Here is a 241,591-nt window from a genome sequence, read left to right on the forward strand (position 1 = left end):
AAGAACAGTTTGGGATTCGTTTTACTTTCCTTGGCAATTAGTCTCTCTGTCTCCTCTTTTGCTATTCTTATTTGTTTCTTACAGATTTTGTTTTTTTCCCTATAAGATATTAGCGCTTCCTCACTGCCTTGTTGTTTAAGTTTACCAAAAGCCTCCCAAAAAAGATGTAAATATTACTGGCCTGATTCATCAAGGTGTTTATGATTCTGATGTTTTCATATTGAAATATCACTATATATTTGTGCAACTCAAAGTTGAGCAAAAATTTTGCGACCTTTGCCGTGACCTGGCCATTAGTCCTGGCCAGCTTTGCCAAAGTTGAGATGGCTGGGATGGGGCTTGACGAAGCCCTCTCGGCAAATTCATCAAAAATTATGCCACATTATTGGTATAACACGCCAGAAATTTACTCCAGTCCCTGACAGGAGTTTTAGGGCATCACCACGTGAGGTGGATCCTCTAAGCCGTAGGACCTGGTGGGCACACGGACCCCAGACGTTGATGTAGCAAGCTGGAAGGCATGTTGGCAGTGAGGAATTGGCACACACCAGTATTTCAGGAGCAGCAGGACAAATGAAGTGGAACCCAGCAGGGATGGAAACAGGTAAAGCACAGTATGGTCAGAAGGTGGAGCACACCAAATATAGAGGTCTAGAAACTTAATCCCAAGACACAGGTGTGCGTGCGTGCGTGCGTGCGTATTATATTTGGTAAAAAAAAGAAGGCTGGAAGAAGGTAAACATATTACCCCCGATCCATCAAAGCTTTTACACCAGAACACAGGCATAAAATGCTTTGAAAAGTTTCAACATTTTTTGCATCTTGGGATTGGCCAAAAGCTTTACGACTTTTGATGTTTCACCAGCTGGAAGCAGCTCCGCCAAAGTGGACATACCTAAGGAGGAGTTGAGACAGGACATGGCTGCAGTCACCCGTCACATTCAGCAAAAATTACGACGTTAGTTATGCCTCTCCACAGACTGGCGTAACGTTTCTAGTGAGGCACACAAAGGTACACACAATTGAGATGATGTGCCAAGTTCATTAGTGGCATGCGCCTCTTAGTGAATTTGGCAGAACGTACACCAGTGAGCCCTTCATTAAGACTTGCATGCACAATGACTGTCAAAATGAATCGTCCTAAAACAGAAAAGAACTCTTCATGATGGGTTCACCATTATCATACTTTATGGCAGCACTTACATTATGTGCATTTAAAAATTCCAGATCAGACACATTTAAAGGGAATGTGTCACCCCCTGGGCGATATCAGACCTCTTATATGGCCATACAGCTAATAGAAAAGTAAATCTATTCTTACCTGTATGGCCCATAGTAGAGGTCTGATTGCAGACAAATCTGGTTTTATAAAGTCTGTTTTTCAGAGGCTTGGCATCCGGGGGATGCCAAGCAAACCCTTCCTATCTGCTTACTATTCCCCTAAATCGCCACCTCTGTGCTAAATTACCATATTCCCCCCTCCCCTGCACATCACAGGGCCCTGTGACAGGCCCTGTGACGTGTCCTTCTCTGCCTCCCCTCCCGCGCATGCGCAAAGCGCCGCTCCTATGGAGCCCTGTTTGGCTGCGTACTGCGACGCAGCCTTGTATTGCACAAGCGCCGGGGAGTCACTGAGACTTCTGCTCCGCTGGCAGTACACAGCCAAACGGGGCCGGAGGGAAACAAAGCGTGCTCCATGGGAGCGGCACTTTGCGCATGCACGGGAGGGGAGGCAGAGCAGGGCACGTCACAGGGGAGGGGGGGGGGATATGGTAATTTAGCACAGAGTCGGCGATTTAGGGGAATCGTAAGCAGAGGAGGGGTTTGCTTGGTGTCCCCCGGACGCCAAGCCTCTGGAAAACAGACTTTATAAAACCAGATTTCTCATAGACCTCTACTATGGGCCATACAGATATGTATAGATTTACTTTTCTATCACCTGTATGGCCATAGAAGAGGTCTGATATCACCCAGGGGGTGACACATTCCCTTTTAAAGAAATGCATATGGGAATAATACTATTGGTTCCATTGGCTAAAACCGAAGATTTATAAAGGTTCCTAAGATTCATGAGTTCTACTTGTAGAAACAAACATCTGTTAAGATAATTGGAATCACTTTAGCTGCAGCATTTTCTGAAGCAACAGCTGGATTGGAGCTTACAGAGAACAGTTTCTCTTTTTTTGGATTCACTTTGGCACACGAGCAAAAATAAAATAAATGCAAATGAAAAGTAAGAACTTGGCGTCACTTATTTTGGAAATGATACTAAATTAAATGACTTCGTAATTTTATCTGCCGCAATGTATGTGTGATAATTGCTAACCCCGTGACTGTCCCAACCTTAGGGCTGCTGGTCAAACGTACCCAGTCACTCTCACCATGGCCAGTTCTCTGTGTAGTGATCTTCTGGTCCTTACATAGCAGTAAGGCTATGCGCCCACGATGCAGAAATGCTCCGGATTTTTCCTGAGCGTTTCTGCATCTCCCTGGCAGAAAAAACGCATGCGGATTGTACATGCGGATTGTACATGCTTTTTTCCTGCCAGGTACATGCGGATGTGAAGCGTTCTTCACATGCATTTCCGCATGCGGGTTGACAAGCGCTTTCCAAGCGATTTTAGCATCACTTGGAAAGTGCTTGACAACTTGGTCACACTATATAAATCCATGCAAACGGCATGGATTTATATACTGTGACCGAAAGAATGGTAAAAAATAAATATATACTTACCTTCTGATGGCCCCCGGTGACCTTGTGTTGGCTTGCTGGCCGCTGGTAGACTAAAGGACCTGCCGTCAGCGGTCGTGTGACCCGTCACATGACTTAATGACGTCCCCGCAGGTCCTTTAGTCTACCACGAGCTGCCGGCAAGCCAGGACAAAGACACCGGGGGCCATCAGAAGGTAAGTATATATTTATTTTTTATTTCATTCTTTTTTTTACAGGTACTATGGTACCTGGGTCCGGGGGAGAGTCTCCTCTCCTCCAGACCCGGGTATCATCCGCACTTTGAAACGCATGGAATCTACTTATGCAGTGAGGCGGATGACATGCGTTCCAATGCAAGTCAATGGCGGCGAAAACGCCGCGCTTCCGCAAAATTATTGGTAGTGCTGCGGATTTTTCCGCAATGATAATCCGCACCGGAAATTTCCGCAGCATGTGCACAGCACATGCGGATTATCATTGGGGAACATGGCAGACCTTCTACCAAGCATTTTTTAAGCGTTTCTGCAGCAGAAACGCTTAAAAAGCGCATAGTGGGCACACAGCCTTAAAGGGGTTTTCCAATACTAGGATATTGATCCTGGCACTAGTGCCAATCAGTTGTTACCAGCTCAAATTTTTAGGAGCTGATCCGCAGTACTCGGGGGTGGCCACTAAACAGTATGATGGAGCTGATAACAGCTGGTCTGTGTTGATGCCTGAAGTCAGACCACCTCCTGATTTTGATAACCTAACTTGAGGATAAGTCAGCAATATCCTAGTAGTGGAAAACTCCTTTAATAGTAATTACTTGAAGGACAGAAAACACTTTCTATTCACTTCTCTTCACTGGATATACTACAACCCCTGGCAAAAAATTATGGAATCACCGGGCTCGGAGGATGTTCATTGAGTTGTTTAATATTGTTGAAAAAAAGCAGATCACAGACATGGCACAAAACTAAAGTCATTTCAAATGGCAACTTTAGGGCTTTAAGAAACACTGAAAGAAATCAAGATAAAAAATGTACTCAGTAAGGGTAATTTTTTTCAGACCAAGAAGAGGGAAAAAAATTATGGAATCACTCAATTCTGAGGAAAAAATTATGGAATAACCCAGTAAATTTTCATTTCCAAAACTAATACCTGCATCAAATTAGATCTGCTCGTTAGTCTGCATCTAAAAAGGAGTGATCACACCTTGGAGAGCTGTTGAACCAAGTGGACTGACATGAATCATGGCTCCAACACGAGAGATGTCAATTGAAACAAAGGAGAGGATTATCAAACTCTTAAAAGAAGGTAAATCATCACGCAATGTTGCAAAAGATGTTGGTTGGTCACAGTCAGCTGTGTCTAAAATCTGGACCAAATACAAACAACATGGGAAGGTTATTAAAGGCAAACATACTGGTAGACCAAGGAAGACATCAAAGCGTCAAGACCGGAAACTTAAAGCAATATGTCTCCAAAACAGGAAATGCACAACAAAACAAATGAGGAACGAATGGGAGGAAACTGGAGTCAATGTCTGTGACCGAACTGTAAGAATCCGCCTAAAGGAAATGGGATTTACATACAAAAAAGCTAAATAAAAGCCATCATTAACACCTAAACAGAAAAAAACAAGGTTACAATGGGCTAAGGAAAAGCAATCGTGGACTGTGGATGACTGGATGAAAGTCATATTCAGTGATGAATTGCGAATCTGCATTGGGTAAGGTGATGATGCTGGAACTTTTGTTTGGTGCCGTTCCAATGAGATTTATAAAGATGACTGCATGAAGAGAACATGCAAATTTCCACAGTCATTGATGATATGGGGCTGCATGTCAGGTAAAGGCACTGGGGAGATGGCTGTCATTACATCTTCAATAAATGCCCAAGTTTACATCGATATTTTGGACAGTTTTCTTATCCCATCAATTGAAAGGATGTTTGGGGATGATGACATCATTTTTCAAAATGATAATGCATCCTGCCATAGAGCAAAAACTGTGAAAACATTCCTTGAAAGAAGACACATAAGGTCAATGTCATGGCCTGCAAATAGTCCGGATCTCAATCCAATTGAAAATCTTTGGTGGAAGTTGAAGAAAATGGTCCATGACAAGGCTCCAACCTGCAAAGCTGATCTGGCAACAGCAATCAGAGAAAGTTGGAGCCAGATTGATGAAGAGTACTGTTTGTCACTCATTAAGTCCATGCCTCAGAGACTGCAAGCTTTTATTAAAGCCAGAGGTGGTGCAACAAAATACTAGTGATGTATTGGAGTGTTCTTTTGTGTGTTTGTTTTTCATGATTCCATAATTTCTTCCTCAGAATTAAGTGATTCCATAATTTTTTCCCTCTGCTTGGTCTGAAAAAAATTACCCTTACTGAGTACCACATTTTTAATCTTTATTTCTTTTAGTGTTTTTTAAAGCCCTAAAGTTGCCATTTGAAATGACTTTAGTTTTGTGCCATATCTGTGATCTGCTTTTTTCCAACAACACTAAACAACTGAATGAACATCCTCGGAGCCCGGTGATTCCATAATTTTTGCCAGGGGTTGTATATAATTAGTAGAGTTGAGCAAAAATATTTGCAGAACGCTGGTTCAGCTGCTATATTGGTAGTCCATGGCTGCTAGACCAGAGCATTGGGATCCTCCTACTACCAGTGAACACATTACGTTGAGAGGCGACATTTTTGACATCGCTGGGGCCTACAGATCAGAAGGGACACTGTGAATGTTAATACGTGGTGCTCTGGTCTGGTAGCCCCAGACTACTAATGTGGCTGTTGGACCAGGATCCTACAATTGTTTGTGTTCAACTCTACCTTTGATTGAGCACTTCTGCTGCACTGACAAGCTCCAACCAAATGTTGTTGTTTTCTTAAAGGATACCACGCAAAAGCTGCCACCACAGCTCTCTACACATTTAGAACTGTGTTTGTTTCCCTTTTTTAATAATCTATATGTATAAAGTCAGTTTTAAGGTGTTGACCTTTATTCTTGCTGTGCTTGTGGCAACTGGGCTGGCATTTCAGTTTAGGAATCTGCACTGAAATTCTGTGACCAAGTACAATGTGACTTTTGATACAGATTGTGATGTTGTTGTAATTAGTATTTAATCTTATGTTCTTTTTCGCAACACAAGCTACCTTATACAGTGACAGCAAAAGTATTCACCCCCTGTCTTTTTACCTATTTTGTTACATTACAACCTGTGTTTAAATATTTTTGTAATCCATTTTGTGTGTGTGATGTGATTGTGTGAGCACTAAAGTCTAAGTTGGTGAAGTGAGAAAAATATAGGCATAAATTAAATTTATGTGATCAATTAACTAAAAATTGGCATGTGCATATGTATTCATCCCTTTTGCTACGAAGCTCCTAAAAATTTCTGGTGCAAGCAATTCCCTTCATAAGTTACATGTTTAGTGAAAGCAAGTCCACCTGTGTGCAATCTAAGTGTCACTTGGTCTGTCAGTATATACACACCTTCTCTGAAAGGCTACAGAGGCTGCAACACCATTAAGCAAACACCACCATGAAGACCAAGGAGATCTCCAAACAAGTCAGGGACAAAGTTGTTGAGACGTACAAGTCAGGAACCAAAGGTAACCCTGAAGGAGCTGCAGAGTTCCCAAGCAGAGACTGGAGTATCTATGCATACAACTACAATAAGCCTTTAGTCACACACAAAAATTGTAAGGCTCGTTTTAAGTTTACCAAAAGATATGTCAGAGACTCCCCAAATGTATGGAAGAAGGTGCTGTGGTCAGATGAGACCAAAATTGAACTTTTCGGCCACTAAGGTAAACGCCATGTCTGGCGTCAAATCAACACAGCTCATCACCCCAAGAACACCATCCCATTTTTGGCAGCAGGGACAGGGAAAATTGTCCTAGTCAAGGGGAAGATGGATGGTGCGAAATACAGGGATATTCTTGATTCTGTTTCAGTCTGTCAGTGATTTGAGACTGGGACAGAGGTTCACCTTCCAATAAGACAATGACCCAAAGCATACCGCTAAAGCAACACTCGAGTGGTTTAAGGGAAAATGTGTAAATGTCTTGGAGTAGCCTACTCAAAGCCCAGACCTAAAGCCCCCGTCTCACATAGCGAGATCGCTGCTGTGTCACGGTTTTGGTGACGCAACAGCAACCTCACCAGCGATGTCGCTATGTGTGACACTTTGCAACGATCAGGCCCCTGCTGTGATGTCGCAGATCGCTGCAAAGTGTCCTGGACCATTTTTTGGTTGTTGCTCTCCCGCTGGTCAGCACACATCGCTGTGTGTGACCACGGGAGCAGCGATCAGGCTGGTAACCATGATAAACATTGGGTTACTAGGGGCACACGCGCACCTAGTAACCCGTTGTTTATCATGGTTACGAGCCTGCTAAAGTGAGCGGTAACCTCCCGCTCACTGTAGCAGAGTGGTAACCATGATAAACAACGGGTTACTAGGTGCGCGTGTGCCCCTAGTAACCCGATGTTTACCATAGTTACCAGCCTGCTCCTGCTTCAGCAGGCTCGTAACCAGGAGCAGGACATCGTGGAAAGATTCTTTCCACGATGTCGCTGCTCCCCTGATCGTTCGTGAGCCTGCCTGTTTGACAGCTCACCAGCGACCACATAGCGACGCAGCAACGATCTCTGACAGGTCGTATCGTTGTCGGGATCGTTGCAGCGTCGCTAAGTGTGACGGGGCCTTTAGTCCAATTGAGAATCTGTGATCAGACTTGAAGATTGCTGTTCACCAGAGGAAACCATCCAACATGAAGGAGCTGAAGCAGTTTTGCCTTGAAGAATGGGCGAAAATCCCAGTGGCAAGATGTGGAAAGCTCATAGAGACTTATCCAAAACAACTTGCAGCAGTAACTGCTGCAAAAGGAGACTCTACAAAGTACTGACTTTAGGGGGGGTGAATAGTAGTGATGACCGAGCATGCTCGCAACTGCTCGGTACACACCAGAGCATCTCACTGTTTGAGATGCTCGGCGCTTGGCGAGTACTTCCTGGATGCTCGGGCGGGAGCTCGAAACCCTGCCCCGCATGTTTGGTGCTGCTTAGACAGTGAATAAATATGCGGGGATTGCCTGCCACTCACTGTAATGCTGCAGCCATGATGGTTATGGCATTACAGTGATTGGCTGGCAGCATAACGTCATCAGGTCTATAGAAGACCCTATGCTCCTCACAGTCTACCCTTCAGACAGGCACAGTAGGGAGAGATGCAGCTGAGTGAGGGAGAGAATTGGCAGTTTATTTAGTGAGGTATTCTACAGCAATATACATCTAAACTAACAGTCCTTCTAAGGACTAATTCAGATGCATATCAATCCTGGTGATAGCAGGAGTTAGGCAGACATAGTTTGTGGAGCGTGTATACAACTGAATATGGTCTATTACACATTCTGTCTGCTACTGTTACACATATCCATAGCCCTAGATATCAGGGCTAATATTCTTTTTGCTCTTTATCCTGATTATTTGCTTGAAAAGCAGTATAATATACCATTTTCACTGCTCCATTTGCTTGTTAGCAGCATACAGCCATATTTGTTTGATTTTAATAGTATTGCTGTATTGTGGAAGCAGAGAAACTTCTCCATCGTCTCAGGTGATCCGATATTACTACGGAAATAATCCTGACATTTTTGGGAATGTGACAAATATTATACTCCATTTAAAGTCTGCCAGTTGTGTGTTGTTCAAACCTATTCACACTTGATTGCTGACCAATACCATACTAATAGGCCACTGCCTAAAAAGATATGATCCGATATTACTGCAGTAATAATCCTGACATTTTTGGGGAATTTGACAAATATTATACTCCATTTAAAATGGGCATGGCACGTGGCAAGGGACGGGGAAGTGGACGTGATGGTGCATGCAGACGCCAAGGCCGTAGGCAAGCTGAAATTGAGCCTGCTGCGGGAGCACAAAAGCACCCACATCATGTCGTCCTACCTTCCTGTCCCACTTTATAGGCGGCCGCAGAACACCACTATTGAAGCCAGAGCAGTGTAAAAAGGTTGTTGGTTGGATAGCAGATAATGCTTCCAGTCAGTTTTCAACCAGCACCACCCTGTCTTCCACATGGTCCAGTCTCAGTAGCCGTGAGTCTGGATCACATATTCTTCACCCTGATCCTCCCTCCTCCTCCCACCATGCCAAGTGCCCGGAGACAAGTGATCCCACACTTGGACACTCCGAAGAGCTGTTCACTTTTCCATTTATAGATTCGGGCCACAATACTAAACTGCCACATTTCTCGAATGCTTATACTTGAAATGCTGCCTTGTAGGCTTGTGGAGACAGATTCTTTCTGCAACCTCATGGCGGCGGCCGGCCCTCGGTCCCCAGCCGCCAATATTTCTCCCGGTGTGCCGTCCCCACCTTACACAAGCACGTGTGCCAGAACATTACCCATACCCTCACCAATGCAGTTACTGGTAAGATCCACCTAACCACAGACACGTGGACAAGTGCTTGTGGCCGGGACGGTACATCTCACTGACGGCATACTAGGTTAAATATAGTGGAAGCCGGCACCCAGTTGGACCCTAGGACGGAACACGTCCTTCCGATGTCGAGGATTGCAGACCCTGGGTCAATCAGGGTTGTTGCCCCCACATTCTACAGCTCCTGCACCTCCTCCTCTTCAGCCTCCATCTCCGAAAATACTACATCAGTCGGAAGCTGGAAGCGCTGCTGCACTGCCTTGGCCATGCGGCAACAGGCTGTGCTGAAGCTAATGTGCTTAGGTGACAAACCGCACACCGCTGAAGAGTTGTTGACAGCTGTAACAGAGCAGGCAGGTCTGTGGCTGTCACTGCTGAACCTACAGCCAGGCATGGTTGTGTGTGACAATGGCCAGAACCTGGTGGCAGCTCTCAGGCTTGGCAACCTCGCACACGTACCATGCCTGGCCCATGCGCTCAACCTAGTGGTTCAGCGGTTTCTCAAAACCTACACGGATCTGTCTGAGCTGCTTGTCAAAGTACGCTGCGTGTATGCCAATTTCAGAAAATCAGCAACAGCTTCCGCCACCCTCACAGTGCTTCAGCAGCATTTACAGCTTCCAGCTCACCGACTGGGGTGCGATGTCACCATGCGTAGGAACTCAACGCTGCATATGTTGGGAAGGATTTGTGAGCAGCACAGTGCAGCTGTTGGGTACCAGCTTCAACATGTCCGTCGGTATTAAGGTCAGCCTCCGCACATAAGAGCTGATGAGTGGGCATGGATGTCTGACATCTGTGCCGTCCTCCAAAACATTAAGGACTCCACCAAGATGGTGAGTGGCGATGACGCCATAATTAGCATCACCATCCCGCTTCTCTGTCTACTGAAACGCTCGCTGCTCACAATTAAAAAGGAAGCATTGCAGGCAGAGCACGATGAGATGGAGCAAGGAACTATACAGGGTGATGCCACACAGCCCAGCCTTATCTCATCTCAACTCGGATTGGGTGATAATGAGGAGAAAGAAGAGGAGGAGGAACAGGAGCTGTTTTTCTGTGCTACAGATGGTACTACCCACACAACAATCATATCGTTTGTTCAGCGTGGATGGCCTGAAGAGAGAGAAAACGAGGATGAGGACCAGGAGGAGGAGAGCATGGACAGTCGTCCTCTTGGTCAGCACAGCAAAGTTTTGGCTGTTGGCAGTCTGGCACACATTGCTGACTTTATGTTCCGCTGCCTTTCCCGTGACCCTCACATTGTACGCATTTTGGCCAACACTAATTACTGGTTGGTCACACTTCTAGACCCACGCTACAAGGAGAACTTTTTATCTCTCCTTCCCGTGGCGGAGAGGTCTAATAAAATGTTGCAGTACCAGAAGGCCCTTGTTGAAGAATTATTAAAAAAAATTCCCATCTGAAAACGCTGGCGGCAGAGGTCACAGTTTGTTGGACAACCAAGCAGTACAAGCGAGGGAGACCCAAATATGATGCAGCAGAGGCACGGAAACACTGTCAAAGGTCTGGGACAGTTTTCTAAGACCCTCCCAGCGCCCAGGCCCTGATGCACGGGGTACTCTGACAAGGAGGATAAGTTTTGGAAGATGCTGAAGGAGTACCTTGCCGACCGTACCAACGGCCTCGGTGAATCCTCTCTGCCTTATAACTATTGGGTATCCAAGCTGGACATGTGGCATGAACTGTCTCTCTACGCCTTAGAGGTCCTGGCCTGCCGCTAGCGTTTTGTCAGAGTGGGTTTTTAGCACCGGAGGTATTATAATTGATAGGCGTATCTGCCTGTCAAGTGAAAATGCTGACAGGCTGACTCACTTTCCAAAATAAACAAGGGCTGGATTGGGCCAGACTTCTCAACACCACCGGATGATAACAGCGGAACATAAAGTCAAATCTAGTGTTATTTTTAGGGGGGTCTATTCCCATGAACCTCTTCACACTCAGACATGGGTATACGCTTCCCAATTTTATCCATTATATGTCACCCTCCTCCTTCTCCTCCACCACATCAACAGGGTGACCATCATGCAACACCCACATAATTTTTTTTAAGGGTGTTTATGATGACCGTAGGAAATATTTTTAGAGGCCTACCTCTAACATTCTGTTCATGAATACCCCCCAGGGGTAAATGTTTTTCAGCTCGTGCACTTAGTGCATGGGCATTACCAGTATAGGAGACCCACTCCTTAATAATGGGAACAATTTTTTTTTAATGAGGACCTCCTCTGTCTCTTCAAAGGGGTATTGGAGTGTGTCCTAATTTTTGGCAGCCTTTGTAGTCACTGCATGAGCTTCACCACTATAGGAGACCCACTTCTTAATAATGGGAACATTTTTTTTTAACGAGGCCCTCCTCTATGTCTCTTCAAAGGGGTATTGGAAGTGCGTACAAATTTTTGGCAGCCCTTGCAGTCACTGCATACGCAATAAAAGTATAGGAGACCCACTCCTTAATAATGGGAACAACAAAGCATAGCCGGCTGATGGCCCTCTAACAATAGTGATGGACGACTGCTGGCCCTCTATAGTAAGGGCTGCCTGATGGCCTTGTAAAAATAGGCTTTGTGACTTTCACAGTCCCTCCTTCATAAATGAAACAAGATGTGTCTGATCATGTCTCACACACCACATGGCCAGATAAGGTAGTAAAATGTTAAAATTTCATTTACTGGTTAATGTATTTTTCACTGTTGAAAGCAATGCAAAAGTGCAAAAAACGGATCAAAAGCGCTACGTGTGAACATAGCCCAAGGTGTGGAGGAGCATTTTTGTTTTTGGTTATTTATTTTGCCTTATATACAAGTCATTAACCTGGAAAGAATGTTCCTTAACATTTTTTCCAGGAAAATCCATTTTGGCTTTCTTTTTGTATGTTTTATTGTCAGTCCGTAAAAGTGGGGTAATACTCTGACAACATTGTTCACAGCAGTGACTTGGGCGTCAGAGATGCTTCCAGGGGTCTTCCCCATGCTGTTCCCATGTCATTTGAGCACTGTTTCCATCAATTTGACCAATTTTAGGCCCCTCCAGACCTCTGGAAAAATGCTTGAGTTTCCCATTGACTTACATTGGGCTAGCTGCTCAGGTTGAGCACCCGAGCATTACGATTTGCTCGACCCGAGCAACAAGCACCCGAGCATTTTAGTGCTCGCTCATCACTAGTGAATAGTTATGCACACTGAAGTTTTCAGTTATATTGTCCTATTTGTTGTTTGCTTCACAATAAAAAGAAAACCAAATGTTCACAGCTGTAGGCATGTTCTTCACATGAACTGATGCATACCCTCAAAAATACCAGTGAAATTCCAAGTTGTGAGGTAGAAAAACATGAAAAATGCCAAGGGGGTGGGGGGAAGGTGAATACTTTCGCAAGCCAAGTGGGTTTTCCTGGAATAAACACTGTGGCTTCTCGGTTCTTCTGGAGTCCTGGTTGTCAGATCCTCACCAATCACACATTAATGGTCTATTCCTATCAATGGCCATCAACAGTTTTTGTTTTGTTTTCTTTCCTTCCAGAAAACTCCTTTTAAAAATATATTCTGTATATAATTCAGACTATGAAATAATCTTGTGCGTTTCCATAATTCACATTCAATCAAATTGAGAGGAAGTCCCCTCTACCATAGGGTAAGTGCACAGGTTTAATACTAGCAGCAAGCTTTTCTGCTGCAAATACCAGAGGGTACATTTTTTATGCTTTCTTACTTGTGTTTTTTCCCCATTTGATGGGGAAAAAAGCTGCACAAATCCTGAAAGAGCTGAAACCCTGCAGATATGAAAAATCCTTTAATAGTTCAAATTTGCAAGGAAAAAATAAGCAGATTTCAGAAATCTCATTCACTTTGTGGATACTGTAAAACGTTGCATTTTTTACGTGGCAAAAATGTGTGGCAAAAGGACCTTCTTGTTCCAAGTAGTGGTAAGTGTCCAGGCTGCCATAAATGACTATCATTAAAAGAACTTCTCATGAATGGGAAAGTAATATAGATATAGGTGTGTAATTCATATTCTGAATCTAGACAAATGTTTTTATACTTATTCTGTCTGTAGATTCTTTGTTTCAGACTTCTTGGTCCTTTCAGACCACTTGCTGTTAATTGTAAAAACGTCACAGATAATTCTTTAGCCATGGCTACATTCAATGCAGTGTCTTCAAATTTATCATGACACGCAAAAACACTGAATGTGCTTTATTTTTATGCAAATATAGGGAAATTTTTGCTTCAAGCATGCAAAACATCTGAGATTGAAGCTCTAATATGAGTCTGGTATTTTCGTTGAGCATTTGTTAATACTAAATGCATACTTGTAACTGACAGAATTTTACTCGGGGGTTGGGCATTTGCATGTTCCAGGAATCTAGACACCAATAACTCTGTTGCTTTAAATTTGCATATCATACTTTTTAAAGCAATTAAACATTTTTTTCAGCTCTACACAGACTTCATTTGTTACATGAATTGTAGAGTATGTTAGTAATCTATTTTCCATGGAGTCACGCAACACTCCTAACCACAGTAAGCTTAGATTGACACGGACTGCTGGCGATTTTCTGTCCACTTTTTTGCATGGACAATGCACAGTGTAGTAAAGCAGAAAAGTTTTCAACAAATCTTAATCATTCGCTGCAGAAATATTCCTGGCAAATTTTCAAAGTTGACACTTCTGTGTTACAGGAAGCCAGGTCACATGCCAGTATATCTACATCTGGGCTCATGTGATGTGTCAATGCATGTGACCTGTGATAGGACCGTCACATTTGACAAGACATCATCTTGGTATCAAAAAATGGAAGGAGTAGCCAGCTCACCACAGTAGTCCGTAGTTCTCTGGAGCAAGGGTCGATGCCAATGCTCAGAAGGAAAGACAAATAAACAAAGTAGAGATAGATCCATCTACACGGATAAAAATTCCTGAAGTTTTATTAGTTTATATTAAAAATTACACAAAAAAATCCATTGCAGTTCAAAATCTCGAAACACCACAGACGCGTTTCTGGTGCATGCAGCAACTTTAGTCAACTAACCTGTAGTCAACTAACCTGACTAAAGGTACTTTATGCATCAAAAACGCGTAGGTAGCGTTTCGCTTTTGGACTGAAATGGGTATTTTGTGGAACTTTTAACATGAACAAATATAACTTCAGGAACTAGTATCCGTGTAGCTGGATAAATCTCTGCTTCGTTTAGTCATCTTGGTATATAGAGGCCATCTGGGGACCAGAGAAGTGTTGGCACATAGAAGTGAATATATAATACAACCAATCAACAGTAGCAAATCTGCACCAAAAAACTGCACAGTTTGACGTGAATCTGCACACATTTTCACTGCAGTATCTATTATGTATTTTTTGTCACAAATTTCTTTATTGATTTTACTGGAAAAAAAGAATATAGCAAATTTCCCATATAAGCTTTGTTCTAGTGTAGCTGTAACACAGGTGCCGGAATGCAACGCACAGAGACACAAGGCAGGAACAGTCAGGGGTTGATATAACTACTTTTTAAGTATAACAATTATTCAGAAAGGGGGTTAGTAATAGGGGTAGTGAACAGTAACTTGAAATTACAATAAGAAGTGTTTTTCAGTATATAACAGTCAAGTTCTTTGCAAAAACGATGTGATACACCCAATCGTGGGAGACACCACGTGAGTTCTCTTTATATGGCCCTAGGGGGGTCACCGCTTCTTTCCACTAGGCCGCAAGTCTCTTCCGGATAAAGTCTATCAGAACCCGTTTAGCTTCCCCCGCCCCAACCGGCCCCCTCCCAACCTGAAGTCCTAATCCCAACTGTCCCCGGTACCATAGGTGGAAGTTGGAAGTGACGGTCCTGTTCACTTGCGTGGTTCTTCCGCTACTGCTGGCGCGCCTCTCCTTTCGCAGTCTTCTCTCAGCTCTTCTCAGCTTGACCGTCGACGGTAGTCTCTCAGGCTTGAGGTAAGGGGTTCCAGACCTTGACTCTTGACAGGCGACGTCGGATTCCGGGAACTTACTCAGTGCAGAGCGCAGGTCCTGACTCTGATCAACATGCGCAGAACTCGGGGCACTTCTGTGAGGAGTGCGGAGCTTATCAAACGGTGTCCGGCTCTTGTGCGACGTAGGCCTCCGGCTGAGGCCTGTCGCGCTGGGCTCTGCGGCACCTCTGTAAATTTAGCTTTATAATCTGCAATTGCAAACATTTTTAATGCAATCAGACAGATTGTCTATTCATTGCTGCATTTTTACAAGACTGGATTACCTCTAACAGACTTCCTAAATTCATTTTGGTGCATACCATGCTATGGGAACTAAAAGTAGCTTAATTGTAGATATTGAATTGGATAAAGATTATAGCAGATGTGTATATATATTTATATGTGAGGTATGAGCACTAACTTATAAATTCACTTGAATTAAGATTTGCAATGCTGTATTGTCACTGAAATTATACAAAATAAAATAGAAAGATCAGTGCTGGCCATCTTTTTACTGTAGTAAGACAAATCTGACACCTAATTTCACAGCCTGAACAAATATATAAGCATTTACAGTGTCGGACTGGGAAGCAAAAGGCAGCCAATAACATTGACTTTGAGGGCCCACTGTTCATTTACATTCAAATATTATAATATCATCATTCACAAATTTGCCTAGGCTTCTATGTAATAATACACTGGGTAGTTTATTAAATGAATGATAAGATTCTTTGTACAAGCGAATTAAGCATATTTTGCCAACTATTTGGGGTTCACTCCTGTAACAGGGGCCCAACTATTCTGGTGTGGTTCAGTTCAATCATGAGCATATTTAATGGACCCATAAAATATCTAAGTTGAATGCTGCTGTTACAGTATTCTAGACCCTACTGTACCACTGGCTTTTGTCATTTTTTTCTGTTGGATTCCACATAAAAAAAAATTGGCAAGCTTCAACTATGTTATTGAGGTATTCTACATTATAGCAAGATTCAATGTAATGATAGCGTGTGATCAAATGCTTCAGAATATTATAAACAATAACAGCTACTAGTTAGATTATGAGAGTAATTTTCATAGGGAAAACATTCTGTTTTACACATCTGATATGGAAAAGGAAGCGCCGATATGAAACAGTTGTAAATTGCCTGGGTCAGCTGCCTACACAACAAAGTACTGTAAGAAGAAGGAACAGACCTGAAAAGGTTAAGAAAATGAAATTTGAGGTAACGTCCTGGACTACTTAATGCTGCTTGAACATGTATGTGAGATGACTGACTATTAGTGTTTGAAATGATCTATTTTCATTAGCACAGCTGGATGTTATACTGTGGCTTGCCAAGAAAATCTCTCAGAAATGTGTGCGGTTACTTCCTCTTCCGATTACCATTTTACAGCCAAAACCAACAAGAATTCAAAATGAAAAAACTGACTATAGACAAGAAGACATGGTGTCTTGTGAGATGAGCGCAAACGGATTACTTTTACATTCTATCAGTGATGTTCTGCTGCATCTTTCCAGACAATCATGTATGAATAATTCTGCTGTGAAGGTTTCTGTGCTGTGTTAAAAAAAATGCAATGGATGTCACAGATTCTTTAAAATGTCTCATGATTTTCTTTCATTCTGCAAACAGTTGCACAGAAATTAACAGGTCAGATGCCACAAGTGACAGGTTTTACAATTCTATATTAAGTGCTTGTCCTCTTTCAGATAAATTTCGCCCCTGAGCACAGTTTGCTATGAAAAAAAACAAAAAAAACAACAACATTGTGTGCTGTATTCACCTTCCCTGGGTCCACCAGTGAGACTCCCGATATCCGGCACTGACTGCACATCACAGCACGGTAGGCAGTTAGTGACCTCAATGGCTCTAACAGTGTAGACAGAATGCCCTGCTCAGAGCCACTGATCTTTCTTGACTGCTGTGCTGTCGATGTGATGTCAGCACCGCAGCCAATGACAGACAAAAAGAGCAGCAGCGGAGACTCGCTGGTAGACCCCGGGAAGGTGAGTACAACGCAGTTTTTTTTTTTTTTTTTTTTATTATTATTATTATTATTATAGCAAACTGCAAACTGCTCTCATGGACAAAATATAACTGAAAGGGGACAACCACTTTAAATAGATTTGTATTATTATTATTATTATTATTATTAAAAAAAAAAAATCTTTATCAACACATGGTCTGCTTGCTGCCAACCTGCTTTTACTCATCATAGGCTAAGTTCACATGTTCAGTAATCATCCGTTGAAACGGACCAATTGAAAAAAAAAAAGGTGGATTGATGTCAAACTGATGAAAAACTGATGCACTTTAAAACTGATTCGTTCCCACTGACTTCAAAGATTTAACAAACGAATCCAGCAGTAATCGTTTCTATTTGCCAGATATAAAAAAACACAACTTTTTTTTGTCTGGTTAAAAAAAAATGAAGATGACGTTGGTTGCTACAGAAACTGCAACATGAAATTTGGACAACTCCAAATTTGTCAGACAGTAAGTCCCTGTCAACAAAGCTCTCTTACGGGCAGCTGTTAATAAGTTGTCGAATTATAGTTAAAGGGAACCTGACAGCTGAAGCATGCTGACCGAACCACGGGTAGCATGTATCAGGCACAAGCTGTATAATTTCAGCCATATGTGTTTGACTCTCAAATGTTCTGCATTTTAGAGAAAAACATACTTTAAAAGACACCAGGGACAGAGCCACAAGGGAAACTAGTCGGACAGGCAAGTCTATGGCAGCTTCTCCCCGCCTCCTCACCTGGATTGACAGGTCTCTCCCTGTGTGCATGTATAGGGAAAAAACCTGTCACTCACTGGCAGCAGGTGGGGAGAGGTCGCTGAGGATCCACCTGTCCAACTACTCTCCCGTGTGGTGTGGTCCCTGGTGGCTTTTAAAGGGACTGTCAGCAAAGAATGGCTGTTCAAACTAAGTCCTCCCGCACCTCAGTGCTTCATGGTGGGGGTCAATCATATATATACACCTTCCCACTCGTTTGTTTTCCCTCAACCTCCACCCCCATCTTCTTTGAATGACAGCTCTGGCTTCATAGAGCTAGAGAAGGGTGGAGATAGATAGAAAACAAGCGGGTGAGTCAGTTTATTTAAATGATTGGCCCCGCCATGAAGCACCGAGCGCCTGTACTTGGTTTGTCATTCTGTGCTGACAGAGTCCCTTTGAAGTATTTTATTCACAGCGTTTCAGAGTCAAACATACCCTGCTGAGATCATATATTCAGCATCTGATACATGCCGCCTATAGATTAGGCAGCGTGCATCAGCTTTAAATCTCTCCCCACAAATTACTATATGGCTCACTATCATATTAATTTAAAAAATGGAGGTGAAACTCTTAACTTGTATTGATATTTGTTGCACAATATGGCACAGGACACTGGGATACATGAATGTCAGTCATCTTCATTTATGATATGTTCATCTCACTATCAATGGAGACGACTGAACACCAAATGTAGACAATATTTCCAAACATAAAAATTGGGGACTTTTGTAATAAACATGTGGATATTACTGGCAGACCAGAAAGAAAAGCAAATTAGTAGAAGTTGCACGAGGACTTTTAATTAAATTAATTTAATTGCATGAGATTTAAATATAGAAATTTCTGATTAACAAATGTGACATTCTTCGTGACAACCTGGAAAGGCTCCAACTTATGGCGATATTTGTGGTTCTTGTTTCCATCCTTTTAATTCATTTTGGCAAACATTTCTGTTAAGGAACATAGAGCACAGATGCAGCCGAGTACTGTACACAAGTCCTTCCTCTGACCTCATCCAATAATAATAATAATCATAGTACATACATTTAGAAAGTCGTCTATTTTCTGGTAAAGTCAATCTAATTTGTATACAATTTTATATTTTCTTAAATAAAAATAAATGTGATACTATAGTTAACACAACCAGCATTCACTCCCTGTGGAAGTAAACCTCACAGGTTAGGTAGTTTTTTTTGGGACAGAGCCTGTTCTTTCTTCCCTCTACCAGCGATCGGAGCACTTGAAAGTCATCGAGGTTGCAGCTTTTTTCTCTTCCAGTTAGAATTCCAAAACATTCTGTGTAAAATGCCTTTAGAGAAACTTAAACATCTAGCACAAGAGTGTGGTACAGTGGGCACGTGGCCCTTGGAGGTTTTATTCACACTAGCTTTTAATTTTTGACATGTATTTTATTAAAAATGGAAATTAACAGCTCTATCTCAGGATTATATTCATTATTATCATTTTATTCAAGCACACAGTGCAGCTTGCTATGTCTTCGGGCTTTGTAATAACGGTCGGTAGAAGACAAATTGGAGAAGTGATGCATAAAATAACACAAATTTGCATCCCTTATGCAATTACTTTTTTCAGTCCATTACCACTGACTACCTTTTACTGTGAATCGGATTATTTCCAATGATTTTGAATGCATTTTCCCTTGTTAAGAAGTGATGACCTATCACCAAGATTTCCTATAACATCTTGAACCCCATTGAATGAAACAGTTCATGAACGAATCCAGAGGGGCAGACCTCAGGCCCATAATTCTTGGGATGTTGTATTATGTTAAGACAAATCAAGGTGATATGCCATAACATTTTTGAAGATTGGAATATCCCTTTTCATGGACAAATAAGATCATATCCAGAACTTGAGACCTCCATTGACCACTAGGTCATTACAAGGCCCTTATTTTTGAGCAGTCAGTGGCATTCAGACTGTAATGTATATGAGATTTTAGAACAAATAAGTTTGTGTATTCAAGGTACACATTTGTTTAAATTGGATTTTGTGAATTAAAAAAAAAAAATGAAATGGTGCCGCTGCTAAGTATGGCGCATCAGATATTTGCTTTTATTTTGAATGTTACAGTTGCAGAACAACAAGCAGAAATGGTATTGGCAACTTGTGGTTGGCAGAGCTATTGGCATCTCACCGTGAACATGTCTTTTATAAATGGACGGAAAATGTATATAAATATATATGAAGTTAGATCTAAACAGCATAAAGGCTGCATTTTTATCCAGGTTAAAACAGCAGGTTGAAGTGGTTTATAGAATGGCTCAACAGTCCGTCAGGCTGTATTTTTGCCTTATTGGCTATTTGCGCAAGAAAAAGCTTTGTAGCTTTTGTAGTAATGTGCGACTTGCTGCCAAAGGAACAATTCCTAACAACTACAGTCTTTTCAATGACATCCAGTTAATCTCTCTCTATCAGGGCTCATTTAGATGGACGATATTTCTGCGTATGAGAAAATTTGACCGATTATTATGATCAGACTCTGAGTGTGGTACGTGTGTCATCCAATTTTCTCATAAGTGGAGAATTTTTTTTTTATTTATTTTTTTAATTTATCCACCTTCTCCTTTCTGACAGTCCGTGAAAATCAGATTGCACTCGGATATTATCTGAGTGCGGTCCGATTTTTTTCACGGACCAATTGACTTGCATGACTGATTTTGATTCAAACTTCAGATGAAAATTGGACGTGTCTCTGAAGTTTTCCGCAGACCTCTCAGTCCACGAAAAATCACTGACATGTGAATGGCCCTGTATACTATCACAGGTATAAGTGCTATCCATGAAAATCACAGAGAGCACTCATACACAAAAATCAAGAGTCTGAATGAGGCTTCACAGATCAATCCTCCCCCACTTCACTCTAAATCCAACACTTCCCAGTCCCCCACCAGTCTTTGTACTGCATCGCAGATGATCACATGCTGACTAGCCATGTAACCGCTGCAGTCGTCATGTGATGGTTGTAACTAAGATAATGCCTGGGTCTCACCAGACAGCCGATTCATTAAGACCGGCAATTTTCACACCAGTCTTGATAAGGGGTGCGTTGGCGTAAAACACTCTGGCGAGCATCTGACAAGTCACGTGCACCTCCATGATCCTCACCATAATTCTTGACCGAAGTAATATTTCTGCCGTAAGGAACGCCACGACACGTCATGAATTAGAGGAGCTGTGGCGTCACATCCCCGTCACCTTCCTTCCCGAGAAACTGGTGTGAAAATGCCAAAAGCCACAATATTTTTGTGCAACTCTAAGTTTCACAAAAATGTTGCGACTTTTCAAAGCTTTTTACACCACTTTTCTGGCGTAAAAGCTTTGATGGATTGGGGCCTAAGAGTATGTCTAAGTCTCACCATCTGTAGTGAAAGTCCATAATCAAATTAAAAATTTCCCTGCTTTTTTTTTCTTCCACTGAACCCAGTATATCATAATAATAAGTACAGAATAAGTAAATTATGTTGATAAACTACAGAGAGCTGCAGCCAAAAAAAGGACAGTGCTGCTCCCCAGCTGCGCCTCTCCCACAACTAGGGGACCCCTCAATGGTGAAGCGCTAATATAGAGACGAGTCAGGGTTCTGGAAGCGTCAGAACTGGATGGATAAAGTGAGTATGACTTCTTTTTTTACTTAATAAAATTTATAGCTGTTTTCAGAAAAAAGATTTATAGCTGCACAGCCCCTTTGAATCCGGTTTTCATAATCTCACTATTTTTTGCGGATTGAAATCTGGTGCTAATCTAAACCTATAATGATATGCATATGGTGTTTTTTATGTTAGATTTTTGCTAGTTTTACTTGTTTGAGGCCTCATTCACACGTCTGTGTTGCATTTGTTTTTTTCACTGCTATAACAAGTACCCATTATAACCTATGGAACTGTTCACATGTCCGTTTTTTTTTATTTTTTACACAGACGGTGTGTCCACAAAAAAACTCACTGAGATGTCTGTTTTTTCCCAGCAGCACGGATGGCAAGAGCTAATATAAGTCTATGGGTCCATGGAGACCACGTACAGCACACAGATGGCATCAGTGCGCTGTCTGTATTTAACATTGCAAAGGATAGAAGTTTTGCAATTTATATATTTATTCACTGATGACACACTGATGGTAAAAACAGACACACGGACCAAACACTAATGACACCCTGATCCAAAACACTGATGATACCGGTAACATTTATTCATGTACGAGTTTAAACATGGATGTGTGAATGAGGCCTTATGGACAGCATTTGCAAATTGCTTAATATATGTATGCATCAGTATCCCATCAGTATTTTCATTTATTGCTATCATTTTCTATTGAGAAAAAACTGATCTGTTTTGCAATGAAAGCAAATACTAATGCAAAAAAATAGTTCTAGAATTTAAATGCAATCCTGAAGTACTGCTCTGTTTTACTCAACATCTGTTTTACAGGTATTTAATATTCACCTAGTAAATGCCCTGCCATGCCAGTGATCGGGTGGTCCCCACCATTCTCTGGAGCGATAACATGCCGTTTATCCATACATGTTAGCATCATTATGAAGCCAGTAATTGGTTGCAGCATTCAGGTGTCATTTTGGCATGTCACCGCTCCAGATAACTAAATAGACTGGTAGGGACCACTACATTACTGCTGCAAGAACGACAGGTTAGTTCTGTTTTAGAACATTTCCTGCAGCTAGTTTAATTTCTTACACTTTCTGACAACCCCTTGAAAAGCTGACCACATTCCACATACATCACACGACTAAAACTGCTCCCTGCATAGAAGATATTTGAGGGGTTTTAGATCTAACCAGGCATAGGCAAGCAGAGGTTTTCCATTTTCTATTCATAAATATTAGAGGTTATACTTTTAGACCATATTGGCATAGAAGTTTAGAATTTTTTAAGAAGTGTTGTTTTCCTCCCCCTCTTTGCCACCACCCATGTGTTTGGCGGCTCTGCCTCTCCCAGGACACACTCCAATCAGACCCCATATAGATCCCTGTCAGTAACCGCGTGTTGAAGTATTCTGCCATGCTGCATTTAGAACAATGCAGAAGGACAACATGCCCCTGTCACCAATATACAGCGGAGTGACCACCCCACCATATCTCACCCTCCCCTCCCTTAACATCGGGCATTTGGGGACACTTAAAATAAAAGTGCTGGCTGGTATTAAGTGCTGATCTAAGAAAAGACTATTTTTCTGCAGCTTATGACATAATATAATATACGTGTATGGAGCCCATTGCGGGGTTCCTCTAGGAACATTTCTAAGAAGGCCACAATGCAGATATCAAGAATCGCTCATGGCATAAGCAAAAGAGTGATCTAAATAGATTAAGGGGAAAAGGAAAATGAGAGGAAAAGATCATTATCCTGTAGATAAACTTGGAAGTTATGCCGACAGACTGTAGTATAAAGCTGCCATGATTAAATAATCATATATATAATATATATTAGCTCTTTTGTGATCACGAGAGGCACTTGACATTAATAAGTCTCTGTGATCAGGTGAAAACCTGACCTGTATTAAGGTATTGATTGTTCATTACTATCTGGATAAGGCACTGATGTAATGCTTAAAGGGGTTGTCCGATTTACAAACTTTTTTTGTTTTCAAAAGGCAGCGCATGGTATACAGTAATCTAAAAAAGGTATTCTCAGTGGCTCAAAACCCCTTGTTTCCAGTGCAGGCCACTCTGGGTGGTCTTCACCGGGACAGAAAGCAATGACGTCCTGTCCCAGTCACTTGATATAATGGTTGGGCACTACCGGTTCAGTGTAGGTACTACAGTGGCATTGGAAGTCCACCGAAATGTAGATAAAAAACATGGTAATCCAAGAGATGCAATCAGAAAATGAAATTAAACTTTATTGAAATGTCAGCACATTTCGGTCAACTGTAGACTTTGGTCATGGTCTGTCTGGATCAAGGATCTTACACTGCAGTGCTGACCATAACTCACATGAGTGTTGCAGTATTGGTTCTTTTATTGTTTTAGAATCCAATAAATCCAGAAACAGTGGCACTCACCATCCAAAAAATACTTTATTTCCAAATCACCATTTAAAATGCGTTGCTTGAGTGAATATGTGGGGAGTGTTGACGACGGTTGTTTCGCGCAGTGTCTAGCACTTCTATGGGTGTTAAGCACTAGACACTGTCAAACGGCCATAGCCCCACTTATTCTCTCAAGCAATGCATTTTTAAAGGTGTTTTGAAAATAAAGTATTTTTTTGATGGCAATTGCCACTGTTTCTGGATCTCTTAGATTTCATATGTTCTTGCAAACTAAGTAAAGCACCATCGTATCCTCCAGCGAGAGGGTAAGTCCTTCAATTCAAAATGTTTTCTTATTCTATATTTCAAGCTCTTTTTCTTATTTAAGCATGAACTGTTTTATTGTTTTATAACACTCACTGCCTTTAAAAAAAAAACATTTTTGCAAGTCGGGTAACCCCTTTAAAGGCTTTCTAAACCTTTCCATAAATAGAGCGCATTTATTGGTCAGTCCTGAACTCTAACTTTATATTAAGCTATATAGCAAAATGTATTGCTGATCTTCAATAAATCGCCGTAGGAGAGAAATTGTTTAGTCACTTGTGAATGTGGACAAAGTTCATGTAAATAATCTCATGATCCAAGCTAAACTTTGCACATTTAATGCTTTGTCAAATGATCCATATTGTTTTTAATCATTGGTCTACTATAATAGTTTGACCATGTGAAATTGTACTAGTGTCAGTGAAGTCCTAGTTTAGGGCTCCTAGGGTATAGAAAATGAAATGCTACACTGGGGATACGGCTACACTAGTGTATATGTTACACAAAGAATGATCCCTTCTTCTGCATAGGTCTCACACAATAACATGGTTTCTATGTCCTGAACAGGTAGTTGGGACTACATTTTCTTAGTCGTCCCATAGGGAAACAATAGTATTGGCTATTTAGTTGCAATGTTACATAGCTACCTTGATAGTGATATAGTGAATGCTAGCATTTTTGTGTTACAAACACTGACCCAACTCTTGGAGATAATACTGCAGGCCCAACGTTAAGTGCTACCTGAATATAGCTTGTCGATCTCTGCAAAGGGATATAGACGGACAGTCTTGGTCGATAATGTATGTAACACAGAAGAGGACAACTACTCCACATGTCTCTTGGAACTGAAACAGTTCACTTTTACATAACTGCCTTTTGTAAACAGTAACAGAAAACTAAATGATAAGTTGCTTACAGCTTAACCCTTCACTGCACCCTATATTGGCACATACCAGACAGGAGAAAGCGGGGCCCTTTAACAGGCCTAATACAATAACACCCAAAGGGGATGTACAACTTTACTCATCCCTGCAATATAAAGAAATAATACACAATAAAAAAGACAGATTACATTCTTGGCTGATCAGCATGTGTTAAGGCTTTTGTGATTGTAGGAAGGTAAACGTGTCAGTTCAGTATTTACAGAACACGGCCGCACTGTCATAGAGGCGTGTAGGGATTGTCTATTGCTCGTATATGGCCCCTGGAGGCAGAGTCCATCTCGTAGTCAGATTCCCTTTGACTGCTCGACTGTGCCCTCACGGACTCACTGCGTAGAAAGTTGCGTTCCAGCTCTTCTGGTGGGGGGACTAAGTGGAAAATCTGCTCAGGTAGCAAGTCATCCGCATAGGGGTTTCGCTGCAGGTTTGGTTGATGAAAGTGGGTAACACTGCATTCCAAACTTGATCTCTGGATTGGCAGTGGGAACAGTAATGGACTGACTGCGGGGCTCTGGTCTGTAGAAAAGAAACAAAAATTTATTCAACATTAGTTGTCATCAAACTTAAAAAAATTGTGTTTATTAAAAACTATATGAATAAAAATGCAGCAAGATGATTAATACTTTTTTTTTTGTTAATTCTATAGTGTTTTTATAGAGATGGGTAACAAATCAACAACTGAGTATTAAAGAGGACCTTTAACCAAATTTTCATGCTGGACTGGACACAGGATGTAATAGCAGCTGCAGAGTGGAATAAAATGTTTGTTTTTGTTTTTTTCATTATTTTGCCTCTCCGTTGCAGAGATGTTAGCAATCAAAATATCTGCTACCTAATGAGTTAATTTTTGTTAAGTCCAAATGGGTGACGTCAGATATTTTTCACTGGGGGTGTGTACTTCTTCTCCCAGTATGATGATGACGAATCATAAGAAAGCACCAACACAGCAGAAAAAGAACACACCCCCACCATAGCTCAGTGGGTGAGACATAAGGATACAGCTGTGATCTCCTCCTTCTTTAACAAATTATTCAGTGTACACAGGCTGCCATAGTTCACAGCAGCACATGTTCTATTTACATATTAGGATGCAGCGCGTGCTCTATTTACACAGTAGGATGCACCGCATGTTCTATTTACACAGTAGGATGCACCACCGAGAAGGATGATTATTTGCACTGCACAAGAGTTCATTCCACCCGATGACTGAGCGTTTTGCTCAGTCATTGGGTGATCAGCAGCCTGTTTACACTGAAAAATTATAGTAAAACGACCGTCCTTAAGAATGTTCATTCACAATTATCTTTCAGTGTAAGAACAGCCTTACAGAAGTTATTACTGTCAAAGTGGTCCTTTACTCATGGTCTGTTAATATTAATCTGAAACACACAATAAAATTTAGTGCATAATGGTGAATGTGCATTGAATGATGATCATAGTATGTGAATGTTCTGTGCAAATCTTGAGCTTACCTATCCTAAGCAGAATAAAGATAATGGCATAAGCTTAGCAGCCTCTAGCCTGGAAGTAGCAACAGAGCAATGAATAACCTGTGCTAATGGCAAAACATGCAATTTATTTTTAAACCGCATAGACTCTACATTTTACATTCTCTGACTGCATAGTGTGTGTAGTATATGTTAGTGAAAGGTTGAGCTTCACTCTAATGAAATGGATAACTGAGAAACATCTGAGGCTGCTATCAATGAATCAATTCAGTTCTGAAATGAAAACTTGAACAGCGAGTTCTGAGCGAGGCGCAGCTGCACACTAAATAAAACCTCTCTTCTGTAGGGAGAACCTGTAAGATTTTGCTTTGGTTTCAGTGTAAATTTATTTAGTGCAATATTTAAAATACCTATTACTTTAGGAATTAGCGATATAACAATATACTTTTAGCATACTGACAAGTAACGAAAACATAGTAAAGTAAGACACTAGTTCCAATTTCATATTAAAGGGTTGTACGTCAAAAATGTTCATAAATAACAAAAAAATTAATCTATTGATCTACTGGATGCACCGGGGTGTTCCCACTGGTCTAAGGTTACTGGTTGCCAGTGATTGTGATCCATACGAGCACAAGACCACTGCAGTCAATCACTGTCCTTAGTGGTCATGTACCTTACCGCCTCCACCGCGCTCTTTCCCAATGAATGCAGAGAGGAAAAGAGCGCGCTGGATAATGGGCTGTGAAACCCCGCCCACATCCCATCAGTCAGAGGGGAGCGTGTCACTGGGTCACGCCCGGCTGCAGCCAGAACTTGATGTGACATCAGCGGATGTCAGAGCCGGCTGCAGGTGGGTCACGTGATGCCTGTGAGCTGCCAGCAATAGTGCCGCTCACAGGCAAGAATGACCACTGAAGGTATTTAGAAGAACACTTGCTTCCACAGTTTAAATTGACTGGGGCATTGTTAATAGTAGTGGACAACCTCTTTAAGTGTCTCAGGAAATGTTGACAACTATTGTTCATGAATATATTTAAAGGGAATCTGTCTGTATGACCTCCTAAGCTGTTTATATGGACATGCAGATCATAGGAAGCTGAATAAAATGATACTTTAATATCTGCGATCTGATGTCTTATTCCAGAGAAAGCGACATTTTTCTTATATATAAATGACCTCTTCCAGACTATGGGCCGAACACTGATCTGCATGAGAATCGGCCTCCAGAGATTATTTTACATGAAGGGGAGTTACCAGTGTGAGACATGTAACTAACACAGAACAGGAGAAATTAAACACATTTTTTGCAGCTATCTGAGCTCTTCTGTTCTACAATAATATTGCAACCCTGTTTACCTGTGATATGGAAGCTGAAGATGAGAGTAATCTGGAGATGTAGAAGGTATAATCACACACAGCTCTGCAGTGAGATCAGGAGAGCAGAGAGCGGTCATTACACATCACCCTTGTATATAAAATAAGCTCTGGAGGCTGAGTTATCTTCCAGGCAGATTCCTCCCCATAATATGGAAGAGGCCATTTATATAAAGTGATAAAAGATGATTTATCAACAACAAGGCATCTGATATCAGGCATACAAATAAGACTTTGTTCAGCCTTCTACAGTGGCTTGCGAAAATATTCACCCCCTTGCCTTTTTCCCTATCGTATTTTTCACTTTATAAGACACACCCGATTATAAGACGCACATAGGTTTTAGAGGAGGAAAATAAGAAAAAAAATATTTTGAGCCAAATAGTGTGCTAAAACATTTTAAAAAATATTATGTTATGTGGGATCTGTGGGTGACGCACTGTTAGGAGGATCTATGGGTGAAAAACTGTTAGGGGGATCTGTGGGTGACGCACTGTTAGGGGGATCTGTGGATGACGCACTGTTAGGGGGATCTGTGGATGACGCACTGTTAGGAGGATCTGTGGGTGACACACTGTTAGGGGGATCTGTGGGTGATACACTGTTATGGGGGATACAGTGCTTGGGCAGTGTTTAAGGTATATTAAATGTGACTACGGCACCCATCATCCTTCAGAATACACCTGCCCTATGTACTGCATGCTCTGAATGCATTCTTAAGGATGATTTGGGGTATTGTGATATTAAACTAGAGTAAACATTTTGACCTATTACTGTGCAGTGCAGTCCCTGTTTGATTGCCACACCCCTCATCCTTAGGAATACACCCACGTACAGTATACATGAGTGTATTCTTAAGGATGACGGGGATGGTAGTCACATTTTGACTACACCTCCCTCATCCTTAACCCCTTTAAAGCCCAAGACGTATTAATATGTATCTGTGCCCTGGGCTTTAAGAGGCAGATATTTATTAATACATCTTTGCGATCGCGCCCGCACACAAGCAGTGCGGGCGCGATCGCCGCGTGTCAGCTGATTGTCACAGCAGACACCCGGTGCTATGTGCAGGGAGCGGTCCCGCACCGCTCCCGGCACATTAACCCCCGCAATGCTGCAATCAAAGTCGATCGCAGCATTGCGGTGGCAAGGGGAGGTGATCGGGATACTCAACTCTCCTGCTGGCCTTCACCGCCGTCTGCCGCGGCTTCCCGGTTGTTGCCATGACGACCCGATGTCATCCGGAACGACCTGACCTATAAAACTGTCCCACTAGTTAACTCCTTTAGTGAACACGGTAAAAAAAATAAATAAAAGACGAAGCAAAAAATAATGCTTTATCATTATACCGCCAAACAAAAAATGGAATAACATGCAATCAAAAAGACGAATATAAATAAAAATGGTACCGCTGAAAACGTTATCTTGTCCCGCAAAAAACAAGCCGCCATACAGCTCCTTCAGCCAAAAAATAAAAAAGTTATAGCTTTCAGAATAAAGCGATGCAAAAAAACCAATTTTTTCTATAAAAAAGCTTTTATTGTGTAAAAGCGCCAAAACATAGAAAAACGATATAAATGTGGTACCGCTGTAAATGTACTGACCCGAAGAATAAAGCAGCCTTATAAATTTTACCACACGAGGAACAGCATAAAAAAAAAATAAAAAAAAAGAATTCCTGAATTGTTGTTTTTTGTTTATTCTGCCTCCCAAAAATCGGAATAGAAAGAGATCAAAAAATGTCACGTGCCTGAAAATGGTACCAATAAAAAACGTCAACTCATCCCGCAAAAATCAAGCCATCACATGACTCTGTCGGCCAAAATATGGAAAAATTATAGCTCAAAATATGGGATTGCAAAAACTAGATTTTACAAAAAAATGCGTCTTTTAGTGTGTGACAGCTGTCAATCATAAAAACCCAATATGATTCTGGTATCACTGTAATCGCACCGACCCGAAGAATAAAGTCGTCTAATCACTTACACCGCACGAGGAACGGCATAAAAAATAAACTCTTGGGTTAGGGTTGGGCTAGGGTTGGGGTTAGGGTAGGGTTAGGGTTGGGCTAGTGTTGGGGTTAGGGTTGGGCTAGGGTTAGGCTAGGCTTAGGGTTGGGCTAGGGTTGGGATTTTTTTCAAAAGTAAAAAAAAAAAAAGATGACGATATGGCGACTAGTGTTAAGTGCAAGTGCTCGCTACTTGAGTTTGCATCGGGTGCTCTGGTATGCACTGAATATCGCGGGTGCTCGGGTGACATGCTCGAGTCTCTGCCCCATATGCTTCGCAGCCAAAAAATCTTGCGGGGATTGTCTGCCATGTACGAGCGATCCCCTCATGGTTTTTTTGGGGTGTCACTCGAGCACCCACGATACATGGTGCATACCTGAGTACCCAATGCAAACTCAAGTAGCGAGCACTTGCGCTCAAGACTAATGACAACTTATTCAACATTATGATGACCTAATGTTATCAAAGAAATTGCACAAAAGTTTTTTTTAGGGTCCATTTTCTCCTTTTACCCTTGTGAAAATAAAAAAATTGGGGCTAAAACATAATTTTTGTGGAAAAAGTTTCATTTTTTTATTTTCATGGCTCCATGTTATAAACTTCTGTAAAACACTTGGGGGTTCAGGGTGCTCACCACACATCTAGATAAGTTCACTGAGGGGTCTAGTTTCCAAAATGGTGTCACTTGTGGGGGGTTTCCACTGTTTAGGCACATCAGGGGCACATCCGCTAATTATTCAAGCAAATTTTACATTCAAAAAGTCAAATGGTGCTCCTTCCTTTCCGAACCCTGCCGTATGCCCAAGCAGTGGTTTTCCCCACATATGGGGTATCTGCCTACTCAGGAGAAATTGCACAACAAACTGCATGGTGCAATTTCTCCTGTTAACCTTATGAAAATGCAAAATTGGGGGCTGAAAAACATTTTTGTGGGAAAAATGTGAAAATTTTATTTTTACGGCTCAATGTTATAAACTTCTGTGAAGCACCTGGGGGTTAAAGGTGCTCACCAAACATCTAGATAAGTTCCCTGAGGGGTCTAGTTTCCAAGATGGTGTCACTTGTGGGGGGTTTCAACTGTTTAGGCACATCAGGGGCTCCCCGAACGCAACATGGCGTTCGCTAATTATTCAAGCAAATTTTACATTCAAAAAGTGAAATGGCGCTCCTTCCCTTCTGAACCCTGCCATGCGCCCAAACAGTGTTTTTCCCCAACATATGGGGTATCTGCTTACTCAGGAGAAATTGCACAACAAACTGCATGGTGCAATTTCTCCTGTTACCCTTATAAAAATGCAAAATTGGGGGCTGAAAAACATTTTTGTGGGCAAAATTTGAAAATTTTATTTTTACGGCTCAATGTTATAAACTTCTGTGAAGCACCTAGGGTTCAAGGTGCTCACCACACATCTAGATAAGTTCCCTGAGAGGTCTAGTTTCCAAGGTGGTGTCACTTGTGGGTGGTTTCCACTGTTTAGGCACATCAGGGGCTCTCCAAACACAACATGGCGTCCGCTAATTATTCAAGCAAATTTTACATTCAAAAAGACAAATGGTGCTCCTTCCCTTCCGAACCCTGTCGTGCACCCAAACAGTGTTTTTTTCCCCACATATGGTGTATCTGCGTGCTCTGGGGAAATTGCACAACAAATTTTGGGGTTCATTTTTTCCTGTTACCCCTGCGAAAATAAAAAAAAATTGGGTCTAAAGTAACATTTTTGTGAAAAAAAGTTAAATGTTCATTTTTTCTTACACATTCCAAAAATTCCCGTGATGCACCTGAAGGGTTAATAAAGTTCTTGAATGTGGTTTTGAGCACCTTGAGGGGTGCAGTTTTTAGAATGGCGTCAATTTTGGGTATTTTCTGTCATAAAGACTCCTCAAAGTGACTTCAAATATGATGTGGTCCCTAAAAAAATGGTTTTGTAAATTTTGTTGGAAAAATGAGAAATCGCTGGTCAACTATTAACCCTTATAGCTCCCTAATAAAAAAAAATTTGGGTTCCAAAATTGTGCTGATGTAAAGTAGACATGTGGGAAATGTTTTTTTAATCTTTTTTTGTGTGACATATCTCTCTGATTTAACTCTCAACTGGTGAGGTGGGGTTTCCTATACCCCAGTGTTTAGAAATCTCTTATTTTTGCAAAAATGCAAAGATCACGTTTGTTTTAATCGTTTTCTCATTGGTGATTGATTACACATGAGTATAACAAATTTTTGACACCCACAAATGGATGGAAGCTAGTGAGACACGTATCCTCATACCAGCATTTTTCAATGAATGGCAGCTGAACAAAAATTCCCTGGGGTGTGGCAAACCCCACCTCACCAGTTGAGGGTTAAGGGCATAAAAATTAAAACTTCGAAAATTGCAAAATTTTCGCAAAATTTCCGTTTTTTTCACAAATAAATGCAAGTGATATAGAAGAAATTTTACCACAATCATGAAGTACAATATGTCACAAAAAAACAATCTCAGAATCAGGGGGATACGTTGAAGCGTTCCAGAGTAATTACCTCATAAAGTGACAGTGGTCAGAATTGTAAAAATTGGCCTGGTCATTAACGTGCAAACCACCTTGGGTTGTAAAGGGGTTAAGAATACACCCACATACTGTATACATGGGTATATTCTGAAAGATCAGGGACGTGGTAGTCACATTTACAATAAACACTACTTTTGCCACTTATGGTGCACTCTCTGGTGTGTTTATACTAAATATAAAGCCGTAGATTTTAGCTTACAGGACCTTTCATACAAAGGACACTTTTTTTCACTAACAGATCACTGATTGGTGGAGGCAGCTCAGCAGTAGCTCCTTCCACCAAGCAGCTCCCTCCACCAATCAGCATCCAGCCCTGCAGAGAGGGAGGAGAATCACTCTCCTCTCTGTTAAAGAGGTTGTCCACTACTATATAGAATGCTCCCGTCGATTTAAAAGGTGGAAATAATCATAATGTTATGATTCTTGCCTGTGAGCGGCACTATTGCTGCAGCCGACTCTGACATCCGCTGATGTCACGTTAAGTTCCGACTGCAGCCGGGCGTGACCCACTGACGAGCTCCCCGCTGATTGATGGGCTGTGGGCGGGGTTTCACCGCGCGCTTTCCCTCTCCTGCATTCATTGGGAAAGTGTTGGATGCTGGGCTGTGACACACGGTGTAACCCCGCCCACAGCCCATCAATCAGGGGGGAGCGCGTCACTGGGTCACGCCTGGCTGCAGCTGGAACTTGACGTGCCATCAGCAGATGTCAGAGTCGTCTGCAGCCGGGGTCACGTGATGCCTGTGAGCGGCAAGTGTTTAAATATTTTTGTAACCCGTTTTGTGTGTGATGCATCAGCACTAAATAGTCTAAGGTGGTGAAGTGAAGTGAGAAAAATATAGGCATAAATTAAATGTATGAGATAAAATAACTAAAAATTGGCATATGTATTCACCCCTTTTGCTATGAAGCCCCTAAAAAATTCTGATGGAAGCAATTACCTTCATAAGTTATATGCTTAGTGAAAAGAAGTCCACCTATGTGAAATCTAAGTGTCACATGGTCTGTCAGTATATACACACCTTTTCTGAAAGGCCACAGAGGCTGCAACACCATTAAGCAATAGACACCACTAACCAAACAACACCATGAAGACCAAGAAGATCTCCAAAGAAGTCAGGGACAAAATTGTTGAGAAATACAAGTCAGGGTTGGGTTATAAAAAATTATCCCAATCTCTGTTGATCCCGAGAGCAACATCAAATCTATTATCATCAAATGGAAAGAACATGGTACCGCAACAAACTTGACAATAGAGGGCCGCCCACCAAAACAGGGCAGAAAAAAGCCTCTACTTACACATAAAAATTGTAAGGCTCATTTTGAGTTTGCCAAAAGACATGTGAGAGACTCAACAAACGTATGATAGAAGGTGCTGTGGTCAGATGAGACCAAAATTGAACTTTTTGGCCACTAAGGTAAACGCCATGTCTGGCATCAAATCCACATAGCTCATCACCCCAAGAACACCATCACCACAGTGAAGCATGGTGGTGGCAGCATCATACTGTTGGGTTGTTTTTTGGCAGCAGGGACAGGGAAAATGGTCCGAGTCGAGGGGAAGATGGATGGTGCGAAATACAGGGATATTTTTGAGCAAAACCTGTTTCAGTGTGTCAGTGATTTAAGACTGGGACGGAGGTTCATCTTCCAACAAGACAATGACCCAAAGCATACCGCTAAAGCAACACTCGGGTGGTTTAAGAGGAAACGTGTAAATGTTTTGGAATGGCCTAGTCAAAGCCCAGACCTTAGTCCAATTAAGAATCTGTGGTCAAACTTGAAGGTTGCTGTTCACTAGAGGAAACCATCTAGCTTGAAGGAGCTGGAGCAGTTTTGCCTTGAAGAATGGGCAAAAATTCCAGTCTCAAGATGTGGAAAGCTCAGAGACTTATCCAAAACGACTTGCAGCTGTAATTGGCGCAAAAGGAGACTACAAAGTACTGACTTTAGGGGGGTGAAAAGTGATGCACACTGAAGTTTCCAGTTATTTTGTCCTATATGTTGATTGCTTCACAATAAAAAGAAAACCAAATGTTCATAGTTGTAGGCATATTCTTTACGTGAACTTTATGCAAAGCCTAAAAAAAAACAGAGAATTTTCAGGTTGTGAGGTAGCAAAACATGAAAAATACCAAGGAGGGTTAATACTTTCGCTAGCCACTGTATAACCTGTATACCTATATTAATAGTTTAGATAGGTCAAATGTGGTGACAGATTCCCTTTAAACTACTGCAAGAATTGCATAAAGACCAGCAAGAGAAACGCAACAGCTTGATGAATCTACACTGATCAGCCATACCATTAAATGTCGTCGTAGACCCCAAAAGACCTCTGAAATTCCCCTGTGATATTTGACACCAAACTTTAGATTAAATTTCTCCTTCCCCCATGACGGCACCACGGAGAGAGGGGATCCGCCCTTCAAGGACAGGAAACCTACAGATAAAAGGGCGGTGCCTCTCTCCCGCATCAGTTGGTTTCCTGTCCTTGACGGGATCTTATAGTCCGGAGGAGGCATATCTGCAGGTGCCAGAAGATGGACATCGTGGGATGCCAGGCCCGGCCAGTCCGATCCAGGCAGCGGGAGCCCCCTGCCTCGGCTGGCGCGGTGTCCTGATGCGCCACCGCTGGGGTCAGTGGACCTTTAGGGTGTGTGGAGGGGGGTCCAGACGAAGAGGACAGGGCCTGTCGGGGCCATCGAGGACTGTGCTGGACCCCCCTGGTTGCGGAGGTGAGAGCTCGGCGAGCATTTGAGCTTCCGGGTCTGCCGCGTAGGCGAGTGCAGATGGGGCCCCTGGATGACGCGGCGCCGCAATGCATGACTGGGTAGCCAGTCTGCGCAGGCGTGGGCGTCCCCCCCCCCCCGCACGCGCGCCGGGCGCCCCTGGATGACGCAACGCCGCAATGCATGACTGGGTAGCCAGTCTGCGCAGGCGCGGGCGTCCTCCTGCAGGTGCGGGGGAGGAGGGGGCGTCGGGTCACTACAGGCACTATGGGAGGGACTCCCAGTGCCTTAAAAGACAGCGAAGGACGCCAGTAGTTGCTCATCAGAGCTCTGGCAAGCTGTGAAAAAAAAAATAATATATAATAATGAGTGACCAGGAGCTACCTGAGGAGCAAGAGCTACATCCTCAGTCGCCACCACCACCGCCAACCCAACGAAAGAAGAGGCCGGAAGAGACAGGGCACCAGGACCGGGCATCTTCCAGGAGGACTCCGTCTACAAAGATGGCTCCACCTCCTGAACCGGGCGTGAAAGTCCACTTTGTAACTAGGGGCCCTTGCTCTCTCTCTTGTGTCTCCTATAGGGAAAAAAGAGTACAGGGAAAACAAAAAAATAGGACTTGTGCACTGTGCACTGAAGCCTTGCCCACTACTTGGAATAAGAGACTCTGCAGCTCCTGCATTGAGCAGACTATATGCAAGGGAACCCCGAGATTTGCCTCTGAACTTAGAGACCTAATTAAATCGCAGGTCGAAAACACCATTAAATCTTTTCAGGGGGGCAAAAGGTTAAGGAAAACTAAAAACATATCCCCCGCGTCCAGGTCTAGCAGTTCTGAGGATGGCGGAGATTCGGACACTTCCACCTCTTCCTCCTCCTCTTCCTCATCTACAGATAGAGGAGGACGGAGCTGTTTCCCTATCGAGGAAACAGATAGCCTCCTCAAGGCTGTCAAGTCTACCATGGGATTAACAGATCCCCGGCCCAAAAAATCCATACAAGACGTGATGTTCAGTGGTCTAGAACAAAAAAAGAGGAGATCTTTTCCACTCAACGAACACGTTCACTCGCTGATTAAGAAAGAGTGGAAAAGATCGGAGAGGAAGGTCTTCCTTTCCCCTAAACGAAAGTACCCGTTTGAGGACCCGGCGTATTCTTTTTGGGAGAAAGCACCAAAACTGGATGTCGCCATAGCCAAAGACTCAAAGAAATACTCCCTTCCATTTGATGACATGGGCGTCTTAAAAGACCCCATGGATAAAAAGGCAGACACCTTCCTAAAGGGTTCCTGGGAAGCCGCTTGGGGGGGTTAAAACCTGCGGTAGCTGCCACGTGTACGGCCAGGTCACTAATGGTCTGGCTGGATCAGCTTTAATCACAACTGAGGCAAAAAACATCGAGAGACACAATCCTTGAATATATCCCGATAATGAAAGGGGCAGCGGCCTTCCTGGCTGACGCCTCGGCGGACTCCGTCAGGTTAGGTGCTAGAGCGGCAGGGCTTGCTAACGCGGCTAGACGAGCCCTCTGGCTCAAATGTTGGCCCGGGGATCTACAGAATAAATCTAGGTTGTGCTCCATCCCCTGTGAGGGCGAGTTTCTATTTGGGCCCGCCCTTGATGACATCTTAGATAAGGCAGGGGACAATAAGAAGCGGTTTCCTATCCTGTCTAACACTGCTTACAGGAAACCTTTTCGGAGTAGAAGGTTTATACGTAGAAAGCCCCCTAAAGAACAGGATAGGTGGGAAGTGTCACGGGTGTGTTGCCACGAAGATCGTCACGAGTACACAGCCTGACTTCTCGCAGCTGACTTGTTGGTGCTTTGTGTTTTTTCGGCAGTGAAGGAGTTAATTCTCTCTCTCTCTCTGGGCTAGCTGAGGTCCAGCCTCGCCCAGCTGCAATCAATGCTTCTTTAGTGAGACTCCTTCATATTCCTGCAGGTCTGTTTGGGAGGTGTCGGTGAAAGCTTTTCATTCAGACTTACAGAGCGGATCGTGGTGTTTGGAGTTGCTGAGATAAGTGTATTTGGAAGTGTTTTTTCCCTTTCCTCGCTTTATCATTTATCTCCTTTCCCGTTGGTGTTCCCTCTGTTGTAGTTGTGTAGAAGTTGTATGCAAGGTGGTTTTGGTTTTTCCCTTGTACTGTCTCGTTCGTCTAAATACTGTGTGTGGGCATATTATTTCTGGTTCCCAATTGTTGTGATCGGGGTCCTTCTCAGGACTAGATTACTGAGGTGCAGGGATCCTCAGGAGGTAGGGGTTACGCTGGCGGCCTGGACCTCTGTACCTTTAACAGTACCTCCAGGTTGAGGGATTAGTCAGGGCCCCAGCTTAGGGTCAGCTTAGGCCCCCTACCTCCAGTATTCTGTGACAGTGTGACATTTTCACCGACCAACTTAGTTTTTCTCCAGCTACCATGGATCCAGTAGCCGGTCTAGCTCGGCAGTTGCAGAGTTTGTCCATGGGGCTGGCGGACGTTAGGTCCAAGGTTTTGCATCCTCTGGAGCAAGCTGGACCAGAACCTAAAGTAGCTCTCCCTGACAGGTTCATTGGGGGGCGGGACAAGTTTTTTGTTTTCCGGGAGGCATGCAAATTGTACTTTCGGCTGCGGCCTCGGTTATCGGGCAGCGAAGAACAAAGGGTGGGAATTGTCATCTCGCTCCTACAAGGGGACCCACAATCTTGGGCGTTCTCTCTTCCCCCAAGCTCCCCGGTTCTCCAGTCAGTGGATAGGTTTTTCGCTGCTCTGGGACTCGTATATGATGACCCAGATCGGATCTCCCTTGCTGAGTCTAAGTTACGTAGGATTCAGCAGGGAGATCGTCCGGCGGAGGAATTCTGTTCGGAGTTCCGTAGGTGGGCCACGGACACCCAGTGGAATGACCCGGCTCTTAGGAGCCAGTTTTGTCATGGTTTATCCGACAAATTACAGGATGTGTTGGCACAGTATGACTCTCCCGCGTCACTGGAAGCCGCTATGGCCCTTGCCATTCGCGTTGACAGACGGCTTCGGGAGAGGTGCGGGATAACTCTACCCCCTGTAATGTCTCCACCTCCTACAAGGTCCCCTCATATGGTGGTTCCCCTGGTCAGTCCGGAGGAGCCTATGCAATTAGGAGGGACATCATTTCGGGGAAGGGGACCGGTGGAGCGCCATAAGACAGGAAGGTGTTTCCTCTGCGGGAAAAAGGGACATTTTATTGGGGGGTGTCCATCCCGTCCCTTGCAGAGTAAAGAGTCGTCGAAAAAACTGTTGATCCCAGGTTGTGTGGTGGACGGCAATCTGGGAGTAGGTATTTCGTCCCTAGGTTCGTCTCAGTTTCTCGTACCGGCGGAGGTGGTGGTGGGTGCGAGAACTGAGAGGATATCTGTTCTTCTGGATAGTGGGGCCGGGGCTAATCTGGTTGATGCTCGGTTTGCCCGGGTTCAAGGTATGCGATTGAGTGAGTTGGCTAAACCCATCCCCATATTCTCGATCGATGCCAGGCCTCTCGGTCAGGGAAGTTTTTTGCAAGCTGTGCATGGCGTAAAACTTCAAGTGGGGGCAATACATAAAGAACTGTTGTCTTGCTACGTGTTGGAGGGTCTTCCCACTCCTATAGTGTTGGGCCTTCCTTGGTTAGCTAAGCATAACCCGGTTATTAATTGGCAAACCAGAGAGATAAGCCAATGGAGTAAATTCTGTAATAAAAACTGCATGAACACGGTCATCGGTGCGGTTACTCCTTGGGTCTTACCTTCATTTCTGGCGGACTTTGAGGATGTATTCTCGGAGAATGGGTGTCAGGAACTACCTCCTCATCGCGAGTATGACTGTTCTGTAAAACTGCTCCCTGAGGCCAAGTTACCTAAAGCTAGGTTGTATAACCTTTCTGGTCCTGAGAGGCAGGCCATGAAGGATTATATTTCTGAAAGTCTGGCTAAGGGGCATATTAGACCTTCATCTTCACCGGTGGCCGCGGGGTTCTTCTTTGTTAAGAAGAAAGATGGAGGCCTACGCCCTTGCCTGGATTTCCATGAACTTAATCGGATTACGGTCCGAGATCCGTATCCGCTCCCACTTATTCCCGATCTCTTTAATCAGATCGTGGGCGCCAAATGGTTCTCTAAGTTGGATCTCAGGGGGGCGTACAATCTGATTAGGATGAAGGAGGGGGATGAGTGGAAGACGGCTTTTAACACTCCGGAGGGGCATTATGAGAACCTTGTCATGCCATTCGGTCTGACTAATGCCCCGGCGGTGTTTAAACACTTTGTTAATGATATTTTTCGCCACCTGGTGGGACAGTTTGTTGTCATATATCTGGATGATATCTTAATTTACTCGCCGGATCTGGTGTCTCATCAGGAGCACGTTAGACAGGTGTTACAGATCTTGCGGGATAATAAACTGTATGCCAAGTGGGAAAAGTGTGTGTTCGCCGTACAGGAACTCCAGTTTTTAGGCTTCCTGGTTTCAGCGTCCGGTTTTCGTATGGACCCTGGGAAAGTGCGGGCAGTTCTTGAGTGGGATCGGCCGGAGAATCTTAAGGCACTACAACGTTTCCTGGGGTTTGCTAACTATTACCGGAAGTTCATTCGTAATTTCTCGTCCATGGTTAAGCCTCTCACAGACATGACTAAAAAGGGGACGGATTTTTCTAGGTGGTCTGACAAGGCTTGTCAAGCATTCTCCTCCTTGAAAAAATGTTTTGCCTCGGCACCCATACTCATTCAACCTGATGCGTCTCAGCCATTCTTTGTAGAGGTAGACGCTTCCGAGGTAGGGGTGGGAGCAGTATTGTCACAGGGTTCATCCCCTGGTAAGTGGCATCCGTGCGCCTTTTTCTCTAAAAAATTGTCGTCCGCTGAGAGGAATTACGATGTCGGCAATAGGGAACTCTTGGCCATTAAGTTAGCTTTTGAGGAGTGGCGCCATTTTTTGGAGGGGGCAGTTCATCCGGTCACCGTCATCACCGATCACAAGAACCTGCTATATCTGGAGTCCGCTAAACGTCTGAATCCCAGACAAGCTAGGTGGTCATTGTTTTTTACCAGGTTTAATTTCGTCGTTACATATCGTCCTGGGTCTAAAAATGTAAAGGCGGATGCCTTATCTCGTAGTTTCCCTGGGGCCGGGAATACGGACGACCCGATTCCTATTCTTCAGGAGGGGGTGGTGGTTTCGGCAGTATGCTCTGAGCTGGAGGAGGAGATATTGGAGGCTCAGGGGGACGCCCCTGTTGGACCTCCGGGGAGACTGTTCGTTCCAGATCAGTTGCGACAAAAGGTGATCGAGGCACACCATAACTCAGTTTTTGCAGGACACCCGGGGAGTAAAGCAACTGTGGATCTCCTCTCGCGTCGGTTTTGGTGGCCTAACTTACATAAAGAGGTGGTAACTTTTGTCGCGTCCTGTGGGGTTTGTGCGCGCTCTAAGACCTCACATACCCGTCCGTCTGGGGCCCTTTTACCTTTGAAGATCCCGGAGCGTCCTTGGACTCATCTGTCTATGGACTTTATTACGGACCTCCCTCCGTCTTCGGGTAAAACGGTCATACTCGTTGTAGTGGACAGGTTCAGCAAGATGGCACATTTTATCGCTCTTCCGGCTCTCCCTAATGCTAAAACTCTTGCGCAGGTGTTCATTGGGGAGATTGTGAGGCTTCACGGGGTACCCTCCGAGGTGGTGTCTGATCGGGGGTCTCAGTTTGTGTCCAAGTTCTGGAAGGCGTTTTGTGCACGGCGGGGGATGCATTTGTCATTCTCGTCGGCTTTTCATCCTCAGACCAATGGTCAGACGGAACGTATGAACCAGAGCTTGGAGACATATCTTCGGTGTTTTGTGTCAGAGAACCAGGAGGACTGGGCTTCTTTCCTACCTCTGGCAGAGTTTGCTCTCAATAATAGGCGGAGCGAGTCCACTGGTAAGTCCCCGTTTTTTGGGGCATATGGTTTTCACCCCCAGTTTTGTACTTTCAGTAGGGGGGGCTCTTCGGGGGTTCCGGAGGAGGAACGATTTTCCTCATCTCTCGCTTCAGTATGGAGAGGGGTGCTGAAGAATCTGAATACTATGGGGAACCGATACAAACGTATGGCTGATAGGAGGAGAGTGTCTGGTCCGGACCTAAGTGTGAACGATCAGGTATGGTTGTCTACCAGGAATATTAAACTTAAGGTTCCCTCCTGGAAACTGGGTCCCAGGTTCATCGGGCCGTACAGAATCAGTTCTGTTATTAATCCGGTGGCATTCCGTCTTGACCTCCCCCCTACGTTTAAAATTCACAACGTGTTTCACAGATCATTGCTTAAGAGGTATGTGGCGCCGGTGGTACCGTCACCTTTACCTCCCCCTCCTGTGGTTGTCAATGGTAACTTGGAGTTCCAGGTATCGAGGGTCATTGATTCACGCTTTAATCGCCGGTCCCTTCAGTACTTGGTTCATTGGAAGGGGTATGGTCCTGAGGAGAGGATGTGGGTTCCTGCGTCGGATATTAACGCAGACCGATTAGTTCGGGCCTTCCACACGACTCACCCGAATAAACCTGGCCCTGAGGGTCCGGAGGCCCCTCGTAGAAGGGGGGGTACTGTCACGGGTGTGTTGCCACGAAGATCGTCACGAGTACACAGCCTGACTTCTCGCAGCTGACTTGTTGGTGCTTTGTGTTTTTTCGGCAGTGAAGGAGTTAATTCTCTCTCTCTCTCTGGGCTAGCTGAGGTCCAGCCTCGCCCAGCTGCAATCAATGCTTCTTTAGTGAGACTCCTTCATATTCCTGCAGGTCTGTTTGGGAGGTGTCGGTGAAAGCTTTTCATTCAGACTTACAGAGCGGATCGTGGTGTTTGGAGTTGCTGAGATAAGTGTATTTGGAAGTGTTTTTTCCCTTTCCTCGCTTTATCATTTATCTCCTTTCCCGTTGGTGTTCCCTCTGTTGTAGTTGTGTAGAAGTTGTATGCAAGGTGGTTTTGGTTTTTCCCTTGTACTGTCTCGTTCGTCTAAATACTGTGTGTGGGCATATTATTTCTGGTTCCCAATTGTTGTGATCGGGGTCCTTCTCAGGACTAGATTACTGAGGTGCAGGGATCCTCAGGAGGTAGGGGTTACGCTGGCGGCCTGGACCTCTGTACCTTTAACAGTACCTCCAGGTTGAGGGATTAGTCAGGGCCCCAGCTTAGGGTCAGCTTAGGCCCCCTACCTCCAGTATTCTGTGACAGTGTGACAGGAAGACAGGAGAAGGAAGACCAAGGGATTCCTATTTAACAAGGCCTCCAGTGATAACAGAAAGCCCCCCCAATGAAGATTTGCCCTGGGTGGGGGGAAGGCTATCAAGTTTTCTCCCGGCCTGGGAGCTAATCTCGAACAGCTCATGGATTCTGAGCCTAATACAATCGGGCCTGAAACTCCAATTCCTCAAATTCCCTCAGCAAAACTTTGTTATAACCCCCGAAAGGTCTTCAAACGAGGAGCAACTGGCCTTGGAGCAGGAAATCCAGGGACTGGTAGGGAAGGCAGTCCTTCAGGAGGTCCCGGGGGGGGGGGGGGGGGGGGGAAGGCATGGGCTTCTATTCTCCATTATTCCTGAGAAAAAACCCAGATGGGACATACAGGACGATTGTGGATCTAAAAAAGCTGAACAAACTGTTGAAGGTGGAAGCCTTCAAAATGGAAACAATAAAATCTTCAGTAAAAATGCTGTTTCCCGGTTGTTTCATGGCCGTCCTGGACTTAAAAGACGCTTATTATCACGTCCTGATACACAAAGACTACCGGAAGTTCCTCAGGGTAGCAGTTCCTATGGGTGGAGTGGTCAAACACTACCAATATACAGCCCTCCCATTCGGCATCGGCATAGCCCCAAGGGTCTTCACCAAAGTTGTTGCAGAGGTGATGGCTCATCTAAGGGAACAGAACACCCTGGTCGTCCCATACTTAGACGACTTCCTGATAATAGGCAGCTCCTTCCTAGACTGCAAATCCCATCTGAAAAAGGTCATGGATTCCTTGACTCGCTTAGGATGGCTTTTGAATCTGGAAAAGTCCAAAACAGAACCATGCCAAATACAGGAATACCTAGGCATCGTGCTGGATTCAAAAGGTCAGGAGTGTCGTCTCCCCGAAGGGAAAATTCAAAAAATCTTAGGCCAGATATCACGGGCAAAGTACCACCCGTCTATGTCCCTTCGGAAAGCCATGTCCCTTCTAGGTTCCCTCACAGCATGCTTTCCGGCCGTCCAATGGGCTGAAATACATACCAGGACCCTTCAGTGGTGCAAGTCCCGGGGGCTGGGGGGCTCACCTCAACAACCTGGTAGCTCAGGGGGTCTGGACAGAACGCCTAAAACTAATGTCCTCAAACATGAAGGAGCTCCTAGCAGTAGAGCAGGCACTCCGGGAGTTCATGCATACACTACAAGGACATCACATGAGGGTCTTTTCAGACAACCGAGTAGTAGTGGCGGACCTGAACCACCAGGGGGGTACACGGTCCCATTCCCTAATGCAGACGACAGAGGTCATCTTTCGCTTAGCCGAGGAGAACTTACAATCCCTATCCGCTCTACACATAAAAGGGATAGAAAATCGCACCGCAGACTTTCTGAGTCGGACACAGCTGAAGCAGGGCGAGTGGGAATTAAGTCAGGCAGTTTTTCGGCAGATTGTACGAAGGTGGGGCCGGCCCTCCATAGATCTGTTCGCCAACAATCAGAACAAAAAAACACTCTCTTTTTGCTCCCTAGATCCCAAAGGGAACCCCGTAGCCGTGGATGCCTTCATGATCCCATGGAATTACCCACTAGCTTACGCTTTTCCTCCGACCGCTCTGATTCCAGCAGTTCTGAGGAAAATCAGAGAAGAGGCCAAAGAGGGCATGGTTTTCATGGCTGAGGAGGTTATCAATCTCTGACCCATGGGTTCTTCCGGAGCTCCCGGACCTTCTTTCTCAGGGTCCGGTCCTCCATCCTCGGGCGTCAAGCTTACACTTGACAGCCTGGAATTTGAGAGGGCTCTTCTGAAAGACAAAGGTTTCTCCCAAAATTTTATCACCACACTACTTCAAAGTAGAAAACCAGTCACCACCAAACTGTACGGGAAAACCTGGAAGAAATTCCTTTCAGTCTCAGGTTCCAGGTTGGGTGGGGAGGTTCCATTGACAGCCATCTTGGAATTTTTACAGAGGGGTTTGGAGCAGGGCCTGGCCACAAGTACCTTTAAAAGTTCAAGTTGCGGCCCTGGGAGCGCTCTATAATTTTGATCTAGCTAGGGATAGATGGGTATCTAGGTTTATTAAGGCATCAGCTAGATCCCGACCCATCCCATCCCGAAATACTACACCCTGGGATTTAAACTTGGTCCTTTCAGCTTTAACGGAGGCCCCTTTTGAACCCCTGTAGGAAGCATCCCTAAAAATTCTGTCCCTAAAAACAGCACTCTTGGTAGTTCTCACATCCGCACGTAGGGTTAGTGATATTCAGGCTCTATCGGCAGGCTCCCCCTTCACACAAATCTTGGAGGATAGGGTTATTCTGAAAACTGACCCTGCCTATCTACCAAAAGTGGCATCAAGATTTCACAGGTCCCAGGAAATCACCCTTCCTTCTTTCTGCCCTAACCCTAGGAACACGAAAGAGAAGGTCTTGCATACACTAGACGTCAGAAGGTGCCTAATCCAATATCTAGAGGCGACACAAAAGTGTAGGCAGGATAGTTCTCTCTTTGTTTGCTTTCAGGGCCCTCGTAAGGGGAAGAAAGCTTCTAAGGGCACGCTGGCCAGAAGGATAAGGGAGGCCATCACACTATCTTACTCCTCACGTGGAGAAGCTGGCCCGGAGAAACTGAAGGCCCACTCAACAAGAGCGGTGGCAGCCTCCTGGGCGGAGAAGGCCGGTGCTACGATAGAGCAGATATGTAGAGCGGCAACCTGGTCTTCCCCCTCTACCTTCTTTAATCACTACCGGCTAAACTTAACCTCTTCTTCGAACCTTACTTTCGGGAGAAGGGTTCTGGAAGCTGTGGTCCCCCCCTAATGAGTCACTTCTCAGTAATTCTCTCCGTGGTGCGGTCATGGGGGAAGGAGAAAGACGTAGTTACTTACCGGTAACGGGATTTCTCAGAGCCCATGACAGCACCCGTACATTCCCTCCCTTCACGTGTGGGTGCGCACACTTATTAGTTACTTGTTGTAGCCACCTGGTGTGTCTGACGAGGTCTTAAATTGTAAAATTTTGCGTTACTAACCTGGTGGTCCTCTCCTGCTCTGTAAACAACTGATGAGGGAGAGAGGCACCGCCCTGTAGGTTTCCTGTCCTTGAAGGGCGGATCCCCTCTCTCCGTGGTGCCGTCATGGGCTCTGAGAAATCCCGTTAACGGTAAGTAACTACGTCTTTTGTAAATTATGAGGCAGAGCCTCCATGGATAGGTCTTGAACAACTGGATAGGACAAATCAACACCTTGAACTCCTTGTTAGGTTCCCCAAACCATTCCAGAACAATTTTTGCATTTTGTTAGGACTCGCTACCCAGCAGAAATAGGCCACTGCCACTTCTAGAGCATACTGTTGCAATGAAGGGTTCACTAGGGTTATAATAATAATTAGGTAGGTGACATGTCAAAGTGACATCCCATGTTTTTACTGCAAAATAGCACATCGCTTCCGCCCACAAGCTTTTTTCCCATCCTGGTGCCATTTCTTACCCAGGTAGACGATGCACATGCACCCAGCCATCCATAGGATGTAAAAGAAAACATGATTCATTAGCTCAGGCCCTGTTTTATGTTTTTCCATGGTCTAGTTTTGTTGCTCATGTGGCCAATGTAGGAGGTTTTTGCAGCGGGCAGGGACCACCTAGGCACAGTTATCGGTCTGTAGCCCCATATGCAGTGGCGTAACTTGAAACTCATTGGCCCAAATGCAAAAGCTCCAACAAGCCCCCCAATCATCGCAATCCTGTAATAGTATTGGTCTTTTTATATAGGCCAAAGGGACTTTTGGGGCCCCTTAGGCTCCAGGGCCCAGGTGCGATTGCAACCTCTGTACCTATTGTACTGTAGTTACGCCCCTGCCCATATGCAGTAAGCTGTGATGCACCTTGTGTTCTCATTCTATCATACCCAGCTGGGCTTGGACTAGATGTGTTAGCCTTTGCGCCTGGAGTGCTGAATGAGGCTTTTGATCGTTGACTAGTCAATGGTTGACTTATGTGGACCACGTTTGGTAGGTACCAACAGGTACCATTATATTGAGATAATCAATATTATTTGCTTCATATGTCAGCGATTTTAATGTTATTATAGCTGATTGGTGTTACTGCAAAATGAGATTGATTTCTATGAACATTATCTGTAACTACTAAGAGACAACAAATATGGGCCCTGCATCCATATCTGTAAGATAAATCAGAGGAAATCTACTATTGTGAGGAAGTGTTGAGTTTATTAGGTATTAATGGGGTTCTCTAAAGATTCCCATAAAATAACACACACACAACATGAAAATGTACTAATTTAATAAAAATCTTTTTTCCATGGAGTCAGAAATTAAATGTGTACTGTCCCTGCAGCAGGGTAACAAAACAAGTAATTTTTGGAAGCATATCTAAATAACACAGGACGGCACATAAACCTCGTTCTCCACCTTCATGACGTATCTGAAGTCACTCTCTCTCTGTTCCTCTGCCAAAAAGCTACAGATTTGGCTGGTGGAAGAATATGGAAACAATGAAACCATTTTACTGAGTGTAGACAGTCATATGAGCTGTGAGTACTGTACACATTGTGTTGATGAGTAAATAATCTCACATTAATAACAGAAAGGAGCGCACTTTTACCTTGTGAATGAACTGCTGACACTATATAACTAGACAACTTCACGTCTCCGGCAGCTCCACACTCTAGTGGTATTGGGTGCAAACGGAAGTAGTGAAGCATTTCCATTACAGACAGGAAACGGAGGTGTTGGACCCGGCACTGACCTCTTTCTGTCAATGTGAGTCGCAGGTGCTAGAGAAAAAAAGACAATGGTAAATTCTTCTAGATTGTATAACAATATGTTATTTCATTGAAATTAATGAAGGACCAAAGGATTTTTGCATGAAAAGTGTCCTATTAAAATATATTGTGTTGAAACAGCAGAGCATAAGAAAATTCCTTAAAGGGGTTGTCCACCTTTGGGGATAGTTATTTTTTTTTTACTTGAATGTAAGTATTTTTAGACCTAGGTGTACAGAGACTGTGGCTGATGGAATTACATACACATTCACAGCAGCAGAAGTTAATGATTCTTTTGCTGCTCTGCTCTGGGCTACAATTCCCTGTAGACATTGTTCCTTTTTGCATCATGGGGAGGAGGAGCAGCAGAGGAGGGACTGATTGGCTAAGCAGTTTGGAGAAGAAGGGTGGAGCTAGCAGGAGGGGGGAGCAATGTGTGCAATCCTCCATGTCAGACAAGTGATAGTCTGATCATGGAGAGCAGGGGACAGAGGCACAGAGTCAGTGCTAATTGTCCAAGCACCCAGTGTGTGAGGGGAGAGGATAATCCTGCAGCCAAGCCACATCTGCAGACTAGCTAGGTTACCAGGAGATGTCCACTACCGCCTGGCTTATCTAAGGGAACGAGTCTACAATCCATCCCTTGTGTCTAAGGAGCCTGGACCCTGCAACCCAAAGCTGGATCCCTGTGTGACTCCCAAACCTGCTACATCAAGGAGTGAAAGCAGGAGACAAATCAAGCTTTTAAATGCAAATAGAAAAATTCTTTATTAAATACATATTATGATTGTAAGAAATGTTACACTTTAACATATCTATACCCTCACTACCCTTGGCTGGTTTCTCGTCAGGGTGTCTGTTCAGCTCTGAGCACACCGTATTTTAATGTACTTTGCATGATTTCTTACAATCATAATATGTATTTAATAAAGACTTTTTCTATTTGCATTTAAAAGCTCCATTTGTCTCCTGCTTTCACATGTATTTTGGAGTTATGCTGCTGTTGTGGCACACTCTCGCTTATTGGTGTTGATGTGTCTCCAGCCATTATGTACCTGGGTTTTCTGTTACATCAAGGAGTGAGTAGCTATTGTTGGAACCTGTGGTTCCACTGTTGAGGAGTAGATAAGAGATCTGTTATACAGGGGATTTTGTTCCTATTGTATTAAATGCACCAACAGCTTCTGCAAAACGCGCCAACAACTGCGGCTACTGGGCCCCATTGTTGGACTGTGTTACTGGCATTGCTGCAGCCATTATTGGGTGTTATTAGTTAGGAGTGTCTGCTGTCACTTAAAGGGGAAGTCTCATCATTAACATTCAGACCTACTGCAAAGCACATTTTGAACCTGTATCATTGATTGCCCTCTGAATTTAACACCATTTATTCCTCTGTAAATAAACCTGTTAATTGTTTCAAGCTCATCTCTTGTGAGTGTGGGCAAGGGTTTCCCGAGTCGACCCCTGGCAGAAGGGGAAGACCCTCCTGCATCCCACTACAGCTCCCAGCAAGATTAAGGTGGAGGCATTGCACCATATTGAGGTGAGAACTACCGGACACCCTGCCCCCAGAGGCAGCTTAAAGGGGTGTTACATTATTATTGGGATTCATTAAAAATGCTGTACCATTTTCCAGCTACGGCTTCTATGCTGCACTGTTTAATGGTGGCTGCAGAATGAGTTATCTGAGAAACCTTATTGTACTTGTTCTGATAATCCAACAGGAAATTTTGTAACTTTTTTTATCTCTTTTTTTTATTTTTAGACCAAATGGCAAAAACTGTTTAAATCCCCAAATATATGCATTTAAGTAAAAAAATGAGATGGAGAACCCCTTAAATGTACTTTCCATTACAAAACAGATCTTGAGATTTTACATTTGGAACCGGGAGGAACCACATCAGTTATCACACGTCAGGATAAATTTACACACACAGCGTTCTAAATTATTATACAAATGCTATTTTTCTCTGATTTTCCTAAATGGTCGATGCAAAAGAGTCAGTATAATGTTCAAATCATCAACCGTTAGAATATAAATCACATTTAATTGGATAAACCTCCCAATGATAACAGTATTTTTTTCAAAACTAAAAAACTCAAAATGCACTGTTCCAAATTATTATGCACAACAGAGTTTCCAAACACTTTCTAGGTTGTAATAAACTGAAAATTTGTTGAATTTGTAGCATTAAAAGGTCACATTTGCTGAAATCAAATGCTTTTTCAATCAAAAACATCTTAACAGGCCAAGCTACATGTTAAGATAGGACCCCTTCTTTGAGATCACTTTATTGCATCCATTGAACTTGGAAGTTTTAGGATAGTTTCTGCTTGAATTTCTTTGCAGGATGTCAGAGCTACTGTTTTGATGTGAACTGCCTTGTATCCTCGTAGATCTTTTGCTTGAGGATACTCCAAAGGTTCTCAATAGGGTTGAGGTCAGGGGATGATGGTGACCACACTATGGGTTTCTCTCCTTTTATGCCCATAACAGCCAATAACTCAGAGAGATTCTTTGCAGCATGAGATGGTGAATTGTCATGCATGAAGATGATTTTGCTACGGATGTCACAGTTCTTTTGGTACCATGGAAGAAAGTGGTCACCCAGAAACTCTATATACTATGCCAATAGTATACATACATTCAGGGATCCTAAAGGGGCCTACCAGCTCTCAACCCATGATTCAGGTCCAAAACATGACTCCACTACCCCATTGCTGACATCGCAGCCTTGTTGAGACATGGTGGCAATCCATCAACCATCCACTACTCCATCCATCTGGACCATCCAGTGTTGCATGGCACTTATCAGTACACAAGACTGTTTTAAAATTAGTCTTAATGTATGTCTGGGCCCACTGCAACCATTTGTGCTTGTGAGCACTGTTAAAGGGTTTGCCAATAGTAGGTTTGTGTACAACGCAAGCCTCTGGAGAATCCTACACTTTTGAGGCTCCCAGGAATACAGATGCACCAGCAGCTTCAAATAACTTTTTTTTCTGCTTTTTAATGGTCTTCTACCAGCTGCTCTCTTAGGCCACAGCCCCACTATCAGTATTTGGTCAGTATTTTTTCTCAGGAGTAGGAGCCAAAACCAGGTGAGGAACAATTAGAGAAAAGGTATAATAGAAACAAGTCACCAATTCTGCAATTAACGCCCACTCCTGGTTTTGGCTCCCACTCCTGAGAAAAAATACTGACTGAATTCTGACCAAATACTGATAGTGGGGCCTTGGCCTAAATCCAATGAATTTGTCTGGCAGAAACCTTCCGCATTATGCCTTTATCTGCATGAACCCATCTGTCTATACTTTGTATAAGCCACAAATCTTTTCACAATATGATGATCACCCTTAAGTTTTCCTTTTTCTTTCCCATATTGCTTGACACCTGTGGCCTACTTAATAATGTGGAACATCCTTCTTAAGTAGTTTTCCTTTAATTGGGCTCACCTGCAAAACTAATTATCACAGGGGTTTGAGATTGATTTCAGTGATCCAACGAGCCCTGAGGCGCAATACCATCCATGAGTTTATTTGAAAAACAAAAAATTACATCTTTATGACTCTTAAATCCAATTTGCATAATATGGATGCATCTCGCATACAGTGGTGCTTGAATGATTGTGAAAGCATATTTCTGCATATATTTGACCTAATACTACATCAGATTTCCACAGAAGTCCTAAAAGTTGATGAAGAGAACCAAAAACTATTAGACTTTGTCATTATTTAAATTAGGAAAATGATCCAATATAACATGTCTCTGTGTATCAAAAGTATGTGAACTTTTGCTTTCAGCATCTGGTGTGACCTTCTTGTGCAACAGTAACTGCATCTAAAAGTTTCTGGCATTTTTTGATTAGTCCTGCACATTGGGCTTGGAGGAATTTTAGCCTATTCCGCTCTACAAAAACAGCATTAACTCTGTATGTTGATGGGTTTTCTCCTATGAACTGCTCAACTCAGGTCCTTCTAAAACATTTCTATAGGATAAGGGTCAGGACTTTGACTTGGCTATTCCAAAACTTTAACTTTATTGTTCTTTAACCATTGTTTTGCAGAACAACTTGTGTGCTTTGGGTCGTTGTCTTGCTGCAGGACCCATGGTCTCTTGAGATTCAGCTCATGGACAGATGTCCTGATATTTTCCTTTCAAATTTTCTGGTATAATTCAGAATTTCTTCACCCATCAATGATGGCAAGCTTTCCTGGTGAAAGTGCAGCAAATCAGTACCAAACCATGATACTATGTACCACCACCGTGTTTCACAGATGGTATGATGTTTTTATACCATAATGCAGTGTTCTTCTTTCTTCAACCATAACGTTTCTCATTCAAAACAAAAAGCTCTATTTTAGTCTCATTCATCAAAAAACACTGTTCCAATATTCAGGTTCCAGGTGATCTTTAGCAAACTGCAGATGACATCAATATTCTTTTTGGAAAGCTGTGGTTTTCTCCTTGCAATCTTGGCATGCACATTATTATGGTTCAGTGTATTCCTGATGGTGGACTCATAAAAAATAATATAAGCTAGTGTGAGAGAGGCATTTAATTGCTTAGAGGTTACCTTGAGCATCTCTGTAACCTCATAGTCTATGAAACGGCTTTCTTTTGGAGTGAACTTTGTTGGTCAATCACTACTTCGGTGGGTAATAATGGTCTTGAATTTCCTCTATTTGTACACAATCTGTCTGATTATACATTGGTGGAGTGCAAACTCTTTAGAGATGGTTTTGTAATCTTTTCCCATCTAATGAACATCATCAACTCTTCTTCTCAGGTCCTTAGAATTCTCCTTTGTTGGCGCCATGATACACTTCTACAAACATGTTAGAGATCAAGAGCAGGGTTAAGATATATATATGCACATGCAGATCTTTATATATATATACACATGTATATATAACGATATTCCGATGTCTTATAGTGCACATACTTTGGATGTGCATATATTTCCCAGGATTATGATACAGAAAAGACCAGGCATGTCCAAAGTCCGGCCCGCGGGCCATTTGCGGCCCGCGGTCCGGACTAATAAGGCCCCCAGGTATCCAGCAGCATGTACCTTGCGGCCGCTGCCGCTCTCGTCGCCACCGCCGCTCAGTACTCCGGCGCAGGGAGAAGAGCCGAAATCTCGGACATCGCGAGATTTCGGCTTTCCTTCTCCCTGCGCCGGAGTACTGAGCGGCGGCAACCGGCCAGCCAAGATCTCGCGACGTGCGAGATCTCCAGCCCCCAGGGGTTGTAAGACGTTCAGAGGTCAGATAGGCTGAAGACCTCAGCTTAGTTGTGTAAAATTATATAAATAATATATATATTAAGTTATATATAAGTCCCTGCGCCACCTTACACCTCCAGAAAGGTTAGGCCAGCAGGGCTCTCACACAAGCTTGTGGTAGCAAGCTGTCATACCCTTCATTAACCCCTGACTGCCTGTCACTGTGCTATAATTCCATTATCTGATGTGCGACTGTTGCACAGCTTGCTATTCTCTGCCTGTGTTATAAAGCATATAGCAGTATCTTATTTTTGCTGTTCCACCCTCTGCGCCTTTTAATCTCTCCCCTTCTGGCCAATTTTTATAATGGCAACTACAAATAAGAAACGAAAAGTTGACAGTGAGGGCCGCCGCTTCCAGGACAAGTGGAAAGTAGAATATTTTTTCACTGAAATAAAGAATCACTGTGTTTGTCTGATATGCCAAGAGACCGTTGCTGTTTATAAAGAATTTAATGTCAAGCGACACTATCAGACGAGACATAGCACATACGACAAGCTAACAGGGCACGACCGAAGTGAAAAGTATAAGCAACTTGAAGCTGTTTTATTGTCACAACAGCGATTTTTTACAAGAGCCCGTGAGTCAAATGAAAATGCCACAAAGGCGAGCTATGAGGTGGCAGCGTTAATTGCTAAAAATTGCAAATCTTTTGCAGAGGGTGACTTTATCAAAGAATGTGTTATGAAAATGGTAGAGAATGTCTGTCCCGAGAAGAAGCAAGAGTTTTCCAACATTTGCCTGGCTCGTAACACTGTAGCACGGAGAATTGAAGAAATTTCATCGGATATTAAGAGACAGTTAATGTCAAAAGGAGCTGATTTTGACTTCTTTTCAATAGCCTGTGATGAAAGCACGGACCTATCTGACACGGCTCAGTTGCTGATTTTTTTAAGAGGGGTGGACGATGAAATGAATGTGACTGAAGAGCTACTTGACCTCCAGAGCCTCAAGGATCAAACAAGAGGGAAAGATTTATTTGATTCTGTTAGTTCTGCCATAGATGACATGAAACTGCCTTGGAACAAAGTTACTGGGATTATTACTGATGGGGCACCTGCCATGACTGGTGAACGAAGTGGATTATCAACCCTAATCTGTAACAAGGTGAGCGAAGAAGGAGGCAAAGCTATTAAACTTCATTGCATCATTCATCAACAAGTTCTCTGTGCTAAACATCTCCAATATGATCATGTTATGAAACCGGTACTAAAGACCATTAATTTTATCCGCTCTAAAGCCCTGTGCCACCGCCAGTTTAAACAGTTTCTACTGGATATCCAGGCTGAATATGAAGATGTTTCATATCATAACGATGTAAGATGGCTCAGTCGGGGGTCTGCACTGCAACGTTTCTACTCTCTCAGAAAGGAAATAGGAGAATTCTTGGAAACAAAGGGACAAACGATGCGAGAACTATCTGATCCAATTTGGCTGGCTGATTTGGGGTTTCTAGTCGACCTAACAAAGCATCTGAATGTACTGAACATGAATCTTCAGGGCAAAGATGCAGCGGTGAACCAACTTTATTCACACCTCAAAGCCTTTGGAACAAAGCTGCAACTTTTCCTAAGGCAGTTGTCACAAACACCGCCCAATACCATCCATTTTTCAGCGCTACAGGAAATAATTAACAGTTTTCCACAGGATGATATCCATGCGCAAATAAGCAGGTATGCAGCAGACATCACATCTCTGGCTGGGGAGTTTCAACGGCGCTTTCAAGATTTTGCAGCTATTGAAAAGGAGATCAGCATTTTCTCCTCTCCATTCTCTGTTGACCCCGACAATGCTCCTGATCAGTTGCAGCTCGAGCTCATTGAGCTACATTGTGACAGCGAGTTACGCAGTCGTCATCAACAGCTCTCTCTTGTTAACTTTTACCGCCAACTGGATAAGAGCCGGTTTCAAGAGATTCGAACATTGGCTAAGAAAACCCTGAGCTTGTTTGGCTCAACATATTTGTGTGAGAAGACATTCTCTGTTATGAACTTTAACAAGAACCGCGTGAGGACAAGACTAAGTGACTCTCACCTGCGTGACATTTTGCGCATCAAAACCACGGCCATTGAACCAGACCTAGTCTATGTGCTGCAGTCCAGATCCCAGTTTCACCCTTCACATTAGTGCAGGCTAGTTTCTTTTTTTTAATTGAGATTAATATGTTGTAAAATCTCAATTAATGTCAGTTGGATAGACAGTTATATATTTGAACACATGTATACTTGCTGTTATGTTCCTGTTCACATTTTTTGAACTTATAAGTTGACAGACAACCTTACATTACTTTGTGTAATGTACTTTAAAATGTTCCTGAGATATCTCAGTTTCCTGTTTTTATTATATTAAAGGGGTTGTCCAAGTTCAGAACCCAGACATACCCCCTTTTTCACCCAGGCAGCCCCCCTGCCATGGGCATCAAAGCATCTCATGCTCCGATGTGCTCCCTTGCCCTGTGCTATTTACAATGACACACTGCCGGTAGGAGGCTTCACCGGCTCTAATGTGCAGGCTTTAGCGCTGCTCTAGCTGGTTTACTGGTGATAAAGCCCGCCCATCAGTGCCGGTGACGTCACTGGGCTTTCTGCCAGCCCCGTGGAGAGCCGGGTATGTCACTAGAACTCCAGAAAATGCCTTTCCTCTGCGCAATTTAGTGCAGGGCAAAAGTAGGACATTGGAGCATAAACTGCTTCGATGCTCAAGTCGGGGAGGGGCTTCCTGGGTGAGAATGGGGGTATGTCTGGGTTAACCCCTTTAAGGCAGATTGATTAAACACCTGTTTAGATTTGTCATCCAAGTCACAAAATAAAAAGTATGCCGTTTTCAATAAACTTTGCAAAAAAAGTTTATTTGCATTCATTTTAATGGTCCAAAGAATGTCAAGCAAAATGATCGGCCCTCGCACATGTTCACTTCATCAAATTTGGCACTCTTAGAAAAAAGTTTGGACACCCCTGGAAAAGACCAATTGGCAATACATTAGAACCAACTGAGAATGAGATGAGAGGCTGGCGAACATCCAGATAGAACACTAGGTCACTACAGTAAGTGTGTCACAAAATATGTCATGAAATAGATAGGCATATACCTGTGTGCATGGTACAAGACACTTTCTAGGAGATGCATCCACCCTGACGTGCATTTCGCCGTTCACCTTTGTTAGTTTAACTGACGAAGGCGAACACCAAAACGCGTGCCAGGGTTAATTTATTTCAGTTTTTCTATACAAAAAGTGAAACTCCTATATTATATAGAGTCATTACAAACAGAGTGATCTATTTCAAGTGTTTATTTCTGTTGATGTTGATTATTATGGCCTACAGCCAATGAAAACACAAAAGTCATTATCTCAGTAAATTAGAATACTTTATAACAGCAGCTTGAAAAATGTTTTTAAAATCCGAAATGTTGGCCTACTGAAATGTATGTTCAGTAAATGCACTCAATACTTGGTCGGGGCTCCTCTGCATCAATTACTGCATCAATGCGGCGTGGCATGGAGGCGATCAGCCTGTGGCACTGCTGAGATGTTATGGAAGCCCAGGTTGCTTTGATAGCAGCCTTCAGCTCGTCTGCATTGTTGAGTCTGGTGTCTCTCATCTTCCTCTTGTCAATACGCCATAGATTCTCTATGGGGTTAAGGTCAGGCGAGTTTGCTGGCCAATCAAGCACAGTGATACTGTTGTTTTTAAACCAGGTATTGGTACTTTTGGCAGTGTGGACAGGTGCCAAGTCCTGCTGGAGAATGAAATTTCCATCTCCAAAAAGCTTGTCGGCAGGGAAAATTTCCTGGTAGATGGCAGCGCTGACTTTGGTCTTGATAAAACACAGTGGACCTACACCAGCAGATGACATGGCTCCCCAAACAATCACTGATTGTGGAAACTTCACACTAGACCTCAAGCAGCTTGGATTGTGTGCCTCTCCACTCTTCCTCCAGACTCTGGGACCTTGATTTCCAAATGACAATTGGAACTCTGGGTTCTTGTGGAGTATGTCAATGACTGCCTTCTGGACATCTGTCAAGTCAGTAGTTTTCCCCATGATTGTGGAGCCTACTGAAACAGACTAAGGGAACTTTTTAAACGCATCGGAAGCCTTTGCAGGTGTTTTTTTTATTAATTATTCTAATTTACTGAGATAATGACTTTTGTGTTTTCATTGAAAACACTTGAAATAGATCACTCTGTTTTGTAATGACTCTATATAAATATAGGAGTTTCACTTTTAGTATTGAAGAACTGAAATAAATTAACTTTTTGATGATATTCTAATTTAGTGAGATGCACCTGTACATACCTATGTCTATGTGCTTTAGCCTGTCCACTTTGATTCTTATCACTGCAGTCTAATACACACACCACTACCACAGGGTAATTTTTCCATCATCTATTATTATCTATTATTTATTTATTTTTATTTATTTACCTATATACCGTTCTACACCTTTGCTGATGATTGATTTTTTTCTGGTCTGTGATATTCTGGTGTTACCATGTTATATTATCTGTGAATATTGATGTTGATTCTATTATACAACATGCAGTTTTTCTTTTTTATCATACTATGTTTTCAATTTATTGACACCATTGTTTTATCTGGATGTGCACCTGCTTCTCATCTCTTTGTATGAATACTGCACACCAACTGCTTGATTAATAAAGTTTACATAATTTTTCACTACATCCTATATTGGCCTCTTCCTTCGGTTTTCTGTCTTTGTTGGTTCTACATACACATGTTGTGATCATTAGAGTTTGAAAGATCCCTGAATTTAAATAAAACAGGTCAACCACTAGACACATGATTGCCATCCCATTGAATGAAAACACCAAACTCTAATTTTACCTTCAAATTTTCTTCTTATCCTAAACGTTCACAGATATGTTATATTGGATAATTTTCCTTATTAAAAAATTAAAAAAAATAATAGTTTGGACTAATTTATTTTATGAAGTTTTCTTAATTTTCGTGCAGTTCAGGTAAAATTTATGCAGAAATATGGAAAATTATGAAGGGTTCACAAACTTTCAAGCACCACTGTGTATGTATGTGCATATAAATAAACCCCATCAATGAAATATGCAACAGGATTATGGTCCATCTGCTAACAATGTTCAGAAATGTGATTTACAGCTGCAATTTGGAATATAAGAAATAATAGGCTGGAGATGACTCATTAATTTCTACGCTTCTCGACAATGAAATTGAAATACCGCTAAGCAATTGTCATGGTATTATGGAAATCACAGGATGGACAGACATGTCACTGATATGCAAATGATGAAAAAATGGAAACAACATTTTCAAAACATCTTACATTTATTCAGTATTGAGTATTAGCGCCATGCACAGAAGTACACGCAGTAGTATGCCTTTGCATGCTATTAATGAGGTTATCTGAGGAACGTTCTGCCACGCTGAATGCAATTGTGCAGGCAAATTATCAAAATGTGCTGCTGGCAGCTCCTTGTGCAATTGCCAACCAATAACGTCCCAGATGAGACAAATCCGGAGACGCTGCAGATCATGGTAGCACGTTGAGATCACATAGGCTGCTCAAAGTTGCATAAGCAACATGCAGCCTGGCACTGTCATGTCGCAAGATGGTTCCTGGGACACTTTCACGTTTCCTCCTCTTCATATTGTTGCCCATGTGGTCTTCAAACCTATCTCCGGCTCTCATTGCGTCTAAAACAAAGGCGAGACTCAACAATGAAGAAGAAAGACCTCCATTCCAGCCTCCATTGTTGTTTTGCTCTGCAGGATAGCCTTTGAGAGTCGTGACGTGAAGTCATTGAAATATACGTAGCTGGACGTCTGGCTTTTGCACAATGTCATGCAAACGCCTCCTGGTGGATGGTGTAGACGCTGCTAGATGCTTAAAGCTAGGTATATGATCTCTAATTTCACTTGCAGTACAAAATGGATCACTATGTGCCATTCGTCAAATTAGATGAGACCACGAGGGCAATGTCATAACAAAGCCTTCATGAGGGAACATCACATTGGTCCTATTTCCGTGATTATGGTGTTGGATGACAAAGTATGGTAATCTTGTCTCAAATGCACTAACTGATTGGCATTATATGGATTTGGTCATGGAACCAGTGGTACGGTCATTCCTCCAAAGTGTCCCAGGAGCTGTTTTTCAATACAACGACCCCAGACCGCATGTTGTTTGTGCTACTGTGAGCAGCCTATGTGGCCTAAACTTGCCACCATGGCCTGCAGCATCTCCGAACTTGTCTCCCATCGCGCACATCTGGGACATCATTGGTCGTCAGTTGCAAAGGTAGCTGCCAGCAGTGGATCTTGATGATTTGCGTACCCAAGTGCATTTAGCTTTAGAGATAAGTGGAATGATTCATGGGACTCTGGTGCAGCGTCCAGGTCGCTGGTACCTGGCCGCTAGCCAGGAGTCCCGTGAATCGATCCGCTCATTTCTATTTAACATGGCAGAATATACCTCAGACAACTGTTAATAACCTCATTGATAGCAGCCAAGGTGTGTAAGTGAGTGTATTTTGGCATGTGGCGCTCATACTCGATAATGAATAGATCAAGATGTTTAGAAAATTTTGTTTCCATTTTTTTATCATCTCAATATCATTAACATGTCTATCGATCCTGTGAATTCATTTTACAGGGAGGGGATGAGGAGAGCGATGAGAATAGCCTAATGTCAGTGATATAATCAATCCTTTAGTGGCATGGAAAATTATGCTTAAAAATATATTCTCTATAATGCAATTACCACGCAGTACAAAACATTAGAATGTTCTGGCAGGTGTGCTTCATGTGATATATATGTGCATATGCTGAAAGGTGTACAATATGGTAATAAAACACTTTCATTTCTTTTATCTTTAGATCGGTAGCCATGTGTTAAGTCTTTTAGATCTGTATGAACAAAGTCTTGCAGATGTCTTTACCTTAGCTCTGCCTTGAAAATTAAATGTAAGGACATATTCCCCTCTGCGGGTTTCACTTTGTCTCACAAGGAAGACTCCATGTCCCTCAAATCCCTGGGATTGAACAAGCTGCGCTGCTTTGACCCGAGAGATAGGTCCATGAAACCACGGATATGGTGATAAAAAATGGTCAGTTTTGTGGCAGCACTGCTCTGGGGGCACAAAGACGGCGGCACCTGCGAAGAAGGAATATTGGAACACATTAAAAAGTCATATATTACACAGAAACTTTTTGTGGGTAAAAAGGCTTAGAATAAAAACATAACTAAAATCCATAGAAACCCATAGCAAAGTAAGAACGGCTCCCACCACCTAATAGCAGGAAGCTGAAGCAGCAGCATAAGGAATAATTAAATGTATGAATAAAAGCGCCAGACATCAGACACCAACTTAGCAGTTCTAGATAACATGCAGCCATGAATAGGCTTCCTCAGCCTCTTGCCCCACATCAGCTATATGGCTGTAGATATGCCCATGGTTTTTAGAATATCTATTTGAATAAAAGTGCTTTCTGCTCTTTATGCCACGAACAACAAATTATGTGCAAGTAGGAAACCTTAAAATATAAGAAAAACCCGTCCTGACTCCATAAAAAGCTTGAATGTGTTTCCCTAGTGGCAAAATCTCAAAAACAATTAAGGTACTTTATCTTCTTTTAATCAATTATAATTCTGCATTGAATACATTTCTGTAAAAATAATACAGTTCTTTCCAGGCGCTCATGAGTTAAAGGGGTTGCCCTGTCTAAAAGGAAAAGTCTGCAGTCACTCTGTGTAACTGCAGACTTGTGAATCTGAGGATTCTCCAGTTTCTGCCCCAGGACGGCGGTCAAATATGTGATATGCATACTCCCGGGCGGAACCGGGAGTGGGCGCGGGGATGCAGCTCAAGTGTATTGAGAAACACCGCACCTCATAGACGGGTTCTGCCCAGGAGCATGCATATCACATATTTGACCACCGTCCCAGGTAAGAAGGTGAATCCCGACAGTGCACAGTGCGTGCGCTGGGAGGATTCACAAGTCTGCAATCACACAGAGTGACTGCAGACTTTTCATTTTAGACCGGACAACCCCTTTTAATGAGGTACATACTGAATGATGATAACTCAAATTCTCTCTCTAAAAAAAGTTGCCTTAGGTGATATAAATCCTATCATAAATGTAATATGCATGGAGAAATAATGCTGAGCATAGCTGTGGAGTACATAAACTGGACGAGGATTGTAGGGTACTGTACACTAAAGTACGGTATATGCAGCATAATTACTCTGTTATGTTCCATAATATAAGCAAGTCCTGTTGACAGCCGAGCCTGGGGCAGAAATTTTCATTGGGCCATTAGAACAGATCATTAAAGGGAATCTGTCAGCAGGTTTTTGCTACCCTATCTGAGAGCAGCATCATGTAGGGGCAGGGAACCTGATTCCAGGAATGTATCACCCACTGGTCATCTTGCTGTCATTTTGATAAAATCACTGTTTTCTTTGCTGCAGATCTAGCAGTTCTCTGAGACGAGCTCTGTATAACCCCGCCCACACCACTGATTGGCTGTTTTCTGCCCATGCACTGTGCACAGAAAGCTGCTAATCTGTTTTGGGGCTGTGGTTATACAGAGCTCATGCCTATGTTTGACTACCTGGCAGCAGGTTTACTAGTCCTCCAGTGATAATCTCCTGCTCATAAAACTGTGATTTTATCAAAACAACAATATACAGCCCAGTAAGTGACACATAGCTGGAATCAGGGTCTCTGTCTCTACAACATGCTGTTCTTAGCAAGCTAGCAAAAGCCTGGTGATAGATTCCCTTTAAATAAGCCCTAATTGATTTCAGTACTATTCAGAGCTATTTACTGTGCGATAATATGATGACTGGACAATGATGAAGAACTACAGCTTCCAAACATTTCCCTTTTGTAGATCATCATTTTAACACATTTAAAGTCATTCTAGTATTGCAGAATTTGCATGTCATGTCTAAAGATCTAGTACATTTTCTTGCTCTGTGGTTTTGTGGCGCCCCTGAGGGTTCAGTCGCCACAGGGGTACTACAACTGGTGGTGCCTCACTCTCTGGTAAGGAAAGGAGTACAGCCCGGGACCCCAACACCTGCATCCAACAATACACTGCTCCAGGCCGGCTGGAAGGGCAAGATGCACTGTGTTCTGCTGAGCCCTGTCCCTGGCTGGAGTGGGGGGAACCAAGTAGTGGGTGTGGGTGGAGGAAGGAGTTTAGGGGAGCATTTGTTAGGAGCATAAATAGGGGATCCATCTTAAGTAGAGAGGGCAGTAGTAGGTGGAGGTCTGTGTCTAGTAAGAGGAGCAGGTGCTCTTCAGGAGCTCTGCTCCAGAGTGGGCCTAGTAAATGAGGCCCAGCGGAGGAGAGAAGAGGAGGGGAGCAGAGGAGGAAGGCTCCGGAAACTGAAGGGGTCCCAGGGGTACGGAAGGAGCAAGAAGCCACCCGTACGCTCGATTCTGTCAAGTGTCAGAGGGACCAGGCCGCAAGAAGGGAACCGGTCCCTGGGCTAGTCGTGTCGCTTCAAGCCTCGGCTAGGAAACCGGAGGCTTCTCACTTTTATGGTGCAGTTGCCATAATCGCATTCTAGCAGCCAAGAAAGGTAGCCGAGTAGGACCAGGGAACTCCAGGTGTCCCTGAGGGATCCGAGGACTCCATCTTGGGGCTCAGTTTGTGAGGCGCAGGGCAGGAGGGAGAGACCCAGCGCGGAAAGTCGGCTGAGGAAATGAACATATAGAAAGGGGGTCCCGATAAGTACTCTCGAATTACCGGAGTGACTTCTGAACCCCTGCTTGATGAACGCAGCACGGCGCAGGAAGCGGTAACCTGTACAGTGTACCTAAGGAATCCAAAAAGAACTGTGAGTAAAATCGGATGACTGCACTCACTGTCTCTGTCGGTTCTTCCCGCCGCGCCATCATCCCTCCTACGTTACAACACCCTGCATCCCATCCACCAACACTGCCCCGGGGGCCTGCTCTGCCTGTGGGGAGCAGAAACATCCCAGCTGCCATCCCATCACATCATAGACATAAAAAAAACACCACCCCCCCAAAAAAAACAACAACAAAAACATAAAAACAGTGGAAATGAGTACAAATTCCAAACAGTGGTTAAATCATGTTTTTAATCTGAACAATAACCTTAGATTTTTTATGGAATACTACGTGTGCTGGCTTCTACGTGGATCTACCCATAAAACTACAGAGGGCTTTTTGCCGTGCAGCAGACAGGTGAGCTGATTGCCCTTTTTTGATACTATTGATAGTCTATAGTGCTGTTCATATGTCCATTTTTTTTCAGTGCGATTGTCTGAAAAAAAAAGGAGACTTTAATTTTTTATCCAATTATTGGATCAAACAAGCCCATTGAAGTTATTGGGTCTGTGAAAAAAAGCCGACAGCACTCGGATGTCATCTTTATGTCACCCACGTGCTGTCCCTTTTTTCTGCTTAATGGGTAGGAGAAACTTGGAAACATTTTCATTTTTGCATATGTGAAAAATACAAGCCACAATAATGGTAAAAACGGAGGCACACTGACGAAAAACTGTACATTTTTCCACATACGCAAATAAATAGATAAAAGAGGCCTTAGTGCAATCTATCTGGATAACAATATTGAAATTGTATATATTACTCATACGACGAGAACAAACCTTGGTTAATGGAATCAGTGCTGCCATTGTTGGGATTCTGTGGAGCTGGATCTGAAGGAGACACCTGCATCTCTAAATCAACCTCTTCAGTCCTAAAATGAAAAAGAAGGTGTTAGCATTCAAAGATGTCAAGTATATTAACATTGTTCTATTTGTCTGAATGGGGTTGTTTCAACGCAAGAATTTCTGCAAGTTCAGTTCAGATGAATGAGACATTCAGAGATTAATGCAACTAGTCTGTTGCATGTGAATATACCCTAAGGCCACGTTTACGTGTCCCAAATTTAGGTACCATTCTGCACTTAAATCCTGAAAACAACCACTGACAACCTGCCAGCAATACAGTTGAATGGAGTATTTTATAGCCCTTCACACACTTTCAGGCTATGGTCAGAAGGCCATATATTCTCTCATGCAAGACAATTATGCAAATGACTCTGTGATCAAACTCTGATCAGAGTTTGATCGAAGTGTCAGCATAATGTGTCCCAATTCTCTTGGATGAGATTACCAGAGCACATTGTGAGGAGACGATGGAGAACAAAACTTCCACATTTTCTCCATTGTGAGTCTGCGGTAATTGGACTGCACTCGGATGTTCTCCAAGTACAGTCTGAAGTTTTCCACGCAGCCATAGACTTGAATGGGTGAGTGCCATCTGATTAAAGTGAAATCGTAACATGCTGCAGTTTTTTTCATTGACAGAGTCTGTCAGTGAAAAAAATCGGTCATCAGCACTACCCCATTGAATAACATTGTCTGAGTGCTATCCGATAAAAAAAATCAGAACGCACTCATCCGTTGTATACGCGGGTGAGAGCGAGCCCTCAAAAAGTCCCTTGGATTAATGAACATGCTGTAGGTTATAATATTTACAACATACTCAACATTTGCTGTGGGTTCCAATGGAAAAGGCGGATTACCCTGATAAAAAAGGCGCTAGTCCATTCGACAACCCATCAGAGAAATGTGTACCGTCTTTAGATTTCTCACACAGATTTTTTTAAAGTCCACAGTGTAACATGGCCTTACAAAGTAAATACAAGTGCTTCTCACTAAATTAGAATATCATCAAAAAGTTTATTTATTTCAGTTAAAACTTCAATACAAAAAGTGAAACTCATATATTATATAGAGTCATTACAAACAGAGTGATCATTTCAAGTGTTTATTTCTGTTAATGTTGATGATTATGGCTTACAGCCAATGAAAACACGAAAGTCATTATCTCAGTAAATTAGAATAATTAACAAAAAATACCTGCAAAGGCTTCCGATGCATTTAAAAAGGTCCCTTAGTCTGTTTCAGTAGGCTCCACAATCATGGGGAAGACTGCTGACTTGACAGATGTCCAGAAGGCAGTCATTGACACACTCCACAAGGAGGGTAAGCCACAAAGGTCATTGCTAAAGAAGCTGGCTGTTCACAGAGTACTGTATCCAAGCATATTAGTGGAAAGTTGAGTAGAAGGAAAAAGTGTGGTAGAAAAAGGTTCACAAGTAACAAGAATAATAATCATTGAAAGGATTGTTAAGAAAAGGCCATTCAAAAATTTGGGGGAAATTCACAAGGAGTGGACTGCTGCTGGAGTCATTGCTTCAAGAGCCACCACACACAGAAGTATCCAGAACATGGGCTACAAGTGTCGCATTCCTTGTGTCAAGCCCCTCATGACCAATAGACAACGCCAGAAGCTTCTTACCTGGGCCAAGAAGAAAAAGACCTGGACTACTGCTCAGTGGTCCAAGGTGTTGTTTTCAGATGAAAGTAAATTTTGCATTTCATTTGGAAATCAAGGTCCCAGAGTCTGGAGGAAGAGTGGAGAGGCACACAATCCAAGCTGCTTGAGGTCTAGTGTGAAGTTTCCACAATCAGTGATGCTTTGGGGAGCTATGTCATCTGCAGGTGTAGGTTCACTGTGTTTTATCAAGAGCAAAGTCAGCGCTGCCGTCTACCAGGAAATTTTAGAGCACTTCATGCTTCCCTCTGCCGACAAGCTTTTTGGAGATGGAAATTTCATTCTCCAGCAGGACTTGGCACCTGTCCACACTGCCAAAAGTACCAATACCTGGTTTATATACAACAGTATCACTGTGCTTGATTGGCCAGCAAACTCGCCTGACCATAACCCCATAGACAATCTATGGGGTATTGTCAAGAGGAAGATGAGAGACCCCAGACCCAACAATGCAGACTAGCTGAAGGCTGCTATCAAAGCAACATGGGCTTCCATAACACCTCAGCAGTGCCACAGGCTGAACGCCTCCATGCCACGCCGCATTGATGCAGTAATTGATGCAAAAGGAGCCCCGACAAGTATTGAGTGCATTTACTGAACATACATTTCAGTAGGCCAACATTTCGGATTTTAAAAACATTTTTCAAGCTGTTGTTATAAAGTATTCTAATTTACTGAGATAATGACTTTTGTGTTTTCATTGGCTGTAAGCCATAATCATCAACATTAACAGAAATAAACACTTGAAATAGATCACTCTGTTTGTAATGACTCTATATAATGTATCAGTTTCACTTTTTGTATTGAAGAACTGAAATAAATTAACTTTTTGATGATATTCTAATTTTGTGAGAAGCACTTGTATATCTGTAATGCATGCTTGACATCTGGGTTTTCCTGTGACTTTGAACAAATAATTTTTGGAGAAGAATCAGTTCTTGGAATAGTTCTTTTATCACTTCCATAGGTACCACTTGTGCACCACCTTTAAAAAATCACATACAACTGCAAACCTGGTCATTGCAGAAGAAAAAGGGAGTGGCACAAACGCAAATCAGTTACGGGCTGAAGCTGGCGCATGATGGCACAGCATGTCATTATGCCAGCAAAAGGCCAGAGGGCAACACCAGAGAATCTGCACTGGAGAGATAGGGATTCACCAGATGAGTAAAGTTTTCTTTTTACTTTATTACTTTTCCTGCAACGAGTTTAATATTTGAAACTCTCAGACAAATCCCTTGCATTGCTCAAAGACATTGCAAAAAAAAAAGCAGGCAAACTGCTGAATAAGCTGTTTGTCAATATTAATTGCAGGGGCTTTCCACTACTATGAAAGGATGTTCTATTCTTCTGTCATCAGGAGCACACCTCTCCTCTGCCTCCTGATTGCCAGGGGGCAGTGCGCTCCTGAAGAATGGCAGTTCAGACATAGAGTGACTACAGACGTTTCTTACGAGACTGGATAACCCCTTTAAAGATAGGTTCTGAATATCAGACGGTAATCATATACCTACACTTGCAGACCATAACATTGCTGATTGCATTTCCACCTTTAAATAGGTTGTCGACCACTTTTACGTTGAAAGGTCAACAATATCAGATCATTGGGGTACTGACATCCAGAACCCCTGTTTCTAGCTCGAGCAGTGACCAAATGTAAACAGTATAAGGAGAGAAACACGACAGCTCTGTCCCAATGTTTAGGTGCCACTGCTGGGTACTCAAATGTTTAGGCGTTGATCTGCAGTACACGGCAGTGGCCACTAAATGGTGTGACGGACCTGTGGTGTTCTACTCCACTCACTGCTCACATCCGGCACTGCTGATAGTGGGTGAGTGGTTAGAGGTGCTGGGTGTCAGCCCCCTACTAATCTGATAATGATGTCCTATCCTCAATAGAGCATCAATTTAATAGTAGTGCACTGCCCACTTAAAGAAGGAGATTCAATAAGCCCAGTAACGGTCTGCACACACTGATGTACGGTTACTGATTCTTTGTATATAGACAGAATTTGGAGAACAGCACAACTCAATAAATCAGGATAAGCAATACGTAGGCAAAAACCTTATTGCAAGAAGATATAAACTGAGGTCAAGTAACACTGCTGAAATCGGCAGTTGGCAACAAGAGATGCCACAAGGCAACCAACTAGTTCTCAAAGCCACTTCTGCCAGGGCTGGAAAAGTGTTTTTGGGTGACTGACCTGCAAATATGGCCTATATGATGACTAAGGCCACGGCCCCACTATCAGTATTTGCTCAGTATTTTTTCTCAGGCGTGGGAGCCAAAACCAGGAGTGGGTGATAACTGAAGAATTGGTGACTTGTTTCTATTATACCTTTTCTCTGATTGTTCCTCACTTGGTTTTGGCTTCCACTCCTGAGAGAAAATACTGATCGAATACGGATAGTGGGAGTGTGGCCTAACAAGATTGTTGGTATAATCTCCAGATCTCTGCAAACACTTGAAAGAGCAGTAAGAAGAAAATGTCATTCATAATTATTTTTTCTAAAGATACAGGCTAAATAACACGAGCAGCGAAACTATTGCTCTGCCTTTTAACCTGTGCCACTGAAAACATGAGATGTCACCTGTCACAGACAAGCTACGAATAAGAGCCTCTGAAAGCAGCGGAAACACACTTGTAATTCATGGAAATTCAAGGCAAGGAGAACCAAGCTGGAGGAGGACAAGCTCTGGAAATCTTACAATGATTAATTGCTAACAGAGTTCTTGGTATTTCAATAACAGGAAAAGCCTTTCAGCATAGCGCTAGAGGCTGAACCATATGCAAACCCTACAGGTCAACATGCACTTCCTCTGCTTCCTGCTTTAGAAACAGCAATTATCACCTACACAGCAAATCACACATGCAATGCTCCCCAGCCGCAGGTGACTCTCCAAATCATGCATCACTACGGACCATTAACCCTTGCCTGCAATCTGAGCTACCAGAGGCAAGGAGTAGTACTCTCAAAGGAAAACAGCTGGACTTTGACCTTCAACCTCCATTTTATAGTCTGTGTCCTATTTAGTCCAATAATTCTAATGTACAGACTGCACACAGAAAAACACAATCTCTCCAGTGTAATGGTTTATGAAATGACTTAAAAGATTTAGTGACTTTACTAATTAGATTACCTTACTGATCTTGTATTGACCCTACGTTTTGATGCAGCAAAAATAAGCAGCGTCAAAAACTCACCAAAAGCTCATGGTGGGAACGTAGCCTAAGGCTACATTCATACATCCGAGTGAGTCTAACCATCTGAGAGAAACGGAATCATCCTAGTTGCATCTCGGTTAAATCACTTTTCTTCTTGTCCCTTTTTTTCCACTGTCTGAATTTTTTTTTATCCACTGTCTTATAACAGTTAAAAAACGGATGAAACTGGGATGGAGCTCTACGTCTTCCTAGTTTCATCCCTGTCTCACGCATCCCCATAGACTTTAATGACCGAGTCTTGTCTGCAAAACTGATGAGGGTAGGACATGCTGTGAGTCTCATGAACCGTTTTTTGATATTGATGTATGAATGGATAAAAGAAACTCTATGGGTCAGTGAGCTGGCCGAGACATAAAGCATACAGCACTAGGATGTGTCCCATGGATGCATAACCAATGTTACAGCCTGTATTACAGACCAGAGTTGCAGTAGAAATATACCATTATGTCATGTTCACACATTTAGGCTATGTTCACACATCATGGTTTTGTAACATTCAAAAGTAGTGCTGTTGCAGAGTGTGACATGCAGAAGTAGTGCTGTTGCAGAGTGTGACATGCAGAAGTAGTGCTGTTGCAGAGTGTGACATGCAGAAGTAGTGCTGTTGCTTTAAAAGCATTCAGCAACTATTAGAAGTAACACAAGCACAGGAGACAGGATGTGTTGTGCTCCAGAAGCATCCAGCAACTAGAGGGGTTAGCACAGTGACAGGAAAAGGGGAGTGTCTTAGCAGAGCCCCAGGGGGATTGTGGGGAAGTTGTTTACTGTCTGGCTGGAGCCGAAGAGAAAGGTGGCTTATGATCTATATCTCACAGAAGACAAGGGAACAGAATTCAGGTCAGGAGGGAAGCAAAAACAAAGGTAAATTAGACTCCCTGAGCTAACAGTGTGGAGTATTATCAGACAGGAAGATAAGGACTGGAAGGAAGCCTGTCATAGAGATCATCTCCCTCATCACAACCTTCCCCCCTCCATCTCCATGCAGCATAAAGAATGCTGTGGACTATTGAGTTCTTGTGAAGGAAAAGCCTGTGGTTGTGTATGCATTAAAACTGTGCTATACTGTGCTACCAGATAATAGACTGTGTACTGCTGTGCAAAGGAGACTGTGCTGTTATTACTGGAGCCTGTTGCTCAGAGATATTTGCATTGCACTGGCCGTGCCTCATTAAATGTTACTGTTCTACCGCTTATGAGAACTCTTGTCAGATGTGTCTGCTCAGCAATTGAATCTATCATGTGCCTGAGAGCAGCTGCAGCCTATGATCACCCTGAATAACGGTTCCCTCAGGATTCCAACGAATTCATGTAACCGGTCTCGCCCCTATCTGAACTTAGGCGGCGTGCGTGTAACAGTTTTTTTGGCATCAATCTTCTGCAGCAAAACCTGATCTTCAATGGCATTTTGTTCAGGATTTTTGTTGCAGTTTTGGTGTTTTTCTATGCATTTTTGGTGCGTTTTTTTTCACTGTCCTTCTGTCTTTTTTTATGCATGTACATAAAGTTCTTAGAAAAAAAAGAACCCATTCTATTTTGTCATCAAAAACGCTGATAAAACACTGATACAAATTTTGATGCATTTTTCTCAGCGTTTTTTTTCACCACCCATTACTTCCTATGGGTGAAAAAACGCTGAAAAAAACGCTGAAAGAAGTGACATGCTCTATTTTCCAAAAAAACATGCAAGTCACAAAATCCTGAACAAAAAAACCATGATGTGTGAACAGAGAATTCTGGTTTCTTGTAGACTTTTCTGGTACTGCAAAAGGCAGCTGAAAAATTTGGATACAAACTGCATCAAAAAACGCTGAAAAAAACATGATGTGTGAACGTAGCCTAAAGCCTTGATTCCGTCAGCACTTAGATATTGACAGAATTTTGTCAACAATGCAAATGAGTAACGGATTTTAATCTCCAGTCATATAAACTGAAAAAAAAAATCCACTTGGAATAATGAACAAGCTGCAGATTTTAAAATCCACAACATGTGCATTATTGCAGCGGATTTTACGTGGGAAAAACACTGTCTAGCTTTATTGTTTTACAAAAGGGCTCACCTGTAGCATAAATTCTGAGGTTCAGCTTCCAATTTTTGCAGCAGATTTTCTGAACTATCCACTGACTGTTGAAACCTGAGATAAGTGGACAGAACTTTGCACAATACTCTTTAAAAAGAAGCTTTGACTCCATTCTCTGACTCGTGTGTACTCAGAGCAAGTTTTCAAAGTCCATTGTACAGTCATGGACAAAAGTATTGAGAATGAGACAAATAGTAATTTTTCCAAAGTTTACTGCTTCATTTTTTGTAATGGCAATTTGCATATACTCCTGAATGTCAAAGAGTGATCAGCTTAACAGCAATTACTGTACTTGCAAAGTCAATATTTGCCCAGAAAATGAACTTTAACCCCCAAAACACATTTCAACATCATTGCAGTCCTGCCTTAAAAGGAGCAGCTAACATCGTTTTAGTGATTGATCCATTAACACAGGTGTGGGTGTTGTTGAGGACAGGGCTGGCGATCAATCAGTCATGATTAAGTAAGAATGACATCACTGGACACTTTAAAAGGAGGCTGGTTCTTGGTATCATTGTTTCTCTTCAGTTAACCATGGTTATCTCTAAAGAAACACGTGCAGCCATCATTGCACTGCACAAAAATGGCCTAACAGGGAAGAGTATCGCAGCTACAAAGATTGCACCTCAGTCAACAATCTATCGCATCATCAAGAACTTCAAGGAGAGAGCTTCCATTGTTGTCAAAAAGGCTCCAGGGCGCCCAAGAAAGACCAGCAAGCGCCAGGACCGTATCTTAAAACTGTTTCAGCTGCGGGATCGAACTACCAGCAGTGCCGAGCTTGCTCAGGAATGGCAGCAGGCTGGTGTGAGTGCTTCTGCACGCACTGTGAGGCGGAGACTCTTTGAGCAAGGGCTGGTTTCAAGGAGGGCAGCAAAGAAGCCACTTCTCTCTAGAAAAAACATCAGGGACCGACTGATATTCTGCAAAAGGTACAGGGAGTGGACTGCTGAGGACTGGGGCAAAGTCATTTTCTCTGATGAATCCCCTTTTCGATTGTTTGGGACATCTGGAAAACAACTTATTCGGAGAAGAAGAGGTGAGCGCTACCACCAGTCTTGTCTCATGCCAACTGTAAGGCATCCTGAAACCATTCATGTGTGGGGTTGCTTCTCAGCCAAGGGAATCGGCTCACTCACAGTCTTGCCTAAAAACACAGCCATGAATAAAGAATGGTACCAGAATGTCCTCCAAGAGCAACGTCTCCCAACCGTCCAAGAGCAGTTTGGCGCCCAACAATGCCTTTTCCAGCATGATTGAGCACCTTGCCATAAAACAAAGGTGATAACTAAATGGCTCATGGAACAAAACATAGAGATTTTGGGTCCATGGCCTGGAAACTCCCCAGATCTTAATCCCATTGAGAACTTGTGGTCAATCATCAAGAGACGGGTGGACAAACAAAAACCAACAAATTCTGGCAAAATGCAAGCATTGATTATGCAAGAATGGACTGCTATCAGTCAGGATTTGGTCCAAAAGTTGATTGAGAGCATGCCAGGGAGAATTACAGAGGTCTTGAAGAAGAAGGGGCAACACTGCAAATATTGACTTGCTGCATTAACTCATTCTAACTGTCAATATAACCTATTGGTACTCATAATATGATTGCAATTATATTTCTGTATGTGATATAAACATCAGACAAACACTAATAAAAACCAGAGGCCAGCACATCATGTGAAAATATAATTTTGGTGTCATTCTCAAAACTTTTGGCCATGACTGTAGGTGCAACCACACCGGTAATAACAAAATGCCTGCATGTTACCAGGCTGCACAGAAGAAGTAGCCAAAATGGTGCCCCTTTCTCTATAAAAATAATATGTCCAAGTGAAGCATGCACTGGCTGTGTGTTTAAAGAAGCACTCCTATAAAAGTTTTTATGCTCTATGGCAGTCATCATATTATATATAGCACAGGGTACTTACAATTGCTCATTTCGCCTTTCTACCCAGCTAATTCTCTTCTTTTCCATTAGGTCTATGACATCACATGATTAAAAACTGACTAGCTGAATACTTCTAAGCTCTACGAAGAAACAGGAGGCCAATTTTCCCTGTATGAGTAATGAGTCACTGCAAAATTCTATGGCGTGGGGGAGGAGGGGAGGGAGCAGAAGTTAAAGAGAGAATTGATAAATACAGGTAAATGAGACTTCCTCTTTCTGCACAGAGCAGAGAAAAGAGAAGAATTAGCTGGGTAGAAAAGTAAAATGAGCAATTGTAAGTACACAATTCCATAATATGATGACTGCAATATATTAAGAGGATAAAAACTTTGATGGGAGGAGTGCTTCTTTAATAGGGAGATTCACTGTTTGATCTGGCTAATAGAGCAGGGGAGTCACTTCTATTACATCCACATATCCTACAGTTCTGAAGATGGTTGTATTGTGGGTGCGGTAATTCAAGTGATTTTATCCGTATATAAAATCCAAAATGGTGTTCAAAGATGAATATAGGCCTCAAAATAAAAAGAGCTAAGATGTTTCTGTTATGCCTGTATTAGAGAAACAGCATAGGACCCTTTGACTTTCTGTGTGCATAACTCCCATTCATTTCTATAAGAGTTATGTAATCAGCATGGCATACCTGTTCTCGCCAGTTTCCAGAGCTCCATCCTTCAGTGGTCGGAGCCTGGACAGAGTTAATCCCGTCCCAGTTGTGAAAGGCTGGGACAGGATTAACATGGACTTCATGTTGAATGGGACAGTTAGAAAAAATTCTCTAACAAATCTACATGCAAATATAAAATTCACTGTTTCTTGTGCAGAACTAAATATGAAACTTCACGTGAAATATGAAACTATGCAAATAGAAAACAAACTTATCAACTGTTACCAGTGGTGGTCTAACCCCCCGCCCCCGGAGAGGAACAAGGTAAGTGAAAAGACTATACAAATATACAATTACAGATACAACAGAAGAACAAAACATAATACTCAGATGTAAAGAAATGAGCCTGCATACTGCAATAAGATGTAAATCAGGAGCTTCAGAAGGACATAAAAACCTCATCAGTCTATTAATATCAACAAGGTCCTGTTTTGTGGCCATATCGCTTGTCAGAAAATACTGAAAGATTTGTTTTTTGTTTTGTTAAAAGAAAAAAAATCTCCCACCATAAAACAAAGTGGATGGCCTACCCGCAGTTCATGCACTCTTTGATTTCTGAAGTCCAGGAATTTAGCTGCTGGTCATCTCCAACTTCAAAAATAACTTCAGTTGCATTAACCTAAAAAAAAATATAGGAAAACAGGAAAAAAGATAAATATCACAAAACATTCTTAATTCTGGATGAAACCCACAAAGGCTTCCTTTGAAATGTGCTTATCCACATCTAAAAGGGCTATCTATATCAGTGTGTGAGAACACATTCTGTCATGTATGGACTGCTCATTCTCCTTAGGGCTGTTAGTACACACATTGGAAGGCTATTGCAACAGACGTGCGCTATTTTGGATAGACAAAACAGATGTTTCCACTCATGAGCCGGTACATTTATGGTCCATTGTATCTAGTTTTTACTTACAATAGAAACTAGTCAAAAACAAAGACTTTCCAGCAGCCAACAAAATGCCTTAAATGGGATGTCTCACTAAGACAACCCCTGTCCATATGCCCTATTCTTTGGGCCAGCATAGAGTGCCATTATGTAAAAAGGACTCCTGTACCGCCGGACCCAGCACCTCCACCTGGCGGACCAATTACATAAATGGTTATTCATTAGAATCGGCAACATGCAGTGCAACATGGTGTGCAGCAGGCTGATAAGAGCTGATCACATGGGAATAGAGAAGTGACGGATTTTTTAGACAGCCAATATTTTGTTGAGAAACAACCCTCTCAGTTCATTTATAGTAATGAAATCTATTGGAAAAGGTATGCAGAGAGTTTCTCAGAGAGGAACAGGTTGGAGACAACTACAACACTTTGGTGCTTAGTGTTCATACAACAGAATTTCTTACCTCAAGAAAGCAGGGGCCCTGAGTGGGACAATATTTAGCTTTAAAGGGTTTATCTAATTAAATAAAAAAAATTGGTTTGGATACGCCTCAAACTGAAATTAATTGAATTTGATAGTTTATTTACAAAAGCCTGATAATTTGGACCTTGTACCAGAAAAGGTTATGCACCCTTTGCCTAGATCAGGGATGTCAAACTCAAACATACAGAGGGCCAAGGGCCAAAATGAAAACCTTTGACCAAGTCGCGGGCCAACCAGTATACAGTATAATGGGCACCACATAGTCCTCTATAGAGAATAATGGATCCCACATAGTCCTCCATACAGAATAATGGTCCCAAATAGTCCTCCATACAGAATAATGGGTCCCACATAGTCCTCCATACAGAATAATGGGTCCCACATAGTCCTACATACAGAATAATGGCCCCAAATAGTCCTCCATACAGAATAATGGGTCCCGCATAGTCCTCCATACAGAATAATGGGTCCTACATAGTCTTCCACACAGAATAATGGGTCCCAACATAGTCCTCCATGCAGAATAATGGCTCCTACATAGTCCTCCATACAGAATAATGGCTCCTACATAGTCCTCCATACAGTATAATGGGCCCCATAAACTCCTCCATACAGAATAATGGGTCCCATATAGTCATCCATACAGAATAATGGGCCCCACATAGTCTTCCATACAGAATAATGGGTCCCACACAGTCCTCCATACAGAATAATGGCTCCTACATAGTCTTCCATACAGAATAAAGGGTCCCACATAGTCGTCCATACAGAATAATGGCTCCTACATAGTCCTCCATACAGTATAATGGGCCCTATATACTCCTCCATACAGAATAATGGGTACCATATGGTCCTCCATACAGAATAATGGGCCCCACATAGTCTTCCATGCAGAATAATTGTCCCCACATAGTCCTCCATACAGAATAATGGGCCCCACATAGTCCTCCATACAGAATAATGGGCCCCACATAGTCCTCCATACAGTATAATGGGCCCCACATAGTCCTCCATACAGAATAATGGCTCCTACATAGTCCTCCATACAGAATAATGGGCCTACATAGTCCTCCATACAGAATAATGGGCCCCACATAGTTCTCCATACAGAATAATGAGCCCCACATAGTCCTCCATACAGTATAATGGGGCCACATAGTCCTCCATGCAGAATAATGGCTCCTACATAGTCCTCCATACAGAATAATGGGTCCCACATAGTCCGCCATACAGAATAATGAGCCCCACATAGTCCTCCATACAGAATAATGGGCCCCACATAGTCTTCCATACAGAATAATGGCCCCACATAGTCCTCCATACAGAATAATGGCTCCCACATAGTCCTCCATACAGAATAATGGGCCCCACATAGTCCTCCATACAGTATAATGAGTCCCACATAATCCTCCATACAGTATAATAGGCCCCACATAGTCCTCCATACAGTATAATGGGCCCCACATAGTCCCCCATACAGAATAATGGGTTCCACATAGTCCTCCATACAGTATAATGAGCCCCACATAGTCCTCCATACAGAATAATGGGTTCCACATAGTCCTCCATACAGAATAATGGGTCCCACATAGTCTCCCATACAGAATAATGGCTCCACATAGGGGTGGCCGTTTTGGTGTCATGGGCCAAATATAATTACCCTGCGGGCCTGCAATCCCCTATAGCTTCAAAAGTTAGGATGGTTATGATTTTACCTTTCATATGTCAGGTGAGGGTATGGATACATGTGTGTGTATATATATATATATATATATATATATATATATATATACATATACATACATACACATACACACACACACACTTCTTGGATGTCAACAGTATTGAATCTAGTGTGTGTTTGGCAGGCTTGAATGTAGAGACTCTGCATAGCTTCATCCTATGCACCACCTAGAAACATGGAGTAGGTAATTGAACTATGTGTTTGAAATAGAGGAGCACTATCAATTATTATAACTTCCAAGTGTTTCCTCTTTATTCTAAAAACTACCATCAGGTACCACAATGGGGCATCACTTTTGTCCTCGAGTATGCTTATCTCTTTCAGAAATGGTGGAAAGAATTCATGTTTTTTTTTTTTTTGATGAAATGAAGAATTGGCCAAATAAGTGGAAACATTTAGTAAAGTACAGCAATATGTGAAGAGGGCAAAACTGTTCATGAGAGCTTCCATCTGAAACTACTACACATCTATGATTCCATTAACTGCTTTAGAAAAGGTGTGGTGTATGTGGTGACATGAGCACGCCTAAAGAACAAAGTCGAGGAATGTTCCTGGAGTTTAGAAGGATTATCCGGTAACAAGTAGACAATATTAAGTGTACAGGAGACACAAGGCCATGGCCAGTCATTGGGGAATGCAACATGTGCACAGGGCATATAACCCGCTATTGGGCTGAATGGAAAAACAAAGAAGACCTTGCACCCAAGGCTTTTCACCATCATAAATATTAATTGTTAAGCAGGTTTTTTTTTAGAAAATTGTGTACTGTAACATTCTTTATGGAGCTTTTATTTGGTCACTGTATGTATTATGTAAACACTCCATTTTAGTATTTATTTTGGCACTTTTACTGTACAGTTCATTATTTTTGCAGTGAATTGAGGTAGTAGTGTTGTATATGCGTTATTAAGCCAATGTTATTTTAGCATTATACTGTATAACAGTTATAGTTAAAGGCTGTATGACAATACAACATATGTGGAGACACTAAGAGAAGATGTCATATGGGGGCTGAGGGGAAATCTTCCATCATAGGGTGAGTCCTATGAAAGACCCTGTCCTAGAGGAGAAAAATGGGAGAACACAATCTATTGGATCTATACATTAACTAATGATAGTCTCACAAATTACCTAAAAAGAGTGAGCCACTTTAAAAGAGCTTCTATATCCAACCTATCAGACAGTTTTTGTAGGTAATAGTTGTCCCTGATGATAATTTCACCAATGGATTGTCATTTACATATACTATATCATTAGGACAACCTCCCTATGTTAGTTACATGGTTCTAGCTTTGTGTCCATAAGTATTTATTGTTCAGTGCTCAGTGCAGAGGATTTTCCTAGTGTGAATATGGCCTAACATTTTAGGCTATGTGCCCACGATGCAGAAATGCTCCGGATTTTTTCCTAAGCATTTCTGCTTCTCCCTGGCAGAAAAAAACGCATGCGGATTGTACATGTGGACTGTACATGCGGATTGTATATGTGGATTGTACATGCGGATTGTACATGTGTTTTTCCTGCCAGGGACATGCGGAAGTGAAGCGTTCTTCACATGAATTTCTGCATGCGGGTTGTACATGAGGATTGTACATGAGGATTGTACATGCGGATTGTACATGCGTTTTTCCTGCCAGGGACATGCGGATGTGAAGCGTTCTTCACATGCATTTCTGCATGCGGGTTGACAAGCGCTTTCCAAGCGATTTTAGCATCACTTGGAAAGTGCTTGACAACTTGGTCACACTATATAAATCCATGCAACCAGCATGGATTTATATAGTATGACTGAAAGAATGGTAAAAAATAAAAAAAAATAAATCTATACTTACCTTCCGATGGCCCCCGGAGTCTTTATTTGCTCCGTCCTGGCTGCCGGCAGATCGCCGTACACTGAAGGACCTGCCGTCACATGACTATGACGTCAGCGCAGGTCCTTCAGTCCACCGTGACCTGCCGGCAAGGGAGGACGACCGCAGCGGGTGCCGTCAGAAGGTAAATATAATATTTATTTTTTATTTTATTCTTTTTTTTACAGGTTCTATGGTACCCGGGTCCGGAGGAGAATCTCCTGTCCTCCAAACCCAGGTACCATCCGCACATTGAAACGTTTGGATTCCGCATGTACAGATGCAGTGATGCGGAATCCATGCGTTCCAATGCAAGTCAATGGAGGCGAAAACGCAGCGATTCCGCAAAATAATTGGTAGTGCTGCGGGGTTTTTTTCCGCAATGATAACCCGCAGCGGAAATTTCCGCAGCATGTGCACAGCACATGCGGATTATCATTGGGGAACATGGCAGACCTTCTACCATGCGTTTTTTAAGCGTTTCTGCAGCGTTTTTGCCGCTGCGGAAACGCTTAAAAAACGCTTCGTGGGCACACAGCCTAAGAGAGATTTCACAACATAACCAGACTGTTTTATATTTTAATCCCAATACAATCACAAAGCTGAGCATTCTCTGACACATTAATGACTCAACTATGAACAGTCCCTTGCTCATTTTTTACCTATGTTCTCTGCGCTGGCTAAAACAATACAACAGATATCTTATTTTATTCATTGTTATTATAATACAAACATGGAAAAACAGTAATGTACATGATAGCAACTTCCAAACACAAAGCTATTTAAAGAGGGAGATGGAGGAGAATGAAGGAACAGATCAGATTTTACTAAATCTTTTTATTTTTAATCTCCAAATCAGCAGTGCATCCTCTAGTCTAAGTCCAGACTCTGGCTTTTGGCTTTTACATCCTTATTCTTGCAGTTGCAGAACCTAAACTCCATCTATAGTGTTTTTACGCCCGGGGCGTTTTCTACTCCAGGATGTAATAGCAGACTTGCAGCTGGGCTGTGAGCGATCAGACTGTTCACATCATTCATCTAGCTTCCTGCTGAGGCGGCAGAAAGCTTTGTGAATAGTGTGCTCCCACCATTACATGTCCCCACTCCAGACTTCTAGACCTGAGTAAGATATGATCAGGTCTGTAATAAGCTAAAGGTTTTGGATGGAGTCGTTTTTTAGCCTGAATCACCACTTTGCTTACTGAGATGGAGGATAGTGCATGCAGATCAGCTCTCATCAAAGAAAATAGCTGTGGTGTACAGCCCAGTACACTGTACATCCGGCCACTGAGAGAGCTGATCAGTGGGGGTGCCGGACCTTCACCAATATCTGATATTGATGAAATCCTATGTATCGGTCATACCCCCCATACACCTTAGATGGCTGTAAGCAGAACAATACATTGGCTCATCATTCGGCTGGCAGCTATCTCATCTGTCTCTGCCATATACATAAGCGCCCGCTCTACCAAGCGTTCCTGTGATCTCTATAGGAAAACCGCTGCCAGACATCTCTAGTGGGGGCTTATATCAGCTAGAACAAAAGGATGGGCATTCCAAAATCACCTGCCTGTGGCTCCAATACACATTAGACTGTTGGTCGAACCCGTCGGTTAAACATTAGTTTAATGCGTAAATGTAAAAGTAGATGCAAGACATCCAACTAAATGCTCATTAATTGGCATCATCATAATTCTTTCTTTACGCTTTTCATATGCAATATGATGAATTGGAACCAAAAGATTGAGAGAGTGAAGCAAAGGCGAACATGTTCTTTCCTTGTACCTGGGAGCATAGCAAACACTCGACATGGAGGGCAATTAGCAACAATGATAAGAAATGGTTACAGTCAGATGCTATAAGAAAAATAAAATTTTATGAGAGCTCATTGTCAAAGACATAGCGTGGGCTTTCAGAATAAAATCTAACTCAGAAGAGAGTGAAGATGTCTTCAATAGCAGCCAATCGCTTGCCAGCTTTCACTTTCATTAGTAAAAATTCTTGATGTGAATGTTTGCCCGGGCTCCAGGCTAAAAATATAATTTGGGCACTTCTTAAAATGTTGGAGCCAAATGATATTTTCTTAGTAACTAAATAAAAAATGTCTAATATTACATGCAAATTGCCTCTTCAGAGAAAAAGAGGACTTGAACTCTACAGCACCATCTACAGGAAGCAGCAATCCTACAAGTCACAGTCAACGAGTCGTGTTATTATTACATGCTAACTTAAGAAAATATTTGCACTAGATTGTAGACAAATGAATGAGACAGTATTAAGTAAGCTCCCATCATAGCGGCAGTTTTCGACAAGGTGCTTTCGGCTACGACATTATGAGGCCACAATATGCGTCTGTTATACTTCTCGGAATGAGACTTACCTTTAGCACAAATGTGTTAACATTGTCTGGCATCTCCAGGCGGGTGCATTTTCGGATGTCATGGATTGCAGAACAAGGAACCCGTAACTTTGGTTTGGAGCACTGCAGGGGAGATATAGATTTACTGTTTTTATAAAAAAAAAATCATAATAAATGCAAAACTATTATTTTAAAACATTAATATAGTTTGGTGTAAGAACGGTTGATATTTCTAGACAAATCTAGAAAAACTAATAATTAAGGTTAGAGTACCCATTACGATCTGCTCGAGATTTCCATCAAGCTTTCCAATAAAATTGGCAACAAATTGTCAACAAAAATACCAGACGCTGGAAGAAAACCTAATGGATCTTGTTAGGCCACGTGCACACGTTCAGTATTTGGTCAGTATTCTACATCAGAATTTGTAAGTCAAAACCAGGAGTGGAACAGTCAGAGGAAAAGTATAATAGAAACACGTCACCACTTCTGTATTTATCACCCACTCCTGGTTTTGGCTTACAGATACTGAGGTAAAAAACTCACCAAATACTCACCGTGTGAACGTGGCCTTGAAGTCAATGCTTTCATCACTGTCATTTTGGATCTGATAACGGATCAGGCACAGTAGTTTTTTCCTTTATCAATCACTTTACCAAATGGCTTCTAAACCTTCTCTCTGCTAACAATCCCATCATCATCATGGATGATTTCAATACCCCAATTGACATCCATCCATCAGCAGCCTCCAAACTCTTGTCACTTGCTTCATCCTTTGGTCTCCCACAAAGGTCCTGTACAATCACCCATATAGACGTACATACATTAGATCTCATCTTCACTCGCCTGTGTTCCCTATCTATCTTCATAACCTCCCTTCTTCCCCTACCTGACCACACTCTACTCACATTCTCTCATACTCTTCAACTGCCTCCCAAGTCCATCAATTAGCACCCCCCCCCCCGCAGGGACCTCTCACACCTAGACATTAACATGCTCTCTTGACTCTCTTCTACCGCTGTCCACCATATCTTCATTCCATGAAACATCCACAATTTTCTACAATGCCACATGTGACTAAGTTACCACTCTAGTGCATAGCAGAATGTGACAAATCAATAGACAACCGTGGCACACCAACCTCCCAAAACAAACTGTTATTCAACACTTTTAATTCCCTCCTCTGTCCACCATTGCCCCTTTCCGCCTCCCTCATTTTAGCTGAAGACTTTGCCTCACATTTCAAAAACAAGACCAAAAGCCTCAGAGAAAGCTTAAATATTCAACCAACACAACTCTCTACATAACAGACCGATGCCGATCACCCACAACCTTCTTTCACCGAACAAAAGCTTGCTTGTTTTCTCTCCAAGTCACATCTCTCCACTTCTGTGCTTGACGCTATCTTATTCCACCTCATTTCCCAATCTTGCCACCATGCTTATCCCAACCCTAACCAATCTCTTCAACTTATCATTAAACTCTGGTGTGTTCTTTTCCTCTTACAAGCATGCAACCATCACATTCATTCTGAAGAAGCCATCTTATGGCCCAACCACTACATCAATCTATCACTACATATCACTACTCCATTTTGGTCTCAAGACTCCTAGAAAAGCATGTCCATAAAGAACTTTCCTCCCACCTCTTATCCAACACATTCTTCAAAACCCTACAATCTGACTTCCATCCCCATCACTCCACTGAAACTGCCCTAACCAAAGTTACAAACAACCTACTGACCTACTCATACCACAGATCCTTTCTTCCCTTGGTATCTAAGTTTATGCCCTCTCCTTGATATCCTCATACCTCACTAACCGCACATTTTGTGTCTCCCATTCCCACAACACCTCGTCATCCCACCCTCTCTCTGTTAGTGTCCCTCAAGGAACTGTCCTGGGACCCATACTCATCTCCATTTATACCTTTGGTCTGAGATAACTTATAAAGCCCCATGGCTTCCAGTACTAACTATATGCTGATGACATTCAAATCTACCTCTCTAGCCCAAATATCACCTCTCTGCTGTCCAGAATGTCTATCTGCCATTCCCTCCTTCTTCTCATCAAGCTTTCTAAAACTCAACAAAACTGAACTCATCATCTTTTCTCCATCTCACTCAACCTCCTCACCAAACCAATCTATTACAGTAAATGACATCACACATTCTCTTGCCTCACAAATCCGCTGCCTGCATGTAAGGCTTGACTTTCAAAGCACACATCCAAGCCCTTACCACCTCCTGCCGCCTCCAACTCAAAAATAGTTCAAGAATCAGTCCTTTCCTCAACCCCGAATCAACTAAAATGATAACAAATGCCCTCATCATCTCCTGTCTGGCCTCCCATTTTACACTCTCGCACCCCTCTAGACTGTCCTTAACGCCACTGCTCGATTAATCCAATTCTCCCATCGCTAGTCCTCTGCCTCTGCAGATCTCTTCACTGGCTTCCAATTCCCCAACGAATCCAGTTCAAACTAAAAATGAACAAACCTCCCCACACATAATGTCTGGTCAACACAAGATCTCCTTCTCTCCTCTGCCCTTGTATGTTCTTTACTCAACCACCTCAAAGTTTTTTTCCTGAGCATCCCCCATCCTCTGGAATTAAGTTCCTCTGCATGTCCGATTAACTCGCACAACAGAAACCAGTTACAACCTGAAAATGTATCTGTTCAGAAAATCTTACAGCCTGCAGTAATCCTGCTGCCACCTCACTTCTACGGGAGCTGTTCAAATCCCCCAACCTGCTTTTCTTTCCCCAACAACCTGTAGATAGTAAGCACACGATGACAGGGTCCTCTTCCCTTTGTACCAGTCTGTCAGTTAGTTTACTGTATTTCATATATGTCTTATTATGTGAATCCTCTTCGCATGGACAGTACCATGTGTTGTAGATCGGCTCACTCGCCTGCACATAGAGGTAGACACAGGAACACTGTATCTTTAAATCTTCTGCTAGTTTATTAAGAGTACTGCATAAACCACGGTAATGTTAGCAAAACGAACTCGGCTTTCCTGGCCTAACTGGAAAAGCAAAACATAACGTATAACACAGCCCTTGTTGCTACGGGAAACTACCCGCTTCAGGAACAAACAACCCAACTTTTAGCTTTTCTTCACATGACAATACAGTTCCAGAGCATGTGCCCCCAGGCCCACCCACACACACTGCTCTAGAAAGCTGGGTATTTATCCTCTGGGCTTCTCCCTCTCTACAGGTGTTCAATCATCCTAACACTAACCATGGCTGATTAACCCCTCTCAGCAATTTGTGTGCTGGACCATTTTTCCTAGGTTTATATTACTGAAGCTAACAATCTCAGTGCTACACATCTCCCCTCCAGTACTTTGCTAGTCACTTTGTCACACATGGAATTAAATGGCGCTAGTAGATTCTTGTGCATGAGGGCCACATGCCTAGAAAATCCACTGTAAAACGTGACAGTTGCTGAAAAATTGTTATTCTTCTCCATTTATGCTGGTGAGCTTCAAAATGGAAACTGCAGCATAAACATAGCAAAATCCACAAAATTTGGTGTGCATTTTGCTATTTTGAAATTTCTGCTGCAGAATACCTAATATGTCCTGCGTGGAAGTACCATCAAAGTTTTTATAAAAGTTGTGTAACTAAACATAATATGAACAAATACTTCATTATAGCCAGGCAAAACAACTGAGTGGTTGAAAGGTTATTCCCATATGGTACACTAATGGCACAGCTACAGTATACTATATGCCATGAATGTATGATAGATGAGGGTTCAATTGCCAGGACCTGCATGTCTCTTGACAGCGGGTCACATGATGTCCACTTTATTCATAATTATTCATATATACCTCTCTCGGTCTTTGGACTAACACTAGTTATTTAGTACGGAGATTGTGAAACAAAATTTTAAAGTAGGGAGGAGATCCAATGGCCCAGATCGAGAGATTAATAGGGTATGATGGGTATGATTAATAGGGTATATGGGGCCCATTATTCTGTATGGAGGACTATGTGGGGCCCATCATTCTGTATGGAGGACTATGTGGTGCCCATAATACTGTATGGAGGACTATGTGGGACCCATTATTCTGTAAGGAGGACTATGTGGGGCCCATTATTCTGTATGGAGGACTATGTGGTGTACATAATACTGTATGGAGGATTATGTGGGGTCCATTATTCTGTATGGAGACTATGTGGGGTCCATTATTCTGTATGGAGGACTATGTGGTGCCCATAATCCTGTATGGAGGACTATGTGGGGTCCATTATTCTGTATGGAGGACTATGTGGTGCCCATTATTCTGTATGGAGGACTACGTGGGGCCATTATTCTGTATGGAGGACTATGTGAGGCCATTATTCTATATGAAGGACTATGTGGGGCCATTATAGTGTATACTGGTTGGTCCGCAACTTTGTCGAAGTTTTTCATTTTGGCCCTCTGTGTGTTTGAGTTTGACATCCCTGCACTAGCATATAACACGGCCAAGTGCTATCCGATGTTTTATCGCATAGCACTTGACCTAATGTTATTCTATGGGGTAGTGCAGATCTGCGATTATTTTGTAATGCCGATTTAGCATGAGAAAATAATCTCAGCATGCTACGAGTGCATCTGATGATCGGATCACGTGCACCCATACAAGTGTATGGGTGCGTGTGAAACATCGGACTGCAGTCTGATGTCATCCAAGTGCAGACCGATTACTGTGTTTACATGTGATGTTTTTACAGAAAGTTTTGATCCAGTTTCTGTAGCTTTTTGTTTTCGATATGGAGGACCTGTCACCTCCCCCGAATGATATATTTTAGTAAATGATGGCATTAACCATTCTGTAAGAATTGTAACTGCATAGTACCATTCTTCTTACACACTCATACACTGTCCCATTAGAGCTAACACAACCTTTTTAGATTAGCAGAATAGTTACACCCAGTTGTCAATTTATTCATACATTTTTAGGAGGAATAACAGTGAAATGGCACATTGTGCAGGGTCATAAGAGAAGATGCTCCAGAATGATAATTTAATGGGGAATACAAACACTTATTAAGATAGACATGTTAGGAGAGGTGTCAGGTCCTCCTTCAGTTATATTGGCAAAAGAGCAACATCAGTCAATAAAACCAGATCGTTTCAATAAAGTAATGCAGGAACACATAGGTCACAAAAAAACTGGATATAGCAACAACAAATACTACAGGACCAGAACTGATGCGAGAGAATCGTTCCGATTATGCTGTTACTTGGACCAAACTCTGCCAGAGATTGAGCAGAGTGTCATCTAAGTGTGATCAGTTTCTCTCACATGAGAGAATCAGAGCACAGGTGTGGAGAAGACAGAGGACTTAATTTTTCCATCCTCTCCTTTCTCTGTGTCTGCAATAATCGGTCTGCACTTGGATGACATCAGACTGCAGTCCGATGTTTCACACGCACCCATACACTTATATGGGTGCACGTGATCCGATCATCAGATGCACTCGTAGCATGCTGCGATTATGTTCTCATGCTAAATCGGCATTACAAAATAATCGCAGATCTGCACTGCCCCATGGAATAACATTAGACCAAGTGCTATGCGATAAAACATCGGATAGCACTTGGCCGTGTTATATGCTAGTGCAGGGATGTCAAACTCAAACACACAGAGGGCCAAAATAAAAAACTTCGACAAAGTCGCGGGCCAACCAGTATAAATAACTGGCCCCACATAGTTCTCCATACAGAATAATGGGCACCACATAGTCCTCCATACAGGATTATGGGCACCACATAGTCCTCCATGCAGAATAATGGACCCCACATAGTCCTCCATACAGAATAATGGACCCCACATAATATTCCATACAGTATTATGTGCACCACATAGTCCTCCATGCAGAATAATGGGCCCCACATAGTCCTCCATACAGTATTATGGGCACCACATAGTCCTCCATACAGAATGATGGGCCCCACATAGTCCTCCATACAGAATAATGGGCCCCATATAGTCCTCCATACAGACTACTGGGACCCACATAGTCCTCCATACAGTATTATGGGCACCACATAGTCCTCCATACAGTATTATGGACACCATATATTCCTCCACACAGAATAATGGGCCCCAAATAGTACTCCATACAGAATAAAGGGTCCCACATAGCGCTCCATACAGAATAATGGGCCCCACATAGTGCTCCATACAGACTAATGGGCCCCACATAGTCCTCCATACAGTATTATGGGCACCACATAGTCCTCCATACAGAATAATAAGCCCCACATAGTCCTCCATACAGAATAATGGGCCCTAAATAGTCCTCCATGGGCCCCACATAGTGCTCTATACAGAATAATGGGCCCCACATAGTGCTCCATACAGAATAATGGGCCCCACATAGTCCTTCATACAGAATAATGGGCCCTAAATAGTCCTCCATACAGAATAATGGGCCCCACATAGTCCTCCATACAGAATAAAGGGCCCCACATAGTACTCCATACAGAATAAAGGGCCCCACATAGTGCTCCATACAGAATAATGGGCCCCACATAGTCCTCAATACAGAATAATGGGCCCCATATAGTCCTCCATACAGAATAATGGGCCCCACATAGTCCTCCATACAGTATTATGGGTACCACATAGTCCTCCATACAGTATTATGGGTACCACATAGTCCTCCATACAGTATTATGGGTATCACATAGTCCTCCATACAGTATTATGGGCACCACATAGTCCTCCATACAGAATAATGGGCCCCACATAGTCCTCCATACAGTATTATGGGTACCACATAGTCCTCCATACAGTATTATGGGCCCCACATAGTCCTCCATACAGTATTATGGACACCACATAGTGTTCCATACAGAATAATGGCCCCACATAGTCCTCCATACAGAATTATAGGCACCACATAGTCCTCCATACAGAATGGGCACCACATAGTCCTCCACACAGTATTATGGGCACCACATAGCCCTCCATACAGTATAATGGGCCCCACATAGTGCTCCATACAGAATAATGGGCCCCGCATAGTCCTCCATACAGTATTATGGGCCCCACATAGTCCTCCATACAGAATAATGGCCCCACATAGGGGTGGTGGTTCTGATGTCGCAGACCAAATAAAACCACCAAGGGCCAGATTTGGCCCACGGGCCCGTGTTTGACATGTATGCACTAGTGTGAACGAGCCCTGAATGTGTATGCTGTTATATCATGGTTAAATATACCATACAGAATAATGGGCCCCACATAGTGCTCTATACAGAATAATGGGCCCCACATAGTGCTCCATACAGAATAATGGGCCCCACATAGTCCTTCATACAGAATAATGGGCCCTAAATAGTCCTCCATACAGAATAATGGGCCCCACATAGTCCTCCATACAAAATAAGGAGAAATAATCTATTCTATAGGAGTTCATTGATGCTAACAAGGTGCGCAATGCAAGGCACCACTCCAGGCTGAGTAAGCTTTCTGTGACGTAATACATCACTATGCCATTGTCACGCTCCAAAAGACAGGCATGGCAATAGCATGTTCAATTTACATCATCTTATTTCAGCAAGCACCTCAGTGGAAATAAATATAACAAGTGGTGCGCAGAAGCAGTTCAGAAAATATATACAAATTATACATATAAAGCAGTCATTGTCTGCTTATATCTATTCATACAAACATTCATAGACCAGTTTTATGGACTTTGGTTAAATTCATAAAGTCAAGATTTTATCATATTATATAGGCCATAATATACATCCTTACATAGATTGTACAGAATACCATAGTGTTTTTTATTTAACATGCAACAACTGCAACTCATACTGTAATAGCTAAACTAAAAAGGCTAAAAGGATGGTCTCCTACTTCAGACAGAGCATTGCAAGAAGATTTCTGCTACCGCAAGCAGCCCACCCAGCCAGCGATCAGAGGTCTATAAGAAATAGGACATGATGAGAAAATAGAATAGGAGAGAAACAAAGACATTAGAAGAGAGAAATGGGCGAGGAGAACAATGAATATGAGCAGAAGAATAAGTAAATGAAGCTTTATTGCTTATGTGAAGTATTATGCTTATGCTTATAGTATAGTAGTATGCTTATGTGAAGTATGAAGTAACGATGGCAATGTGCGCAGGTGTGATGCATTGGTCGGCTTAACCACATACATTACAAAGTATACAGTAAGTTGTCCGCCATCGTACAGTGGGTACGGAAAGTATTCAGACCCCTTTAAATTTTTCACTCTTTGTTTCATTGCAGCCATTTGGTAAATTCTAAAAAGTTCATTTTTTTCTCATTAAAGTACACTCTGCACCCCATCTGAGTGAAAAAAACAGAAATGTAGAAATTTTTGCAAATTTATTAAAAAAGAAAAATTGAAATATCACATAGTCATAAGTATTCAGACCCTTTGCTCAGTATTGAGTAGAAGCACCATTTTGAGCTAGTACAGCCATGAGTCTTCTTGGGAATGATGCAACAAGTTTTTCACACCTGGATTTGGGGATCCTCTGCCATTCTTCCTTGCAGATCCTCTCCAGTTCCGTCAGGTTGGATGGTGAACGTTGGTGGACAACCATTTTCAGGTCTCTCCAGAGATGCTCAATTGGGTTTAGGTCAGGGCTCTGGCTGGGCCAGTCAAGAATGGTGACAGAGTTGTTCTGAAGCCACTCCTTTGTTATTTTAGCAGTGAGCTTAGGGTCATTGTCTTGTTGGAAGGTTAACCGTCGGCCAAGTCTGAGGTGCAGAGCACTCTGGAAGAGGTTTTCATCCAGGATATCTCTGTACTTGGCCGCATTCATGTTTCCTTCAATTGCAACCAGTCATCCTGTCCCTGCAGCTGAAAAACACCCCCATAGCATGATGCTGTCACCACCATGTTTCACTGTTGGGATTGTATTGGGCAGGTGATGAGCAGTGCCTGGTTTTCTTGACACATACCGCTTAGAATTTTCACCAAAAAGTTCTATCTTCGTCTCATCAGACCAGAGAATCTTATTTATCATAGTCTGGGAGTCCTTCATGTGTTTTTGAGCAAACTCTATGCGGGCTTTCATATGTCTTGCCCTGAGGAGAGGCTTCCGTCGGGCCACTCTGCCATAAAGGCCCGACTGTTGGAGGGCTGCAGTGATAGTTGACTTTGTGGAACTTTCTCCCATCTCCCTACTGCGTCTCTGGAGCTCAGCCACAGTGATCTTGGGTTTCTTCTTTACCTCTCTCACCAAGGCTCTTCTCCCACGATTGTTCAGTTTGGCTGGACGGACAGGTCTAGGAAAACTTCTGGTGGTCCCAAACTTCTTCCATTTAAAGATTATGGAAGCCACTGTGCTCTTAGGAACCTCGAGTAATGCAGAAATTCTTTTGGAACCTTGGCCAGATCTGTGCCTTGCCACAATTCTGTCTCTGAGCTCCTTGGGCAGTTCCTTTGAGCTCATGATTCTCATTTGGTCTGACATGCACTGTGAGCTGTGAGGTCTTATATAGACAGGTGTGTGCCTTTCCAAATCAAGTCCTATCAGTTTAATTAAACACAGCTGGACTCCAATGAAGGAGTAGAACCATCTCAAGAAAGATCACAAGGAAATGGACAGCATGTGACTTAAATATGAGTGTCTGAGCAAAGGGTCTGAATACTTATGACCATGTGATCTTTCAGTTTTTCTTTTTTAATAAATTTGTAAAAATGTCTACATTTCAATTTTTTTTTCAGTTAAGATGGGGTGCAGAGTGTACTTTAATGAGAAAAAAAATTAACTTTTTATTTAGAATTTACCAAATGGCTGAAATGAAACAACGAGTGAAAAATTTAAAGGGGTCTGAATACTTTCCGTACCCACTGTACGATGGCGGACAACTTACTGTATGTATCTGTATACTTTGGTTTTACGCTGCAGGGGAAGAATAGGCAGAAGCTTCTCTTACAAAGCACATTTTTGTCCTTATTAGGAAGTATGAGCTCTTTTGATTAATATGACAAGAGTTGGATGAGAGAAACTCAATACAGACTTGGATATTGTCTTTATTAAGCAGGCAGTATAGTGACTTTTTACTAAATATATTTCTGAGAACAATGTGCTTCAGGAACGGATTAAACACACATTTTCCAGGCCACTTCACCACACACACTCTATTAAAACTCAACCTCAATAGAAAAAAAAGTTAGTCTAAACAACTATAGTTCATCTGTCAAGAAAAGAGTGATAGATGGTGATAAATGTTGTCTCTTTAATCCCTACATGGGCAATAAAGGTATGGATGACCAAAATGGAAGGTTGTCTATACAAAGCATTGATAGAAAGGATAACCATGACCGTGCTTTGTACTCACAGGCATGTTTCAAATGGATGATGGACAATGAAGGAGGCATTTTCATTTTTGGGTCCATCATCTGAATAATAAAATACTGTGGTTAAGCATTATCAGTCTCTGACCTCTCCGACCCACCTATTATTATGTCTGACCTCATGATCCCTAAGCTGCTCATACAGGTGCATCTCACTAAATTAGAATATCAACAAAAAGTTAATTTATTTCAGTTCTTCAATACAAAAAGTGAAACTCATATTATGTAAGGTCATTACAAACAGTGATCTATTTCAAGTGTTTATTTCTGTTAATGTTGATGATTATGGTTTACAGCCAATGAAAACACAAATTAAATAATTAACAAAAAACACATGCAAAGGAAGGCTTCCTACGTGTTTAAAAAGGGCCCTTAGTCTGTTTCAGTAGGCTCCACAATCATGGGGAAGACTGCTGACTTGAAGATGTCCAGAAGGCAGTCATTAACACTACACTAAGTAAATGCAAAGTAAATTTTGCATTTCATTTGGAAATCAAGGTCCCAGAGTCTGGAGGAAGAGTGGAGAGGCACACAATCCAAGCTGCTTGAGGTCTAGTGTGAAGTTTCCACAATCAGTGATGGTTTGGGGAACCATGTCATCTGCTGGTGTAGGTCCACTGTGTTTTATCAAGACCAAAGTCAGCGCAGCTTTTTGGAGATGGAAATTTCATTCTCCAGCAGGACTTGGCACCTGTCCACACTGCCAAAAGTACCAATACCTGGTTTAAAAACAACAGTATCACTGTGCTTGATTGGCCAGCAAACTCGCCTGACCTTAACCATAGAGAATCTATGGGGTATTGTCAAGAGGAAGATGAGAGACACCAGACCCAACAATGCAGACAAGCTGAAGGCTGCTATGAAAGCAACCTGGTCTTCCATAACACCTCAGCAGTGCCACAGGCTGATCGCCTTCATGCCACGCCACATTGATGCAGTAATTGATGCAAAAGGAGCCCCAACCAAGTATTGAGTGCATTTACTGAACAAACATTTCAGTAGGACGGATTTTAAAAACATTTTTCAAGCTGTTGTTATAAAGTATTCTAATTTACTGAGATAATGACTTTTGTGTTTTCATTGGCTGTAAGCCATAATCATCAACATTAACAGAAATAAACACATGAAATAGATCACTCTGATTGTAATGACTCTATATGAGTTTCACTTTTTGTATTGAAGAACTGAAATAAATTAACTTTTTGATGATATTCTAATTTAGTGAGATGCACCTGTAGATCATCTGTTATCAAAAGAGCCAATAATTCCTGGGTGGTATCTGCTCACTAGTCAAAGGTAAATTCTACCAGCAATTTAGTTCCAGGGAATAATCAGTATTGGATTTTTTTACAACCTTGGGCTTCTGTGATGAGTACCTTTTTTCCCCAAATATAAGACCTTCCTCGAAAATAAACTCTAGCATGATTTTACAGGATTTTTGAAGTATGCTTGAAATATAAGCCCTACTCCAAAAACAACCACTAGTTACAGTCAGGGGTGGATTAAGAGTAACAAGGGTCCCGGGCAGTTTAGAAGGCGTGGCACTCCCCCACCCACCCACACACACACCTGATGTATCACGTGACATGTCACATGATTCCCTGTGATTCCCTAGATCATGTGATAGTTCACGTGAAATTAATTTGGCACAATATTAATATATTAATTATAATTTTTTTACATTAATTGCATGACTTAATATTGAGCACAATTAAGTATGCTGACATCCCCTATATACAGCAGGAGGCCGCACGTAGCCATCTATACACAGCAGGAGGCCGCACATAGCCATCTATACACAGCAGGAGGCTGCACGTAGCCATCTATACACAGCGGGAGGCCGCATGGTGCTCCCCAGATACAGCAGGAGGCCGCACGCAGTCACGCAAACACACAAACATATACAGACATACACATACACGCATAAACACATTTGAGACACAAAAATACATATAAACAGACATCACACAATGATATCTGCCTGCACACACACTCACTCACTCACACACACACTCAATCACACAGTCATTCACCATCCCCCGGCTCGGCTCCAGTCGTCCAGCTCCTCTTCGGTGCAGCAGTGCAGGGCGCACACAGCGTGACGTCATGCTAGCAGACACAGCCGCGCACAGGGCCGTGCCTCCTAGCTGTGACGCGGCTGGGCCAGCACACAGAGAAGTTAACAGGTGCAGTGCTGGCCCGGCCGAAGAAGAAGCGGTCCAGGCCCCCCCCCGTCGCGTCTGCCTGCCGGTATGGCAGCCCACATATTATAATGAGGGCAATCTGGCCATGGGCACCCCGGAGCCCCGGGCGGTAGCCCAGATTGCCCTCATTATAATCCGCCTATGGTTACAGTCAGCGTCAGTGTTAGGGTGGGAGGGGAGCAAAGTGGGCAATTTCACAGGGCCCCCACAATCTTAGGGGCCCCCAGTGTTTCTATCCCGAGGTTAAGACTGCTTAAGGACCTTTGATGACATCACAGTCATGTGACCATGATGTCACCAAAGTCCTTTAATTGTGGAGTCTAGAGGAACTAGGCTGGTATGTACCATATGTGCAGTGTGTGTATATTTTCATGTATATGCATGTGCATTGTGTGTGTACATACAAGTGTACGTGAAGTGTGTGCATATATGCATGTGTATGTACAGTACAGACCAAAAGATTGGACATACCTTCTCATTTAAAGATTTCTCTGTATTTTCATGACTATGAAAATTGTACATTCACACTGAAGGCATCAAAACTATGAATTAACACATGTGGAATTATATACTTAACAAAAAAGTGTGAAACAACTGAAAATATGTCTTATATTCTAGGTTCTTCAAAGTAGCCACCTTCTGCTTTGATGACTGCTTTGCACACTCTTGGCATTCTCTTAATGAGCTTCAAGAGGTAGTCACCAGAAATGGTCTTCCAACAATCTTGAAGGAGTTCCCAGAGATGCTTAGCACTTGTTGGCCCTTTTGCCTTCACTCTGCGGTCCAGCTCACCCCAAACCATCTCGATTGGGTACAGGTCTGGTTACTGTGGAGGCCATGTCATCTGGCGTAGCACCCCATCACTCTCCTTCTTGGTCAAATAGCCCTTACACAGTCTGGAGGTGTGTTTGGGGTCATTGTCCTGTTGAAAAATAAATGATGGTCCAACTAAACGCAAACCAAATGGAATAGCATTCCGCTGCAAGATGCTGTGGTAGCCATGCTGGTTCAGTATGCCTTCAATTTTGAATAAATCCACAACAGTGTCACCAGCAAAGCACCCCCACACCATCACACCTCCTTCTCCATGCTTCACGGTGAGAACCAGGCATGTAGAGTCCATCCGTTCACCTTTTCTGCGTCGCACAAAGACACAGTGGTTGGAACCAAAGATCTCAAATTTGGACTCATCAGACCAAACCACAGATTTCCACTGGTCTAATGTCCATTCCTTGTGTTCTTTAGCCCAAACAAGTCTCTTCTGCATGTTGCCTGTCCTCAGCAGTGGTTTCCTAGCAGCTATTTTACCATGAAGGCCTGCTGCACAAAGTCTCCTCTTAACAGTTGTTGAAGAGATGTGTCTGCTGCTAGAACTCTGTGTGGCATTGACCTGGTCTCTAATCTGAGCTGCTGTTAACCTGCGATTTCTGAGGATGGTCACTCGGATAAACTTATCCTCAGAAGCAGAGGTGACTCTTGGTCTTACTTTCCTGGGGCGGTCCTCATGTGAGCCAGTTTCTTTGTAGCGCTTAATGGTTTTTGCAACTGCACTTGGGGACACTTTCAAAGTTTTCCCAATTTTTCGGACTGACTGACCTTCATTTCTTTAAGTAATGATGGCCACTCGTTTTTCTTTACTTAGCTGCTTTTTTCTTGCCATAATACAAATTCTAACAGTCTATTCAGTAGGACTATCAGCTGTGTATCCACCAGACTTCTGCACAACACAACTGATGGTCCCAACCCCACTTGTAAGGCAAGAAATCCCACTTATTAAACCTGACAGGGAACACCTGTGAAGTGAAAACCGTTTCCGGTGACTACCTCTTGAAGCTCATCAAGAGAATGTTAAGAGTGTGCAAAGCAGTCATCAAAGCAAAAGGTGGCTACTTTGAAGAACCTAGAATATAAGACATATTTTCAGTTGTTTCACCCTTTTTTGTTAAGTATATAATTCCATATGTGTTAATTCATAGTTTTGATGCCTTCAGTGTGAATGTACAATTTTCATAGTCATGAAAATACAGAAAAATCTTTAAAAGAGAAGGTGTGTCCAAACTTTTGGTCTGTACTGTATGTGCATTGTGTGTACATACAAGTGTATGTGCAGTGTGTGTATATGAATGTGTGTGTGTATATTCATGTATATGAATAAATGTTGATTTTTTTGTTCAAGAATAAATGTGGATTGTTGTTCATGGAAAAAAATAAGATATCCCCTGAAAATAAGTCCTAACCTATAAATAACATAAAACCCTGTCTTATTTTAGGGGAAACATTTTAGTACTAGAACTATCACTTAGCCATACCTACATTGTTTCAGTCAATCAATCAATCATGTTATCAACGGAATCGGAGGTGGAGCATTTTTTTAGGAACCTCTTCACCAGAGGCTCTAAAGCAGGGGTCCCCAACCTGTGGCTCGGGAGCCACATGTGGCTCACGGGCGCATTATGTGTGGCTCGCAGCACTACATGACATCTATGCAGAGGGATTTCTCTTAAGATAACAGCATACGATAGGAAGGTCAGCAGCAAAATGAGGCAAAGGAGTTTTTTTATAAAGTCATTATAGTAAGAGAAGTGAATGAGCTCACTATTTTTGCTTTCCATGCAGTAATATTAACATAGCAAAATAAAAAAAAAAAATACTTTAGATTTTGACTTCCATTACTACTTGGCCTTAGCCTTAGTCCACTCTCTGTGTGAGCTCCCTAACACCTATTATACCAAGCGTCCGGCACAGATGCACATATTAAACCTGCCTCATCCTTTCCACAGGAAACTTCTGCTGTGTCCAGAAAATTCTGGCCTACGCAACCTGTGTGTTTTTCACATAAACCAGTTCTTCGCTCCAATATGTGTGTTTGAATTCTGATTCTTAAACCAGCAACAGTCCCTATGGGTTGTTAACGCTTCCATAGCTGGAAAGCTCTGTAATGTTTTGCTGGCACTCAGTGGCTTATCTACATGGGTCTCCTCTTAGATTAAAATGTCTCTAACAACCCCTAAGCTAATGTTTCCAATTAATAGAATGAAACGGATATGTTCCGCTATTACTCCCACTGTGGGAATTGCCGTCTCCTTACAGGAAAACACTGGTGCAGAATTGTGTCTTTATGTTTTAACCTCTTATTGCTCAACAGAAAAGAAAATCTCAAAAAGCATGCAAGGCTAAATGTACTCAAAATATAAGACGTACATAAAATAAATTCAGGGGGGACCTTTTAAAAAGTCGCAATTGATGAATCAGCTGTAAACCTGTGCAAACCCTAAACCCTGTCCACAATGGCGAACATAAAAAACACCAAAAACTATATTTCTATTGATAGAATAGTCACTTACATTTTATGGTGTATGATTTATAGAAATGTATACATTGCAAAGGGCAGGCCCTCTAACAGTTAAAAATAATTCTGCTTTACTAGTCATCTATCTTGGATATGGATCTCACACCACCAACTCATTAAGCCAATATATCTCCATTATAACATGCAATCATCTACAGTGGATGTCCTGGGTAAAAGAAATGCTGACCTGCAAACTGCCAAATTATGAGAGTATACGATGCGAACACTGTCACGATTCCCCTGTATTCCCCATGAAGGTGTGAAATTTGTATAATTGTGGTCATGTGACCTCCAATCCGTATGGGAAATCCAGAGAATTATGACAGTGTGAACATTACACGTGGTCACTGTTCGCCATTCTGCAGTGAAATAGAATGACTGCAGACTTTTCTTATTAGGCTGGACCACCCCTTTTATCGCTAAATACTTGTCTCCACCATCTTTAGATTGTGTTGAAAAATCAACCAAACATATGTATATAAAAATCTATTTCAATGTGTGTTAGCTCATATTCTATAATGTAAGATTTTAGAGCCTAATATTAAATATAGAAGATTTATTAAATATTGTCCTTGTTCTCCTTCTTGCCAGAATCTTAAAGGGGTTATCCGGTCTAAATCTCTAAGTCTGTAGTCACTCATTGTGACTGCAAACTTATGGATCCCCCCAGCCCTGTGCGCTGCAGGGATTTGCCGGTTTCTGAGCTGGGACCGGACGGTATGTAAACGTTATATATACTCGTGGCCAGAGCCCATTCGGTGGGCGCGGCCTCCAGTCGCTCTCGCCAACTGGACAGCTGCGTCACTAGAAGGGGCACGGCCGCGGCTTAATACAAGTGTATGGAAGCGAGGCCGCACCCACTGGTCGGGAGTATGCATAACTCATACATACCCTCTGGTCCCGACTCAGAAACCGGCAAATCCGCGCAGCACACAGTGCGTGCACTGGAGGGGGGGGGGGGTTTCATAAATTTGCAATCATGCAGAGTGACTGCAGACTTATCAAACTGGACCGGACAACCCCTTTAATGCAAATTTACACTGGCCGATAATCCATCAGATTCTAACGTTAATGACCTATCATTCATGGTCATTGTGTAATATGAATGGTTTGACTGACTGAACGATGAGCTCAAAAATGCTTGTTCAGCGTGCATGACATTGTTTAGGGAAATAAAAAAATTCTTGTTAATTTTTCAAAAATTATGTAACATAAATACAGACTGTTCACTCGTTCAATGATTTGATCAGCAAAAAGGAGAAGTGGAGATTCAAATCTTAAAGGGAATCTGTCAGCTCTCTGAGACTTTTCGGACCTCTCTGTATACCCCATATTAGAGGTTTGCTTGCTTTGAAATATGGAAATTGAGTTAATAGGCGGAGATTTCTTGGGAAGCATGTCAAAACTAATTTAATAAAAAGCTATTTCAAAGCAAGTAAACCTCTAATATAAAGCATACAGGTAAGGATAGATTCATATTTCTAGCACCTGTATGCCCATATTAGAGGTCTGAAAAGTCCCAGGGGGTGACAGATTCCCTTTAAATAGGTATGGCTTTCAGTGATTGGTTGATCATTTTCCGAGGCAATAGTGCAGTAGCAGCAGGCGAGATGGAAAGAGTACATATTCGTTAGTATTGCAAATGCTACTGTTCATATAAAACCGCAAAATTGATTATCGAACATTTTACTGTTAATTTGATTGAATTTTCTTAATACGGTATCAATGGGGATGTTTGTACAATACTATAGGTGTTCATGTATTCGGAATAAAATAGTATTGCTTATGGGATGTGAACGTTGAATACACCTACACTTCAGATTATCTATCTGTGGGAACACAGCGCAGTGCCTAATGTTAGGATGTATCGAACGCTATTCAACCATTTCATTCATAATTCTGTTCCAATATAAGCATCCGTCTGACATTGTTTCCTAGTCGTGAGTTACGATCGATTCGTTCATCGTTTAATCGATTTTCTGCCCATGTAAACTAACCCTTAGGCTCAAATGATGCTGCATTTCCAATTAATGTTCAACATTTGCACTGGGAGATGGTAGTCGTGAATAGGCCCAATTTGTGACAAGCAGCACCAATCTGACATATTTATGGACAGTATATATTGGGGTACCTTTTTCACTATACAAGAAAGCTACACTTTTGAGTATAGAGGATCCTGAAAAAAAACATATACTGTACTGAAAAGAACAATTCAGTCTATAGGGACCTAAATCAGAATATGCTTCCAATTTCATACAGAGGCATACAGAGTTTCATTCTGTCAAATTTCTGTAAAATTTAACAGAAATCAATCTTGACAATCAGATGTTATATTTCAGATTTATTCTGTGTATGAGGGTGTACATAACACAATGCAAGTTCAGATTATTTGTTGTCACATCCACAAAGAATAAAAAAAATGGGTGACATATTTCTATCTACACTTTCTGATTAATGCTCAGTCTTTTTTTTCATAGATGAGGTAGACGGCATCATTGGAGATTTCAATGATTAAAACAGAATATGTGTAACTATGGCAGAACTCAAGCAAATGAGAAATACATCTTTCCTGAAAGAATAAAAAAATAATCTGCAAAACAGACACCACATTTGCTATTGTAATTCATGGATTTCTCCCAAGGTTTCAATAATCCTTAAATGGTTTAGATTACTGGTACATATTTGCAAAAACAGATCCTGACCCCAGTATAATGGCATTTAAAGCATTAATAAGTAATTTTCAAGACCAATGGTCAAATCCCGAAACCACAGGGCAAGCATGAATAAGATTCTTTTATTTTATAAATGTAGTCAATTCAAGGATTACATCTATTTTAAAGGGAATCTGTCAGCAGGATATCACCCTCAAACTATTTATATACGAATGTAGATCTTTCAAAGACAAGTCCAGCAATACCTCTACATGGCCAGTTCCCTCCTTCTTGAGAAATCAGCGATTGAATTGATATGGAAATGAGTCTGTAGAACTAAAGCCTCTGTCACTCCAGCTCTATTCACTGTCCAAAGCTGCCTCCTCCTGCCTTACTGATGGCCTTTATGATGTATTATTTCAGGCAAAGGAGCTGTCAGTCATGCAGGAGGAGAGGGCGTGGGCGGGGAATAGAGGTGGAGTGACAGAGGCTCCAGATCTACAGCCTCATTTACATATCAATTCAAACGCTGATTTCTCAATAACGAAAGAATGATCTTACTATGTAAAGGTATTGCTGAACTTGTCCTACAAAATCTACATGCACATATAAAGTTTGGGGAGTAAAATTCAAACGACAGATTCCTATTAAGACTTCCTTACACTTTAGACTAACCTCAGCTGAACCTGCTGATATCGATGACGATATGACAGTCTAATGTGCATGGGGGCCTTCCGACTGTCCCCCGATAAGATGATGTAGTGGGATGAAAAAATATGGCATGTCCGATTACGCTAATCTTTTTGTTCTCTAAGATAAGCCACTGTCAGAGAAGTCTGGCAGCGGCTCTTTCATAGAGAACACAGGAGTGCGAATGCTTCTTTGTATGGAAGATTGGGGTCAGATATCTGCTGCTATTGGCTGAACCATCGTTTGGCCAACAGTTATTTAAAGTGTATGGGTGTCTTTAAAGGGGTTGTCTGGCCTTAGGCTACCAGTCTGCAGTCACTCTGTGTGACTGCAGACTTGTGAGTCCTCACATCACACGCACCGCGTGTTGTGAGGATTCTCCAGAGCGGGCGGTCAAGCGAATTGCATACTTCAGGCCACATTCCGACCAGACGTGTCCTGCCTTGTTCAATACACTTGCATTGAGCATGGATGTGCCCATTTGGTCGGCAAATGACAGCATGTGTGGAAACAACATACTTACGGTTACACGCCCTCTGCTGCCGGTGTGTCCTCACAGTGCGCAATGCATACAATATGAGGATTCACAAGTCTGCAGTCATATAGAGTGACTGTAGACTTGTAGCTTAAAGCTGAACAACCCCTTTAAATTCTTGTAAGATCAGCACAGCACCAAACACGCCCAGACATTATTATGCACTTACATTGTCTAATTCCCAAACAAATATGAAGTATAGATGATGTTTTAATCTCAGGGATTAAAGATAAAACATAAATTGATTTAGTGTGAACTCAAATGTAGGTTTTATGTCACTTTCATTGTGGGGGATCAATTTAATTACCTATTAAAAAGTAAAATATAGAAACTTTGGAATCTGGCAATACATCCATAGGAGCAACTCTTTTAACAAGCTTCCCTTTCTCAAGCTGTCAGATGTGGTGGCACCAAGTTGTCAGTCAGTGGACAGCACAGCAGGTCACGGTTTTATTTTATGAAGATGGGGTCGGATACAGAATAAGCCTCCTAGGATATCCCAAAGTTCCAACACTATAGGAATGGGTGAATCATTATAGTAAACCACTTTATGAAGTTTGGTATGTACTATCCCTTCCTAACACAAAGAAAGCACTGTGTGAATGATGAAAACATTCAGAACTTCTCCATGCTTTAAAATTGCAATCTGACACAAATAGTTTACACAAAAGTCTTCAATACATTCAAAGAATGTCATCAATGTCAGAAATATACCTGGAATGTAATGCCCAGGATATTCCAATGACTACACAAGTGCACGGCAAGGACGCTGAGAAGTCCAACTTTTGGCACCCCGGACAATCAGCTGTGGAAAGGGGAGACAGCACTCTGCAAACCATAGAAAAAATGGGAGGACAAGACATACTACCTGGTAACAAATATACAAAATCACTTTATTGGATTATAATATTAAAATTAGACAGGACAGTTTACAAGGTGGATACAAAAACCAGATGTATATAACAGTTTGAGATCTAAAAGCTGGTCAGTGACACAAATGGAATTGCATTTAGCTAGTTTCAAGCAAGTATACCAAGGTGTGTGTATAGCCTGTCACAATCATATATACTCATGGTCTCGCATTAATGCACAGTGCCCCCATGGGCCTATAGTAGGACATCAATATATAAATAATTTGAATAAAAAATGCATAATGATACAACAGTCTGGTACATCATTATAAAGGCACAGACGCACCAGAGAGATCATGAGACAGGCTACAAAGGAGTAAGAGACAGAGTCTGCTAAAAGCAGTGTAATGACCAGAATGCTTACCAAGGGTTGGGGGGCGGTAAGACAAAAAGATGCGCCCGACGCGCGTTTCGCAGCACCGCTGGCCGCTTTCTCAAGGGCAGGAGTAGCCACGGAACATACTCGCTCATCACTATTACCTAGTCTAAAAAAAACAATAGTATTCACTTATAAAAGTGCCCATATACCCTAGATAAATCTTGGCTGAACAGCTCTCTCTTCCGACTCTCACATAAACAGGCAAGTTTTGCTAAGCATGCATGTGTTTTCAATAGGGAGAGTGGCGTAAGCAGCTGCCAAACAACTACCAGTTTAAAATTGATACTGCTTAATACTTTTCAAGTCGTTAGTCCCACAAGCGCATTAAATGGTATACTACTACTGCCAACATTGGTGAGTTTGGCACATTTTCATCTAATGTGTTATAGGGTCCCCAATCTGAGAGCAGGACTACAGATATAGATACATGTTCACACGCAAGGATCCTGAAGGCACAGATTATGCCAGTAAGTGAACGTGGGAATTCACATGAAATAATAAATCGGCTGAATACTTGATCAGTATTGCCATGGATTCCATGCTAAACAGTGATGGATAAGCTGCACTGGTTGGATAAGGGCTGACCGGCATACAATAATGCTGGCCAAACAAGGACAAACATCTGAGAAATCATCTTCAGATTTCTGCCATGGATTTTGTAAAGAGCCACAGTGGATTTATCTGTGGCATGTGAACATGCATTAATCCTTATTATATGTAATGACTCTTTTACCTACATATAACAGGAACACTCCTCTAAAATATAGAGATAAAATTCAGCACTGCTGCAGTATTATTTAGCCAAAGGAAATGGTGGTCACAAATGGTGAGCAGAATATTATTTACATGAATTGCACTAAAGACACAATGCAAAAGTTTGGTGACAGACGCCATGTAAAATTTACATACTCTACTGTCAAACAGTTTAAGAAGTGGATGAGCCGGGTTTAATAGAGGAGCATTAGGCCTGAGTCTCAGTACCAGAAAGCTGTCGTGATAAGAGTTCCTACTAAACTTATCTCAGGGCAGAATCCATTATCGGAGAACCTGTGTTGAGACGCATGATGTGTGACCTCAGATGAGAAGGGGACAGAGTAAGTCAGATTAGTATCACACAAGTAACTGTTACTTTCCTCCAGAAGCCGCACTGTTCTATTGATTCGGCCAATGTCAAACCAGCGTATAACACAATTAACAGCATCCGTTTAGGGAATTCACATGACTGTCAGAATACTCTTTGCTCAAGGAAGTGCTCTGCTTACAACCACAGATTCTTAACTGTGCATTCCCATGCAAGATTAACCCTGTCACTCCTGCATAGTCAGTCATGCAGTGATTTTGCCCCCTTTTCCCCCCCAGCAGCTTCATAAACTTGGTCGTCTGCTTATATTAATAGCTTGGATACACAGTAGATATAAGTGCCAGGCTCAGCTGTGATTATACGACTGAAATGACTAGTTCCTGGAAATCCTAAAGATTTTCGTGTCCTCCTAAGAAAATAAGAATGGTCACATTCTTCAATTCACCATACCTCGCTCTGCTCAGGTGCAGAATGTTGCACATCCCCTGAGACACATTTCTGTACTATTTGGAAAGCAACCACACTCTCATCTTGATCTAAGATCTTCACCTCAGAGCCTTTTTCTTTACAATGGCATACTTATCACAGATGTGAGATAGCCAAATCAGCACTTTCTTTTCCAGTACAGAATATACACTATTGGCTGACACATAAATATATGCTCTGGGCCCCTGAAACAGGGGTGGGTCCTTTTCCAAGAAAGCACTTACTCCATTTTCCGTGCTCACTGGAAACTTGTGCATGCCTCCCTTCTCCATATAAAATGCAACGCAAGAAAGCATTATGTGAAATCCCAACTTCCAATATGGCAACACCACAGCCAATTCCAAGCATAACATGTCCTAACGCCTCACAGGACCTGGCTTAACAAATTCCCTTGGCCTGCAAGATCAGGATCCCTTGAAAACTTCTTAACTTACTATGGGACCTCTAAACCACTTGGACAAGAGAAGATATATGAAGATTATTGTTTTGTAGCACAAAACACTTTTATCTCCTCCAAATACCAAGAGTCTACTTCTGAAATATTTAATAGGTTGTGCAGGTCCCCTAGAGTTGTACAATGAGGCCCCGATTCATCAAAACAATTTCACCAGAATTCTGGCATAATTGCTTAGAAAAGTTGCCATACTGGGACAGGGGCGAGGTGGGGGCATGTCGTCATAGTTTGTCTAATTATTTAAGTGATTCATGACGAGCTGTGGTGTTACTTATGGCAGAAAATCCTCCTCCAGTTATGAACTGGAGTAAGACTTGTGGAGTGGTGCATGGCACCTCTTCCTGAATTAGGAACGTCTGACTCCACTACGCCCCCTCATCAAGACCGGAGTGAAATTGACGGTCTTGGTTAATCGGGGCCAATATCATTCACGACTCCTCACCCATGTACTGGCAATGTGGCTTAGAGGAGGAAATCAATACTTTTGGTCATGCACACTCCTCACACATTTCTGGAAGTCTGTGGAATAACCTCTGACCTCACAGCCAGATCACTTGGTGAGGATCCAGGGCTCTTCCTCCTCCATCATTCATCTTCAATGCTATGGATGGTCACTGTTATAACATTTAATTAATGCAGCCAAGGTCTGTATTCCTCCTCTAGGAGGTCTATGTGTTCCCTCCTTCCATTTCTCAATGGTTTGGTCGTGTCACTGAGATATACTATATAGAGCTTTTGACATCTCAATGTGATAAAAATCCCGGCAGATAAAGTTTGCTTCTATTGGATTTGATTTATAAACTTGGCAAAGAACGACAAGCTCTTGGGTGCACAAGCCAGTTTCCAAAGAATTGGAGTTTGAAACATGGAGTTACGTGTTACATCTCCCTTTCTCCATATCCCTTTTACCTTCCATCTCTTTCACTTACTTTAGTCTTTCTGGATACTTCACTTCCATGCTTAATACACCTGTCCTCTGAGAGGAATTTATGAACCTCATAAAACATCTTGAGATGAAGCAGTTTACTTCCAGATAATAATGAATTCATTTATTAATGACACACTGTTTTGTAACTACTCACATTTGGTTTTAATATTGTATTTGCTTAAACATCAATATTGTTTGGCATCTGCTCATTGTTATTATTGAGTTTTTTTCTATTCTATATTATCATTCTTCTTATTCAACATCTAATTGCAGTCAGTCAGAGTCAATATGGAATTTTAAGGGTATGTTCTCAGGCTATAGTTGCTGCTTTTTTTCTTATTTTCTCAAGAAATGTGACAACATTCTTGGCAACTGCACTACATGTGAACATACAAGTGGAAAGTCATAACCCTTCAGTCCTAGGAATGGGAAAGAATTTTATTCCATGTCATTGGTATGATATTAAATTGTTGTAAATAGTTTGTTTCATATGCAGAGGGTATATATAGATGAAAAAGCAGAATATGGATCATTATGTGCACTTTAGACATTTTACTTTGTCTGCGCATGTCATTTTGACATATGTACCGGCATTATCTATTTTTTATTTTCCTCCAGTAGTAATTGTTAACTCAAAGTGAAAGTAAATTCAGCCACTTTGCTTCCTGTCGCTTTTACAGCTCATGTGCTTGTGTACACCTCCAGCAATGAGCAAAGCCGGGCTAGAACGTGCAAGCTCACAAAATACAGAACAAGACGTGGCGCCTTGTGTTACTTGGAATGTAGGGTCAATTTCACATATAGCTTGATAAAACGATGCCAGGTGGCCCATGTTGCATGGAATATGAGGGTTGTCTATGTCTTTTTCCTCTAGTTTATTTCATTTCCCAGAGGAGCATGTGAGTCTCCTCACTCTGACATGCCAGGCCTGGCTTGTCACCATTCACAAGGAAAAATATTACCTCTTAGATCCCAGTCTTAAACCTCTCACTTAGCCAAATCAGGTCTCATACTTTGCACTGATGAGGGGCAGCACCCCGAAACACTGTGTCTGCAAATTCAGATTCTGGTTTGGATTTTATCCTAAGACCCATGATAAGGCTCATTAAAGGGTCGATATTGACTTTTAGGATTGCTACTTCCAATAGGTGGCACTAGAGTTCAAGTTCTCTACATCTCTGAAGAGACAATTTGCATATTTTTTTCCTCTAGTGTCACCTTAAAGACTACCTATCCTCTTGTTTGGGGCTGCACTTTTTATTTAAGAACAAAGTGGACAGGCACAGATTTGGTGATTTTACGAAATTATATTAATTGGAAAAAATTAAAAACATTGTCCTTAATACTACCCCAAAAAATATGACTTTCTAGCAAGTCAGGTAAGAACTTCCTGGCTGTGCGATCCCGACATTAAGAGTTGGGATCCCACTCAATCACTGGCAAATAAAGATATCTTGCATGTTAGCACAAGATCTTGCACTTTTAACGAAAACAGCGCTGTCGCTTTATGTACAATACATTATTGATCAGTAACAGAAAATAGTCATACTATAGAGGTAGCTGTATGCATAGAGTCATGTGCAACTTTTGTGCACTATATTTTCCTTTTGTTTTTATTTGGGGAAAAAACTTTGCAGCCAGATGCTAGTGCTAGCCTGAGCTCAACAGGAAATACAATACAAAGAGTACATTATTTGTGATTTGCGGTGCTTTTTCACCCTTTTGATGCATTTTTTTAGGTGCAGGATGCTTTACGTATGAAGATGCATGAAAAATAAAGCGTGTCAATTTTAGAAACCACCATACAACAGGAAAAACCTTTGCAGAAAAAAAAAACAAAATAACAAAAAGCATTAAATTCATGTTTTTTTACAAGCTAAAAAATTCTGTGCTAAAGAAACAAGTGTAATAAAACGCGAAGGCAGAAATTATCAAATAGTTTACGCCAGAAAACTTGGGTACAACAGTAACGCTTTTTTGTGCAACACTTAGTTGGGCAAAATCTCTGTGACGTTTTCTGTTTTATGCCAGCTGAGCCACATTTCCTAAAAGTGTGTGTTTGGAGGGTGGGGGTGGAGGGTTAGGAGGCAAGTCCAATGTGGCCTGATATATTCACTATAATTTATGCCAGAAAGTGGTGCATGCGCCTCTTAAAGGAGTGTTCTAATGTTGTGTGTTCAGCAGGGCACTGCTCTACTGCCTCCTGGATTCTTGGTTGCTGGGGGTTGGTGCGCTCTTGAAAAATTACTGTTCAGTCAAGCAGCATGGATGAACTGTGCTCTCAGGACCATATCTGGACCACAGAGTCTTCAAGTGGCATGTACTCTTAGCTTCAGGAAACAGTCTCTCTGACTGCAGGGTGACTGGCAACCTAGGCAAAGAGCCGTAATATAGTACTAAAAATCAGGTCTGTGGAGTCGGAGGATTCAAAATGGCTTATGATGACGTCTTGCCATTGCTTACATTACTTGCCTGAATGGGAGCTGTTCAGGAATGGCCAACACAACTGTTGACTCGAATGGCTCTATCTACATGGCTGCAAAAAAATTCATAAGCATAAAGCAAGTGCAGTGCTCACAGTACATGTTTCAAGAACGCAGGTACCAATTACACATAAAGGGGTAGCTATTTATACATGCTGGTAGGCAGTAGTCGTGTTTAGGGTCTGACAGGTTCGGTTATTTCTGTTACAATTAAAAGTTGCATGGTTTTTCAGTAACTTCTCTATAAGTTCCTCCCAGCCCTGCTTGCATTCATTGACCTTTATTGATTACTGAGAGCCTGCTGTGGTCATGTGATGATGAGTCATTCGCAGTTTTTCAAGTGCGAATCCTAGCAGTGTTTTTCACTCATACCTATTATAATCTATGGAACTGCTCATATGTCCGCTTATTTTTGCAGATGGAGTGGTCCTCACAAAATCACAGAGACATGTAAAATATTGATGAAGTCACGGACCTAACAATGCAATTCTATGGGCCAGATGCCAACTGTGTGCTGTTTTTCACTGAATGTTTGATAGGAGAAGCTTGAGAAACTTACATTTTTGCTTTTTTATAAGGGACAAAATAGTTGTCACTATTCACCAGTATGCCCTGTGTGAACAGGCAGTCACGTCACCTGATGTATGCGTTTTCTATACTTGCGGTCATGTACATACTTGACTGCAGACATGTGGTCAAGAGACTGCCCACTAGAGCAGGGTATACAGGGGAATTATGACAATACATGCATGGTACACTGTCACGATTTCACTTTTTGCAATCACATAGATTGTCTGCAAACTTTACTTCTTAGGCTATACAACTCCTTTATCAAAAAAAATACCCCACAGCTCCATCACCACATCTTTGGGGGCCCTGCTTGCTGCCTACAGCAATCACTTGCCATTAGTGATGAGCGAGTATGTTCTCTTAACCCTTTCGACGAGTATGCTCGGGCCGAGTTCCGAGTATTTACAGCTGCTCGGTGATATGGTTGAATCGCTCCCGTGTGCATGATTTGCGACTGTTTGACAGTTTTATTACATGTGAGGAATGTCTATTTCTAACACATTCCTCACATGTAATAAAGCTGTCAAACAGTTGCAAATCATGCACACGGGAGCGATTCAACCATATCACCGAGCAGCTGTGAATACTCCGAGCTCGGCCCGAGAATACTCGGACAGAACATACTCGCTCAACCCTACTTGCCATACATCACTCATGTAATCACTGCAGCCAATTACTGTCTTTAAAAATAAATAAATTATTACACTTCAATGTAAAAAAAATGAACCGTTACAATATTTAGCAGTTAGTGATTGTTCTTTTTATTTAGAGTTTATGAAACAAACATGACATATTTCCTAAATAATTGAAACTGTGTGAAATGTAGAGTAATACATAGGATGCATTGACCATAATGTATCACAATATTCCTTTAAATAAAATATAGACAGATTGAAAGTGAAAGAGCACTTCTCTACCATGAAGGCAGACTATGAGTAATGGCTGTATTACTCGCACACACAGGATTGCTTGGGTAATCTATGATTAAACACTGCCATTTCTTATCTGGCGTTTTAGAGCTGACTCCAGATTTTTTTTCGCTCCTGCCAGAAAATTAGTAAGAGCTTGGACATGGGAATAAAGAAGAACCACCACCACCCACGCAGGAATCGTCCCTCTCCATATGACTTAAGAAACATACTTGGCACAGATGTATTGTAAGTAGTGTTGAGCGAGTATGTTCTGTCCAAGTACGCTCGGGCCGAGCTCCGAGTATTCACAGCTGCTCGGTGATATGGTTGAATCGCTCCAGTGTACATGATTTGCGACTGTTTGACAGCTTTATTACATGTGAGGAATGTGTAAGAAATAGACATTCCTCCATGTAATAAAGCTGTCAAACACTCGCAAATCATGCACATGGGAGCGATTCAACCATATCACCGAGCAGCTGCAAATACTCGGAGCAAGGGTTAATAGAACATACTCGCTCAACACTAATTGTAAGTCATCTCCATGTTGTAGGAAATGCCCGTCGTGTGCTTCTTCTCTTCTGGAAAAAATAATGTTGCTCGCTATAACTATACAGCCCCCCCTTTAACCCACTCTACCCAATGGCTTTCAGTTCTTGAAATGTAAAATTGGAAGAATAAAGGTTTTTTACACCGACTGATTGGCGGCAGTAAATGACAGCCGATTGACAAACATTTATAGCTTGGCGGTGGTTTATTAGCCTGCTTACACGGGCAGCTCGCAGTAAACTTATGCTCACTAAATGATCTGTAATAGCTCGCTCAGTGCGCATAGGCTGCCACTGTTGTCAGCAGTGCAAGTCAGGGGACGATGCACCGCCAAGAACGCTGATCTTTTCCACTGCACTAAAGATCATATCACCCAGTGAAGGAGTCTTTAGCTCATTCATCGAGTGTTCGACAGCCTGTTTACACTGAAAGATTATCATAAAAAGAGCATTCTTAAGATGGCTCATTCGTAATAATTTCTCAATGTAAATGCAGCTTTAGTTCGGTGGAATAATCAGCAAATAGATAAAAAAATTTTAATCCTATTTTAATTATTTCATCACGTCTGTACATTTAGTGGTACAGTACTTCACCCAATGACATTATAACAAAAGGATAAAACAGTAATAATAATACATAGTCACGAAAGGAAAAAATATCCTTGTCAAGAATAACCCCTCTTAAGGCTAGATTCACACGTCTGTTTGTCATGGTCCGAGCACAGACCGTGATGCACTGAGCGGCCGCAAGGCTTCTGACCTGAGCTCAGCAGGTTCACAGGCATATATGAGGCTATTGAGTTTGGGGCAGGAGACCTGCGACAGCTCCCTCCATCCATCACAATCCGCGCTCGGTATTTGACAAGCAGATGTGTACATCTAGCCCAGGGGTGAGGAACCTTTTATTCTGCCAAGGGCCATTTAGATATTAATACCATCCTTCGTGGGCCATACAAATCGCACGCTAACACCACCCACAAAGTACGTCCTGATACTGGTACTGGTGTCAGGACATACAGCAATCTATCATTGCACACACCTCAACGTTCATTAGTGAACAATGCGTGCACATGCTCATAGAACAAGAAAAAACTAAAGGGCTGATGGCTGTCAAAACACAGCTGCCAGGCCAAGCACTGGGGTCCACGGGAATCTGCCCGGGGAGCGGATAAAAGGTCATTGCTGGCCGGTACCGGCCCAGGGGCCTGAGGTTCCCCAACCCTTGTCTAGCCTAACTTATATGACTCACCCATTCCCAAATCAATAAAAAAAATCTATTTAAGTATTATTCCCAATAATATAGTTACGCCTATTCATGGGGAAGAGGATAACTTTATGATTGGTTGGGTATAACCACTAAGAGCCCCACCAATCCCAAGAATAGGGCTCTAAATGGCCCCATCAGAATGTAAAGGCTGACTTAAGCAGCGGCTTGCAAGCATGGTCTCCTCTTCATTCTGATCAGACACTTCTAAAAATCCTAAAAATGGTCTCCGATTGATTTGACCCCCACCGACCAGCAAGTTATCACCTATCCTATGAATAAGTGGTAGTGTTTAATGTTGGGAATGACCCTTTAATAAAAAATTCAATAATTATTATAACCATATAAATTAAGGTGGGAATACACGATATTCAGAGTAAGACATAGTAATATAGTATGCCCAGTAGAGGACAACCCTAATAAAGAGATTTTCCACTATGTCTAATTGCTTTGGTAAATTTAGGGAAGGAAAGAGAGAAAATAGCAGGTCTCTGCTACAGAAACTTGAACAAGTCATTGTTCTTTTTTCTGTGGAAATGTTGCTCCCTCTTTGAGAATTAGCCACTATTATAATTATATTAGTGTTTAATCAGATTACTTTTAAAAATAGATTTAAAACTTTTGAAATAAAAGTCCAAATAAAGAAGTGCTCTGGTTTTAGTATTATACCCTATATTAAAAGGGCATTTTAGGTTTAATAAAGCTAATCTATGGTTTTCTGTTTCTGTGTCTAACTGACTTGTCCTATGATCTCTGCAGATGAATGACGGTACAGATAAAAGATATATCAGAATGCTCTACATCGCTTCAGCCAACACGGAAGTACCTTCCAATGAATCTTTGTAACGATGATTGTACAATGTTCACAGAATAAGAATAAAATGACTAAGAGACTTTACATTATAAGATATGCATGACAGTAAGAAATAAACTTCATAAGGGCCTCAAAAAATGATCACTTATATTTAGGATAGGCCTTCAATGTTAGACCAGAAGTCCATCTCCAAGGACACCTACCAAATATTACATCAACACCAGCTGAGTTGAAAAAAATGATTCACAAGACTCTGTTCTAGTGGCCACACCACTAGTCCGTGGGCTTCTGATTAGTAGGTCCAGCACAACATCATTGTTGCTGCATGATACACCTGACCATCGTCAACACCAGATAAACAAAAAAAACAACGAACTACAAAATATCTCAAATATATCAACTTTATTAAATAAACAATATAATGGATTTTGTTAAAAAACGGAGTTGCACAATGCAGGGATAACAACAAACCTCCCAAGGCTATAAACAGCATATAATTAGTATGCCCACATATCTATTACAGTACATTCCCTAATGGTTAACTACACTGCTCAAAAAAATAAAGGGAACACTTAAACAACAGAATATAACTCCAAGTAAATCAAACTTCTGTGAAATCAAACTGTCCACTTAGGAAGCAACACTGATTGACAATCAATTTCACATGCTGTTGTGCAAATGGAATAGACAATAGATGGAAATTATTGGCAATTATCAAGTCACACTCAACAAAGGAGTGGTTCTGCAGGTGGGGACCACAGACCACATCTCAGTACCAATGCTTTCTGGCTGATGTTTTGGTCACTTTTGAATGTTGGTTGTGCTTTTACACTCGTGGTAGCATGAGACGGACTCTACAACCCACAGAAGTTGCTCAGGTAGTGCAGCTCATCTAGGATGGCACATCAATGCGAGCTGTGGCAAGAAGGTTTGCAGTGTCTGTCAGCGTAGTGTCCAGAGGCTGGAGGCGCTACCAGGAGACAGGCCAGTACACCAGGAGACGTGGAGGGGGCCGTAGGAGGGCAACAACCCAGCAGCAGGACCTCTATCTCCGCCTTTGTGCAAGGAGGAACAGGAGGAGCACTGCCAGAGCCCTGCAAAATGACATCCAGCAGGCCACAAATGTGCATGTGTCTTCACAAACGGTTAGAAACCGACTCCGTGAGGGTGGTATGAGGGCCCGACGTCCACAGATGGAGGTTGCGCTCACAGCCCAACACTGAGCAGGACGCTTGGCATTTGCCACAGAACACCAGGATTGGCAAAGTAGCCACTAGCGCCCTGTGCTCTTCACAGATGAAAGCAGGTTCACACTGAGCACATGTGACAGACGTGACAGAGTCTGGAGACGCCGTGGAGAGCGATCTGCTGCCGGCAACATCCTTCAGCATGACCGGTTTGGCAGTGGGTCAGTAATGGTGTGGGGTGGCATTTCTGTGGAGGGCCAAACAGCCCTCCATCTGCTCGCCAGAGGTAGCCTGACTGCCATTAGGTACCGAGATGAGATCCTCAGACCCCTTGTGAGACCATATGCTGGTGCGGTTGGCACTGGGTTCCACCTAATGCAAGACAATGCCAGACCTCATGTGGCTGAAGTGTGTCAGCAATTCCTGCAAGATGAAGGCATTGAAGCTATGGACTGGCCCGCGAGTTCCCCAGACCTGAATCCGATTGAGCACATCTGGGACATCATGTCTCGCTCCATCCACCAACGTCACGTTGCACCACAGACTGTCCAGGAGTTGGTGGATGCTTTAGTCCAGGTCTGGGAGGAGATCCCACAAGAGACCATCCGCAACCTGAGGGATTGAAGCTTGAAGAGGACAATTTGCATATTCCAGGTGCCTTCTGGGAAAAGCAAAGAGTCTCCTTCAGCTAGAAGATCGTTGGGTACAGCCGGGACCAGCTGCTTGGAAAGCATCGCCAAACCAGGGATTGAAGCTTGAAGAGGACAATTTGCATATTCCAGGTGCCTTCTGGGAAAAGCGAAGAGTCTCCTTCAGCTAGAAGATCGTTGGGTACAGCCGGGACCAGCTGCTTGGAAAGCATCGCCAAACCAGGGATTGAAGCTTGAAGAGGACAATTTGCATATTCCAGGTGCCTTCTGGGAAAAGCGAAGAGTCTCCTTCAGCTAGAAGATCGTTGGGTACAGCCGGGACCAGCTGCTTGGAAAGCATCGCCAAACCAGGGATTGAAGCTTGAAGAGGACAATTTGCATATTCCAGGTGCCTTCTGGGAAAAGCGAAGAGTCTCCTTCAGCTAGAAGATCGTTGGGTACAGCCGGGACCAGCTGCTTGGAAAGCATCGCCAAACCAGGGATTGAAGCTTGAAGAGGACAATTTGCATATTCCAGGTGCCTTCTGGGAAAAGCGAAGAGTCTCCTTCAGCTAGAAGATCGTTGGGTACAGCCGGGACCAGCTGCTTGGAAAGCATCGCCAAACCAGGGATTGAAGCTTGAAGAGGACAATTTGCATATTCCAGGTGCCTTCTGGGAAAAGCGAAGAGTCTCCTTCAGCTAGAAGATCGTTGGGTACAGCCGGGACCAGCTGCTTGGAAAGCATCGCCAAACCAGGGATTGAAGCTTGAAGAGGACAATTTGCATATTCCAGGTGCCTTCTGGGAAAAGCGAAGAGTCTCCTTCAGCTAGAAGATCGTTGGGTACAGCCGGGACCAGCTGCTTGGAAAGCATCGCCAAACCAGGGATTGAAGCTTGAAGAGGACAATTTGCATATTCCAGGTGCCTTCTGGGAAAAGCGAAGAGTCTCCTTCAGCTAGAAGATCGTTGGGTACAGCCGGGACCAGCTGCTTGGAAAGCATCGCCAAACCAGGGATTGAAGCTTGAAGAGGACAATTTGCATATTCCAGGTGCCTTCTGGGAAAAGCGAAGAGTCTCCTTCAGCTAGAAGATCGTTGGGTACAGCCGGGACCAGCTGCTTGGAAAGCATCGCCAAACCGCGCGCCGTTAGGCGCGCAAATTTGTTTAATTTGTTTATCCTAGGGTATCACAAGAAAGAAGACAGACATCAAGTCAGCAGGGACAAGGAGCAGCATGGCAGATGTGACAACCTACATGGTGAGCTGCAACATGTGCTACATGTTCACAGATCGACCAGAAGCTGAAACCAACTTCACCTGCCAGAAGTGTAGACTACTGGCTCTTTTAGAAGAAAAGGTGCGGGGACTGGAAGAAAGAATTGCGACATTAAAACTCATCAAGGAAAATTAAGACTTCCTGGACAGAACAGAAGCGTCACTACTGGTCACGGAAAGTGAAGGAACCATCAGAGAACCTCCAGAGGCAGACAAGTGGAGGCAAGTGACCAAAAGAAGCAAGAAGACCATGGAGACACCACCAACCACACAACTGAGAAACAGATTCCAAGGACTTGTGGAGGACGAAGATGGCACAACTAAGGATGAGGAACTACCAGAAAGCAAAAAAGAAAAGAGCACCCAGAAACACCCAGAAGCGACAAGAAAAAGGACAGCCAAGAAGGGAAGAAGAGTGGTGGTGGTGGGAGACTCACTACTGAGAGGAACAGAAGCAGCTATCTGCAGACCGGACATAACCGCAAGAGAAGTATGCTGCCTCCCAGGGGCGAAGATCAAGGATGTTACCGATAGGATACCGAAGCTCATCAGTTCCAAGGATGTCCACCCATTTCTTCTGATACATGTTGGCACCAATGACACGGCAAAGAAGGACCTACCGACAATCTGCAAGGACTTTGAAGCATTGGGGAAGAAAGTAAAAGAACTGGATGCACAGGTAGTTTTTTCTTCTAGACTTCCAGTAGACGGGCATGGCGTCAGGAGATGGAACAGGATCCTTGATGTGAACAACTGGCTGAGACGATGGTGCAGACAACAAGGATTTGGATTCCTGGACCACGGTGTGAATTACCTCTATGACGGACTCCTTGCCAGAGACGGACTACACCTCAACAAACCCGGGAAACACACATTCGCCAGGAGACTCGCAACACTCATCAGGAGGGCGTTAAACTAGAAGAAGAGGGGATGGGAAGAAAAACGCCGGACACGAACATGCAACCAGAGAACATACTAATGAAAGATATGAAGTGCGACAAAGAAGGTCCAAGACAAGATGCTTCTAAGGGAGGTAAGAAAATTTCTAATACAATCCACAGGGAGAAGATTGGAACAAAACAAAATCGTGTAAACTGCGTGCTAGCAAATGCCAGGAGCCTGACAAACAAGATGGATGAACTGGAAGCAGAAATATCTACAGGTAACTATGACATAGTGGGAATAACCGAGACATGGTTAGATGAAAGCTATGACTGGGCAGTTAACTTACAGGGTTACAGTCTGTTTAGAAGGGATCGAAGAAGTCGGAAAGGGGGTGGAGTCTGTCTATATGTAAAGACGTGTCTAAAGCCTACAATACGGGAGGATGTATGGGAGGGAAATGAGGAGGTCGAGTCCTTATGGGTGGAGATACATGGGGCAAAAAACAATAACAAAATTATCATAGGAGTCTGTTATAAACCACCAAATATAGCAGAAGCCACGGAAAGTCTATTAATGAGACAAATAGACGAAGTAGCAAAAAATAACGAGGTGATTATTATGGGGGACTTCAACTACCCCGATATAGACTGGGAAACCGAAAGCTGTAGATCTCAGAAAGGAAACAAGTTTCTGTCAATTATCAAAGATAATTATTTGTCACAACTTGTGCAGGAACCAACTAGAGGGACGGCCCTTTCAGACTTAATATTAACTAACAGGCCAGACAGAATAACTGAGGTGCAGGTCGGGGGGCACCTGGGAAATAGTGACCACAACATTATACAATTCCACATGTGCTTCAGTAGGGTGCCCAGCAAGGGAGTCACAAAAACACTGAACTTCAGGAGGGCAAAGTTTGATCAGCTAAGAGATGCCCTTCACCTTATAGACTGGGATAGTATCTTTAGTAATAGGAGCACGGATAGAAAATGGGAAATTTTCAAAACAGTCCTACATAGTCACTGTAGAAGGAAGCCAATGTGGCTAAATAAGGAAGTCAAGAGGGCAATGAAAAACAAAAAAAGGGCTTTCGGTAAACTTAAACAAGAAGGCAGCGAGGAAGCGCTAATATCTTATAGGGAAAAAAACAAAATCTGTAAGAAACAAATAAGAATAGCAAAAGAGGAGACAGAGAGACTAATTGCCAAGGAAAGTAAAACGAATCCCAAACTGTTCTTTAACTATATAAACAGTAAAAGGATTAAAACTGATGGCGTTGGCCCATTGAAAAATAACCTGGGTAAAATCATAGAGGGCGATGAGGGTAAAGCAAACCTACTCAATAGCTTCTTCTCCACTGTTTTCACAAAAGAAAACAATTTATCGGAGGAAATGCAGAGTGATAAAGTAAACCCTCCGCTAAATATCACCCACCTAACCCAGGAGGAAGTTCAGAAACGCCTAAATAATATCAAAATAGACAAGTCACCAGGCCCAGATGACATACACCCCCGGGTACTAAAAGAAGTAATGTGATAGACAGACCGCTGTATCTTATATTCAAGCACTCTTTATGGACAGGGACTGTCCCACTAGACAGGCGCCAAGCAAATGTGGTACCAATATTCAAAAAGGGGTCTAAAAGTGACCCTGGGAACTATAGACCAGTAATCTTAACGTCTGTTGTGGGTAAATTGTTTGAAGGATTTCTTAGAGATGCTATTGTAGAATATCTTAATGATAATAACTGTCTAACTCAATATCAACATGGATTCATGAGGGATCGCTCCTGCCAAACAAACCTGATCGCCTTCTACGAGGAGGTGAGCTCACAGCTGGACCGGGGAGAGTCAGTGAATGTTGTATACCTTGACTTCTCCAAAGCGTTTGATACCGTGCCACACAAAAGGTTGGTATATAAAATGAGAATGCTTGGTCTGGGGGATAATGTGTGCAAGTGGGTAAATAGCTGGCTGAGTGATAGAAAGCAGAGGGTGGTTATCAATGGAGTAAGCTCAGGGTGTGTCAGGGTTACTAGCGGGGTGCCTCAAGGGTCTGTCTTGGGCCCTATATTATTTAATATATTTATTAATGATCTAGTGGAAGGGTTGCATAGTAAAATAGCAATATTTGCAGATGATACTAAACTTTGTAAAGTAGTTAATACAGATGAGGATAGGGCACAGCTACAGGAGGATTTAGATAAATTGGGGAGTTGGGCCAAAAAATGGCAAATGGGGTTCAATGCCGATAAATGTAAGGTCATGCACATGGGAAAGAAAAACAGCAGTCACCCATACATATTAAATGGGAAACCGTTGGGGAAATCTGACATGGAGAAGGACCTGGGCGTCTTGGTTAATAGCAAATTAAATTGGAGTGCCCAGTGTCAGGCAGCAGCTGCGAAGGCAAATAGAGTCATGGCATGCATCAGAAGAGGAATAGGGGCATATGATGAGAACATTGTTCTTCCTCTGTATAAAGCGCTGGTAAGGCCGCACTTAGAATATTGTGCACAGTTCTGGGCTCCGGTGCTCAGGAAAGACATACTGGAGCTAGAGAGGGTACAAAGGAGAGCGACTAAGGTAATAAAGGGAATGGAGGGACTAGAATACCCAGAGAGGTTGTCAAAATTAGGCCTATTTACATTGGAAAAGAGAAGGCTTAGGGGAGACCTCATAAACATGTATAAATACATCAGGGGGCAGTACAGAGATCTCTCCCATGACCTGTTTATACCAAGGATGGTGACAAAGACGAGGGGGCACACTATGCGTCTGGAGGAAAGGAGGTTCCTGCACCAGCATAGAAGTGGATTCTTTACGGTCAGAGCCGTGAGACTCAGGAACTCTCTGGGAGAGGAAGTGGTGATGTCCAACTCACTTAATGAGTTCAAGAGAGGCCTGGATGCCTTTCTTGAGAACAATAAAATTACATCTTATGCTTAGTTAATTAATCCAGGGATTTAATCTGACTGCCAGATTGGTGTCGGGAAGTGAATTTTTCCTCAATGATGTAAATTGGCCTATACCGCATGGTATAGGAATACCGGAATAGCTGCAGTGCACAAGAAATAGGCTGAACTGGATGGACGCTTGTCTTTTTTCAGCCTTATAAACTATGTAACACTACTATGTAACCTCATCAGGAGCATACCCAGGCATTGTAGGGAGGTCATACAGGCACGTGGAGGCCACACACAATACTGAGCCTCATTTTGACTTGTTTTAAGGACATTACATCAAAGTTGGATCAGCCTGTAGTGTGTTTTTCCACTTTAATTTTGGGGGTGACTCCAAATCCAGGCCTCCATTGGTTAATAAATTTGATTTTCATTGATGATTTTTGTGTGATTTTGTTGTCAGCACATTCAACTTTGTGCAAAGTATTCAATGAGAATATTTAATTCATTCAGATCTAGGATGTGTTATTTGAGTGTTCCCTTTATTTTTTTGAGCAGTGTATATCACATAGAAGAGTATAGGAGGCAAACTTACATAGTAATAATGTGAAGCCCTGTTAGGTGTGTAGCCCTGCGTTCCAACGCACATTTCACCCAGCTTCATCATAGACTTACATTGAGAGATTGTGACCGTTACCGATGACCTTCAGTCAATCAGAATTGCAGTCACAAGACGGCAGATCGGGATCAGAGTGGCGCCGGGAACAGTCGTAGTCGGCGGCTGGTAAGTATAAGGGTATGTTCACACTAGGAGTTTGTTCAGCATTTTTTTTCTACAGCAAAACCTGATCTCTTGGCAGGAAAAAAGCTGCGTCAAAAATTCAGGTTTTGGGGTGTTTTTTGGTGCCGTCTTCAGAATCCCAAAGTTCAGCTTTACTTCCACCACAGAATAATGAACACTGGTCACTAATGCAAAACATATGTGAAACCATATTAACCAGAATTACAGATGTAACAGTGGGGGGTGGTGAATTATTCAGGAATAGTTTACCTAGACACTAGCAGTGCATTGAGTTTATAGGACACTTTATTTTCACACTATGGTCTGCCATTGAGTTGCTCAGGGATTATTCAATTTCACACCTTTGTGGGCCACAGGTATTGTTCAATCTCACACCTAGCTCAGCCAATGTTTACATTGTACACATCACTAATTTAATAAAACTGTCCTAATCCAAACTGCCATCTCAGGTGACCAAGACAAGATGGTAAAATCACAAAAATAAATTAATTTCACATACTGCAGCAAAAACACAGCAAAATGTGATAGCTATGTTCACGCTAGGAGTTTTTTCACTACCCATTACTTTCAATGCGTGAAAAACGCTTAAAGAAGTGGCATGCTTTATTGTGCAAAAAAACAAAGCAAACAAAGCAACAAAATACTGATGACACAAAAAGCAATGTGTGTGCAGGATATTTCTGAAATCTCAGAAGTTTTGCTGGTACTGTACAACGCAGCTGAAAATTAGCATAAAAAAGCTGAAAAAACGCCTAGTGTGACCATGGCCTAATACTAGAGGGTTTAAAATTGAGGTGTGAATGAATCAATGAAACTCTATGGGTCTGTGTGCTGTCCCATAAAAAATGCACAGCCCTAGGTCATGTCATAGATGGAAAAGAAGCAGGTAGGAAGGTGTATATAAATGATTGGCACTGAACGTTCTTGGTTTGACCAGTTGAACAGTCATTCTGTGCTGACAGAGTCCCTTTAAGAGGGGGTGATTTATGGAGGGAAGAGAGACTTCCTGTTTCTAGGAAGAGAAGAGGAAAGAGAAGAATTTACTTGGTAGAAAGGCAAAATGAGCAATTGTAAGTACCCAGTGCTATATAATATGATTGCAATGTATTAAGAGGATAAAAACTTTGATGGTAGTGCTTATTTAAGTGGTAAAAAAATAAATAATTACAAACACTGTAAAAAAAAAAAAAAGTGGTTTGTGTCACAATTTTCCGGAACTTTTGTATTTTTCCTTTGATGGACCAGTATGAAGCATTGTTATTTTTTTGCATCTTGGTAACAATTTGATTGATACAATTTTGTTATAAATACAAAGTTTTGACAGCCTTTTATTTTGTTACTTGAATTGCGGCAATAGAAAATGACAATTGTGGGGTTTTGATTTTTCCCCGTTTCAGAGTTCACTGTATGGTAAAAATAATTATATATTTTATTACATTGGGCAGTTACGCATGCTGAAATTCCAAATATGTTATTTTTAAAATTTCTTATTAAAGGAGTTGTCCACTACTCGGATACACTACGTCGTTTCAGCAGTGTCAGCACTCGCGGTCCCGGGGCTGTGATGCGGTGGAATGACACGTGATGCCCGACGCCCAATCAGAGCTGGCGTCACTATCGCCTCCTATCGAATTGAACATGAAGAGGAAGTCAGAAAGCAGCTGGAGCCCGGACTTCTTCTTCATGTTCGATTTGACGCAGGCGGGGACAGTGACGTCAGCGCTGATTGGGCGTCGGGCATCATACCACCGCACTAGAGCTCCAGGATCGCGAGTGCTGACACTGCTGGAACGGCGCAGGCACGGGAGGTGAGTATAGGTTTTTTTATTTTATCGGGGCCAAACATTTAATTCAAGAAGGGGTTGTCCAAGTAGTGGACAACCCTTTTAATGTTTTTGGAAAACGGGGGTGTTAAATATTCAGCATTAAAAAAATAAAATAAATAATATTAATAGTACTCTTAGGTAACGTGAACCTGCAATCTCCTGATTGCCTATGCAATACACTACAATCTTATTGTGAAATTCATGATCTATGAAGCCCAACCACGCACTGGCATTCATAGAGAGCTCACATGGCAGACATGGGGCCTTCAGAAGATTCTCCGAAGATTTATCATTACACCACTGCAAATATATTACAGCAAACTAAATGGAATAGCAACTGCTGTATTAAAGAGATATTTTACAAATTAGGTAAAGAAAACATCTGATCCGAGTTTTATATGAAAGGCACAATGTTTGGCATCGAAATATTACAATCTGCCAAGTACAAACAAATCGTCATATGACATGTCCCCTGTTTCTGCTGTCATAAACTCTGACTAATGTGCATACTTTTGAGAAATGAAAACATTTCAACACATATTTCTGGACCACTCATGTAAAAAAAACGGAAAAAAAAGGCAATTTAAATAATGGCATCAAAATTAAAACAAGAGACAAGTTTCTATAACAAATATAGATGGAAGACATAAATATTTTTTATTTCATCACAGATAACCCTGTTAGGCCTAATTCAGACATCCGTGATTTTTCACATATGGAAAAAATGGTGGCAAAATCGCAAGGAAAGCACTTTCAGAAAAATAAATTTTTCCTGAAGCAGATTCGCCTAGGAAAGACTCAACAAAAAATGCAAGTATTCTAAATACATTATGTGCACATATCTTGAGTTTTTTATGTGTTTTTGGAGCAGGAACTGAACAGTTTATTTTCTAAAAACTCAGCAGGGGGTATGTGTCATTTACACGCCGAACGCCAAGTTTTACGCCAAGTTTGTCCAGGCAAAGCTGGTTCAGAAACATGACGGTGATTGTGCTCCTAAAGAAGCTTTGCCTTGGTTCTTGCAAAAGCCCTGCCGCCAGCAGTTTTCGCTCCATACTCTCAGTATAGAGTGCGGACCACCTACCAGAGTGAACATGTTACGTCCTGCAAATACTTCCGGGTTTCCGTACCCTGAACCGGTTAAAAGAAGTGAAAGAAGACGGAACATACATTGGCTTGCAAAAGTATTTACACCCCTTGGCTTTTTTACCTATTTTGATACACTAAAATCTGTGTTTAAATATTTTTGTAATCTGAATTGTGTGATACATCAGCACTATATAGTCTAAATTGGTGAAATGAGAAAAATATAGGTATAAATTACATTTATGAGATCCAATAACTAAAAATTGGAATGTGCATATGTATTCACCTCTTTTGCTATGAAGGCCCTAAAAATTTCTGGTGCAAGCAATTCCTTTCATAAGTCACATGCTTAGTGATAGGAAGTCCACCTGTGTGCAATCTAAGTGTCACATGGCCTGTCAGTATATACACTTTACCTTTTCTGAAAGGCCACAGAGGCTGCAAGACCATTAAGCAAGAGGCACCACTAACCAAACAGCACCATGAAGAGCAAGGAGAGCTCCAAACAAGTCAGGGATAAAGTTGTTGAGAAGTACAAGGCGGGGTTGGGTAAAAAAAAAAATATCCCATTCTCTGATGATCCCCGGAGCACCATCAAATCCATTATAATCAAATGGAAAGAACATGGTACCACAACAAACCTGCCAAGAGAGGGCCACCGACCAAAACTCTCAGCCAGGGCAAGGAGGACATTAATCAGAGAGGCAGCATAGAGACCAAAGGTAACCCTGAAAGAGCTGCAGAGTTCCCAATATCTGTCCATACGACCATAATAAGCCATACACTCCATATAGTTGGCCTTTATGGAAGAATGGGCAAAAAAAAGCCTTAACTTATACACAAAAATTGTAAGGCTCGTTTTGAGTTTGCCAAAAGACATGTGGGAGCAGGGTTGGACTGGCCCATCGGAGGATTGGAAGATTCTCCGGTGGACCCAGCCACTGACATCTGCCGGCACAGTGAACATATGTCACATGTGCCAGCGATGCGCGTACTGACAGCTCTCCCATGTTGTCTAACTGGGAGGTGCGATGCATGAAAAGCTATCAGGGAGCAACAGCACTCTGTTACTTACAACTAGTGGGCCGCAGTCTGCAGCAGGCAAGCGTGTCTTCAGTGTTATCAGTGATGCGCGCACTGCTCTCCCGGGTTTAACTTCGGGAGGAACCGCGAGCAGTATGTCACTACTCCTCCCAGCATATACGTCACTACTCTTTGCAGCTCCCTCCAGAGTTAAACAAATCGGGAGAGCAGTGCACGCTTCACTGATACACTCGCCTGCTGCCGACTGCGACTCAATAGTTGTAAGTAACAGAACGTTGTTGCGCCCTGATAGCTTTTTATGTCACCGCTCTTCCCTGCGTTGAACAAGCAGGGAGAGCGGTGCAGCTCTTGATAAGGCCAATACTGATTGGCCGCAGAGCAGCCAATCAGTGTTAGCTTTGTTTGTGGCATAACCGGCTGTACAGCACAGCTCAGATAATAAGCTATACTGTGATTCACTAAGCATGCTCCCCTCCCCCACAGTGTAAGCATCAGACAGAGATAGGCGACTCCCTGCTACAGCTGCATTGATTGAAGGAGGGCCACCCTGCCAGCCTAACAGTGAGTAAGTGCAATGAGTAAGTGCAAATGGGGGGCCTTTAGTCAGGGGTGATAGAGGGGGAGGGGGCTAAGTTACTTAGGAATGAATGAGGGCCCTATTCCCTCATCGCTCCGTTCACCCCTGACTGACTTCACGGTGCACCCCATCGCCATTATCACCCCTGACTGAGCCCCTTTCCCTTATATCACCCCTTACTGCACCCCCTCTCCCGTATCACTGACTGACCCCATCCCCCTTATCACCCCTGACTGACCCCACCCCTCTTATCACCCCTGACTGAGCCCCTTCCCCCTATATCACCCCTGACTGAGCCCCTTCCCCCTATATCACCCCTGACTGCGACCCCTCTCCCTGTAACACCCCCTACTGACTGAGCATCTTCTCCCTGTATCACTTCTGACTGTGGCCCTTCTCTCTATATCACCGCTGACTGACTGAGCTCCCTCTCCCTGTATCACCCCTGACTGACTGAGCCCCCTCTCCCTGTATCACCCCTGATTGACTGAGCCCCCTCTCCCTGTATCACCCCTGACTGACTGAGCCCCCTCTCCCTGTATCACCCCTGACTGATTGAGCCCCCTCTCCCTGTATCACCGCTGACTGATTGAGCCCTCTCTCCCTGTATCACCCCTGACTGACTGAGCCCCCTTTCCCTGTATCATCCCTGACTGATTTCACTCCCCATGTATCACCCCTAACTTACTAAAAGTTTTCTTCCCCCACTACTAACAAAATGAGGCCCTTCATAAAAAGTTATGGCCTTAAATGTGGCAGAGAAATTTCTGTAAAAAATGTATAGGGGATGTGGGGAAAATCTATTTCAATATCGCTCCAATGTCATGCATAAGTGATTTAGGGCCCCCACCACTATTAGAGGGTACATTCATATTATGCATTGGTGGAGAATTTCTACAATGGAAATCCCACAGCAAATTAACAGCGGTAATAGCCACACAGATATTGTGCATGGTGCACCTTTACCAATGACTTGATCCTTTTGTATCGCAAAGGATGAAATCGGTGGTGAATATCCGCAGCATAAATTGACACACTGTTCATGTCAAATCCGCAGCATCGGTCAATTCACACTGTGGATTTTCTTAGCATTTGGATGAGATGTCATAAAATCTCATCCACTACGCTGGTGCTATAAAAAACATTGGCTTAATGGTTAATACACATCAGGGGGCATTTATCATTGAGTTTGCACCAAAATGTGGCTCCAGCTCTTTCTATAACAATAAGAAGTGTACTGCCTTATATTATAACCTGATATCAGCGTTTGTTACCACACAATTGGTGGTCTTGTATTTATTTTTATGTAGCTACATAGTGGGTGCCAAGAATAATTTTCTCTGGTGGGCCCAATGTACTCCAGTCCGACCCTGTGTGGAAGACTCCCCAAATGTATGGAGGAAGGTGCTGAGGTCAGATGAGACCAAAATTTAACTTTTTGGCCACCAAGGTAAACGCTATGTCTGGCACCAAACCAACACAGCTCATCACCCCAAGAACACCATCCCCACAGTGGCAGCATTATGATGTAGGGATGTTTTTCGGCAGCAGAGACATGGCAAATAGTCCCAGTCGAGGGGAAGGTGGATGGTGCGAAATACTGGGATATTCTTGCAAAAAAACCTGTTTCAGTCTGTTAATGATTTGAGACTGGGACGGAGGTTCAGCAAAACACAAAAAATGCCAAGGGGGGTGAATACTTTTGCAAGCAAGGATTTTTGAGAGTTTCTGCTCCAAAGAAAAAGACTCAGGGGCTGATACATCAAAGAGTTTACGCCAGAAAACTGTCATAAAACAGTTTGAATAATTACAAAATTTTTTGCAATGCAGACACAGTTTCAAGCAGCTATGCCAAAATGGGTGGAGCAGGTGAGGAACCAGGATGGGATGCAGCATGGCTATGCCTACTTGTCAAATTCACAGAAAGTGGAGGTGTTTCTGACACCAGAAATGTTACTCTAGTCCCTGATTGGAGTATCATTTTTGGTGAGGTACACACCACTGATAAGATGTGCCGAATACATTAAGTGACACGTTCCTATTAATGAATTCGCTACAACTTATTCCTGCACGCTCCTCATTAAGACTGACATACAAAACGCCAGTCTTAGTAAATTGGGGTCTTAGTGTGAACACACCTATTATTTTTTACATTTAAAATGGAAAAAGGGGATTTTAGGTTTAGATTTTTTTTAATTGTTTTATATTTTACTATTTTTATTTTTTTTAGTCCACCTTTAATTGCTTGTACAATATACTGCAATAATTTAGCATGGCTGTATATTGTCATGGAGATCATAGTAGTACAAAGATGGCAGTGACAGGTTACTTATGGAAGCCCACAGATTCCATTCCAACAGCACCCCATAATTGTATCATGGGGAGAAAGTAGGTACATGGACAACTTAAGTGCCACCCACTTAAATGCCACTGTCAGGGTGCACTTCATCACTAACAAAGCAATGGGGGCAGTGTAGATAGTAGCTAGGACATGACAGGTTCCCTTTAAAGAGTTATTTATTACAGTGAATAAGCATATTTCGTACATAATGACACATTTAAAAAAAACAACAAGTTTTTGTTCCAATTAGTCATCACTTTCAAGATTCACGACTTGCTGGAACGGAAACATCAATTGTTAGTCTTAATCATGTCTTGCTCACACTCCAAGAGAGTCTTCAGTGAACACTGCACACATAAAAGCACACACAAAAATATGACCTGCAAACTGATCATTACAAATAATAATAATAGATTTGCTTTATCTCGTCTGTCATGGATCCTGTAGAAGTGGAATTTGTGCCACCAGTGGGAACAATGCCTAACAGTGAGGGCTCATGCCAACCTCTGTGGATCTCAGGTCCAAACACGGACCGCAATGCACAGACTGGTTGCTGGTATCCTGACCCGAGTGTGACAGCCTGATAGAAAAATATGAAGCTGTACTGCTCCAGTCGGGTGACCTGTGGCCAGTCAGTGCATTGGGGTCCGTGCTTGGACATGAGATCCACGGACGTCTCTTTAAGCCCATAGGCTATGTTCACACATTATGGTTTTTTTTGGAGTCACAAATCTGCTGCAAAACTTTATCTTCAGAGGCATTATGTTCAGTATTTTTCTTGCAGTTTTGGTGCTTTTTTTAATGCATTTTTGGTGCGTTTTTTTCACTGTCCCTCTGTCTCTATTTATCCATTTACATAAAGTTCTGTGAAAAAAAGAACCCCATTCTATTTTGCCATCAAAAACGCTGATGCAAATTTTGGTGCGTTTTTTTCACCATCCATTACTTCCTGTGGGTGAAAAAACGCTGAAAGAAGTGACATGCTATATTTTCCAAAAAAAACAAAAGGCACAAAATACGGGAAAAAAACCCCATGATATGTGAACAGAGAATTCTGGTTTCTCATGGACTTTGCTGGTACTGCAAAAGGCAGCTGAAAATTTGCATAAAAATCTGCAGCAAAATATGCTAAAAAAAACATGATGTGTGAACATAGCTTTAGTGTGGATGAAATTTGTTAAATTTTCACCCAGTTGACTTGTTCCCTATTCTGATGTTAATTTTTCTGGTGGAAATCCTCAGAAAAAAACCTGCAGCATTTCTGTCCCATGGGAATTTGCCCATAGTGTGCAGCTACCCTGACTTTGTACATTGCCAAGTATGTTAACTTACAGAATGTGTAGCACAACCGCAATTCCAAAAAAGTTGGGATGCTGTGCAACGTGTCAAGAAAACAAGAATGTACGGTAATAACATTTTATTCACAATGGAACATGGCACACAGATCAAAGTTGGAATTTAGACATTTTTACATTTTATTTGAAAAATAAATTACTCATTTAGAAACTGATGGCAGCAACACATCTCAAAAAAAAAGTTGGGCCCAGGTCATGGCTACCATTGTGTAGCATCCCTGAGTGTTTTTACGACAGTCTGTAAATGTCACGCAAGGAGTGTGAAAGACTAAGTGCAACACACAGGGAAGAGAGCCCAGACTCTACGGGAAAGGGGGAAGTGGAGATTTCCTAGGCTGATCTGATATCACCCTGTCTCCACTAACGTCCCTATATTGGTTTCTCACCAATCGCCGCACGCAAACCTAAACCCAGTATTTCCCTAGCACTTGGCCCTGGATTGGGAAGGGGGGGATGAGCACTAGTCGATCTCCGCTAACAACTAAAGACAACAATGGAGACAAACACGGGAGGGAGCAGCTTAGCTTTAGCCGACTTCAGAGAGGTAACTCCAAGCGTACTCATAGCACCACAGAGGAAGATAGCAGTCTGAGAGTTCCAAGCATTCACAAGCAAACATGTGAATATCACTGGCACCTTCCTACTGCAAAGTGAAACTATTTAAGCACCCAGGCCAGAGTCAATTAGCAAGGGGGATGTAGCCGCTGGGTCCTAGAGTGAAGCAGCTAAGAAGCTGTAATGCCAAACGAGCAAATCTTCTGCAGCCAACTGCAGAGCGACTGTCTGTCACATCTGACACACCCGTGACAGTAAATGTCTGGGAAGTGACCAATTTATGGAGTGTTGGGAGAGGAATGTTGTCCCATTCTTGCCTGCTGCTCCTCAATTCTGGGTTTTCTTTGCCGGATTTTTAGTTTTATCATGCGCTAAATGTGTTCTACTGGTAAAAGGTCTGGACTGCAGGCATTCTTGTTTTCTTTACATCTTACACAGCATCCCAACTTTTTTGGAATTGGGGTTGTATATTGCCCAATAAAATTTATTTAACACAAAGCTAAAAAATATATGGTGCACTGGATGTGGCTTAAAAATCATGTATGTACGTCCAAGCAGACATACCAAGCTTTTATTAAACATAACATTAGCATCAAAGCATTTCTTTTTATCTGTCTCCTGAGAAATAAATTCCAAGAAAGCTTTTGGTTCCCATTAGTAAACCAAAGTCTGATCTTGTTCTTGCCCTGTTTCCTCATCACATTTCCACATCAAGAATTTATTTTCCAAAGTGCAACCTTGATAAAACAACAATATTGCTATTGTTAGCTGGCAGATAGGACTGGTATTGCATATTGTATAAACGGTGGGGAAAAAAAGTGTTTAGTCAGCCACCAATTGTGCAACTTCTCCCACTTAAAAAGATGAGAGAGGCCTGCAATTGACATCATAGGTAGACCTCAACTATGAGAGACAAAATGAGAAATCAAATCCTGAAAATCACATTGTCTGATTTGGAAAGAATTTTTTTTTTAAATTTTGGTGGAAAATAAGCATTTAGTCAATAATAAAAGTTCATCTCAATACTTTGTTATATATCCTTTGTTGGCAATGACAGAGGTCAAACGTTTTCTGTAAGTCTTCACAAGGTTGGCACGCACTGTTGCTGGTATGTTGGTCCATTCCTCCATACAGATCTCCTCTAGAGCAGTGATGTTTTGAGGCTGTCGCTGGGCAACACGGACTTTCAACTCCCTCCAAAGGTTTTCTATAGGGTTTAGATCTGGAGACTGGCTAGGCCACTCCAGGACCTTGAAATGCTTCTTACAAAGCCACTCCTTCTTGCCCTGGCGGTGTGCTTGGGATCATTGTCAAGCTGAAAGACCCAGCCACGTTTCATTTCATCTTCAATGCCCTTGCTGATGGAAGGAGGTTTGCACTCAAAATCTCACGATACATGGCCCCATTCAATCTTTCATTTACACGGATCAGTCATCCTGGTCCCTTGGCAGAGAAACAGCCCAAAGCATGATGTTGCCACCCCCATGCTTCACAGTAGGTATGGTGTTCTTTGGATGCAACTCGGCATTCTTTCTCCTCCAAACACGACGAGTTGTGTTTCTACCAAACAGTCTACTTTGGTTTCATCTGATCATATGACATTGTCCCAATACTCTTCTGGATCATCCAAATGCTCTCTAGCAAACTTCAGATGGAACCGGACATGTAATGGCTTAAGCAGGGCGACACATCTGGCACTGTAGGATCTGCACACTGCGGCGTAGTGTGTTACAGATGGCAGCTAGTGTAACGTTGGTCCCAGCTCTCTGCAAGTCATTCACTAGGTTCCCCCGTGTGGTTCTGGGATTTTTGCTCACCGTTCTTGAGATCATTTTGACCTCACCGGGTGAGATCTTGTGTGGAGCCCCAGATTGAGGGAGATTATCAGTGGTCTTGTATGTCTTCCATTTTCTAATTATTGCTCCCACAGTTGATTTCGTCACACCAAGCTGCTTGCCTATTGCAGATTCAGTCTTCCCAGCCTGGTGCAGGCTACAATTTTGTTTCTGGTGTCCTTCGACAGCTCTTTGGTCTTCACCATAATGGAGTTTGGAGTGTGACTGTTTGAGGTTGCGGACAGGTGTCTTTTATACTGATAACAAGTTCAAACAGGAACCAGTACTACAGGTAATGAGTGGAGGACAGAGGAGCCTCTTAAAGAAGAAGTTACAGGTCTGTGAGAGCCAGAAATGTTGCTTGTTTGTAATTGACGAAATACTTATTTTCCACCAAAATTTGAAAAAAAGATTATTTTCAAATCAGATAATGTGATTTTCAGGATTTGTTTTCTCATTTTGTCTCTCATAGTTGAGGTCTACCTATGATGTCAATTGCAGGCCTCTCTCATCTTTTTAAGTGGGAGAACTTGCACAATTGGTGGCTGACTAAATACTTTTTTTCCCCACAGTATGTAAGGTTATCGGGATCTGTGCATGTGGGGCAATGGCAGGCTCATGCACGTATCCTGCACGTATTCTGGCTTTCTGATGATGTCTGCCATGTCAGCTCACTCTTTAGGCTGCATTCACATGTTGCGGTCATGTTGCGTTTTTCAGTGTACCGAATTGCAGTGGATTTAATAAAATGTGGCAAAGACCCTGTGGCTTCACTGAAACCGCAGCCAAAAAAAAGATGAACCGCGGCTCCAACATATGGACACAGTCTAAACTCTCAATCACACGTCCGATCTTTCCACGTACGAGAAAAACAGACCGATTATTCTGATCAGAATTTGATCAGAGTGTGGTACGAGTGTCATCCATTTTTCTCATACATGGAGAAATAAAAAAAATAATTCTCCACCTTTTCCATGCCAGTCTGTGAAAATCAGACCGCACTAGGATGTTACCTGATTTTTACACGAATCCATTGACTTGCACTGCAGATTTTGGTCCAACCCTCGGATCAAAATCGGACATACAGTTAGGTCCATATATATATTTGGACAGAGACACCATTTTTCTAATTTTGGTTCTAGACATTACCACAATGAATTTTAAACAAAACAATTCAGATGCAGTTGACGTTCAGACTTTCAGCTTTCATTTGAGGGTATCCACATTAAAATTGGATGAAGGGTTTAGGAGTTTCAGCTCCTTAACATTCGTGGACCTCTTGGTCCGCGAATAATCATGGACATGTGAGTGTCCCTATATACCATCACAGGTAAGAGTGCTATCTGTGAAAAACACAGATAGACCTCGTACGCAAAAAACGGAAGTGTGAGTGAGCCCTAACAGCCAAGTAACCAGGTCAGTGGCTTTAACTGAGATAATTATTCATCAATAGGTAAACTAGCACTGGAGGGAGAAGAGGTGACAAGTCACACTACTATCCAAAGTGCAATTCCACAAAAATCCAAGCTTAGTAAGATCACTTATCAATGTCATAGCAACTAAATTTAATGAGAGAACCCAGCTTTCCTTAACTTTTATCTTACCCAGCCTAGGAATGTGGGTAAGATATGCAGCGCCTCCCGGGTGTACAGCGATGGTGGTCAACCCAATGTAAGCTGTAACTACAAGTACTTATGGTCATTGATCTAAGACCCCCAGTGTCACTGTTCATTCACCATACTGTCTCTATAATGTTCTCGGCATGAGAAAACAAGTGCAGCGTGCTGTGAGTCCATTTGATAATCGGATTGCACGCACCCATTCAAGTGTTTGGGTGCATTTGAAACATCGGACTGCACTCGGATGTCATCCAAGCGCAGTCTGATGCACGTGCACAGAGACTGAGACTATTCTCTCATACGAGAAAATCAGATCACACTCGGATCAAACTTTGACAGAGTTTGATCTGAGTGTCATTAGCATAAGCGGCCCGATTCTCTTGCACGAGCACATGCTCGTGTGACCCCGGCCTAAAAGTGAGAATTCAGATTTTCCACAAATAAATTGCTTATTTGTGATGTATAGACGCCTTAAGGGTATGTTCACATAGAGGTTTTGACTGTGGATATTTCTGGCTGTAAAATCCACATCTAAAACTGCTTCTGAAAAAATAGGTGGGGTCGGAATCATTAAAGGGGTTATCCACTACTTTCACATTGATGCCCTATCCATAGGATAGGGCATCAATGTATGATCGGCCGGGGTCCCGCACCCGGCACACTGCCAATCAGCTGTTATTGGTGCTGGCGGCGGTCGCTGGCCGGAAGTCCTTACCTGCGGTGCTTGGCCGTCACGTTACAGTGGCCGGCGCAAGTTACTGCATATCCGCCTCCTAGTCAATTCAATGGGAGGAGGATGTGCAGTACCCCGCGGCGGCCACTACAGATGGACGGCCAAGAACCGCAGGTAAGCACTTCCGGCCGGAGGCCACCGCTGCCGGCACCGATAGCAGCTGATCGGCGGGGGTATGCAGATAGGGCATCAATGTGAAAGTAGTGGACAACTTCTTTAAGATTAGTGCTGTGCACATCAGTCTGAGGTTGTGAGGACACGATCAGGATTTGCTTGCAGAAATTTCTGCAGAGTTTCTGCAAGGTTCTGCATCTCTTGGCAGCAAAAATACTGCGGAAAATCCGCAGCGTTTTTGATGCGTTTTTGCCTGCGGATTTGCCATGCGTTTTTTCTAATGCATTGTATAGGAAGAATGCAGGCAAAAATGCACAAAGAATAGACATGCTGCTTATTTAAACGCATATGAAATTCTGTAAGGAAAAATCCTGATCATGTGCACAGATCTTGCAAATTCTCATAGAAAATGCTGGGATAAGGTTTACAATGAGTTTTTGAGGCCAATTCTGTGCGGATTTACAGCATCAAAAACGCATAGAAAACGCACCGTGTGCACATAGCATATACAGTGTAAGGATAGGGGGTCAGAGCAAGCGACTCATTCCAAGTAGGGACAGGAAAAGGCCAAATCTGCATTATGGTCTACTACTTCCAGTGCTCAAGCAGATTGAAAATGGGAGTGCTAGTCTAAGGCCACGGCCCCACTTTCAGTATTTGGTCAGTATTCGGTTAGTATTTTTTCTCAGGAGTGGGAGCCAAAACCAGGTGAGGAACAATCAGAGAAAAGGTATAATAGAAACAAGTCACCAATTCTGCATTTATCAGCCACTCCTGGTTTTGGCTCCCACTCCTGAGAAAAAATACTGACCAAATACTGATAGTGGGGCCGTGGCCTTAATGAAAGGACGGCTGAAGTGAGAAGTGACTAAGAAGCCACTTAATGAATGAGGTGGAACTTACAACAGCTGGGCGCCTCTGCCAGAGATGTTAGTCCAATCAGGGGCAGGAATACCTTTCTGGCGTAAATTTTGATGAATTTGTCGGGTGGGCTTCACTACTTTGGTGAAGCCACAGAATTTAGGTGTAAACACCTTGATGAATCAGGCCCATAGTTTTTTACATTGTTTTGATGCAGTGTTTGATGGGTTTGTTTCTGGTTTGGTTTTTGATGCATCATTTTCACATGAGATGTAACAACATAGGCACATTTCAGCTTAAAAATCTAGCCAAAAATAAACAAATCAAAAACCATGTACAGCAACAAAAACTCACGTTTAATCACGATTTACACCTGAAAAATATGCAAAGAATCGTAGAAGCTTGTTGAAAGCAGATCTGAACCACCAAAACACGGGTAAAAAACTGTGTGAACATACCCATAAAGTCATCACTTGCCCTATTAAGAGTTAGCAGCTTTAGCAAAGTCAGTGATGCTACTGTGGAATAGAATATATTCGGAGTGCACACACAAGTTCCTTAGAGGTTCTAGCGAGCAGAATGGTACTGTATGCACACCTCTACATTTTCAGGAGCAAGATAAAAAACATTAAGAAAATCACCAGGAAGCTTTAAGAGATTGAGAGTAAAAAGATATGTTAGAAATATATTTTACTGGAATAATATATATATAAAGGCCTCTTGATTGTTCCTCAGGAAAAAGAGAGAAGGCCACAATGACTTGTTAGGTGATAGCTTATTCGTCTCTTTCCACAGAAATAAACACATACTAGGCTAAAGTAAAGTCGAGGAAATGAACTGAAATGTGTATGGTCAATTTACCCACAAGGCTACGTTCCCACCATGAGCTTTTGGTCAGTTTTTGATGTTGCAGATTTTCTGCACAATTTCTCCACCCATTAAGTAAAATAGGCTACTTGCATTTTTTCTTTGAAAATACTCAGCGTAAAAAACTCATCGTGTGAACGTAGCCTAAAGAATAGTCTTTTAATAGTTCTACCTCTCCTGAAATGACCTGATCTGCATTCCATTAAATAATGCACATAGGCTTAAAGACAAAAATCCACAATTATAGCAAGATGAATAATCTCATCATACCATAGCTAGATGATTTCCGTGCCAGACAAATGGTTTCAATGCTTTCCCTGTCAGTTTTGGATTATGTGCAACAACCAAAAAAAACACCAAACCAATAGAACTTAGTACAGTGGCTTTTTAGCTATCTTGTTACATTACAACCTGTGTTGAAATATTTTTGTAATCCGATTTGTGTGTGATACATCAGCAGTAAATAGTCTAAATTGGTGAAGAGAGAAAAATATAGGCTTATATTAAATTTATGGCATCAAATAACTAAAAATTGGCATGTGCATATGTGTTTATCCCTTTCGTAATGAAGGCCCTAAAAAATTCTGGTGCAAGCAATTCCCTTCATAAATCACATGTTTAGTGATAGGAAGTTCACCTATGTGCAATCTAAGTGTCACATGGCCTATCAGTATATACACACCTTTTCTGAGAGGCTACAGCGGCTGCAACACCATTAAACAAGAGGCACCACTAACCAAACAACACCATGAAGACCAAGAGGATCTCCAAGCAAGTCAGGGATAAAGTTGTTGAGAAGTACAAGTCAGGGTTGGGTCATATAAAAAATATCTCAATCTCTGATGATCACCGGTGCACCATCAAATCCATTATCATCAAATGGAAAGAACATGGTACCACAACAAACCTGCCAAGAAAGGGTCACCCACCAAAACTCTCAGCCCGGGCAAGGATGGCATTAATCAGAGAGGCAGCACAGAGACCAAAGGTAGCCATGAAGGAGCTGCAAAGACTGGAGTCCCTGTCCATAATACCACAATAAGCCGTACACTCCATAGAGGTGGCCTTTATGGAAGCGTGGGCAGAAAAAAGCCTTTACTTACGCACAAAAATTGTGAAATCTGAAATTATATAACTAAATTCAAAATACTTTTTTAATTGTGTTTTTGACATTGCAGTTTTTTGTCTCTTTCGTATGTCATGTTGCAAATAAAGCTGCTTTATTTTTTTTTATGCATTTCCACTGCAGAAAAGCACTAAAAATGTAATCTAATGCAAGTCTATGGGAAAAATCTGCACATAAAACTCAGTGTACCAGCAAGAGAAATTGACATGTTGCGGATTTGAAACTCGCATGCAGGTCAGTTTACACTGAGTAAAAAAAAGCATAGGGGGCAGGAGATTTCTATAAATCCCATTTACTTTGCTGGAACTGTAAGGCCATGTTCACACGTTCAGTATTTTCCATCAGTATTTGTAAATCAAAATCAGAAGTGGAACAATCAGAGGAAAAGTATAATAGAAACACGTCACCACTTCTGTATTTATCACCCACTCCTGGTTTTGGCTTACACATACTGATGTAAAATACTGAACATGGCCTAAGACGCTGTGTTTTTGACAGTGAAAATGGGGGGTGTCAAAAACTCATAAAGGACACACAGTCTTAGGCCTCTTTCACGCGTCCGTGTTTCCAGTACATGTGGTGACAAGTTTCCACACGTACCGGAGACACGCACACACAGATCCATTCAAATCTATGGGTCTGCGCACATGTCAGTGTGTTTCCACGGACCGTGTGTCTGTGTTCTCCACACGCTGACCAGTCCTTTTTTTTGCGGATGCACGGTCCGCAAAAGTGTCTCACACTGAACACACACAGATGACATCTGTGTGTCATCAGTGTGACACGTACCAGCATACCTGTGCTTCGGGGCGGCCTGTGGGCAGGTCTTTTCTTGCTGATCTGGCCTAGAGCATAAGATAAGACCCTGCCTACAGTCCTGCCCCGGAGCACAGGAATATCATTCACTCAAAACTGGAAACATGGATTACACAAGAGACAAAAGCCGCATTTCTTCACCTCAGGTATCATATTAATCAGTGCAGCAGCCCCAACATGACACTGCCTGTAGTTTACTTAGCAAAATTCTGCTGACAGGTTCGCTTTAAGGCTGCACATCTCATACTACATGATCAAGAATAATGTAAATTGAAGGGAATGTCAATAAAATAATGGTGGTAACTTGCCAACTCTTTTCGAATAAGAGACCATTATAACGTACCATTTTCAGCATGATATTGTAATATCTATTTGTGATCAATACTGTCACTTTCATTATTTAACATTGATAGACCTTCACAAGCACAGTGATCCTAGATTCATGTTAGAAGTCTTCACATACATATTTTAGCTCACATCAGCTCTGTCATCTGTGATTCTGTCATCCGCCACAAGAACATTTTGGGTGTGTTTCAATTATTTTCACATCCTTATTTTTGGCCCGTTCTGAGCATACTCTTAAACAGAAATATTTATCTGCAAAATCTGCAGAGTTTTAATGTGAGTGAACCAAGTTCCTGAAACGTGGGATAATTTTTGTTGATACGTAACTTTTTTTGAATGAGAAGAGCTTTGATGAAGAAATAGGAGTCTATAAGAGAGCCACTAAAGGGAAAACTCTGGGCCAAAACTGAACACTGACATTTACCTATAGCACGGCCTGAAAAACACAGCATGGGATTCAAAGTCAGAAGAAAGTAACCTAACTACTAAAATTACCAACTTTAAAAAAAAAAACAAAAAAAAAAACAACAATCTGCCAGAGGTAATCTTTAAAGAAGACGTCCATTACTTTTTATTATCCCGCCAATATATTCCCCCGGGGCCCATAAGGGTTTTTGTAATTACCTCCTGGTGCTGTTTCTGCCTGTGAGCGGCGCTATCACGGGCCGCTCACAGGCATGACGTGACCCGCCACTGTTGTCACGTCAAGGGAGGCGTGACATCAGTGACGCACGGGGTCCCCGCGGTGGATGCTGGGATGTGGGCGGGGTTACCCCATGTGTCACACCCATTCAAACAATGACTTACAATTACTACCTAAAATACGCCCTAATTGGTATTATTATTGGACATTCCTGGATCTTTTTATGCATTTATTGCTCTTGTAAAGGTTAAACCGCATTGACAGCAACTGTAAGGCACCATTCACACCTCAGTTTTGCTTTCCATTAGAGGTATATAGTTGTAGTCAAAAGTTTTTGAGATAGATACAAATGTTATTTTTCAGTTTACTTCTTCAGTGACTCAATATATACAGCAGGGGTCCTCAAACTTTTTAAACAGGGGGCCAGTTCACTGTCCCTCAGACCATTGGCGGGCCGGAATATAGTTTTTAAAAAAAACTATGAACGAATTCCTATGCACACTGCATATATCTTATTTTGAAGTGAAAAAACAATACAGGAACAAATACAATATTTAAAATGAAGAACTAGTAAAGTTAAATCAACCGGTATTTCAATAGGCAGGTAAATGTCCCCAATAGGCAGCATAGGTCCTCAATAGGCAGGTAAATGTCCCCAATAGGCAGCATAGGTCCCCAATAGGCAGGTAAATGTCCCCAATAGGCAGCATAGGCCCCATGCAGGATGTCATCCCCCATATAATGCCCCATGCAGGATGTCCCTTTCTCCCACCATATAATGCCCCATGCAAGATATCACTCCCCTGTCTTTATAATGCCCCATGCAGGATGTCACCCCCCATATAATGCCCCATGCAGGATATCACTCCCCTGTCTTTATAATGCCCCATTCAGGATGTCACCCCCCCATATAATGCACCATGCAGGATGTCACCTCCTCCCCCATATAATGCCCCATTCAGGATGTCACCTCCCCCCCCATATGCCCCATGCTGGATGTCACCCCCCCATATAATGTCCCATGCAGGATATCACTCCCCTGTCTTTATAATGCCCCATTCAGGATGTCACCCCCCATATAATGCCCCATGCAGCATGTCACCCCCCCATATAATGCCCCATTCAGGATGTCACCGACCTATATAATGCCCCATGCCGGATGTCACCCCCCATATAATGCCCCATGCAGCATGTCACCCCCCCATATAATTCCCCATTCAGGATGTCACCCACCATATAATGCCCCATGCAGCATGTCACCCCCCCATATAATGCCCCATTCAGGATGTCACCCCCCCCATATAATGCCCCATGCAGCATGTCACTCCCCCATATAATGTCCCATGCAGGATGTCACCCCTAATATTATGTCCCATGCCTCCATACATTAAAAAAAAATCCAATACTCACCTCACTCCTCCTCACCTGCTGCCGCTGCTCAATTCCAGGCTCCAGCGTCGCCGGCCTCATCCCGCTCTGCGCTGCCTGTGACGGCTCAGGGGAGGGTGCGGTGTAAAGACGTCACCGCACCCTCTGACCTGAGACGTCACATGGAGCGCACAGCAGGAAGACAGCAGATCTGCGGACGCACGGGGAGAGGTAAGTATCCGCCTGCCAGGGCCCTGAGCAAGCGGGAGGGAGCGGGCGCTGACACCGCTCTCCTCCGCCCACAGCCCAGCGGGCCGGATAAAAATCCTCCGCGGGCCGCATGGTGCCCGCGGGCCGTAGTTTGAGGACCCCTGATATACAGTATTGGCCCTAATTTTTTAAGTCTTCTGCAATTCGCCCTGGCAATGCTTTAATGTAGGCATGACACAGGACTCGTGGTAGCTTTCACCTTTTCATCTCCACACATTCTTCCTTACAGATGTTGCAAAAACTGTCTGAAGGGGGCTTTATCAGAGAAAGTAACTTTTCAGAAAGTAAAGGGATTGGATTGTAGAGAACCAAGGGTAAAGTTATTTTCTCTGAATGATTATCTGGAGAAAAAAGGGTGAGCACTACTGTCAGCCCTATATTATGCCAACAGTAAAGCATCCTGAGACCATCCATATTTGGCATTGCTTTTCATTCAAGGGAGTGGGCTTACTCACAATTTTGCCTAAGAACACGGCAATGAATAAAGGATGCTATCTAAACATCGTCCAAAAGCAACTTTTCCCAATGATCCAGGAGCGATTTAGTCATGAACAATGCTTTATCCAGCATGATGGAGCACCATGTCCCAGGGCAAAACTGATAACTAAAGAGGCTCGTTGAACAAAATACTCCATGGACATGAAACTCTGCAGATCTCAATCCCACTGAGAACCTCTGATCAAACCTCAAAAAGCAGTAGGACAAACAAAACAAAAATTGTGATAAACTCCAAGCACTGTTTAGGCAAGAATGGGGTGTCATCAGTTAGGATTTGGCCCAGAAGCTGACATCCGGCTGCCAAGGAGAAATATAGAAGTCTTGAAAAATAAGGGTCAACACTGTAAATATTGAGTTTGTAAAAATTTATGAAATGCTGATAACTGTACTTCAATAACCATAGAAACATCAAAAAACACTGAATGCAGCAAACTGTGCAAAATCCCAAAGTCATGTGGGTCTTAAAACTTTTGGCCACAGCTGTATGTTGGGAGAATGTTCCAATGTATGCCTCTGACAGAAAGCTAAGACATATGTTACTGTATAGGAAACATGAAAAAAATATACGGTACATATTGCATTGCATACTTTTTTGTACTGTGTTTCTCTATGTAAAATAGTACAGCATATTATGCTTTGCTAAATACTGAATAAGGGATAATACAACACAACCGGGTCAGTATTGAGCCTTAATCGCACATTAATCTTACGTTAGTAGAGTGTGGTAGGTGGCTGCAAGCAATACACGGCCTCCCAGGAGGATGATTTATAGGGCTGAGTGAGTTTTAAGAGAACAGAGTGTTTACTGCACAAATTTGCTTGATTTCTTTGACAAATCTCTTAATGAGTCAACCAGTTGTGTTGCTCATTTTCTTTACTGACAATAAATGTCGGAAATGTAAATAATTGACTGCAGCAGCTCGGTACATAAGTCTTGTAATAATGCACATAACAAAGGGCTTAGTGCTCTTTAAACTGTAATATGGATTGAAGTAGTTTCCAAAATAAGAAATGTGTTACAGCTAAGCGATTAGTAAGCTGGCCATGCGGTCGCTGCAATGCAAGTGTTTTTTTCCGTGTCATACCCAGAATGGAAAACAATGTGGTTTCAGAAGAAATGAGTGAGCATACACAAAAATATGCAAAAAAATCTTCAGTAAAGTCAGAAAACATTTCCATGAGACTTAGAAAGTTGTAGTTGTTCCACCACCTTCGAAGAATGATGAATCAAATCATTAGTTAAAAGAAAGTGTTTTCTCCCACATCATAGTTGCCTTGACTTCAGTAAAAGGAAAATAACAAACCAAGGGCTCGTTCACACGACTGTATGCTCAGTCCGAGCGCTGACCGTGGGGCAGTGCAGATGAGCGATTTTTTTTTTTTTCACTAACAGAATCTGCGTGTGAAAAAAAATTGCAGCATGCACTAGTTTCTCCCGTAAATCGCATGAGACTCGTCCATTCAATTCAATGGGAGCATAAAAAAAATCGGATGTCATACGGAGCCACAGTAGAACATCCAATTTTTAAGGATACATTGCAATTCTGTAACATAGGACACCGTAAATGGTTACCAGCTGCTGCTGTAAAAAACGGATTGCATATGGATGACAAGTAAGAAAAAATAATAAGTTTCTGGATGAAACTTTGGACGATTTTTTATACGCTAGTGTAAACCTACCGCTCCACAAATAATGGACCCTAAATGCACAGGTTTACCATTGTTATTTTGCTAATGGAAGTATCAAAGAGGATCGATCCATCAAAGGAAAAAATCTCAAAGGATCTCTGTGTTTAGAAAAATAAATAACAAAAGAAAATATCATTATAAATAAATGCCTAAATGGTTTTAACCCCTTAAAGACGGAGCCAATTATGTCCTTAATGACCAGGCCAATTTTTACAATTCTGACCACTGTCACTTTATGAGGTAATGACTCTGGAACGCTTCAACGGATTCCCCTGATTCTGAGATTGTTTTTTTCGTGACATATTGTACTTCATAATAGTGGTAAAATTTCTTCGATATGACTTGCGTTTATTTGTAAAAAAATCGTAAATTTGATGAAAATTTTGAACATTTTAAAAATTTAAATTTTCCTGCCCTTAAATCAGAGAGATATGTCACACAAAATAGTTAACATTTCCCACATGTCTACTTTATATCAGCACAATTTTGGAACCAAATTATTATTTTTTTGCTAGGGACTTATAAGGGTTAAAAGTTGACCAGCGATTTCTCATTTTTCTAACAAAATTTACAAAACCATTTTTTTAGAGACCACATCACATTTGAAGTGATTTTGAGGGGCCTTTATGCCAGAAAATACCCAAAAGTGACACCATTCTAAAAACTGCACCCCTCAAGGTGCTCAAAACCACATTCAAGAACTTTATTAACCCTTCATATATGGGGAAAACCACTGTTTGGGCATATGACAGGGTTCGGAAGGGAAGGAGCGCCATTTGACTTTTTGAATGTAAAATTTGCTTGAATACTAAGCGGACACCATGTCGTGTTTGGGGAGCCCCTGATGTGCCTAAACAGTGGAAACTCCCCACAAGTGACACCATTTTGGGAAACTAGACCCCTCAAGGATTTTATCAAGGGGTATAGTGAACATTTTGAACCCAGAGGTACGACACAGAATTTGATAACATTAGGTCATCATATTGAATAAGTTGTCATTAGTCTTGAGCGCAAGTGCTCGCTACTTGAGTTTGCATCGGGTACTCAGGTATGCACCATGTATTGCGGGTGCCTGAGTGACATGCTCGAGTCCCCACCCCGCATATTTCACGGCTGTTAGACACCCAAAAAAAAAACAATTTGGGGATCGCTCGTGCATGGCAGGCAATCCCTGCAAGTTTTTTTTGGCTGCGAAGCATATGGGGAGGGGACTCGAGCATGTCACTCGAGCACCCGCGATACTCAGTGCATACCCGAGCACCCGATGCAAACTCAAGTAGCGAGCACTTGTGCTCAACACTAGTCGCCATATCGTCATCTTTTTTTTTTTTTTTTTTTATACTTCCCAACCCTAACCGTAGCCCTAACTGCAAAGAATGGGAAAAAAATGTTTTTTATTTTATATATTTTTTTATCTTACTAAGAGGGAGGCAAAGGGGTGGTTGATTTTATTATTATTTTTTATTTTGATCACTGATAGGGTTTATCACAGTGATCAAAAGGAACCAATAGGGAAAATTCCCTGTTGTTGCCAGGTACCGGCTGGCAGATCTCGGTGGGCGCACTGTGCATGTGCCCACCATTTTTTTTCTGCAGCAAGATGCTGGAGGGCTGAGGGAAGATCCGGGGGAGATCAGGGGATGGCGGAAGTACCGGGTTGACTCGGGGGGCTTCATTTCTCTCTTCTCTGACATGTATATGCATTTTCACGGTGCTGAGGAATAAGTACCCTTAACTGCCGCCGTAAAAACGTTACGGTGGTTAAGGGGTTACTAAGCAAATCGCAATGGTTTTGCCTAGGGAGGTAATCACAATAGAATATAAATGGTTGCCGCCTTGTTACACTGACAGTAACCAATCCTAAGTTGTTAATAGACAAAGAAGAAAAGAGAAAAGTTCCTTGTGCAGTTCATCCAACCGATGGTTCGGAAAGTGTGAGCTGATTCACTCACCTAGTCCCGTTGTGCAATGCATTAACAACATTGTGTATCATTTGGGTGCTTCCTCCGTACGGCTGCAGTTACGCACACTGGTTCCTGGAACCTTGAGCCGGTGGACTGAAGGTTATAGATAGGAATCGCAGACTTTGTGAGCACTGCCATGGATTTCATCAATCCAAAGGAGGTGAAGGATAAAACTTTTATTGGAACTACGCGTTTCGGTGTAATTCAGACCCCTTCATCAGGTGACTCTGAGCATGGGCGGTAGAAGCTCCGTCCCCTCCCTTCATGTGTAGGAAGAGGTGCTCCCAATGGAAATGGAAAGAAAATATCAGAAAAATCAACTGGAGAAAAAGGAAGACAAAAGAAAGGGGGGGATTAGGAATGGGATAGACATTAGACAGTTGCCTAAGTATCTAACTATTTTGAGAGTGCAATGAGTGCAAGATAAGTCTCAGGGATTGACCTCTATAGCCAATGGCCATAGTGTGGAGAGCCACATAATGCACCTTATGTGAACAAAGTCTGAAAATTTGGCGAACCCCTAAATAGAACCCACGGCTGCCATATATGAAGAAAGTTTTCATTATGCCCAGAGATTTCTGCCGATAACACCAGCATATAAAATTAATATGACATCTTCAGTTGCCATTCTGATGTGTGAAGGCCAGAGTAAGACAAGGCAGACTGCAGTTAAGCAGAATCACAGCAAACCTTTTTTGTGATCCAGTAGAATCTAGCAGTGTACGGGGAATTACTAGAGCCCCCATACACATTAACTAACGGAATCCGTTGATTTAGATAAGGTTAGACGATAGTCTATGTGGACCCCAGACATTTGACAGTTGGGGCAGTTAAAGATCTGGCATGTCAAATTTGGGACTGCCAATCCTTTTGATCTCCTGGGGATAAGACATGTCTTGCTGCGGCTCTCTTATAGAGAATACAGGAGCACTTGGTCAAACAAGAGCTACTGTGTATGGGAGAGACAAAATAAAGGGAGAATCTCAGACTTTCAGCTATTCAAAAAACTGGAACCTGATAGAATATGATGAGAGTGAGGATTATGGATTGCTTTCTATCTAAGAAACTATTCCCCAATGCAGGTGTCCTTTAATCATGATGTGCATGGGTCATTTTGGGCTTTTTCTGTTACAAGGTTAGATCCAGTGATTTTATTTCAGAGGAGTGGGAGTGATATCTGCTCCAATGCTTTGTGTTAACACAAAAGTACCAATTAATTAGGAGTATAAGCATTGAGGCCTGTCGATAGAGCCTCATCTCCAGAAGCCTGCCTAAACCTTGGGTGCATCTTATAATAAAATGTGACCTATAGTCTGAAATGTGGTAAATAAAAACTGAATCATTTTAAGTGGTGAAACAGGTGGACACACTGGCCTTTCTGAAAAAAAAATGAACAAAGTAAATATGGAGATACATAAAAATACTTTGTAAAGATCGATTTATCTTTGTGTCATATCCTAAACTTTTAAAAAGTAACAATGTAGTGGGTACCAGCTGTGCATTAATGGAGTGCTAGCCAAAATATGTGTAAAACAAATGCAATTCAAAAAATGAAGCCCATGTTGGACTACAAGAACGTAAGTCTAGTAACGTGGTCATTTTTGATTAGAAAAACAAAATTAGAGATTGGGGGCACTTTGCAGTAATATTGTATATGTTTATTTATTGAGGCTATTTCTTGGAGTAGTTTAATCTATGGTCATCTACCATTTTTATTTTGGAATAGAACAAGACATGCCTGGTAACTGCGGTCATTTTGGAGTAGAACAATGTGTGTCTATTGACTTGCCCATTTTAGAATGGTACCTTGCATGCTTACTGACAGTGGCCATTTTGGAATAGAACAATATGTGGCTGGTGGTTGCAGCCATTTAGGAGTATTTCATGATTGCGGCAATTTTTGAGTGGTATGACATATGCTCACTAATTGTGGCCATTTTGGAATAGTGATTTATGCCTGTTGATAGTGGCCATTTTGGTATAGAATCATATGTGACTGGAGGTCGTGGCCATTTTGGAGTGGAATAATGTGTACCTTTTATAATTGCTGTAATTTCAGAACAGAACAATACACACTTCATAATTGCGACAATTTTGGAGTGGTACGACGTACTCAGTAACTATGGCCATTTTTGAGTAGCACGATCTAAGTCTGTTATGTCATCACAATGTGTCTAGCACATGTACATCTTGATATCCATCTTCGCCCACCATCCTGCATATCTGTTAATTTAATCAATTATCTTTTCTTTAACTGTCCAGTATATAAATCATTTGGCTAGCCACTGAACTTTACTCCTGAGGAAGCCACCTCCTGTGGCGATATGTGGGGTCCTCATTCCTGTATGATGCTTTTTCTATGAGCCAATCTACCTGGGTGACTATGCACATGGCACGTTATTGCACATAGTAATTGCTTACTTTTTTATATATATATTTTTTTCTGCTGCATTATTTATTGTCTGTACCTTTTATATGCATCTTTCTTTACTGAATGCTATTTAACGTCCCTTTAGGGGTAGTGTCCATTCTTACTTATCTTGGATAGCCACCATGTTTACATGGCTCCATTGGTTATCATGCATGGCCTGTGGTATGGTTTACAGGTGCTTCTCAGAAAATTAGAATATCATCAAAGAGTTAATTTATTTCAGTTCTTCAATGCAAAAAGTGAAACTCCTATATTATATAGAGTCATTACAAACAGAGTGATCTATTTCAAGTGTTTATTTATGTTAATGTTGATGATTATGGCTTACAGCCAATGAAAACACAAAAGTCATTATCTCAGTAAATTAGAATACTTTATAACAACAGCTTGAAAAATGATTTTAAAATCCAAAATGTTGGCCTACTGAAATGTATGTTCTGTAAATGCACTCAATACTTGGTCGGGGCTCCTTTTGCATTAATTACTGCATCAATGCGGCGTGGCATGGAGGCGATCAGCCTGTGGCACTGCTGAGGTGTTATGGAAGCCCAGGTTGCTTTGATAGCAGCCTTCAGCTTGTCTGCATTGTTGGGTCTGGTGTCTCTCATCTTCCTCTTGACAATACCCCATAGATTCCCTATGGGGTTAAAGTCAGGCGAGATTCCTGGCCAATCAAGCACAGTGATACTGTTGTTTTTAAACCAGGTATTGGTGCTTTTGGCAGTGTGGACAGGTGCCAAGTCCTGCTGGAGAATGAAATTTCCATCTCCAAAAAGCTTGTCGGCAGAGGGAAGCATGAAGTGCTCTAAAATTTCCGGGTAGACAGCTGCGCTGACTTTGGTCTTGATAAAACACAGTGGACCTACACCAGCAGATGACATGGCTCCCCAAACCATCACTGATTGTGGAAACATCACACTAGACCTTAAGCAGCTTGGATTGTGTGCCTCTCCACTCTTCCTCCAGACTCTGGGACCTTGATTTCCAAATGAAATGCAAAATTTACTTGCATCTGAAAACTTTCAAGGTTGCGGTTATCCCCGTTGCTTCTGCACTTTTTTCTACCACACTTTTTCCTTCCACTCAACTTTCCACTAATATGCTTAGATACAGCACTCTGAACAGCCAGCTTCTTTAGCAATGACCTTTTGTGGCTTACCCTCTTTGTGGAGTGTGTCAATGACTGCCTTCTGGACATCGGTCAAGTCAGCAGTCTTCCTCACGATTGTGGAGCCTACTGAAAAGGACTAAGGGACCCTTTTAAACGCTTCGGAAGCCTTTGCAGGTGTTTTTTGTTAATTATTCTAATTTGCTGAGATAATGATTTTTGTGTTTTCGTTGGCTGTAAGCCATAATCATCAACATTAACAGAAATAAACACTTGAAATAGATCACTCTGTTTGTAATGACTCTATATAATATATGAGTTTCACTTTTTGTATTGAAGAACTGAAATAAATTTACTTTTTGATGATATTCTAATTTTATGTGAAGCACCTGTATATCCCAGTGCCAATTTTTGGCTTAGGAAAGAGGTTCTTTCTCAATTTGAAATGTTTTTATTTCTCTTGTTTACGTTTTTATGTTTCTTACCTAATAAAGATATATATTGTTTAAACTTAGGAAATGCAAGCAAACTTTTATACATATCCTAGACTTCTCAAAATACTAAGTTGGCAAAGATTAGAAATAATTGAGAGTAGAATAACGTGTCACCAATGATGTCACGCTCTGTCTTCCAAGAATTCAAAAACATTGCTTAATTTGTACTTGCACATTCCAGGAAAATTGTTCAGCAATTCAGGCAAGCGCCACTATTTTAGACTAGTAAAGAAGTGGAATTTTCACACACCACACTTAAACATAGTTTTAATGATTATTGCCTAGTCCAAATGTACAAAAAAAAACTATAAACCATCATTTATCACTGTATATAGACATATATACATGTCTATATCGTAATCTGTATCTATCCATCTATCTATATATATTAGTACAATTTTCATACTGACCACTAGGACTATTTTAGACTCATACTTTTTGTTCTTTCATGAAGACTTTTCAGAAGCCTCATTATCATCACATGACAGGTATCATTTTAATAACCAGCTAATAACTCATGATCCACCATTCACAATAGGTGATGTCACAGCTCCACCTGCTCTCCCTCACTTCACAATGACCTTTGCACACGCTCATTAGACACTTCAGGAGGAAATATAGAGTCTGAGTCAGTCTATTTCTGCTAATGTACATGCAAATTGCCTTAAAAAACAGGAAGCATGAGTCTAGAATAGCCCCAGTGGTGAGTGGGAAAATTGCAAGATTTCCATATTTTTTAATACAGATTGTGATCAGAATAATAAGAGATCCAAAATGTTTTTAAAAAAGCAATATATTTAACACAAACACCTGAACCTTAAAAAGCAAGTAATTTTCTAATAACACATTTCCTTTCACTTCAAATTACAGTGAGTTATTTTATATACTTAATATATTTAAACAATGCTACTATGGGTATTGGAAAGAGAGAGAAAATCAGAAATACTAAAATAATTCTCCATTCTTGGCAGCATTCTGCCAAACCAAAGATTTACAAAATTCTCATTTAATCACGTGTTATAAAAAACAAGACATAATAGTAATTAAGTATTATATGATTATAAGGATTGTAGGATAGCATAGGTGAATATAAACCATTTAACTACCTGGTATACGGTCAGAATTGAGTAACTACAAATAATGTGTAAGAGGAAGTATGTGTTACTCCACCTTAAATTAAAAACGCCTCTTGGAATAATTTATGTTTTGCATGCTCTTCCATCTATAAAAAATGTTCCGTTAGTTTTTTAAGGTTATTGCTTACATATTGTTTTTCTGTAATAGGTTTTGGGGGAAAAACACTGATTTTATTTTTTTCCAGTTAATAAGGTTTTAATTTACTAATTATTGAAATAAATTCAATCTTTATTATAAGAAAGCTTTTTGGGACAATTTTTATTCAAGATCAATATTTCTTTTTACACCCTTTACTTTGGTTTTCACATTGCATTGATTCTACAGTGAAGGACAAGCACGAACTTCCAAAGGCATTTTCTAGACCAATAAAAATCTAAACAGCTGACCATGGTGTAAAATAACAAAATAAGTTATACTCACCTATCTTCTGCCATTCCCATACAGACTAATAGCATCCTGAAGCTACCCGGGGTCGGCACTGAGCATCCCGCTTTAGTGTGGGCTGCTGCGGCTTCAGTCACCACTCAGTGCATAGTAAGCGGCGGCTGTAACCGCCCCCCCGGCACTGACTGACAGCTTGCTCAGCATTAGAGCCGGGTGTCAGTCATTGCCAGGGCGTGGATACAATCACCGGCTCACTATGCACTGAGCGGTGACGGAAGCTGTGCCGGCCCACCCTTTAAGTGAAAGCCCAAGGCTGCTGGGGGGAATAAAGTTAAAAGGGTTGTCCACTATTATTCAAAATCGCCCAATGTGTTTTTATGATGAAAAGAAGCTTCTTTCTAATTACCTCCTGCTGCTGTTAGTAACTGTGAGCGGCGCTATCACTGGCTGCTCAGAGGCATCGTGTGACCCGTCACTGATGTCACGTCAAGTGAGGCGTGACATCAGTGACGCGCTCCCCGCGGTGGCTGCTGGGCAGTGGGCAGGGTTACCCCGCGCGCCACACCCAGCATCCACCGCGCGCTTTCCCAGTGAATGAGGAGAGGGAGAGCACGAGGTGGATGCCGGGTGTGATGCACAGGGTAACCCCACCCACAACCCAGCAGCCACCGTGGAACGCAGAAGAGAGACCCCAGATGTCAGAGCCGGCTGCAGCAGGGGGTCACGTGACGCCTGTGGGCGGCCAGTGATAGCGCCGCTCACAGGCAGTAACACCAGCGGGAGGTAATTAGAAAGAAGCTTCTTTTCATCATAAAAACACACTGGGCTACTTTGAATAGTAGTGGACAACCCTTTTAATTTCCTCCCAGCAGCGGGGTTCTCAGTGCGGGGGCCGGGCAGCTTCAGAATGCTATTAACCTGTGATTAACCCCACATCTGAAGGTTAGTAGCGTTTTTAACATGACAGGTTCCCTTAAATGTCAGCGAGATGCCATTGATAGCCTCGTTTATGTATAAGAACACCGGCAAAACAACACTATACTTATGTGTTGGAAAGAACAACTACCTTTTTTTCAGCTCCTGTTCACCCATGCCCAAATACATACTGCAAGACACAAAGATAGATGCTTGGAGCAAAATGGAGGGTGAAGGAAATGTGATCAAAAATTAAGATTGGTGGCATAGAAAACATTTATGTTGATAGTTGGGACTATGGCACATTGTCTGTACTTTAGGAAATTGGGCAAGGTTCTATTAATGGGTGCTTAAATTAACAAAATACTCAAGCAAACATTATGGATCTATATTATATCCTGCCATAATAACCTGACTACTGTTTCTTTACTGTATTATTACTTTTTGTAAAGTAATATAAACTTTCAATGACAGAAAGCAGATGTGCAGCAATAGCCTGTGTGGAAGCAAAGAGACCAGCACTCTTATGCTTAGGTTTTAGTGTAATGCAATGGTTTTACTTATGATATAGAGCATAAGATGAACATGCAATGGGAAAAGTTGGATCAATGCATTCTTGAATCAGTATGTCTGCAGTGCTCAGCATAAATGAGTACACCCCATTTGAAAAGTAAGAATTTCATTCATATCTCACTACACCCCATTTGAAGAATTTCATTCATATCTCACTGAAGACAATAACAAATTCCAAAATTTTGACTTAACTGTGTTTCATAGTATTTTTTTTTAACCCAAAACATGAAAGCAGGATTATTAATATAACTTTTATTACAAAATCTTCAGTTTTACTCAAATTAGTTGATACAAGAATGAACACACAAAATCTACTACATCTAGTATAACCTCCAAGATTTTTAAGGGAACCTGTCACGTCCTAGAGTCTAGACTGCCCCCATAGAGTCGTTAGTGATGCAATGTGCATCACTAACAAGCTGTTTTAATGAAAATTGGGGCAGCTTTAATGATTTTGTAAAGTTTAATATACTTGGATCCTACCTGCCTTTTCAGTCATAGGGGCGTGCTTGTCATATTCAGTCATGGGCAGGCGCAGCATTCACTCACTGCTGGCGCCGCCCATGTATTTGAATCCTGCTCCCGGCAAGCGCTGATATTGTGGGGCGCAGGCGCACTTCTATATGTCCGGCCGCCTGCGAAGTGAGGTTGTGTGATTACCAGCTTCACTGCGCATGCTCAGGGAACATAAAGTGTCATAGCGCATGCTGTGTAGTTTGCAGCTGCACTGCGCATGCGCTATGACACAGTAACACAGTATGGTGAGTGGGGGAGAATGTATGAGGGGGGATGGGTGAAGACACAGTATGGTGAGTGGGGGGATGGGTGCAGACACAGAATATGGAGGATGGGTGCAAACAAAGTATGGTGAGTGAAAGGGGGAATGTATGTGGACACAGTATGGTGAGTGAGGAGATGGGTGCGGACAGAGTATGAGTAGCGAGGGGAAGCATGTATGCGGACACAGTATGGGAAGCGAGGGTGATTTGTGAGGAGGCAGTATGGAGAGCGAGAATGTAAATATGTGAGGAGACAGTATGGTTAACATGGAGGATGTGAGAGAATACAGCATGAGGAGGGAGGGGGGAAACATGTGAGGAGACTATTGATTGGAATAGTGGGAAGAGACAGTATGAGGGGAGAAAAATGTGAGTGGGCACAGAATAAAGACTGAGTAGTGTGGGGGGAGGGAGTGTAGCATGGGGGGACAGTGTAAGGGCACAGCCAGGAGGGGACAGTATGCTAAGGAGGGGTAGTGTGATGAGGGATCACAGTATATAAACTGGGCCCTGTAGGGGGGACCCAGTGTGAGAGGACAGTGTGAAGAGGGGGCCCAGTATGGAAAGGAGAGGGCAGTGTGGAGGGCATGTACCATAAGAGGGACAGTGTGGGGGTCATATTTTGTGCAGGGAATATAGTGAAGGGCAATTATTTATTCAGGGGCTCAGCATAGGGCAGATATTTTTATTCAGGTGCATTAAAATGACACTGCTATCTTTAAGGACATCGTGTGGGGATGTGCTGCAGAAGACCGGAGAAGATGGAAGGCTGCAGAGATGGGCTGTGGATGAAAAAGTTATAATGGAGTCTGGACAAGAGGAAGAAAAGAAAGAGAACAACTCTAGAGACAACGTCATCTGTAAGGTACCTGGATGTAAATGTTATTTGTGATACTGACTAATGCTCATGTTTTTATTTATAATAGGAGCATTAAATGGGATAGTCCAAGTTTGTGATGAGTCTGCAGTCATACTATGTGACTACACACTTCTGAATTCTCACAGTGCGAACTGCACGCTCTCAGGATTCTCTCGTCCAGCGATTTACATACATGTGGTCACATGTCAACTAGACATGTGTGGCCTCAATCAATGAAAATGAATTGAGCGAGGCCGGACACATCTAGTCGGAATGTGGCAAGTATACAAATCACATACTTGTGCTGACATGACTGTCCACTCTTGCCACCGGTTAGGGAGGATCCTAAAAGTGTGCAGTGCATGCGTTGTTAGAATTCAGAAGCCTGCAGTCACATAGAGTGACTGCAGACTTTCATCTCAACCCTGGACAAGCCCTTTAATTATAAAATGAAGGCCTGTAGCATGCCAATCCTAACAGTGTGTAATATACTCACTGTCAGGATTCAGCTCTGCTTGCAGGTTCCAGCAGCCATCACATGGCCACTTCTCTCATATGTGATTTTCATACTTACGTTCACGTGACAACGAGCTTCTCTCAGTTTTTCACCGAACACTGAGAGAATTAGGGAGAGCAGCTTGTCGGCACGTGACTAAGTGTGTAAATCGCATATGTACTTGGATGAGGGGGGGGGGGTACAAACTGAATTCTTGCCCCGGGTGCCAGAAAACCTAGATACACCTCTGCTTAGTCTCATCGTTAAATTACAAGAAAAAAAGAGAAAGAAAACGATCAAAAAGCCCATACTTTATATGAAATTATCAAAATTTTATTTAGAAGTCATACAAAAAACAGACATAGGGGGGAGTGTAAAAGTAACTACTGTGAACCAAATAGAACCAGCTACACGCAATACAGCATAATAATCATTTTATAAAGTAATCACAAATTTGTGCAAGACCATATGTTGTATTCCAATATTAGGTGCCAGAGTCACACTATCATCAAGTGCCCCTAAATAGTAAGTCCCACTGCCAGATAGTAATTTAATAAAAATAGTATACATACCGATGAAACCCACAGAATCCAGAAAAGGCAGAGGGGCAGGGCAACAAAGAGGAAGGCAACAGGCTGTATGCTGCTTCCCGCATACAGCCTGTTGCCTTCCTCTTTGTTGCCCTGCCCCTCTGCCTTTTCTGGATTCTGTGGGTTTCATCGGTATGTATACTATTTTTATTAAATTACTATCTGGCAGTGGGACTTACTATTTAGGGGCACTTGATGATAGTGTGACTCTGGCACCTAATATTGGAATACAACATATGGTCTTGCACAAATTTGTGATTACTTTATAAAATGATTATTATGCTGTATTGCGTGTAGCTGGTTCTATTTGGTTCACAGTAGTTACTTTTACACTCCCCCCTATGTCTGTTTTTTGTATGACTTCTAAATAAAATTTTGATAATTTCATATAAAGTATGGGCTTTTTGATCGTTTTCTTTCTCTTTTTTTCTTGTAATTTGTTGATACTTGCGATTTAGCCGTTATTGTCCGTATTTTGGTAGTCCTAAATGTAACAAAAATTGCTATACATATATAAAAACCCAATTTGGGTATATTGTACTACCTTTTCCATGAATTGTATCTCTTAGTCTCATCGTTCTAGAGTATTCCAGTAGTCTTAATATTTTTCAGCATGGGCCCTGGCAAATTTTAAGTGGGCTTTTTTTGTGCATGGGTTCTAGGAGTCTTCCTTTGTGGATGACACCGATGCATGCCATTCCTCTGCAGTGTACACTGTATTGTGTAACAGGAAACACTCACCCTGGTTTGACTTTCCACTACTTTACCTAACTTCAGTGAACTTGCATGTCAATTTTCTTCAACCCTTCTCATCAGAACTTGCTCTTGTCTTGGTGTTAACTTTTATGGTTGGCATGGATGTCGCTTGTGAAGTGGTTTCTGTTCCATCTTCATTAAATTGTAGTATCACTTTTGCTACAGTGTTCTGACTGATAAATAAAGCATGATGATCTTCTTGTAGCCTTCAACTTTCCTGTGTAAATAAATTATTTTCTTTCTCTGGTCTTGTGCTATTTATCTGTGATTTACCCCCTCGCCCCAACTCCCCACCCGCAGTGTGCACAATGTACAGTATTCTGTCACCTCCGGGTGAGATAGTTCATCTTCACAGAACCATCTCACCCGGAGGTGATCTGTGAGCGCAGGGGGAGCGGGTGAATCATAGACACTGTGCTTACAGCAATCTGTCAGACTTGTGACAAAATACTTTGTGCACGCTGCGGCTCTTATGACAGGAACTGCGCAAACTTGACCAGTCGATCACCCACTACCAGGACGTAATGGAATAAAGCCAGGGGGCGCCAGAGAGCAGAATTCAAAGAATAAAAGCTTGGTATCTTTTGAATGAAGCATAATTTTGAATCACTATAAATTACAAAACTATTTATTTCCACCTTTTCTGGTTGGTTAACTGTATTCTTTATGGTGGCACAACCCCTTTAAGTAATGCCCTTTTCTAGTCAATAGTCTGCTGGACACCTGTTTAATGAATAATTAGACTTACCTATGGCTGAATTCTTGTTAATTAGGATTTTGTAGTCTAAACTTTAGCTTCGCAGCTAGGAATTTCATTTGGGTGTACTTAGTTTTGCAACATGATTTTGAATTAATTTGTTGGGAAACTTACTTTTTTGGGTATGCAAAATAACAAATCTTGTTTGCAATAAATGGCCCACATGTGGGAGTATTTTGTAGTATAGTATCAAACAGTAAATGTTGATTCTGAAAGGAAACTAAAGGTCGTTTGACACATTTGTTGGCGTGTACTCATTTATGCTGAGTACTATAGATTACTAGACATTAAATTATATTCCTGTACTCCCGACGGCAAGTGTGAAGGGAGGACCGTGGAGCGGCGCCGTCGCTCGGGATACTTCTGCTGCGAGCAGCCGGTTATCTCCCGGCTGCTTGCAGCGGAAGTACCTGCACAGGCAGCGCCGCTCCCCGGTCCTCACTAATACGATTTGCTGATTGGTCGCGGCCACAGCCCGCGACCAATCAGCGATATTGGCGCCAAATTTAAACACCGCTCTGCTGACTGCGCCCGGTCGGCCGCATACATATTCTAGAATACCCGATACGTTACAATCGGGCTACCATCTAGTATCAAATAAAGTACGAACTTGTTAATACTTTCAATGCATTTGAGAATAAAATTGGATAAAGAAAGCTCAGTTTACATCCGAAATAGGGAAACAGGCAAATTGGGTGTATTAAATTGATCTTATCTGCGGCTAGAATACAGGCTGGAGCAGAGAAATGCCCTGGAAATAACATTTAATGGCGTAGGCACATAACGTACACACAGACTGTTTCTCAGGAAGGAAGTAGACTTGAGCTTTTCCAACAAAGATAAAATGTGATTGTGCCTAACTTTGTACTGGATTAGAACAAAGGTTAGAAATGCTAGTAGGAAATTGGCACTGATATACCTTATAATTCACAACCTTTCTCTTGGCTGATTATATAATGCAATATTAAGAGAATATTTCACTGTAGAGTACAACTTTTTGTAAAAATGAAGTAGAAATTGCTTGGATGTCCACATTTCTAGACTTCATCCAGACTATATGACAACTACAGCAATCATATAAGGCACACATGTCAAACTCTGTCCCATGGGCCAAATTTGGCCTTCAGGGTTATTATATTTGGCCTGCAACACCACATGGAGGACTATGGGGGGCCCATTATTCTGTATGGAGGACTATGTGGTGCCATTATTCTGTATGGAGGACTATGGGGGGCCCATTATACTGTATGGAGGATTATGTGGGCCCATTATACTGTATGGAGGACTATGTGGGGCCATTATCCTGTATGGAGGACTATGTGGGGCCCATTATACTGTATGGAGGATTATGTGGGCCCATTATACTGTATGGAGGACTATGTGGGGCCATTATCCTGTATGGAGGACTATGTGGGGCCATTATTCTGAACGGTAGACTGTGGAGCCCATTATACTATGTGGAGGGTTGTATGGGGAGGGGTGGTACAGTAAGGTCATCATACCATACGTGAGGACGATAACGTGGAGGAATTCAATGTGGGGATATCATACTGTGTTTGGGGGGCACTTTTTGTTGGCATCATACTTTATGGGGGCAATGATGTAACGGCTGGAAAGTTGTGAGATATGCTCCTCTGTGACCCCACCAAATATTAAGGTTTTTTCTTTTCAATAAATATCAAGGTTGGCCAGCGACTTTGTCCAAGTTTTTAATTTTAGCACTCTGTGTATTTGAGTTTGACATCCCTTACATAAGGGATAAGGAATATGTCGTAGGGAATTATTTTGGGTCTGTGGTCGGCGAGTTGGTGTACTCTTTTTTTTTTTTATTTATTTTTTTTAATTTCATTACATTTCATTAAAAATTAAATATTTGCTATTTTTTATGTCGTTGTTCTCTTAAGTGCAAGTGAATCGGTGGGGATCCTGACTCCTGAGCTGCGCACCTTTCGGGGCTTTTTTTAAGCGAACAGTGGGGGTCTTTGGACTAGGTCCCCACTGATATACTTCCAATTAAAAAGGACATTTCACCAAATTTTTGATGTTGAACCAGACACACAATTTAATAGTGGGTGCAGTGCGGATAATTTCGCCTCTGCGTTGCGGAAATATTTAGCAATCAAAGTATTTGGTACCTATTGAGTTAATATTTTTTAAATCCAAATGGGTGTTATCAGATAGTTTTCACTGTGGGGCGTGTACTTCTGCCCCCATATGATGCCGACCAATCATAAGCAGGCAGCAACACTGAAAGGAAAAAACATGTCCCACAATAGCTTAGAGCAGGTTTCTCAGTGTGTGAGATGTAATGATCCAGCTCTGATCTCCTGGTCTAACCTCCTGCATGAGTCAGTGTGAGGAGAGGGGCAGTGCCACACAAAAAGACCCTCTATTGGCTTTCCTAATTACTGAGTGTATCAGTAATCATACTTATGTCTGCTGCTTTACACCAATTTGTACTTGCTCTGCAGCGAGAGCAGGGATGTCATTATATCTCTCACACAGGAGCAGCCTGCCTGTTCTGGTCTACTTTTGTGTGAGATAAAATAAAACCCTACTTTGATCTCACTGCAGATCGATTACAAATTGAGCACAACATACATCACTGGATACACAGTGTGGGGGCTGGGCAGTACAGCAGAGCTGACAGTGCTAGGAGAGAGGGAGATCTGTTAGAAATGTTTGTAATGTGACACAGCTAAACTTAGCTGCATTAGCCCTCCCCTAACACTGACTAATGAGAATAGATCAGGAGATCAGACCTGTATCATTACATCTCATACAATGAAAAACCTGCTCTAAGCTATGGTGTGGGCGTGCTCTTCTTTCCTTTGAGCATTGCTGTCTGATTATGATTAGCCAGCATCCTACAGGGGCATAAGTACACTCCCCCAGTGAAAACTCTGATAACAGCCACTGTCAGGGAAATATTGAGAAATATTGAAAATATTCTTTCTTTCTTCCCCTGAAGCACATCTCACACCACCCTTATCCACCTTTGTCAAAAAACAAGAGCTAGCAATCGACCACTTGTCAGTACAAGAGCTGTCTCCATGTAAATCTCAGCACAAAAACCCAATTAACACACTCATGAGTAAGGCCCTGTAAACAAATGCTAGCAAGAGAGGTGCCACCAATCTACTTAAAATGAAAGTATATTTCCCCTGGCAAAGGCAGGGGACAATTAGACGCAGGCTTGAGATAAATCTACAGACACCTGTTGAAATTTCATTCCCAGGACTTCAAAGAGTTTAACAAAAGTCTCCAGGCACTTCGGAGCCGAAACGAAATGTGGAATAACTAAAGTTCCATACATCCAATAATGATGGGACCCATATTTTCAGTGACAGGGTTAGCTGGGGAACGATAGGGATATTTTCCTGTCGCTGAAAACCCCTCCGTAGAGCTGTAGCGTAAAAGCACCAGACTAACAGATCACAGGTACGCCATGCATGGTCTCTAAACCAGGGCTGTGGAGTCGGTAAGCCAAACCTCCGACTCCTCAATTTCCATGACTCCGACTACACGACTCCGACTCCCTCATACATGGCTCATGTTTAAGTGATAAATTTACTGTAACACAGATTCATCTCAGCTAAAAGTCTAGACCCTTAGATCAGGAATAGGACAGACATTTATAGGACATTTTTAACTTTCCCAAATTCTTATGAAAAAATATTCCCCACAAACTGCATTGAACTACTGTACCCAATTTATTATATTTTTTAGGAGACGGAGTTGGTCCATTTTATACTAACTCCGACTCCACCAAAATGGGCTCTGACTCCGACTCCACGACTCTAACTACACAGCCCTGCTCTAAACAAAGGTAAAATCATAACGGAAGATATGGCGTCGTTTGAAGGCTTCTGCGATGAACGAGCGATAAGTTATCGCAAAAGTTAGCGTTTTTAATAACAACATGAAGGGTGGAGCCGAGCCCTTGTGATGTCGGAACATGGGGGTGTGGGCAGGTCTTTCCCTTCAGCATAAAATAGTCCGCTGAGGTTGGAGTAGCATTCATTGCAGGAGTATATAGTTATTATATGCAACGGATCCTGTTCGATAACAGTCAAATCAGAGGAGAGCTCCCCTACAGCTATATTGAATCGTCTCAGCGATCGTATAGTAAGTTTCTGCTTTAATCCTTATTATTTTCTATAACTGCTTATGTATTGTATTGTCTCCTTTTGTAAAATCTTTTGTAGATTTTTCCTAAACACTGCCTCCCTTTTGAATTAAATATAAAATTTAATAGTTCTGTTTCTTTGGTCCTGTAATCGTTCCCTTCCCCGAAGTCATACGCTGCCAGATCGCAAGCGTCCAGCCAGGCCTGTATTATATTTCTAACTCGGCCGGTGGTGGCAGCGAATAATATTAATAATCGGACTATCGTGAAGCTGACTGTGACCGTACGGAGGGCGTAAACACATATTCCATGCATTGGAATCCAGAGGTGTAACACCATACGCTCACTGGTCGCTTGCCGTTACCTCCATAGTGAGCAGTGGGGACCGTGTTCTCGCGCATCCCTGACGAAATCCTGACAGCGTGACTGCAACGGCGAGATATTGCGTGATCTCCCCTGTGTCGTCGCTGTGGAATACCCTGACAACCACTATGACTTAAAAAAAAAAAAAGTTAACTCATTAGGAGCTAAATACTTTGATTGCTAATATCTCCACTAAGGAGAGGTGAAATTAATAAAAAACTAAAATGTTTTATTCCACTTTGCAGCCACAATTATATACTGTGTCCAATTGAACATAAAACACTTGGTGAAAGGTCCTCTTTTAATAGAAAAAAACAACATATAGAAATTTGTAACAAATGTTTAGTTACGTTTTAAGCACAATAGTGGCATTCAAAAATTATCCTGTTGTTGACAACCCCTTTAACAAAACTAAAAATTAAATGCGCAAAGCCCTTTAATTATTTGACTAGCTTACGAGGAGAAAAACTTTTTTAAACACAGACAACTACTAGATAATCATGCATCGGTCTGTGGTATTCTTTTTCTCAAAGCATCACGTATTTATGGCTGTTGTGAAAAACAAACAATTTGCTTGATTCCCAGAAAATTACTAAACCACTGAGACGGGGATGTACAGTTGTGGCCAAGAGTTTTGAGACTGACACAAATTTTGGCTTTCATAAAGTTTGCTGCTTCAGTGTTTTTAGATTTTAGTCTGATATTTCTATGGTTATTGAAGTACAATTATAAGTATTTCAAAAGTTTTTAAATTTGCATTTACAAATACATCACGTTTATGTGAAGACACTGTGACATGCTGGGCCAAATCCTGACTGATGACAATCACTGTACTTCCTGCAGAATGTCAATCTGTTCTTGATCTTCTTGGAGAGAAGTTGGCTTCTTTGCTGCTGATAGCTTCTTGACACCAGGCTAGCCTAAAAAAAGCGTTCAACTCACTGTGCGTGCACATGCACTGAAACCTGCCTGCTGCCATTCATGAGCAAGATCTGCACTGGTGTTGAATAGATGCAGTAGCTGAAACCTCATTACAAAATGGTCCTGGCACCTGCTGGACCTTATTGGGCAACCCTGAAGCCTTCTTCACAACATTTGAACATTTCTCTTTGAAGTTCTTTATGATAAGTTTTTGATTTATGGGTAAGTATTTAAAGTCCTCATGATGGAAAGCAATGACGACTGCACATGTTTCTTTGGATGTAACCAATGTTAACAGAAATAGGCAATAAATTCAAGCACTAGCTTTCTTTTAAATCAACCAACCCGCTCTTATCACTCCGTCATGCTAATTGATATCAGCTGCCTTGTCCTCGTTGACACTTTCTCCTGAGTTAACAAGATCACTGAAATTCAGTGTAAGGGTATGTGCCCACGATGCAGATTTGAAGCAGAAATTTCCTGAGCGTTTTTGTGTCTCCTTGCCAGAAAAAACGCATGCAGTTTTTACATGCGTTTTTGACATGTTTTTAGATGCGTTTTTGAGCATCAATGAATGATTTTTGGAGCTAAATAAAGTTGGTGGAACATTGCTTAAGCCCTTGGATTACCATAAGAACTGGGGTGAGTATATTGGTTAATTTAAATAATTAAAGAATGGGTCTGTTGTATTTCAAATAAAGTGTTTACACTGTGTCTGTGTGTTTCTTTACTTTGTTTGGTCATGAAAAGGTCTTATTGACACCTTGGCATCACCAATTAAAAAAACCTGGGTGTCAGCTAGTCCCATTCACCCAATCTTCATTAACATTTCTATTCACGTAATTTATGCGACTGCTGTGAGCAGTTTTTTTCAGCCTGGGAATGTGCCACTAGGCAAACATTTTCCCTGGCCATAATTAACGTCTCACAGCTGGTTCGCTAGCCTCTACATCCCCCCTCCCCGAAAAGCACTCAGCAGCCCTTTGGACACAACGTCTTTATGTTGCGTCCAAAACGTAAAGTTATAATGCCGAACTTTTGTTGTCAGGACATGTGAATCCACCGCATATAATGGCACTTCAATTGGTCAAAATCTGCAGCGGAGACTATATGTCCACTACAGAAGGTGACATGCTGCGAGTGAGTTTGGGTACGTGACCACGGTCAGGAGCCGCTGCAGGTTTGACGCTGTGTGTTTATACAGCGTCAAGCCTGCAGCGTCCAGATGTTACAGCACAGTAGATGGGATCTCAGGAAATCCCACATCCACTATGCGTGCATCTGAGGCTGCAAATCAAACGCGGATCCTGACATGCGGCACGTCTTTTAGGACCGCACAATGTCAAATTCTCTTGTGGTGTCGCTAGTCTCTGCAACCAAAATTTGACCACTAGAATGTATAGAATGCAGTAAATCCGCATGGTTCAGTGAACACATGTGGATTTACCTGCATTCAATAGAATGCAACGTTTTGGACGCAGCAAAAATTGGCGTCCAAAGTGGTGCTACGTCTGAATTATGGGCACAAAGCCTAAAATTTTAAATAAAACTGGTGTGGGCTGCCGCATCATTTTTATAACCAGCAGAGGGAAAGCCAACCGCTGGGAGATGATATTAGTAGCCGCAGAAGTGGCCATTAGCCAACAATGTTCCATGGCTATTAATATCAACCCACAGCTGTTTGTTTAGCCTTTACTGGCTAGATTACAAGGGGACCCCAGAAAAAAATTGACGTGGGGTTCCCCTATAAAGCCAGCAAAGGCTAAAGTAGATAGCTGCGGGCTGATATTAATAGCCATGGAAGGGGCCATAAATACTAGCCCCCTCCACAGCTATTAATATCACCCCTCAGCAGTCCCAGAAATGGCGCATCCATAAGATGTGCCAAATCTGGCGCTTAGCCTCACTCTTCCACACTGCCCTGTAGCGGTGGCAGGGGGTAATGGGGTTGGGGTTCACGTCAGCCTTGTATTGGTGGCTGACGTGAAGCCCAGGTTAGTAATGGACGGTGTCTATAAGACGCCCCCATTACTAACTGCGTGGTTAAATGGTCACCGCTTTTTCAATAATAGACACGGCCAGAATAAAGTATTTTAATGTAATAAAAAACACACGGTTCTACAATTTTTTTTATTACACTCCTCTGCAAAGCTCTCGATCTCCTGAAAAAAAGTAAAAAAAAAACAAAACAATATCCCTCACCTGTCTGCCGTCAACGACACAGTCCACGATCATGACTGTCCCACGACGATCCAGATCATTTCTACATCTGTGACATCAGCCATCACTAATGTCACAACTATAGAATACAGTACTGTATACTGACAGGGGTGTAAAATTACCCCCTGTCAGTATACAGTGCTGCAGGGGGTTACTGGGGTTCATCAGCTGAAGGTCAGCTGATGAGCCCCGGTGAGCTAGAAACCGTGGGAACCTTCTTGTGAAGGTTCCCACAGTAAGCCTCAGCTGATCGGTCATGAGACTGATTACCAGCTTCAGCAATCAGCTGATGGTCGAGTGACCATCAGGTGATCAGTGACATCACCGCAGGTCATGGAAGCACACTGCGGGGCGCGATTTTGCACCTCTTGATTTACATTGAAACGCAGCAAATCCGCATGTATAGATATTATACATGCGGGTTTGCTGCGATTCAATGCAAGTCAATGGGCGCGATTTTGCTGCGAAATCGCACCTGAATTGGTTGTACTGCGGTTTGAGCCGGAATGATAATCCGCAGCGGAAATTTCCGCATCATGTGCACAGCACATGCGGATTATCCTTGGTATACATGGCAGACCTATTACCAAGCGATTTTAATGCGTTTCCGTGGCGGAATAGCCGCCACGTAAACGCATTAAAACCACATCGTGTGCACTCAGCCTAAATGGAGTTTTTGTGATTAAGTAAATTGTCATGGCAAGGAATGACTTTCTATGGTTATGAAGAGTGATCAGATTAATTAAAAAATGTAGAGTTAATTCAAATTGCCAATATAAAAAATGTAAGCAGCAAACGTGTGAAAACCAAAATTTGTGTCAGTCTCAAGAATTTTAGCCCTGACTGTATAAGTTTTGAATGCCTACGGAGAGTAGAAAGCCCCAGATGTATGTCAGCAGAGTGTCTGTGAATTGCACGTAAGCAAAAGGTATGTATTTGCTAATTACACAAATGTAATTTCAGTTACACATATTCCAACAAAATAATAGTTTGTATACTTTTGTTCAAGTTTCCTATCACTAAAAGAAAGTACTGAAAACAAAGTGATTCTGTAGAACATGTGGTGTAGACTCTCATTTCATATGTGCTTGTAATGGGTGGATTACATAAAAACAGTCAAATTCGACCTCACAGAATAGGGGAGTCCCACATGCGGACAGATGAAATGACAAAGTTCATTCCTATGCTGCTTGCTTATGGTTTCCTGCACTAGTATCTAGACTTCTCAGAAGAAGACATTTTTTCTCTGGATTTGGTGTTTTTAACAGATCTGCCACGTCTCAGAATAATATTTTTAATATATTTGTTTTTTACTTATCTTCATAAGTGGTAATATTTTAGGAAACAGTTTCTATATATCATAAACTTTAAATACCTAGATGAGGCCAAACATGGAATAGGGGCATTTCCAAAGACAAAGCAAACCGAAAAGAGGAAGTAAGAAAGCCCAAATACTAAAAAAAAAATATATAAACTTTATTACTGGATTTTTCAGACTATAAAATGCACTTTTTTCCTCCAAAATTTAGGAGGAAAGTGGAGGGTGCGTCTTATAGTCCAGATGTACCTTATAGCGTGGATGTGCATTGGGGCGTGGGGGAGGTTTAGAGCGGCAGCAGCGGAGGAGTGGGTCACATGAAGCAGGAGACGTCAGCTACAGTGAACAAGTGTAACCGATGTTAAAGAATATGAATATTTGCTACTCCCCACGCACATAGTCCCTCCCATCTCTACAGTGGGTACGAAAAGTATTCAGACCCCTTTACATTTTTCACTCTTTGTTTCATTGCAGCCATTTGGTAAATTCTATAAAGCTCATTTTTTCTCATTGAAGTACACTCTGCACCCCATCTTTACTGAAAAATAAACAGAAATTTAGAAATTTTTGCAAATTTATTAAAAAAGAAAAACTGAAATATCACATGGTCATAAGTATTCAGACCCTTTGCTCAGACACTCATATTTAAGTCACATGCTGTCCATTTCCTTGTGATCCTCCTTGAGATGGTTCTACTCCTTCATTGGAGTCCAGCTGTGTTTAATTAAACTGATAGGACTTGATTAGGAAAGGCACACACCTGTCTATATAAGACCTCACAGAAAAATTTAAAGGGGTCTGAATACTTTCTGTACCCACTGTATGCACTGAAGCCGTCGCCGAGAGGTGGTAGGGACTATTAGCGTGTGGAGCAGTGAATATTCTTTTTCTTTAACAGCGGACACACATAATTGCCCAGCCGCTGCAGGAGCCGGCAGCTGTGGCTAACAGGGTGCCCGCTATTAAAGAAAGCAGTGAATATTCCGGCAGTGTGTGAGGGCGCATGGCAGTGACGTCATGGGCTGCTTACACACTGAAATCAGATGCTGGCATCAGAACAGGACACCACGATGCGAGGGAGCAGAGGGAAGGTGAGTAGAATTGTTTATTTTATTATGTGTAAAGCGTGATGGGGGCCATATACACCAGGATGGGAATGGGGGAGGGGGCCATCTATACCACGATGGGGATGGGGGCTCATGTGTACCAGGATGGGGGTCAAGTATACCAGGAAGGGCATGGGGGCCGTTGTATACCAGGATGGGGATGGGGGGCCATGTATACCAGGATGTGGATGGGGGCTCATGTATACCAGGAAGGGCATGGGGGCCATTGTATACCAGGATGGGGTTGGGGGACCATGTATACCAGGATGGGGTGCCATGTTTACCAGGAAGAGGAGCCATGTATACCAGGATGGGGATCATACATACCAGGATGGGCACCATATATACCTGGATGGGGATCATATATATACCAGCATGGGGGATATTAGTACAGAATTGGGGGAGATTAACCCTATAACATTGTCAGCAGTAGATCATCCCCCATATTATAACCACATTTTTTGCTTAAATTTTTTTTCTATTTTCCTAGGTGCGTCTTATGGTCCGAAAAATACAGTAATTAGATCAGAACAATAAAATCACTTAAAAGGGAGAATGAGAACAGAAACAATGCCCTGCCTGAAAAACATCAAATATATTACCTCTGAGTCAATTTCAATCAAAAGAAAAATGAAAGAGTTAATCCTTCTATGTCTACCGAAATGTAAAGGAACAGATAACTTGTGTACCTCAAAATAGACACGGGTGGGTGAAAAAATATATACAGTACAGACCAAAAGTTTGGACACACCTTCTCATTTAAAGATTTTTCTGTATTTTCATTACTATGAAAATTGTACATTCACACTGAAGGCATCAAAACTATGAATTAACACATGTGGAATTATATACTTAACAACAAAGTGTGAAACAACTGAAAATATGTCTTATATTCTAGGTTCTTCAAAGTAGCCACATTTTGCTTTGATGACTGCTTTGCACACTCTTGGCATTTTCAAAGCTTTTTACGCCAGAATACTGGAGTAAAAACTGTGATGAATGTGACCCACATTCTTGTTTCAGGTCACTTTCACATGCTATATGGTAAATTAGTATTTTGGTAGTTTAGTATTTTACACCAGTATTTTTAAACCAAATCTAAGAGAGGGCCCAAAACACAGAGAAAATATTTTCCTAAAACATTTCTATATAATATAACAAAATACACTGTGTGTCATTTCTAACACTATACTGAGTAAAATCCTAACTCTGCGCTCTAATGCCATAGATAGAATAAAATTCAGGTATTGATGTGTAAGAATCACACCCAATACGTCCTGTGTGAAAATCATGTATTTTTGCATAATTCTAATAGTGAATATAGCTGTGGGGCTGGCAAGAAAAGTGGTTTAGGAGTTCAAAACCACAACACGTATGATACTTAATTTTGACTCTATATATTTTCTTCTGTTACTTTTACATGCTGTGTTCTTTTGTGCCCATGTTTATAGCCTTCCTGGTTATTCTATGCATCTCTATACCTTGTTTAAAGGGAATTTGTCACCAGGTTTTTGCTAACTAATCAGGGAGCAGCATAAAGTAGGGGTAGAAATCTTGATTCCAGTGATGTCACTTACTGAGCTGGTTAGTGTAGTTTTTATAAAATACTGTATTTTTTGGACTATAAGACACACCAGACCAAGACGCACCCTAAATTTTGGGGAGGAAAATCGTAAAAAAAATGTAATGTTAAAATGGGGCTCCTAATTTAGCTTACCAAAAAGGTGGGGTGGGGTTACAGGAGGCAGGGTCGCTGCTGTAGGAAGACGGCGGCGGCGGCAGGAGTGTGCCGATGCTGCGAGCCCTGGGTTGGGAGGAGGGGGTGTCCCGGTGCTGCAAGGCTGTGGACCCTGGGCTTCAAGAAAATGTCAGTGGTGAAGCAGGAGCTGAGTCCCAACTCTGTACATTGACTTCCCTGTGGTGGGCTTCAGGAAAATGGCTGCCAGATGCGGCACATGCGCAGATTTAGATGTAGGTTCAATGTCGAACCGAGATCTAAATAAATACTAGCGACCATCAAATCTTGAGATCAGCCAACCATACCAGATATAAGTCTCAGGCAGTTACAATTCCAACACCCTATCCTTTACTTTGGCGGAGCAATAAGTTGCTGCATGATGACTCTGGCAGTGATTCTCTCATACAGAATGCAGAAGCGTTTGGACGAGCCGAGCATTCCTGTGCATGGAGGAGTCAAGAGAGATATATTTCAGAACTGTCTATACTGTATGGCCAGCCTAAAAGGATTGTCCAGGATTGGGACAGAAGTCTGCAGTATCTTGACAGTGTGGGGTGTGCACACTGTCACGATTCCTAGGTACTGCAGGTACACATGACAGCATGTATGCGATTTTGCATATTTGCGTGCATATGTCAATTAGACATGTTGGGATTCTCTTCATAAAAGTGAATTGAGGAAAGCCAAACGTGTCTAGTACCTCAGTCTAGTCTAGTACATCAGTCACATTGATATTGCTGTTGACAAGCAACGTATTACTAGCATAGATGGACAATCGATTTGCGGGACTCTGGTCCATCGGCCAGGTCAGTAATTTATGACCGCTGGAAGGGAGGCTTACAAATCTCCTTACCTCCCGGCATTCCTGACACTTCTTTTAATTAGCCAGGATGAAGTGATGTCATCATTGAGATCCACAGGGCTCCCGTTCAGTGGTCACAGATTACTGACCTCACTGATGGACTAGAGTCTTGCAAATCGACTTTCCCATCTCAAAAGGATTTTTGGTTTTGGAAAATCCCTCTTCCCTTTGCTGCAGCTTGCTCCCTGTATTTGTTATTGTTTTCAACGCTGACGTCACGTCGAGAACACTGCAGCCAATTACTGAACAAAGCGGCTCTGACAGAGTCTATGGCACGAGCTGCTCGGAGCCACAAACCACAATGATTGGCTGCTGCACTGCCAACATGATATTAGCTCTGCAGACAATAACAGACACAGGGAGCAGCGGTGGAGACTCAGCACTGGACCCAAGAAGAGAGTAAAGTTTGTTATTTTAAAACAGACTGCAGCCGGGGTACAGGGGTTTCCAGAAAAAAAGAAAACCCCTTTAAATGGGATTACATTGCAATACCATACATGGTCTATGGACAGGTATGGCACAGTTTCTGATTCAATTTCAGAAGGTTTTGCAAGTAGGCACTGTAGAGATTCACTTTCCCACGTAGGCCTTAGGTAGCGTTCACACAGGCTATACAGATTGATCCAAACAGGTTCAGTCTTATTGCTTTCATAAAACTCAAAGGGATTGAAAACCAAAACCAGCCTCTTCTGGGCACAAAGGTATCACAGCAAATAAGCAGTTCATTTAGAAAGGCATATATGTCAGTGTGGGCACACCCAAACAGATTATAGTCCATTCTCCCAGAACAAGCTTCATTTACAGAAGAGGCACGATCCCACCAGCTGGAGTATCCACTTCACCCTGAGCTCCAGCAGCTTCCAGCGCTGAACAGAAGTGCAGAAGTGCTCAATTCCGGGCACAGTTCACACTGAGCAGGCTGCAGCTTCCACATGGTTCTCTGCAGTTCCCACAAACAGACTGCTCTGCTTTCCCAGGAGACCCATGCAGTCTCCATTCAGAGAGACCCCAGCACGTCTCTCTCTCAGCTACAGCTCACATTTTGGCTGGTCACTCACCAGCAGCACACTCGACTCTGCTTCATCCAGCAGAGTGACACTCCTAGTGAACACAGGCCCTGGTTCTTAGTTAAATCAAGTCAGGTGCATCTAATCAAGACCTGCAGTGCTAGGATTTAACCCTGTCCTACCTGGCTTTGCTACAACACATACTTAAGAATCATAGAATGTTAGAGTTGGAAGAAACCTCCAGGGTCATCGTGTCATTAATGCAGAATTCACTAAATCATGTCAGACAGATGTCTGTCCAGCCTCTGTTTGAAGACTTCCATTGAAGGAGAACTCACCACCTTTTGTGGCAGCCTGTCCCACTCATTTATCACCCTCACTGTCAAAAAGTTTTCATTAATATCTAATCTGCATCTTCTCCGATTCAGTTTCATTGCTTCTAGTCTTTCTTTGTGCAAATGAGAATAAAGCTGATCCCTCTAAAGTGTGACAGCCCTTGAGATACTTGTAGACCACTATTAAATCTCCTCTCAGTCTTCTCTTTTGCAAGCTAAACATTCCCAAATTCTCTAACCGTTTCTCATAGGACATTGTTTGCAGACTGGTCACCATTCTGGTCGCTCTTCTCTGAACTTGTTCCAGTTTCTTCATGCCTTTTTTAAAATGTGGTGCCCAGAACTGGACACAGAATTCCAGATGAGGTCTGACCAAAGAGGAGTAGAGGGGGATAATTACTACACGTGATCTAGACTGTATGCTTCTGTTAATGCAACCAAAAATTGTGTTTGCTTTTTTTGCTGCTGCATCACACTGTTGACTCATGTTCAGTCTGTGATCTATTAGTATACCCAAGTCTTTTTCACATGTGCAGTTAATTAGCCCTAGTCCTCCCATTCTGAATATGCTTTTTTCATTTTTCTTGCCCAAATGTAGGACTTTGCATTTCTCCCTGTTAAAAAACATTCTATTAGTTGCTGCCCACAGTTCCAGTTTGTTTAGATCTTTTTCAATCCTCTCTCTTCTCTAGTATTAGCTATCCCTCCTAGCTTTGTGTCATCAGCAAATTTAATCCGTTTACCCTCAATTCCTTCATCTAAATCATTGATAAAAATGTTGAACAACACAGGGCCCAGGGCAGAGCCTTGTGGTACCCCACTTGAGACATTCTTCCAACTGGATGTGCAACCATTTATGACCACTCTTTGGCTCCGATCACTAAGCCAGTTATGAATCCACCTAACAGTTTTTAAATAAAGATGGTATGAAATTATTTGTCAGATGCTTTGCTGAAGTCAAGATATACTATATCTACTGCGTTTCCCTCATCCACCCAGTCAGTGATTCTGTCATAGAAGGAAATTAAGTAAGTCTGATATGACTTATTAGTTACAAACCCATGCTGGCTCTGGTTAATCACTTCATTCTCATATAGGTACTTGCATACATGTTGTTTAATAACTTGTTCAAAGATCTTTCCTGGTATAGAAGTAAGGCTCACAGGCTTATAGTTCCCTGGGTCCACCTTCTTCCCCTTTTTGAAGATAGGGACAACATTTGCTCTTCTTCAGTCTTCTGGGACTTCTCCTGTCCTTGATGAATTTTCAAAGATTATGAAGAGTGGACCAATAATTTCCTCTGCTATCTCCTTCAGTACCCTAGGATGTAATTCATCTGGGCCTGGAGACTTGAATTCATTTATGTTAGCTAAGTATTCCTTCACTATCTCTGTTTATAGATAGTGTGGATTCTTCTTTTCCTTCGATAGTACAGTGAAGATCAGTTGATGTTACATTTACTTTCTGAGACAAAACAGATGCAAAATAGGAATTTAAAAGGTAGGTCTTCTCAGTATCATTTTTTACCACTTTATCATTTTCATCCTATAAAAATCCTATAGCATCTTAAAGTTTTCTTTTACTTTTGACATACCCCCAAAATCCTTTCTTATTGCTTTTGACATCTCTTGCAAGCCTTAATTCATTATCAGCTTTAGCTAATCTGATGCGTGCCTTGCAGGTTCTGCAGACAGTATTATATTCGTCTTTAGATATGCCTCCCTCTTTCCATTTGATAAACATTTCTTTCTTTCTTTTTAGCATGTGTTTAAGTTCTGTGTTCATCATCCATCCTGGCTTCCTTAAATGCTTCCTATTCTTCCTTATTTTAGGGATTGTTAACGATTGTGCTTTAAGAATCTCATTTTTCAAAATTTCCCACCCTTCCTGGACATTTCTGTCCTTAAGGCAATCCAGCCATTTGATCCCTCCTATCCTCTTTCTGAGTCCATTGAAATCTGCCTTTCTGAAATCCAACCTTGAAGTCTGACTCTTCACAGGTCTTCCTCCTCTAGTTATCCAAAATTCTATGATAGCATGATTGCTGCCTCCTAGGGTCCCTGCCAAACTTTCCTCCTAAACCATTTCCTCCCTGTTTATGAGGATTAGATCCAAGGTAGCAGATCCCCTTGTTCTCTATTCTACCTTTTGGAAGATATAATTGTCAGCAAGACAGGATAACAATTTGCTGGACCTTTTTTGCCTGAGAGAGATTCCCAACAAATGTCTGGATAGTTGAAATCTCCCATGATCACTACATCATTTTTTTTTGATAACTTGGCCTTCTAATGCAAGTTCATCCATATCTTCAGCTTGCCCATGTAAACACCTACAATGGTGTCCTTTTCGTTGTTCTCTCCTTGTTTTCTTACCCAAACAGTTTCCACAGAACTCCCAGACTCTGACGCTTCAATCTCTGTGGAGATATACGCTTTTCTAACAATGCGACACTTCCTCCCCGTTTATTAAGTCTGTTTCTTGCAAATAAATTGTATCCTTCTAGCCTTGTATTCCAACCATGTGTATCATCCCACCAAGATTCAGTGATGCCAACGACATCATATTTCTTTTCCTGCGTTAGTAGTTCCAATTCTCCTTGTTTGTTGCCCATGCTCTGTGCATTTGTATAGAAACATATTAGTTTGTGATCGGTTTTTCTTTCTCCAATATTTTTATTATTCTGATTTTTTTGTCTTTGTTCTTCCTTTCCATTTCTAATAGCAGAGCTCTCAATAGTATTTGTTCGCTGTGTGTACTTCCAAAAAAAAGAGCAATCAAATGTTTATGAATGGGTAAAGACTAGAGAAATTAGGGATTTAGGGAAGTCTGAGTTAATACAGGGGTTCAGGATAATAATCTCTTTATCAGAGTAGAAAAAAAAGTTACAGAGTGTCGGTCACTCTTGAGTACCTATCCTGTCAGCACTACACAGCCAGGTCATTGATTTCAACACGCAATGCTTCACTTCTCCTGTTGTAGCGCTGCATCAAAATTGAACACATAGGGGCCGATTCATCAAGACTGGCGTACTGAAATCTCGCACTACACCCGACGTAAATATAGTAGAGGACATAGTGCCGAATTCATTATGAGGCGCATTTCACTTAATGAATTCAGCGTCTCTGCGAAGTGGCATTCACCGCTGTCCGCTGCAACAGAATTGTTACTCGAGTCAAGGACTGAAGTAAAATTTCTGTCTTACAAAACGTCTGCAGATTTGATGAATTTGATGGGGAGTGTGATCACGTCCCATCCCAGTTCCTCGCTAGCTCTGCCAATTTAGGAACACTCCACCCATTTTATGTATTAAAACTTTGATGAATTAGCTCCATCCTGTATCCCCACAGTTTACAGCTGATCACTGTAGGTCCCAATAAGGCAAAACTCTGTGACTAGTTTTCTGTCAAGCCAACAAGTACAGAAAGCCTCTTTACATTTTAAAAATCAATTCAAGCAATGCATCCTTATAACAAAATAATGCTCTCCTTTCTATAAGACAGTTTGGTAGACTATTCAGACATGTTGGGAAATATCAAGCACGCTTTTTGGCACACTATTACTTGTATGAAATGAGGACATTTATGATGTTTCTCAAGTCAGCAGAGTACATACTTCACATTATGACTTCTGCAGAAATTGATAGAAACTATCAGCAAGGGAAGTAAAACTTAAGTATGAAGAAGTGCAACTGGTTAGGGAATTTTAGGCAACATTATATTTTGAAACGTGTATTTTTTTATAGGAAGTGGGAGAGGATGTTGTGACTTCCTCTGTAAATCTCTAAGGACACGACATTAGTGGTCTGTGTACTGCCCAACACATTTACTGTTGGAAAATGCAAAAACGTCACAATTTTCTATCACACTAAACTGACGTACATCCATTGCATTAAAAACAAGGTGTTAAAGAGGTAGTCCATAGACTGATAGATCATCAATATGAAATCTTTGCGAGTGTGACACCCGGCACTACTATGATCAGCTGATATTTGCTCTGGGAGAGGCCAGATGTAATGTACGGAACATTGCACATTATTTAATGTCAGCTGCCGAATACAGCAGTTTTCTGGAAGTGTTCCTCTCCGTACATTGCTTAGAACTGGACAGCGCACATATCACCTGATCGGTGGGGGTGCTGGGTATCTGACTCCATCTTATCTCATACTCATATATCACTCTCAGATAACCCCTTTAATGTTGAACACCATATGTTCGATTGGGAGGGCTCAATTTGCAACAGAGGTAGTCCTTTGAGCTGATGTGTGTATGCAGTATGGTGGAGTATACACTACACACTACATTGCTATTTTAGCCTTAGCATGTGTCAAAATATTTCCAAAATTAAGAGATATAAATAGTTGATGTATAGCCATCTTTGATTGCCTATACGAAATGTAATAATAAAATATGCAACAAATATGAGCTAAAATTTTCTTTGGGTGACGACATAAAAAAGCACATTGATCAAATGCCTGTCCTATGAACTAAAGAGTGAAGATGACCATTTGTGAGTATGTAGCCCAAAGAAGTATAGATCGCTAATACTGTACATGTTCTATACTCAAAAACTTGTTTTTGAGACAGTGACTTGCAGAGAAGCTATTATATTTCCAAATAATGATCTTTATTGAATAAAAGAATAATGGCAATTTTGAAAATTTCACACTGGCAACTGGGGCTTTATTAGGCTAATACATCCTGGTCCTATCAAGAAGAGTTTACAGGAGTTTTCTTATCAGCAGAGGCAGGATTACAATGATAATTAACACCTCTATATGCAACTGATAACATGTCAGTCACCAATCACAAAAGTTAAAGGGGTTATCCACTACTAGGACAACCCCTTCTCACTCTAAATGTTTACCCTCGATAAAATAAAAATGCCTATGCTCCCCTCCCGTGCCGGGGTGTTTCAGCGGTGTTGACACTCGCGTGAGGTTGCTATGTCATGTGAGCCCTGCGCTTGCGTCACTGTTCCGGCATTCGGACATATAAGTAATGAAGTGGCAGTCAGAGCTGCGGCTGGCCACTCACTTCCACTTGATTACTTATACGTCCAAAGGTGGGGACAGTGACGCCAGTGCTGATTGGGTGCAGGGCACACATGACATAACCTCATATGAGCCCCGGTAATGCGAGTGCACCGTTGGAATAGCATCTGCACGGGAGGTGAGTATAGGTCTTTTTATTTTAACACATTACTAAACCTTCAGAGTGAGAAGAGGTTGCCCTTGTAGCGTACAACCCCATTAATGTCACAGCTGACCTTGCCCCCCCCTTTCCATCTCAGTGACATTTGCTCACGCTTATTAGACACTTCAATACAAAAGATAGGGTTGGGATGTGACCATTATGGCTGTGTACATTGTTGCTTCCTGAAACAAATGGAAGTTAGAGTCTGAAAAAGCCTTTTCGGCCAGTGTGAAAATTTAAAGATTTCTGTTTATTATTCTTTAATAAAGACTGTGGTATGTAAAAAGTAAAAAAAGACTGACCAAAAAAAAAAACATTTAACACAAAAACCTGATTTAATTTATAGGTCATTTTCTGAAATTAAATTTTAGCTTCTCTTTAAAGGGGTATTCCCATCTCCAAGATCATATCCCAATAAGTAGTAGGTGTAATAATAATGATATTAGCAAATATCTCCAATTAGAAATGTAGTATAGTATTTTTGATTTGCTATCTCTCTTACCTCATGCACAGGCATCGCAGGACCTTAGGGATCCATGGTTACGTCCACTAGCAACTAGCTAACTGTGACTTTATCAGTGGTCGTAACAATGGATACCTAAGGTCCTGCGATGCCTGCACATGAGGAAAGAGAGATAGTGAATCAGAAAAAATCTACTACATTTCTAATTGGAGATATTTGCTAATATTACTATTATTATACCTACTACATATTGGGATAGGATCTTGGAGGTGGGAATACCCCTTTAAAGAACAGCCATGTGATTTTTTTTTATAGCACTATTTCACTATTAGAAAAAAACATAAACTTAATTTCCTTTTTTGTCTTTTTGCTTTTTTTTTAAACCCTGCATGCCTTGTTTGTTTTTTTTAACAGAAAAACGCAAACTACACAATGATTTCTTGCCAGTACAGCGGGGCGTTAATTCAATAACTTTTAGTGAACAGGAACCGAAACACATTCGCAGCTGCAGAAAGTACCCAACATTACTGCAGAGGAGCAAAGAAGAAGGATACATGGAGGAACTCCTGTAAAAAGGCTTTAAGAACCACTTGATGTGTCATTACAACAAAATGTCACATTAACTAAAATGCAATAAAACCACAAGCTGAAAATACAATTAAATGAATTCTTTGTTTTAGGCAGTTTCGCTTGCATTTTCACATTTGCTATTGTGTGAACATTGCCTTAAGCTGCATTTACAGAGAAAAATAATTGTGAACGAATGTTCTTAAAAACGGTTGTTTCACGAGTATTTTGCAGTTTAACCAGAATCACTCTATAAAAGAGAAAAATGCTCGTTTATCGGGTAAAATGATCTTTTGAGCAGTACACAAGATCATTTTTCTTGGATGCGCATTGTCCTGTATAAACAGGAGTAGCACGGCAGCCTAAGGGCAGTGAGCAATCAATTACAAATCGCATAGTGCACTTTGTTTACTTTGGTCTGCCTGTGTAAACAGGCTATTAAATGGCCGCAGATCGGTAAAGGTTTAACGATTGTTGGTCGTATCGTGCCGCTGGTTGGCATGTGTAAACAGACCCTTAAGCTGCATTTGCACTGAAAGATAACTGTCAATCTGTCAGCAGATTTTTGCTACCTCATCTGAGAGCAGCCTGATGTAGGCAAAGAGAAGCTGAATCCAACGATGTATCACTTCGATTACTGGGTGCAGCCGTTCTCACACAATCAGAGCTTTTAGATTTAGTAATGAAGCAGAGCTGAGAAAGCTAATCCCGCCCACACGAGGCTCTGTATATACAAAGTCCATAGACAGTGAGCTACTTAAGTGAGGCATTGCCGAAATCCATGTTTTAACCCCTACTTCATGCTGTAGTCAGATTACATAGCAAAAACTTGCTGACAGATTGCCTTTAAACATGCTTGTTTCACGATTATCTTTCAGTGAACACAGGCTGTAAATCACACGTAGATCCACAATGAGATTCAGCCCTTTACAGATGCAGGTTGTTATCCTGCTGCCATTTTCATATCACACCCAAATTGAACTAACTAAACAGAACTCCTAACACAACATAATTAAACTGATACATAAATGAAACATTCCCCAACTGTCCTACTGTTTGCCAAAGTAAATACATGACCTTACTGTGCATTTCATACAGAGGTAAGTCTATGCAAAACATGGACAACATTACTCCGGTAAGAAATTTCCATACAAACTGCTGTTCTGACACTTTTTGCTCAGACAGTCATTCACAGTTACTTGAAAACTTGCAAACACAGCCATCATCCAGAATTGTATCTCCTAGTGTAAATAGGAAAGCCTAAATTTTAGACATGGAACATTCTAGATCACGCAAAGCTAGTCTAAGGCTGGATTCACACATCCATGTTTAGAGGTCCAAGTAAGGAGCATGATGCATCGTTTCGATTGGACAGAGGAACTCCTGACTTGAAATCGACAGGCTTATCGGCATACATGAAGCTGTCAAGTTTGGGTCAGGAGACCCAAGGCCAGTCCATGCTTTGTGGGTTTGTGCTTGGACTATGTGAACTTGGTCTTATATATACACAAAGATATCACACTTTTAATACAGCCCTAGCTTTGTATAAAAAAAAAACCCAAAAGAATAAAAAGCTGCACTATGTGAATCTAGCCTTAAAAGAGTTGTATAACTTACTAATATTGTTCAATAATGACAGGTATGCTCCAGATTCTGCATATGACCACAGCAATGTTTTAAGAGGTGTCATGATACCCTAAACTTCAGTGGCTACCAATAGATTACATAATTTTGTTTTTTAAATGATGGTGTTGCTTCTACATCTTAATATTTTAATCGACACACTTTGTGCGCCACAGACAGTTTTGACAAGCATGCTTTGACAATAAGCTCAGCACAAGGTGTCCCCCATGCTGAAAACCATGTAGATCAGCTATCTGTCAGTGTGTGTTCAATTTCCATTCAGTGTCAACATAGAGGAAATGAAGCAATACATATTTAGAACAATGAGTCGTGTGCTTAATTAGTCATTATTCACAAAATTGTGTTTCAAGAAGACACATAGTTGCAACGCAGACGGCATCAGTGTGCAAACCATGTAAAATGCTGACCAATTCATTAGAAAAAAATCAGACTGTGGAACATAATCCATGAACTATATAAAGTGTCCTAGTGCTATTCATTTATAAAACGGATGTCTCGTCTACGATAGTAACGGACATGAGAATTAGACCTTACATCATTTTTTGTCCAAATAATGTCAGAATATAGAAGCAGTACAAGCATTTTCTAATGAAAATGGTAATTGCATAAATCTGTGCCTACAGCAGTGCCTTCCCTGCCCCAGCTTCTGCCATGATAATCAACTACATGCTGGTTTCTCCAGTGATCAGCAGACTGACAGCAAGTCTGTATTTTAAAAAGAAGTAGTCCTAACGGGACAGCACCCAACTTAACCCTAGAACGCATACCTGGGGCCTCGCAGGCCCGCCCTGTTAATTGTTTTCTATTTTCTGCAAGATTACTTTAGTTAGAATTTTGAAACTCTAGGTATTCCTCAGGTATACAGTTGTTTGTCATTTTTGTTTGAGTTATTCCATGTTATTTGCACACGGGCCTAAAAGGCCCCAGGTATGTGAAAAAGTAGATTTTTATGGTCATGCGTTCTAGGGTTAAGATCACATTCTCCACCATATGTTTGACCATGCCAGTAGAAAGGCTTTGTATGTTTAGTAACAAATAAGGCCTGTAATCTCAGTCATTGATTAGCATGAGGACCAGCCAGTATTAGAAGCTAACTACACACTTCATCCTTAAGAATTGATATAAAATGAAATTTCAAGAATTCTAACAGTCATGTGACTAACCAATGAAAGTATCAAGGAAACACACTAGCGACACACAGGTATATGATAATGACTGAGTCCAAAGGTAATCAAAAAAGAAAAGCGAAGTCAACCTATAAATTGTCAATTGTCACATTTCTGGTGAATGTACGCTACCAAGAAATAACAGCTAATTGAACATTATTTAAGCTGATGTAAAGAATAAAGGATATGGACACATTTGCAGATATTCTTTGACTTAAATGCATATATTTATGGCTTTTTTTTGCAATAAGAATTCACTAAACAATTTGGTCCATTTGGATTCTATGTGTCACAGTAGACTGCAGAATGGCGTAACTAAGGTAACCCTTATCTCTCTTCATCTGAGCAATTATCGAAGCTGATTTATGAATAAATGAAAGGTGACGTTTCAATTGGTTATAAGTCATCTAAGGAGATTGTTCAGGAGAAGAGAGTTAAGGGTTATAAATCCTATTGTCAGACAAGCTCCCTAATGTATTCAGCATTAACATTCTGTAATGTAATAATAAATAATAAACTTTATTTTATATAGTGCTAACATATTCTGCAGCGCTTTACAGACATTATTGTTGCTGTCCCCGTTGGGGCTCACAATCTAGATTCCCTATCAGTATGTCGTTGGAGTGTGGGAGGAAACTGGAGAACCGGAGGAAACCCACGCAAACACTGGGAGAACATACAAACTCCTTGCAGATGTTGTCCTTGGTGGGATTTGAACCCAGGACCCCAGCGCTGCAAGACTGCAGTGCTAACCACTGCGCCACCGTACCGCCCCATATACTTTGATACATAATGAAAAGCCAAACGGGCCACAATTTTTAATGATTCCCAATTAAAAAAAATATTTTAGCAAAAAAAGACATAGATTTACTTTAAAAACATACCACCATGGTCTCCATATCTTTTAAAATATTGCATTTACATGTGTTTTTTGCTCACTCTATCACTAAATATATAACCGACTCCCAAATGTTTGATTTACCTCATAAAGACCGTAGCTATCGATGAAAATGGCTACTATTTGCTAAATGATAAATAAAAAATACAGACAAAAAAGACACATCAAGAATATGCAGGAGCATAATCACATAAAATTGTATTGAGATGTGTTGCCTGCTTTCACTCAATGTACGTATTGCAAATATTCTCTGTATTGCACGTTATTCTATGGATAGGGGATAACTGCTGGGACCCCCACGATCCCGAGAGCAAAGGTCCAGAACCCCAGTAAGGAGTGAAATTCTGCATTTACAACCTCCGCTCTATCTACTGTCTGTGGGATTGCTGGAGAAAGACAAGTACAGCAATTCCAAAGACAATGAATGGACTAGAGGTTGAGCTGTGCACCTTCACTTTATTTAAGATGGTGCTCTGCCATTCTTGTGGTTCTGGATCCTGTTCTTGGGATCACTTAAGGTCCCGTCACACTTAGCGACGCTGCAACGATCCCGACAACGATACGACCTGTCAGGGATCGTTGCTGCGTGGCTATGTGGTCGCTGGTGAGCTGTCAAACAGGCAGGCTCACCAACGATCAGGGGAGCAGCGACATCGTGGAAAGAATCTTTCCATGATGTCCTGCTCCTTGTTACCAGCCTGCTGAAGCAGGAGCAGGCTGGTAACCATGGTAAACATCGGGTTACTAGGGGCACACGCGCACCTAGTAACCCGCTCACTTTAGCAGGCTCGTAACCATGATAAACATCGGGTTACTAGGGGCACACGCGTGTGCCCCTAGTAACCCGATGTTTATCATGGTTACCAGCCTGATCGCTGCTCCCGCTGGTCACACACAAAAATGGTCCAGGACACTTTGCAGCGATCAGCGACCTAACAGCAGGGGCCTGATCGCTGCAAAGTGTCACACATAGCGACATCGCTGGTGAGGTCGCTGTTGCATCACCAAAACCGTGACACAGCAGCGATCTCGCTAGCGATCTCGCTATGTGAGACGGGGGCTTTACACCCCCAGGAGTTAATAAAGCATCCCCCATCCTTTAGATAGGAGATAACTAGAAATTGTGGCAATAATCTTTTAACATTGCGTGAAAGTTTGATCAAAGAATGCTGTTGAAATTTGTCAATTCATTAAATTCTCCAGATATAGAGTACAGACCAAAAGTTTGGACACACCTTCTCATTTAAAGATTTTTCTGTATTTTCATGACTATGAAAATTGTACATTCACACTGAAGGCATCAAAACTATGAATTAACACATGTGGAATTATATACTTAACAAAAAAGTGTGAAACAACTGAAAATATGTCTTATATTCTATGTTCTTCAAAGTAGCCACCTTTTGCTTTGATGACTGCTTTGCACACTCTTGGCATTCTCTTGATGAGCTTCAAGAGGTAGTCACCCGAAATGGTCTTCCAACAATCTTGAAGGAGTTCCCAGAGATGCTTAGCACTTGTTGGCTGTTTTGCCTTCACTCTGCGGTCCTGCTCACCCCAAACCATCTCGATTGGGTTCAAGTCTGCTGAATGTGGAGGCCAGGTCATCTGGCGTAGCACCCCATCACTCTCCATCTTCGTCACATAGCCCTTACACAGCCTGGAGGGGTGTTTGGGGTCACTGTCCTGTTGAAAAATAAATGATGGTCCAACTAAACGCAAACCGGAAGGAATAGCATGCCGCTGCAAGATGCTGTGGTAGCCATCCTGGTTCAGTATGCCTTCAATTTTGAATAAATCCCCAATAGTGTCACCAGCAAAGCACCCCCACACCATCACACCTCCTCCTCCATGCTTCACGGTGGGAACCAGGCATGTAGAGTCCATCCGTTCACCTTTTCAGCGTCGCACAAAGACACGGTGGTTAGAACCAAAGATCTCAAATTTGGACTCATCAGACCAAAGCACAGATTTCCACTGGTCTAATGTCCATTCCTTGTGTTCTTTAGCCCAAACAAGTATCTTCTGCTTGTTGCCTGTCCTTAGCAGTGGTTTCCTAGTGGCTATTTTACCATGAAGGCCTGCTGCACAAAGTCTCCTCTTAAAAGTTGTTGTAGAGATTTGTCTGCTGCTAGAACTCTGAGGCTGGTGACTCGGATAAACTTATCCTCAGAAGCAGAGGTGACTCTTGGTCTTCCTTTCCTGGGGCGGTCCTCATGTGAGCCAGTTTCTTTGTAGCGCTTGATGGGTTTTGCAACTGCACTTGGGGACACTTTCAAAGTTTGCCCAATTTTTCGGACTGACTGACCTTCATTTCTTAAAGTAATGATGGCCACTCGTTTTTCTTTACTTAGCTGCTTTTTTCTTGCCATAATACAAATTCTAACAGTTTATTCAGTAGGACTATCAGCTGTGTATCCACCTGACTTCTGCACAACACAACTGATGGTCCCAACCCCATTTATAAGGCAAGAAATTCCACTTATTAAACCTGACAGGGCACACCTGTGAAGTGAAAACCATTTCCGGTGACTACCTCTTGAAGCTCATCAAGAGAATGCCAAGAGTGTGCAAAGCAGTCATCAAAGCAAAAGGTGGCTACTTTGAAAGAACCTAGAATATAAGACATATTTTTAGTTGTTTCACACTTTTTTGTTAAGTATATAATTCCACATGTGTTAATTCATAGTTCTGATGCCTTCAGTGTGAATGTACAATTTTCAAAGTCATGAAAATACAGAAAATCTTTAAATGAGAAGGTGTGTCCAAACTTTTGGTCTGTACTGTAAATATTAACATCATAACACCATTTAACACTTATGGTAGCAGCAAATATTGGCTAAGATTGGACAATTCAATCACCAAAAGATGTTCCCAGAATTTGTTTGCATTCCTAGTGTGGCTGCAAGGATCCTGAATTACTTCTATACAGGGATAAATTATAACAAGCAAATACAGAGTAACTGAATGCGATTTTCCTCTGATTAACCAGATTGTCTAAAAGCCACATTAATTTTTCTTAAAAGAATGTATGGATAAAGAGACAGTTATGTAAAATCTATGGATACCATTGAAATAATTGAGGCAGATGGATGTAATGGACGACTAACTATATTAAATAAAAACATCCAATATATCATAAAGTGACTGAAGTAATACAAAGTATAAAACAAAATGAACATAATATAGCAATCATTGACATCCAAGAGTAAAGCATACACTGACCTACTGCCATCACTTCACCTGCACTTCACCTGATATAATCGCTGAGAACTCGCTGAACGTTCCAGACTGTACTCTGAGCAGAGAGTTAACTTCAACTAAGAAGAAAAGTACCGGCACTGCTACTTTCTGAAATCTGTATTACTAGTGCCATACTTGTGCTGCACATTAATCACCGGGACTTGTTGCTTTCAAAACTCATAGTGGGGCTTAGTAATATAATGATCCAGAGTCACTTCTTATATGATTGCATAACCAGCATAAAAGTGTTCCATTATCATAAATCAATAATACTTGTGAAAGTAAGAAACTTTGTAATATATCTTATTAGAGAAATCCAATTCATTCTCCCTCTTAAACATACATGTCAAACTCCGGCCCATGGGCCAAACTTGGCCCACAGGATTGTTATATTTGGCCCCCAACATCAGAACTGCCACCCCTATGTGGGGCCCATTATTCTGTATGGAGGACTATGTGGGGCCCAATATTCTGTATGGAGGACTATGTGGGGCCCATAATTCTGTATGGAGGACTATGTGAGGCCCATTATACTGTATGGAGGACTATGTGGGGCCCAATATTCTGTATGGAGGACTATGTGAGGCCCATTATACTGTATGGAGGACTATGTGGGGCCCATTATTCTGTATGGAGGACTATGTGGGGTCCATTATTCTGTATGGAGGACTACGTGGGGCCATTATTCTGTACGGAGGACTATGTGAGGCCATTATTCTATATGAAGGACTATGTGGGGCCATTATAGTGTATACTGGTTGACCCGCGACTTTGTCAAAGTTTTTCATTTTGGCCCTCTGCGTGTTTGAGTTTGACATCCCTGCTCTAAAACAATCATTCAGTCTCAAAATTCTCAATTCATGTGTAAAATATATCTTCAGTGAATACAGATTTTCCCATTATTGAGCTAAGAGATGATAGTTGGTGCTCATAAAGTTCTATGGAAACTGTAGCTGATTGTGTCTGCCTTTAGCTCCTCCTTAATCCTCCCCACAGAGTTTTAAAAGCACCAGCTGTCATCTTCTATCTCATAATTATATACAGATTTCAAGATTTTTCCCATGAGAGTGAAAGATCAGACCTGGAGGAGAAAGAAGCAGATTTCTCTGATAAGATATATTACAAAGTTTCTCATTTTCCTGATTTATGAAATATAAATAAAAATGACGGTTACACTTTATACATTTCTTCACTCTAAAAGCAGAAAACAAGCAATGATGGAGCATCCATGACAGTCATTATTCCTACCAACAAATACTAAACTTACCTTGGGTGGATCAAACAATTCTAATAGATATTCCTCATTTTCCAAAGAGCTTGCTTTCCGTACAATCAACCGACACCTCTGCCAAAAAGTCCCACTGTCCAGACCTGTCTCATCTACCATGCTGTAATTTAAATGTCCTTCCTTTCGAATTTCAAACACAGGCTCCCTTTTCAAAGTCCACTGCAAAATCCTTTTATGCCAGGTCGGTGACTGTGCCAAATCTGTGTCAATGTCCCTGGCTTCCGAGGAATCTGCAGACTTTCTCCGGAATATATTTCGAATACTCCTCCTGATATCACTGAAAGAGAATCGAATGAATTGTCTTGGAGGAGGGGGAGAGATGTTGCTTTGGAGTTCCTCAGAGCTCCATGCCTTAGGCACTTGTTGGACAGTTGAGTCATTAGGTGTCTGCTCAGTGTGTTCATGGCGAGCTGTCAAGTCCACCTCCACTTTTGCTGCAACCGTACTAGGAGGTTCCTCTGATGTCCTGCCACCTGTCTCTCTGTAATCTTTTACTCTATTGAAGGGAAAGAATCTGTATTGGTCCATGCCCCAACTTTCCCTCACCTCGTTCCTGAAATACTGTTGGAAAAGATCCGTGAATTGCAAGGAGAAGTTCTCTGTGGCCAGGATGTCATGGTGCGGATTTTGGTTAGCAAACAACCAATACTGCTTTGCCAATTCTCTAGCAGTGGAGATGGCATGAAGCTCACAAAACTCATTCCAGCCCTGAGGGACGGAGGAACTTTCAGGTTGAATAGTGTCCCCATTCATTGCAGTGACTGAAGCAGTTGTGGTATGCTACGAAAGCAGAAAAAGGAAACATTAAATGAGGGGCTTTCCGCTGACAATTCACTGTCTTGTTTGCGAAGAGGAAGCTTTATAATAAAGTATTCATTAGGTTACAACACTTATCTCATAGCATCAATCTAAAGCTTAAACCTCTAGTTCACCACTCTGAACAGATTATTTGAATCAGGTTATGGTTTGACATGAACGATTGGCCTCAAAAAATAGACAAATACTTGACAGTATAGTGTCAGTCTAAAACACAAAGTAATGTTATACTATGAAATTAAATAGAATATTCGGTTCTGCTATGAAATATAAATATGATTCCCCCCAAAAAAAAGTTTTAGAGTACGTACATGCTATTGCTCCTTTGTGCAATGGTACCACTGTTTTCCAGCCTGTAAAATATAATACAAAAGTTTAAGTAATCAATAAAAAAGTGTTTTGATATTTTCCCCATTTTTTTTCTAATAAATACATGGATGTACAAAAAATCAAAGGGAAGAAAATACAAAAATTCAAAGGGAAGAAATTCAAAACTATAGAACAACTAAAAAGTCACAAAAATTTTGCGCGACTCACGAGTTTAGCAAAAAGTTTGCAACTTTTGGAATTCTCATGCCAGTTCTGGCCAGCTATGCCAATATGAGCAGTCTTAATTAATCGGGAGGAATAACTTCAATTCTTAACATGCTGATCTTAGTAATGGGTATTAATTTATTTCAAGAAAACCTGTCAGGAGCTTCAGGGTCACCAAACTAATTACATTGCTTGGTGGGGAATAATAAAGTCGTTCGATAAATTAGCCCTCCATGAAGCCTAATTTACATTGACAAAAAAATGTCCCAGTACCTCATCCATTAATTTCCTCATTTTATTCTACCATGTTTTGTGTCATACAATAATAAATTCTAAGAAAGATTAGGAAATCTGTGTCCGAGAACATCAGACATGTTACCCACCATCCTCCTTACAAACCAGTGTCAGGCTGTAAGACAAATGAATGCAGCAGGAGCCTCTCCCCTCTTCCTCAACTGTTCACCAGTCAGAAATGCAAAAGAAATTTAGAAATAAACCCATAGTCTCTGCAGGTTTTCAATTAGACTGACTGTTACAGGACCATTCAACCCATTGCCTCTCAACCCTCTTCCTGGAATGTGAATGTGGGGTGCTGATAGATTATCGTGGAAGTCAGGGGTATCACAATTCCTCGTATCAGTGTGTCTGGACACAGTGAATGACAGTTCTGCCGTCCAATCTAGGACAGAGGTGTGCTGCGCTGTCGGCATGGTAAGTGACAGTTCAGCTGTCCAATCGGATGCAGGGGCGTGCTGAACTGTTAGTGTCTTCAGTGACAGTTTAGCCGTCCAATCAGGACCAGGGTGTGTCGGGGCTTCATCCATGTGTCTCCTGTTCAGAGTTATTAATAGAGGTATGTGTTTGCTCTGTGCCATTAGCCTTGCATTCTGATCTTTGTTGCTCGACCTTGGATTTGCCTTGACCATCTGTTTGCCTAGCCCTTTTGTCGTGATCTGCTACCTTCTTGGAATTCTGACCTTGGACTGTTACCTGACTACGCCTTTGTCTCACTCCTCTGTCTATGACGTGCCTTCTGGCTTTTGACCCCGGACCTCTTGACTACCGAGGCTCACGGCTTGTCTGTGAGTAGTGACTAGCGTCACAGGGGGCTAATAAAGGTCCCTATGTCTGCCATCTTAGTACTAGCATTAGTAATCTAAACGAAAAACACACAGCAATCTGGAAGTATGGCATTGTGTATCAGTCGTGCGGGACTGCCTGTTTATGTCCCCTAGTGGGACTAAAAAGTGTGTAACACTTTATATCACTATCATTTTCCCATTCATCACATAAAAGATCTAAAATTTTAAACTATTAAACTATTTGGCAAACGTCGCAAACAAATAACAGAATTGCCCCTTTCTGGTCCTCTCGCCTTCCCATAAAATAAAATAAAAATTCAATAAAAAAAAGTCATATGTACCCCAACACTATGGTTTCCTTGCAAATAATAAAGCCATCACACACCTTCATAAAATGAAAAAGAAAAATGATGGGTCTCAGAACATATTGCCACATATGAAACAAAGTTTAATTTGTAAATCAATAGAATGTTAAAGGATTTGGTATCCCTGTATTCACACTGACCTGTAGGAAAAACGTTTGTGAGCGCGGCTGGGCACTGCTACAGTGAGGCACAGAGTCACTGATTGAGTTCAGGCCGCACTCGCTTCAGCGCTGTCAATCAATATGTGGCAAAGTGCTCAGTATGGAAATTGAAGGGGTATAATGGTGAACTGAGACCTTTGCATCAAAGCATCCTCAATTGATTGAAAAATAGTTTTTAAACCACTAAAATCTACACCGCGTGCAGAATTATTAGGCAAATGAGTATTTTGATCACATGATACTTTTTATACATGTTGTCCTACTCCAAGCTGCATAGGTTTGAGAGCCAACTACCAATTAAGTAAATCTGGTGATGTGCATCTCTGTAATGAGGAGGGGTGTTGACTAATGACATCAACACCCTATATAAGGTGAGCTTAATTAGGCAACTTCCTTTCCTTTGGCAAAATGGGTCAGAAGAGAGATTTGACGGGCTCTGAAAATGTCACGCTGTCTCTGTATACTGGAGGTAGGGGGCCTAAGCTGACCCTAAGCTGGGGCCCTGACTAGTCCCTCAACCTGGAGGTACTGTTAAAGGTACAGAGGTCCAGGCCGCCAGCGTAACCCCTACCTCCTGAGGATCCCTGCACCTAAGTAATCTAGTCCTGAGAAGGACCCCGATCACAACAAAAGGGGACAAGTAATAATATGCCCACACACAGTACTTAGACGAACGAGACAGTACAAGGGAAAAACCAAAACCACCTTGCATACAAAAACTACACAACTACAACAAAGGGAACACCAACGGGAAAGGAGATAAATGATAAAGCGAGGAAGGGAAAAAACACTCCAAATACACTTATCTCAGAAACTCCAAACACCACGATCCGCTCTGTTAGTCTGAATGAAATGCTTTCACCGACACTTCCCAAACAGACCAGCAGGCATTTGAAGGAGTCTCACTACAGCAGCATTGATTGCTGCTGGGCGAGGCTGGACCTCGTCTAGCACAGAGAGAGAGAGAATTAACTCCCTCACTGCCGAAAAACACAAAGCACCAACAAGTCAGCTGCGAGAAGTCAGGCTGTGTACTCGTGACGATCTTCGTGGCGACACACCCGTGACAGTACCCCCCCTTCTACGAGGGGCCTCCGGACCCTCAGGGCCAGGTTTATCCGGGTGAGTCGTGTGGAAGGCCCGAACTAATCGGTCTGCGTTAATATCCGACGCAGGAACCCACATCCTCTCCTCAGGACCATACCCTTTCCAATGAACCAGGTACTGAAGGGACCGGCGATTAAAGCGTGAATCGATGACCCTCGATACCTGGAACTCCAAGTTACCATTGACCACCACTGGAGGGGGAGGTAAAGGTGACGGTACCACCGGCGCCACATACCTCTTAAGCAACGATCTGTGGAACACGTTGTGAATTTTAAACGTAGGGGGGAGGTCAAGACGGAATGCCACCGGATAAATAATAGAACTGATTCTGTACGGCCCGATGAACCTGGGACCCAGTTTCCAGGAGGGAACCTTAAGTTTAATATTCCTGGTAGACAACCATACCCGATCGTTCACACTTAGGTCCGGACCAGACACTCTCCTCCTATCAGCCATACGTTTGTATCGGTTCCCCATAGTATTCAGATTCTTCAGCACCCCTCTCCATACTGAAGCGAGTGATGAGGAAAATCGTTCCTCCTCAGGAACCCCCGAAGAGCCCCCCCTACTGAAAGTACAAAACTGGGGGTGAAAACCATATGCCCCAAAAAACGGGGACTTACCAGTGGACTCACTCCGCCTATTATTAAGAGCAAACTCTGCCAGAGGTAAGAAAGAAGCCCAGTCCTCCTGGTTCTCTGACACAAAACACCGGAGATATGTCTCCAAGCTCTGGTTCATACGTTCCGTCTGACCATTGGTCTGAGGATGAAAAGCCGATGAGAATGACAAATGCATCCCCCGCCGTGCACAAAACGCCTTCCAGAACTTGGACACAAACTGAGACCCCCGATCAGACACCACCTCGGAGGGTACCCCGTGAAGCCTCACAATCTCCCCAATGAACACCTGCGCAAGAGTTTTAGCATTAGGGAGAGCCGGAAGAGCGATAAAATGTGCCATCTTGCTGAACCTGTCCACTACAACGAGTATGACCGTTTTACCCGAAGACGGAGGGAGGTCCGTAATAAAGTCCATAGACAGATGAGTCCAAGGACGCTCCGGGATCTTCAAAGGTAAGAGGGCCCCAGACGGACGGGTATGTGAGGTCTTAGAGCGCGCACAAACCCCACAGGACGCGACAAAAGTTACCACCTCCTTATGTAAGTTAGGCCACCAAAACCGACGCGAGAGGAGATCCACAGTTGCTTTACTCCCCGGGTGTCCTGCAAAAACTGAGTTATGGTGTGCCTCGATCACCTTTTTCGCAACTGATCTGGAACAAACAGTCTCCCCGGAGGTCCAACAGGGGCGTCCCCCTGAGCCTCCAATACCTCCTCCTCCAGATCAGAGCATACTGCCGAAACCAGCAACCCCTCCTGAAGGATAGGAATCGGGTCGTCCGTATTCCCGGCCCCAGGGAAACTACGAGATAAGGCATCCGCCTTTACATTTTTTGACCCAGGACGATATGTAACGACAAAATTAAACCTGGTAAAAAACAATGACCACCTAGCTTGTCTGGGATTCAGACGTTTCGCGGACTCCAGATATAGCAGGTTCTTGTGATCGGTGATGACGGTGACCGGATGGACTGCCCCCTCCAAAAAATGGCGCCACTCCTCAAAAGCTAACTTAATGGCCAAGAGTTCCCTATTGCCGACATCGTAATTCCTCTCAGCGGACGACAATTTTTTAGAGAAAAAGGCGCACGGATGCCACTTACCAGGGGACGAACCTTGTGACAATACTGCTCCCACCCCTACCTCGGAAGCGTCTACCTCTACAATGAATGGCTGTGACGCATCAGGTTGAATGAGTATGGGTGCCGAGGCAAAACATTTTTTCAAGGAGGAGAATGCTTGACAAGCCTTGTCAGACCACCTAGAAAAATCCGTCCCTTTTTTAGTCATGTCTGTGAGAGGCTTAACCATGGACGAGAAATTACGAATGAACTTCCGGTAATAATTAGCAAACCCCAGGAAACGTTGTAGTGCCTTAAGATTCTCTGGCCGATCCCACTCAAGAACTGCCCGCACTTTCCCAGGGTCCATACGAAAACCGGACGCTGAAACCAGGAAGCCTAAAAACTGGAGTTCCTGTACGGCGAACACACACTTTTTCCATTTGGCTTACAGTTTATTATCCCGCAAGATCTGTAACACCTGCCTAACGTGCTCCTGATGAGACACCAGATCCGGCGAGTAAATTAAGATATCATCCAGATATATGACAACAAACTGTCCCACCAGGCGGCGAAAAATGTCATTAACAAAGTGTTGGAACACCGCCGGGGCATTAGTCAGACCGAATGGCATGACAAGGTTCTCATAATGCCCCTCCGGAGTGTTAAACGCCGTCTTCCACTCATCCCCCTCCTTCATCCTAATCAGATTGTACGCCCCCCTGAGATCCAACTTAGAGAACCATTTGGCGCCCACGATCTGATTAAAGAGATCGGGAATAAGTGGGAGCGGATACGGATCTCGGACCGTAATCCGATTAAGTTCACGGAAATCCAGGCAAGGGCGTAGGCCTCCATCTTTCTTCTTAACAAAGAAGAACCCCGCAGCCACCGGTGAAGATGAAGGTCTAATATGCCCCTTAGCCAGACTTTCTGAAATATAATCCTTCATGGCCTGCCTCTCAGGACCAGAAAGGTTATACAACCTAGCTTTAGGTAACTTGGCCTCAGGGAGCAGTTTTACAGAACAGTCATACTCGCGATGAGGAGGTAGTTCCTGACACCCTTTCTCCGAGAATACATCCTCAAAGTCCGCCAGAAATGGAGGTAAGACCCAAGGAGTAACCGCACCGATGACCGTGTTCATGCAGTTTTTATTACAGAATTTACTCCATTGGCTTATCTCTCTGGTTTGCCAATTAATAACCGGGTTATGCTTAGCTAACCAAGGAAGGCCCAACACTATAGGAGTGGGAAGACCCTCCAACACGTAGCAAGACAACAGTTCTTTATGTATCGCCCCCACTTGAAGTTTTACGTCATGCACAGCTTGCAAAAAACTTCCCTGACCGAGAGGCCTGGCATCGATCGAGAATATGGGGATGGGTTTAGCCAACTCACTCAATCGCATACCTTGAACCCGGGCAAACCGAGCATCAACCAGATTAGCCCCGGCCCCACTATCCAGAAGAACAGATATCCTCTCAGTTCTCGTACCCACCACCACCTCCGCCGGTACGAGAAACTGAGACGAACCTAGGGACGAAATACCTACTCCCAGATTGCCGTCCACCACACAACCTGGGATCAACAGTTTTCCGACGACTCTTCACTCTGCAAGGGACGGGATGGACACCCCCCAATAAAATGTCCCTTTCTCCCGCAGAAGAAACACCTTCCTGTCTTATGGCGCACCACCGGTCCCCTCCCCCGAAATGATGTCCCTCCTAATTGCATAGGCTCCTCTGGACTGACCAGGGGAACCACCATATGAGGGGACCTTGTAGGAGGTGGAGTCATCACAGGGGGTAGAGTTATCCCGCACCTCTCCCGAAGCCGTCTGTCAACGCGAATAGCAAGGGCCATAGCGGCTTCCAGTGACGCGGGAGAGTCATACTGTGCCAACACATCCTGTAATTTGTCGGATAAACCATGACAAAACTGGCTCCTAAGAGCCGGGTCATTCCACTGGGTGTCCGTGGCCCACCTACGGAACTCCGAACAGAATTCCTCCGCCGGACGATCTCCCTGCTGGATCCTACGTAACTTAGACTCAGCAAGGGAGATCCGATCTGGGTCATCATATACGAGTCCCAGAGCAGCGAAAAACCTATCCACTGACTGGAGAGCCGGGGAGCCCGGGGGAAGAGAGAACGCCCAAGATTGTGGGTCCCCTTGTAGGAGCGAGATGACAATTCCCACCCTTTGTTCTTCACTCCCCGATGACCGAGGCCGCAGCCGAAAGTACAACTTGCATGCCTCCCGGAAAACAAAAAACTTGTCCCGCCCCCCAGTGAACCTGTCAGGGAAAGCTACTTTAGGTTCTGGTCCGGCTTGCTCCTGAGGATGCAAAACCTTGGACCTAACGTCCGCCAGCTCCATGGACAAACTCTGCAACTGCCGAGCTAGACCGGCTACTGGATCCATGGTAGCTGGAGAAAAACTAAGTGGGTCGGTGAAAATGTCACGCTGTCTCTGTATACTGGAGGTAGGGGGCCTAAGCTGACCCTAAGCTGGGGCCCTGACTAGTCCCTCAACCTGGAGGTACTGTTAAAGGTACAGAGGTCCAGGCCGCCAGCGTAACCCCTACCTCCTGAGGATCCCTGCACCTAAGTAATCTAGTCCTGAGAAGGACCCCGATCACAACAAAAGGGGACAAGTAATAATATGCCCACACACAGTACTTAGACGAACGAGACAGTACAAGGGAAAAACCAAAACCACCTTGCATACAACAACTACACAACTACAACAGAGGGAACACCAACGGGAAAGGAGATAAATGATAAAGCGAGGAAGGGAAAAAACACTCCAAATACACTTATCTCAGAAACTCCAAACACCACGATCCGCTCTGTTAGTCTGAATGAAATGCTTTCACCGACACTTCCCAAACAGACCAGCAGGCATTTGAAGGAGTCTCACTACAGCAGCATTGATTGCAGCTGGGCGAGGCTGGACCTCGTCTAGCACAGAGAGAGAGAGAATTAACTCCCTCACTGCCGAAAAACACAAAGCACCAACAAGTCAGCTGCGAGAAGTCAGGCTGTGTACTCGTGACGATCTTCGTGGCGACACACCCATGACAGAAAAGTCCAAAATTGTGAGATGTCTTGCAGAGGGATGCAGCAGTCTTGAAATTTCCAAACTTCTGAAGCGTGATCACCGAACAATCAAGTGTTTCATGGCAAATAGCCAACAGGGTCGCAAGAAGCGTTTTGGCCAAAAAAGGCGCAAAATAACTGCCCATGAATTGAGGAAAATCAAGCGTGAAGCTGCCAAGATGCCATTTGCCAACAGTTTTGCCATATTTCAGAGCTGCAACGCTACTGGAGTATCAAAAAGCACAAGGTGTGCGATAGTCAGGGACATGGCCAAGGTAAGGAAGGCTGAAAAACGACCACCTTTGAATAAGAAACATAAGATAAAACGTCAAGAATGGGCCAAGAAATATCTTAAGACTGATTTTTCAAAGGTTTTAAGGACTGATGAAATGAGAGTGACTCTTGATGGGCCAGATGGATGGGCCAGAGGCTGGATCAGTAAAGGGCAGAGAGCTCCACTCCGACTCAGACGCCAGCAAGGTGGAGGTGGGGTACTGATATGGGCTGGTATCATCAAAGATGAACTTGTGGGACCTTTTTGGGTTGAGAATGGAGTGAAGCTCAACTCCCAGACCTACTGCCAGTTTCTGGAAGACAACTTCTCCAAGCAGTGGTACAGGAAGAAGTCGGTATCGTCCAAGAAAAACATGATTTTCATGCAAGACAATGCTCCATCACATGCATCCAACTACTCCACAGCGTGGCTGGCCAGTAAATGTCTAAAAGAAGAAAAAATAATGACATGGCCCCCTTGTTCACCTGATCTGAACCCCATAGAGAACCTGTGGTCCATCATAAAATGTGAGCTCTACAGGGAGGGAAAACAGTACACCTCTCGGAACAGTGTCTGGGAGGCTGTGGTGGCTGCTGCACGCGATGTTGATCTAAAACAGATCAAGCAACTGACAGAATCTATGGATGGAAGGCTGTTGAGCGTCATCATAAAGAAAGGTGGATATATTCATCACTAATTTTTTTGTTTTTTGTTTTTGCATGTCAGAAATGTTTATTTCTAAATTTTGTGCACTGATACTGGTTTACCTGGTGAAAATAAACAAGTGAGATGGGATTATATTTGGTTTTTATTAAGTTGCTTAATAAGTCTGCACAGTAATAGTTACCTGCACAAACCGATATCCTCCTAAGATAGCCAAATCTAAAAAAAAAAACACTCCAACTTCCCAAAATATTAAGCTTGGATATTTGAGTCTTTTGGGTTGATTGGGAACATAGTTGTTGATCAATAAGAAAAATAATCCTCTAAAATACAACTTGCCTAATAATTCTGCACACAGTGTATCAGGGGTAAAATCCATACATATCTGTAGATTAATAAATGTATTGGGGTGGCAGACAAACTGTATGCCTGTAGAGGTTCATATTTCTGCACTGTAAACATAAAATATTACTTTGTGCAATACTTTTGTACACTATTTAGTCGTGTTAGAAGCCATAGTCATACTCAGCAGTACAGAACACATATGCTCTGATAATGGTGGAGTGTGCTCCTTGGTATGTACATCAGGAGAACACATCAAGCATAGGGCCTAAGCCCTGTATAAACACAGACTACTCATAGATTAATGTCTGTTTTTAACATTGCAGGAATATACAACATGCCTTTTAACTGGAAACACATGTCGTTCAGGAAATTAAAAGCATAAAGGTATTCTATTTATACAGAACATATACAACATATATTTCAGTGTTAGCTTGGTTTTCATGAGACAATATCTCATTGATGTTGCATCAACCAGAGCAAACATGGGCGTTAGTTCGTTGATAACACTCAACGCATCTTGAATACTAGCAGTGGAAATAAACTGAATAGATAGGATTCTCTGCAATGGTCTTGAAACATATGGATGAACCAAAATCACTAAATGATTCGCAATTCTATAAAAATAACATTTGTTAGGAGTGGACAAGTTTTGACCATTTCAGACATCGCTGCTCCACTAAGCATTCAGTTTCTTTGTTTTTTAAATCCTCCGTACGGTTCCAGAGAGATGGGCCTTTTTATTTAGTGCTAATTTCTATGGACTTTACCAAGGGGGAGTGTGAATAGGCTGCTCTGTATTATTGCTCTGTGAGCAATGCCCTTGGTAAGAACATAAAAATTAACACTAAATAAAAAGACTCAGATCTTTGGAAGCGTATGGTGGATTTAAAAAAACGCAATACTCAGGGTAAAAAAGAAGAAAACTAAGAGTAAAACCTGTCTATTTTGACTAGGTCACAGGTTCTTCTTCAAGGCAATGTGTTATCAGAAAGTGACCTATGGTTTAAATCAGTTTTTTATATTAAATGTATTTCTTAAAAAAAAAAAAAAAGTTTTCATTTTTTCTTTTCATTATAAATATCACTATCTTTATAAAAAAAAGAAAAGTTTGCGATTTTCATACTAGCCACTAAGCTGTAATACTAAACGCATACTTATTAGTAGTCACTATCATTACAATGGCATTACAATGAGACAATATCTTGAAATCTATTCTTTCAACTTCAGATTAGGAGGGAAAGATTTGGGATCAGGAAGATTAGCTCTTTCGGAATGGACTTGATCACATATTGTGGCTGTGCATGTGCGAGAATCCAAACGGAATGCATGCAGCTCAACAAAAGTGAATATAACATTTTCCGATTATTTCAGATCATTAAAATATATGACAAATCCAACATATTCACAGATTATCCATAGAAACCAACACATTTCTGGTGCAATCAAGCACTCGTGGTCATGGTATATCATGATATTTTATGCCATAAGGGTGCTGGATCGCGCGAGAAACACGTTGGTTTCTATCGATAAACTGTGAATATGTTGGATTCGTAAAATATTTTAATGATCTGAAATAATCGGATGATTTTACATTCACCTTTGTAGAGCCAGATAGATTCTTTTTGGATTCTCTGACCTTGTGCTTGGACAGTGGCGGTTTTCTGTGCTCCATAAGTGATCAACAATTATCTATCAGTGAGCTGGCATATCTCTCCTTTACAAGATTGTGCATGTGCCCCTTCCCATTGTCCTTTCCAATCCCTCGTTGCAACATTTGTCTTTTTTCAATTGCATTAACTAACCATAGAACCAATACAGTGAGGAAACCAGAAATTGTACAGTTAGTCCACCCGACACTGTGTGGTGTCAAAGTAACTCATTTAAAGAACCCTATATGGTTATTCAGACATATGCCATAAGGCAGGGCTCGACAAACCCAGGCGCCTGGTCGCCAGTGGCGCCTAGAAAATGTTGTCTGGCGCCTAGAAAATGTTGCCTGGTGCTTGAGGAGTTGAGGAGTTGAGAAGAAAAAAAAATACTCTCAATCCAATCCCACCTCCTGCACGGAGTCATCCAATCGGAGGAAGCAGGGACAGTATCGCTCAGGCCGCCTTCTCCACTTTGCTCTGCCCCCCTTATGCTCCGGGACTGGACAGGGAGAGTTGGGTTACGGGGGAAGCAGGGCCGGCGTCAGCACCCGGCGTACCCGGGCAAGTGCCGGGGCCCTGGAAAATCAGAGGGGCCCAGCCGCCCACTCACTGTCGGGGCCCGGGCCCACACACTGTCGGGGCCGGGCCCACACACCCACCCGCCCGCTCACTGTCGGGGCCGGGCCCACACACCCACCCGCCCACTCACTGTCGGGGCCGGGCCCACACACCCACCCGCCCACTCACTGTCGGGGCCCTGGCCGCTTCCTCGGCACCTGTTCAGGGACGCAGGCGCTGCTTGATTGCCGGCACTTCCCCCAGACATGGCCGCGCGCTGTCCGGCTGTGTCTGCTAGTAATGACACGGCAGGGTCGACGGCACTGCACCTTTAATTGTGCTTGTGTGTCGCTCCTGCCGCGTCATTACTAGCCGACACAGCCGCACAGCGCGCGGCCATGTCTGGGGGAGTGCCGGCAATCAAACACCGTCGGAGCGGAGGTCCTGCACAGATGGGCGGGAGGGGCCCGGACCCGACCGCAAGTGGGCCCCTCTGATGTTCCAGGGCCATGAAGTCTGTGACACGCCGGGGGCCCTGCACTGCCCCATACCCGAGGAGCTGCTGGACAGGACACTGGACCGGGGACAGGTGAGTGAGGCTTCCCCAATCCCCATATTAAAAATATTAGTAATGGGTCTGTGTGAGTGCATGTATGTGAATGTCAGTGTATATGACTGTGTATATATATTTGTCTGTTTTATCTATGTGTATGTCGGTATGTGTACATATGTCTGCGTACCGTGTGTGCGCGCGCATGTCTGCGTACCGTGTGTGCGCACGCATATGTCTGCGTACCGTGTGTGCGCGCGCATATGTCTGCGCACCGTGTGTGCGCGCGCATATGTCTGCGTACCGTGTGTGCGCACGCATATGTCTGCGTACCGTGTGTGCGTGCATATGTCTGCGTACCGTGTGCGCGCGCGCATATGTCTGCGTACCGTGTGTGCGCACGCATATGTCTGCGTACCGTGTGTGCGCACGCATATGTCTGTGTACCGTGTGTGCGCACGCATATGTCTGCGTACCGTGCGTGCGCACGGATATGTCTGCGTACCGTGTGTGTGCGTGCATATGTCTGCGTACCGTGTGTGCGTGCATATGTCTGCATACCGTGTGTGCGTGTGCATATGTCTGCGTACCGTGTGTGCGCGCGCATATGTCTGCGTATGTGAAGGATGAGGGGGCAGGCTGGGCCATGTGTAATAAATAAATAAATATATATATATATATATATATATATTTATTTCTCCGCCGTATCTGTGCATCATGAATCGTGTATGTGTTAAAAGGGCCCACTGAGACTCTTTCGCCCGGGGCCCAGAAAAACCTGGAGCCGGCCCTGGGGGGAAGGATCGCTGTGGCCGGGGGCCCGTTCTCATCTCCCGCTACCTGTGTAAGTACATACAAAGGCCGTGCTCCCCGGGGAGACGCCGTGTGTGAGGGGGTCTATATGTACAGTTTGTCAACAAAAAAAATTCTGGCTCCTAAATTTTTTGGCTGGCTCCTAGATTCTGAACAACTTTGTCGACCCCTGCCATAAGGGTCAAACGGAGAGAGAGCAGAACTGTCTGTGCTATCGCATATGCAAGGCCTGCTGAAATATTAGCTTTTGAGCAGGGCTGTGGAGTCGGTAAACCAAATCTCCGACTCCGACTTCTCAATTTCCATGACACTGACTCCAACTCTGACTCCAACTCCCCCATACATGGCTCATTTTTAAGTGATAAATTTACTGTAGCACAGATTCATCTCAGCTAAAAGTCTAGCACCTTAGATCAGGAATAGGACAGAACATTTATAAGATATTTCATAACTTTCCCAAATACTTATCAAAAAAATATTTCCCACACACTGCATTGAACTACTGTACCCAATTTATTATATATTTTAGGAGTTGGAGTCGGTTCATTTTATACAGACTCTGATTCCGACTCCACCAAAATGAACACAGACTCCACGACTCCGACTCCACAGCCCTGCTTTTGAGGGTAACTGGACTTCTGTTGTTTTGAAAAGGGGAATTCCAGATGTAAGACCACCACCCATTATTCATTTATGGCATACGCAACACTTGCCCACTAGCCTTCAACATTGCAATGCTAAGTAAATAAATTCTACATTTTTTATTTTAGCAATTGTACAAGATATTAGTCTCGGTCAAATGATTACAATCTTAAAGGGATTGTCTGGTCCAAATCTATAAGTTTGCAGTCACTCTGTGTTACTGCAGACTTATGAAGCCCCCCCTAGCACACGCACTGTGCACTGTGAGGATTTGCTGGTTTCTGACCAGGGAACAAAGGTGATGTACGAGTTATACAAGTGTATGGAAGTTAGGCTGCGCCCACTGGCCGGGGGTATGGCAAATCCCCCCAGTTCACAGTGCGTGCGCTGGGGGGATTCCTAAATCTGCAGTCACACAGAGTAATGCCAACTTATCGATTTGGACCGGACAACCCCTTTAACTATTTCAAGACACATTGTTTCCGATGCAAAAATTGTACGGATCTCACATATTCACTTAACACACGCACACACTGTTCACCAGATGTGCCCTTAGAAATGAGAAGTGTATCTTGGTGTGGTTAAAGGCAAAGATGTGTATGGTGCAAACACCAAAGATAACTCTATACTCCAGCCTCATTGAAGAATTAAAGAGTTATTCTCCGGATCACATTATTTTTCAAAAATCACAGTAAATGCATAATAATTGATAATATCCAGCTTAAGCACAATATAATGTTTCTATCTTGCACCCATTTTTAATCTCTATCTGCAAAAAATACCAACAGAACTTGCTAGATTCTAGTCAGTCCTGCAGACCCCTCGACTCTGCCCTGTGTGCTCTGACTAGCCCCCACTTCTCTGAGTTATCATCAAGCTAATCTAAGTGTAAAACTCACATTATGCTTCTGTGCACTTTCTGCTCCTGTACAGTACCATGCCTAGCTGATTTTATCTTCTGCCAGTCATCAGTGTAACTGCCTGGTGTCTATACATCATTAGCTGTTTCTACTGGAGCTCAACTCCGCTGCATGCCTCCATAATGGCAGTGCAGAATTGTCTTTGTTGCCTGCTACCGCCAGAAAATTTTTAAGAAAATGCAAATGCAGCTCTATTGATACATATGACAGAAGATAGTCCTCTATTATATGCATCAATAGAGTGGCATTTGCAGTTTCACATCACTGATCTCTCAGTAGCACATAACAAACACAGCTCATCTAATCTTAGCCTCTGTACACAGAGCCCGCTCTTGCAGTATATCCTCTCAGCCTCTCTAACCAAAGCACAATCCTACAGTACATATCTCAGCTCATCCACTTGTATGCAGAGAAGCATCTTGCAGTACATCACCCATTTCAGCCCCATTCTACAGTATATCTCTTTTCAGCCCCCTGTATAAAGCCCCATCGTGCAGTACATTGCTACTTTCAGCCCCCTTTTGAAGTATTTCTCTCCTCTCAGCCTCTGTATACAGAGCTGCCTTCTACTGTACATCAATCCTTTCAGACCCAAGTATACAGCTCATCCTGCAGTATATATCTCCTCTCAGCCCCTTGTTTACTGACCCATCCTGCAGTATATCGCTCTTCTCATATATAGTCAGTAATTGTTCCTGGTATGAGATCTCTGCACTGAAATGAACAAGGCTCCGTCCCTTTCATTCTGCACAGTACAAGCTCCATTCTAGGCACAGCACAGCTGTACTTTCAAGAAGCCACCTCAGAGACACTGCAATACGCAGGATCAACCATGACCTGGAACTACTAAAGCATGGTTCCAATGGCACCTGAAGGATAAATAGAGGCTGTAGGGTCATCCTCAGGGGGTTGATATGTGCAACACTGGACAGATTTAAAAGTGAATTATATTGGCCTAAATGAATATATGTACATTATTATAAGACCACATTGTGATTTTGGGAATGCCATTTAAGTGCGAGCTGGTCCTTTTTACGGTATACAACTCTATGCATGGATAAAGAAAATGGTGATGTAACCACATTCTAAGGAAGCAGTATTTATAAAAAAAATACACTTTCACTTCTTGTGTCAGTTCATAACATAGTCTTAATATTCATAAACTATTAAGTAACTAGATTGTGATGTGACATGAGGTATATTGCTACTCCTGGGTCAGTTTCACAAGAGTTAAACCTCACCAATACAAATCTGCTAAACTAATCAGCAAGTCCAAGTGTACACAAACATGTAAATTCTCTGGCCAGTCAAGTCCGCTAATTGTGGACATGACTGCGTCACCCTCATTACAAACACAAACAGACGTACAAGTTATATGCTATTTGATACAATTGTAACTGGAATAGTATCATCCGCATGCCTTTTTTGCATGGCACATTTATTTACATTGGTCGGTATACTGTCCGTGTGCAGTCCATTGTGCACACAGCAAACGGACCCAAATAACGCTGGATGAACTAAAATGAATACTGATGTGCGTGTGAAGAACAGCACTGCCCCCATTCACTTACACTGGTCTGGGACCACTGTACACACAGAACAAAAATTGTGCTCGTCTGCACTTGCATTATATTAATGTGCTGTCTTCTAGGCAAGAAGGCTGTATTACATAGCACAGTCATTTGTAGAAACCTTCTCATGAACTTTGGTCTCTCCGGATCACTCTGTGCTCTATGTGTGAGCCGGAAGTCTCTTCCACAATGTAAGAGTATGAAGCCTTGTTCTGATGCTCCATAGACTTACATTGTAAAAGCCATTTCTAGGTCTCACGGAGCGCAGCATGAGCTGGACAGTCTGCAGAGCAGTGATGTCACTGAGAAGAGGAGCAGAATTGCTCTGGATCCTGGAGAAGATGGCGTTAGGTGAGTATATTAAAACACTCACAGTACACTACCTACACATATACACATTTTTAGGAGAAAAACAGTCATGGGATGGCTTCTTTAAAAAAAAAAAGCAATATGATTGAAATACCAAAGACATACTGATGCTGTATAGATCAACTATGGATATGTCTGTTTTCATAGACCTCAGTGGGTGGTTTTATCAGCAGAACAGACGAAAGCAATGCATGCAGCATTTTTTATACAAATTTTACAAGGCTGTGTGAATAAAGTCCTAGAAAGTAACAGTAGCTCTTTCTTAGGCTACGGTCGTAGGACAGTATAAAAAATCAGTATGATTTCATCCAGAAAAGTGGGTCCATTTTTTTCTCACTTGTCATCCGTGTACAATCCGTGTTTTACTCAGCAGTTATTAATCATTTACAGGGCCATTTTCAGTTTCCAGTTACAGCAATGTATCAGATGCTAAACTGTGGCTCCGTATGAAATCCGATTTTTTTCTTACACCCATACACCTGAATGGGTGAGTCTCATCCGATTTCCGAGGAAAATCGTGCACGCTGTGATTTTTTTCACATGAACATTGAGTGAGTGAAAAAAAACATTCATCTGCACTGCCCCATTGAATAACATTGGTCTGAGTGCGATACGTAAATACGGTCATGTACACGAGCCCTTGTGGTGAGAGAAAACTTATGGAGTACTGCTAAAAATACATTTGTATGAAAGCAGACTTAGGCTATGTTCACATTTTTGCTGCATTTTTTTCCACAGGCAAAAACCTGCTCTCATGGCAGTAAAGAAGCAGTGTCAAAAAAGCAGGTTTTTGCTGCGTTTTTGTTAGGGCACATTTGTCTCTAGTGCATGCTGATAAAGTTTAGTGCATAAAAAAAAGAACATGATTCAACTTCCTCAGGTTTTTGCACCAAATACGCAGCAAAACCTGATACCTGCATTTTTTGCGGCGTTTTTGCTTTCTGTGGGTGAAAAACGCTGCAAAAACTTAGAAAGAAGTGACATGCTGCTTTTGCAAAAACTCAGCACACAGTTTGCAAAATCAGCCAGGAAAAATAATCAATGTGTGTGCATGAGATTTCTGAAATCTCATAGACTTTGCTGGTACTGTAAAACGCAGCTTAAAATTTGCATAAAAAAACGCAGCAAAAAAAGCTGCAAAAATGCAATGTGTGAACACAGCCTAAGGATATGTCCACAATTCTGGAGTGGGATCTGCTACAAACTGCATCAAACACATTTTGGCATAAACTTCCTATTGGCTTACATGGAAAAATCATATTGCTGTGTACATCGCAAGATTTTTTTTTATAACGATGTTTTAAAAATTGAGCCATGGAAAAAAAAAGAAGTGAGGTTAGTTATTTGATGTGGATTCCTGCTGAAATCTGCACCGAACTTGAAACTGAAGTTTTTTTACATGGCAGGTTCCCTTTAACAAATCACAATCAAATAAAAGCTTTTCTCGTGTTTGACCCCCCTAACTGAAGCCATCAAAGAATACATAACATTAGCTTTTTACAGGTTATTCGAGCTACTGATGTAAATGCTAACACAGAGACTAATGTAGTCAATGATTTCATAAATGTATACTATAAATGCAGCTAAATAATTGCAAATGATCTTGTGCCATGCACTGCTGAGGCCAGAAACTGGCTGCAGTGGTCACGTGGGTACACTGGTTGTTACAGATACTTCTTTTTCTTGAACATCTGTTGATGAAGGACAGTTGGGTGACCCCAATACACATTAGGTGTTCATCCAGTCTGGAAGCATCAAAGTTTTTTATCCTCTTAATATATTGCAATCATCATATTATATAGCAATGTGCACATACAATTGCTCATTTTGCCTTTCTACCCAGATAATTCTTCTCTTTTCTTTGCTCTATGTAGGAACAGGAAGTCTCTTTTCCCTGCATTTATCATTCCCCTCTTCAACTCTGACCCGGCAGCTGTCTCCTCTGCCTGCCATTGACTTTTGCAGTGATTATAACTTGTACAGAGAAAATTGACCTTCTGTTTCTACATGAAGCTTAGAAGGATTCCACTAGTCAGTTTTTAATCACGTGACGCCATAGACCTAAAGGAAAACAGAAGAATTTTCTGGGTAGAGAGGCAAAATGAGCAATTGTAAGTACACAGTGCTATATAATATGATGACTGCAATATATTAAGAGGATAAAAACTTTGATGTGCTTCTTTAACCCCTTCCCGACATCCGCCGTACAAATACTGCTCTGTGGGAGCTGTGTTCCCACAAAGAGCAGTATATGTACGACACAGTGATCGCGTGAGCTCACGCTGAGCGTCGCCGCGATCACATGCGGGTGTCAGCTCTATGTGAGAGCTAACACCCTGCTAGCACCGATCGCGCGCGTTTAACCCCTCTGATCAATAGTGACAGCGACATCGCAGGGCATCGCAAAGGGAGTGAACTCCCGCCTCCAAGATGGCTGTGGGGTCCTTCAGGAAGGTGGCCCCTAAAGAATGCTCAGAGAGCAGGAGCTGACACGGCTCCTTCATGCCTGTCAGACGCTGCAGAGTATTAGATCAGCGATCAGGGCAGAGAAAGTTGATGTCCCATAGTGGGACAATGTGAAACAGTAAAAAAAAAAGTTAATAAAATTGAAAAAATATTTAAAAAAAAAAATCACAAAATAAAGAACAAAAAAAGGATCCTAATCGAATAAATACATTTATCTGTGTAAAAGAAAAAAATCAAAAAAAGTACATATTTGGTATTGCCGCGTCCATCACAACCCAACTTATAAAACTGTCCTACTAATTAACCCCTTCAGTGAACACCGTAAAAAAATAAATGAAAAACAAGGCAAAAAACAATGCTTTATCATGATACCGCCGAACAAAAAGTGGAATAAAATGTGATCAAAAAGACACCTGTAAATAAATATTGTACCACTGAAAACCTCATCTTGTCCCGCAAAAAAACAAGCCACCATACAGCTACATCATCCAAAAAATAAAAAAGTTACAGCTCTCAGAATAAAGCAATGACAAAATTATTATTTTTTCTATAAAATAGTTTTTATTGTGTAAAAGTTGTAAAACATAAAAAACCTATAGAAATGTGGTATCGCTGTAATCATACTGACAAGAAAAATAAAGCTGCCTTATCAATTTTACCACACGTGGAACGACATAAAAAAATCCCCAAAAAACAATTCCTGAATGGCTGTTTTTTGTTCATTCTGCCTCCCAAAAAATGGAACAGAAAGCGATCAAAACATTTGTCCAAAAACGGTACCAATAAAAACATCAACTGGTCCTGAAAAAACAAGCCGTCACATAACTCTGTCGGCAGAAATATGGAAAAATTATAGCTCTCAAAATATGGCGATGCAAAAACTTTTTACAATAAAAGCATCTTTTAGCGTGTGACAGCAGCCAAACATAAAAACCCGATATAAATCTGGTATCGCACCGACCTGAAGAATAAAGTTGTCTAATCAATTATACCGCACGAGGAACAGCATAAAAAAATAAATAAAACCAATTCTTCACCTACTGTTGATTGTTTTTTTCTGCCTCCCAAAGATCGCAGTATGGCTCGGCTCACATTTATCCTGCGCTTAGCGCTGAACGCTTACACCGGGATTCCCGTGTAAATCTGTGAAATACGTGATTCAGACAGAACCCCCAGATGAAGATTCCCTATAGTGAGGCAGATGGAGACACTATGGACACTGTCTGGCCTATGATCCGAAGGTGTCAGTCTTTTTATTAGGCGTGCATAAAAGTGCCGTCGCCCACAGTTTTGTGCACTGCTGAACAGAGGCCAGATGGAGTCCAGAGTAACTCTGCTGCCTCATTATAGTGAATGGATATCTTGGGAATTTCATCTTAATCACACCACTCAGAGATTTAAATGGAAACACGGATATAAGTGTTCAGCGTAGAGCGCAGCATAAACGTGATCCAAAATATTATGCAAAATGTTCCCAATAAAAGCTTCAACTCCATTCACAAAAAAAGTAAATCCACACTCGGGTCCGTCATCTGTTAACAAAAATAGTGGGGGCTTCCATGTTACTGGTAGCACAAAGGCTCTGGAAAAATAAAATGGCTCCTCGCCTTCCAACATAAATCCAGAGAATTCTGCGCTTCCAAATCCAAATGTCCCCCCTCCCTTCTGAGCTCCAGTGAGTGTCTAAATGGCAGTTAGCGTCCACATGTTTGGCATTCCTGTAGCAAAGACAGCCTGCCTAATTTACGGGTGCATGTCTGCAGAAGAACGAGCTGGGCAGAACGTACTGGTCACTACAACGTACTGGTCACTACAGCGTACTGGTCAGTACAATGGCAGTTTGAAATCTTCACTTCGCAACATCCACTACTGCTTGTTTCTGGAAAACATCCATGGAGTCAAAATCGTCACTACACCTGTAGATAAATTCACAAAGGGGTATAATTTCCAAAATGGGGTCACTTGAGGAGGATTCTGCTCTTCTAGCACGTAGGGACTCTGTATATGGAGTCCGCAAACTATTCTAGGAAAATCTGCACTCCAGGAGACAAAAAGTGCCCTGCCCCTCCCGAGTCTGGCTAAGCAGTACTGTACAGCCACATATGGGGTATTTCTGAAATTGTGGGACAAATTTTGGTGCCATTTTTACGCATTTTCCAGTATGAAAATGTAAAATCTGGGGCTAAAACAAAATTTTCGTGGTAACAATTTTATTATTTTTTCTTCACTGCCCAATGGTATGAAATTCTGTGACACACCTGTAGTGTCAATGTGTTCACTGAACCCCTACATGAATTCATTGAGAGGTGTAGTTTGTAAAATGGGGTCACTTATGGGGGGTTTGGTTGATCTGGCACATCAGGGGCTCGGCCAATGTGACATGGCACCTTCATATCAGTCCAGCAAAATCTGAACTTCAATATGGAGCTTCTTCCCTTCTGAGCTTTACACTATTCCTCAAAAGTAGATTTCGACCACATATGGTGTATCTGCGTACTCAGGAGAAATTGCACAACAAATTTTGGGGTCCATTTTCTCCTGTTACCCTTGTGAAAATGCAAAATTTTGTGCTAAAAAACATACTTGCGGGAAAAATCTGTTTATTTTATTTTCACGGCTCAAAGTTATAAACTTCAGTGAAGCACCTGGGGGTTCAAAGTGCTCACCACACATCTAGATAAGTTTTCTGAGGGGTCTAGTTTCCAAAATGGTGTCACTTGTGGGGAGTTTCCACTGTTTAGACACATCAGCAGCCCTCCAAACGCGACATGGCGTCCTTTAATTATGGCAGCAAATTTTACATTCAAAAAGTCAAATTGCGCTCATTCCCTTCCAAGCTCTGTCGTGCACCCAAACAGTGTTTTTCCCCCACATACTGTTTAGCGTTGTGCTCAGGAGAAGTTGCACATCAAATTTTGGGGTCCACTTTCTCTTGTTACCATTGTGAAAGTAAAAAAATTGGGTCTAAAGTAAAATTTTTGTGAAAAAAATGTAAATGTTTATTTTTTCCTTCCACATTCCATTAATTCTTGTGAAGTACCTGAAGGGTTAATAAACTTCTTGAATGTGGTTTTGAACACCTTGAGAGGTGCAGTTTTTATAATGGTGTCACTTTTTGGTATTTTCAGTCATATAGACACCTCAAAGTCACTTCAAATGTGATGTGGTCCCTAAAAAAATGGTTTTGTAAATTTTGTTATATAAATGAGAAATCGCTGGTTAACTTTTAACCCATAACTTCCTAATAAAAAAAAGATGTTTCCAAAATTGTTCCGATGTAAAGTAGACCTGTGGGACATGTTATTTATGAACTACTGTATTTTGTGTGATATATCTCTCTGATTTAAGGGCATAAAAATTAAAAGTTTGAAAATTACTAAATTTTTACAATTTTTGCCAAATTTCAGATTTTTTCCCAAATAAATTTAAGTCATATCAAAGAAATGTTACCACTATCATGAAGTACAATAGGTCACGAAAAAAAACAATCTCAGAATCAGTGGGATCCGTTGAAGCGTTCCAGAGTTATTACCTCATAAATTGATAGTGGTCAGAATTAAATTACACTGTGTGCAGAATTATTAGGCAAATGAGTATTTTAATCACATGATACTTTTTATACATGTTGTCCTACTCCAAGCTGCATAGGCTTGAGAGCCAACTACCAATTAAGTAAATCTGGTGATGTGCATCTCTGTAATGAGGAGGGGTGTTGACTAATGGCATCAACACCCTATATAAGGTGTGCTTAATTATTAGGCAACTTCCTTTCCTTTGGCAAAATGGGTCAGAAGAGAGATTTGACGGGCCCTGAAAAGTCCAAAATTGTGAGATGTCTTGCAGAGGGACGCAGCAGTCTTGAAATTTCCAAACTTTTGAAGCGTGATCACCGAACAATCAAGCGTTTCATGGCAAATAGCCAACAGGGTCACAAGAAGCGTGTTGGCCAAAAAAGGCGCAAAATAACTGCCCATGAATTGAGGAAAATCAAGCATGAAGCTGCCAAGATGCCATTCGCCACCAGTTTTGCCATATTTCAGAGCTGCAACGTTACTGGAGAATCAAAAAGCACAAGGTGTGCGATACTCAGGGACATGGCCAAGGTAAGGAAGGCTGAAACACGACCACCTTTGAACAAGAAACATAAGATAAAACGTCAAGAATGGGCCAAGAAATATCTTAAGACTGATTTTTCAAAGGTTTAATGGACTGATGTAATGAGAGTGACTCTTGATGGGCCAGAGGCTGGATCAGTAAAGGGCAGAAAGCTCCACTCCGACTCAGACGCCAGCAAGGTGGAGGTGGGGTACTGGTATGGGCTGGTATCATCAAATATGAACTTGTGGGACCTTTTCGGGTTGAGGATGGAGTGAAGCTCAACTCCCAGACCTACTGCCAGTTTCTGGAAGACAACTTCTTCAAGCAGTGGTACAGGAAGAAGTCGGTATCGTTCAAGAAAAACATGATTTTCATGCAGGACAATGCTCCATCACAAGCATCCAACTACTCCACAGTTGGCCAGTAAAGGTCTAAAAGAAGAAAAAATAATGACATGGCCCCCTTGTTCACCTGATCTGAACCCCATAGAGAACCTGTGGTCCATCATAAAATTTGAGATCTACAGGGAGGGAAAAAAGTACACCTCTCGGAACAGTGTCTGGGAGGCTGTGGTGGCTGCTGCACGCAATGTTGATCGAAAACAGATCAAGCAACTGACAGAATCTATGGATGTTAGGCTGTTGAGTGTCATCATAAAGAAAGGTGGCTATATTGATCACTATTTTTTGGGGTTTTTGTTTTTGCATGTCAAAAATGTTTATTTCTAAATTTTGTGCACTGATATTGGTTTACCTGGTGAAAATAAACAAGTGAGATGGGATTATATTTGGTTTTTATTAAGTTGCCTAATAATTCTGCACAGTAATAGTTACCTGCACAAACAGATATCCTCCTAAGATAGCCAAATCTAAAAAAAGCCCACTCCAACTTCCAAAAATATTAAGCATGGATATTTATGAGTCTTTTTGGTTGATTGAGAACATAGTTGTTGATCAATAATAAAAATAATCCTCTAAAATACAACTTGCCTAATAATTCTGCACACAGTGTAATTGGTCTAGTCAGGAAGGTGAAAACAGGCTCTGGTGTAAAGGGGTTAAGGAGGTCCCATTTGTAGGACTTAAACCTACAATACATTTATGCCATATCCTATGGTTAAGTATACATATATGCAATCAACTGTAATGCAGAAAATAAGAAATAAATAAATCTTGTTCTTAATAAATAAATTTGCAAATCAGAGCCATTTATTTATTTTACTCGCTTAAATAGCACCATTGATTCTACAGACATCATCATCACTGTCCTCAATGGGGCTCACAATGTAAATTCCGTATCTGTATGTCTTTTGAGTGAGGGAAAAAAATGGTAACTGTTTGTTTTTTGGCTTTATTGGGAAGGATTATGTTTGGAGAAAGAGACCACTGCATTAAGGCATAAAAACCTCATATCATTTATGAGACAGGGTGACGAAGTATAGTTTGGGCCTGTTTTGTTGCATCAGAGTAAGGGCGAGCGTATAAATCGGACGAGTGCAATGCAAGAAAACATCACATTGAACTCTGACCAATGTCATTCAATGATTCCCTGCTCATCTGCAAGTTTTTCCTCGGCTCTAATCGGACTGAGAAAAAAATTGCCGCATGCTGTGAGTGGATACGAGAATCGGATCGCACTCGCCAATGCAAGTCAATAGATGCGAGGAAAAATCAGATGGCACACGGACCATGCATGTGCAGTCCAATTTTTACTTACCCATCTCAAAGGAACCACAAAATGTCATCAGCCAAGTACAGTAAATTCACAGCCAGAACCATCATAATAGATGAATAGAATAGACTGATAGAATAGATATCCTGTAGACATATAATTTCACAAATCCTCTACATATAATAAATTTGCACCCTTTAGTGTCTTTCATGTGGCATAAAAGGGTATTTAGCCTTATTTATTCTATCTATTATCTATCTATTATATATCTAATATCTATCTATCATCTATCTATATCTTACATACGATTGCTTTATTGGTTTTGTAAATTAGCTTTAAATTACTGTGACAGAGTCACTGGTATTATATGCGAGGGGAGGTATGTGTCACTCAGGATGCTCTCCTGTGTGAACTGAGACCTACTGAATTTCTGCCAGCATGTTATATGCTGGGGGTTAACTCTTTTAAAGGGTGTGGTTTTATGGGAATGACCTAGAGATGGGAGGGAAGTTATTCCCCATACCTCCACTTCAGGGTGTGGCTGAGCAAGCTTTAACCCCTTTACCCCCGAGGGTGGTTTGCACGTTAATGACCAGGCCAATTTTTACAATTCTGACCACTGTCACTTTATGAGGTAATTACTCTGAAACGCTTCAACAGATCTCGCTGATTCTGAGATTGTTTTTTCGTGACATATTGTATTTCATGATAGTGGTAAAATTTCTTCGATATCACTTGCGTTTATTTGTGAAAAAATTGGAAATTTGGTGAAAATTTCACAATTTTCAAAATTTTTATTTTTATTCCGTTAAATCAGAGAGATATGTTATGCAAAATAGTTAATAAATAACATTTCCCACATGTCTACTTTACATCAGCACAATTTTGGAACCAAAAATTTTTTTTATTAGTGCGCTATAAGGGTTAAAAGTTGATCAGCGATTTCTCATTTTCATTTTTCCAACAAAATTTACAAAACCATTTTTTTAGGGACCACATCACATTTGAAGTGACTTTGAGGGGCCTTTATAGCAGAAAATACCCAAAAGTGACACCATTCTAAAACTGCACCCCTCAAGGTGCTCAAAACCACATTCAAGAAGTTTATTAACCCTTCACGTGCTTCACAGGAATTTTTGGAATGGGGAAGAAAAAAATGAACATTTAACTTTTTTCACAAAAATGTTACTTTAGACCCCAATTTTTTTATTTTTGCAGGGGTAACAGGAAAAAATGGACCCAAAAATTTGTTGTGCAATTTCCCCTGAGTATGCAGATACCCCATACGTGGGGAAAAAACACTGTTTGGGCGCACAGCAGGGCTCAGAAGGGAAGGAGCGCCATTTGACTTTTTGAATGTCAAATTTGCTTGAATAATTAGGGGACGCCATGTTGCGTTTGGAGAGCCCCTGATGTGCCTAAACAGTGGAAAACCCCCACAAGTGACACAATTTTGGAAACTAGACCCCTCAGAGAACTTATCTATATGTGTGGTGAGCATCTTGAACCCCCAGGTGCTTCACAGAAGTTTATAACATGGAGCCGTGAAAATAAAATTTTCACATTTTTACCACAAAAATGTTTTTCAGCCCCCAGTTTTGCATTTTCATAAGGGTAACAGGAGAAATTGCACCATGCAACTTGTTGTGCAATCTCTCCTGAGTAAGGCGATACCCCATATGTGGGGGAAAACAACTGTTTGGGCGCACGGCAGGGTTCGGAAGGGAAGGAGTGCCATTTGACTTTCTGAATGTAAAATTTGCTTGAATAATTAGCGGATGTGCCTAAACAGTGGAAAACCCCCACAAGTGATACCATTTTGGAAACTAGACCCCTGAGGGAACTTATCTAGATGTGTGGTGAGCACCCTTAACCCCCAGGTGCTTCACAGAAGTTTAGAACATGAAGCCGTGAAAATAAAAAAAATCAAACTTTTTCCACAAAAATGATCTTTTTGCCCCAATTTTTTAGTTTCACAAGGGTAAAAGGAGAAAATGGAACCTAAAAACTGTTGTGCAATTTCTCCTGAGTATGCCAATACCCCATATGTGGGGAAAATACACTGTTTGGGCGCACGTCAGGGTTCAGAAGGGAAGCAGCACTGTGTGACTTTTTGAACGCAAAATTGCCTGGAATCAAGAACGGACGCCATGTCGCATTTCGGGAGCCCCTGATATGCCGAAATAGTGGACCCCATTTTGGAAACTAGACCCCTCAGGGAACTTTATCAAGGGGTATAGTTTACATTTTGAACCCAAAGGTACGACAGAATTTGATAACATTAGGTCATCATATTGAATAAGTTGTCATTAGTCTTGAGCGCAAGTGCTTGCTACTTGAGTTTGCATCGGGTACTCGGGTATGCACCAAGTATCGCAGGTGCTCGAATGACATGCTCGAGTCCCCGCCCCGCATGTTTCACGGTTGTTAGACACCCCATAAAAAAACATGCGGGGATCGCTCGTGCATGGTAGGCGCGAAGCATATGGGGCAGACACTCGAGCATGTCACTCGAGCACCCGCGATACTCAGTGCATACCCAAGTACCCGATGCAAACTCAAGTAGTGAGCACTTGCGCTCAACACTGGTCGCCATATTGTCATCATTTTTTTTTTCTTTACTTTAGAAAAAACCCCAATCCTAATACAACCCCAACCCTAACCCTAGCCCAACTCTAACCCTAGCCCAACCCTAACCCTAGCACAACAATAACCCTAGAGTTTATTTTTTTACACCATTCCTCGTGTGGTATAAGTGATTAGACTACTTTATTCTTTGGGTCAGTGTGATTACAGCAATACCAGATTCATATCGGGTTTTTATGACTGACAGCTGTCACACACTAAAAGATGCTTTTTTTGCAAAGACTAGTGTTTTCATCATCATATTTTGAGAGCTATAATTTTTCCATATTTTGGCCGACAGAGTCATGTGACGGCTTGTTTTTTTGCGGGACAAGTTGACGTTTTTATGGGTACCATTTTCGGGCACGTGACATTTTTTGATCGCTTTCTATTCTGATTTTTGGAAGGCAGAATAAACAAAAACCAACAATTCAGGAATTGTTTTTTTGCGTTTTTTTATATCGTTCCGCGTGTGGTAAAATTGATAATGCAGTGTTATTTTTCGGGTCAGTGCATTTACAGCGGTACCGCATTTATATAGTTTTTCTTATGTTTTGCCGCTTTTACGCAATAAAAATGATTTTCTAGAAAAAAAAAATTTTTTGTATCGCTTTATTCTGAGAGCTTTAACATTATTTTTTTTCGGACAATGGAGCTGTGTGGTGGCTTGTTTTTTGCGGGACAAGATGACGTTTTTAGCGGTACCATTGTTATTTACATTCGTCTTTTTGATCGCGTGTTATTCCATTTTTTGTTTGGCGGTATGATGATAAAGCATTGTTTTTTGCTTCGTTTTTTATTTATTTTTTTTACCGTGTTCACTAAAGGGGTTAACTAGTGGGACAGTTTTATAGGTCAGGTCGTTCCGGACGCGGCGATACCAAATATGTGTACTTTTATTGGTTTATTTTTTTTTCATAATAAATAAGCATTATGGGTTCAATATATTCTTATTTTTGGGGGATTATTTTTTTCCTTTTTTTTTTTTTTTTTTTGTAATATTTTTCCAATTTTTTTTTCATTTTTTTTTTTCACTTTTCTACTTTTTTTTTTTTACTTTTACACATTGTCCCACTATGGGACTTTCACTTTTTGCAGCCTGATCGGCTGCATGGCATAGAGAGCAGCAGCTCCCTTTGTCATGAAGCCTGTCAGCGCTGCACACAGGGGAGACATTACTTTGGTCGCGCACTGCGCATGACCGAAGTAACGTCCTGCCTCTTGGTGACCCGGATGTTGTCATGACGACATCGTGTCGTCATGGCAACATCCGGAAGCCGCCGCAGACATCGCTGGACGCCGGCAGGAGAGGTGAGTATACCGATCACCTCCCCCCTTGCCACCACAATGCTGCGATCGACTTAGATCGCAGCATTGTGGGGGTTAATGTGCCGGGAGCGGTGCGGGACCGCTCCCAGCACATAGCACCGGGTGTCAGCTGTGACAATCAGCTGACACCCGGCGGCGATCGCCCCGCACCACTTGTGTGCGGGCGCTATCGCAGCGCGCGTAATGATACGTAGCTGGTCCATAAACCCCAGGGCACAGCTACGTACTATTACTGACATGGTCGGAAAGGGGTTAAATGTTCAGTCCTGTTTTTTTTTTTCTCTGTGTTGTGTTTGGAGAGGCAAGGTCTCCAGACTGGACAGCCATAGCTCAGGAGGGACCTGGAAGCTGGACATAACCTGTGTGGGTGAACCGAACACACACATATGGACTGTGCTATCGTTTATCTTTTGTTTTGTTGTTTTGCCAGCAAGGCCGTTTTTATCTTTGCTGGGTTTGCAGGGCTTTATGCCATATAATAAAGCCGGCAGAGAAAACCCGGTTCCTGAGTCTACTTCCGGAAGCAAGGTAATTACAGTATGTAAAATATGTTAAAATCGCATGTCATACGGATGCTAGGTGAGGAAAAAATCACATTGTACTCGCATGACACTCGTCCTACTTTTCTGGACTGAATTTTCATACGCTAGTGCGACCCCAGCCTTAAAAGTAATTATAGAGAGGAATTGGACAATATGCAGGATCGGTGTTGTTTACATGCAGTTATTGCTGTACAAGAGGGGGGGGGGGGACAGACTTATGATATTGATTTATTTTCCTCATTTAAAAATGACAAGGTCTAATATTTTTGAACCATTTGTTCTTTTTATCGGCTTTTAGGACTTGTACGAAAAACCTATGTAGTTTTAGGTCAAATCTCTGCAGAAATATGGAAAACGCTGAACGGTTAATGAACTTTCAAGCACTACTGAATATAGGGCTAAGGAAGCAGTAACCCCTTGAGGCTTCTGTCCTAAAGATCCGCCATAAAAGTACAAGATTGGAATTTCCAAACAAAAAAAAAAACAATGCAATGGGGAGAATCAAAGATGCAGATCTGGAATAGAGGGGTGAATTAGGTGGGAGTAGATCCTATTTAGCTACTCTAGCAGTATTGTTCCCTATGGGCAGCTTCAAGAGATTGTCCATTACTTTTTCATTGAAGACCTATAACCACAGTGTTCCCCAACTCCAATCTTCAAGAGCCACCAACAGGTCATGTTTTCAGGATTTCCTTAGTATTGCACAGATGATAAATGCATCACTTCCACAAGCAATAATTTCATCACCTGTGCAATACTAAGGAAATCCTGAAAACATGATCTGTTGATGGCTGTTGAGGACTGGAGTTGGGGAACACTGGGATAGGTCATCAATCTCTGATTGGTCAGGGTTCAACACCTGGCACCCCCGCCGATCAGTAGTTCCTGATGTTGGCAGAGGCAGCTGGAACTGCTCGATCACGGCAGCTGCTTCGTCTTCTGATAGTGGCCGCGACAGGGTAGTTCACATCCGCCTCCTATTCACTTGATTTAAGGATAGATCATCAATAAAAATGTAGTGGACAACCTCTTTAATTAACTTGAATAATGGCATGAACGTTTCATCATTGGAGGGCCAGACCCTGGGAGCCCCTCGCTTAGAAGAGTGATGGGCCCGTGACAACAGGTGGAGTATGCAACCAAAGCTTGGCCTCACTGTGTCACTGGTAAGAAGTGAAGTTCAGAGGATGTGAATATTTCAAGAGGTTTCCTATCTTACAAAATAAAATAGTGACATATCACTAGAATTTGTCTTCACTTTACCTCCTGGTCCATTACTGGTCCAGAAAATCAGTGCTCGTGCAGACGACTGTAAAAATCGGACAAGCTCTATCCGACGTTTTGATGGACAGCACTTGTCCCCATGTGTTTCTATGGGGCTGAGCACAAGTTTGATTTTTTCATCAGACCTAGGAAAAAAAATCGTAGCATGCACGATTTGCCTCTGATAATTGGATGTCATTCGGCCATTCATGTCTATGGGACTGTGGAAAACATTGGACCTCAATCGGATGACATCCAAGTGTGGTCCGATTTTCATGGACGGACACAGAATGGAGAAGGTGGAGAAACTTTTTTTTTCTCCACATCTGGGAAAATTTTACCACACTATGATCAATCTCTGACAAGTCTGATCAGAGTGTGATTAGCATAATCAGACCGATTTTGAGAGAAAATCGGTCTGACCCTAGCCTTATGTAGCATCGTCGTCTCTGCCTCCAGCCGGGCAGAGGCGCCGTTCCCCTCACCGCCGCGGTCCAGGTTCGGCGTCCTCTCGCTCCCCTGCTGCTGTGGCACGCTCTGCGCGCAGCTTGCCAGGCTCTATGCTTAGGGCGCACGCTCCCTCCCTCTTAAAGGGGCCGAATGCGCCGCCCTATAGAGTACCCGGCCAATGGCCAGAGGACTTCCCCTATAATAGTCACCTCCTCCAATATGGAGGTGCCTGTGCAAGGTTGTTGTTCCCTGTGCTAACACTTGCTTCAGCCCTTAAGTCCCACTGCCTGTCTACAGTCCTGCCCGCCAGTCTGTCTTCAGTCCAGTCCGCCAGTCTGTCTACAGTCCTGCCAGCCAGCCTGCTTACCTGGAAGCACCTGCCAGTTACCTGCCGTGCCCGCCAGCCTGCTTACCTGGAGCACCTGTCTGTTACCTGTTGTGCCCGCCAGCCAGCCTACCTGGAGCACCTGCCTGTAACCTGCTGTGCCTGCCTACCCGGAGCACCCGTCTGGTTATCTGCCGAACCAGCCTGCTTATCTACCCGGACCATCCGTCTGCATTCCTGCCGTGCTCATCCGCTGTACCGGTCAGTTCCTGCCATCTGACCCGTGGGAGTCACCTGCTCTCACAGAAGGTCAGTCCCAGAGTGGCACCTGGTTCACCTGCCCGGTCCCTCCCTGGTTCACGGAGTCGATTGAGCGTCCGTGCGACCTTGGTCAGGCCGAGTAGGCACTTAGTCACGCCCCTCTGGTCCCTCCTTGCACCGAAGCACAGAGGTTCCACCACTCGGACTCGTAACAGTTTGCACAGGCCATGGAACCCGGTGGCCCCCAGGCTCCTTCACTCTCTGACCTGTACCAGGAGGTCTCACATCAGAGATCCCAACAGGAGACTATCCTGTCCTATCTGCGGACTGTCAACTCCCGCCTGGACATGCTGTCCACCCCGTCTGTGTCCGTCTCTAGCCGAGCGGCACCCGCTTCGGCAGCACCTCAACCTACTGGCGCTATGGCACCCGGCTTTGGACCCCGGCTCTCTGCGCCTCCACATTTTGGTGGTGACCCCGTCTTATGTCGGGGCTTCTTAAATCAGTGCACGCTGCACTTTGAACTCCTGGCACATCAGTTCCCCTCCGACCGGGCCAGGGTGGTGTTCATCATGTCCCACTTCACCGGGGAGGCATTGGCATGGCTAAACCCTCTGTAGGAAAGAGGGGATCCCCTGGTGTCCGATCTTCCGGCTTTCCTCGCTGGCTTCCGGAAGGTCTTCGATGAGCCCGGACGAAAATCTTCTACTGCCTCCTCACTTCTCCGTCTCCGCCAAGGGAGTCTCTCCGTGGGCCAGTATGCCATACATTTCCGAACCCTCGCATCTGAGTTTGCCTGGAACAACGAGGCCCTGGTGTCCACCTTCTGGGAGGGTCTTTCCGGACGGATCAAGGATGAGCTAGCCGGTCGTGACATCCATTCCACCCTGGACGACCTGGTGTCATTAGCTACCCGGATTGACATCCGTTTTCTGAAACGTGCTAAGGAGACTACCCGGGAGAGAAGATTTCCGCGTCTCGCTCCTGTATTCCAAAAGCCAGCCTCGCAACCAGCAATTCCCCGGGCAAGTTTGCCTGAGCCCATGCAAATTGACCAAACCAGGATGGTCAAGTCTCACCAGGAGACGTGCCGAGCCGAGGGGAGTTGCTTCTACTGTGGCAGTAAAGAGCATCTGATCCGGTCCTGCTCGGTGAGGCCGGGAAACTCCAGTGTCTAGGACCGCTCGGAGAGGTCGTCCTAAGCAAGAGTAAATCCTCTCCGTCCTTGACTGTCTGTTTCTATTTCCAGTGGTGAGACCCGCTTCTTCGAGATTGCCCATCTGGATTCTGGAGCCGCTGGGAATCTCATTCAACAGGCAGTTGTGGAGCGGTATCAGATTCCTACTGTACGCCTGGCTGAACCGTTGGCGGTTGCCTCCGTGGATGGAGGCTTCTTCCAGGGACCATCTTACTCGTCACAGAGCCTGTAACCCTTCAGGTGGGAATGCTGCACTCGAAGATCTCCTTTCATGTGCTGTCCTTGGTCTACCCAGGTTTCAAAGACATGAGCCCATCCTGAATTGGAGATCTGGTGAATTGCTCCGTTGGGGTCAGGAATGCCATGAGTCCTGTCTGGTTCTGGTTCGTCCAGCTTGACCCCGTCAACTCTGGCTAATCTACCTGGTCTGCCGGCACCCTACTGGTCCTATGTGGACGTCTTCGACAAAAAGGAAGCAGAGACACTACCACCTCAGAGGCAGTATGATTGCCCCATCGACCTGGTACCTGGAGCTTTTCCTCCCCGCGGGCGTATCTACCCCTTGTCGCTGGCTGAGACCCGGGCCATGTCTGAGTACATAGAGGAGAATCTTGCTAGGGGATTTATCCAGAAATCCACCTCTCCGGCTGGTGCAGGATTCTTCTTCGTCAAGAAGAAAGACGGCTCCCTACGTCCCTGTATTGATTACAGGGGTCTTAACCAGATTACCATCAAAAATAAGTACCCCCTGCCTCTCATCTCGGAGCTGTTCGACCGCCTTAAAGGCGCGAAGATCTTCACTAAGCTCGATCTTCGTGGGTCGTATAATTTGATCCGGATCCGACAGGGAGACGAGTGGAAGATGGTATTCAACACCTGGGATGGCCACTACGAGTACCGCGTGATGCCCTTTGGTCTTTGTAAGGCTCCAGTCGTCTTCCAGGAGCTGGTTAACAACATCTTCCATGATCTTCTGTATTCTTGCGTAGTGGTATACCTGGACGATATCTTGGTCTTCTTTCCAGATCTGCCCTCACACCGGAGGGATGTTCGTCAGGTTCTGCTAAGGCTCCGGCAGATTCGCCTATACGCTAAGTTTGAGAAATGCCTCTTTGAGCAGACCTCTCTACCGTTCCTGGGCTATATTATCTCCGAGACTGGTCTACGGATGGATCCCGAGAAGGTCTCTGCAGTCTTAAAGTGGCCCGTCCGGAGGGGTTGAAGGCGATTCAGCGATTCCTGGGCTTTGCAAATTATTACCGCCTCTTCAATCCTCATTTCTCCTCCCGGACTGCTCCCATCTCCGCGCTCACCCTTAAAGGAGCAAATCCCAGGGAATGGACTTACGAAGCAGAGGAGGCCTTCGTCTCCCTGAAACAAGCCTTCTCTTCCGCCCCTGTGGTACACCGTCCGGATTGCAACACCCAGAAGTCCTTGTCCGGGAGAATGGTAACCTGCGGCTTCTTCTCCAAGCTTTTCTCCTCGTCTGAGCGCAATTACTCCATAGGAGACCGTGAGCAGCTAGCCATCAAATTAGCGCAGGAGTGGAGCTACTTTCTGGAAGGGGCTCGGCACCCGGTGGTCATCTACACTAACTACAAAAACCTCGCTTATTTGCAGAACACCCAAAGATTAAATCCACGCCAGGCCAGGTGGTCTCGTTTTCTTTGCCCAATTCTGCTTTACTCTGCATTACCGCCCGGCAGACAAGAACATTAAAGCTGAGGCTCTATCCCGATCATTCCTGTCTTCCGACCAAGAGGCGGAACCTCTACATATCATCGACCCCTCCAAAGTAATGACTGTGGCCCCGTTTGACCTGTCTCATCTTCCATCCGGTAAGACCTTTGCAGCGGTTCCTGATCGTAAGAAGGTTCTACTCTGGAGCCATTCATCCAAACTAGCCAGTCATGCTGGCCAGAAGACCTTTTTGCTCATCGCCCGACATTACTGGTGGCCTTCCCTGCGCAAGGATGTTGCGGACTTCGTCGCGGCTTGTTCCTCCTGTGCCCGTAACAAGGTTCCCAGGCACCTTCCATCTGGCCGTCTTCTTCCTCTTCCTGTGCCTTCCGCTCCGTGGCAACACATTGCAATGGACTTTATTACGGATCTCCCTGTTTCTGCCGGTTGTACTGTTGTTTGAGTGGTCACTGACCGCTTTTCTAAAATGGCCCACTTCATCTCTCTGCCTAGTTTTCCATCTGCATCTGTGCTGGCTAAGGACATTTTTCTGATCGCGGGGTTCTGTTCACTTCGCGCTTCTCGAGAGCTACGTGTAAACTGCTGGATGTCTCCTTGGATTTCTCCTCTGCTTATCATCCTCAGTCCAATGGTCAAGTGGAACGTATCAACCAGGTTCTTACCAACTTTCTTCGGCACTTTGTCAAGGCTCACCATAACGATTGGGTTGAGATCCTGCCCTGGGCTGAGTTCTCCTTTAATAACCATGAAAGCGAGTCCTCTTCCAAATCCCTGTACTTTGTGGTCTACGGTCAACACCCCCGGATTCCGTTTCCCGTCTCCTCTTCAGTGGACAATCCTGCCGCAGAGTCTCTGGTCAGCGAATTTTCAGCCATTTGGGAAGACACTAGATCTGCACTTCTTCAGTCCTCCGAGCGGATGAAGAAACATGCTGATAAGAGACGCCTGGATCCGCCTCAATTCCGTCCGGGAGACAAGGTCTGGCTTTCCTCCAAATATGTTCGTCTCAAGATACCTTCCTATAATTGGGTCCGCGGTTCATCCGTCCGTTCGAGGTTCTGAACCAAATCAATCCCTTGGCTTACAAGCTGAAACTCCCAGTCACCTTACGGATTCCCAGCTCCTTTTATGTATCCCTCCTCAAACCTGTTGTCCGTAATTCTTTCTCTGACGATCCAGGTACCGCTCCAGCTCCAGTCTCTGCTGAGGACATCTTTGAGGTAGAAAACATTTTGGCCACCAAGAGGGTAAGAGGAAAGACTTTCTTTCTTGTGGATTGGAAGGGGTTTGGCCCTGAGGAGAGGTCTTGGGAACCCAGGGAGAACATTCATGCCCCTCATCTTCTTAAAAAATTTCATGCGGGCCTGAAGAAGAGGGGGCATAAAGGGAGGGTACTGTAGCATCGGCGTCTCTGCCTCCAGCCGGGCAGAGACGCCGTTCCCCTCACCGCCGCGGTCCAGGTCCGGCGTCTTCCCGCTCCCCTGCTGCTGTGGCACGCTCTGCGCGCAGCTTCCCAAGCTCAATGCTTAGGGCTCGCGCGCGCTCCCTCCCTCTTAAAGGAGCCGCACGTGCCGCCCTATAGAGTCCCCGGCCAATGGCCGGAGGACTTCCCCTATAATAGGCACCTCCTCCAATATGGAGGTGCCTGTGCAAGGTTGTTGTTCCGTGTGCTAACACTTGCTTCAGCCCTCAGGTCAAGCTGCCTGTCTACAGTCCAGCCCGCCAGTCTGTCTTCAGTCCAGTCCGCCAGTCTGTCTACAGTCCTGCCCGCCAGTCTGTCTACAGTCCAATCCGCCAGTCTGTCTATAGTCCTACCCGCCAGCCTGCTTACCTGGAAGCACCTGCCAGTTACCTGCCGTTCCCGTCAGCCTGCTTACCTGGAGCACCTGTCTGTTACCTGCCGTGCCCGCCAGCCAGCCTACCTGGAGCACCCATCTGGCTATCTGCCGAACCAGCCTGCTTATCTACCCAGACTGTACCGGTCAGTTCCTGCCATCTGACCCGTGGGAGTCACCTGCTCTCACACAAGGTCGGTCCCAGAGTGGCACCTGGTCTATCTGCCCGGTCCCTCCCTGGTTCACAGAGTCGATTGAGCCTCTGTGCGACTTTGGTCAGGCCGAGTAGGCACTTAGTCAAGCACTTCTGTTCCCTCCTTGCACCGAAGCACAGAGGTTCCACCACCTGGACCCGTAACACCTTATAAAGTACTGATTTAGTGGTTCATCCTCATTTTGATTTTTTTATTTACAGAAGTGTTTCCGGCCACCAAGTTGCACATGGGACTGTAGATCAGTGCCCGGCACAGATGGTGGCTGGGACACCACAAACAGTGAGAGGGATGCAGGGCACCTTCATATCTAGATCTAAGAAGGTCCTAAAACTCAGACCCCACCAAATTATAAAGTGATGGCTCAGTCTAGCATTATACCATCTCTTTCCACAATGGGAAAACACCTTTAATTATAGTACCTCACCTTGCATGACTTTTATTTAATTGCACCGTCTTGCTATCCAATGTACATAACTGAAGTCAACAAATAAATTCAGGTATGACTGGAATAACCACATCATATCTGCCCCTTACTGTATATCATACTTACATACGTCAATAATGATGAAATATGGAGGTTGATTGGGGTCCTAATACTGGAAAAGTACTTTTTAATGCTTCTCAGTGTTTTTTGTAAGTTAGTTACTACCTTTCCTGTGAAATGATGAAAGCCTTGTTCTGTAGCCCTTACTAACTGCCTGGGCCATATAAACTTCCCATGTAACATACATTTACTGAGATACAATGCGACCACGTGTATGGGAGGTTTTAGAATGAGGACGTGTTGCATAGTATATCTGCACTATTGCCCTTTTGTGGGCCCCCCAGTGTGACTTTCTATCGAAGTTGTCACTGCCAGCCAGCAAGTGACTCAGCATCCTTTCAGCCACTAGCCAAGCTTCCTCCCGCACATAACACAGACAGGGGCTGTACTAGAACTCCATGCACTCGTGTAACAGATGGGAGTATGGCCCGAAATACGTCACAGCCAACACCAGGCAGAACGTGCAATTTACAGCATGAGCATGGAGAGCGTTTCAGGATAAATCTCTTACTTTTCTTATTTATTTGCTTTTATTGTAAAAAAAAAAAAGTGACTTTGTAGCAAATATTTTTTTTCTTGTTGCTTTGCCTTGTCTTCCATTTCCCAGAACTTAGACCTAACTTTTTTGAATTCTCTGTCTACAATGGCTGAAAATAAGTTTAACCCCTTAACCTTTGCAGCCAATTGACATTTTTGCACTTTCGTTTTTTCTCCCCTTTTTCAAAGAGTTATAAGTTGCTTTTTGTTTTTTTTCGGTTGACATAGTCGTGTGAGGGCTTGTTTCTCTGTGGGACAAGTTGCACTTTTGTATGACATGGTCCATTTTATCATACAATGTACTGAAAAATGGTAAATTCCAAATGGGATGAAATTGTGAAAAAAAATGCAAGTCCCACATAGTTTTTTGGGGTTTGTTTTTACAGCATTCATTGTATGGTAAAAATGACTTGGAAACATGATTCTTCAGGTAAGGACAATTACGGCAATACCAAACTTACACAGATTTTTTTTTAAGTGGTTAAAAAATATTCAAATATTTTGGGTTTGTGATGCCATTTTCTGAGACCTATAACGCCATTATTATTATTATTCTGATGATTGAGCTGTGTGAAATGTTTAATTTTGCGTTGAGCTGATGGTTTTACAGATATCAATTTGGGGTACAGACAACTTATTGATCACTTTTTCTTGTCTTTTTTTTAGAGAGGAAAAGAGACAAAACACAGCAATTCTGGCTTTTTTTTCTTTATGATGTTTACTGTATGGATTAATTATACTAAAATATATATATATTTTTCACTTTTTTTATTTTATTTATTTTTTAGTCCTGTTAGGGGACTTGAACCTGTGACCATTCGATAGCTTAAACTACAGTGAGGAAAAAAGTATTCACTACACTGCCGATTTTGCAAGTTTTCCCACCTACAAAAAATTGAGAGGTCTGTAATTTTGTTGTAAGTACACTTCACCTGTGAGAGACAGAATCTAAAAAAAATCCAGAAAATCATATTGTATGATTTTTACATAATTATTTGATACAATAGCAAAACAGAATTTAATATTTGGTACAGAAACCTTTGTTTGCAATTACAGAGGTCAGATGTTTCTTGTAGTTCTTGGCCAAGTTTGCACACACTGCAGCACGGTTTTTGGCCCACTAATCTATACAAATCTTCTTCAGATCTTTCAGGTTTCAGGGCTGTCACTGGGCAACATTGAGTTTCAGCTCCCTCCAAAGATTTTATATTGGATTCAGGTCTGGAGACTAGCTAGGTCACTCCAGAACATTGAAATACTTCTTACGGAGCTACTCCTTAGTTGCCCTGGCTGTGTGTTTTGGGTCATTGTCATGCTGGAAGACCCAGCCACGACCCATCTTCAATGCTCTTACGAAGGTAAGGAGGTTGTTGGCCAAAATCTCGTGATACATGACCCCATCCATCCTCCCTTCAGTCGTCCTGTCCCCTTTGCAGAAAAGCACCCCCAAAGTATCATGTTTTCCCCACCATGATTCACGGTTGGGAAGGTGTTCTTGGGGTTGTACTCATCCTTCTTCCTCCAAACATGGCGAGTGGAGTTGATACCAAAAAGTTCTATTTTGGCCTCATCTGACCACACAACCTTCTCCCATGCCTCCTCTGGATCATCCAGATGGTCATTAGTGAACTTCAAATGGGCCTGGACATGCACTGGTATGAGCATGGGGACCTTGCATGCCCTGCAGGATTTTAATCCATGAGCGTAGTGTGTTACTAAAGGTAATGTTTGAAACTGTGGTCTCAGCTCTCTTCAGGTCATTGACCAGGTCCTCCTGTATAGTTCTGGACTGATTCCTGACCTTTCTCAGGATTATCCCCACGAAGCGAGATCTAGCTTGGAGCCCCAGACCAAGCAAGATTGACAGTCATCTTGTGTTTCTTCCATTTTCTAATAATTGCTCCAACAGTTCTTGCCATCTCAACAAGCTGCTTTCCTATTGTACTGTAGCCCAACCCAGCCTTGTGCAAGTCTACAATTTTGTCCCAGGTGTCCTTAGACAGCTCTTTGGTCTTGGCCAGGGTGGAGAGTTTCGAGTATGATTGAGTGTATGGACAGGTGTCTTTTATACAGTTAATGAGTTCAATCAGGTGCAATTAATACAGGTAATGAGTGCAGAGTAGGAGGGCTTCTTAAAGAAAACCTAACAGGTCTATGGGAGCCAGAATTCTTGCTGGTTGGTAGGTGATAAAATACTTATTTCATGTAATAAAATGCAATGTGATTATGTAAAAATCATACAATGTGATTTTCTGTTTTTTATTTTTAGATTCTGTCTCTCACAGTTGAAGTGTACCTACGATAAAAATTACAGACCTCTCCATTCTTTGTAGGGAGGGAAAACTTGCAAAATTGGCAGTGTATCAAATACTTATTTTCCTCACTGTAGATATTGTAATACCACTGTACTGCAGTATATAGTGAAAATCATGATCTACTATGAAACTCAACATATAGGTGAGCTTCATAGAACCAAGATGACAGCGATGGGGAAAATTTGCTAAGTTGATTGAATCAGATTTCAGGCTATAAAATATGCAAATTGGCACATGTCAGTTTAGTGCAAAAAATGCAGCTTCATCACCTTGCTGCAGCTCACAGTACGTTTCTGAAACATATGGGAAGGTGAGAGCCTCCGTAGCCTCACAACTCTACTAATATTTAGGAAAGAAAGTGGAGTAAATTAGAATGCAAATCTATACCAGACCACAGCTGGCACAAAGTTTACTTTCTGGCACAAGAACAGGCAAAAGATACAAAAAAATAATTAAAAGCTCTGAAATGCTGATCTAAGCAAATTCCCACAAAATATGCTATATAGATATTCTCCCCTGAACAACACACATACATTAAGGGGTGCCATTTAAGTTATTGTATGCAGGAAAAAATTAATGACTACACTCAATTATTTGTAAAAGGTGTCATTAGTTCTAAGCTCAGTTACAGTAACAAAGTGTTAGGAGGAACTAAAAGCATCTAAAAATTTAAAGTGGAGAAATGTACTGTATGTCTTCCATGTAGTGTCTCTTCTGTTTGCAAAAGAGACGTTTCAGATAAAATGGTAAAAGGCCTTTTAATGTAAACTAATCTGTGAAAGTTCAAAACCTGTTTTAACCCATTAAGGATCAGGGAATTTTTCGTTTTTGGGCTTTTGCTTTTTTCTCGCCTTCTTTCAAGGGCCATAACTTTTTTATTTTTCCATCGACATAGACTTGTGAGGGCTTTAAAGGGGTTGTCCACCACTCAGACAACCCCTTCTGCATCCCTGTTTCCCGCCCCAACTCACTTCTAGTGCTGGTGGCGTTCAAGCTGTGTCGGCACTGGCTCTCTGACAGTGAAGTCAGCGCTGATTGGCCGCAGTGATTGGCTGCGAGCATTAAAATGAGAGCAAGTGCTGACACCACTGGAATGGCGTTGGCACCACAGGTGAGTGTTATTATTTTACAGGTTGGAAACATAGGGATTCAGAAGGGGTGGTCCAAGTGGTGGACAACTCCTCTATCCTCTAAGTAATGTAAAAACAAATCTGAATATTGTAAAAAAAAAATAAAAAATCCTTTGCGTTGCCATTTTCCCGAGACCCTTAACATTTTTATTTTTCTATCGATGGGGCCGAGGGCTTGTTTTTTTGCATGGTGAGATGACATTTTTATTGATGTCTATTTTCTGTACACTCAATGCCTTGATTGTTTATTATTATTTTTTTAGGGTGGTGGGGTGGCCAAAAAAACCGCAATTCTGGTGTTCTGATTTTTTTTTTATGCCTTTTATCGATAGAATTTATTAATTCTGTATTTTAATAAATCAGACTTTTAAGAAGGCGGTGATACCAAATGTTTTTTTTTATATATTTTTCCTTTCTTTATTTTAACAGGCGAAAAAGGTGGGTGATTTGAACTTTTTTTCTCTTTTTTAACATGTATATTTTTAAAAACTTTTTTCTTTATGTTTATTTTTTAGTCCCATTGTCATATTTTTTCACATTCGGACATATTAATAGCCCTATTGTACTACAATGGTCGGGTGCTGTTTTTTTTATGGACAGAACTCAGACCGAAAATACGGTCATTTAAATATAGCCTTATGCAAAGGCCCCATAGCGAGTAGCAACCTTGTGACTATGACAGAAAATCTGACTAGGAGGGAATAAAAACATACCATGCCTGAACCCTAATACTGTGGACAAAGTAAAGGCCCCGTCACACTTAGCGACGCTGCAACGATCCCGACAACGATATGACCTGTCAGGGATCGTTGCTGCGTCGCTATGTGGTCGCTGGTGAGCTGTCAAACAGGCAGGCTCACCAACGATCAGGGGAGCAGCGACATCGTGGAAAGAATCTTTCCACGATGTCCTGCTCCTGGTTACTAGCCTGCTGAAGCAGGAGCAGGCTGGTAACCATGGTAAACATCGGGTTACTAGGGGCACACGCGCACCTAGTAACCCGCTGTTTATCATGGTTACCACTCTGCTACGGTACGGTGAGCGGGAGGTTACCGCTCACTTTAGCAGGCTCGTAACCATGGTAAACAACGGGTTACTAGGTGCGCGTGTGCCCCTAGTAACCCGATGTTTATCATGGTTACCAGCCTGCTAAAGTGAGCGGTAACCTCCCGCTCACTGTAGCAGGGTGGTAACCATGGTAAACAACGGGTTACTAGGAGCGCGTGTGCCCCTAGTAACCCGATGTTTACCATGGTTACCAGCCTGATCGCTGCTCCCGCTGGTCACACACAGCGATGTGTGCTGACCAGCGGGAGGGCAACGACCAAAAAATGGTCCAGGACACTTTGCAGCGATCAGCGACCTCACAGCAGGGGCCTGATCGCTGCAAAGTGTCACACATAGCGACATCGCTGGTGAGGTCGCTGTTGCGTCACCAAAACCGTGACACAGCAGCGATCTCGCTATGTGAGACGGGGGCTTAAGGGACAACAGGATTAGCTACTACTATAAAGTTTGTGAAGAGATGATAAACTACTGCTTGTTTTCTATTACAGTCATGTTCCTGCCTGCCATCCAAACACCCACCTACACATGGAAACACAAACTACAATAACAATTGAAAAGCCGTGAAGCCCCGGAGCAGGATTAGGCTGGGACAACACAAACATTTAGTCACATTTCTTTCCACAGAGTAAAATTAGCAGCAATTCTCATAATATTCCAAGTAGGAAAAATGTCAAACTTCTTTTCTAGTTAAACTGCAAAATGCAGTTGAACAATAAGACCTGTATACTGCATTCTAGCTCGTTTTAAAGAAAGCCTATTGACATACAAATATGTTTTTGGAGTTGCGGAGAAACCTGGAGTAGGCAGTAAAGAAAAGATCACACTAAGGGTATGTTCACACGTGACGGAGTATAGATGAGATTTTTGAAATTGCTGCTATTGTAACCTGCTGTGGATGTTCTGGCTGTACATTAGGATTTAAATGACACAATAAACTCACAATATGTGAACAAGTCCTAAAGCTGACTGCATACAAAAAAAGTCAGGGCCGGACATATCATTGGTGCAATCTGTGCAGCTGCACAGGAGTTCCAGAGGTGAAGGGGCCCACTTCTACCTCTAAAACAGGTGGAATTATGCATGATGAGATATTGGACTACAAAGGGCCCATATATTGTTCTTGCACCTGCGCCCTTTTCTGTCCACGTCTGCCAGAGCAAAAAGTTGGCTGCCATCATTGAGAATGACTAGCGACTAGTGATGAGCGCAAGAGCTCGTTACTAGAGTTTGCCGAGGTTGCTCGGGAATGCACCAGTATCGCGGGTACTCGAGTTACATCTTCGTGGCCGCATGTTTCGCAACTGTTAGAGAGCCACAAAACATGCGGGGATTGCCAGTGTTTGTCAGGCAATCCCCACATTTTTTGTGGCTGTCTAACAGTCGCAGAACATGCGGCCTCGTGGAATCGAACATGTCACTCGAGCACCCATGATACTCAGTGCAAACTCGAGTAACGAACACTTGCGCTCATAACTATTAGCGATCTGACCTGTATAGGTACTTTCGAACAGTGTTCCAATGGTAATTATGGGGGAAAATGGAATTTTGCGAGTTGAAATTCAAGCTGGTTTAATTACAACTTACAACCTATCCTCAAGAAAGTGTCTCATCACTGAAGATCCTAGAAGTAAGAAGACCTGAGATTCTCAAATCCACTGATTGGAGCAGCAGTCGAGCATGCAAACGCCATTCATAGTCTAATGTACTCAGTTATGTCCATCAGCCTCATGCTGATGAGCAATGCTTCCTGAGATCGGTGGGATCCATAGCAATCAGACACTTTACCACCTATCCTGTGAAAAGCTGATAGGTTATCTTACAATTACAATGTATTTGAAGATGTCATAATGGGAATAAGAAATAATCCAACCAAATTTATGGCAAGATTTTTAGCAAATCTACATAGGATATAACTGTTTGATGGGTGTACATGGTGCTTCAAAATCGGGGAGGAGAAAAGCACTATGCCTAAATAAAACTGTAAGGAGAACAATAAATGACAAAAAAACAACTAAAACAAAAGGGTAGTGAAGAGGCATTAAATAATTAGAGAAAAATAAACTGTGATAAACAAATAAAAGCATCAAAGACTGAAACAAAAAGGCTTATTGCTAAACAAAGCTTCAACTACATAAACAGAAAGAGACTCAAAAATTATAGTGTTGGGTCCTTCAAAAATAATTTGGGTGAAATGGTGGAAGAAAATGAAGTAAAAGAGTATTTACACAAGAAAAGCCCATGACAGAGGACAAGATCAGGGATACCATAACTTCTCCATTACATGTCACCTGCTTAACCCAGCCGGAAGTACGACCTTGTCTCAAAAGCGTTAAAATAGATAAATAACCAGATCAGGATGGAAAGTTCTTCAGGAATTAAGAAATGCTATAGTCAGACCATTATTTGCAATATTTAAGGATTCCATAATAACGGGGTCTGCAGCAGTGCACTGGCCCATAGCAAATTTAGTACCAATATTCGAAAGGGAGTAAAAAACTAAGCCTGAAAACTCTAAGTCAGTAAGTTTAACCTCTACTATGGTCAAAATCCTTGAGGGATTTATGTAAAAGATGCTATCCTGGAAAATCTCAATACAAATATCCTCATAACCCACTAACAACATGGGTTAATGAGAGATCAGTTCTCTCAAATGTATATGATCAGCTTCTAAGAGGAATGGATCAGGGTAAGGCTGTGGATGTTGTCTATCTGTACTTTTCAAAGGTGCTTGATATAGTGCCACATAAAATGAAAATAATGGGACTAGAGAATAAAATATCTGTAATTGGCTCAGTAAAAGGCTCAGTAATAGAAAAAGGAGGTGGTTATTAATGGAACACACTCTGATTGATAATAGTGGGTTACCACAGGGGTCAGTATTGGGCCTTCATCTTTTTAATATATTTATTACTGATATGGCTGAGGGCATGCAGATAATAAACACAGAGGAAGATAATTTTTTATTACAAAGGGAATTAAGTACACTCGAGGCTTGGGCGGAGAAATGTCAATTGACGTTTAATATAGATCAATGTAAGGTCATGATGAACTTGGGCCGAGAAAATAAAATGTACAATTATGTACTAAATGATAGAACACTGGGTAAAACTGTCACTGAAATAGACTCAGATGTACTGGTGAACAACCCAGGTCTTTTTCAGTGCCAGGTGTCATGGTTTCATCACTCACTGGGTCCCAGGGACGCTGTGACAGATCAGCCGGCCTATAGGATCTGGAGTTTGCTGGACTGTCAGTATGGTGAGTGAAAGCCCACTCGTCCAATCTGAGGCTGGAGCGTGCTGGGCTCTCAGTACTTTGATTGACAGCCCTGCTGCTCAATCTGGCCTAGCCTGCGGGCTTTCCTCTAGGTGTCACCCACTCTTGATAATTCACTAGCTATTTAACTGACTTAGCTATGAGCACACCATTTCAGTCGTAGCTTTGCTCAGTAAGGTGTGTGCTCAGTGATCTGTGTTTGATTTCCTGATCTTTATTGCCGGACCTTGGATTTGTCTTGACTATTCATTTGTATTATGCCTTTTGCTCTTGACATTCTCTGACCTCAGGTACCTGACCCCGGTATCTGGCATCTGACTATCCATTTCTCTTATCCCTTTATCTTGATGTATCCTCCTGGCATTTTACCCCGGACTGTGACTTGACCACGCCTTTGTCTTGCCCCTCTGTACTACGAGCCCTCCTGGTATCTGGCTTCGGACCTCCTGATTACTCTGTCTCACATCTTGTCAGCGTCATACCAGGCAGCTACTGCCAATGCAATTAAAATCATAGGATGAATTTAAAGAAGCATATATTCTCATGACAAGAACATAGTTTTGCCTTTTTACACGTCACTAGTGTGACCACACTTAGAATACTGTATACAATATTGGGATCGAGAGTATAAAAAGGAGGACATAGCTAAACTAAAGTGGGTGCAGAAAAGAGAGACCAAGGATATTAAAGGGGTTGTCCACTACTTTATATTCCCCCCAATGTATCCCCACAGGGCCCCTAAGACTTCTTGTAAATACCTTCTGTTGCTGATAGCGCCGCTCACAGGCATTATCATGTGACCCCCGGCTGCAGCCGGCACTGACATCCGCTGATGTCACGACAAGTGCTGGCAGCAGCCGGGGGTCACGATCTTCCTGGTTCCACAGTGGATATCAGGCTGTGGGCGGGGTTACCCCCACGTCACACCCAGCATCCACCGTGCGCTCTGCCTCTCTCCATTTATTGGGAAAGCGCGCGGTGGATGCTGGGTGTGACACAGGGGTTAACCCCGCCCACAACCCAGCAGCCACCGTGGGGACACCAGCACTGAGTCATGGCTCACTTGTCGTAATGTCAGCGCGGGGTCACGCGATGCCTGTGAGCGGCCACCGATAGCGCCGCTCTCAGGCATTATCAGCAACAGAAGGTATTTACAATAAGTCTAAGGGGCCCCGGGGGGATACATTGGGGAGGGGGGGGGGGAATAAAGTAGTGGACAACTTCTTTAAGGGAATGGGTGACCTGCAATACCAAGACAGTTTATCAAACTTGGGTTTAATCAGTTTGAGAAAAATTAAGGTTTTGGAGCAGTCTTATTACAATGTACAACTATATGAATGGACAGTACATATATCTTTGTAATGATCTTTTTACACCTATGCCAGCCATAGTGACAAAGGGTCATCCTCTGCGTCTAGAGGTAAGAAGGTTTAATCATAATCACAGATGCAGATTCTTTTCTGTAAGAGCAGCATAGAACTCTCTGCCACATGATGTTCTAATGGTTGATTCATCAAAAAAGTTCAAGGAGGGCTTGGATGCCATTCTTGAAAAATATAATATTACAGATTAACAGTAATAAAATCTGTGATGGGACCAAGTTGATCCAGTGAACTATTCTGATTACCACACTTGGGGTCTGGAAGGAATTTTTCTCTAAATAAAATGAAATTAGCATCTACCTCATGGGGGTTTTGCCTTCCTTTACATCAACATGTTGGGTTATTCGATGGACTTGTGTCTTTTTTCATACTTGAAATTATGAAAATCAAGTATGTGTGTGCATGTAAAAGTATACAAAAATATTACAGGCAATGCTATCCATACTCCACCACAATACCGTCGCTCCATTCTAAGGAAGAAACTTCCACTCAGAGAGAACTATTTTATCTTTAGCTTGATTTGTTGGGAGTATGTTGAGATGTAAAGAACTAAGTCCTCCAGCTAAACAAAAACCAGATACTGGAAATGTCATAATGTTATGATTAGTGAAGTCTCCCAGGCTCATTTCAGAATGCTAGCATTCCAGAGGCCTACAGGAAGCTTTACAGGACACACGTTTGTCTTCCACTCCGCTACGGGCTGGAGATAGTGGTGCAACATTACCTTCATTTTCATCATTTGTGCTCTACATGTGAATTTCTTATTGTGCAGGTATTTTTTATTACTCCATGTCCTGAAATCAACCAGTCAGAAACGTTAGGACCCAGTTATTAAAGGACAGGTGATACCTACATCCAAACAGTACATCCTTAGTCTTCCCAGATACAATCCTAAAATGCATTTAATGGTAATAGGAAGGAAAATCTTTAGCAAAAACCAATCCAGATTTTCTTATCTGGAGGCCATCTGAAGTTTACATGGCTTTATTTTAGGACTCTGTATAGGACATCAATGTTTGGTACCAAAAATGAAATTGCAAAGGTAAAAAGGATAACTGCTCTCATTAAACACTTCAGAGTCCCAAGACTAGCCAAACGCTGTCAGTACTCAGGGGCAAAATGGTGCAGGGCATTATTAACAGGGCACATATATTCACTACACGTATTATAATACAATGGCACAATTTTTCTGGAGCCAAATGTCTATAAAAAAGAACTATTGTAATATTAAAAACGTATTTGAAGTCATTCTGTATTTAGCTGTCTACTGATATATTTAGATGCAGAATAGATGCCCAGCATGAAGAAGAACTAAAACATAAAAAATACAATTGCATTGATCAATCTGCTATTGTGCAATGGTAATGAATGTCCATTACACAGATTCCCTGTTCTCTGACTGCTACTTTCCAATAGACTGCCAATGTCAAAGGGCTTTTCTTCAAGCAGAATCCAGCTTCCTGAGATCTGTATAAGTTCAGTTCTGTGGAGTAATTTCCGCTCTGGATGAGTGTCACTGTCACAGAGTAGACTGGTTCAGCTTGATATGGATATGTACTAGGGAAGAACATGAAGTTCGCTACACCGCCGTTGTCAATGTAAACATGCTGCTGTTTGCACACTCATATCTGAGACATAAAATCAATCACTGTGGTTTTTGTGAAAGTGAAACTGTCAATTTAGTGACAATCTTACATGGCATAAAATAGATCAGTGACAAATGCCTGTACCAGGGTTAATCAAACTTCCCCCTCTCTGGGGTTTTGGAGGTGTCTGATTTTTAGATGATGTCATTCAGTTTACAGAAGCCTAAATTGCACCATTATAAGAGATGTATGAAAATCCAATTGTATTTTTTCTTTCTTTTTTTTTTCAAATAAACGTGACCAGTTTGTGCAGCTTTTAGCAGCATCTATGCGCATAACCTAATCATGACATATGGCCGCCATACACATTAGATTGAGGTTGATTGAACCCAGCAATAACGACTCGCTTGATCAACAGTCCAATGTGTATGGGGGTCTCCAGACTCTTCCCAAGCAGATGATCTTGGGTGAGAAAAGGATCTGACATGTCCGATTTCGGATTGACGATCCTTTTGCTCTCGACGAGATAAGCCGCCAACAAAGAGTCTGCAGCAGCTTACGTGTAGAGAACACAGGGAGAGATAGCTGCTGGACGAAGAATGATGGTTTGGCCGACAGCTATCTATTGTGTTTGGGGCCTAAATTATTGGTTATTAATGACACATAATATTATTACCTATCTATTTGATACACAATAACGTTAAATCTTAGGAATAACCCTTTAATTTAAATGAAACCTATTACCAGGGCAGAATATGTACATCTCTGCAACACATTTTCAATTGCTTTCATGAAATGTAAATTAAAGAGGTAGCAATATTGCAAACAGTCTTGATTATAGGGAATATATCTGCACAGGCCAAAGAGCATGCCCACAACAACCTTACAGTTCTTATGTCTATGTGGCTGCTGTAAAGCAGGTCTATGTACTGCTGTACACATGTAACATGGTTTCCCCCATAATCGTGCAAAACTAAATAAAGAAAAAATTACAATAAGAAAAATGGTTGAAAATTACATTTCGGTATATAGTTTTATTTAATGAATTAACTGGTAAAAAATATAAATCTCCTACTGTTTAAGAATACACATCCGAACTATGTGCCTTCATGTTCACAGAACACAGACAAACTGTGCAGTATGACCCTGCGGGCCAACTATTAGCCCTCTGTCCTCTACATATTAATACCCTATGGAACGCACGTTAAACAAAGGTGTGAAATCGAATACCTTGACATTTCTTAGTGTTACGTAATAAACACATTGTAAAACACAACTATAGAGTCTAAGGTAAATATCCCTTACTCAAATAAATTCCGTCAAAGTACCCCCAATGATAAGATCATATCCTCTGCTGCCCATTAAAAACAGTGTGAGGATACTGTGAGTATCCCCCTAAAGCTTAGCACTTACCCCCTGGAGTACATGTACCACAAGCTGAGGACTTAGGCCCTACACCATATACTGGCAGACGTCTCATTAGCACAGAAATTCAGATATGGGGCTAAGAGCAATACCTCCTTGGTGGTCAGGTTTGTGTTCAGTTTTAGGCTATGTTCACACACATTGTGTTTTTTTTCTGCTGCTAACTTTTCTCTGGCAGGAAAACAGCTGCGTAAAAAATGTAGGTTTTGTTGCGTTTTTGCTGCGTTTTTTGACCACCCATTACTTCCTATGGGTGAAAAACTGCAGCAAATATGCAGCAAAAACGCAGCTGCGTTTTCTGCTGTAGAAACGCTGAAAGAAGTGACATGCTCTATTTTCCAAATACACAAGCAAGGCAGAAAATAAGCAAGGAACAAAAAGCAACATGTGTGAACAGAGAATTCTGGTTCTCATACACTTTGCTGGTACTGCTAGACGCAGCTGAAAATCTGCATAAAAATCTGCTTCAAAATACGCAGGAAAACACAACGTGTGTGCACATAGCCTTAGAGTAACCTGTATACAAAGAGGAAAAAAGGCATCCTACAGCCGATTCTCCCAGATATGTTTCACAACTGATTTTTCTTAAATATTATATGTTTTTGGTTTGAAGAATAAGCCCAGTCCCAGAGACCCAATATTTTATGAGCAATAGCCTACAATGTGATGTCATGGTCCAGCCCTGTTGGTGTGGATAAGCTACAGGTAACAGGATGTTTTGCTGTATTTCAGTATAGAAGTGGTTGCAAATTGATTCCCCCTCTTTCTAGAAAAGTATTTACATTCCAAACTTTGCATGAAGCCCAGCAGTGCTCAGGAAATGACATGTTGTTAACCCATTAATTTCTAAATATTAAAACCTAGAAATAAGAAATTTCAATGTACATGTGATGTAATACTAAAACTATGTAGATTGTAAGTTCTTGAGAGCAGGGCAAACCTCTTAAAATCTGCTAAGATTCCACATCTAGGTTTTTGTAACGTTACTCACATCTGTGGATTTTTGTACGTATCACAGAAAATGAGACCCACATGAAAGAGTGAGCATGCTAATTCTTGCATGCAACACAGAAAAGCCAGTGAAGTAGCCCTGTGATTACTTGCCCTGCTACTGAATGGGACTTATTCCTGTGCAGATCAGCCTCAGATTTCTGCCATGGGCCCCCTACTAAAAACACATCTGACTTATTGCAATGATAATGAGAACTGCATCTTTTCACACCACTAGGTCCCAGCATATAAAGGCCTCTGCTATTTTATTGTGTTTTCTACAAAACATCAGCTATTTCCAAATGAACATTTCAGCCCTAAAAATATGAGATACAAATACATGCTTTTCTCCAAATCGATGACTCTGAGGTTTTGTGTACCCTTGCTAGGGAGGTATTGGGGGAAATCCCTCAGATCACATTAATGGTATGTCTGTTTGTGACTGGCTTCCTTACAAAGATACGATCTAACATAAAAGAAACATTTTTACATGTTTGCATCCTGTTAACAATTCACTTGTCATATAGCTGCAAAAACCCTTATTCTTTGCACTAAGCAGCTTATGACAAAGGTAAATCTCGTTCACTTTTCTACAGCTACGTCCAAAGCAGAATTCAGACGTCTAAAAAGCATGGTCCATGTACGGACATGATGTACAGACCCCCCCCCTCCCGGTGGTCTCCTGACCTAAACTCAACAGCCCTAATAGGCATATATGGAGCTCTTACATTCGGGTCAGGACATTTCACATTTGGCCTAAATGTGATCTCCAGAAAAGAAAGCATATAAGCAGAATTATGGTACTAATCCTGACTTACAGAGTGCTCCAGAGCTATAGTCACAATACTGTGCATCCGTAACGGAGGCAAGCACGTCAACAATATTCTAACATATTTAAAAGTCTGAAAGATATGATTAGGCTACTTTCACAAGGTCATTATTTTGCTTCAGTACTTGTAAGCCAAAATCAGAGTAAATTCTAAGGCTTCAATCAGATGTCAGAGATTTTTCTGGTATGCAAAAAACTATAGGTGTTTTTGATCTAATTTTCATCAGATTATCAGTTTTTACCATCAGTATACATAATAACTTGCAAAGCTTCTCCGACCCATTAAAATGTTAAAAACAGACAGCACAGGGATGACAGAGTTTGCTGTTAGACTTTTATGAGTAATTTGGATCCGTGACTCGGATCAAAGATGGCAATGTCTCTTTTTTTTATTTTGTGAACCACTCGGCCTGAAAAAAACACGGACACGTGAACAGCACCATAACCTATAATGAGCATGAGCTCTATTCGTGAAAATGGTAATGTGGTTTCTTACCATTATCTATATAAGTGATATATATTATCCATTTATCCCCACAGTCCCCATCTCTATCCCTATATATATATATATATATATATATATATACAGTCATATGAAAAAGTTTGGGCACCCCTATTAATCTTAAGCTTAATGTTTTATAAAAATTGGTGTTTTTGCAACAGCTATTTCAGTTTGATATATGTAATAACTGGTGGACACAGTAATGTTTATGCCTTGAAATGAGGTTTATTGTACTAACAGAAAATGTGCAATCCGCATTCAAACAAAATTTGACAGGTGCATAAGTATGGGCACCCTTATCATTTTCTTGTTTTAAATACTCCTACCTACTTTTTACTGACTTACTAAAGCACTTTTTTTGGTTTTGTAACCTCATTGAGCTTTGAACTTCCTAGCCAGGTGTATGCAATCATGAGAAAAGCTATTTAAAGTGGCCACTTGCAAGTTGTTCTCCTGTTTGAATCTCCTCTAAAGAGTGGCATCATGGGCTCCTCAAAACAACTGTCAAATGATCTGAAAACAAAGATTATTCAACATAGTTGTTCAGGGGAAGGATACAAAAAGCTGTCTCAGAGATTTAACCTGTCAGTTTCCACTGTGAGGAACATAGTAAGGAAATGGAAGAACACAGGGACAGTTCTTGTTAAGGCCAGAAGTGGCAGGCCAAGAAAAACATCAGAAAGGCAGAGAAGAAGAATGGTGAGATCAGTCAAGGACAATCCTCAGACCACCTCCAGAGAGCTGCAGCATCAACTTGCTGCAGATGGTGTCACTGTGCATCGGTCAACTATACAACGCACTTTGCACAAGGAGAAGCTGTATGGGAGAGTGATGCGAAAGAAGCCGTTTCTGCAAGCACGCCACAGAGTCGGCTGAGGTATGCAAAAGCACATTTGGAGAAGCCAATTTCTTTTTGGAAGAAAGTCCTGTGGACTGATGAAACCAAGATTGAGTTGTTTGGTCATACAAAAAGGCGTTATGCATGGCGGCAAAATAACACAGCATTCCAAGAAAAACACTTGCTACCCACAGTAAAATTTGGTGGAGGTTCCATCATGCTTTGGGGCTGTGTGGCCAATGCCGGCACCGGAAATCTTGTTAAAGTTGAGGGACGCATGGATTCCACTCAGTATCAGCAGATTCTTGACAATAATGTTCAAGAATCAGTGACAAAGTTGAAGTTACGCAGGGGATGGATCTTTCAGCAAGACAATGATCCAAAACACCGCTCCAAATCTACTCAGGCATTCATGCAGAGGAACAATTACAATGTTCTGGAATGGCCATCCCAGTCCCCAGACCTGAACATCATTGAACATCTGTGGGATCATTTGAAGAGGGCTGTCCATGCTCGGCGACCATGAAACTTAACTGAACTGGAATTGTTTTGTAAAGAGGAATGGTCAAAAATACCTTCATCCAGGATCCAGGAAATCATTAAAAGCTACAGGAAGCAACTAGAGGCTGTTATTTTTGCAAAAGGAGGATCTAGTAAATATTAATGTCACTTTTCTGGTGAGGTGCCCATACTTATGCACCTGTCAAATTTTGTTTAAATGCAGATTGCACATTTTCTGTTAGTACAATAAACCTCATTTCAAGGCAGAAACATTACTGTGTCCAACAGTAATTACATATATCAAACTGAAATAGCTGTTGCAAAAACACAAATTTTTATAAAACATTAAGCTTAAGATTAATAGGGGTGCCCAAACTTTTTCATATAACTGTATATATATATATATATATATATATATATATATGTGTATAGTGGCATATATATGCCACCACCATGTATATGCCAATATATGTGCCACCATACTGTATATGCCGCTAGATGTGCTACTATCCACCGTGTGTGTGTGTGTATATATATATATATATATATATATATATATATATATATATATATATATATATATATATATATACCATGTTTGCACATACCCTTATGGGGAGATTTAGACCTCCTCTGTATTTGGCCACAATCCTGTTTTTGGCTTACAAATACTGATATAAAATACTGCAAAGTGGCCCTGGTGCAAAACAAAAAAAATAAATAAATGTAAAGTTATGTTCTTCTATCTAATGTAGATTTACTGTAAATTGTAATATGGGGTTACATTTTGAACATTTAAATGCAAATTTCCCAATACACTATCAAGTCAAAAACACTTTGCCTTTTTTTGCTGTGCCGTTAGTAAATATTATCATTTATTTGCTGTTCCATTACTCAGAAAATCATTTTAATTATTCATTTGGAAAAACATAAAAAAAACAAAAACATAATCCAGAATATTTCTAAATGGGAATGTAAATGGACTATTATAAATGCAGAGACGGGAAACAGTCCAGCGTACAAAGCGCTCATATATAGATATATAGGACATGACTACATGGACTCTGACTGGCTAGCGTATAACTGTGTGCACACTTATGGCCGTTTGGCTCTCCGGCTATTTCCTATTATAGTAGGACTGACTAAACAAGAATATGAAGGCCCAAAACTTCTACAAAACTTGGCGGTGCTTCCGTAGTGAAATGGGTAACATAAACGGAGTCCATACATAAATTTGCCTCCATACATCCGGATATGTCACCATGAGCTTCCTGATTGTGACAGCCGAGTGTCTGGTATATATAACGGTGTATACCGCATTTTATAGGAGAATAAAACAAACAGGATAACCGGTAATGGTGATAAAAGACATCACCTCAGGGCGGTCATTGGGACATTGCACAGTGAGCACCGAGCAAAACAATCACCTGAGGTAATACCTCCATAATGTATGAGGGGAACGGTGTACCTGAAAGGGACCCATAATGCCGCCATGGACGCTGCACACATGAGCACTATGCCTCCATGTATCGGTATGGCACATGAGAAGTGCTTAGACGACACCTATGGAGGTCAGGCCATGTGCATGTTATGACACTCTCTATTATGGTGTCACCACACAGTTACATGCGGGGGCTGTCAGTACAAATACCTCACTAGTAAACCCCCCCTGCTCTATAATGAAGCAAGCACAGGCTGTAGTGATGTACACACATCTAGCACCATGTAAACAGCACAGAGCAGAGGTGGCAGAGGTATTTATGTGCACTTTATGGTCATTTATAGCACAGGGCTTTCTCCCCATGACAGCTTTACTGCAGGGAAACCTATAACTCCCACTATGTCCTAATAGTGTGCAGCATGCTGGGAGTTGTAGTTTCCTACTTATAAATATGTGGTGACAGGCCGCAGAGGTAGCTATGCCGCACTCCTCCCATGTGTGCAGTTACACTGTGGTCGCCCGCGTTACCTGCAGAATCCTTTTTTCTTCCGATCCCCCATGTTGTCTCAAGCCATAACTTCCCAGGGACGAGTCAAGTAGCAGCCACCCTGTGTGATCAGACACGGGCAGGCTGCGGGGCTCCGAGCATGTCAGCCCGCTCACAATGCAATGGGCAATTAGGGTCACCAGATCCCAGGTCACAATCCGAAGTAGATCCCAGAGAGATCAGGGAGTTGTCGCTGCCGGATCCCCGCTGGTGGCTGCACGAGCCGCGCTTCCCATGCTGAGTATGAGGAGTTATGTAAAAGCTGCAGCGGCGGCGGCAGGAATGGGATCTTCTATCTGTCCTGCAGTGTCCTCTGCATGTGGAGGCGAGAAGGCAGCGGGGTCACAAGTCAGTGCTAGAGACAGTGCTGTCACCAGAGCCCACACTGCAGGCAGGCGTGCACTGGAATGTGCCGACCGGGGGCTTCACACTGCACTGCTCCTCCTCCCACTGCACAGTGACAGGACAGCGAGCACACTGCCAGTGCCGAGCACACTGCCGCCGCCGAGCTCACTGCCAGTGCCGAGCACACTGCCGCCGCCGAGCTCACTGCCAGTGCAGGGGATATAGCACGGGAGATGGAGAGGTGCACTAGCCTGTGCTAAACTGAAAGCGACTCTGACCAGCAGAGGGAGGAGCAGGGACGACTTTACCAGCCCCGGCTCATACAGGACACCAGTGAAGCTATGTGTCTGTTCACACTTAGCAGATTTATTCACTTATTTCTTCATGTCACATCTTGGTTGGTTTTGTGGCCTTTTCCACCTAACTAATTTCACAGGATTAGGATGACATTGGTGCAACCTGTGCAATCACTTGGGTCAGGGGCCACCTCACCCTCCAAAGCAGCAGCTCCTCTCAGGGACACATCACTGGGGGCATTGTGATCAACTATCAGGGCTGCAGAGAAAGAATGGGTTCAAAAATAGAAGTGTTAATAGTTTAGTTTTATCAATTAAAGTGGTTCTCCACTACTAGGACAACCCCTTTAAAGTAAAAACACCTATACTCACCTCCGGTGCCGGTGTCATTCCAGCAGTGTCGGCACTCGCGTTCCGGAGGCTCACGTGAGGTTGTTACGTCACATGAGCCCGGCGCCCAATCAGCGCCAGCATCACTGTCCCCGCCGTCGGACGAATCAAATACCAAGAAGAAGTCGCAGCCCGGACTCCCTGTTGATGTTCAATACGTCCGACGGCCGAGATAGTGACACCAGGGCTGGTTGGGCGCCGGGCTCGTGTGACGTAACAACCTCACGTGAGCCTCGGGAACGCGAGTGCCGACACTGCTGGAATGACACCGGCACCGGAGGTGAGTATAGGTGTTTTTACTTTAACGGGGCCAAACATGAGGCATGAGAAGGGGTTGTCCTAGTAGTGGAGAACCCCTTTAACTAAATGTACAGTGAATAAACCAAAGATAAATCTGAATCATATTAATATTTGGTGTGATCACTCTTTGCCCTCAAAACATCATCAAGTCTTTTTTGTAGTCTTGCATACAGTTTAGAAGAAAAAAAAAAACTTGTCAGGGAAGTTGCTCCAAACATCTTATATAACATGTAAAACACTAGCGCTCCCACATATAGTTATTAAACTGCTCTCAAAAAAGCACTGACTGCCTATGTACTGGCTGTAATACCCGATGAAGGAGATCGCATTTCTCCGAAACGTGTGGGTGCATTCTGATCAGCAGGATTTTCCGTAGATTGTACAGTCACAACCGACAAGCAAACGAATCGCATGTCACCGGCTGGGGAGCAGTGAATTCCACTTCCTTACTCACATGGGAACACCCTTGCCAGTTTATTTCTTCTGTTGGTCCATTCGATTACCTAAGAAAACCCACCTATCCAGGAAGATTTCGGTTACCCCCTCCCTTATAACGGAACATACAGTGGGGAAAATAAGTATTTGATACACTGCCGATTTTGCAAGTTTTCCCACTTACAAAGAATGGAGAGGTCTGTAATTTTTATCGTAGGTACATCAACTGTGAGAGACAGAATCTTAAATAAAAGTCATAAATCACATTGTATGATTTTTACATAGTTAATTTGCATTTTATTGCATGAAATAAGTATTTGATACAATAGGAAAACAGAACTTAATATTTGGTACAGAAACCTTTGTTTGCAATTACAGAGGTCAGATGTTTCCTGTAGTTCTTGACCAAGTTTGAACACACTGTAGCAGGGATTTCGGCCCACTCCTCCATACATATACATATCTTCTCCAGATCTTTCAGGTTTCCAGGCTGTAGCTGGGCAACATTAAGTTTCAGCTCCCTCCAAAGATTTTCTATCGGTTCGGGTCTGGAGACTAGCTAGGCCACTCCAGGACCTTGAAATGCTTCTTACGGAGCTACTCCTTAGTTGCCCTGGCTGTGTGTTTCGGGTCATTGTCATGTTGGAAAACCCAGCCATGACCCATCTTCAGTGCTCTTACTGAGGGAAGGAGGTTGTTGGCCAAAATCTCGCGATACATGACTCCTTCCATCCTCCCTTCAATACAGTGCAGTCGTCTTGTCCCCTTTTCAGAAAAGTACCCCCAAAGTATGATGTTTCCCCCAACATGCTTTATGGTTGGGATGGTGTTCTTGGGGTTGTACTTATCCTTCTTCTTCCTCCAAACATGGTGAGTGGAGCTGATACCAAAAAGTTCTATTTTGGTTTCATCTGACCTTCTCTCATGCCTCCCCTGGATTATCCAGATGGTCATTGGCGAACTTCAAACAGGCCCGGACATGTGCTGGCATGAGCAGGAAGACCCTGCGTGCCCTGCAGGATTTTAATCCATGACTGCGTAGTGTGTTGCTAGCTAATGGTAATGTTTGAGACAATGGTCCCAGCTCTCTTCAGGTCATTGACCAGATCCTCCTGTGTAGTTCTGGGCTGATTCCTGACCTTTCTCAGAATCCTCCTTACCCTACGAGGCGAGATCTTGCATGCATCCCCAGAGCGGGGAATAATGATAGCCATCTTGTGTTTCTTCTATTTTCTAATAATTGTGCCAACAGTTGTTGCCTTCTCACCAAGCTGCTTGCCTATTGTACTGTAGCCTATCTCAGCCTTGTGAAGGTCTACAATTTTGTCCCTGTCCTTAGACAGCTCTTTGATCTTGGCCATGTTGGAGAGGTTGGAGTGTGATTGATTGACTGTGTGGACAGGTGTCTTTTATACAGGTAACGAGTTTAAACAGGTGAAATTAATACAGGTAATGAGTGCAGAGTAGGAGGGCATCTTAAAGAAAAACTGGTCTGTGAGAGCAAGAATTCTTGCTAATTGGTAGGTGATTAAATACTTATTTCATGTAATAAAATGCAGTTTAATTATTTAAAAATGATACAATGTGATTTTCTGTTTTCTCTTTTTAGATTCTGTCTCTCACAGTTGAAGTGTACCTACGAAAAAATTACAGATCTCTCCATTCTTTGTAGGTGGGAAAACTTGCAAAATCGGCAGTGTATCAAATACATATTTTCCCTACTGTACACCGTAGGAACGATCTGCCAGATGGTAGTTTTCCATATCCCATTATTCATTGCATTTTCATTCATTCTACCTTAGAGGTGCATATGGTCCCAGCCTTTACCTATTGGTTGTTTTTATTTCATGCCACTTGTCATACATCATAGCAAGACTGAGCACAGCAAAAAAAAAAAACACAAGGTACAGCAAAGATTGACAAAGATTTCAAAGCAGTCTAGGATTATAGGCTAGGGCTACA

General features: G+C 42.4%; 1 protein-coding gene across 3 annotated transcripts; it reads right to left on the bottom strand.

The window, feature by feature from the left end:
* Positions 1-14,622: 14,622 nt before the first annotated feature.
* Positions 14,623-238,465, bottom strand: SH2B3 (SH2B adaptor protein 3). Of its 3 annotated transcripts, XM_073676339.1 has the most exons (10): positions 237,845-238,465; positions 182,894-182,935; positions 181,746-182,546; positions 80,229-80,330; positions 73,413-73,501; positions 63,222-63,313; positions 59,511-59,725; positions 47,128-47,299; positions 25,544-25,729; positions 14,624-15,360 (listed from the first exon to the last, which is right to left on the bottom strand). In XM_073676339.1, the coding sequence occupies exons 3-10, from the start codon at positions 182,517-182,519 to the stop codon at positions 15,191-15,193; spliced, it is 1,800 nt and encodes a 599-aa protein (XP_073532440.1). In that variant the 5' UTR covers positions 182,520-182,546; positions 182,894-182,935; positions 237,845-238,465; the 3' UTR covers positions 14,624-15,190. The 3 variants fall into 3 exon arrangements, with proteins under 3 accessions (XP_073532442.1, XP_073532440.1, XP_073532441.1); XM_073676340.1 differs by lacking the exon at positions 14,624-15,360 and having other exon boundaries at positions 18,738-25,729; positions 237,845-238,463; XM_073676341.1 differs by lacking the exons at positions 182,894-182,935; positions 237,845-238,465 and having other exon boundaries at positions 14,623-15,360; positions 181,746-182,541.
* Positions 238,466-241,591: the final 3,126 nt, after the last annotated feature.

Source organism: Phyllobates terribilis, unplaced genomic scaffold (genome assembly GCF_046119375.1).
Source record: "Phyllobates terribilis strain yellow unplaced genomic scaffold, ASM4611937v1 Scaffold_1__5_contigs__length_1240528914, whole genome shotgun sequence".
Classification (NCBI taxonomy): Eukaryota; Metazoa; Chordata; class Amphibia; order Anura; family Dendrobatidae; genus Phyllobates; species Phyllobates terribilis.

What these genes read in the sequence shown, in the direction of transcription:
- SH2B3 (XM_073676341.1), bottom strand. Translation starts at nt 182,519, where the DNA reads ATGAATGGGGACACTATTCAACCTGAAAGTTCCTCCGTCCCTCAGGGC. An exon ending in TTAACACATTTGTGCTAAAG is followed by an intron (nt 73,502 to 80,228) that starts GTAAGTCTCATT and finishes ATTTTTTTTTAG; the next exon opens with GTTAATGCAACTGAAGTTAT. An exon ending in GTCAGCAGTTCATTCACAAG is followed by an intron (nt 25,730 to 47,127) that starts GTAAAAGTGCGC and finishes TCTTTTCTACAG; the next exon opens with ACCAGAGCCCCGCAGTCAGT.